Source organism: Pantherophis guttatus, chromosome 2 (genome assembly GCF_059756535.1).
Source record: "Pantherophis guttatus breed Tessera chromosome 2, ASM5975653v1, whole genome shotgun sequence".
In the NCBI taxonomy this organism is placed as follows: Eukaryota; Metazoa; Chordata; class Lepidosauria; order Squamata; family Colubridae; genus Pantherophis; species Pantherophis guttatus.
Window position 1 is genome coordinate 217,178,671 of NC_142064.1, and position 288,358 is coordinate 217,467,028.

Here is a 288,358-nt window from a genome sequence, read left to right on the forward strand (position 1 = left end):
GTTGCAGAGGCTGGCTCATGCAAATTGCTGAAGTTTCCAGGTTTGAAGCCAACTTCAGTAAGTGATGTTATGATCATTGGGAAATATAATACTTCGAAGTGTGTCTGTGTTGACCTCAAAGCAGTGAATACATATGCAACATAGCATTGCATTGGGATAGCCATGTGCAATGCATCAAGAATATTTTTATGTTTTTATGTAAGATCCTCTGCTGTTGACATACAATAGTTTCCCCTTGGAATAGCTTTAACAATCAGAATATCCTTGGCATTCCATAAAGTATACAATTTTAATTTTTTTAAAGTAAATGTTTAATATGAAAAATCTGCTGTGGCTGTGCTAGCAATTCCTAGCCAACTAGCATCTGAAATTTTGACAGAAGAGAAAAAATAATGTTCTGCGGAGCAAGAGAAACTAGGTAATCCACAGCATACAATTTCTATGGACCATTTATCTTTAAGATAAACAATTGCCTTAAATATAAATTAGTCAAGATCATCATATCTTGCAGGAATTAGTTCTAAGATGTCCTTTGTCAGGAAGCAGTACAGTAAATACATTTTAATATGTATTAATGTGTTAATATGACATGTATTAATATCATTATTTTTATTACATATGCACACAAAGTAAACGTGAAAGCTATTATTTCAGTTACTGGAAAGTGCTGATGATAAAGGGAAATGAAATTTCTCTTGGGTAAACAGAACCCAGATATATTTTTAACTGATTCGGGATACAGGTAGTCCTTAACTTACAATATTGTGTCTATACTAAATAAATACGTTGAAATGGTCTGGTCATACAGAGAGAGCTACTGAATTGCATATCATGCAGAATATAAATAGTGAATGGGTGAAGAGGAAAGAGAAGGATGAGAAAGTCATGACTGGATAAAGTTGCTGAGGTTCTCAAAAAGAGAGAGGTGAGAAGATTAAAGACCAAAGACCATGTATGAATGGTAGACAGTGGTGGGATTCAACCGGTGTAACAACCGGATCACTGAGCCCACGCTTCATGCACTCTGCGCGGTGTGTTTGATAAAAGCTCTAAAACATACCTTCTACTGCAGCCCCCTGAGTAAAACAGCTGAGGCATGGCAATCCATTCTGCTGCGCCTATCAGCTGGACTTCAAACAAAGGAAATATAGGTCAGTATAGCGCAGGGGCAGGGGGCAGGCCCACCTGATCATCGGAGTGAACCAGTTTGCTCTCAGCTGATTGTCGGAGCTACCAGTTCTCTCGAACTGGTCCGAATAGGCTGAATCCCACCCCCGGGTATATAGATGTAGTGCAGGGGTGTCAAATTCACGTCACGTTGTTGTCATGTGACATATTGTGCCTTTTTTTCCCATTGCTAAACTGGAGGAGGGCATGGCCAGTGTGTAATGCATCCGGCCCGTGGGCTGCGAGTTTGGCACCCCTGATGTAGTGGAACTGATATAGAAGGATATGGAAAGATATAGCTAATGATGTTGCTATACAAAAGTTTCATCTATGTTTCTTTTTTTATCTGATCTCATGTCCTCTACGTATCATTGGTTGTTCTTAAAGGGAATGGCATGCTGGGATTATAAACTAATATTTAAGATTTTGGGTTGCAAAGAAAAACATGATTTAGCATTTATTTTTTTTAAAAAAGAAGATGAAACTTTATTTAGTGCGGTTATTTTTCTTCCAAACCCTCCTTGAAGCCATTCAGGAAATATTAATTAGCAAATAAAAATTAAGATCTTCTCACCATCTTCATTTGCCATTTTTCTTTTTATTTCCATTGATGAAGGACTTGTTTAGTCAAGCTCTTTGGCTCAAACAGGCTATGTTGAAGTTAGTGGGACTGTTTTAAGTGGTTTGAGAATGGCAGCCAGAACATTACACTGATATCCCAAGAACTATAGGCAGCACATTTTCTGAAATCTATCTTTTCCATTCTCATTTTCTATTTTCCTTGCCAAAACATTGAGTTTGTTTGCAGTAATGTATTTTCAGCATCAACTGCTGTCTCAGATTCATGCTTATATAAATGAATCGCTGGCATCTTCAAATGTGCAAATAAATGCTATACATATATAATTTGTTGTGACTGTACTGGGAATTTGTTTATATGTGTTGCAGGGCATTTTTCCAAGATATATTCACCACAGAAAATTTATTGCATTTCCCTTATATTTACTCCAAGTAATACTTTATCTATTTCTGTAACTTTTCTTTGTTCAGAATCGCTAGTGTATTTGCTATTTTTAATTAACTTTTTTTCTCCACCAAATTCAAACAAAATGTTGCCCTTGCTTTTTCCCCTTGTGTCTATTTGGAATTTTATTTGTCTGTACTCTACATCTGTGTTTTATCAGCCTCCATATTATATGGTTTTGAGATTTTGAAATCTGAATAACACTTTTATCCATGGATGTACAAATCATGTCATGCGCAGAACAACTAATTTTTGGATACTCCATGCTTGAAGTGAAACATGCAGTTTTTAGATGTTTGGTCCATACATAAAATGACCTGGAAAGGTTTTCCCCCCCTCCTCAGATATAGAATAAAACAGAGTTGAAACACAGACAGAAGGCAGTCAGGAATGTGATTGTTAACATCAGGACAAAGCCAAAGCTTTGAATTTTCTTAGTGACACTGTGTGCAGAACATTGGTGGCAACAAGAGCTGAAGACACCCATTATCTAGGCTGTGGCTTCTCTCTTCCAGTTTTCCAAGTTTATTCTCAGAGTGCATTACTGCAGGCCAGTGAGAGATTGGGCAGCTGAGGGGAGGCTAGGGAATGAAGTAAAGGGAAACTTTGGAAAGATGGGAGACAGCCCATGTGGGCAAGTATGAGAGAGAAAGACATGCACAATAGGCTTTCCATATCACTCAATGACCCTTCCAGATTTTGTTTCAGCTAAAATCTGGAACAACCAAAGGGTTCTGGATTCATACTTATTTATTAAACAAATATATAAAAATTTATATAAATATAGTTATATTTATATATAACTCACACAAACCATTACAGGCCTCCATTACAGACATTATAGACAACTTCTCATCTAAGAAGTGTCTTCAGTTATGACTGAATGGTGGAAAATGGAAGGATTTATATTCCTTACAGTCATCTGGTTGTTAGCACTCTTTCTGAGAGTCTCTCTGATGCCACTTGACTGACTGAGAATCTCTATAGATATATATTTCTGATTCTTTATATCTTTACCTAGAACTCAGAAATGTCAGCTTCTTCTTCTTCATGCTTTTTCAATTATTGCTTAACACATTGTAAGCCGCCCTGAGTCTCCAGAGAAGGGCAGCATATAAATCAATTTTTTTAAAAAAATATTTTACATGATAGCTAGTGACATTTGAGAATCATTAATCCCTGTCAGATGGATGAAATTTTAAGAACATTTAAAGGAAAAGGCAATTTACCAGTACTTGCTTTAGTGTTTGGAAAACATTATTTATCTCTTTAATTCTCAATTCAGTCTTAGTCTGAATGGATTATACACTCTTTTTAGAAATACATTCCTTTCTATAACATTTGAGCCTTGCTATTTGCAGTGTTAAGACTTGGGCAAAGATGATTATCAGAGCTTGCTAAAGGAGGTTTTGAACAGTGTTATAGTGCTAGTTCCAGAATTTAGTTTCTTCTGTTGCTCAAATGCTTTCAATCTGGAATCTATTTTCCATCTCAGTTAACATCTTTGCCTCTAATGAAAACAAAATTCACTCACTATAGGAAGCTGAAAGCAGGAACTGTTGATTGGAGAACAAATAAATTGAAAGCTGACTGGAAAAAAGTAACATGCACATGCAATCTTGGTTCGGAGTCTTAAACTCCAACCCATTGTAGACAAAATTAAAATTTAATCCACTTTTGTTTACTGTCTTCTCTTTGCTGCAATCTGCCATATTATGTGAAAATATCAGTTTATATGTCCTCCACTATGAATCTTCTACTTTGTCACAATTAGGAGTAAGAAACAAAATTCCTATAGGGAATTATCATCATAATCATTTCAGGCCTTTCTATTGCTAGACCCCTAAATTTTGTATGGAAACAATATACAATAGTAAGCAAACACATTTTAAAAATATCTTAACAGAAACAAAAATCATAATTGCTTCCATTCAAAAACTTAAATGTAAATGAAAATCTTGGTTCTTTTCCTCCTGATGTCTTTCTTCTTAGAAATGTATCCATATAAATGTTCTTCCTTTGTGTGATGATCTCTCCCCAAATCTCCCAAGTGACTAGTGAATATCTGTGTTATCAGAATTTCTGTCTGCATGGAGATAAAAATCATATTTATACAGAAGGCTATTTCTGTATCCTTAGAATACAGAAATAGGTACCAGTGTTATATAATTTTATATTTTGCAAAGTGAACCCAACCAACCTTGTTTTTAAGTTTTCAACATATTTATACTTCCAGAGTTATTTGGTTTTCCTTTCCTTTCAATCCCTTATTGCACTAAAATGGTTGAGCAAGAGACTGTGAGTTCAAGTCCTGTCTTAGGCATGAAAGCCAGCTGGGTGACGTTGGGCCACTCACCCTCTTTCAGCCCAACTCACCTCACAGGATTATTGTGGGGAAAATAAGATGAAAGATGTGATGGATATGTTGCCACCTTGGGTTATTTATAAAAATAATGAAGGTGGCATACAAACAAACAAACAAATAAAACATCAGTCAAGTTGTCCCATTCATTGTTTTTAAATGAATCAACGTGATTTTTTTCAGTGAAAAAAAATGGATTGAGAAATATATACAGGCCTTGTTGGCTAAGGTTCCAGTGATATGCTAAGTAATATCTTATTTAATGCTATTCATTAAAAAGCCATGCTCCAAAATTCTCTATTGCAGACCATATCTGAGCTGCAGATCTGTGCTCATGCCAGCTTTTTTTTTTTTTTAATTTGTCAAGAACGTATTTGGTAATAAGTATAAGCATGGATTGGATATATAATACAGGTACAAATAGAAGAAACATTAGGACAGGGATGGTAGGCACGCTGGTGCTCTTATGCACGCCCCTTACAGACCTCTTAGGAATGGGGTGAGGTCAACAGTAGACAGTCTTAGGTTAAAATTTTGGGGGTTTGGGGATGAAACCACAGAGTCAGGTAGTGTATTCCAGGCACTGACCACTCTGTTGCTGAAGTCATATTTTCTGCAATTGAGTTTGAAGCGGTTCACTTTAAGTTTGTATCTATTGTGTGCTCATGTATTGTTGTGGTCGAAGCCAAAGTAGTCATTGACAGGTAGGACATTGTAGCAGATAATTTTATGAGCTACACTTAGGTCATATCGAAGGTGGCATAGTTCTAAGTTTTCTAAGCCCAGAATTTCAAGTCTGGTGGCATAAAGAAACCCAGTCTTTACTGAGGTCCTGTAGTAGCAGTGCAAGGTAACTACATCATTGGACAATTGTCTGCTGTTGTACACGTTCAACCTTCTGTTCCAGGAAGGACTGGCCAATTGTTTCCCTTCCTATGGACAGGGCTTCCTGGAGATAGCTAAATTGATGGGTGTGCACATGAAGAGAAAGTCAAATACATTTGTACAAGGTTAAAGCTTCAAAATGCACAGCAACCAGCTGATAAAAGCACCTTCCTTGCATTTTTCTGGTTTCTCCTCGATAAAGTCTAACGCAGTTTCTGTCTCACAACATTTTTTTAAAAAAATCAACACTCTGGTTATAAAACGTATCTGATGTACAAAATATTCCAAACTTGACAGAAACACATTCTTCTAAAATTACTCTCCCCCCCAGCAACCTACCTTTTCTCTTAGCTTTTTTTTTTAAGTTCATGATACGGCACTACAGATAGTTCCTTGACTTACGACGATTGAAATCAGAGTTTCTGTTGTTAAGGAAGGCAGTCGTTAAGTGAATCATGCCCACTTTTGCTACCTTTTTTATTATGGTTGTTAAGTGAATCATTGCAGTCTTTAAGCAAATCTGGCTTTTCACATTGACTTTGGATGCCGGAAACTGTCTGGGAAGGTCATTGATGCTGACACTGCAACCATTGTAAATAAATGCTGGATGCCAAGCAACCAAATTGTGATCATGTAACTGTTGGAATACTATGTAAGTGTGAGGACTGGTTGTAAGTCACATTTTTCAGTACTGTTGAAACTTTGAATTAAATGAATGGCTGTAAGTCATGGCTGTAAGCCTGTAAATTAAACCAGTGCACACATTTTAAGAAGTAAGCCTTGTGCTAGTGGGAAAGACACATTTTTGGTATAAACTACAGCTTAATTCAGAAAGACTTGGGAAAATGAGGCAAGGAGACATTCCTGTCTCCATGAAGTGGCCAACAGAAGTGTAGAAGGTGGACTAGAAGAAAATAAGTGCAGTGGGCAAACGGGACCAAACCATGTAAATTGTCATAAGCAGAAAAAACACAGCTTTGCAAACAGATCTGTAAAGGGCACCCAGAAGTTGAGATGAGGCAGCTTCACAGATAAGCCCTTAAGATAATTGGCACCAAGAAAGGGATTATCTGCAAGCTTTTCTTTGTTATTAATGAGGTTATATTATTTGCATTGTTGTTCGTTTCCTTATGTGAGAAAATTGTTGGCATTTGTCCAGATTATGACTACCCGCTGAAGGGAAAAGATCTCACATTGCAGGGAGAAAAAATAATAGAGAGAACTAGGCACTCTTAAACTCACCATAAACAGGTTAAGAGAGGTTCAAGTTCATTATTATTATTATTATTATTATTATTATTATTATTATTATTATTATTACTATTATTATTATTATTATTATTATTATTATTATTATTATTATTATTATTATTATTATTATTGATGTTGTGAACACTTGTGAAATGAACTGTGAGTTTCTAAGTATAAAATCTGAGGGAGAATTATGTGACAAGAATCCCATTTTACTTAATTCAGAACTGCAACATGCAATTTTATGTACATTCCCTAGACATTATCATGTATTGCTGTATGCCATACATGTTTTTAAAACAAAATAACTATATGGACAAAACCTGAAACTGTATTCAAAACAGCTTCCATATGCCTTATCCTTGTCAATTTTCTCTAATAGGCCAACATCTTCCAGGGAAGGAATTGGGGCTGACAGAAAGTAGTTTAACTTCTTCAATTTTTACTATGTTATAAACTGTTTTCCTCAATTATGAGTGTAAATGTCTTTTGGCAGCGGATGTTGAATTTCCATTTCTGGAAAGAAATGGCAGTGGAAAATAATTGGACACAAACTCTACATAGCATTAGTTCTCATCATAATCATCATCTACAGAGCAATTGGGGAAATTATACAAATTTTTAAAACATTTTGGATGGCTTTGCTTAAATGTTAAAACAGTTTTTTTTTAAACATATCGGCATTGGCATCTTTGGACGGAAGTTTAATTCCTTCCCCAATATTTTTTGAAATGACTATATTCTGCCGGCCAATTTCTGGGCTTCCATAACAGTGCTCCAGGAAGCCCATCTCCAGCTGATAACACTAGAAAGGCTAACAGCCTGCAGGAAAAAAGGTTTTTGTGAGTTTATCTATAAGTGTGTTAGTTTCCACATAAATCTGAATAACCCATGGCTTGAGACATCTAAATACAAATAGCCCTTGAATTACAACTGTAATGAAGTTGCCCGTCAAGGTTGTAGTTTTGTGACAATCGTGAATCAGGTCACCTGCATGACCGATCATATTTTACAACCTTTTTTGTGGTGATTGTTAAGCAAACCAATAGTTAGCTATGGTTCAAATTTGCTAAAACCTGGAAGTAAATGGCTTTTGTCAAGACCATAAATAAAGCAGTCATGTGGCTGTGGGATGCCGCAGGGTGGTAAATGCAGGCCAGTTACTGAGCAATTGACATGCAGTCATGTGACCATGGGAAGGGCAGCTGTTGGAACTTTGAGACTGGATCACAAATACCCTCAGAGAGGTCCAATGTAAATTCAAATGGTTGCTAAAAGACCAGTTGTAAGTTTTAGGTTTTTTATGATACCAAGGATTACATGGTCAGTTTTAGAAGTTCTATATGAGAGAAGAGGCTTTTCTTTAAAACGCCTGTATTGTTCTAAATCAGCTTGGATTTGAAAAGCCCAAAATACTGTTAGGACATATTTGGTCATCTTATACATTTTATAATAAATACAAATAATTTCTTTGTTCTGGTTTGGTCTTACACATATTTTGGGGGATATTTTTCTCAGAAAAATACATTGATATAAAAAAACTGATTTGCTAAGCAAGGAATAGAACAAAGCTGAGCTATGAAAACTCCCCAAATCCCTCTACCCCACGGCTGCTTTTGATAAAATACATAAAGCCTCAAATATCTCCATTGTGCCATTTAATTTGGCCTTGAATTCCACATTGTTTTATCATATTTCTCCATTGTTCTTTATAAGAAACATATGCTGTAATAGCATATACAGTAAAAGTCCAGGATATATCCATTATAAATGTAGGATTGTGTTTAAATGTTGCTAGTTGCTACCTTGCATTAAACAAACATATACTTCAATTATTGAATAAGAGCAGAAAGTTGTTTTATCAGTACATTTCTTTTTCTACCTCCTTCTAAGCTTTCAAATTTCTTTTAAGATTCCCTTCCCTTCCCAGCTTACCTTATTATTAAAAAATGAGAAAAGATGAATTCTGTAATATATTTCTCCATTTACCTGGCTTGCTTCCTTTCTAACTATGATTGCTTATAAATGAACCTCAACCAGTGATGTTTGGTGAGGTCCTTGCTTATAAAGAATTGAAATTTACATTATGTCCTAGTCTTCAAAAAAATGTTTTATGAAACAGTATACTGTTGGTATAGGTCATCAGAGAAATTGTCTAGAATGTATAAAATTACTTCAAATTTATGATGTAACTGTGAACAACATGAAGGGACATTTTATCATGTTTGGTGAACATGTAAAAAAGTAAATCAATACCATCTTCAGTGAAGCGCTTTCAAAGTCAGAATAGTCTTTATCAATCTAAATGAAAATATGCGATTTCTCTTGATATAAAATCAAAAAGCAAATTTTTGAAAGAGACAGAATGAATGGAATATTTAAATAGATTGCTAGCTTTATGATGTAAATATTAATCTTTTAAGTTTGTCATGGACTTTAAAATTAATATATTACCTCTGATATACAAACTTGACTATTCCTTGAAAGATATGTTAATATGATATTGAAAAATAATCAAAATACTGAAATTTTTTTTTTAAAATTGTTAAATACTTTTTACCTCTACCTGAATTCAATAGTATTATTTACAAACACATAACCTGTGTTGCTATTTTTCTTAATTTGATTTCACAGAGTTGTACATATAATACATACCAATAAATCGTAATAAGTCAAGACATTTCTGTCAATATAATTCCTTCCTTAAGGTTGTTCTATATTTCTTTATACTCCAGGGTAATAGTATACTTACTACAAGACTTTCATACCAAGCACTGCAATAAATATTGAGTGTCCAGAAATTCAACCTCATTTTCAATAACAGCAAAAATTTTACAGACTCAACATCCTTTACTAAAACAGGAAAGAGGTCTTACATATGCGGAAGAACTGTGGACCGCAGAACATAGAAACCAAGCTAAAAATATACCTATGTCAATCCTACAGTTTAAATCCTAGGGCTTTCTAAACTGAGATGCCAAATAAAGCAGCTCAAAGCATTAAACTTACACATTAACTAGATATGAATAATCTGATTTTAGATAGAAATCAGATGTTTGGCAAATTTGTTAATGAACATTTTCTATATAACAGCAGGAGATAGTTAGCTAGATAATAGAGATAGATAGATAGATAGATAGATAGATAGATAGATAGATAGATAGATAGATAGATAGATGATAGATGATAGATAGATAGATATAGACAGACAGACGGATGATAGATGATAGATGATAGACCAAATAGGACCAAAATAATTAGATATAGGGATATATTAAACGAATTGGGAAAACTAAAAACAAAACAAGAATTACAGCAGGATTTGAACAGGGAAGTTGAATGGTACTTGCAAATCAGATCAAAATATACAGAGGATAGAGAGACCAATCAGATACAATTGGAATAAAACAAACTAGACAAAATTATATATGGAAAGGACCAAAAATTAATTAGTAAAATATATAAATTTTTATTGCGGTATAAAATAGAAGAGGAAACAGTAAAAGACACTATGATTAAATGGGCAAGAAATTTTAACCATACGATAGAATTAGAGAAGTGGGAAAGGATGTGGAAAATAAATATGAAATTGACAATATCAACGGCATGCAAGGAAAACCAGATGAAAATGTTTCATAGATGGCATCTTCTGCCAGCTAGAATAGCAAAGATGTTCCCTGATAATTGATCGAAATTTTGGAAAAGTAAGAATAACTATGGAAAATACTATCACCTCTGGTGGACCTGTCCAGTGGCAAAGTAATTTTGGGCTAAAGTTAAAAAGCTTATAGAGGAGATAATACAGAAACCAGTAAAGGGAGAGCCAAAGCAATTTTTACTAGGGATTCCAATAGAAAATTATACAAAAGATATACAATATTTAACATTACATATATTAACAGCAGCTCGCATAATATATGCGCAAAATTGGAAGAAAGAATGCCCACCAACAGAAGAGGACCTAATTAAAAAAATCCTTGAATGTGCAGAGATGGACAAGTTAACAAAGGAAATTAAGGAAAGAGAGGATACAGATTATTATAGAGTGTGGTACAGATGGTATGATTGGTGGGAGAAAAGGAAAAACGAAAAAAAAGAAAAAAGGAAAAAAGGGGGAAAGGAAAAAAAGGAGATTGTATTGAAGATCAAATTATAGTGTAGTCGATATAAAGGAAGTTAGATTGTTTAAGCAGATCAAGAAAAAGTTAGAATATATGTAAATAATAAGGAAGGATCACCTTAAATGAGCTGTTAACAACAAAAAAATGATATATACATAAGTGTTGTATGTTTTGTGTTTATTTTAATGTGTTTAAAATAAAAAACTTTTTTTAAAAAAGATATAGATGGATGGATGATAGATGATAGTTGATAGATTATAGATTATATATGCATTACTGTTCTAGCCAGGGTTTTTCCTACGTAAATCAAGATGTTTATATAGCCATAGTTAAGTGACATCCCAAATCACTATTTTCTAGGCTTTATCAGACATTTAAGCAGCATTATTATGTTGCAAGACTTAAGGGAGACTAAAATAGACCTATTTTATAAAATGAGATTTTATTTTATGATATTTTATATCATAAAATGAGGGTGTGGCTAACTGATGAAGGCAAATAAGCCAGAAATAGATCTATTTTAGTCTCCCTTAAGTCTTGCAACAGACAGCATAATGTTGCTTAACAACATTAGACAACATATAGACCTACGAAAAAAGATATATATATATCTTTTGTCATATATATATATATATGAGCTGGAGCTACAAAAAAACCTTGGCTACGTAGGGAAAACCTGGCTAGAAGAAAAACACACATAAACCCTACGAAGAAGTAAGAAAATTGATTATATATATATATATATATATATATAGATAGATAGATAGATAGATAGATAGATAGAGAGAGAGAGAGAGAGAGAGAGAGGGGGGGGGGAGAGGGGGGGAGGGAGAGAGAAACATTAAAAATTATACCATAATTGGTACAGTGGTATTTATTTTCTTATTAGGCACTATGTTTTAACTGCATGCCTCTAGCCTAGTCCTACTGCCTAATGCCAGTAGGTATATTTCCAGCAATATGTATTATTTTGCAAACAGGTTCAGAGGACAAATCCTGCTATGGTTACGCACACCCTTTCTTCACTGACATTGATATTTATATATGTAAGCACCAGATTGTAACCCTGCTGACTTTTTAATGGAAAAGAAAATATTTCACTCCAGTGCTATTTACTCACTTTTAATGACACTTGACAGTGGAGAGTCCTGAAGGCATATTGCTCTACTTTTTTCTTTTCCTACTAGGTGGCAGTTTCTCTCAGTTTTCTTCCTCTGGCTTTATGTGTGTCAACCTCTTTTTCTGCGTCTGTATGTGGGCCTCTCTTTCTGCGTCTGTTGGTAGAAGAGAAAAGATAAAATGGGCTCTCTCTGCCATATTCTCTTTTCCGTCCTTTCCAATAAAGTTGGTGGGGGTAGCCATTTTTCATGCCTTATAGATATCTCTAGTGAGACAGGAGTGGAACATTTTGGAAAAAAGTCAAAGCTACTTTTACATTACAGGGTCAAAGGTTTATAGTGGAAAATAGCAAATACGATAAATCTTCAACAGAATACTCCTGTGCTGGATGGAACAGCATGTTGCAAAGAAGATTATTAAGAGGCAAATATTTTACATACTTCTTTATACGCTAAGATTATGTACTCCTACTTCCATTTTATATGAGTGAGAAAAATAGCCCCCTTGAAACTTCCAGATGCAAATGACCGTCAAATTGCAATCTTCATATCTCTCATTCTTTCTGATGTTGCTGAAATTTTGCTACCAGTGTACTATGGTCAAATCACATAATGCTCATGTTATTATGGTGGCTGTGCCACATGGGAATTGAAATCTAATATATACACATACCAAAATGCTGAGAATTTTTTTTTTATTCATCAGAGGTTAATTTATGAAGGAATTGAGTTAAACCTGGAGACACATATTATACAGATTTCCCCCCTATATTCTGGAGACTTCATAAACTAACTAGGGACGTAGGCTTTCCCTTCACCAAAACTGGAGACAGTTAGTTAAGATAAAGATGCATTTAGTTGTGGTGATGCTCTTGCGGGTGGCAGACGGGCATCAAACACTATATGTGTTCATCAGTATGTTATATTAAGCCATTACATATGGTTATGGTTCTGGCTTAGTGTCTTGTGTATACCCATCTTTATATCATGGTTATGTGACTATATTTTATAATCATAGGTAATTCCAGTTTATATCACAAACAGTGATTAATCAGTTAAATGTAAACATATAGTACTCAGTATAACATCTAAAGTTCAATTTACTATTTATTGGAATTAGACACCCTTTAAGTTTCATAAAAGACATGTACATCAAAACATGTTTTTTTTTTAATTGTAATTTCACTCCATGACCACTTCAGTGAAAGCTAGACCCATGAACTTGGTGCAAGCTTTGTTGATATTCTCATGCTGCCTCCCATCAGCAAACATGGATGCAATGTTGCTATTTAGATTTTAATCCTTTCTTATATACAAACAGAAGGAGAAAAAAAATGTGCCTACTGTGAACAGTTGGTTTCACACAGGTCTGAATATTATTTCAGCTGGAGAGAGGATGTTTGGGATATACACTGAACACCCATCACTTTTTTTTTTTGTCAAGGACATTTTCAGTTAAATGCGCTGTGTTGCAAAAAGGGCGAAGCGGACAGCTTGATATGTAATTTATGCATTACTCCTCTATGACCTGCAAATTCCAGTAGCGAAAGTCAAGGAGCACTGTGGAAAATTGAGACTAAAATTAAATATCAAGAAGATAAAAATCATGGAAACAGGTACAGCAACCCAGCTATAGAACTGACAAGGAAAACACTGAAATGGTGGGTAGCTTCTGTCTTTAGAATCGGAATCAGAATAGAGCTGGAAGGGACCTTGGAGATCTTATAGTCCAGCTCCCTGCTCAAGCAGGAGATCCTATAACATTTCAGACAAGTGACTGTCCAGTTTCTTCTTAAAAACCTCCAGTGATGAAGCACCCACAATGTCTGAAGGCAAGCTATTGCGCGGGTTAATTGTCCTCATTGTTAGGAAGTTTCTCCTCAATTCCAGATTGCTTCTCTCCTTGATTAGTTTCCATGCATTGTTTCTTGTTCAGTCCTCTGGCTCTTTGGAAAATAAATTGACCCTCTCCTCTTTGTGGCAGCCTTTAAATACTGCTACCCTAAATACTATCATGTTCCCCCAGTATTCTTTTTTGTAGATTAGCCAAACCCAAATCCTGCAACCATTCTTTATACGTTTTAGTTTCCAGGCCTTCAATCATCTTAGTTGCTCTTCTTTGCATGTTTTCCAAAGTCTCAACATCTTTTCTGTAATGTGGTGACCAAAATTGGATGCAGAATTCCAGGTGTGATCTTGCTAAGACTTTATAAAGTGGTATTAATACTTCATGTGATTTTTATTCCATGCCTCTGTTTATACAACCAAATATTGTATTAACTTTTCTGGCTGCTGCCACACTACTGACTCATGCTTAAGAGATTGTTCACTAAAACTGCAAGGTCCCTCTCACAGTTACTGTTTTTGAGCCAAGTTTTGCCTAATCTGTACTTGTACCTTTACATTTTTCCTGTCCAGGTTTTCTCCACATTAAATTTTATTTTGTTGGATAGGGCCCATCGTTCAAGTCTGTCAAGATTATTTTGGATCCTGAGCTTGTCTTCTAGGGTGTTGGCTATTGCTGCCAGCTTAGTGTCATCTGCAAATTTGATGGGTTCCCCTTATATTCCCTCATCTAAGTCATTTATGAAGATAAATCACATGAACCAGCATTCTCACATTCAGTAGGGCCTCAGTTAAGCAAGGAAAAAGGTAATTGGATGCTCCAAAGATTAGAAATATAGGGCTAATAGTTTTCTCTGTGATATCCTATGGTTGTGAAAATTGAAATCGGAAGAAGCAAGATAAAAAGAGTACAATTGAGCCCCAAATTTCTGTTGCTAAATGAGACATTTGTTAAGTGAGTTTTGCCCCATTTTATGACCTTTCTTGCCACAGTTGTTAAGTGAATCACTTCAGTTGTTAAATAACATAGCTGTTAAGTGAATCTAGCTTCCCTATTGATTTTGCTTGTAAGAAGGTCACAAAAGATGATCACATGACCCCACGACACCTCAACGATCATAAATATGAGTCAGTTGCCAAGCATCCAAATTTTGATCATGTGACCATGGAGATGCTGCAGTGATCATAAAATAAGTGTGAAAAACATTCATAAATCACCTTTTTTTCAGTGCCGTTGTAACTTTGAAAGGTCACTAAATGAACTGTTTAAATCGAGGACTACCTGTATTGATACTTTTGAATTTGGTGTTGGATAGAATACCTAAGAATATCATAGATAGCAGGGGTGGGTTCTACTTACCTTTACTAACGGTTTGCAACAGGGCCGCATGCACAGAAGCGTTTTGATGACGTCGGGATCGATGGGTGGAGCCTCCCGCCAGTTTTACTACCGATTCTATAGAACCGGTGCGAACTGTGGGCAACCCACCACTGATAGATAGCTAAGAAAACAAACATATGAATTCTGGAACAATTTTCACTGAAGCCACAAAACAATTGTGGAAGAGTTCTCATTAGAAGCACAAATGTGCAGACTCAATCTATTTTATTTTGGACATATTCTGTAAAGGCCAGGCTCCCTTGAAAAATCCATTATGCTGCAAAAAAGCAGAAGGAAACAGCAGAGGAGAATGGGCATTGGCAAAGAGATGGACTCAATTGCAGCAGCAATGGAAGCCTGGTTGAGGGAACTGAAGGATCTGGATTGGCAACAGATCATGCTGGAAAAAGTGTGTGGTAGATTTGATGGCACTTAATCAATTATTTTTCTAGAAGGTGTTCATATAGAAGGATATGTACAGAGTGATAAGTGATTTAGCAATTTGTTTTTAAAATTCTCCAGGCAAAATGAATAATTTCTTTTCTCAACAAAAAAAAAAAAATAAACTTCAGAATATTAACAATACGCTTGAAGCACAAACTAATATATGATTACTCATTTTTTGCATCCTCAAAGACTTATTTTCAAAGCAAGCGAATTCATCTCTTTAGAAAAAAAATGAGATAATGTTATTTTTATAGAGTGCAGCAACAACACTCCTGAGCAATCTATTTTTCATTCTGCTAGTTCGAAAATAATTTTTTTGACATTTTTTCATAATATCAGTAGTAGATACATAGGAGTATGCCATTTTTAATGGATCATATCCCTAAAGTCCTTATGGTTGGCTTGTTGTTATTATGCCAGATGTGAGTTTAGTATCTCACATTACAAAAAAAGAAATATTCTAATTATGTAATTCTTCCTCCTTCCTGTTCAACATCAGGACAAATTATAAATATGAATGCAACCCTATTAAATGTGATTATTTATGAATGCAATTGCAATCATCCCTGTATACTTAAAAGAGGTTGCAGGAATTCATTTCAGTACCAAAGGGAGTCATATTGTCTTGAGATTTTGTAGGTTTTGCTTCTGACATCACTAGTATTATTATCTGGTTGCCATACAAATCTAAATATGAATGAATTGTTCTTGCATTGCCAGATAAAGTTGCTTTCCTAAAGAATCTCTTGCTTTCACGAAGTGCAACTATGAGATAGGAGGATCACAGCTGCAGGAGAATGGAAGCGTGTGAGGAAATGACTCATCTCCCATGATCTCACTTGGATTTGCAACCTGCACAAAGAATGCCATAAAATTTATAGCAGTGTAAAATTTGGAGGATGTTTGGCCAAAGAACAACATGTTGTATTTCTGCTGTAGAGTTTTGGTGTGTTTAATTTTTTTCTTCAGGTTGTACATTTAATTGAAAGATGTTCCTATGATCAGCAATCAAGTACAAGATACTAATTATGCCCAGGTATCAGGGGATGAAAATGGATTGCAATTGAAATCAAGATGTATTTTTTATTTCATTTAGGAAATAAATAACTGCATAAGGCAGAAAAGAACAGCGACCATTTCAAGTGCATTCATGGCCAAAATTGCAACATGAAAAGTATTACCAAAAAAAGCTGTTATGAAATAAATGAAGAAATCATATTTCAAAGAATTAAGCCTTGGAATGTAAGATACCAAGGATATCTAATTTGCCAAAAATAATTATAAATAATGTGCACTTTTCTCCCTTACCCCCAAAGCATGCTTTTAAAAATAAAACGCTAGTTTTTATTGTGATAAATTCTAACACATTTTGTATGGGGAACGATTTTGGATTGGATTGATATTTCTGCTCAAGTTTTATTTTTTTATTATTTTATTAATCATATTTCTATGCCGCCCACTCTCCTAGGATTCTGGGCGGCTTACACCAAAGACAGTATACTAAATAGCATATTGCCCCCAACAATCTGGGTCCTCATTTTACCCACCTTGGAAGGATGGGAGGCCGAGTCAACCTTGAGCCGGTGAGATTTGATCTGCTGATCGGCTGAACTAGCAGTCAGCTGAAGTAGCTGCAGTACTGCACTCTAACCACTGCGCCACCTCGGCTCTTTTTAGTTGTCTTCTGATCATTGGTTTTGAAGCCTCTTTCAGCCATTGCTATAATTGCCTATACAGATCAGTATTCTAATTCAGAGGTAGCCAGCATTTTGTAAATATTTTGCGGAAACAACTTGCAATGGATGAGATATGATGTAGAATTAGTAGTATTGTATCAAATAACTTCAGAAGGGTGAAATTTCATTGCTAATTAAAATGGTGGTATGTCCATTTAAGGCTTACCCTACAGTTTTCAGATGCTTCATGTTTCAATATGGCTGAAAATATGTTGTTAAAAATCAGCAGCCCCATAGGAGTCCTCCGAAACCACAATTTACCCATCTTGGTTAAACTCTGCCTGTAAAACAGCTTCATTTCTTCATATGTATTTTGAAAAACAACAAGACATCCAAAATTATTTATATTCAGAAGCATGTATTAATTCCTTTGTAACATCCATCTTATGAGATGTAATTTATGAGAGGGTAGTTTTGTTCAAGATATTATTCCATTTTCTTTCACTGTTAATTTTTTTCTAAATTTACTTATTTGAAATCCTGAATTGCAGGGATCAAAACAACCTAGAAAGCCTTATCTGCTTATATGTAGAACAATGATGAATTTTTTGGGCCTTGTAGGCCACACTAAGCATTGAGTTGTCAGTTACCCTTGTATGCCCATGTTTGCGTATGGGCATACACAGACACACTGATAGATGCACCCATGCATGTCTGTGCATATACATGTACACTTTTCAAGGCTTTGAGCAAGGTTGTGAGGTTTATAGAAGAATGTTATTAGATCTTTTCTGTATTCTTCCATCAACATAGTGCAAGAGATTTTTACTAATTGCACTACAGCTAGGAACTGCACTCCCAGAAAGAGGCTGGCTTGATTCCATTCCCATTGATTTCCACAAAAAGCATTTTTCTTTTATTCAGCATTAAGATGCAGCTTTTGGAGAAAGGCAAACACGTAACTCAGGAAACTATTTGAAATTTACTCCTGGTTTCCTGGCTGAAAACATAACATACAAAGCTTTGGTTATCTAAGTTATGGTCCAGTAAATTAGAACTGAAATTAGAGGAATTGAAGACTTGTGTACTGTAAAACATTACGTACATGAGACCCAATGATTGTGGGATGAAATTTCTTGCGGTATTAACTAGAAGTGAACTAGAGTGAATCAATTCATCTGTTTGTTGCTCAAGGATGCTTTCTGGAGCAGGTAGAATCTTCTTAGAAACAACAACAAATAATGTAATTTGTAATGCTCTTACTTACACAGGCAATGATTATGATGTATTGGGTGTCGATGTAGTCAGGACACTCCTTGCCAAGGAAGACAGATTACTGGGATTCCATACTTTTGTTTACTGCACTGTAGCAACAAAACAGTATTGGCCAAATAGCTATTTTAGAGAATGTGTGGCTATAATGAACCTAATCCATCAGAGTTCAGTTGAAACCACATGTGTAAGGTATAAGTTCTACAGTCTTGCATAAACCTATTTTGTAACTCATTCAAAATATCTAGTGCAGAAAATTTGTCTAACAAATATCTAATGAATGGATAGCACTTAGATGACAGCCTCATCTCCAAAACACCAAACAGGCTCAGAGACAAGAAGACCAGGAAAACCTGGATCTGTAGATTACACTGGGAAGTTTGTGTGTGTGTGTGTGTGTGAGTGTGTAGGAGAAGATGGTGAACTTTTAAGATGGTAGAGGGCAGGACCCCATTCTGCACCAGGAGTGATGCGGAAATGACAGAATTTCCTTTTATGTTCATAATGTTGTAGGGAAGATAGTTATTAAGTGCTTTGGTACAATAAATAGTAATTTCAGCATTGATCTCTGAAAATTTCAACTTCAGCATCACATGCTTGTCATTAAAATTGAACTTTGTTCAGTAGGAAATGGAAAGAACAAGGTGTGTACCACAAGATGAATTTGGGCAAAATTCAGCAGTTAAAGTGCCAAAATAAGATAAAATGATGAGATAAGCATCCATTTGATTATTCAGATGAAGATTATGGTGCTGGAAGTAAAAAAGGTACTGGAAATAAAAAAAATAGAATATAGTGTACACTATCAATTACTCATGAAAAAGGGTTTCAAGTTACCTTTTAAAGCTATTTCTTTGTTCCATCAGGTGAGTTCTCCATATTTTTAATTACAGTCTGATTGATTTTATTCGCTGTCTTTCGCTTGGCTTGGAACTTGCATATGTATTGTTTATGATCTATTCCACAGCCAGCCCTGCCATGCCTTTACTGTTATCATTGAACTCTTCTATCTCTTTGTTCCAATAATATAGTCAATTTGATTTCTTGGTACTCTATCTGGTAATGTTCATATATATAGGGATCATTTGGTTGTTTGAAGATTCTACTAGCATTGAAGAAATCACTGGATTGACAGGAACTAAAAAATTCTCCTGGTTCTTACTATTTCTAAATTTGGCATCCCATTCTCCAACCAAATTTCAGATTGAACTTGATCATGAAACTAGTCAACTTTCTTTTCTTTTGCATTAGTGAACAGAACACAACCTTGGATAGTTGTCACATTGGCTTATTAAAGGATTGTTATTAAAGGATTGTTTGCAAACTCTAATTTATATTATTTGATATTTGGACTGCATTGTTTCAGAGTATTATCTTTGCTTCCTGCTTTTGAAGCAATACAAATACTTCTTTGTTTTTTGTGTCTCAAGTAGTAAACATTGTGGTTTCCTGACTGAAAATATCCAAAGATAGTCACATCAGTTCACTGATCCCTATGATTTCAATCTCTGGTTGATTCATTCTATCTTTCATTGTGTGGAGCTTTTTTTCTCCATGCTCCTTACATTCCATGTCTCCACTGAAAAACAATGTTAGGTGTTGTTTTTCTGCATGACATATCAGCAACTAGATAGGTTTTAATCTAGTGATGACAAGAAGACCACCAGCACTCCCAAAAATTCTCAAATCTTTCTCAATAGTATGTTGAGTGTCATCTGACCTGAGAGGCCAATCATCTATCATTATATCTCCATTCTCCAATGACTTTACAGTGTCTCTCCAGGACTCCAGGAGTGACAGTGTCGGTCCAGGAATGATTTCTCATTGGTTTCTCCAGCATAATATGGAATTATGTCTTTGTTACTGTCACTAAAGTGATCTACTCAGAGCAAGTTCCTGCATCAATGTTACCAAATATAGATATATGCTTACTTTAACTGGGCTGATGTTCACACCTTGAACAATTCTGCTGAGAGTATATATACTCTTGGTGTACAGGCCTAGCACCACCATGAGACAGCATAACAGGACTCAAGGACCAGTTATTCCTCCTCTCTTCATTTCTGCTATGGATATAAGCATATTTACAATACGTATTTATAGTGATAGTTATTGCCTGTTACAGAATCAGTCATTGGACACTCTAAATATTCCTGAACAGTGCTCAGAAATGCATAAAGGAGACCAAAAACAAGCATTTTGCATATGTTGTAGTGTTGTGATGAAATGTCTAGAAGGCTCCTTCCATAAGAAGCAGAACATTTTATGCATTGACACCTGGCCTTTTATCTAATTTTATCTTCTTATATAGCTAATACAACTCATGGAATCTGAAAGGACTAAAGGGCGTCTGGGCAGATAATATCCCATGCCTTACACTATCATAGACAAATGATGCAAATTGCATATGCGACTTCTGTCATAATGTGGCTAACACAAATTATATTGTGTCATTTAACCTTGACATCATGACATCTGTGCTATCCTGATGGTTCCCCAATTGCCCTATTGACACAAGGAATAATTTTGCCTTTGCCAGCTATTTTCTCAAAATATGCAATCACAAAACACTGAAGGCTTTAAATGTTCATGTTGATATAATCTGTAAAATTGCTTCAAGAACTGTATATTGTTTAAAGTTTCATGTTAGGGAATATTTGCTTGTGCAATTAGCCTTTCCCTTCTTCTTGCATATACCACATTCCCCCCAATACACTATGAAGAATTCAGAGCAAATTTGATGGTATACAGGATGCTTTAAAGACAAAGCGGAATCTGCTCCCCCAATGATATTTCTAACTATGGCAGAGGAATATAAATGGATATAATAGTGTTGACTCAAGAGGTATTAATAAAATAGAAATGTTTTAAGTAATGTGAAGATTTTTTTTTTAAAAAAAGATTGGAATTCTGAACCATTTAAATATGAAATATTAGGTAATATTTAAGCCTCTTTGTTTCCCATTGGGTAAATCACGGGATACTAAATGGTGGTTGGCAGTTCATAATGCATTCCAACATACAATGCACATTTAGTTGGGAATAAATTCCTTTGGGACTGGCTTTCAGTTCCAAAACAATACTGAATGATGAGGCAAAGGCCTTTATTTAATAAACCTTAGACTTACATTGCTGCTGTAGATGGAATAAAAATACAAAAAGCCAGGACAAGATATTTTCTATATACTTTTGTTTTCTTTGACTGTTGTTGCACCTGTAACAAGACAAAGATAAGTAATGAATTATTTGGATGGGCATGTTGGCACTTGATAAATCAGCAGTTCTATAAGATGAGTCCATAAAAAATACACAATATTGACATAATAAGTGTGAATCCCTTGTCACAGTAATTTTCCTATTTCTCATGAATTCATTATTCATTCATTGTTTTCATTTACATAGTAGAATAACCCCCAAAAAATGTCATGCCACTGTCTATCTGGTTGATGGATAATTCAGTCTTTATTATGGTCATATAATCCATATACATTTATATAAAGAACACAAATAACAGAATATCAATAAAAATGACAACAAAATACATTAGATTTAGTTTAGTTGATAAAATCTGTCAGTTAAGTTCTGAAGCGCTCTGGAATTAAAATGTTAATTGTCTGCTCAATAAAGTATGAGACCTTATTTGACAGATGATGCATAACCTTTCCTTTTATCCTAGTAAACTAATCTGAGGTAGATAAATTATAGATATGCAAATCCCAATATAAATCACTTTATACCTTTCAAGGATTCTGCCTTGGAATAGGTAGAACATTAAAGCAAAATATTTTGTGGGTGTGGGTGTGGGTGACTGTGCGTGCATGCATTTTCTTTCTTTTTTCTTCCTAGCATTTTTTCCTGCAATTCAGGGTCTGCTTTTTTCAGATTAACCAAATGTTGATCCATTTATTGCAATAGAAATTGACCAATCGGTTTGTTCCTTGAGCTTGCCTTTGTGGGCTAAGAGAGAATGATGGGCTCAGGGTCACTCAAGCAGGTTTCATGCCTAAGGCAAGGTTAGAACTCACAGTCTCCTGGTTTATAGCCCAGTGCTGTAACCACAGACCAAACCGAGAAACCAAGGATGCTGATTTTTAAAACATACTCTTTCTATGGAAGGACATTTTATAAGATTGCAGAGCTTTATGAAGAGGTGCAATGGCTCAGTGGCTTGATGATGCTGGAGAAGGCCTGTACTCCAGTGATTTGAATCCTAGCACCGCATGACAGAGAGCTCCGGTCACTTCCTCAGTTTGTCAACCTAGAAGTTCGAAACCATGCTATATGCATTAGATAAATAGGTACCATTTTTGGGGGGGAATGGCACTTCATGCAGGAATACAAATTCAACCAATGCTGGACCTGCCTGAAAGTGATGTCCAAATGTGGGGTGACATGGTAATGGGAAAAGCCCCAGATGCTGCTGCAGAATGCCATCAAGTCTTATGAGTGTGGATCTAGTCTGACCCCTGTGGTGCTCTCTGGATAGCACACAAGTGTGAACAGAACAGACTAGCAATCTCTGAGAAGAGAGGACTCATTGGAAAAGACCCTGGTGTTGGGAAAGAGTAAAAAGAAAAAGATAAGGGAACAGCAAAGGATGAGATGGTTAGATAGTTGGTATGGATTTGGGCAGACCAAGAGAGACAGTGAAAGACAGGGGGCCTGATGTGCTATGGTCCATGGCAGAGGTGGTATTCAGCTGGTTCGCACTAGTTCGCGCAAACTGTTGGCAGAAATTTGGCCAAGGTTGCCAAACTGGTAGTAATGGCCGGCTGGCCATGCCCCCAAACCGGTTCCCTGGTCGCCGCTCGCTTGCCCCACCCACTATGTTCATCGTGCATGCACATCCCATTGCCTTGCAAGTCCAATGGGATGTGCATGCGCGAAGAACATGGCAGTGATGGCAGCAGCTTTTTTCATGACCTCCAGTACTCTTCAGCAGCCTGCGGCTGGGAGGCTTTTTTGCCAGTCGCTTTCCAGCAGCGGGGGCTGGCTGGGAGCTGCCAAAAACTCCAGTTGGCTTGCTTTCCAGATTCTGGACAGCCGCTGTGGAATGTAAGTAGCCCGAACAAAGAGGCAGTGGTGGGGGAGGAAGCAGAGCTAGGGCCAGGGCTGCTAAAGGAGGGGAAATGGGGGTGATTGGTGAAGGGAGGATGGAGATAGATAGGTGGAAATTCCCAAAATTTTCCTACCTTTTCCTGTGGGCGTGGCTAGGTAGGAGGGTCATGTGACTGAGTGGGCATGGGCATGAGTGATGTCAAGTTGGCCATGCCCACTCAGTCACATGCCCCCCCACCTAGCCATGACCACCAAACCGGTAGCAAAAATTTTTGAAACCCACCACTGATCCACGGGGTTGTGAAGAGTCAGACATAACTTAGTGACTGAATAACAACAACAACAAATTAAAAAGAGACAATCAAAAAGCCAAAAAAGAAAGGGACCAAAACACCTGCTTACCAGCTATCAACACTCAGATGAGCAGAGATTAACCAAGATTAACACTAGACCAACAATCAAGAAGTAAACAATACTCCAAGCAAGGAACCACCAACTCAAACAAACAATCTAACAACAACAGCTTAATCAAGGAATCACCAAGACCACTCCCATCAACACTGACAGGTCAAGCCACTAGTATATAAAATGTGAACAAATCCCACTCACTATTAGCACTTGTTTTTGTTACCTAGTTTGGTAATGAAATGTCTGCAAGAAAGCAACCAAGCTCAAAGAATACCAAGGTCTCCTCAGTTCAACCCTGAACTACAAATATTCTCTTCTAAGGGTACCATATTTCCTGTTGTTCATTTTCTACGGTTTTCATATTATTATGACTCATTTAGGCTCCACTTTATTGAATAGGGCCATGTAATGATCTCCTTCAAACTTCTGATGCCTTGATTCTTTAACAAAAAAAGAGTACAAGGAAGTAGAATAAGAGTATCTATGTCCATCCAACACCAAGGGCCTTAATGGAGAATGCAAATGAAGACACGACAATGACTAGGTTATCATGTGGATTTAATATCTTTTAATTAATTATTAAAATTTCCAGAATCCACTGGAGTTGGGCAGCCAAAAAAAAAATCACATAAATGATCTGTGTTCTAATATCAGTTACTGGGATGCAAGTATGTAAGGAAGGCTTCTGTATGTATCTGTGTCAACATTTTGACACCATTGTGGTTCACTGGGGATGCAGCTGAGAGACAGTGTTGTGTTTTCTCCTTCCCTTATCTTAGCACTTTTCATGCTGTTGCTCCAAGTGTTTATGATTAGTTCTGACTGTAGAAATGATCCAGGAAAGTGTGCAATGCCCACTTTCTATGCATACTTAGATTGACAGAAAGAAAGATAGAGAAGGAGATAAAGATTTAAAGATATAGAAATACGGGGTAGATTCAAAGTGGTGAATTTACTTGATAATCCTGCTTTTTCTTTCCCCCCACAACAACTCTGGGAGGTGAAGTCACCCAACTGACTTTCCTAGCTAAGGCAGGACTAGAACTTAGTCTCCTGGTTACAGGGCCAGCAATTTCACCTCTAATTACATTGTTGTGTTGTATTGTGTTGTGTTGTGTTGTGTTGTGATGTTATGTTATGTTATGTTATGTTATGTTATGTTATGTTATGTTATGTTATGTTATGTTATGTTATGTTATGTTAACATTACAGCAAAAGCAACCAAGATATAGAGTTTAAGACATTAACTATAACAGAAAAGTGATCTCTGCAGAAACTACAATTTCAAAAGAAAGGAGAATAAAGAACTGGAAATGTGACAGTAAATGATTGAATTTCTAATTGGAAACAGTGTTCAGTTTCTTGAAGTTGCTCTATTTGAACATAGATTATTCTAAACAACAAATGCATCTTATTAATTAAATATGTATGTAGGTATGTAAAAATGAATGTATGCCATAAAATAAGATTATGATTTCCATACGCAGAAAAATGCTGGTTGAATGAATTCAGTTAAGAGCGGAGAATGATATTGGGAGGGAAAAAAAATTGTTGGCAGCCCTGTTCCCCATCTGCTTTCTCATTTCAAAAGTGAGACAAGCACCCCAAATAGAAAGATGACAGTCTTGCCACTTGCACATCAAATATGACTCTTGGCTTACTTAAGATATTTAAAGGCATTTGAGATGAGTTTTTAAATAGGCCTTTCCCCTTCCAATAGATTTTAATAATTGCCATAAGTATGTCATTAGTTAATACTGAACTGAAAGAAACCCAATTATTGAAATGGGTTGCTGTGACATGAATCTCTGGTTAGCATATTAAAGCTACTTATTCATGTTTAATAATGGAATTAGCCTGTGGGCAACGCTGAAAAGAAAAATGATTATTATTACTTTTCTTCTCCAAACTTTAGATCAATGTTCTTTCTGGAAGGCTTTCCCACTGGCTAGGAATTTGAGGACATGCATTCCCAACACGTAGGGAGGGCTGACTGATTGATTATGCAGGCTCCTGCTGACCACATAGATAGATTTTATCCATGACGAACTATCCCTAACCTGTTCTTTCAAATCTCCCAATCTCCCACACTACCACCATAAAAGAGGTATGAAGAGTACAGCTGGAAAAAGCTTTAGTATTATGGACCTTACTTGCTTCCTTCCTTCCTTCTCCAATTTATATGGCCACTCATCTCAATGAATGACTGTGGATGGTGAACAGAATTAAATAGAATAAAAACAATTACAACACAAATGTTAAAATGCAAAGTAACAGAAACAACAAACCAAAATCACTAGCACAACCAGGAAATAGGCCACTGCACACAATCAGGTCCCCAGACCTTTGGGGCCTTAAAGAGTTCTTTTCTCTTTAGCTTAAAAGTGATGATAGATAGACAGACAGACAGACAGACAGATGATAGATGATAGATGATAGATGGGTGGTGGATGGATGAATAGACAGACAGACAGACAGACAGAAAGAGAGAGATGAATGTTAGATGATAGATGGGTGGATGGATGAATAGACAGACAGATGATAGATAGAGACAGAGATGATGATGATGATGAGATAGATAGATAGATAGATAGATAGATAGATAGATAGATAGATAGATAAATGTATTTAAAATAAAATTGAAAGATAAGTAATCAATAAAATCATAGAATGTGCAGAAATGGACAGACTCACAAAGGAATTACAAAATAGAGAAGAACACGATTAATATTTAGTATGGGAAAAGTGGTACACCTGGTTGGAAGGCAGAGAAAGAAAAATTAGGACAAATATAGGTTAACAATGAACCACCAAAATAGACATAAGAGATAGACTAATAATATTAAGGAGTCAAAAGCACAAATATGAACGTACAGTACAGTTACAATAAACTTGATATATATTTGAATTTTTGTTTATATGTTTACATATTTTGTATGTTTTGTCATGATTTGTTTTGTTTAGTTTGTATTTTCAAATATATATATATATATATATATAAAATACATTTAGAACACTGTTAAATGCTTTAATACTAGAAACTTTTAGAAAAAGGGGTTCCCTTGAGGATTTTTAAGTTCACAATTTCAGTGTTTTTATCTGTTTAGGTTTGCTTTTTTTAAAAAAAAAAACTGGCTTTAATCAGTCTATATGCTATTTACAAAACAATTTGGAATACTTTGCTTTATAAAACCCTTTAGCCTTTTAAGCCATACCTCTTCCCCAACTGGGATCATTTTGTTGCATTATTGCTGGCCAGTGGGTAGTTAATTCTTGATAAGTAGAAGATATACTTAAAATTTCAGATCATTAAGTAATGGGAGAATAAATATTTATTTCAAATAACAATTATGCAGGAGTTTTATGTAAACATGAATGATACTAAACAGCAATTTCAAAAAAAGAGACTGCCCTGGCAGTGGTGGTATTCAGCTGGTTCTATGCGGTTCGGGCAAACTGGTAGTGGCTGCTGCGGGAGACTCCGCCCACCTGCCCGGACGTCATCACATCCCATTTTTGATGTTCTGTGCATGAGCGGAAGGCCCTGTGCATGCACAGAGGTGGCGCATGCGCTCACATTTGCGAACTGGTAGCGAAGATAAGTGAATACCAACCCATGCCCCGGTCTAAAAAATAGCACCATTTTTTCCTGTTTCTGCTGTGTTTCTGTTAAAGAATTTCTATTTATCCAAAGATGGCTTGATTCTTCCTGAGTGTGTATGGCATATATAATTTACCCTGGCATTGGTTTCTGCAAGGGAGTTAATGGGTAATCAAGTATGTATAGTAATGTCACGATACAAATGCCATCCTGTTGATACAGGCATGAAAGGGAGGAACTTGCACTATGGTATCACAATTTACATTTCAACATTTGTGTGTGTGTGTTTAGTAATGAATGCCTATGCAGCTTACCCTTCCATGCCTAATGTTACATTTTCTTTTTGTTCCATCTACTCAGAACATCTTTGCCTCAGACTTCTAGGAGAGGCATGGCAAACAGAAGGTAGCTCTTCTGTTTCCTGGCATCTGTCCTCAAATTAGGATTTGGCTCTAAAGATTGAAAAGTATGAATTCATCGAAAGTATGTTGTAAGTAGGCAATTGTTCCCAATTGTTAATTCATCAACCTTGGTACCATTTTTTCCTGTTTTTATGGAGCAACAATCAATATGAGATAGCCTCAACTTCTACAAGCAGGATTTTTGATCGCTGTATTTTATGGTCTTCTCAACACATGTATTAAGGCAGACTCAGAAGATATAGAATGCAATTGCTGTCTAATTCATAAATCTTGTTAAATCAATTTTAGTGCTTAAATCACCGTTTGGACATACTTATGAGATACTCTTGTTATCTGAAAAAGGTTGGATTATGTAACTTCCCCCCCACCCCCCCACCCCATTTTGTCTAGTGTTTCATTAGACAGACAGGAAACTGAGTCCAGCTTTTGGATGGAACAACAAAGATATGTTAAAACTATTTAGGTGTCAATGGAGATTCTCAGTCATCTAGGTCATGGTTGTTCAAAAGTGTTTTTCAAAAGACAACTGAACAATGGTTTTTTTCCTTTTTCTTGAGGAAAAAGATGTTTCATTTGTCATCCAAGAAGCTTCATCAGTTCTGGCACACACACACACACACATATATACATATACTACCCACAAACACACGTGTGTGTGTGTAGTGTGTGTGTGTGTGTGTATGTGTATTAAGTGTTTTTCTATCGAGACACCTGGTCTACCCCAGCATGTGGGAGGGAGCATACTGCACCCCTTTCGCCTTTCAGCTCCAATCCAGGAGCCCTCAAGCAGTCACATTCACGACAAACCATTTTATAAAGTTTATTTTCTTATAGCCGCACCTCTCATGGTTGCATACAATTAAAAGCACAGTGAAATAGCAATATAAAGCCATAATAAAAACATCAATTAAAGCAAATCAGTTAAAAGCAGCAGGAACACTAGACTACAAGGGTAATGGTAGAGAAAACACTATTTAGCAGTACTATATGATGCTGAAATATATAAACCTGAAAAGTATAATTCAATTGTATAGACATAAATACATCTACTAATGCATTCCTGGAGCCTTACAGCTTGGTTGAAAAATAAAAATAAAAATACGGAGGGCCCAGAATGAGGTGTTTTGCTATAATACTCCATTATACATTACTATGTTACACACCCTTGAATTTTTAGATCTGTTTTAGTATGATCAACTGCCTTCTTGATAAGTTGTTTGTGATGGGAAATGGAAATGCTGTGGTGCGTTAAATCCAGGCTTAGCTGGATGGTCAGTTTTAGAATGTGGGTCTGTGAAATTCTTCCGCTCCTTCATTTTGGAATATGGCAGTAATCTTTTCCAGTTCTATATTGGCCAATTCCACTTAGTAGCGTCCTCCCACTTCTAAATTATAACTTCTCTGTGCCTTATCTTGGGTAATGGATACTTCAGAATGGAAGATATATTGACAACTGTTTCTGTATTGATCTTGGTATACCATTATATGGCTAGGAAGTGAAATGAAGCATGAGAAATGACTTAACCTTTTCTGCCACTCCAATCATTTCTTCATCGCTAACATAATCTTTGAACAACCAAAGCAATACCTATGTACATGGATATTACCAGATGGAGTAAACAGAAATCAAATTAACTATGATATTGATACAAGGAGGTGGAAGAGCTTACTGATAAAAGCAAAGACATGGCCAGGAGCTGGTTGTGGAACAGATCATGAACTATTCACAGGAAAGTTCCAAGTCAAGCTTAAATGAAAGAACAATGACAACCAATTTCCATAATAAGCTCTTTCAAGGAGTATATCGGAATTGTTTTGGTCCTGAACCCGACTGATAGGGCTCTAAAGCAACTGTGGCATGAAATTAAACAAATTATTAAGGGTAACTGTGAAAAGAGACTGTGAACCACCAAGAAACAGAAGAAAGAAAACTGGATGTCAGAACAAAGGGTGGAAATTATGCTGACTAAGTCAAGCTATGGAATGTCCTTGGGAAAAATGGGAATTCCCAGAATATTTCATGGTCCTCATGTTTCTAATGAAGACATCTAGGCACAGTCTAGATAGAATATGGTAAAACAGTGTGGTTCCAGGTCAGCAAAGAAGTGAAATATAGCTGTATGGTAAAAACCCTCTCCTTATATATTCAAGTTATGTGCTGAATGTGCAATATATTGGAAACTGAATTGGAAGAAGATGAAAAGAAGGTTTTTAAAATTGGAGAAAGAAATATCAATAATGCGTGCTAGACATTTTAGTAATGAAAGTCAAGGAGCACAGTGAAAAAAATGTGTTTAAATATAAAGAAGACCTAGTTAATGGACAGCTTGTTTAGTACTTTAAACAACTTTTAAAAAGTTGATAACAAAGAAAATGTAGGCAATGGAGCTGAGAACATGTCCATTGGTTTGTTTAAAGTTTTGGTTAGTAAAAATGAAAACATTTTTAATCATTGGACAAAGATAAATGATTAAAATGCACCATTTCTAAGTACATTTTAGACCAGTTTCAAGCTCAATAGGGTTGTTTTTTTTTTTTTAATGCAAGTCATGGGATCAGTTAGAAAAAAATCCTCTTCTAGCATTTGGATGAAGTATAGTTAAGCACATAATTAAGCTAACGAGACTCATATGCTCCCACAATAAAAGGGAAGTAAATTTTCTAAATAAATTGAAAAGCTAAAGAACAAAACGATTGAGAAGACATCTTGAAATAATGCTAAAAATGCAAATGTTGATTATTTTTTGCACTTTTCTTCTCATGTAAATCACTGGTAAGTATGGCATCTGGTGGAGGAGCGGATCTTACAGCTATTGAGTTCATTCTCACAGTAATGAAGCTAAACTGATTTGAGGAAAATAACCAAGCTGCCAGAATCCCTTCAAATTGCAAAAGATGGCAAGTCACAATAAGAGACTCTGCTTTTAAAGGAAATGAAAATGAATATGAAACTGAATAGCCCTATTATAAAATCTACATAAACCTAAGATTTCAGAGTATGTTTAACATATATTATTTTTAAAATTTGCATATTGAACCATGGACGTTTCAGCTGACTTTCTATAACATTTCTCTCTCTCTCTCTCAGCTCTTTCATATTGGCGCTTTGTACAATTTGGGAATTAGTTCCTGTTTGATCTCACTGTGTAATCTATTTTCATTTCTGAAATTGTTCTACTTAGGTTGAAATTACAGCAAAACTTGCACTATCTTTTGAATTGGTGCAACCTCTATAGAGTTTGCAAGTAGTCCATTTTCTAATTGGCAAGAATTCGTGTCTCATTTGGATCTGGATTTAAATGAGCCATTACTCACCCCTAGAGGCTTAAAAACATCTGGATTTTTCTTTCTCTTCCTCCCCCCCACTTCCCCCAGTATTCCAATCTGTCTGCAGTCTTCCTTTGCAATGTGCAATCATGGGATGTAATTGATAAAAAAAAAAAAAGAAGCCTAGTTGGGCATGTTTACATTTCTCTTTCAGAATTCATCAGGACTTTTAAATGTAGCAGGGGAATGGTGATAAAGCAGCTGGGAAGCTTCTTATGCAGAATTTCAATGTTTTTGCTTAATTAAAAAAAGCAAAACTTTTCTTTGCAATGTTTTCCAACATAGCAACCTCTCAGGTTCTTTTTCTTTTTTGCAAACCACCTACTAAAAAGTGGACTATTTATTTTTTTAAAGCGGAGTAGGAGAAAAGTGATTCTTTGTACACCATATTGGGATCAGAACCAGCCCAGCACTACTTACATGTAAAGATGTAATGAAATTTTTCTTAGGGGACTCTCTGCCTGAATCATTTCCAAAAGTTGTCTTATGCTGGTCTTTAAAAAAATCCTCTTTTTCTCACATAATATCTCCTGCATATCTCCATCAGGATCATTTTTTCACTCTCTACAAAAACTGAATACTGGAAGAGTTCCCTACAATCCATTGTCTCGGCAATGGGATAGGGGGAAAATGAAAGCAAATCTGTCCCAATTTGTCAGAAGATAGTGATTCTAAAAGGCTCTTTAAAATGGATTTAAAAATCAGATAGGAAAGAATTGTAAGAGAAAAAATACATTTGGTTAGGGAACCAGTGACACTCAAGAAAAAAAACCTATTGTTTTAATCACCTTTCCCTATTTTTCGAATACAGATAGTCTTCAACTTATGATCATAATTGAGCTCAGAAACTCTGTTGCTAAGTGAGACATTTGTTAAGTGAGTTTTGTCCCATTTTATGACCTTTCTTGCCATAGTTGTTAAGTGAATTGCTGCAGTTAGTAACTTGGTTGTTAAGTGAATCTGGCTTCCCCATTGACTGTGCTTGTCGGAAGGTCACAAAAGGTGATCACATAGCAATGGTCATAAGTATGAACCAGTTTTGGCAAGCATCTGAATTTTGATCACATGATCATAGGGTTGCTACAAAGGCTGTAACTGATAAATGGTCATAAGTCGTTTTGCTTCAGCAAATTTGTAACTTTGAACAATCACCAAATGAACTGTTGTAAGTCAAGGACTACCTGTAATACTCTTTATGATGATGGTTCATTTTCACAACTTTCCTTTTTGAGCAGATATGAAACTTACAAAAGTGCAATAACTAATTCAGATTTGTTTCCTTAAAATATGGGTATGAGTATACCACCCCCTTTAAACCAGTTACTGTGTTGGTAGTATGATCACACCATTAGCTTTTCCAGCAGACAAAACCATGCTGGACTAAATCAAAATAGTACATTTTAAGCTTTGCCTGCACAATTCAGCAGTGTGTGTGTGTGTGTGTGTGTGTGTGTGTGTATGTATGTGCATGTGTGTGTGAAATTATGATTTGATTTACTCTTCTAATAAGTTGTTGTCTGTTCCTAAGTCATGTCTGACTCTTCTTGCCTCCTTGGACCATAGCATGCCAGACCCCTCTGTCTTCTACTGTCTGCCCAAATTCATATTTATTGCCTTGGTGACACTATCTAACCATCTCACCCACTGGCATCCCCTTCTCCTTTTGCTGTCAATCTTTCCCAACTTCAGAGTCTTTTCTAATGAATCCTCCCTTCTCATTAGGTGGCTGAAGCATTTGAGCTTCTTCAGTATCTGTCTCCTAATACAGGTCCCTAATCCCCAGTCTGTGGAGTGGTACTGGTCCGCAGCATCCCAGAAACAGGTCCATACAAATAAATGAAGCCCCATCCATTCAGTAAAGCATTTGATAAAGTAGACCATAACCTACTATTAGATAAAGTAGAAAAATGTGGGTTGGACAGCATCACAACCAGATGGATTCGTAACTGGCTGACAGTGGTTGAGTGATCTTGAGATAGGGGATATAGTTACTGAGCCCTTGTCATGGTCAGATCATTCTCTCCTTCGTCTTGACCTTCGAACCGTTGCACCCCGCCGCAGGGAGGCGGAGCCAGTAAGATGGTTCCGCCCCAGGCGCCTGATGGAACCCGACAGGTTCCAGAGGGAGCTTGGGCCATTTCCTGAGGCTCTGGCACACGCCTCAGCTGGAGACCTAGTGGCCACCTGGGATAGGGCAGCCGCTGGAGCTCTGGATCGGGTTGTGCCTTAACGGCCTCTGACCCAGCGCCGATCTCATTTGGCTCCTTGGTTCACTGAGGAGCTGAGGGAGTTGAAGCACCAGAAAAGACACCTAGAGAGTAGTTGGAGGGCCAGTCTTTCAGAATCGGACAGGACACTGGTAAGATCTCATATTAGGAATTACCTAGTGGCAATAAAAGCAGCGAAATGTAGCTATTTTGCTGCTCTTATTGCATCATCAAATAACTGCCCGGCTGCCCTGTTTAGGGTGACCTGCTCCCTGCTCCACCAGGAAGCACAGGAGGACCTCTTGGAGGTAGAGCCGAGGATTTTGTTCAGTATCTGCATGACAAAATCACTCAGATCCAGGAAGATTTGGACTCCGACTGGGTAGTCTCAGGGGGAGGGACTGGGGCAGGTCTTGAGAATGTTATCTGGGATTAGTTTGATCCTGTGACCCCTGAGGATGTGGACAGGATTCTGGGTAGACTGAACACGACCACTTGTTTATTGGACCCGTGCCCCTCCTGGTTAGTGCCGGCTTCCCGGGAGGTGACGCGAGGCTGGCTCCAGGGGATTATAAATGCTTTGTTGGGTGAGCGTGACTTCCCCGCCGCCTTGAAAGAGGCGGTGGTGAGGCCTCTCCTCAAGAAGCCTTCCCTGGACCCAGCAGTGTTGGCTAATTATCATCCGGTCTCCAACCTTCATTTTGTGGCAAAGGTTGTTGAGAGTGTGGTTGCGTGACAGCTCCCCCAGTACCTGGATGAAACGACATATCTGGATCCATTCCAGTCGGGCTTCAGGCCTGGGTACAGCACGGAAACTGCATTGGTCGCGTTGGTCGATGATCTCTGGAGGGCTCGGGACAGGGGTTGCTCCTCGGTCCTGGTCCTATTAGATCTCTCAGCGGCTTTTGATACCATCGACCATGGTATCATGCTGCACCGGCTGGAAAAGTTAGGGGTGGGGGGCACTGTACTATGGTGGTTTTCCTCCTTTCTCTCCGACCGGTTGCAGTCTGTGTTGGCAGGGGGCAGAGGTCAACCCCGAGGCCCCTCATATGTGGGGTGCCACAAGGGTTGGTCCTCTCGCCCCTTCTGTTGAACATTTATGTAAAGCCGTGGGCGAGATCATCTGTGGTTTCGGGGTGAAGTACCATCAGTACGCTGATGATACTCAGTTGTACATCTCCACCCCGGACCACCCCAACGATGCCCTTGAAGTGATGTCCCGGTGTCTGAAGGCCGTGCGGATCTGGATGGGGAGGAACAGGCTCAGGCTCAACCCATCCAAGACCGAGTGGCTGTGGTTTCCGACGTCCCGATATAGTCAGTTGATGCCATCGCTGGCTATTGGGGGTGAATCGCTGGCCCCCACGGAGAGGGCTCGCAACTTGGGTGTCCTCCTGGATTCACGGCTCTCTTTAGAAGAGCACTTGACGGCCGTGACCGGGAGGATTTTTCATCAGGTTCGCCTGATTCGCCAGTTGCGTCCCTTTCTGGATCTGGACTCCCTACACACAGTCACTCATGCCCTCGTCACCTCCCGCCTGGACTATTGTAATGCTCTCTACATGGGGCTCCCCTTGAAGAGCACCCAGAGGCTCCAACTGGCGCAGAGTGTGGCTGCGCGGGTGGTTATGGGAGCAACATGGCGCTCCTGTGTGACACCTCTCCTGCGCGAACTGCATTGGCTCCCGGTGGTCTTCCGTGTGCGCTTCAAGGTTTTGGTTACCACCTTTAGAGTGCTCCATGGCTTAGGACCTGGTTACTTACGGGACCGCCTACTACCACAAACAGCCTCCCACCGGCCAGTACGCTGTCTTAGAGAGGGGCTCCTCAGGGTGCCATCAGCCAAGCAGTGTCGACTAGCGGCCCCCAGTGGGAGGGCCTTCTCTGTGGGGGCACCCACTATCTGGAATGAGCTCCCCCCGGAGATACGGAGGATCCCGGATCTGCACACTTTCCACCGTGCTCTTAAGACCCTCTTATTTCAGCAAGCCGGCCTGGCCTAATTTTTCTCCCCTTTCTTTTAAATTTTTAAACTGAAATTTTAATTTGTTTTTAAATTATTGGGATTTTAAATTGTCGTGGGCTAAATTATTTAATTTGGTTTTAAATTGTTTCTAACTTTTGTATTTCTGTATTTTATCCTGTGCCTGTTCACCGCCCTGAGTCCTTCGGGAGTAGGGCGGTATACAAATTTAATAAAACAAAACAAAACAAACAAACATCATATTTTCACTGCTACCAGCTCGGCAGAACCGGGCTGAACCAGGAGGAACCCACCACTGAATAGAATCAAGATCATGTAAAGTGTTAATACCACTTTATAATGCCTTGGTAAGGGCACACTTGGAATACTGCATTCAGTTTTGGTCGCCACGATGTAAAAAAGATGTTGAGACTCTAGAAAGAGTGCAGAGAAGAGCAACCAAGATGATTAGGGGACTGGAGGCTAAAACATATGAAGAACGGTTGCAGGAACTAGGTATGTCTAGTTTAATGAAAAGAAGGACTAAGGGAGACATGATAGCAGTGTTCCAATATCTCAGGCATTGCCACAAAGAAGATGGAGTCAAACTATTCTCCAAAGCGCCTGAGGGTAGAACAAGAAGCAATGGGTGGAAACTAATCAAGGAGAGAAGTAACTTAAAACTAAGGAGAAATTTCCTGACAGTTAGAACAATTAATAAGTGGAACAACTTGCCTACAGAAGTTGTGAATGCTTCAAGACTGGAAATTTTTAAGAAGATGTTGGATAACCATTTGTCTGAAGTGGTGTAGGGTTTCCTGCCTGGGCAGGGAGTTGGACTAGAAGTCCTCCAAGATCCCTTCCAACTCTGTTATTCTATTCTATCCATGGGATCCAGGCAGCACTTGAAACCATGCTCCCTCTAGTCCATGGAAAAAGCTCTCTCCATGGAACTGGTCCCTGGTGCCCAAAAGGTTGGAGCCGTTGTCCTAATACACAGAATTATTAAAGTCATTCATTTGCTGGTTTCCTTCCTCCATTGGTCTCAGTAAACAGAGAATTAGCACATGCTGTATACTCACATATTCTTTAGGCCTAAACTTTTTCTCTCTCGTAATGATTGTTTCTTAGAATGTAAAACCAAAAAAATGCTTTTCCTGCACCACCAAGTAACCACTTCCACCTGACACACCTCGAAGATTAAGAGGAAATCTGATCTGGCCAGGCTCCCAGATGCCTCAAAGATGCAAGGGAACAATTGTAAACAGAAGAGCTTAGCATGAAAAGGTAATCAGAAAAGAACCTAGTGGGAATCTGACTAGGAGAAAAGATAACCTAGACTTCTTGGACAGAACCATGTTTATTATTTTTTTAAAGAGAAAAAACATTTAGCTCTATATTTTGCGCGCACACACACACACACATAAATGTACACTGAGCCCAAATCAACCACACATTGTTTCTTTTGTAGCAATGTTTTATTTTTGAAATAGGTAGATGTGTTTAATTTTTACTTTTCCTGTCCTAGTAGCCCTTGCAATGAATCAGCACAACTCAAGGAAACCTCCCATTTTTATTACCCTCATTTCCTTCCTTGCTTTGCAATACAAATGGTTCAACAAAGCAATTGAATATATTTGAACAAGAACATCTTCCTGGTTGAATCAATGCTTGCATGGCTGTTATATTTTCCTCCTTATTGTGTGAAGCTCACAGGCAGGTGCAGCTGTTATTATCTCCAACTGACCTCTGACAGCCAATTATCTAAACACTTAGGATGAATGAAAAAGAGTGTGCTTCTTCAGTCCCAATTCCAATACAACCGGTAGGCACAGAGGGCCTTCATTAGGACCACCTATGGAGGGGAAGAGGGTCATTCCTCTCCATGCTCTCCCCATGCCAGTCTGATTGCCAGCAACCAAGGCCTTTATAGAAAAGATTCTGAACATAGTCTGGTGTGATCAATCACCTCCCAATATTGTACAAAAATTCAGGACAGGAGTGATTAGAGAGATTAACAACATGGATACCAGCAAATTTATCCAATATATTTACTGTCATTATTTTAAAAAACAAAAAACACAACTGTTCAATTCATGATGGCTATTGCAAGATGAGTTATAGCACAATACTGGAAAAATTCAGAGCCTTGGTCATTAGATCTGATATGAAATATTGGAGAAGATGGTTGTTATGGAAAAAATGGATATATAAAAGATGGAAGATGTGATATATTAAACAAGTTATCTTTGATTCATTTGGGAAAACAGTTATCCTTTTTGTAAAACATAATAAGTGATTTTCTGTTTACTCCACTATTTATGAAAGTTGTTGATTTCTTCTTAGGCTTTTTAAAATATGATAATTCTACTGTGATATTTTAAATTTTTTATTGCTGTCTTGCATTTCCTATTATTGTTTTGACTGTATATTTTATCACCAGATCATATATCCCTCACTCTGTATCTGTGGTAAGCAAAATGAAGATTAAAACAAAAGTATGATCAATCACCTCCCAAGTACTAAATTATACTCCTGAATGATGAAATGAAAATGGCAGATAGCCTTTTCATTAAAAAAAAATTCAAAATGTTTGTCTTTCTCCATAAGCACTAAAAATGAGGATGGATGTATTGCCACAAATTATTAAATTTCTTTCATTGTTAATGATTATCTAAAGTATTTTTGTGTTTAATCCTAGGTTATTGTAGTCTTTATTTTAGGGGTGTCTTAGCTATCTTATGTTTTGAATGTTTACACACTCATATATAACAATATTATATATATATATATATATATATATATATATATATATATATATATATATATATATATATATATATATACACATACACACACTATAAGAATAATTTCTGAGCAAGCTGCTGTGATAATTCAGAATACATACCCAAATAGATCTCAAAAACATCACATTTTCAATTTGAAAGAAGAGAGTTGGAATTCCTTTTGTCTCTAGTCCTAATAGTGTCAGTTGAAAATAAATGCTTGTTTACATTCTCTGCATTTTTTCACTCTACAGATATCAAGAAAGTCCATAAGGTCTTTTTGGAACCCTTCTGCCAATTAGCATGTTCTAAATGATCAGTTTAATATGATCAGTGTAAGCATCCATGAAAAAAAAACCTCCATTGTTTTGCAGAACAATGCCTTGTATATGTGCTTCCAATTACATCATGTAGTAAAATTGCTGAAAAGAATCACTTTTTCAGAGTGTGACTTACAATTCTAAAACAATAAAATATTTTAAACCAATAAAAACGGTACAAAAATAAATGGATTCTCATTATTGCCATATGCTGTAAAAGAGCTGCAGGAGGGAGTAACTCATGTTTATTTTATTTTAAAAGTTGTACTTGGATCCTTCTACAGAATTTCCACTCCCCCTCCCCCAAATTAATTATCCAACTGCATAAGGAAGACTGTTAATTTCCCTTAATTATGGCTTTCCTGAATTACACAAATTTCCTCACCATCAGCTATAGATTTACAGAATGGATTATTGTCTCCTGGTGATTGCCTAGACTAGTCACTGTACTTTTCTTGGCAAGATTTTGGAAATTGTTTCTTCTCATTCCTAGTGCTATAAGAGATTGACTGATCCATAGTCACCAAGCTGACTGTCAGGGTTCCAAGTAATACCCTCAATGAAAGAAGGCTCCTCAAAGTTCCATTTTATTAGAGATGTCATATTGGCACATCTGGGAAAACCCGAATCTGAAAGCTTCCAGGTTTTCCCCACCCAAAGGAAAGTCCAGGTCCCTGCCCAGCACCCACATGTCCATCACATGGTCCAATCAAAGCACCGTTCCATCTGGAGATGCCTCCCAGTCACACCCCTTCAGGTGCAGAGCAAGATGTCCTTGATTCTCTGAGAAAGGAATGTTATTATGACTATATATCTTCCCTGCTCCATACTGTCCCCCCTCCCAGTTTCCCACACAGTACTAAATGTGGCAGGCCTGAAGGCCCAAGGCAAAAGATGGCTTCCAGGCCTGACACTGGCCTTCATATCAAAAGTGGGACTAGAGTTTACACATAAAGCTTATACATTTTCAAAACAATTGAAGAAGGCTTCTAGCTTTCCTTTACCAAGCAAGCTGAAGTTGCTGTTGATTCAAAAATCTTCTGTGTTTAAGATAAAACTAGCTTGGTACTGGAGAGAGCAGACTACCTCAGCATTTTGGGATTCATGGTTTCTGTTGGAAGCTGTGGCCAGAAATATTTTGCCCAGTTCCAGCTGATAAACCAGTTGTTGCCTTTCCTGGAATAGGATGAACAGAGGGCAGTCACTCATCCTCCTATAATCGCTTGATAGGATTACTGTAATTTGCTCTACATGGTCCTGCCCTTGAAGGCCACCCAGAAACTTCAGACAAAGTCTGTCCTTTTCTCTTAAACTGATTTCTGACAGATGAATATGATTTCTGAGCAAGAAGATCAAAGGGAAGTAAATGAAAGGGACATAGATTTAGTTTCCTCTCCTTCCTTCCTTTTTGAAAAAAAACTTTAAAAGTATTCTAGGAAGCAAAGACAAAAATGAATGGAAGAGTTGTGACAACAAGAATTGTCTAACACTAGTTTTACATTGGATGCCTCATATGTTCACAGTCAAGTGAAAGTACTAGTATGAAAAGATAAATGCTAACCTTTTTCAAATTGCTGGAATGTGTTAATACATTTAATACAATGCATCAGTGTATCAGATCTTCTGACTATTTAGAACTTGACAGAATGACTGCTGCTGTGAACGAGTGCCAGCTGTGGTTGTTTTCTAAGGTTGTAGCTCTTCCTGAAGTGGATTTTGCTTTTGTTTTCATGTTTGGGATTAATGGTTGGCATAATTTTTGAATTTTTGTAGCAAGAGAAAGGAAATGACTGGCAGTCCCAAAGGTGCTTTTTCTCCAGAGGCAACTGGACTTTCTGGTTTTTTCTTTGAAGACATTTCACTTCTCTGAGCTGAAGAAGCTTCTTGAATGAGAAGCGATATATCCAGGACAACCATGACCTGGATGACTGAGAATCTCCATAGAAATGACTGGCAATTCTGAAGGTATAGCAAGAATTGGAAAAGGCTTTTTGTCCTGAATGTATTGTGCTAGATTCCATTATCATATCATGTATTCCTGGTACCTGAAAAAAACAAAACAAGTGCTCTTAATGGCTCTGGATAACAAATGATGAGTTTTCCACCATTGCCACCCACATGGTAGCTTTCCGAAAAAGGATTTTTTTTTTTTCTTTTCACTACATTTCACATTGATGTTTCCGGCCCAGATATGTTTCTTTAAATTATGTTTATTTCAATCATGTTTCTGATAAGACCCATTTTTAATTTAAGATCTAATAATTTGACAATGAAAAAAGCATCTTTGCCAAGTAATCCAAGGAGTTAAAGGACTGAGATAGATAAACCCTCTTCAGATGTTCTTAACGCTTTGTGGCACAGCAACCAAAGTGGAAAGACAAGTGCAAGTATTCTAATTCCATTCTCACTTAATTCTTGTTAACTTTCTCATAAAGTACATCAGCTCCTAAAGCAAAATGCTGCTTCTGTTGATTTGATGAAGAATTTTGGAAAAATTGGGGTTGTAGGGAAAATTCCCATTTTCAAAATGTGCTTTGAGCATAAGGAGGATGCTGATAACTAGGACGGAGTAAGCATAGCTAGCTTGTTCAATACTTTCGCTTTTTACATGTTAGTATAATAAATTCAGAACATATAAAAAGGGCTAAGCACACTTGGAATATGCACCTCTCTTCCCCTTTTTAAGTTAAAATTAAATAGGTTATTTTAGCCACTTTCTTGGACCTATAGAAATAATCCAAATTTTGCTCTGTTTTCCAGAGTATTGTCCTCTGCAAAATTGATAGTTATTCCTTACATTTCCTTATCCAGGTCATTAATGGAAAAAAATGAATAATATTGTGTCTAGGATTGAATCCTGTTTCACATAACTGTACTAAACTGATGGACTGTCCATGGGCACTCTGTGAGGGTGATTTAAAACACTGTGGCTTTAACAAGTAGTCATGCAATCCATCCCCACATAATAGTTTGCTAATCAGCACATATTGGAATTCTTTAACTCAGGAGTCCTCAACCCCTGGTCCGTGGTATGCCAGAAACGGGCCACGCAAACAAGCAAAACACCATCCATGGGATGCAGGCAGCGCACAAAATCACACCCCCTCCAATCTGCAGAAAAAAACTCTCTCCACGGAACTGGTCCCTGGTGCCCAAAAGTTGGGGGCCATTGCTTTAACTCTTCTCTAGAACTATCTATGCTAGAGTTAAAATGTTTTGCATTATTAAAAATTGCTGGTGTTTTCTTCTGGAAATACAGTTCAATGCAGTACTGTAATCAATATTATTCTACCTATATTAATCATTACAGCTTTGAAGGATGTTCTAGTACAGTGATGGCTAACCTTTTTGCCGTTGCGTGCCAAAAGCGGGGGGAGCATGGGGGGTCGCAGGTGCGGGTGCCCACATCCATAATTCAATGCGCCCTGCCCTCCCGCGCATGCGCATGTGACCCCCCCACACTTCCCCCTGCTTTTGGCACGTGATGGCCCAGTGGGCCCAGTAGGCCAGTTTTTTCCCCTTCCCAAGCTCCAGAGGCTTTCTAGGAGCCTGGGGAGGGCAAAACCAGCCTTCCCCATCCCCCCGGAGACCTTTCGGAGGCCGGAAACAGCCAGTTTCCCAACTTCTGGTGGGAACGGAAGGCTGAAAATCAGTTGGCCAGTGCATGCATGCGCGCTGGAGCTAAGCTAGGGCAATACTCATGTGCCCACCAATATGGCTCCGCGTGCCACCTGTGGCACTCGTGCCATAGGCTCGCCATCACTGTTCTAGTATGTCTCTTCCTATTGTTTGTGCTATTTCCTCTCTGACATTCACACAACCGGATGATACAAAAGAAAAAGAAAAGTGGGGCTGATCAGCAGAATATATGCACTCACACAAACACACATATACATATTGGGTGTGTTCCTTTATAAGCAGAATCCAAACAGAATGTGTCAAGCCAGAGGCGTTTAATTATTTTAAGTGTTTTTAATCCATCACACCCAGGAAATATCTATCCAAAAATAACAGCTTCATTTTGGTTATGATTATACAACTGCTTTCTACAATTAAGGGAAAAGGATAATAGCCAAAGTTTTGATCAGAGGAATGAGAGTGGCATGCATAAGATAATAAAACATTTTCTAATATATCACTTAAATGATTGTTTGGCTAGCATACGAAAGTATTTTATTACTTAAATGTGGATTTTTTTATATCTCTAGCTTTTTGTAATTGCATGCACATTTTGCTTATGAGCTGAGCAATGGCTGAGCCCGGTATTATCAAAAGGCTGGGTCATCAGCAATAGTGTGAAGAAAAGATAATAAGGGGAGGTTGGGGGGAAGGTTTGTTAAACCAATAATTCTCAACCAAGTTCCAAACATGCATGAGAAGACCTTCTATTCAAGATGCAATTCATGAAAACATTGCTTTGGGGTGGTGATGTGGTGAACTGCTTGAACAATGTATCAATTATTCCACCTCCAAAGTTATTTAAATAATGGAATCCAAAGTTGCCTGGAAAGCCAAAAACTGTATTGGAGGAATTCATTTATTTTGTCTAAGCTTCCTCTGATTCTACTTTAAGCTTTTGTTTATGGCGTCACTCTGGCTAATTTATAACATCTGAGTTCAGAGATCACTTCTAATTACTACTCTGCCATGTATCTCTGCCATAAAAAAACTTTAAGAATAGTAAAAGAGAATAGCCACAATATTATTTTTGTTCAGTTGTGTTGACCAAAAGCAGTAAAACCTATAGTAAGATAGGCTGAAAAAGGATGATCTCTCATCCTTCAAGCTCAAGTTTCCACGATCCAAGTCAGGATAAGATAAACGAAGAGTATCATAACCAAAGCAAGAGTATTATATTGGTGTTATAAGTGGCTCCATGTACTCACCATTAAAAATTCAAGAGACAAAACCCTTTTTCTACTGTTTTTTAGACTGACTCCTAAATACCCTAATTCCTTAGAGCAACAACACAACTTACTGCCAAGGCTGCTAATTATGGTTGTTGACTGGTCTGTTCCATTTCCTGGATACCAAAATCGTCACATTTCCTTGATATCCAAATCCTCACTATGAAGAACTCTGGTACTTTCTGTATGAAACCAAAAGAGCTGAATATTCACCAGCAATAGCCATGAACCATTATGATGCCATTACTCGGCTATATCTCAGCTTATCTGCATTCACAGCTGGTGGTAATACTTTGCCTCTTATGACTCCTTATTACTTTGAAACTCCTGTTTTGTTTAATAAAGCTGGTATTCTTCATATATTAAGTAACAGAAAAACTTTCTTTTGGGGAAACTAACAAAATACATGTTAATATTTTTATTAATATTTTACTCAGGGAAAGAAAAGTGAGTGAGCCACCTCCAAGGCAATTGTAGGTATCTTTTTTTTTAATAAAAGAGTTTTTTTTATTTTTCAATTTTTAAAATACATACATTCCATCTTTCCTTAAGCAGTGTGTTGTCTGGGTACAACTATTTCTGTGCAATATCTTTCAATGTTTACACATCATTCTCATTCCCATTAATATTGCTTCTCTCAACTTAAAATTACAATACATTAAAGAGTTAAACATTATAAAACTCTTCATTTTCTTCTTAATATCTTCTAATGATAGTACAATAATAACATTGTTAACAGTTATTCTCATCCTACGTATACTAACAATTGTCATCTTATTTATTTCTCTTTCTTATTATGTTTTCTATTTTTATTTAATCTTCATTTCCAAATTCCTTTTTTATTCTCTAACCATTGATAAAATACTTCCCATATCATATAATATTCAGTTTGTTTTCTCTCCTTAATTGCTAGTGTTAATCTATTCATTTCTGCACATTCTAATATTTTCCTAATCACCTTCTCATCAATTGGAATCTCCTCACTTTTCCTTTTTTTTTTTATTGCAAAAGTTTTACAATTACATTTTCACCCCTTTTTTCACCCCCCCACCTCCCTCCCCAAACTTCCCGTCCTCCCTAACCCTCCCTAACCCTCCCCCCCAGACTTCCCTATTATGTACTCATAACTAATAACACTGATATATAAACCTGAACCCATCCCTCCCCCTATATAATTTTTCCTCTTTGTCTCTTTACATTAAGATATTTCTAATACATTATTTTCAAATAAAAGCTATTTGATACTTTCTAGTTTGGTATTTGTTCTGAACATATTCTATCCACCTTTTCCATTCCCATTCATAAGTCTCTTGTGAACAATCTTTTAAATATGCTGAGATCTTCGCCATCTCTGCAAAACTTGCCATCTTCAAAGTCCATTCCTCGATAGTAGGCAAAACTTCATTCTTCCAATATTTACCTATCAACAATCTTGCTGCTGTTATCATATACAATATTAGTTTTATTTCACCCCGTGTAAAACCCTTAACTATACCCAATAAAAACAATTGTGGAGAAAATTGAATTTTTTTCTTCAAAACATTCTGCATGACCCACCATATTTTTATCCAAAAAGCCTTAACTTTCCTACAGGTCCACCAAACATGATAATACGTAGCATCCAAACATTCGCATCTCCAACATTTTGGCTGAACATTAGGGTACATACATGACAACTTTTTAGGATCTAAATGCCATCTATAAAACATTTTATAAAAATTTTCCCTCAGATTCTGCGACTGTGTAAATTTAACATTCTGAACCCAAATTTTTTCCCATGTTTCCAACATCACTGGTTCTTCAAAATTTTGTGCCCACTTAATCATACAATCTTTAACTAATTCAGTTTCTGAATCCCTTTCTAGCAAAACATTATAAAGCCTTTTAATATGCATTGGACCTTTCTCTCTTATATGTCTAACCAATTCTTCCTCATGCAACATAATACCAGTTTTTTGGTCCTCTTTCCATCTCAATTGTAATTGATTATATTGTAACCAGGTTAAATTAATCCCTTCGTCCAACAGTGTCTGCAATGTCTTCAGCTGCCATCTGCCCGCATCTGTAAAAAGAACCTCTTTGTATAAAACCCCCCCGAGTGACATTATATTTGTATTCCACAAGGTATGACCAAGATCCAGCCATAGCGGTATTTTATAATCCCATTTGAGTCGGTGCTTCTTCCAAACTCTCATCAAAGAGTCTCTAAGTATATGACTTTTAAATACTTTATCAACTTTGTCATCATAAAATAGGTAAGCATGCCATCCAAATTCAAGATCAAAACTTTCTGCATTCAATATTCCAGCCTTTTTACTTCCAAACCAATCACTTGTTAAAGTTAAAGCTGCTGCATCATAATATAACTGTAGGTTTGGAAGTTTAAGGCCTCCTCTTTCTGGAACATCTTGCATAATTTTCAATTTCACTCTCGGCTTTTTCTCGTTCCAGACAAACTTATTAAGTCCAGTTTGCCAAACTTTCAGTTGTTTATCACTTTTAAGCACCGGAATCATTTGAAACAAAAACAGAAATCTTGGCAAAATGTTCATCTTAACTGCTGCTATTCTTCCAAGTAAAGACAGTTGCAGCTTTTTCCAAGTCTCCATGTCTTTCTGGACCTCTCGCCACAACACCTCATAGTTATTTTGAAACAATTTCATGTTTGATTCTGCAACCTGAACTCCAAGATATTTTACCTTAGGTACAATTTCGAAACCTGCCCTCCTTTCAAGCTCATGTTTACGATCTTGTGTCATATTTTTGACTATCATTTTAGTCTTTTTTGAATTCAGTCTAAAACCTGAAACTCTACCATAGTCTTGTATAATGTCGTTCATCAGGATTGTTGATTCCATTGGTTGTGATAGGGTAACCACCAGATCATCTGCAAATGCCTTTATTCTATAATCCTCTTGCCTTATCATTATGCCTTTCAAAATTTTAGAGTCCCGTATTGTATTTAGCAAGACTTCCAATGTTAAAATAAATAAAAGTGGGGACAACGGACATCCCTGTCTTGTTCCTTTTTCAATTTTAAACTCTGTCGTCAAACTTCCATTAATAATAATCTGTGCTTTTTGCTCTTGATAAATTGCTGAGATCGCCTGTATAAATTGGTCCCCAAAGCCCATCTTTTTTAAAGTCTTTAGTAGAAAATTCCAATCCACTCTATCAAAGGCCTTCTCCGCATCCAAAAAAACCAGCACTGCAGAAATCTGTTTATTCTTATCAAGATATTCCAATAAGTCTATTACTTGCCTTACATTGTCCTTCATATATCTGCCCTCAATAAATCCCGCTTGGTCCGCATGAATCACCTTTTGGATTACTGGCATCAACCTGTTGGCTAATACCTTCGCATAAATTTTATAGTCTGTGTTCAAAAGAGATATTGGTCTGTAGTTCTCTAGTTTTTTAGGACCAACTTGTTCTTTTGGTATCAAAGATATATAAGCAGTTGTCCAAGATGGGGGTATTTTACCCCCTTGTTGAATATTGCAAAATAAATCTCTAAGTTGTCCCACCATTTCAGCTTGTAAAGTTTTGTAATACACTGCAGTCAAACCATCCGTGCCAGGAGCTTTGGCTGTTTTTAGCTGTTTTATTGCTGCTGTTATCTCCTCCTCTGTTATAGGATAATTCATTCTTTCCTTTTGTTGATCAGTAATTTTTGTAACTCTCTTATCCTTTAAATATTTTTCTATAAATCCATTCTGCACCTCTTCTTTGGCATATAGTTTAGTATAATAATCCACAAAAGCTTCTTTAATTAGTTTTTGTTGAAAGATTTCTTTCCCTCCAATATCAATACTATCAATAGTCCGTATACTTTGTTTTTTCCTCAATGTGTAAGCCAACCATCTGCCCGGTTTGTTAGCGTTGCAAAATGTATTATGCTTCGCGTATTGTAAGCTTGTTGCAACTTGTTCCGCCATAAGCATTTGAAATTGGTCTTTCAAAAGTTTTATAGCACTTCGTATTCTTTCATCTGTTGGGTTTTTAATAAGTAACTGTTCTTTATTCTTTATTTCCATTTCCAACTCAGATCTTTTCTTTTGTCGGAACAGTCTATGTTTAGAATTCATGTAGATAAGTACCCCTCTCATATAAGCTTTACTTGCGTCCCAAACAATTTCAATTGGGGTACCTTTATTCAAATTTATTTCAAAAAATTCTTTCAAATGCTTTTTAAGTTCTATTGTATTTTTTTCATATCTAAACAAGTTCTCATTTAATCTCCAAGAACGTCTCTCAACCTTATCCATCTCAATTTCTATCCATACAGGGCTATGGTCAGTCAGAGTTCTTGGAAAAATCTTTGTTCTTTTTGTCTTAACAAGTAGATCATTTGACAACAGGATAAAATCAATCCTAGAAAAGGATCTATGTCTATCAGAAAAGAAAGTGTAATCCAATTCATTTGGATTATGTATTCTCCAAACATCTTTTAATTCCATATCTTCTTTCATATCAAAAAAAGTCTGTGGTAGTCTAATTCTAGACTTTGCCAAGCTCTTTTTATCTAGTTTAGAATCAATTACTCCATTCCAGTCTCCCATAATTAAAATAGATCTGTAGTCCCATTGCAATATTTTAGTATGTAACATCTTATAAAAATAATCCTGTTGTTGGTTGGGAACATAAATTCCAATCAAAAGAATTTGGCCATTTGCTGTGAGCAATTCAATTGCTACAAACCTACCATCTTGATCTGCTTCTATAACTTTCGCTGTTAATTTTTTATTTACATAAATAACCACACCATTCTTTTTCTGCGAAGTTGAAGATATATAATGTGCTCCTAGTTTTGAGTTTATCAAATATTTTTGATCTTGAGTTGTGATATGCGTTTCTTGTAAACATATTATATCATTATTAAATTGTTTCAAATATGTAAATAATTTCTTCCTTTTCTGTGCTGAATTCAACCCATTGACATTCCAAGATAGACACTTAAAGGTCATCAGCCTCTTTCTGGAGCGCAGAGCAAAATATTTGAAGTTCATCCGAGAGCTTCGATCTCGCTCCTCCCATAGCTCCACTCTCTTGTACGGTACTCTTAACTGCCTTCTTGTCTTGTCTTTCCTGTTGTTGTTGTTGCTTTTGTTTAAGTAGCTTGGATTGAGCTCTAGTTATACGTTGATCTTTAACTTCAGTCAACTGAATCAAATCCAAAATTGGAGAAGAATCCAACAAGGGCTCACTCAAAAAACCTCCTTCTGCACCTTGCACGTTTTCTAATTCCTGCTTAGACTGTTCTTTCAATTGCCTCTCTTCACTCTCCTTAATCTCCAAAACTGTAGATGTACGTGGAGATGGTGTTCTTTCCTTAAGAATAGTACTGTAAAAGTGTTGTGCCTTCTCCACGGTATTCAACCGATATCCTTCTCCCTTATATCTAAAAATTATCCCAGCTGGTGCGTCCCACCGGAAGGGTATCTGTAAATTTTTCAATTTCTTAACAAGAAAACCAAATTCTTTTCTAGCTTTCAGCATTTTAGGAGGTAATTCTTTAAAAATTTCAAGTCGTGAGCCCCCCACTTGTACAGAAGTGTGAAAAGATTTTTGCAGGATATCATTTCTAATTTCTCTCTCAGTAAAGTATATGACCACATCTCTAGGCAGTTGTCTTTGTCTGGCCACCCAAGAGTTCACTCTGTAAATTTTATCTATTTTATGAAATACCAAATCAGGATTAGCTTGTAAAATCTTAGCCAAGGCTTCAGAGCAAACCTGTCTCAAGTCCTGTCTCTCCTCCTCTCGAATTCCCCGAAGCCGTATGGCAAATTCCATCGCCCGGAATTGTATCATAACAATCTCATCTTCAATTCTCTGCATTTTATTGTCAACTTCATCAATTTTATAATCATTGTCTTTCATCTTAACATTAACTTCTGATTTGAATTCTTCAACTTTAAAATCAACTTTCCCAATAAATTCTGCCAGGCCAGACGCCACTTCTGATATTTTTTTGGTCACCTTATTTTGATTCTGTTTCACCATGTCTTTAACTTCATTAATTTCCTGCATAAATTCCTGATGTGATTTTTGAAGTTTATCATCTATCTCCTGTTGAGATTTTTGAAATTTGTCATCCAAAGTTTTAGAAATAAATTCTTTTAAATCTCCCACATCAAATTCTTTTTTCTGAGTTTGTAGCTGTTGAGCAGGGGGAAGTTGCGTTTGATGTTTGTGTGTGGGGGATCCCCCCCCTAATGCCTTCCCTTCCTGCTTCTTTGAAGCCATCCTGGCTCGTGATCTAGTTTTTCTAAAGAGGGAAGTTCCTTTTCCTTTCCCTCCTGCACAAAGACTTCTAAAAAAGTCCCCCAGATTTGATCAAATAAGGGTTAAAATAAAGCAAAGTCCAATATTGAAAAGGGAAAAAATTTCCCAGTTGTTTCTCTTATAACAAGCAAGGCAGCTTAGTAGCAACTTGGAAACTTTGTAACAAAACAAAGTAACTTCACCAATCCACACTCGCTGGCTCGTTAACTCTGAAGCTAGGCGCCATGTTTTTTCAAAGCACTTTCACTCACTCGCATTTTCTCAGATTGAAAAGTCAACAAAGTGCTAATACTTGCGTTTCCAAATTTCAGGATTCAGGTAGTTTCGCTGTTTATTAAAACTGGTTCTTTCGCTTTAAGTTTCCTGCAGCCGGCTTGTTCTGCAAAGGCAGAATCGTCCCACGTCGCCCGGAGTTCCAGCAGGTTGGGAGGGAGCCACGCCTGTTCTCTCCCCAGAAACTTCCCTGGGGGGTTACAGGGGCTCAACCTGTGCCCTGCGATCTCTCCTTCTTCAATCCTATGGATTTAGAAGTTTTCGAGCCGCTTCTTCGTCTCGAAGCGGCTCTACAGGCGGCGGGGCTGGCGGAGCTTCAAAGAGCGCCGCCGTCGCCGAAGACAAGGAAACCGAATCTCCTCACTTTTCCAATGTTGTACAAATACAATTCTAGCTGCGGTTAATACATGAATAATTAAATATGCATTCTCTTTATTATATGTTTCAGGTAAGAAACATACAATATTTTTGGTTTTACCTCAATACATTGTTTTGTCAACTTTTCCAACCATGTCTTTATTTTTGTCCTATACTTCTTTGCTTCTCCACATGTCCATCACATATGATAGTAAGATCCAGGTATACCTCTTTTCCCCTGCCTCTTTCATTTCTCCTTTGTCAAATTACAGATTGCAAATGTTTAGGTGAAGCCACTCTTTATCCAAGATTTTTTAAAAAACTATTTATTGCAAATTGTAACTTTAAATTATGTACCAGTTCTTTTTCTTTCTCAGTGAAATGAAAATGTAGTGCATCTTCCATTACTCTTTCCTTTAAATCACCTTGCACAGCATGGATTGGCATCCCTCCCTTTCTCTTTTCTGATTCAATTAGAAAAAAAAAAACTTCCGTTATTTCAATATGTGCAACTTGTCTTTTGATTGTTGAAAGGGATATATGTACTTGTGGTTTGCTCTCTGCAGGGAGCTACTGTGTCCAGTGCCTTTAGGGGGATGGAGTTAGTCTTCACTAAAATCGCCTCTTTAATTCCAGAGTGAAATATTTCCATCCTTCCACCCCCCAGATTCCTTTTCTAACTTTTTCCCGCTTCTTTACAAGCCAAGTTCGCTTCCTGGGGATCTCGTGCCCCATCCCGTCTCTCCAACCCCGCTGCCCACCTAGTTTGTATTAGTCCTGGTTCTCATCCGAAGTCCCATGGACTTCTTCCTCCACCCAGTTCGCCCTTCTGACAAAACTTTACTCTAAAGACGGAGGAAGGCAGCGCTTCTACTACGTGGAGAGAGGAAGAGGTGGGTGGAGAGACATCAAGGGGGTCTTAACGATGACTGATAGACCCCAGCCTCCGGGTTTCAGGTTAGATAAACAAGTTCTGCAGTTGGTCGGTTTCCTTGTGCTCTTCTTTTAAAAAGTCCCTCCTTCCTTCTCCTTCCCCTCCCGGTTTCTCTGGCTCCCCCCCACCCAACTTTTTTTTTCTTTTTTTTCTTTGGCAGCTGCACTAGTGACGGCGGCGCGGCAGCACAGAGTAGCACAACGGCGCCTGACAGTTGCGTGCATATGGGGTAAGTTTGGGTGGTGGGTTGAGTGGGAAGGGCAGAACTGACCGATCGTGGGGTTGAAATGGTGGGGGGGACGCTGGAGAAAGCCAGGAAAGGGGGTTGCTGCTGAACAGGAGACGTGAAAGCCAGTCTTCGGGAAAGACTCTGGAAGCTTTCGAGTACATATCAGGTCCACCTCCGAAGCGGAGACACCCTTTGGTCAACTTTGAGACACCCTCAATCTCCCTCCGTTCCCAGGCTCGGAAGACGGAGGCTCCCTTCAGGATTGAGCTCCCGGTGCCCAGGGACCAGGTAGCCTGGGAGTGGGGGGCGAGCCAAGGCAGGGTACCTCTCCACCACCGACTTTTCTCTGGGAAACCGGGCTGCTTTTCGGACGCAAAGGAAGGAGCACAACACGAGCTGAACTTTGGAAGTGAAAAGCTGGGGACTTGGAGGGGGCTCAGTTAATGTGACTGAGCTGCAGGAGGTCCTGCTAAGAAGTGATGGAGACGCAAAGGGGAAAAGCAAATCTGCTTCTGGGCGATTGGATGGGAAATGGTAGAAGAAGCCAGAATAAGTCATTCGGGAAAGGAGGGGGAGGGGGGAAGCAATATGAAAATGAAATCATGGCACTAGTACCCGAAGGAAGTGTGGGGGGAAACAAAAGACCACACGTTTTTTTTTTTTATTGTTGTTGTTTTAACTTCAGCTAGGCTGCAAACAATTCCCTGGGCAGAGGCATTTTGGTAATTAAGTGAGGCTTTTTGAGAAAAGTTTATGGTGACAGAAGAGGACTAAACACCAGTAAATAAAATAAATAAACCTCACTCTGTTCTTTCAAATATGCATCCCCAAATCCTGAAACTCTTTCTGGAAAAAGTTAAAAGGAAGTGGGGGGAGGGGTTCCCACCACTGAGCAAATTGGAAAGATGGGAGAGTGGAACTGTGTAAATATATCGTAACTTAGTACCTTCTACATTCTTTGGGATGATGCCTTTTGGGTTTCCCAACCAGAATGGCCAAAGACTTTGAATCATGGGAGTTTTATGATTCTAACTTATCTCAGGGATACTAGACTGGAAGGCTAATGACCTCTGGCCAGATATATCATACATGAAACCCAACACATAATTACTACCTAGAAATAACCAAATTGACCTTGGAATGAAGTTTTATTCTGCTCTTGCTTGGTTATATCTGTATAAGGTAAAATATGTAGCTACACCCAAGAAAGAGAGCTTTAAACATTCTTTCCCTGCACCACTGCAAAATGAGTAAAGCAGATAGGAAAAAATGAAGAGTACATGTAGAAGTCCTTTAATTTTTCCATAAGTTCTACTCTCTTTGGATGAACAAACTGGCCTCTTGTCTGCAGCACTGATCCATTTTACAAAATTTCTGTGCCAGCTAGAAAGCAATGAATTGGATCTGGATTTTTATTATATAATATTTGGGGTAGATCCTATAAAATCAAGGAATCTGAGTAAGTTCATAGTAAGTTTTTGTGATTCCATTCAACGTTTGGATCTCGTCTGTGGTATGTGAACAATTGGGATCATTTGAAGTAGCCCCTTCCATAGTAGTAGTATGTGAGTATACAGTAAATCATTTTCTGAAACAATTCAATATCTATCTCCTTCTCTCTGCTTATTTCGGTCCCTTTGACACTGAAGCTGCCACTTGGGAATGTTGGGGGGGGAGAAGTGATTCATCTCTGAATCATCTTTCATGCCAATGGGATTAAAGAAAGGCCTTCAGTAAAGAACTGTGATGTAGGTAAGACTAGTGACATGAGCACTTACATATTTTTAATGTAAAACCAATAGAAATTCAAAAGACAAGATGGTTGAAGTACATGCAGTTAAAGAAAGTACAACCAACAGTATTGAAGGTTTGGTAAAATTGGAGGAGGAAATTAATGGGGTATCCAAAAGCATGTATTCTGTAAAAAAGATGGATAAAGTACACTGGAAATAGAATTGTACTGCAGACTAGGTATTATTTTCATTCTTAATGTTTTTGCAGTTTTCAGATTTAGATGATACATTCTTTTGTTCACTTTAATCAGTGGTCTCCATGATTCAGGCCTTCCCTGATTATCCTCCTGCTTGTTATTGTATGAATGGAAGCTTTCCTTCCCTGGGTTGGAGCCTCAGTGGTATCTAGTTTGGGCATTGTTTGTGTCTGACAATAGTAGAAAAATATCCTTTGTCTACTTGGCAAAAAATAAAATAAAAATCAGTTCAGTCTCAAATAATCTCTCCCTAATATTGTTGCAGGCTCCACTGTATCATCTGTATATTTTCACATGTACTCAACCTGCTGCTGCCAAATATCAAAATTTTTGAGATTGCTGGTTCATATCTCCTGGGCTGTCATTCCTTTTGGTTCAGTGTCCATTGTTACCTACAACTTTTTTCTTTTCTCAGACTGTTTTCTTTCTACTTGGCTGTCCTTGACCATTTTTCCAAAGCATCTCTAGTAAGATAACACACCTCTTAGTTTTTATAAAACATTCTCTTAAAATACCTTTTATGATAAATCTTCAGTTGCAATTCTCTAGTTCTCAAATTCTACTTCAACTCATGCTATAGATTAAGTATAAACATATGCAACTGAAAGAGTGTCATATTTCTTCTATGTTAATGATACTTCCACTTTTTCTGTCCTTCATCTGTTGTTTCCCAGAAAAATTTTTTAGATGGCAAGCTCTTTGGAAGAGAGACCTTAGTTTTCTACTCTATAAAGTATTTTGCACTGGTGAAACTTATAACTTATAACTATTGCAAGAAAGAAAAGAAAAAAGAACAGAAGAACTATGAATCAAGAAAACATGTTGATTCTTAAAGTCCTAAAATAGAAATTGCAGGTTCCAAAAAATTAATGTATTGTAAACAATCAAATAAAGTGTGATAGGAAAAGAAACTGGCAGATAAAAGACTGAGCTATTTTTGATGTATTGATTTCTTCTGCTGGCATTAATAGATTTGTGGCTCAGAAAATGTCGTTCTTCTTGAAGTGATAAAACTAGCAGGATTCAATTACTTTAGACAGATGAAAGCTGGCATAGCTTAATGTTTCTCCATAAAATGTTTCTCCATAAAATAAAGTTTGAACAAGTAAAAGAAGCCCGTCCCTCAAACTAGAATAGGTTCCTTGTGCCTAATTTGTATTATTATAGTTGAACTCATAAATCTGGGTGAAAGACAGCATAATGATAACTGAGGTTTTTGGTGGAGACAGCAAAAGAAGAGAAAAATATTCATTTGGGATGATACTCAGGGAAATCGTTGATGGTTGAAAGATCACTGAAAAAATAGCAGAAATGAAAGCAAATACTTATTGTGAGTATTGGAAAATGATTGCAAATCGAATCGGTAGGCCATCTAAGTGGGAATAAATCCTTATCTAGTTAACTTACAGCAGTGTTTCTCAACTTTGGCAACTTTAAAATGTATGAACTTCAATTCCCAGAATTCCCCAGCCAGTCAATTCCATGCATCTTAACATTGCCAAGGTTGAGAAACACTGGCTTATAATATTTATCATCATATTATATGTCATTTAACTTGGCTAATGTGGGCTAAGTTTTATACACTGAGAAAAAGATCAGCTCTGAATGATTCCTGCAAGGTGTTCAGTAACAATGCAACGCCCTAGGTTAAAGAAATCCCTTTGAAATGCAGCATCACATTGAAGGTACTGTAACAGCAGTACTGTCTACACAGTTGGTTTTTTCTTTTGCTGGACAGTTCCCTTGTAAAGGGTATCTATTTAAACAACTGGATAAGATTATGGAAGAAGATTACCCTGAGTTGTTTACAAAGACAGATAAGCCTGCCTTTGATATACCTCTTCGGAAGACTACATTAATTAGGAATATTGAAATAGTTCTCGATCAATGTCCATTTCCTTTTGATTTTGCCCAGCTCCTAGCAAAAGAAATGTATAAGCAGTTGGTATCTGTATAACTCCTTATAATCTCCTTTACGCCATCAGCTCAGTAAAAATTTCCAACAAGCCACAACAATTCCCATGAATACGTTTATCTACATGCATCTACTCCATTTCTCTGTGAACTGAGTATACAGTATTTATTCTTGGAACATGAATATAGAAATTGACAAGCGTTAGCAGAATGCTCAATGCTTCGTGCCGATAAAGTCTCTTTTTAAGCTTGTGCATGGCTGTATGCGTCCATCACTAAGTGAACAAATTGTTAAGAAATGCTCTATTTTATGAATTTTTTGTCATGATTGTTAAGGAAATCATTGCGGTCATTAAGTGAAGCACATGGTCATTGAGGGAATTTGTTTCCTCCATTGATTTTACTTGTCAGAAGCTGGGAAGATCGCAAATGGCGATCATGTGATCCCGGGACACTGCAACTATCATCAGTCCATGCTGATTGTCTGACTTTTGATCAAGGAGCCTGAGTGGCGTAGGAGGCTAATGCCTCCTACTAAGGCAGCATTTAACATCCAGCTGCCTGCAATTACTGCGAGTTCAATTCTCACCAGGCTCAAGGTCGACTCAGCCTTCCATCCTTTATAAGGTGGGTAAAATGAGGACCCAGTTTGTGGGGGCAATAAGCTGACTTTGTATAAAATATACAAAAGTATGAAGGCTACTGCTTAACGCATTGTAAGCCGCCCTGAGTCTCCGGAGAAGGGCGGCATATAAAAATAAAAAAAATAAAGTGACTTCAGAGGCACTAAGTGTAAGGATTGGTTATAAGTCACTTTATTCAGCTTCATCATAACTTCAAATGGTTGCTAAACACATGTTTGTTAAGTGGAAGATTACCTGTATATGCATGCCCAGTAAATCTGTATGCAGATTTTAATTTTAAGTTTATCCGTCAGCTTCATCAAATTGCCTTTAAATGAATTATCTTTTTTTAAGTGCTATTAAACATTAAACAGAACAGTAGGAAGAGAAGCATTCATTAATTGGGGGGCCCAGGGGTGAGGAGAAGATAGAATGGAGAGGAAATGAAAAGATTAACTGTACAGTCTTATTCACATCTTCTCCAAAATTTACTTCCAGCAAAAAGGTTACAGATTACACTCTTAATCCCCAGCCAAGACATTTAAGTGGTAAAAAAGGGGTAGGGCTAGTTTGGGATAGACATTTTGTGGTTAATAGTTTTTCACATTTGTTTATAGAATTAAATGCTGAGGGGATAATCAGAGAGAAGTAACTTCTTTAGCATATTTATGTTTAATAATATAACTTCTCTGAGATTTAAGAAATAAATCCCAAAAATAAGATAGGAAGAAAGTGTGCTCTTGTGTGTGTGTGTGTGTGTGTGTGTGTGTGTGTGTGTGTGTGTGTGTATTCAGGAAGAATTAACTTCCATCTTCCTGTGAAAAAAATCCCAAACTGCTATGTTCAGAGTATACCTTTTGGATTGAAAATGTGAAAATAAAAAAAGATGGACGGGCTAGCGTCTGAAGAGATATCTTTCTTTAAAATTAGAATTTTTTGCAGAGATCTAAATATGTAATTTAAAAACCATCAGATATGTCCAAAGGATAAATATAGTCCGCCTTGCCTTAAGTTCTGAAAGCAATAAGATACAGATGTTACACTATGTCCGTGATGGTGAACCTATGACACGTGTGCCAGAGGTGGCATGCAGAGCCCTCTCTGTGGGCACGCGTGCTGTCACCAGCTGGTCTTCCAGGTTCCGTCACGTGCATGTGTGCTGGACAGCTGGTCTTCGCGCAAAGACCAGCTGACCGGCGCACATGCGCACAATGGAACCCAGAAGAGAGCAGCTGGGTGGCACGCATGTGCGCAATGGAACCTGGAAGAGCAGCTGGCCACCGTGTGCATGCGCACTGGCTAGCTGCTCTCTTCCAGGTTCTGATGCTCCAGTGTTCCAGTTTTGGCACTTGGTGCCGAAAAGGTGAACCATTACTGCACTATGTCATGGCCTCATGTACAAGCTTTTACTTTATTTTTACACATTGTGTATCAAAAATTTAAAGATATCTCATGTCTGTTTCGGATGAACATGCATCTATTCTGCAATCCATTGATGGTTGCATGACAGTATTTCTGAGTAGCTAAACATCATCTTACATAAATTATCCTTCCAGTTTTTCCTCCTGAAATAGCAATAGCACTTAGACATCTATACTGCATCATAGTGCTTTTACACCCCTCTCTAAGCGGTTTACAAAGTCAGCATATTGCCCGCCAACAATCTGGGTCCTCAATTTACCCACTTTGGAAGGATGGAAGGCTGAGTCAACTTTGAGCCAATGAGATTTGAATTGCCGAACTGCAGCTAGCAGTCAGCTGAAGTAGCCTGCAGTACTGTACCACCTGTAACCACTGCACCACCTCGGCTCTACAAATAAGTAAATGGAACAAAATAAAACTGGGCTGAGACATTTGTTCAACTATTTGGGAAGAAATGGTTTATAATGCTCATATCACAGGCAGAAGAAGAGAATTATCTATCTTGAATATTTGTATGATGGCTATGAAGAAGGTTTGCTTTTATTTTTTAAGTGGCAATGGGTTTGAGGGAGAGAAGAAACTGTCTAAAAGTTGCTCCAGATAACAAGAAAATAAACAAACAGGTCCAGATACCAGATACATTCAGGTACTGTATACCTCAGGCTGGAAAAGAAAAGATATAGACATTATTTATGGCTCCTAAATCCCCTGCCACCAAGCCGCTCTTGGCACATTCAAAAGGAAGCTGTTCTACAGTGTTTTTGGTGGACTTTGATGGATCTAGAACAGGGGTGTCAAACTTGTGGCCTGGGGGCCGGATGCATCACATGCTGGCCACACCCATGCCCAGTTTAGCGAAGGAGAAAAAGTCATGATACATCATGTGACAATGCCGTGACGATGTGAGTTTGACACCCCTGACCTAGAAGATAACCTGTTTCTTGCCAACAGCATCATCAGTATTTTATTCTTATTTTTGCTTTAATCCGCCATACTTGATCCTCAGAATTCCCTGTGTGACAAAATACTGAATACTTTAAATTAAATATGAGGTCGCAAATGTGTGCTACATTAAATGTTTGGTTTACTATCTCTATAATCTTTTGTTATTGGCTGTATTGGTCAGATCTCACACAGCTGGAATTCAACAACATCTAGAGAACCATATGTTCTTCAGTGCAGGGCTGCCAAACTGACAGAGTGGGGTGGGGGAGAACCACCCACCCACCTCATGGTATCCTCACTTAGTTTCCTTGCTCCACTCACCATTAGTGAGGCTAGTTACTTCTTACATCTGGAATCCCGGTGAGAACAAGTTCCCTGGGCACAAGTAAAAAAACTTCACAAGGAAAAGCTCCTAAATGAGTGAAAATGGCTCTTATTGATGATTGGTAGCATCAAGAAAAGGTTTAGAGATTAAGGCAAAATCAGGCTTGGTGTTTGTTTTTTCTTTCCTTGTTTCTCTTCTTTCCATCAGGCATTAGAGGGTCTTCATCACTCTGAAGCCGAGTAGTTGTTAACAGTCTTCTTAATTGACTTCTCTGTCATTCAGTCTTTTCTTATATGAAAAACAGCTGTCTCTACATTTCTGCTGCCTCTAGTCTTTTAAACATCCGTCCTGATTCAGGAGATACAGAGTTGAATCCACCTGAGCCATATTAACATCAGGCATCCTTCTTGGGGAGTGTGAATATTGCCCTGGACAAATATGTGCTGCAGTGCTTGTTCAACTATATTGTAATCACATTGTCTTTAGTTCCACTGCTGAGACTTGCATCAGCAGAAAACTATGTTGCTATGTGCTTGTGCAATTTGTTAACCTCATTGCATATCCCTATCTTGCCTTTTTTTTTTTTTTTTTTTTTGGGCATATATTCAAAGTCACTGCTAGTTAGTATTATCTGGATGATGCACTGCTTGATTAATAAAATAACTTTTTTGGCTATGCTACAGTTCCTCTTCACCATATTGACAGTCAGTGGGAATATTTCTGTCAATCATGGCACTGTGACAGGAACAGGGTGGGTCTCTAGGCTTTGTTTTTGGCTTTTTTCCTATTTGATGAACCTGAATTAAATAAAATGACAGAAATAGAAAACATAAAAATGAGCCAAAGAATTTAGGAGAGACTTTTTTGAGAAGAGCACTTCTAGCTAGGATTTCTTGCCTCCTCCTCTCCTTTTTTTAATATCATCAGCAAAGACCCACTTCTGTCTTACTTATTTACTTTCTTTCATTGTCTGAATATCATTCAGAGGAATACAAAGGTTGAAACTGAAATAGTTCAATTGTGGGATGTCCTCCACTTACTTCCAATATTTCAGCCTTGCACAAAACTGATAAAATAGCCTGCCACTCTAGCATCTACAGAGCTGCAGTTCTGGTGGGTGCAGTTGGTGCAAAGCTAATGGGGCCTAGACTTCTAAAAAGTGGCTTGTTGGGAAAACTGGGACAGAGGGGATCTCTGCCATCCTACTTGCCCTAGAAGAATCCAGTCAGGTGAGCTATTGTTTCGACCCTTGCCCTATATTGTTTATCTATATTGTTTGTCTATATTGTTTCCCATTAATTTGCTTCATTGAGAAATACCTACTCTGAACTTTACAAAAGTCCATGGATATTCCGTAAATGGCAGGAGTAATTTGTTGGGGGATTGGAAAGGAAGTGGCTAGATTGTCCCAGTTCATAGAAAATTTTAACTCCCCTGATTAAAGATTAAAAAATCAAGCTTAATGAGTCCAAAAGTAGGAAAAACCTATAAGACCCTATAAGAATGGGGCTTAGAAGATGGTTAATGAAGCATGCCCAAACTATGCAGCATGAAATGTGAGAGTTACAGGGAAAGTTGTGGGAAGAAAAAGAATCTTTAGCAAGAATCTTTAGCCATGGAGAGAAATGACACCTTCCATCCCTGCCAAGTTCTCTGAGAATTACAAAAGTGATAAATCAAATTTAAAATGTGCAAAAACGTAAAGTGAGTGAGTAACAAGCCACACGTTACTAATCTGGGAAGTAAAATGCTAAGGTATTCTAACACAGGTATAATTCAGTATGTCTGAAACTTGTAAAAAAAATCTTTCTTTTTAAACATTCTTCTGCCCAAATTAATTTTCTTGATCCCTAAATTAGCCAGAGCAAATATAAAGGTTTCAAAGAATTTGGTGAACCCTATAATGCGAGGCTTCCAAACTCTTTCAAATGCTGACAATTAAAAAGGAAAAAAAGAAAGCCCGTAGGTTGTAGGATGGAATCTTTTTTTTTTCTTCTTTTCCTCAGGACAAAGTCTTGTCATGTTGATTCTAAGCATTAATCTACCAGGAACAACTTGAATCCTGGGGAACATAAGAAACACATCTTTCTAGTGTACTTGACAACACATGCTTCATGCTGAGTATTTTTATTGCCATGTCAGATGTTGCTGTATCCATGTCTTAGTGAGACAACATCAAAACAGCAACAGGAGAGCTGACTGGGAAGGGACGGATGAAGTATTTCCTTAGCTTGAAGTAACAAATAAAGATATTTTCTTGCATGAACTTGTGGTGCCTGTCTCAGATAGCATGGTTGTGGGGATAGAACAGAAAAAGATATTGCCAGAACATATTTGTTTCATGATTATTGTAAATCATGTGTGATTTAGACCTTAGTGCGAAAAGGTATGAAACCACCAATAATGGGGAAAAAAACTAAGGCTTTTTCTTGTTTATGGAGATTCTCAGTCAAGCAGGTCATGGTTATCCCAAAGATGCTTTCTTTCAAAGGCAACTTGTTTCGCTTGAAGACATTTCACTTCTCATCCAAAAAGAAGTGAGAATCCATAGCGGAAGAAGTTTCTTGGATAAGAAGTGAAACATCTTCAAGCAAAACAAGAATGTCCAGTTGCCTTTTGACAGAAAGCATCTTTGTGACAAGATTAAAAACAACAGAAGCATTGGAGTTCATTTTTCCTCTCCCTTTGTCATTCAGAAGAACTGCTTGAATGTATTGTATCTTGCTCTAGCAGAAGAGCAAGATACAAACAGCAGCAAGTTTATACTTTTCCCAAGCTCTTTGCTAATAGAAATATAGTGTTGAAACAGGCTTTTAAGTGTTGCTTATGTTTCATAATACCTGCAATGAAGAAATGTTTTTATAATAGAATTTGCAGAGATGATAAAACTTAATGATTACCTTTCAACCTTCTCCTCTTGCTCACATTTTAAATACACATGGAATAAAGCTGCAATAATAGGCAACATTCTGCCAAAGCCAGAAATGCCATAAAGCCCACTGAAGTACTAGATCAATTTGAAATGTTCTAAAGTGATTTGCAGGCATATTTTTCAGCTCACAGCTTTGCATCTATTTCCAAATTCCAAGTTTCCAATTTCCAGGTTAAGAAATCCACTATGAGTCAGAAATGTAATCAACTTGCCTTCACATTGAACCTTTGTGTAGAATTTACATAGCTTTTCTAGGTTAACTAGCTCTTCTAGGTAGACTAGCATTTTATTCTGGCAGGAATCTTTCAGATCTCTATGAGAAGTTCTTAAGATGTGAGTGCAATCTGAATTCCTCCATGAACAATATTAGGAATATTGCCATTGAGACAGTGGTGGGTTGCCCCCGCTTTGCACCGGTTCTATAGAACTGATAGTAAAACCAGTGGGAGGCTCTGCCCACCAACCCCGACATCATCAGAATGCTTCATTCGCGCACGCGGCCCCATTACGAACCGGTAGTAAAGGTAAGTAGAACCCACCCCTGCATTGAGAGGTATGCTGTTTCTGACCTTGGAGCTAATCTATAACCATCATGCCTAATAGAACTTGATATAGTCTATTTTCCTCTTAAAGCGATCCAGATCTACATTTCATTATACTGAATTGTACTTGGCAGAAAATGCTGATGTCTCCTGTGAATAAAAGCTAAATGGGTTAGAAAGAATTCCAGAAGCTTATTTCCATACTGAATCTCTCTCTTCATTTTTCTTTTATTTACTTACTTACTTACTTACTTACTTACTTACTTATTTACTTACTTACTTACGTTTGATTTTTTAAAATTAGATTTTGAGGCCTTCTGATTCCATAAAATAATTTATAAAAGAATTTAAGAAAGGAATATGATTTCAAGAACAAGAATGTATAATTTAAGAAAGGGTTAATATAACAATAACAAGAGTTTTAAAAATCACCAGTGGCTTCACACACATTCTAACCCAGGGAGTGAGAAACAACCATGTTTTAAAGGACTTCCAGAATATTTGAAGGGTTGGAGCCATGGTTATTTCCAGGGGATACTGTTCTAGAGATCAGGAAGCATGACAAAGAAAGCATGTTTGCTCAGTTTAGCAAGAGGACATTTAATTGAAGGGACTTGTAACAGACCAATGCTATCCAATTGTACTGGAAAAGTAGAAAGAGACAGGCTGTGTCTCAAATAACTAGGCCCTATGCCCGTGATGGCGAACCTACGGCATGCGTGTCACAGGTGGCACGCGGAGCCATATCTGTGGGCATTCAAGGGTTGCCCTAGCTCAGGTCCAGTGCATATGCATGTGCCAGCCAGCTGATTTTCAGGCCTTCCGGGCCCACCAGAAGTTGGGAAATGGGCTGTTTCTGGCCTCTGGAGGTCATCCGGGGGAGGTGGGGGGGGTGGGGAAGGCCGTTTTTGCCCTCCCCGAGCTCCTAGAAAGGCTCTGGAGGGTGAAAAATGGGCTTTCCGGTCCCACCATGCCATTGCGTGCCAATAGCTGGAGGAATGGAGGGGGTCACAAACACACGCATGGGGGGGCAGGGCACATTGAATTATGGGTGTGGACACACATACACGTGACCCCCCTGCTCTCCCCCCATTTTTGGCAAGCGATGGCAAAAAGGTTAACCATCACTGCCCTATGCTATAAAGTATCTCTCTATAAGTGATGACCAGCATTTTGAACTGTATCTAGAAGTTATTTTCATGTTTATCATAATAGCTGCAAGGATTTTATATGCTTTTTATTGGAAAAGATGTTTGATCTCTGTGGAAGAATGGTTGATTAACCTATGGGAATATGGTTTGATGTCTAGAACAACTCATATCTAAAGAGTAAATCTGACATACAATTCAATCTTATTTGGAGACCATTTCTGAATTGAATTGTGTCACATCCTACGTACATGATTTTAATCAGGCATATAGTCTACACACTATATAAAGTATTGTTTCATTGTATTATTAGTTATGGCTTTTCTTTTTTGGCATATTGATTCTAATTATGTTAAACAAATATTTCTACAGTTCAGTAAAGATATGCCTAGACTAGAAATTTGGTATGGAATGTCTTATAGTACTCCAAATTGTTAATGGTGTATATTAATATATTAGCTATATGATATTTTAGATCTGATGGTTATTTAACAGTTGTTGGCCAAATATATGGAGAGATATGGAGAAGGTGTTTAAAATAGTTTTCACGATGTTTCTTTTCTCCTCTGTTCAGTTTTAATTTCTTTTACTTACTCTTTCTTACGACTTTCTTACCGCATAATATTGTTTATCCTGAAAGGGAATAACATAATGGTCATTTACATGTGTATCTAGGTATCTTTTGTTTTGTGTTTTGTTTTCAGCGGGAATTCACAGCAAAAGTGTATGTTGCACTTCTTTCACACAAAAAAAGGTTTCCAGCCCCTATGCTTTGGGTGTACCTTTTCAGTAGTACCAAAGTCCTTTTATTTTTCTACCATCCTCAGAGTAACAACATTAGAAACAACATTCCACTCACTGAATATCAGGGAATATTCCATGCTGCTATGACTACTTGATCAAAAGCGAGATGCATCTTACCCCCCAAAATTAATAATTTTTGCCTGTTATACACAGAAAATACAGAATGGAATATGAGACTGAAGAATATAATTTAAATGATAATATATTATCATTTAAATGGGGGGAATGCAGAATGCAGAATGGGGGGAATGCAGAATTTACTATCCATTTGCAGAAAGAAGTGAAGGACCTACTTCTTTGAAGTGAAAACCATTGGGACTATTAATCCCTTCCCTCAGATGAGTTGGGAATCATCAACAACTCATCATGAGACTATATCATTCTCTGTAGTCTCTAATATTACAGCAACAAAATATTCTTATCCCCATTTTCTTCTCCCTCCCTAGAAACGTCATACTTTTCATGTTACAAAGGAATAAAAAGCAATTTATTGTTCAATTTTACTTTTATTTCTAAAGACTTTTTATTTTGGGGTTCATTCATCAGAATTAAGTTCTTCCTTATTTTTTTGGGTGGGGAGAGGGGCACATTGAGAGGAAATCTTTCTTATAACACAATACCCAGAATCATCCAACTAAACAAGAAGCAACATGGGGCAGATTAAAGGAAGTGCTATTTCCTACAGCACATACAGTAATTAATCTATAGAATTTGCTACATCAGAATATAATGATGACCACCAGTTTAACAATATGTGGATAATAAAGTGCTCCAAGATTGTATATGCTATCTCCAGTAAATATTCTGAATAATCAATTGCTGGAAATGACTGCTATTGCTTTCCTACCTTGTTTAGGCTTCCAACTTGCATCTGATTACTTATGGAGGGAACATAATAGAAGAAAAATCTCGGTTCTTCTCCATTAGGCCCTTATGAATTTGCTATGCAGTTAAGAACACAAGCACACTTAAGCACTGAAAAATCCAACTTGCTTTTTGGTTCAGGAATTAACTAATCTTTTTCCAAAATAGTCTGGTATGAAACAATATCAATCATAATAGCTATCTGACAAGATCAATTAAGTTACCTATGTCAGCTGCAACAGTAGGGTAGAAACGCAAAAAATAGGTATCAGGAAGAACTTTGAGAAAATTTATTTTTCCAAATATCTCTGTTATTGCTATATAATGTAAGTTCTTCCCTCTCCTATATAGCATTCGTACTAGGGATGAAATTCAAATTTTTTTCCCTACCGGTTTTGTGGGCGTGGCTTGGTGGGCATGGCAGGGAAATGATATTGCAAAATCTCCATTCCCACCCCACTCTGGAGCCAGCCAGAGGTGGTATTTGCTGGTTCTCTGAACTACTCAAAATTTCCACTACTGGTTCTCCAGAACCTGTTAGAACCTGCTGGATTTCACCCCTGATCCACACACATCCACATCCACAAATACGTATTTAATGAACTTCATGTAAGAGATTATCAGGCTTAGTCCGAGGGCAGGGTCAAACATGTCATTAGTTTGGAGTCATTACCCTCCCAAAAGAAACCTAAGACAAGCCCATCTGTGACTCTTTTCTAGCACCAATTTCCATTGACTGTTAGTAAATAAGATTCTTGTGTATAGGTAGCATGAAATAAACTCACAGTACTTGTGAACTCTATTCTACCTCCTGGTTTCTTGCACCTGACATACAATATTATTTATTATTTATTCAATTTATATACCGCCCGTCTCCTATTGGACTCAGGGCGGTGCACAGCCAAAGATAAAAAACATACCAATACAAAATATTATGGATTTAAGCTTAGATTTTGATTCAAGTCCCACCTATAGGACATTCTGCAAAGTCCCTTAAGCTCCTCTGGAAGGGGGAAGGAAACTTACATTCTCCTTCCAAAAGCAACAGTCTCAACAGGATAAAATGCCCTTGCACAATTTTTTTTTTTAAAAAATCCTTCTTTTCTTAGAATGGAAATTCTGGGTCAACACCTTAATGTGCACATTTATTTGCATTAAACTCATATCTATATATTTGTTACTAACAATTCTAGTACTTCTGGATTATCTAATGTGAACCAGAACATTTCCATAATCTATTTCACTTTTTGTTGTTGTTTTAATTTTCATAGATTTCAAACACACTTCTACTTAATAGATTCTGTTGGAGAAGAGCTGAGTTAGTTTGTGGTCTGCTAATATCTTTTCCAGCTAATGCTTTTTATAAAAAAAGTATAAAGATCTTTAGGAAGTGAACTGAGTTAATCAATGATAGCAAACAGGAATCTTTTGAAGTGAGCTGCAGCTCACAAAAGCTTATACCTTTTAGCAAAAGGTGTTACCAGACTTCTTCTGATTTTTGCACTTAATAGTTAACCCCAGTGTATGCATTTCCTGTATACTCTAGTTTTATGTCTGCTTTTTATTCTCCAAGCGTCCTTGTTCTCGCTTCACTTTAATCTTCTCTTGCAGCTGTTTGCAATGTAACATTCCCCTCCAGGTGTCTCTCACTTTCTCTCAAGTGAAAGCCTTCCTAAATTTCATTAAACTTAGCTTTTATTCCTGACTCCATTGCCAGCAGTAATAAAACTGCCCCTTTAGAGCTTAAAATTGCAGTAGTACAAGAAGACACTTCACAGGACTATACTATTCTGTTTTTTGTTTGTTTGTTTAATATAACATAGGTTTTTTTTTAAAAAAATATTTATATCCAGAGTTTGAAAAAGTATTCTGAGAAAAGCTTTGCATATTAGGGTAGTCATAGGGGCAATAATGCTGGGCGTACAGTGAATAATGTTGGTGTAATATCCTGGGTATGAGGTATTTTTCTGTAGGGAAGAATGTATAAAATATTGTTTTCTGATCCTACTAGGTTCCTTGTATAGCAGTCCAGTCAATGGAGAAGTGGTCCTTATTTAAAGCCAGAGGTGGGTTTTGGCAGGTTCTGACCAGTTCTGGAGAACCAGTGGCGGAAATTTTGAGTAGTTCGGAGAACCAGTAGTAAAAATTCTGACTGGCCCCGCCCCCATCTATTCTCTGCCTCCCAAGTCCCAGCTGATTGGGAGGAAATGGGGATTTTGCAGTAACCTTCCCCTGGAGTGGGGTGGGAATGGAGATTTTATAGTATCCTTCCCCTGCCACACCCACCAAGCCACGCCAACCAAGCCATGCCATGCCCACCAAACCACACCCACAGAACCGGTAGTAAAAAAATTTGAAACCCACCACTGTTTAAAACGTAAGATATTTAACCATGACTTGTTGAACAAGGAACATGACTACTTCTGCCTTTGTCATTTTTATTGTTTGTTTTAGATCTTCAAACCAATTGCCAAGATGGTCTATAATAACACAATTCCTAATATAGTAAAAACTACAAGAATTGGACTAGTCATAAAACCAATAGAAAAATAGAAAAAAAACTATACAGGTGTAGTCTTCAACATACAACCACAACTGACCTCAAAATTTAAATTTGCTAAGTAAGGTGATTGTTAAATAAGTTTTGCTCCATTTTACATGTCAGGATTCCAAGTAACACCCCCAACCATAAAAGATTCTGGGGCTTGAGATTCCTCAAAGTTCCAATTTATTAGAGATGTTGTATTGGCACATCTGGGAAAACCCGAATCTGAACATTTCCAGGTTTTCCCCACCCAAGTGAAAGTTTAAGTCCCTGCCCAGCACCCACATGTCCAACACATGGTCCAATCATCCACCGTCCAAACTGGAGACACCTCCCAGTCATCCGACTCCAGGTGCCAGGGCAAGGTGTCCTTGACTCTCTGAGAAAGGAATGTTATTATGACTATATATCACCCATACTCCATACAATCCCATTTTCCCACAGTAAAAAATGAGGCAGGCCTGAAGGCCCAACGTAAAAGGTGGCTCCTTTCCTTAGTAACCATACTCCTGACCTGACAAGGTTGAAAAATTTAGAGACTCCTCTTTGAAAAGCAACACGTAATATACAGGTAATCCTCAATTTACAACTGTAACTGTGCCTGTAATTATGATTGTAAATCATGCTGGTCTTTAAATGGGTCTTCATGTGACCCTGCCCAGTTTGGATGCCAGCAACATTTACAAGTTGATAATTTCTAGCAGACGAGTGACTTGGTCAAAGTATGCATTACAAAGGAAGAGGGCTTTGTAATCAATGGCCACATTTACCATCTTAGTACCTTTATCTTTCTCCATCACTTCAAATGCTCCTGGTTTACTCATTCTATATGGAAGAGTTTGGAGACCTATAAACAGACGGTCAACATATCTGAATTCTGAGAGAATTCTACAACTAAGCAAGATGATAGATATTTGAAAGGAATTTAAATTTTGTTTTGCTTCACCAATCTTAGAATATTGTTAATTGCTGATTTTTATTGTTAATTAGGGGTCAGGGAAGGCAAACAAATTATTTAAATAATCCTATTGATCTATGATGCAATAGAAAATATTCAGAATTTTTTTAAAAAAACTTCAACAATATCTTTAATTTATTCATTAGAATGGAAGTCTTGGTGAGTTTATACATCCACCAAATTGTTACAGTACTTCGAATATGATTCATTCATTAGAATGGAAGTCTTGGTGAGTTTATACATCCACTAAATTATTACAGTACTTCGAATATGATTGACCTTCAACCCACTTTAAGACCCTCATATTAGCTTGTAGAATAGTTAGCATGCATACAGAATTAGGAAAAAAGTTTTATGAACATCCAGATGATGACATTTATTTAAATGTATTTTTTTCTTTTACAATTTCCACAACTGAAGGAGCTGCTATTAATTTTTAGATTCCACCAAACTGACAAAAAAATAATCTATGGTCGTGTTGGTGCTTTCTTTTGTTGCAAATTAGAGGGAGGTAAAGGAGAATTAACCATATCAGAGGCACATGGTATTTCCCTGCTCATATTACAACACAAAATCTGGGCAGTTCCTTTGGACAGGGCTGGGAAAAAGAATTTGTGAGCAGAAAGGAGGCAGAACAGCAGTAAGATGATTGGAGACAAAGGTTATAAGAAGCTAACTACATTTACAGGTCTGTAAATCTACATATTAGTTGCAGCTAAATATTTCTGGTGACTAAGCATGCTTATAGTTGGTTTAACTTTAGTTTTCTAAAGTGTGCTTTGCTGGTTTTGATTCTATCTTTGATTCTGTTCTCAAGGTTTAACTCTCAGCTTTTCAAATTAGTAGTAGTTTTATCTTTGGCTTGACAAAATTTTAAAACTGGATGTAACAGGATTTAAGCAGGACACTTAAAAGTACTGAGCTCAAACTGCAGCTATGTTACACAAAGTTTCCTTGCAGAATATTTAAGTTTTTTTTCTTGAAAAATGTATTATTACATGTCTCTCAAGGAACTGCTTTAGCTCTTTGCAAATGGAAAACATTTTTTTGCAGATGCTGCTTCTGGCTTTTTAACTCATGAATTAAGGAACATTTTTACCTCTCAACTTTAGCTAAAAAGTTTGTTATTCTTAGGACAGATCAGGAGGGAATTGTGATTCAATGTGGCAAGTTGAATGCAAGCCATATGAGGCTGTTCAGAGTTAAACCTCTATTCAAGCTGATGGTATGTGTTACAGAATATTAGAGAATAATATAAAGTCTATACCAAAGTTTTCCTCCCTGCACAAACTTCTTTTCAGTTTCCTTATCTTATGTGATGGAAAAATGCCTAGTAAGCGTTATATGCAATACATGCAGAATTTTCAGATCTCTTAAGGATTTTTGCAAACTATAAAATGTTTAATGAGCAAATTTTTACTGTTTGCTGTACAGTTAATTATAGAAACCATTGCCCCTAACTTCTTAATTGGTTCAAATAAACAGTGTTTTAAAATGATATATACAGATGATCCCCACCCAACAGTTTAAAAAAAAGAAAGAACGTGAGCTGTGTTTTGCTCCAAGCATCTGTCGTCTTTTAATAAAGGATTACATTTTTCTATGCATGTGATAGAATGTAATTTCCACAACTCCTATTAACAGTACTGTACTAATAAAAAATGCATGCTCATTTGGCTGAACAGTTGGTCCTAAGCAGATTGCAGTCTTACTCTTGCTTTTGGGCAAAATCTTTTGGTTTTTCTTTTTTTAAGGAATATTTTGATGAATAGATTCTTTCCAACCTTATACTTCTGTTTTGGAACAGAGGTTCTGTCTCCCCACCCCTTGGCTATATAGAAGACAAATGAAAGCCATAAGAGAATTGTTTAGTGAGTCCTATTGTCAGTAAATTATGATGTCCCTGAGATAAATTTAAAATGCATCTGAACACATTTTTGTTTCCATACTTACCTAATTGATACAATCTGCTTAGGAGTGATGACTGATGAAGTTTTTATGTACACAGTGAAGAAAAAGTGCAAAGTGGGTATTTTGTTCATCCAGATGTAGTTTTTAAACATTTAATATCACAATATAAAGTGATTAATGACATCATGATAATGGAGATGATAATACTGAAACTGCCCTAGATTTAAAAGTAGTTTCTGCTGGCTATAGGTTCTCCAGATGTTCCTGGAAGATCTCTGTTTCTTTTGGAGGAAAGCAAAAAATGAAGATTGAAAGGCATCCTTAGGGCAGTAGTTCAGACAATTGTGGGTCTAGGAAGAACTTAGAATAAAGATAAGAGAGCAGAGGTTTCTACAGGATAGTGGGACCATGATGAGAGTACCCTTGCCCCTTTTGTATATGCATTAAGAAATTGCATGGACCTATGAAAGAGATAGTGCTTGAGTCATAATAGTGTGATGTTATTTCATGATGTTGATGTGAACCTTTGGTCCTTTGGGTATCTCTACAATATAGATAAGCCCAGGGGTGAAATCTAAAAATTTTCGCTACTGGTTCTGTGGGTGTGGCTTAATTAGTGGGCATGGCTTGTTGGTCAGGTGACTGGTGGGGGTGGCTTGTTGGTCAGGTGGGTGTGGCCAAGTCGATGTCACTTCTTTGCCCTTTTTTAACCTACAAAACACAACACAACACAACAGGCTCACCCACAATGTAAAAGCAGCTGTGCTAGACTCAAAATGGCCCCTGCAACAAGCAGGAACGTCACACAGGGACAAAAAGTCCAAAAAAAAAAAACAACAACTTTCACACTTACCACACACAAAATTCCACATACAGCTTTGTGAGATTTTTTGTGTTTGTGTAGTTAGAGTGAAACACTACAGAAACACACAAAATCTCAGAAAGCTGCACAAATATTATTTTATTTTATTTTTATTTTTATATAAAAGCAGCTAAATTTAAATGGCTAGATCTAAAAAAAGAACAACTAAAAAAAAACCCAATTAACTATTTTTTTAAAGCTCCCAAAGGGGAAAAAACATTACCCAATTGAAGGGACAAGGCAGGCAGGCAGATAGAGCTGCTCACCGGTGAGCTTGATTGCAGGCAGGGAGATTCAGTTGCTTGCTGTTGCAATGGATTGCAGGGATTACAGCAAGTGAAGCAAGGCAGGCGTTGCAACCAGCAGCTCAGGATTCGGTCCGAAGAGCGAAGGTAAGCAAGTTGGAGACTGGGGAGGAAGGGATTTTTGCTACCGGTTCTCCAAACTGCCCGCCGCCATCGCTACCTACTCGCCCGAGCCGGTCCAAACCGGGAGCATTTCACCCCTGGATAAGCCTCAAAGAAAAATCTGGAAAAGAGAATAATACCAGTAGTAAAAAGATATGCACAAGATCCCATATATTATTCTGAAATGCACAGCCAATTTTAGGTATCAATGTTTAACTAAGGATTCAAATTGTAGCTTTTATTATAGATGGATTTTTATAATAGTAGCAGAATGTAATTCCAAAATCAGTAGCCAGCACAAAAGATACCAGAATGGGCAGGCTTTAATAATAATAAAAATGGCAGAATGAGGCACAGAATGGGCCCAGACGTAATCTTCTCACATCACAGTGGTCACTTCTTTAATCCTAAAACAAGATACAATTTAAGTCAAATATAAAGATATCTCCTGTTTCAGGTACTGCTTCCTGAAGACCATTCCATCAGAAGATCCTATTATTAGATTTCAAATATTGTCCCTTACCTTATAATTATAGCAGAGGTGGTATTCAGCAGGTTCTGACCAGTTCTGGAGAACCAGTAGCAGAAATTTTGAGTAGTTTGGAGAACCGGTAATACCACCTCTGACTCCCATCTATTCTCTGCCTCCCGAGTCCCAGGGAAGAAATGGGGATTTTGCAGTAACCTTCCCCTGGAGTGGGGTGGGAATGGAGATTTTACAGTATCCTTCCCCTGCCATGCCCGCCATGCCACGCTCACCAACCCATGCCTACAGAACCAGTGGTAAAAATTGTTGAATCCCACCACTGAGTTATAGTTGAGGAAATTGTCTAAACTAAATTCTACTCTTTATTTATGTTATGTGAAATGGTTTCTGGTATTACTATTACTCTTTCAGAAACATGGTAGTTTATAAAAATTTTTTGTTTGAGATGAAACGTTCTCAATCTTAGACAGGTCACATCTGTAAGGAAGATTTAGTAATTCTATGAAATAAATTAAATCTAATTAGAAGAATTTGAGTTCTGTTGTTTACAAACAAACAAAAACAACTAAATTAGAATTGTTCAGGATACAATATAGTCAGGGAATTCAGATTGTATACCCCAACTTTTTTCAACAGGCACGGTGAATATTAGAGGTGTTGCTTTTGTCAGCTAGGTGAAAACAGCAGGTAATCAAGGACTGGAATGCTAATTGTTGAGAGTAAAGGGTAATGACTGCAAAAAGCTGACATCTGCCACAAGCCACCAATAAAAGGAAGATGTCTCTTTTTATACAAATACTACCTAATGAACAGCACCAAGTGTGATCTGGGCCAAGCCAATCTTGGCTAGAATTTATGACCATCCTCATAAAAATTAAGAAAGGTGACAATATTTGTTCAATTCACAGTCCTAACTGTTTTGCATTCCTACAAACAAAGCACTAATTGAAACAGAGTAATTGTAGTTGAATTTTGTCAGATGGCTGTGGCAGCTGGCACTCATCAGAGAGGCTGGAATAGAGGGCTAAATATCTCTTGGAGGAATTAATGGTTTGCTACTAATTTTACTTTACAGTAACATGTAAAAGTATTCAGAGGTGTTGGGATTAGCCAACTAGCCATATCTATCCAGGACCTCTGCTGCTCTGCAATTTCACACCAAGCACATCTGAATGGTTGGAGGGGCTGTCTTTCTATGCTTCTCAAGATGAGTTCATTGCTCAAAATAGGCCAAGTCACCTTCCGACTCAAAATGCAAAACAAAATTAGCAGAAGGATGAAAAGATGTACAGTATATAGCCAAACAGGAGAGGGAAAAACAGTTGCATTATGTTGGAAGCTGGCTGAGGTTTCAATGTAACATTATTAACTGTGACTGCTTAATTAAGGTACTTCAAATTGTCCTTTCCATTGTCTAAATTGAAAAAAAAAAAAACCTTCAAAATGAAGTAGGACTCTCTTAAATGTTTATATAGAGCATAAAAAACATACTGATAAGGTTTTTAAAACAAACCTTGATTCAGAACATAATTTCCCCAAAAGATGGAATTTCTAAAAATCCATAAAATAATAACATAGGAAACAAAGATGATTTAAAAATTATTTTATTTTTTAAAATTTCCAAAGAAGACATCCTGAATGTGTGTCATCAGCACATTTTTGTATCCCAGTTTTGCATGATAGTCTGTACTAGATTAGAGATCCTGGGGTGAACCCACTTGAGGTAAAAGTGTGCTTTGCCTTTGGGGCCATAATGGGTAGTAGAGGCCAATATCTACCAGCTGGAGATGATTGTGATTTAAGGAAGATCGTGACTTGGAATATGACAAAAGTAATTGATAAAGGGAAGAAGGAAGAGAGAGAAGATTGTGTGAAAGTAAGGGGAAGAGAAAGAATGTAACAGATCACCTGACCTTTAGAAATGGAATTTCCTACAGGGAAAAGAAGGTATAAATTCCATTATGAATGGAAGTGCTAAAACACATACAGTATGAAAAACAATGGATTGGTGCCATATAGGCTGTTGTGGGTTTGTAAAACAAATAGGTTGTTGATAAGTGCATGTTTACTCCAAAGAAGACCAATTCATACTCCCATGAATTGTGAAAATCGAAATAAGTTGGGAATAAAATATTCTACTTTCTAACAAATGTGATCCAGAAGAAAAATATTACTGTATTAGTCAACATAAACAGGTGGGTAAGACTGAGAAAAAGTTATTAAGTAATTCATAGACCCAAGAATGAATGAGAATGGTAATTAATGTATAATCTGCTTAGAAAAAGGTATTTTTCCCCCAGATAAGGGTTTAAACATGTCTATTCATTCATACAGATGGTAAAGAAACTGAATGACACACAGTTAATTCAATTTTTTGTTATGAAAAATTAGAGAATGTAATGAAGAGTACAAAGGTGTAATAAGAGATGCTGACTGTGGGGCAGATAATTTTTTGCTAGCCCCAAGAAGCAAGTACTTTGATGTGCTTTCGTTATATAGTTCTAACTACAAAATAAATACATTAGGCGTATGCAGTAAACTAGGATTATTTCAGGTGCTCTTATATGTATTGTGTAATTCCATTTTTGAGAAAAAGTCCTAGGATGAATTTCTTATGTGATCATGAATTCTTACATGATTTTCATGACCCAAAATCCAGTTTCAGCAAATGGGAAAACTCTTGTAACCATATGCAAAACATTATTTGTGAACATGATGTCTGAAATAGTATAATCTTAAAGGTTTCTTTATATCTGTACAACTATTTTCTACATGCTTATTTCTACCGCGTGACTACAGGTAATCCTTGATTTACAACAGTTCATTTAGTGATGATTCAAAGTTAAAATGGCACAGAAAAAAGATGACTATTATTTTCACAATTACACTTATACTTACAGACACTTTTACAACCATTGCAGTATCTCCATGGTCATGTGATCAAAATTCAGATGCTTGGCAACTGGAGCAAGAAAGGTAGCAAAATGGGGCAAAATTCATGTAACAACTGTTTCACTAAGCAACATAAATTTTGGGCTCAATTGTGGTTGTAAATTGAAGATAACCTCTATTTTCTTCAATTTACGACTACAATTTACCCCAACATTTCTGTTCCTAAGTGAGACCATTGTTAAGTGAATTTCACCCTTTTTTTTAACCACTTTTCTTGCTACAGTTGTTAAATGAATTTCTTTATTTATTAAATTAGTAGCACAGTTGTTAAGTAAATCTGGCCTCCCCATTAATTTTGCTTGTCAGAAGGTCACAAAAGATGATCACATGACCCCAAGACAGTCAGGACACTGCAATTGTCATAAATATGAACCAGGTGCCAAGCATCCAAATTTTGATCTCATGACAATGGGGACGCTACAATGGTTGTAAGTGTGAAAAAGTGTAGTCAGTTTTTTTCAGTGCCGTTGTAACGTTGAACAATTACTAAACAATTGGTTGTAAATCGAAGAATATGTTTATTCATTTTTTTTAATTAGTCACATTTCTATGACGCTCACTCTACGAGGACTCTGGGCGGCTTAACCAAAGACAGTATACTAAATAGCATATTGCCCTCTAACAATCTGGGTCCTCATTTTACCCACCTCGGAAGGATGGAAGGCTGAGTCAACCTTGAGCCGGTGAGATTTGATTCGCTGATCTGCTGAACTAGCAGTCAGCTGAAGTAGCTGCAGTACTGCACTCTAACCACTGTGCCACCTCGGCTCTTAATTTGCATTATCTTCTTTTAATGGATTATACATAACATGCAGATGGGTTGATCATTAGCACATCTTGTAATAAATTATATGTTCTCTTGCCTAATTCATCTGTGTTTATAATTTTCATTTTCTAGAAAATAATTAAGAGTAGCTTGTTTTCAAGTGGAAGAAGAATGGGCAAAAGAAAAAGATTCGTGTACAGGACTACTATGTTTTTATAACAAATATTTATTTTATTTTATTTTATTATTTTATTTATTTAATTTTATTATTTAATTTTTTATTATTTTATTTCATAAAATGGAGATGCTTTAGGACTCAACAAAACCTGTACCTGGGTTCAACAAAATTCAAGATATTTATCAAGATGAAGGATGTGCTGCTTATACTGTATATTTATGAAGATGTGCTGGTTTATATATTATCTCATATGTAGAAAGATAAAATGTTCACCGATGGTGATCATAATAAGTACATTTGGAAGAGTCATATCCAATCAATATTCTGAAAAGAATGAAGTTTATATATTTAAAAGTCAGAGATTAGGATTTTAAATTATTGAAGGACAAGATCAAGGAAAGTATAGGTGACTATATGGTTTTGGAAGGCTCTTTGGTTCTAAAAAGAGGAAACTCTCAGCATGGCCAAGTAAATACGGTAGTCAAGCTTTTGGTGACCACTTGTCAAATGATAGATAAAAGTGGTAATATTTGCTCAGATGATGAGAAATATGTGATTTTTTTCTGAAATTTATCAAGAATTACTGCCTTGAGCATTGGATTTTTCTAGAAAACAGTAGCTTGTTTTTAAGTGGAAGAAGAATGGGAAAAAGGAAAAGATTCATGTACAGGAAAACAGGTTTTTTAAGTTTAAGTGCCAGTTTTTTGTCTTTTAATAAATTTGTCTTGTCTCCACTTGAACAGGCAAATAATACATATAATTTATATCCTTGAAGCTAACCACACTGATAAAATATTTGCAGAATTAGACCACAGCTTTATCCTTTATTTATTTAAAACCATCTTGATACAGAATTAGTTTATACACCACAAATTATTATAGAAAAGACCACAGTAATTTACTGTGGTAAAAAAGAGAATATAATCTGTAATTACCAAAAGAAACCAAAACAGGCATTCTAACATGATTCTGGGTTACAATGGAAACAAACTCCAAGGTCATTAATAACTTACCACACATATAACTCAAAGGCATCATCTGACTATGTGTTATCTGACTGCTCACCTGAAAGGCTACTATTTGAAGATAAGTGCTTATAAATGGAATTAAAGCTACAATCAACTCACTTATGTCTCTTATCATCCAAAATCTGGTGAATTTAGAACGAGACTGAAACTTTCTGCTTTTCTTCAATCTGTATTTTCTAGTTGAATCCATCACTTATTTGCTTATCGTATTCAAGCATAAAATTTCCCCAGCATATGACAATCCGCTTTGAAAACTGAATCAACTTTAATAATCTGTTTATTTTATACAAAGCCTGCTGTTTAAGCAAAAGCAAAAGTTAATCTTGTTTTCTATTTTCAAATCCTAAAATGTTGTAGATTAGATTATATTTCAGTCTGCAATTGGTATCCCATTAAATACACCTGATGATTTAGCATAATAAATCTTCTCCTCATTGCATGCTTACTTTTTTTGTCTATAGAGGTGAAAATTTTGCTGTATGGGAAAGGTGGTACAAATGGTGGAATAATAGAATGAGATTGTAAGGATATGTTTATTTTCAATAATGGTAGATTCGAAGATATTTCATATGTATATAATGTAAATATGTAATTGCACGACACCTCAGATGTTAACAGAGATTTGATGTTTTCTTTTTAAAAAATTTTTTAAATCAATAAAGTATTATTAAAAAAAAAGAAAAAAAAAGAAAATTTTGCTGCATTTTATTTTATGAAATGGCACCTTATTTGACATTCCATTCAAGTTTTCAAGGTACTACCGTATCTGTGTTAGCTCAATCCTTTATTCGTCTTTCCTTAGGAACATTTTTGAATTCATAGCAAAGCATAGAATATTTTCAATATTTCCTGATTTGGAAGTTTTTCAAAGGCAGTTTAATTCACATTTTTTGCCAGATGATGCATATATTGTGATTTTAAGAATACACTCCAGTCCTGAGATAGTTCTTAACACCTCCTATGTTGAAATGGTGCCAAAGTAAGAAGTTTGGATGCATGGAACAATTTCATCATACAACATTTGAACAAAGGGTGCTAAGACCACACTTGGAATACTGCATCCAGTTTCGGTCACCACAATATAAAAAAAGATATTGAAACTCTGGAAAGAGTACAGAGAAGAGTGACAAAAATGATTGAGGAGTTGAAGGCTAAAACCTATGCAGACCAGGTGCAGGAATTGGGTACGGCTGCTCTGGTAAAAAGAAGGACTAGGGATGACATGATAGCAGTGTTCCAAAAATTGAGAGGCTGCCACAAAGAAAAGGGAGTCAACCTATTTTCCAAAGCACCAGAAGGCAAGACGTGAAGCAATGGATGGAAACTGAAGAAAGAGAGAAGCAACCTAGAATGAAGGAGAAATTTCCTGACAGTAAGAACAACCAACCAGTGGGAAACTTGCCTTCAGAATTTGTGGGATGTCCAACAATGGATGCTTTTAAGAAGGGACTGGACAATCATGGTATAGGATCTCCTGCTTGAGCAGGAGGTTGAACTAAAGACCTCCAAAGTCCCTTCCAACTCTGTTGTTCTGTATTCAGTTCTGCTGTCTTCATAATTATGTTATTTAGATAACAGTAAGAAACAGGAATGAAATAGAATAACTTCATGAAGTTTCTGATTTGAATTCTTTCTTTGGCACCTTTGGTATTTAAAGGAACATCTAAATAATCCAGCAAGTCCAGACAATATGCAATTCAGGAAATGACCAAAAATACAGCTTCAAAATGTTACACTTCTGTTGCCCTTTATCATATCAAAAATGGACATCATAAAAATCTAGTTACTCTAAGGTGGAAGTTACTGTAGTGTGGAAAGAACGTGCCAGTTCAAGGCTTGCTGAGGCATTAATTCATTCTGCTATCAACACTATAATTGAGCCTTATATTGAAATGTATCTTCTTTGTTCTCTGCGTTGCAAGGAAGCATCCATGTTTTCATCCAATGAGATATCTTACAACAGATAAATATGTGGATACTCTGTTGGATCTTATCTCTTTTCTCCCAGGAGGGATATCTGATTCATTATTGACAGCTGACCATCTGACTGCTAAATGTAACAAATACAAGTAGGCTGAGGAATAAATCAGTTTCTTCTACAGTTGAATTGCTCTGAAAAGTGTTATTTGTCACTCAGGATAGCTCACTTGTGAACTACAAAGGGAAGACAAAGAGGGTGGTACAGTGAGGGATTACATTTTTAAAAGTGCCTTATGTACCCTTGCTGCATTACAAGATTACCAACAAATTTGAGAACAGGTATGATTGGCAGACCTTCCTCAGGAAATTGAATTTTGTTCAATAGTCTGAGTATTTGGAAGATCAAAGGCTAAAATACATTTATAGGAGAACATTATCAGTAGTGATCAATTTTGTGCTCTCAAAAATATGGAAACTGATAGAAACAGCTGGAACTAAACTGTTGGAGGCTGATATGGAGGAAACAAAATATGGCCCAACTGACATGTTACTGGATTGGCACAGCATTTAACTATTCATCAAAAAATTATGTTGCTTGGGTAATTTATTTTCCCCCACATAGACTCTTAAACTAAAATTTATTGTGACATAAATGTTCTATGATCTCTTCAGAATTTATTTTCAGCCTTGTATAAATCCTGTGCATTGTTTTGGAGATCTGACTAAAATAACACATGAATTCACTAGGTTTAATTGTAAATTCAGAGGAGACAGAAAAGAATAACCTTGAACTGGAGAGCTTCTATATATCCGTGTTAGATTTAGATTATTCTGGTTTAATTTAGTTTATGCTAGCATAAAGCTTAACAAATTTAGGAATACATTTTTAGTTTGAAACAACAACAACAACAACAACAACAACACACAAATATATAGGCAGCAATGGCAAAATAAAAGTTGTATTCACAATATAAAGTTTAATCAAAGTTAAGCAAGAGTGATTATCATATATACTTATAATGTATGATGCAGCATGGTAAATATAATCAGTTTGGCCTTTAGGAAGATCTTTAGAATATTAATTTAATTTATCAGCATTATATATCATCTAATACATAAGACATTTTGATACATATTTGATATATGTATCAAAATAACATACTGTGTAAATTTCAGAACAATATAATAATATATATAACTCTTCCACCTCTTTGCTCCAATAATTTAATCAATTTGATTTTTGTGTAGTTCATCTGGTGACACGTGTGTGTGTATGTACGTGTGTGTGTACATACACACACTACACACTACATACACACATACTGTACGTCATTGGGTTGCTTGAAAGATGTGTTAGCAATGAAGAAATCATTGGATTGGCAAAAATGGATAACTAATTCTCCAAATTATTTCTGTTTTCTAGGCAGAACAGAGCAACCTTTTTAGAATTTGCAATGTTAGCATTCCATTCTCCAACCACAAGCAGCATAAATGTGGATAACTGTCATATTAAAGGGTTATCCATGGCCCAATTGACCAATTTTTGGTCATTGATTATACTGTATCCAAATACTATCTTTGCTGTATTTTTTCTGGCTATGAAAGCAATGGTATTTTTCTTAATATTTCATGCCCTGAATAGTAAACAGTTTTATCTTCTGACTGAAACTATCCAATTCCAGTCCATTTCAATTCACTGATGCCCAGGATGTCAATGCACAGTGAATTAATCGTTCACTGTGTTTCCCGTGTTCAAGCTTTATTATTTCCCATGTTCTTTAATTCTGTCTTTGCACTTTGGGACTTTCCTTTCCTGCACTGCAATATCAGCAACTAGACTTCCCAAAGGCTTTAATTTAACTGGATCATAAATGCCATTAATACTCTGAAAAACTCAGTACTTTCTCAATAACAAGTTGAGTTCTATTTGACCTAAGGGGCCTATCATCCAGTGCAATGTTGTCAATCACTTTTATCTTGTCTATATATGTGGCATCTTGCTAAAACCCAAGAGTGTTTACTGTTGCTTTCTTCCACTCAGCATGAAACAATGCCTTTACCATTGTCACTAAAGTGATCATCTGCCTCTAGCATCTTTCTACATCCCAATTGCCCAGTATAATATTTTAGCTGTGCATCTTAGATGATCTTCAAGCCTTGGGTGATCCTGACAGAGTATATATCATTGGCATGTGCTTCTTTGCTTTTCCCTCCAAGGAACACCCCTCCCTTTCCCAGCACCTCAGGACTTGAAGAAGGATCCAAATACATCCACAGTTAAATCCTCACCAGCTTCTATGGATTTTATATGAGAAGGCTATCAAGTCTTTGTTTTATAGCTGCAATTTGCTCTTTCTGTCAACAATCTCATTCTTTTTGCTTTCCCCAAATTGTACTCTGCGGTCTCATTTGTGGTGCACTCATACTTTTTGCTGAGAGGATTTATAGCTTGGGCAATTTTATTCACTTCAGGAAGAATACACCAGGTAACTATCAGAAGAGAATAATGGTGAGGATAAGAGAAGGGGCATGCGAGTCTTGGGCCCAGTTTAAGAGTACATCTGATTTTCCATCATTGGAAATATGTATTTAATTTGAACAGTGTAAGGGAGAGGAAAGGAAGGTTCTCATGAGAACTGCCCAGATGTATGATCTTTCCAGTGACACCTTCCCCCAACCAGACTTTGTAAAACAACTGGCTATTCATAGAGCCTGGGGTAACATTCAAATGTATTACTAAGAAGCACTAAAAAAGAAGAAATGATTTATTTAATACAGCTCAGTCCAAAAGACAATATTTCTAATGGCATAAGAAAGCTATTCATTTTATTTGCATGCTTTCCATTCTCTTCCAAAGTTTATAGCAAAGAAAGCCCATTGTAGACTGAAAGCATGGAAGGCCATTGCACAGAGATGAATCAATCTTGCAGCCTTCCAGAAAACAGATACAAAGGCAAATTCTTCAAGAGGTTAGTTTGATGCCTGTCAAAGTTATCAAATCACTTAGGGTTCATGTTCTAAATCGGGGGTGTAAAACTTGCATCATCATGGTGGCATCATGTGATGTATCAGGACTTTCCCCCCCCTTCGCTAAACCAGGCATGGGCGCGTGACACATCTGGCCCGTGGGCCGGGAGTTTGACAGCCCTGTTCTAAATACACACAGGAACACATGAAATACTGCAAAAATAACTGTGCTGAACTCTGTTTCTTTTACTCAGTGCTTGAAGTTCTGAAAAATCAACATGGAAAGATTTGTAAATTAAGGCATAGAGAGAGAAGGGGGGGACAACATCATGTTTAATGGTTTTTCATGGTTGCTAGTGGTGATATTTTCTATTTTTTATGATGCCATTACCAACCAGCATCTGGTGAGCATCAGATTACAAAAGATGAATGTTTTCCATTTTCATCCCCATTGTAACTGAATGGTTGCTAAATGATGAAGTTTCTGGTGCAAAGTAGTGTCATTAAGTAAGGACTACCTGTATTGTAAATCATTGGGAATATGTATAAATGCAATAAATGAAGATGTGATTATTAACAGTTAATTAATATTATTTAGCAATAGCAGTTAAGGCTTGGAAGAGGGAGAGCCAGGTTCTAGTCCATTTTCAGCCATGGAAGCCATCTGGAGACTCTGCACCACACATTCTCTTAGCCCAAAATGTGTGTGGGAAGAGTAGGTAAGGCTATCTCTTTAGCTGCCCAGTAAAAGAAAAAGTGTGAATCTAATAGACAAATAAGTAGTTAGATAAGCCTGAGCTCCAGAATATATGGAGACACATTAGATGTTAGCAAAGTTATCAGGATCTTTTTGTATCATCTGTCATCTGGAGTTTAGAGTCCATATTTGACAGCCTTACTATTAATAACAAGTTATTGTTAAATAGTGTTTTGACTGCTCAAGTTCAGGGTAATTGGGAAAAATATTTAATACTTTTCTTAAGGGATACTGTGCCAGTTATCCCACAATTAAGAGAGGCAGCAATTCAGTGTAAGATCAGACCTCAACTACAACTCTGTTCTCTGGTAGTGAGATCAGAGAAATAAACTTGGAACAAATTATGCCACATCTGTTCAAATAACTGGGTTTCAATGCAGTGCAATTCCTATCAGATGCCTGGTCAATTGGGGTTCCTAAGGCTTCATCAATACGGCTTTTGACAATCATGTTCATTTTTCCGGGCTCTCCTCCAAATCGGTGCGGTTGCTGTGCCCAGCATTTTAGTTGTAACTGAACTTTGATATTTTGGAAGGATGTTTTAGCTTTCACAGGAGATTAGGTTTTGTTAATGCTTTTTTTTCCTAATTGCTTGCTTGTGGTAAGATCAGATTTTAACTCTATAAAGCAAATGGTTATTTGTGTTGCAGTTTTGATGCACATGGCTTTAAGAAGAGAACAAAGCTTGTGACGGAGTCCCTCAGTTTGACAAAAATTTGGCCCAAATGACTTTACAGTATTTCATTTTGTCTGGCACAAGCGATTCTGGCTGGTGAACACAGTTGCAAACATCATACAACAATGTTTTATTGCTTGTTTTTGATCATTGACCAGCCTTGAAAGTTTCAACAGAATTCTTTAGCTACAACGGTTTTCAAACCAAAGCAGGGATCTGTTTCAAAGCAACAGGTTGAAGCAGATGGCTGCAAAGTGTTTTCTGGCATTTCAAAGAGGGTTATCAATTGAATGGCTTTTTGTCTGCTTCTGGGATTGTTAACAAAACTGCTGCCATTTTATTTCTATATATGGAGAAAGAGGAGGGAAGGCTGAATGGTATAAGGAGCTTGCTGAGTGGTGGGTAGTAAATTTTGTCACTATATTAGACTCTTCGTCTGCCAGAGTGCTAGGTTAATACAGCTGGGAGTCTACTTTGCAAGCTCTTTACTTTCTCAATTTCATCAGCCTTAAACCTGGTTAGAAAAAATGTAGTAAGAGAAGGGTTTTGTTTGTTTATTCACTTACTTCTGCATTAGTGTTGCCAGTGCATTGGGAATTCACCTTAGCTTTCTGTACATTGAATAAAGACACAAAGTGGACTAATCCGGGAAGCACTCTTGGATTAACTGTTTCAAATATGCATGAACGGGCAGCTTTAAAAGTCTCAAAAAATGAGAAAATGGCTGCTAGGCCAACACCTAGAAGTGCCAGGCCAAATTTTATAAATAATAGGCAATATCAGACTTATAAACTCCCTTTTTTTCTATGCCAGCCTCTTTCCCCATGACTTGGCACTCAGTGTTATTGTATTTATACGAGAGACTGCCACCTCTGCTACTATAAGTTATCTGTTGGAGAATATTATCAGTAAACTATACTACTGAAATACTTGGGTCTTGCTAGTATGCCAGGGATAGGGTTATCAGACCTCTGGCAAAAGGTGGATATGTCTTCTTACTCCTCATGTCTTCCTTTCAGAAAGCATAGCTTTAAAATCAAATATTGTCTGGCTGAGTGTGTGTTTTAGTGTCTAACAAACTTACTCTTCCTGAGGAGCTTTGCTCTGTGTGGAGCAGCACTTTTTTAAGTGCTAACCATAAGTTAACAAGCTCTGCTCTGTGTTTTTAATTAGTTGATTAGTAGCCTCCAGCCAGCTTGTCCTGCTGCATGAAAGGACAAGACCTTAATCAGTTGCAGACTGAAAGCTTTTGCATCTTAACTGGCTCTAGCACATTCCTGCAATTGAAAAACCAGTCTTTCTAATGCTGGTAAAAGGAATCTCATATGTATGTAGGCTTAAGTACATTTTGTTTGCAGATTTCTACTGTAACTTTTGTTGTGGATGCCAAGAAACTTAAACAGTTTACGCTTCCTTCCCCTCATTTATTCTGCTTTCTAATTGTCTTTGTTTTACTTTGCCTGTTCAAACATCAGATAACCCAAACCAGGGGGTACTTTCCAAGATTGCCAGTCAGATGTGCCCACCCTCTTGTTACTCTACAACACAACTTGTGGACCACAACTTGAGAACCACTACTATAAAGGATTACATATATTTATTTATTTTGTCAAGTACGTATTAGATAATATAAATATAAGCATGAATTGAATATATAAAATGAATACAAATAAAGGGAACATTAGGACAGGGACGGTAGGCATGCTGGTGCTCTTACGCACGCCCCTTACAGACCTCTTAGGAATGGGGTGAGGTCAACAATAGCCAGTCTAAGGTTAACATTTTGGGGGTTTGGGGATGAAAACCCACAGAGTCAGGTAGTGCATTCCAGACATTGACCACTCTGTTGCTGAAGTCATATTTTCTGCAATCGAGTTTGAAGCGGTTCACTTTAAATTTGTATCTATTGTGTGTTCATGTATTGTTGTGGTTGAAGCTGAAGTAGTCATTGACAGGTAGGACATTGTAGCAGATAATTTTATGAGCTACGCTTAAGTCGTAACGAAGGCGGCGTAGTTCTAAGTTTTCTAAGCCTAGAATTTCAAGTCTGGTGGCATAAGGTATTTTATTATATACTAATCCATTCCTGATATTTTTACCTCATCCTGTAAAAAATGAGGTTTTCTAGCTAATTCTAGCTAATGAACAAATATTCAAATCAAAGCTTGAAGTAGCTCAAATGAAACTCTTTTGCCCATTTTCAATTTTGTAGCTATGTATCTAATCAGGATTGATTTACAGAGACCTAATACATTATCAAGTGACAGCTTTTATATCATAAAAGCATATTTTAAATAACTGCTGTTATACTACACCATCTTCAGAACAAACTAAGAGTTAGGTCCATAATTGCTATACCAGATATACTTGGGTATAAGCTCAACCATGGATAAGATGATCCCTGAGTTTTTAACCAAAATTGTAAAAAATGTATCACTTGTAAATAAATTGAACCTTTGCATGTTTTAATTTGCACAATAAGATTGCCCATGGGTAATCCACAGATTATCATCTTCATGATATTTTGAGGATCAATTTATTTGTAGATGAGCCTATACATGAATATATATAGGATATACATATTAAAAAATAATTGCTTTATAAACTCTCGGATAAACTGTCGGATATACAGGTACTTTAAAAAAGAGAGCTTTATAAACTCTCACAGGTAAAATCAATCCAATTTTGGGGATGCATTTTGGTACATCAAGTTCTCAGGTTTTTGAGAGTATATGTAGAAGTGATATTTTTAACAGATCACTGTAATTGGGGTTTAAATCATTCACAACCATGCATGGGAAATCTTTTGTTTATGACAAAAGAAACCTTCCTGTCCTTAGACGTCATAGGGTTTTGTTTTTAAAAAATAACATTGTAATATCATGAATAAAATAAGTTGAAATGTATTAATTGCATGTACAATTCAGTTCAAGGACTACTAAGTTTAATGAGAGATACCAGAAAATGGGAGAAGATAGATATTTCCTGAAAAAGCTTGCTACCGTCTTAGCTGAACCTTTGTGTACAATTTTTGAAGTATCATTTTGAACTAGTTCCCTGTCTGATCTATGATCATCAGCTATAGTTATACCAATTTTTAGTTCAGTCGAAAATTATAGACCAATTTCTTTGAGCTGTGTTACATGCAAAATTATGGGATCAATTATAAACCAATCCATCAATCACCACTTAGAGACAAATAATTTGCTATCTGAAAAACAGTTTGGCTTTAGGAAAATCTCATCCTGTAATTTACAACTTTTGCACTGTAAAAACATCTGGACTACAAGTCTTGATCAAGGTAAAGCTGTTGATGCAATTTACATAGATTTTTTGTAAGGCTTTTGATACAGTAGTACATGATAAACTGCTGTTGAAATTAAACGCTTACAGCATTTCTGGACCTTTGCACAAGTGGATTGCTGCTTTCTTGTCTAATAGACTGCAGAAAGTCAAAATAGGGAACTCACTGTCTAATCTTGCATCAGTTAACAGTGATGCAAGGCAGCATTTTAGGTCCCACACTTTCTTTGCTCTATATCAACGATTTATCTGATCAACTTAAAAGCAATTGCATTCTTTTTGCCAATGATATAAAATTATTCAATTCTACAGATAATTCTGTTGTTTTGCAAAGTGATCTCGACTATGTGTCTGAATGGTCATCTATTTGGCAACTTCAAATTTCAATTAATAAATGCTCTGTCTTAATATTGGTAAACGTAATCAGAATGTCAAGTATAAGCTAGGTGGCATTGATCTAGCAGATGACTCTACATTTGTTAAGGACCTAGGTGTACTTATCTCTGACAATTTATGCTCCAAAGTTCACTGTAACAGCGTTGGTAAAACATGAAGAGTTGTAAACTTAATTTTGCGAAGCTTTTTTTCTGGAAACATTGTATTGCTAACTAGAGCTTATAAAACTTAAGCTAGACCAATTTTAGAGTATAGTTCAACTGTTTGAAATCCCCACCATATAGCTGACATCGGTACAAATGAGCAGGTTCAGAAGTACCTCACGAGAAAAGCCTTGCACGCTTCTGTACATAATAGAATTCCCTATGCTACTAGGCTCGAAATTCTTGGTTTGTATAACTTAGAATTGCGTCACTTGCGGTCAGACCCAGAATTTTGCATACAAAATTATGCGTAGTAATGTTTTACGTGTAAATGACTTTTTCTGTTTTAATCGCAGTAGTAGGCGTGCGAACAACTGCTTTAAACTCAATGTAAATCATTCTAAACTTGACTGTAAAAAATATGATTTCTATAATAGAGTTGTCAACGTCTGGAATACCCTACCTGATTCAATTGTCTCAGGTACAAATGTTTACAGTTTCAGTCACAAATTGACTTCCGTGGACCTTACTTCATACTTAAGTGGTCAGTAGAGGGGGCATGCATAAGTACACTAATGTGCCTATGGTCCCTGTCATTGTATTTTTATTCTCTTATTCTTCTTCTTATTTTTGCTTGACAAATTCCAATAAAATAAAATAAATAAATAAATAGAAGTATTGTAAACATGTCAATGTGCGGATTACCTTCATATATTCTTCATATGACTTTCAGAGAAGGACAGTGGTTGATATTGGTATAGCTGAGATTATGACTCTTGAATTCAGCCATCCTGGGTCTTTAGATCAACTAATGCTATCTAAACTTGGTGTCCAATTGTCCATGGAGATTTTCCATAGAATCCAGGTCATAGCTGAACTTTTTTTTTTTTTAAGCTTCACTTCTTATCCAAGTTCTGTACTGAAGAAGATTTTTGGATGAGACATAAAACATTTCAAAACAAAACAAAATAAAATCACCCCAAGAAAGTCCAGTTGCCTTTTGGAAAAACACCTTTGGGACAACCAATCCAATTTAAACAAAATTTGAGGGCATCCGGTTGAGAAACTTGTGCTGGAATGATCAGTGAATGGATTTTCCCTTTTGATGCCAAGTGTACCAATTCAATTCTTTTATATCGTCTTTATATCAATTTTGGTTTAACATGTTGATTTGGAAGGGGCTTAAGCCAGTATGTATCATCAGTACCTTCATGTACAAAAGTACATGCTAGAAGATTTTTGCCATCACCATCTGAATTGTATTATCAGTTTTCTTTTTAACTCAGATTTTAATTTTTGCTTTTGTAATGCCATATTAGATGTACATACATATCTAATAAAAAACAGAAGTCTTTAAAGCAAACCAAAGTTGTTTGATGGTATGTAGGGTTTGTGTGTGCATTTGAAGCTAGATGAACATTCTTAGGTGGGTGTCCGATGTTTGAAAAGTGAAAGTTAAAAAAAATTATTGTTGCAAAGAATTTTAATAGTAAGTTTATATATTTTATGAGTGATAAAGGAAAGCAGTTCAGACATAGCCACTGTGTTCTCCAGAGCTAATATGCAGTGGAACCAATCTTTCCTACAGGGATGTCCAGAACCATGAGGGTCAGGATTTTCATTTTCAACATCATAGCAGAAGTAGGTAGACAGAAATAATTTGTTTCCCTGACTCTACATGACATTTTGACCTCCTATTGAGATGTGTTGCTCTATGGTCATTTACTTTATTCTTCGGGTATCACAGGAAATAATAACAAATGTTCTGAGTAAGAACATAACAGTACCCAGATCTTTATAAATATAGTGATATTCCACTTGACCTACAAGATTGAGAAAGGACTCAAAGAAATGCTTTGTGTTCAACACTAAAGACAAATGATTTTTAGACCAAGCCAAATGAACTTTTGGCTCTTCTGTGCTCCCAATAATACTTTAGTGATAAAGACTCATGTTGGGTGCAATAACATTGAGAAAATAGTTTCCTGATTTCTAATATCCCTACTTTCATTGCAGATCTTTCTTATGGTTCCTGGTGACCACACATTGTCCCGTTCTTGCTCATTGCAGCAGTTAGTGCTTCACAGAGGTCCTGCAATGGACATTTACTGCAAGTAAGTTAAATTGGAGGTGAGAAAAAATATTTTGGTGGAATGCAACTTTCTAAGTTATAGTCAGACTTTATTGGGCCCAAATTCAAAACTAATTCGAATTAATATTTTGATGCTATTTTGCCATTCATATGTCCATCAGAAAACAGAACATGATATAATGCTAAAACACATTCAGACTGTATCAGTATGAGAAAGAATTGTCTTTTTTTGTCAATCATTATTTTAAAAGTTAGAACTAAGAAAAATACACCCAAGAATATTAAATCTGTAAAAAGAAGTACCTCAAAAAAAACTTTGCTTTTTAATTTTACTTGGTGTTTATTTTATAAATAGATAAAAAGACACTTCTTAAATGCTTTTTTTTAAAAAAGTAAGAGTAAGAAATTTAAGAAAGTAAGAGAATAAATTTTAAAAATGTAGTCTGAAGTTTGGTGTCTACACTTGGATGTGGGTTATGATTAATTTTATGTCGGTCTCCAGATGTTGGAGCTTTATCCATTTTTAAAAATATCTCTAATGTTTACCAGGATATGTGTGAAGTATAGTCTTTAACAAAGTTCTCTTTCATAAACCTAGGCTCTAGTTCCAAAACAGAATCCAGGGAAATATTTCTGACCAAGAGCTGGATGAACAAGAAGTTCAAGGGAGTAGTAAAGAAAGGAAAAGAAGCCCATTAAAGATTAGAAAAACTGAATGCTTGCCAAAGATATTTAGGAAGATTATGGATACGCACCAAATGTTCCATTTACATTGTATGAACACTGTCCTTTTGGTGCTTATTTGGACTGGCATTGCAACAGCACAGAAGGATTGTACAGGTGTGGAGTGTAAGCAGCCAGAAAATTGCATTGAAGAAGTTCTAGAGCCTGGAGAATGCTGCGCCTCTTGTCTGCACAATGGCTGTACTTGCGAAGGATACCAGTACTATGATTGTGTGAACGTAGGCTTTGTCAATGGAAAAGTGCCTGAAGGACAGTCCTATTTGGTCGACTTTGGAAGCACAGAATGTTCTTGTCCCAAAGGTGGAGGTAAAATCAGCTGCCAGTTTATGTTATGTCCAGACCTTCCACAAAACTGCATTGATGCTGTGCTACCAGCAGATGGATGTCCCGAATGTGGAAGAATAGGCTGTGTCCACGAAGACCAGAAATATGCTGCAGGACATACATTCCACATGCCTACGTGCAAAGTGTGCCATTGCCCTAATTCTGGCGGTGACCTCATGTGCTATCAGCTCCCAGATTGTAATGAATCCACATTAACCTCCCCTAATCCATCTGATACCATGGAAGTAGAGCAGCACTATGATGATCCCTACAGTTATGACCAAGAGGCACCAGAAGGGGACACCACTCAGGTGGAGCCACCCAAAAAGTACTACAGTTATTCAACACAATTGGAACAAGAGAGCATAGGCCAAGAACAAAGTGAGGATTATGACTATCTTGCAAGCAGTGTTACTCCACCTTCACTGACTCAGTCTGTTTCAGACCCAGCATTGCCACAACAAACCAGCACAAATATCCCTCTCCTAAATCATCCAGAAAACAGGAGCAACAATGAAAATAGCAAGGTCAGGATGAATACAAGCACAGGATCAACAACTGAAGCACCACAAAGATATAAGATGACCACTACAAATAGTGTGTTAAAGGAAGAAGTTATGGCAACAACAGAGACACCCCGGAATGGGGCCAAAGTGGAGAGACAAAATGCGATCAACCATGAGAGAATTGAGCAAGGAGAAAATCCTCATTTTAGAATCAAACTAAACATGAAAAAAGACCAGAAATTAAAAGTACCCAAGTCATTGGATTTCAAGGAATCCAAAAGAGATAACTTCCCTGAAGTCAAATTTAATCCGACACCATCATCGCTGATTGCCTTGAAAGAAGACAGTAATTGGATAGCCCCCAAACAATCTCAAACACTTTATCATTACCAGCCTGATGAAGACGTGGATCCCAACTCTGTTCATACATCCTCCAAATTATCAGAAGGTAAGATGTTGGTTTCAGTGCCTTAATGTTAAATCAATAATAAAATATACAAGTAGTCCTCAGCTTACAACACTTCATTTAGTGACTGTTCAAAGTTACAACAGCACTGAAAAAAGTGACTTATGATCATTTTTCACACTTACATCCATTGCAGGATCCTCATGGTCATGTGATCAAACTTCAGATGCTTAGCAGCTGGTTTATATCTATGATGGCTGCAGTCGTGATCTTGTGACCTTCTGACAAGCAAAGTCAATGGGAAAGCCAGATTCACGTAACAACTATATTACTAATTTAACAACTGAAATGATTCACTTAACAACTATGGCAAGAAAGGTCATAAATGGGGCAAAGCTCACTTAATAAATGTCTGACTTAGCAACATAAATTTTAAGGTCAATTGGGGTCATAAGTTGAGGACTACCTCTAACTAACACTTGCAGAGTCAAGGGGTCACAAAAAATTCTTAGCTCTTTATAGAATAGTGATGCATAGTTTTAGTGAAAGTGAGTGGATAGCTGGTCAGCTGTAATGCAATTTACCATTTTTTCTCTTTCTTTGAGTTAGTTATCTAACATTTGGACTTTTTAACCATTTATGTGATGGAAAAGAAGCAATGTTTGGATTCTTTTTCTCCTAAAGAAAAAAAAATGGATGAAATTTTCATGATTGGGATGTGGGCACTTTGAATTTACATTAGTTCTGATTAAGAAAGGAGTGTGAGTATTTTGCTATCTTTTATTGCATAATTATTATTAAAGTTTTTCACCTTTCTAGCTTTGCATAATCCCAAAACAAGATATTATAAGAATACTCCTTCTATGGAGAAGTAGAGGTAGCCAGGGATGAGCAATTAGCATTTTCTACAAATTACAAAGAGTTCATAACCACCCCCAAATCTCAGGAATTTCCCCCACCCTTTTTAATGAAAGCATATTGTTACTGTGAATACAACAACCAGGTAGCCTTTTCACAGATGAAGATACTTTTACAGGATTGTTAACATATCATAATAGAAATGTTAACATATCATAAAAATGCTATTGCTATCTATTTTACTTTAATTCATATATCTTCATTAAATATATTTGATTTGACTTACTTGCCATTGAAAAAGGAAAATTATAGTTTGAATTCAAGTGGCTTTAAATATTTGATGAAAATATCAAATTATCTTTATTGAAAAATTTAAGCACATAAATGTTTGGGCAATGTTAAGTAAATGTCTAATCCATATTTGTTACTGACACAATTAAATATTAGTTAAATTTTGACCCAACTGACCTCAGTAACTCCTGCATATATTATGTAGCATTAGCTCAAAAAGCAATGTGACCTGGTTTATGACCTGTGCTGAAAATGAAGCTGCTTGCTGCTTTGAAAGATAAATTCTTTGTTAATAATGGCTTTGCTAAATGAGCAGTGTTTATGTTAAATCCCCCTGTGCATTAATAAAAATATTAGTCCATCTCTTAGGACAATCTTTGTAGATTTGCTTGCTGTAGATAGCTTTGTCATGTTAACAATCTTGAAATTGAAACAGAGGAATGATCAATGTTTCCACCCAATCAATGGGTACTTCCAGTGAGCCAGTCACCCATTGCCATAAGGACACTGAGGTTATGCTCTCATGGAAAAATTGGCCAGATGCGTCCATCCTATATGCATGAACTGAGTTAATACAATGTTATGTCAGTCTATGTTATGGAAACTCTAGAAGTGATATATCTATGGAGATTCTCAGTCATCCAGGTCATGGTTGTCCCAAAGGTGTTTCTTCAAAAGGCAACTGGACTTTGTTTTTTACTTGAAGATATTTTGCTTCTCATCCAAGAAGCTTCTTCAGTTCTGACTGAATGGTGGAGGATGGAAGGATTTCTACTCCTTGTGATCATCTGGTTGTTAGCACTCTTTCTGAGAGTCGTTAAGCCCACTTGGAGATTTATCTGTGCCCTCAGGGTCACCTGAATAATGCAAATGAGTGTGGAACCTTCTTGGAACTGCTGAAAGGACTGTGTTGTAAACAGAAGATAGCTGGTGTCGTAAGAAGCTGGAAACATTGATCATGGCACACCCATTTGCACTATTGAGGGCCACTGAAAAGAAAGAGTGCTAGCAACCAGATGACTTCAAGGAATATAAATCCTGTCATTCTCCACCATTCAGTCAAAACTAGAGAAGCTTCTTGGAGGAGAAGTAAAACATCTTCAAGGAAAAACAAAGTCCAGTTGCCTTTTGAAAAAGCACCTTTGGGTGTAGAAGTGACAAGAATGAGATTGCAGTTAGAGTAATTAAAAGACCACTATAGGACTATGGCGTTCCCGTTATAGTTACACTACTTATTTTCAGACAAATTGATATAACTTTTCTGGCATGAAAATATTTTAATATGCTGACCATCATATTCAATTATGCCCATGCCACATATCAGCAAAAACGTACAGGAAACCCTGATTGTTAAGGAGCTTGACTTTTGTTACATTTCTTCTCTGTAACAATGAGCCATGAAATGATCCCTTCCTGTTCCCATTGTGATAAGATGAGAAGTGAGATCAGATCATAATGGATGTTGCCCAAAATAAACCATGCTTGTGATCTAAAGATTGCTGGGCTTGCCTCTCCCTTTCCTGTCACTCAGAGAGCCTCCATGCTTGCATTTCTCATGTGTTTTATTGCCAGGTCTAACTTAACTGGTCATGCTTGCCACCCTAATCAGAGAGAACCCTTATGGGTTGGTATTTCATTAAAATAATATCCTGACTCAGGTTAGAAAAAAGTCCAGTGCCAAAAGATAAAATCCATTTATTTGTACAGTAAATAGGCTAAATTCCTGGCTGCTGAGCATTAAAGTTGGGAAGCTGCCATCTCATGACCTAAAGCACACATGCAGAAGAAGAAGATATCTATGGAGAAAGAAAAAGAAATTATTCTGCATATCGGCATCATTAAACTCCCAGTGGAGTGAGCAATCGGTTCTTCCATTGTGGAAGGCATGTGCAAATAATTTCACAAGATAGCAATCCTTGGTTTTGAGAAAATCAAGCAGTTCAAACGTGTATAAAGATTTATTGTAAACTTAAGCTCTCTACAAGAATCTGAACTAGTAATGGGAGTTAAGGATAGAAAGGAATTCAAGGTGTGTGTGACTTAGATCTCTTATGGGCATGCAGGGACTCATGACTGATGATGCATTTGACCCATCCCTCGGGCTCAGCCTGGTTATCTCCTACAATGGGGAAACCATGGCCCTCCAGAGTTACATCTTTAAGCAAGCTTGGCCAGCAAGGCCAATGATGAGTACTGGTGGAAGTTGTAACTCAGCAACAATTTCTCCATACTTTCTGTAAACCATACCTGCACTGGTAGAAGAAGTAGTTGTTTGCTTTTGCCCCCTTTATTAATTCTGCCTTAATGAGAGGAAGAATGTCTGGAGCAAGGAACATTAGAATTGAGGGCTTTGGTGACCAACAGATTCTGTCCTGGGCTGGGATACAAGCCTAAATCCTTTCAAGAAAACACACCTAATACATGTTCTGTATCCTAGGATAGATTGATGCTTCACCATGTATTGGTGCTTCCAGTCAGACTAGTTGAAACATTCTCTGTGACAAAGCTGGAACAAAATGTAATAAAATACAAGTTGGCTGCTAGTAAAAGCAACTTTACATATCCTTCTGCTTCTCTTCTCAATGGTAATAGGAAAGCTGTGATGTCACTATACTGTGTCTGGTTTTGGCAAGTAGCATCCACTGATAATGATGGCATAATGATATGTATTACTAGAGGTTTATGTGTAGAGATGTTGAAAAGAGACCACAGTAGTTTTCATGGGCAGTTTGGCATCTTTTATCCTGCCTAAGAGAGCCACTGGAAATTCCTAGGCCTAAGCCACAGAGATCAACACCAAATCAAAGATCAGAGCTCAAATCAAAACTAGAGAACAAGCTAAAAGTCATTAAAAAGGTAAAAATTTGTGAGGAATTACTTTTACAACTTAAACTAAGAATCCTTTATGTTTTTTGGAAATTATATACATCTCCAGCAAGAAAGTTTCTCACAGGGTTGTTGTTTTGGAGAAAAAGGAGGAAGGAATATTGGGTAAATTTGCTGTTTTGAGTTATTTATAAAAATAGTAGAGGGATATAAATAAATAAATTTGGCAAAAAAGCAATACTCATACATGCAAAATGTAAATAAGTAAGTAAGTAAGTAAGATGTTAGAAGCATGTCACAATGGAAGGTTCTCCCTTTTTGTATTGCATCTTTATTAAGCTACAATTGAACATGAAGATTTGTAGTAAGTGATGGCACTTAGCCATCTTTGGACTTGGAAGAAAAGCAAGTGAAGGCAGCTTCTCAGAGAGGAAGTAGGCTAAATTAGGAAGTACACATATCTGCAGTGTTGTCAAGAAACCTTCATGGATGTGTTCACAAAGTCATCAAGAACTTGGCTCAGACTGAAGGAAGTTTTTTTTTGTGTGTGTGTGTGTATTTTTTGTGTATTTTTGTGTGTATGTATTTCATTTGTGACGTATCAGAAGTATTCTGAGATGTGTAAATGTGTTTCTAATGAATAAATGATTGTACTTCTTGCAACTATAAACCTTACTTGCAAACTCATATTTAGAGGTTACTGAAATAGTTCTCAGTACTGTTTTAGGTGCTACTCAATTTCTTTAGTTTTCTCAATTATTTCACACTAAAGATCCCAGTGAAGGCACTGTGAGGATATTTGGCATAATTAAAAAGGTTGGCAAAAGTCTGTTGATGTTGGACTGAATAAAGTTTTGCAGTTGTACTAGTGAATTTTCTAAGCTATAGATTAACCATTTAGGCTCCAATGAGAGAAATACAGAAATAGCTAGTACCTCCAGAAATAATAATACAGATTTTTAGACCATGATGATACCTTTCCCCAATTCTGTCCTTCTAATGCTTAACTTCATTGCATCCTGAGCAATGGTCCCAATTCCACAATAAAATTTCAATTATAAACCCAGAGCAGTGGAAATAAGACCCAAATTGGTGATTTAGATATTAAAAAGAAAATTTTCTATGCATTTAAAAGCTTTTTTTTAAAAAAAAAAAATCCACCCCTCATTAATCTCAAATTGGGTTATATTGATTAAAATAATTACGTAATTTCTGGAGTGAATCCACTTTTAAGAGCCTAAGTAACATATGAGAATTAGTTTTTAAAAAGGCCAATGTTTAAAATATACAGAAAGGCCGGAAAGTGACCTTAGCATCTGGCTGGATGAGGTGAAAGAAAGTAGTTAGGTTCTGGGCTCCAGGGAAGCAATTTTGAAAGGCCCCCTCTCTTAACATTTCAACTATTGCCCTCTGGAACAGCTGCAATTTTCAGGCCTACTTCAAAGGCAGCCCCAGGTAGATAAATGCTAGCAGTTGTCTGAATGGAGTTCTTGGAGCAAAGATAAGCTTGATTAGACTTGTTCTTGTTTGTATATCAGTAGATATGTGGCAACAATACAATGGTGTACATAATCAGGACTGCATACATTTCAGGATTAAAGCACTTGTATTAGATTTTCTTACAAAAACAGGTGATTTGAACACTTTATTTTCCAAAACAGGAATGTTACAAAGAATGTCATCATTAGGATTGCTTTTTCTCATTGTTGGGAGTGGAATCAGATTACAAGCCTGGTGATGCTTGTTCCTTTCCTTGGAAGTAATAGTGACTCATTTGACTGTATCCATATGTGTTTCATGATTAAACGCACATGTCAATGTTTCTTTCTTTGCAATTCCTTGAACCAGCACAATTGATAGCTGCTGCAAGAAGGAAAAATCAGTGGGACAGAATGGTCAGATGCTTTTCTTTTGGTGACATTTTGAGTGCAAGATAGAGGAAATGCTTTAAAAAAAGTGCTTTGGTGCTTTAGAAATCCAGAGTGATTATCCTTGCTGACAAGAGGAATGAAATTATCTTTTTAAAGGGTCAGTTGCTAAGTGCACTACTCCCTCTGTCTCTCACCTTTCCCAGTTTTGGCTTAAGTAAGGTGAAAGTGGTTAGCCATTTCCAGCTTAACAGGCCCTGACATTCCTGAAAAAGCAATCTCCTGAGTAAATTAATTCCCTTTTTTTGACAGTTTAGAATTCTTACTTGGATTCTTATTGAGCCCAGCTAAAGAGGGCAATGCATTTCCAAAGCGGTAGACTTTTCTCAAATTCACAGGGTTTAAGGAAAGGTATTTAGCTCTGAATTACACTGGGCACAGCTTCTCCTGGATATATACTGACAAACTAAAAGCCACAACCAAACAGCTATTTAATAACATGACACTCTTCAGCTGAAAATCAAGAAAATTTGCAAGAGCTCATAAGAGCAGGAGAAAAAAAAAAGGGGGGGAACCCCTAAGTCTAAAGATATATATTAAGAAGAGAAAAGCAATGCTAGGCAACATGAATGTTCATTATTTATTTAGCATAAGACATGATTAGTGAATGTGTGCTCGACAGTGAAGAATTGAAGGTGGTAGATACTTCTCTTTTCTTGGACTCAAGAACAATTAAAGATGAGGTGTTTCTTATTGCTTATTGCTCTGCTTATTTTTTTTAAATGAATAATAAAAGAGAAAAGCTGTAACAATGTTAGGATCAACAGATAAGAATTTTTTCAATAGTTCAGAATAGTTAAAACAATGGACTTTCCGATTGGTAAGGCATGTCTGTGAAAGCCACATATTAAAAAAGAAAGAAGACTGACTGTCTCCCTGAGGCAATTATTAGCATTCAGTTAGTGACCATTCGAAGTTACAATGGCACTGAAAAAAAGTGAGTTATGGCTGTTTTTTTCACACTTATGACGGTAGCAGCAATCCCCATGGTCACATGATCAAAATTTAGATGCTGGGCAACAGACTCGTCATGCGACCTTCTGACAAGCAGTCAGTGGGGAAGCCAGATTCACTTAACAACCGTGTTATTACCTTAACAACTGCAGTGACTCACTGAACAACTGTGGCAAGAAAGTTGGTAAAATGGGGCAAAAGTCACTTGAACAACTGTCTTCATTACCAATGGAAATTTTGGGTTCAGTTGTGGTTATAAGTCGAGAATTACCTGTATTTGTTTAAGTTTCCTAGCCCTCCTCCCCATCCAATCAGATGTGATTAGTAACATCGTGTCTTTAAACATCTGCTTGCATTTTCTTATGTTTTTTTACTGCCTGGTGTTCAGATTTTAGCTTCTGAAATGTGTAAGTTTTTAACTCATGAAGTTTCACATAATAATGTTGAATTTATGTAGGGGTGGGTTTTTTGGTAGTTTCTATGATTTCCATTTTTCATTTGATTTTATAATTTTGCATTTCTTGGAAAGAATAACACTGAAGGGCATGGAATAACTTAAGATAATTACTAGAGGAACATTTTCTAACAATGTAAGCGTGATGCAAACTTTGAATGTTACAGCCCTTCAGGAAACTAATCATAGGAGCCAAAGAATGCAAATTGCCCTTTGTTAGTTCAGGTGGGCTAATCTGAAACAGACACCAGTCAAAGTGATTTATAATGAGTGGACTCTACTTTATAATTAAGTGGAATTAAAAGTTACTGCTTTTAATGCCGAGAAAGATGAACTATAGTCTATACATTTCAGAATAATAATTTATTGGTAGAGATACGAAAGGCTATATGATAACCTGACATTTTTTCAATGTTTATGCTTTTTGTCATCTTTACTAAGCAAGGATAGTGCATGTTGATTCTACCTTTCCATGGTTTGGCTTTATCATGTTGAATAGTCAGGTGTAAAGGCAGCACCTCTTCAGATCAGGTGAGTAGTGAGAATAAAATCTTCTGCCCAATCAGGAATACTTAACAATAACAGAATAACAGAATTGGAAGGAACCTTAGAGGCTTTCTGGTTGAGTAAAGCTCCCTTCATTGAGAGACGAGGGGTATATGAAAGAAAAGTCACTGATGCTTTACTTGTTCAGGATTATTACATTTTTTTTAGCCTTGAAGAACAAGAACACTGTTATTTTTCAGTGTATACAGAAAAATAATTGCATTTAATTCAATACTTTTGAACTACACAAAGTAAAGGATTATTTTATTAGATTCAGATGCATACACATCAAAACTGGATTTATACATCACTCAAAAAGCATGGTTGATTGTGTAAGGGAAAATTGATAGCATTGTTTCAGTTTTTATACACAAATGTAGTCTTTATTCCAGAGGTGGTATTCAGCAGGTTCTGACCAGTTCTGGAGAACCAGTAGCGGAAATTTTGAGTAGTTCGGAGAACCGGTAAATATCACCTCTGACTGGCCCCACCCCCATCTATTTTCTGCCTCCCGAGTCCCAGCTGGGAGGAAATGGGGACTTTGCAGTAACCTTCCCCTGAAGTAGATAGGGAATGGAGATTTTACAGTATCCTTCCCCTGCCGCACTCACCAAGCCACGCCCACCATGGTACACCCACAGAACCAGTAGTAAAAAAATTTGAATCTCACCACTGCTTCATTTCACATTACAAGTCACACAGCCACTGCAAAACAAATAATATTTATAGCATTTCTCTAATTAAACTATTTAAACCTGACTTTTTCAACATTTTCACAGCAGTTATTTTCTTTTCATTATTTTTCTTAGACACTAATATTCATAGCATTAGTTTCCAATTCACTTTTAAACATAGTCTCTGTCACTGAAATTTTCCAACATTTTCGTTCAACATTTACATTGAAAGTAATTTTCTTTGCATGGTGGCTCACAAGATTAGAACTTTGGATTGACGATTGACAGCCTCGCATTCAAGACCTGTTGCTGCCACGGGGCGGGGTGAGCTCCTGGCATATGTTCCACTTCCCACCTAGCTGGTGGTTTGAAAGCGGGTGATTGCAAATAGATAGATGGGTACCACTTTGGTGGGCAACTTCATGGGGATGCAAAGGAGCATCCTCCAGGCAATAGTGATGTCACTGGCAAATCCTTTCACCATGGAAGGTGCTTTTGACACAGAAGCATTAGTATTCCATTCAGTTTTCTGCCGGCTTCTAGTTTAGCCCATTGATTTTCAGAACCATGTTTTAATTCCATGAAAACCACCTGGTCTTTTTTATTTTTTGGTCCTTTTTAATTTAGCTATGCAGTGTTTGGTTCTGAGGTTGAAAAGGAGTTGGTGTAGGCATATATACCATACCTCTTGATGCTTTCTTGAACTTGTATCTTTTCCTCCTCTTTCTCTACCCTGGGCTCTTATGATAGCTACACAATCCTAGGTAGACACTTGACCAAAGGTATGCCTAATAACCAATAAACTTATTCTGCTGAATAATTGGCAGAATTGTAATTCTGAATGTGTAACTATGGTCATCTGCTGAGCTGTCATATTTTTTTCCAAGAAATCTTCAAGACTGTAATCATGTAGCCGCCGTTAGGTATGGTTCATTTATATCCTATTAAATAGATGAGATTTGTGGCTCATAATTTATTATAGGAACATTTATTCTGGATGAACAAAATATTTCAGGCCTTTCTGTAGATAACATATCTTAACTCTTTAGGGATTTTAAATAGCAAGTCAAAAGAAATTAATAGTGTACAATGATTTTTCAGGTGGAGGAGTATTTTATATTATATTGACTTTCACCAAGTTACTCTTACCAAGGTGATTTGTCACTCACTATCTTTTAGTTGAAGCCCTTCAGAGGTGTAAAAGCTATTATATTATCATTAAAATTAGCAGAGCTCAATAACATGTTGACCCTTCCTGCCTCTGTCAAGAAGTCTTAAGAAATCATTTTTTTTAGAGCATTTTTAAAAATCTCTGTTAATGGATTGCATGCTTGAAGTCTTTCATTATAGATTTAACACACACATACACATAGAGACAAGGATTCGAAAACTCAAACTTGGGTTGTATTTTGCATTGTGACTGCATAAAGTATAAGGAGAAATTATAAATACTTTTTATGATTCAAGGACTTCCTAGCTTTCTGAGTGGAAAATTAAAATAAAGTGTTTGAAGGGAAATTTGTTGTGCCGATGAATTTGGTTCGCTTGACTGTGATGTTTCAGGTTGCCTTTTTCCCCCACTTTATCAACCACTTCAGTTTTCTAAGCTAAATTTTGAATGATAATTTGAATTTATAAGATTCAAACTAATATATAAAACACATGGAATGAATCCAAAATGAAAGACAGCTGCATTAATAATAATAGAAAATCCAAACAAGGCAAAACTTGTATTAGACCTACTCAAAGTCACAAACATATTCAGTGAGCTACTTAAAGCATCAGACTAGATGAAGTTTTTGTCAGGCTCCAAAAACCAAGAAAGACTCATTGAGATTTTTCTGAGCAGTTTTCTTTACTGTTCCTCATCTATAGACAGAAATAGGCTGACTACTTGCACCATACAACATGTACTCTGGGGACATGTTAGGAGGAATCATCTTCACCTTCTTTCTGTCACACCAGCTATTTAAACTGTGTTGTTTCTTGCTCCTCTGGAATTCACTCCCTCCCTCCTGGAAATCCAGACCAACATTCACAGTTTTTAAAAAAGATTAACAAATTTTTCATACAAAAAAAAAAGGATGCTAAAAAAAAAAGTGCTAATATTGAATTTGAGATGACTGCATTGTCAGAGCCCAGGATAAATGTGGGAAGAAACAGCAGACCCTCAAGTTAGATGTCTCTGTAATGATTTTCAGATTACAGACAAGATTGTTAACATATTTTCTACAATGAAAAAAGTGCCAAGTTGTCTTTAAAAACACAGCCAAAACAAACTAGGATGACTTAAAACCTAATCACCCAAGCACAGTGGTTTTGTACCTAAGGAGATGGGACATACAGTAGTGTATAATGTTATTTTGAAAAATAATAAAGTTGCATATAATTTGGATTTCCTGGATTCGTTTATAGATAAGAGGTGGGATATGGGAAGAACATTTTTTGTATTTTAAGAGAAATTGATAATTAAATTGTTTATACTTGTGATGAAGAGGGAAATCACTTCTTCAGATTTTTTTTTACTATGTTATTTTTTCTTTCTTTTCTACATCTGATTTTTTTTTTCAGAGCTGCATATATGATGGCATTGTAAAATGGTGATACAATGAATCATATCTGAGCTTTTCATTAAAATCACTAACGATATTATGGCCAAATACCAAGCTGTTTTTCATTGAAATCATTACAACGGCAGGTAATGTTTGATTCAACTGATAACATTTATGTTTTTCTTGGTTCGAAACCAAAACATGTGAATATGTGGAAATTATAACAGTTTAATTCAAGAGAGACATAAGAAACCTGAAAATCTGCCAAGTTTTTAAAGTCATGAATTGCAGATGTGAGTGAATATTGCAGTTATCTATACGGACCTAACTTAAGTTGTCATTTGCGCTCTAATACTGTTCTGCAAGCTCATATTTTATCTATGTGTAGCATTATTAAGATTTTATTGTCAAACACTTGATCACCGATAATAATCAGAGAAAGATGGAGATGATTCTATCCTGTTATTCACTATTAGTAACAGGCTAAATTTCTGTTAAAATATATTTTGAGCAATATATTAAGAGCCACAGTGGCACAGTGGTTAGAGTGTGGTACTGTAGGCTACTTCTGCTGACTGCCAAGCTGCCTGCACTTGGCAGTTTGAATCTAACCAGGCTCAAGGTTGGCTCAGCCTTCCATCCTTCCGAGGTCGGTAAAATGAGGACTCAAATTGTTGGGGGCAATATTCTGACTCTATAAACCACTTAGAGAGGGCTGTAAAGCACTGTGAAGTGGTTTAAAATCTAAATGATATTGCTATATTTGGCATTACAAAATAAAGAAAAGGAAAAAGTTGTCAGGATTAACGAAAAAGTGGATATTTTATTATTGTAATGATATTTACAATATATTAGGACAAATATAGCAAAAATATCTAAGCCCTATCTAGCAAAACAGTCAGCCAACCCCACACACCCTCACACTGATAATCTTACCTAGCCTGGAAATGAAACATCTGCAAAAAAACAAAAAAACTCAAAATCAATAACTATGTGAATAACTGAAGCAATACATTAAATTATACAAGGACGAACTGAAAGATACAATAAAGGAACTCAGCCTTTTTGTCAGGTTAATAAAGCATGAAGTCCAAAGATTTAAAATGGAAAGAAAAGGGTTTTACTATTTATCTAGGGCAAAAGAGTCCACATTTTCAGCAGTGCCATCGAGAATTCTTTTTCTTCTGTTCAATTCTAGTACAGATGGGATCTTTATCAATGGTTTCTGAAAGAACATTGTATTTCTATGTGGAGCATGATTCTTCAGGATTTACATTATCATTTCTGAAGTGATCAGCATAGCAATTTCTCTGCAACTAAGTAGTTGAAAATTATGGTTCATAGGAGCAGCTATTCCTGTAAAGTTATGTACCTGTTCTGCCCCAGCCACGGATCCCAAAGACCATAGTACACACAAACTCTGAACAGAACTTAGTTTACTCAAATAATGCAGTTTTAGCAAATGCTGGCTGTTAATAAGCGTTCTTAACAGCCTGCCAGAATTCCACAGATAAGATAGTCAGAGTCTTACTGGTGTTGGCCAAAAGCCCAGAAACCAGATTGCAGAGAAATCCCAACGCGATGATTAGCGAACTAAAGTTGTTTCCTGCAGCTTGTTGCAAGCTGCGTCCTTTCTTAAATAGACTAAGGGAGTGGCCAATTAGCCCCAAGCCTTAGTCTCGAGGAGACTTCCTTCTGAGGAACCACTCCTGCCTTTTGGCAGCTCTGCGTGCCCATGCATTGAGAAGAGGCTATTCCTCTTCATCCTCTGTACTTAAAAGAGTCTCTGGAGGTTCTGAAGGTCCTGACTGGATCCCTGTCTCTGGCACCATATCTTCTTCAGCCTCCTCGCTGTCCGACTCGAGTGCCGGGATCAGCAACAATCCACGCAGGCCGCTGGCGGGCCACAAGAGTACCTGAGTGGAGGATGGGCATGCTTTTTTTTAAAAAAAGTTAATGATATAGTTAAAGAATCTCCTACATATGCACATGCAGAGGAACAGTGTTCTGAATGGAACTCTCTAATATGCTAAAAGTCAAAATGTGATGTCCATAAATTCTAAGCCGGGGGTGTCAAACTCAAGGCCTGCAGGCTGGATCCAGCCCTCAGGGTGCTTAGATCTGGCCCGTGAAGCCACTCTGGAAACAGCGAAGGATTGGTCCATGGTGCCTCTGCCAGCAAAAACAGAGCTCAGGGTGGACGCACTCCATTTTCACTGGCAGAGGGCTAGCAAAACAAATTAAAAGCAAACTAAAACAAAAGAAGAAATGTTTTCCCTTTTGCAGGTGCCCCCAACACAAGTGATGTCAAGCTGGCCATGGTCCCCCAGCCAGGCCCCCCTTGCTTATTTTCAAGCAAGGTCTCCATCAAGATTAAAATTATTGACTTCCGGTTGATGTTGCGGCAAGAACAGCTGGAAAATAGTGGAGCTGCGCCGGGCTGGGTAAAATGCAGCTGGCAACTGCTTGCTGGGAGACCCTACAGGATTAAGCCTCCCTAGAGGGGAGGTAAAGAAAGGAGAGGCCCTTTGTCGATCACGAGGAAAACACAATTTCCTCGCTGATCCAAAGAAAGCTGTCCTGAACAGCAGCAGGGACGACAGCCATTTTTGGCCAGTCACAAGCTGTGACAACCGGGATTACTAAAATTTAATGCTGGAGTGGTGTGTGGACAGAGCAGTGAAACTAGGTGAGAAAATTTTCAACTATTACCTTAGAGACTAGACTTAAAGTTCAAAAAATGATCTCCAAACACTAAAAAAGCAGTGATTGGATTTATGGAGAAAAATTAAAAGACTAAAAACTAAAGAGAAAGATTAAAGATTTAGAAGTAAAAGAAAAACCTAAAAGATGATTTAAAACATAGAAAGCCTGGAAAAGCCAAACAACGTTGTTAAAAGTGACTATTGGGAGAAATTTCTTTTTTAAACTTTATCTCTAACTCCCCTGACTGGATGACAATCTGCTGTTTCTGGTTTTTTATATTCTATGGAACGCTGGAATTGGGACCATGGGAGCCATCTATTGGAGGAAGAAGATTACTGCAATATGTACAAAATCCAAAAGGAAATGAAGAGAAAGTAAATAACATCTGGAAAACTATCTGACCTTGACTTTATCTTAGTAGGCAATTGGAATGCTGGGAAATATTTACTGAGCTTGAAGATTCAGAAGGCAAATTAAATTAAACACAAACTCTACTGGAACAATACATTGTTTGTAGCTGAAGCTATTCCAGGCTGTTATTTACACACACACACACACACACACACACACACACACACCTATTTTTCTTCCACTTTTCATGGGTCCTTGAGAAAGGAATGGTATTTATTTATTTATTTATTTATTTATTTATTTGTTTGTTTGTTTGTTTATTTGTTTATTTAATATGCCGCCCTTCTCCCAGAAGGATTCAGGGCAGTGTACAGCCAGAATAAAATACACAAATATAAAATTTAAAAAACAATTTAAAAAATATTAAATAGTTTGGCCCATAACTAATTAAAATAAAACTACCCGTTTTGGACATTTAAAAATTAAGAATTAACAATTTAAAAATTTAAAAAATTAGGCCAGCCCGGCTTGTTGGAATAAAAGCGTCTTGAGGGCCCGGCGGAAGGTGTGTAAGTCAGGAATCCTCCGTATCTCAGGGGGCAATTTGTTCCAGAGGGCAGGAGCCCCCATAGAGAAGGCTCTCCCCCTGGGGGTCGCCAGCCAACATTGCTTGGCCAACGGCACCCGGAGGAGACCCTCTCTGTGGGAGAGAATTGGCCAGTGGGAGGCTATTGGTAGCAGAAGGCGGTCTTGTAAATACCCAGGTCCTAAGCCATGGAGTGCTCTGAAGGTGGTAACCAATACCTTGAATCGCACCCAGAGGACCACCGGAAGCCAGTGCAGCTCACGCAGGAGAGGTGTTACATGGGAGCGCCAAGATGCTCCCATAATCACCCGCGCAGCCACATTCTGGACCAGTTGGAGCCTCTGGATGCTCTTTAACGGGAACCCCACCCCATCTTTAATAATCAGGACTTTGCACCAGTGCAAAATTTAAGCACACATTTTGTGGAGTGTCTGTCTTCCCCCACACAGAAAAAAAAAACAGGATTTAGAAACATAAACCAGGAAACCCAGGGGGGGAGTCCCCTCTGGATTTGGGGGAGGAGAGAGAGAGAGGGGGGGAGAAGGTCGGAGGGCTACCAGTCTGAGAACTTGGTGTGGTCTGGAGCTGCTGCTGCGTTTTATGCCTGTTGCCTCCAACCAAGGCCCTTCACTTCCCCACGGAAAATGCTATGAAGTGGGTGGGAAGGCAAAGAGGTGGTTGATACCATGGAGGGGGTTCTCTATCCACTTCCCCCTCCCAGCCTTTTAGCTACTATTGTCCCACCTTGCTTCCCCCTCCCCTTAAAATGAGCCTAGGAAAGAAAGCCGGGAGAGGGGAAATCTAAGGTGGGAAGAAGAGATCCAGGCAGATCCCTCTCTGAATAGCCTCCTGCCCAGATTTCAACTGACTTCCTCTCCGATCCTCTGATGAACAGACCCTACCCTCCTTTTTGGACTCTAGACCCCCTGGCCTTTATTTTTCCCCCTTATTGGGAGAAATTGGATTTTTATTGGGTTTCCCCCCACCCCATGCCAAAAGGAAAGCCTTCTAGAAGCCCCCTATCCTTCCCCCTGCTCCCTGCTCCCTTTGGGACAGAGAAGCATGCACTGGAAATGTGTGTTGGGCTGATGTGGGAGCATGCCTTCAGACCCCATGATGCTTGGCCTGCAAGTCTCTGTGCTCCTCCAGGCCCGATTTGCTGAGGAGGGGGAGCAGCCCTGATACCTCCACTACCCCCCCATGGCCCCATCCATCAGTGCCGGCTTCCTCAAAGGCGTGGTGCATTTCAAAGGTGGAAGCTCACATCTGGAGGTGCCAAACAGTGTCTCACTGTGAAAGCCGGGCCAGGCCTTTCCATTGTCTGACTCGCCAATGGAGGCACTTCTGCTGGGACAGCCACCACTCCCACTGGGCTTTTGTGCTCAGCATTTGGCTGGGGGAGGGGAGCATTTCCACACGCCACCCCCTTCTTTCTCTTGGCCCTGCTGACAAGGGAGGAGGAAGGCCAGGCTTGGGGGATGGCCCCCACCCCATAAGATCTGCCCCTGCTGTTGTCTCCCAGCCCTCTTTGCTGATGGCAACAACAAATTTACGGTGATGAAGGCGGAATGCTGTTACTGCACAAAGGCAAGTGCAGACACGTTTCACTCCCGCACTAAGGCTCCGGCCATTGCCACCACTCTGACGGGGCAACAGCTCTTTCATCCCTCTGCTGTGACAGGAAGACAGGGAGCCACAGCAAAGGGGTGAAAGAGCTGCATGGGTCACATTGTGGCTCCGTGTCATAATGAGCTACAGGATGAGGGGACCCCGACTCCCCCATTGTGAAGCGCGCAAGTGAAAAAGTTCACCCAATCAATTCCAACTTCACGAGAGCTTTTTCTTTTGTGAGAAGTTGGAATTGGTTGAATGAAACACGATGGAGAAACATGATTGGAGCTGGGCTGGGATCACGGCGTGTGTGCCCACAGAGAATGCTCTGCGTGCCACATCTGGCACACGTGCCATAGGTTTGCCATCACTAGCCTATAAGGACTTTAAATTCAGGGGATTTAGAGATATAAACTTGGGACTGATTATATCTTACTGATAATTGATTTTAATGGCGTTTATAGAAAGTTGAGATATTGAAAATGTAGTGGAACACTGAGTGACATCTATAATATCAAAATGTTAAGAGTTAATAAATATATAAAAGAATATATTACAATTCTAACGAGCACATTAAGATTAGAAGTTGGAAGATGAAAATTTTGTATATGTAATTGTATTATTACTGTGAACACTGTGTGAAAAGTATGTTAGCCCAGTCATTACATTGTCCACAAAAAATGTCGGTTGTTAAAGAAAAACTGCAAATAAACTTATACAAAAAAAAAAAAGATTAAAATTATTAAAGAGATGCATTCTTGCAAGTAAATTATATCATTCTTTCTTCTAATCAAAGTTAGGGTTATCTCTCATTTCAGAGGAAATATCTGAGCTTTACCTTCATTATCTTTCTGAGTGTGGAAGGAAAACATGAGCATGTTTTGGGTTGAACATAAAAAGCTCTTCCAAAAAAATCTAGTTGCCACAGATTAATTCTGCTTTAGGGACTTTGAATATTTGGCTGCTAAGTACATGTTTGGAATTTTTACTGTGAATGTTACTGTAGTATGATGACATTTTCAATGATTCCTGGCAATTGTTCACTTGGATAAGCAAATAATGTTTTGTTTTATTTGTTTCTCTAATAGTAACAGTTGCAAAGGATATATGCATGAATCTGTCTTAAAATGTCAGTTACACAACTTGTGGTCCTCCAGATGTTGCTGAGTTACAATCTCTGGAATCCTTTGCTATTAGCTGGGGTCATTGGGAACGATGCTTCCGTTTATGGCTTTCTGAAAAAAACAAATTAGCATTTCTTAACGTTGTCAACTTTAAGAAGTATGGATCACAACTCCCAGAATTCCCCACCCAGCATGGGTTTTGCTGGGTTGAAATCCATGCCTCTTAAAGTTGACAGTTCTTGAAAATGAAGGTCATGATTCTTAAAGTTGACAAGATTGACAAGCACTGCTATAGACCATGACATTCACATGAGTCTCAAGCTAAAATAAATTTTCTGAGATTTCCAATAGGTAATCTAGGATATACATTATCTGGGCAGTTGAAGTAGGCATCATTGACATGCTAATGAAACTCTGTTCCTTTTTTCATGTTTATCTAATCCTGGAATTGTAGCTTATGTTCAGTTTAGAGTCGGTAATGGTTTGCACACAGAATGATAATTGAGATCTAGACAACTCTGGGTATGTTGGGGATGACAATCTATTTGATACTGAATTGGTGCTTGTCTTACCTTAAGCAGCAAGTTTATTGTTTGAAGGGAAAATGAATAACTTTTCACCAGCTTTTATTTAGTATAAAGTTGTGACCTTGCATTGGAAAGAAGTAGTTAATATCATCCAAAACCCGTCCAGAATATGGCAGTCTCTTTTTCATCAAAGTTATGTCCCTGCTTTCCCCCCCAGTTTATTCACCAAGTCAGAGTGCAGATGTTTACCTTTAAAACCTTATCTCTACAAAAAGTAGAGGGTTTTTTTTTGTTGTTGTTATGTATTACCACAGTGGTAATTCTGATGAAGCAGATGCCAGTTGGACAGCTGAAGTGGACAAAAAATGAGTAAAGACAGATTCAAGCAAATGCACCACCACCGGTTCGCACTGGTTCTATAGAACTGGTAGTAAAACCGGTGGGAGGCTCCACCCACCGGCCTTGACATCATCAGAACGCTTCTGCACATGCGCAGAAGAGCACACGCATGAGCGAAGCAAGCGTGCATGCACAGCCCCGTTGCAAACTGGTAGTAAAGGTAAGTAGAACCCACCCTTGAAATGCACCCTTATGTCTTCTCATCCTCTTCCCTTTCCAGTCAGTGACAGCAGCAGACTGTCAAGGAAGGACAAAGGCTCTGAGTTGATCATTTGCAGAAGGCAGTTGAAATTAGCTCAAAATCTATGTGAAATTAGGTTGAAGACTGCATGGATTGCCTATCCTTTTTCCAGTACTGTCAATGGTCTGGTTCAAGTTACAGCTTCTCCTATATTAATCTGTTTGGAACATATTTGTGTTGTGTTTCAAAGACTGGAAGTCAGTTCACCAAAATTACTGACCTATCTTATAATTCATTAACCCCCGACCGAGATCTTGTACAAAAAGTCTTTGTCAAAAATAATGTAGGAGGCAGCAGCTGTAGAAGTTGGACTATCTTCTTCTCAATTAAGTCTGAAGGGCTTTCTTTCTTTTTAATGGTAAAAATCAATCTTGGTTCATCACAATTCTGAGCGATATTATTATACCTTATTTGATTTCTTTTATTGTAACAGAACTTTGTTTATTATTTTATTCTCCAGCTTGCACATACGGTTATATTAATTGGAACTGAGGTTGCAATCTTCAGCAAGCATTAACCTCAGTGGGAGGTGCTTGTGTTCTTAAAAACAATCACATGTTTTTAGACTTCTTTGGGTTTACATTTTCATAGAAAGCCAGGATGTAAATATTTTTATCTTTCTCTGTTTGCACACAAGTATATCTGGGCATATATGCACACAGGTTTGTAGCCTGTTTTTCAGAGCTGGCATCAGTCAAAAACATCAGCATGGAATTTCAGTGATTGTGTTGCTCTGGACGTAGATTTGCCAATTGACACAAGTCAGAATGCTGGCCCTTGAACTGTATAGTCTGCCTTTTATGATTTATTTCCTTTCCAGTTTTTCCCTTGGTAGGTGGTACAGAATAGGCATTTAATCAGTTGCAGGCTGCAGACACCAGTCCAGCCCCTCGGATTGTTTACGTTTCAGAGCCAGACTGAATTTGGAATGTACTGTGTGGTTGACTGTATTTGAGCCCCTATAGATTTCTTAGCTTGCATTTACGAGATGATAGCCATCTTCTCTGCTGCACTGAGAAAACTATTATTCACTTCCAAATAGTGGACATTACTGTTAATTGTATGGTCATAAAATCCTTGGAATGATACAGTTTCTTGAATTTACTTTAGGGAATGGCTGTATAGATTTGCTTCACATCTTTCTGGCTTTACATATTCTATAGCCAAGTTTTAATGCCAAGCCAAGTCTGTTTCCATGCCATTATCAGTGTGCTGTGGTGCATATATGAAGAAGACATTCTGACTATTTCCAATCCCTAAGGCTGCAAACAGTTGAAATGCAGTGTTGTATACACAAGGAATGATTCAAATGCTTCCACATTTTAGCCTAGAAAATGGTTACCCAGAGAGCTGTTTGATGAGACTCTTGGATAAAATCCTGACTAATAGTGTATACTATATGCACCATGACTTGCTCTTAATTTATAATTCTTGGGCATAGTAAGGGTAAAACCATTTTAAAGATTACTGCTCCAATCAATGTACAAATTAAACTCCTTCCTTAAGAAGTAAACAAAAATCATTCTGAAACTAATTGTGTATAGTCAAGTGACTTCCTATGCTTCCTATTACGTCTTGCCTTCAGTAATAATTCAGTTCTGTTCCAAGAAGTTTCTAATAAATTCCTTGATATTATATCTCCACTTATTCATGGTCTTCCTATTCTTCTACTTTGCTCAACCGTGCCGGGCATACCCACTTTTTCTAGTCCCATTGCACCATAATACCTAAAATCTGTAAATTCTGCTGATCATCCCTTTTATTTAGTCACCTTAATTCAAAGGCATTTATCTTCTTGTTTCACTTTTTCTTGATGTCCAACTTGCTGTAGGTTGTTACTGGAAAGAAATATTGCTTAAATGATTCAATTCATTGTTGTCTTCCAAATATCCTTAACCTTCATGGCCTTGTTTAAACTTGTCACTATCTTATTTGCTTTGATTAATCGTTTCTTTACTTCTTCAGCATATTACATCTCTTCTTGAGCCCAAAGATCAAAACTGTCTACCAATTCTTTGAATCAACAATATATTCATTAAGCATGCAGGTTGATATTACTTTTGACTTCTTCATATTTCATATTAACTGGGATTTTTCACTTTACATTTTTTATTTCCTCTAGGTCTTTTCCTTCAGCTAATAAAGTGACACCATTAAGGAAAACATTTATAAATCTGTGGCAGTACAGAAAGAATTCTCTTTGTTTTATAGCTTAGAAGGTATGACAGTATAGGAGTGGCTCTTAATAAATATTATATAAGATTACATTCATTTTCCTGACTATGGTCATATTAATAATGGATTAAAGTGGGGAATTTTTTGTTCTGCCTTTTGCTACAAATTGCTCCTTTCCTGTAGCTGTTTCTGGAAACTTTGGCTTGATTTGCCTATTTGTTTTATTTATAGTGTTCTTTCATTGCATATGTTGCACTGTAATTTGACCTGTAAGCAACGACTCATCCAAAACAGTTTGTTGCCTTAGGGAAAGGAAAGAATAATAGTTCCTTCACTTCATAGGGAAAAGCATGAGGTATCTTATATTTTCTAAATAAATTGTTAACACTGGTAACAGATAAAAGAATAGTATCTTCCATATCACTAGACTTGACAATGGCCAATATCTAAGAGAATATCAGATGACTGGACTAAAAGGAGAGAGAGGTAGATACTAGGACTAAGAGCTAGGATGAGAGGTGGGCAACTGTCAGAGTAGTATAGCTTATTGCCCTATATGCTCTCTTTATTAGGTAGCTGTCCTCTTGTAAATAGGATGCTGTCTATTACTTTGAAGCAAGATTCGTTTAACAAAACGGTCCACTTTTGTATGTGGAATGGGATAACCATTTTGCTTCTTTTCTTAGGCAATAAATTTCAACCCTCCTCCTCCTCCTCCTCTTCCTCCTCCTCCATTTTCCATCCAGGTAACTGCCTCATAAGTTGGGTAGTGAGGCCAAAGGTTACTGATCTCTGTGTGGCAGTACATGAAAGTTTATTTTCCTTTAACTCTGAACTTTTATATGTATAGTTTGAGGAATAGAAGGGGATAATGTGGAAGGGTCTTGGGAGTTCAGAAAAAAATGGATTTTTTTTTTAGAAGTCGCAGTAATGGTTATATCTGCACCACCAAACTATTTTGCCTTCATATCAGAAATACAACAAAAACCCAGAAATTAGCCAAACAGAACTTGAAGTTCTTGGTTTAGCATGCTTTCAAGGAAAAGAAATATTTCAGTGGGATATAAATTGGATGAGAGAGAGAGAGAGAGAGAGAGAATGGACACCAAGTACAATTGTGAGATTTTGGATTTTAATCACACATAACAATGAGACTTAAATAAAACAAAAAGACTTCTGTTCTCTAACTCTGACTTTTTTCAAAATGTTGTGCAACCTTTTGACTTTGGTTTTCTTCATGTGCATCATACACTCACTTGAGAATTGACATAGAATTAGAGGGAGCAGAAATCTGAGTCCTATACAAGAACAGCTATTCTGTATTTTTCCATATTGCTTTTAGGCACAATCCATCAGGAAAGCAATCATAGAAAACATAATCATTTTTAAATGAAAATATTTGAAATTTAATCCATCCAATGCTGAAAACACTTACTTTCCATTTATTAAAAAAAAAAAAAAAATTTGCCATGGACTTTTGAGCAGATTGATAAACTAGCACTGTGTGCTTGTAAGGATAAAATGAGTCTAAATCTAATAAAATATGATGTTTAAATTCATAGAAATAGGGAACTTCGACTACATGATTGGAAAAGGATCATACTACATAGATTTAATTCATTTATTTAATTCACTTCTATTTAAATAGAAAATAAGTAAGCCCCTCAAAGGCCAGGGATAAATGTGGGAGGGGATAACTTCTTTTTTAAAAAAGTGTACAGATAGTGAGAGAATTCATTAAATATACAGATATCCCTACCAACCTGAGTGGCTTAGAAGATGGCAGTCTCACTTTTCGAAGGATAAAGTGACAATGACTTTTACCTAAAGACTCTATATTGGTTAAAAAAGGCAACATAGCAATTCTTGGGGAACAGTGGACGGCCTTCTAATGCAAGCATGTTCTGTTTGTGGCTTCACAATGCCATCAGGCTGCAAGCTGATTCAAATGTCTTCCAATTCAGCAGAGTTTGTAATACTTTATAGGAAAAGGAAATATTATTTAAATCATGTATATTTTTGAGATAGAATCAGTGGTGGGATTCTGTCCGGATCATGTGAACCGGTAGCAGCGACTGTGGGAGGCTCCACCCACCTGCCCGGATGTATTGCACGACTACTGCACATGTGCAGAAGGCCGTGCACATGCACAAGCAAAGTGAGCATGTTCACGTGTGCGCTCACATTTACGAACCAGTAGGGAAGGTAAGTGTATCCCACCTCTGGATAGAATATACAGAAAGATATATTCATTTTCACCGTTATCTATTCTAAAACACTAAAGAAAGTCAAAGGGTTAGGGTTAGGGATGGCTGAGCTTGTCATCTGGAAAGCCTGAGTTCAAGACCCAAGTGTCGCATCACAGGGTGAGCTCCTATTAATTGCCTCAGCTCCACTCAGCAGTTTGAAAGCATGCAAATGCAAGTAGATAAATAGGTATCACTTGGATGGGAAGGTAACAGTATTCTGTGCAACTTGACGTATAGTAATCCTGGCCACATGACCACAGAAATGTCTTTGGACAACAGTGGCTTTTTTGCCTAAGAAACGGAGATGAGCATCTCACCCCCTAGAGTCAGAAGTGATTGGATAGGGGAAACATTTACCTTTACCTTTAAAGAATGCCATATTTGTTCATTGACACATTGCTGACCTAAACAGAAAACATGGCAATCAATCCAAGCAAAAGTTGTGCACAATTCAATTCCAGACACTTACATCTATCCTTTCAATTGACTTGTGATATCAAATCCCATCTCACTGGTTTCAAGGTGTCATTCTTTTGGAGTTGAATATAGTAGTACCATTCTGGAATCATCCACAAGGCCATGCGTTATTGAACTCTAGGAAAAATTACCCCAGAGCTGGCTGTATATAGAGCTATTTTTTGCAGGTGAGTTATGCTTCAATCTTCAGAGCATTTTTCCATTTTTTAAGCTTGTACATTCTTTAAAGATAAATAAGATATCAAATTTAAAAAAGTAAAATACAAGCTCTGATATGTACCACACTAGGGTCTGTTGGGTTTTGTTTTGTTTTGTTTTGCATAGAATAATATTTGATTTGCTGTTATGCATGTTTGACATTTCATTAAGGAAGACAAGAGTGCCTCCAGAACTGAATAATAGATGTGAGGTCACTTCTTATCTCATGCTTGCCTTCATTCCAAAGCTGCAGATTCAAGCACATATTGCAATTCTCTTGCAAGACTCTTAGTGAAATGTTCTTAATAGGTGGCAAGTTTATGTATTTGTAAGATCACCATGGTGACACAGCATCTGTTTAAACAGAACTGTCTCCTAGAGTATCTGACAGCCAGCCCTACCTCCACTTCCCATTTGCAAGTGCCTATTCCCAAAATTTTCACCCTATGAATGAGATGCATAGAATATTTCACCCTCATGTTTTGCTTTTTACCCTTAGGTACCAAAGAATGCATATTAACTGGAAAAAGGAATAGTGGCTATTTTATGTAGCCATTTTTTAGTTACCATTCAAAACCATCATTTGATTGAAAACAGCTCATAGATGCATACTCATAGCACACAAAAAACCTTTAAATTGACAGATGCACTTGTACAACAGTATCTAAGTTATATAGTGCCAGACATTTCAAAAAGAATATTTATATGCAATTTTTCTAAAAAAATCTTAGATTTGCCATGGCTATATCTGTAACATTATTTGGAGTTTTTTTTTTTTTTGTTCAGTTAATCCAATAAAAATGTAAATGCTTTCATAGAGTCCATGAGGATTTATCCACAGAAGATAAATTGCACAAATTAATAAATATTACATCTAATTATATTACAAGTTTCTATAACCATTGTGAATACAACGTGTAAGATGCCTTCTCCCCTCCATTCCCGCAAACATACATCATGAGATTTTATAGTGGTAGTATAGCTATAAAACAATTAAAAAATAATTAAAATATTTAAACATTTAAAAAGACTACAGAGATTAGAATATTGTTAAAAACTGTACTAAAATTGAAATTAAGCAGGCTGAGAGGCAGATGGGACAGGGATGAGGTCTTCCTATGCCATCAGCCACCTCTAGCAGTGAACACCCGCCATGGCCCCCCGGCCAATTGGCAAAGCCAGGTTTTAATACACTTCCAGAAGGCCAAAAGGGAGAAGGCAGTTCTTACCTCTGGCGGTAGATTTTTCCATCAAGATGGAGGTCACAGATCTTCTTGATCTTGCCTCATTCCTCAGCAGATGAGATCCGTAGCAGGCATCTTCTGCTGGCCCAAATGTTATGGGGTTGTCCTATTGGGGAGAGCTGGTGTTGTGGCCCGCCAGCTGCCAGCAGAACTGGCGGCAGACTCAGATGATGAGGAGGTTGGGGAGGAATTTTGGGCCAGTCCTGGAGTCTGGGGAAGGCTCTGATGGATGCTCTGCCTCCGACATTTCCCAGCTGCCTTTGGAGTCAGAGAAAAGTGGGGAAGAAGAACAGTTGGGGCCTGTTCCAGATGCGCGTATACACAGAGCTGTCAGTAGAGGAGAACAACTGAGACACAGGAATTGACTCGGGAAGAAAGACACAATGTGGACGCTGAATGGCCCCTCCCAGGATGGGAAATAAATAGAAGCAAAAGGGGAGTGGTGGTTGCAGGACACAACAGTTCGTATTTCTTTGCTTATTGTGGTTCCTGCCTCCGAGACTTCTTGCTAGGAATTAATTTACAGCTTTGCAACTGGAAGCTCTTGGCCTGGCAATTATCCAAGGACTGATAAGGTCTGTTATCAGCTATTGTAATTCCATGAATTCACAGTAGCTAAATAAAGAGGGGGGATTTTTGGAACTAGGAGTCTGTTTCCTGGTTCTGCTAAGGCTGGGTCAGAATAGCTGGCTCCTCAGTGATATATTCTACATCTAGGAAAAATGTGTCTAAGATGCTAAATCAGGATTGCAGAGACCGCTATAAGATCCTGATCTCATGATGGAACAATAAGATAAACCAGTTGCAAATGAGCAATTTATTCTAACCAAAAACTTGTCAATGCATCCCTCCTTATTGGGCTCCAGTTGCATGAGATTATGACAAATAATCAAAAAGTTATGAAACTTTTTAGATAGGAAAGTTTCCTTATTCCCCAGGAACTTCTTTCTGATACAGTCTTTCTTAATGCTGGAAGTGCTCACTTTTGGATCATGCCTCCATCCTTTTGCAAATACTTAGAAGACTTTTTTTTTTTTTGCCAAGCAGCAAATATGCTTTCATTCAGAGATAATTTAATTATATCTTTAATTATATTATGATTTATGGTTACCTGATTTGAGTACCATTCTTGAAAAGTGGCATATATACAAAATTAATTCAAATATTTTAAAATAGAATCTACCCTACCTCATAAAAGCAATCCTTTTCTTTTGAATAAGACCTAATAGAAGTACTGTCTTGGTAGAAGTACTTTGGTTGCATAAATTAATGAACCCAACCTTCACTTTAGAAAAAATATCTTAGGTTATTATTAACTGGTCTGAAGTCAGAATACTTGAAGATGTACCTCAGCCTACCTAGAAAGTGCTGGGCCTATGACAACTCAATGTGGTCAACTTGGTATGTCCAACTCATTGCAGCCAACTTGTGGCCAACTTGCCATGGCCAATTGTTGAAATATCGGGCAGCAAGTTATCTTGCAGTGAACTGGCCACAGCACATTGTACTGCAGCAAGTTGGCTGTGCTGAGTTGGCCATGCCAAGTTGACCACGGCAAGTTGGCTGCACCAAATTGTTCCATTCTGGAACATACCAGAGTGTATATGGCATTCTCTATATATATTTTATTAAGGCTGTGTAAGCAATGATTGTATAAATATACAATGTGTATATATGCACATACACACACATGTACATTTTCTCTATTTACTTATAATTTCTTTACTTTGTCTATAACTAACAGGCCTTCCAGTTCAGACCACAATATTGAATTTTAAGGAGAACAAAAATCAACAAAAATGTGTTGATTACTTCCATCTCTCCTAGCCATCCCTCTCACATGAAGTCTAATAGCAATTACAGCTCAAGCCACAATGATTTCCTGGGGATTTAAGAGCTCTCCTAGTTAAAAGAATCAAAGAACAACTTAAGGCTCTCAACTTTTTCATTAATCCAGAAACTATTCCCAAAATCGTGCACAAACATTGATTACAGGAGCTAATAAACAGAGAAAGCTTCAGTAGTTAGCTGGTATTGATTTTATGTTTATTTGCTTTAGTGTAGAATGAACATGTACCATGTCTATACCTTTGAACTGAACCTAAGCAGTGCCTGCTTTTTAGTTTGTACTGTTGAAGAAAGTTTGACATCTTCTTCAGTTCTGTTTAGAAACTGCTGCTTTGATGCCTCAAACAGTGACCTTGGGACAATCATTGTCTCAAAACATATTTTTAATGAAATGTACTGGCCTTCAGGGGTTCCTGGGCTTTGTAAGTAAATATTTTCTCATTGCACCACATCAACCTGATTTTGATTTTGTTTCCCATCAACAAACTCACAAATGCTGAGACTACAGTTTGAGGCCTTGCTATATATTACATATTTCCAAGAATGAGACAAAAAAGATTTTATCTTCTGTCTAAATCAGAGGTGGGTTTCAGCAGGTTCTGGAGAACCGGTAGCAGGTTCTGGAGAACCGGTAGCGGAAATTTTGAGCGGTTCGGAGAAGTGGTAGTAAAAATTCTGTCTGGCCCTGCCCCCATCTATTCTCTGCCTCCAGAGTCCCAGCTGATCAGGAGGAAATGGGGATTTTGCAGTAACCTTCCCCTGGATTGAGGAGGGAATGGAGATTTTACAGTATCCTTCCCCTGCCACGCCCACCAAGCCACACCCACAGAACCGGTAGTAAAAAAAATTGAAACCTAAATCATGGGTGTCCAACCTTTTGGCTTGCTTGGGCCACATTGAGTAAAGAGGATTTGTCTTCTGCTGCATATAAAATACATAATGTATTTCATATATGTAAATCACATAATCTTGTGGGGCTGTTTTCCTAGCCATCCAGGATAACATGTGGCCCATGGGCTATGGGTTGAACATGCTGGTCTTGCCAGGAATTAATATACAGCTTTGCTACTGGAAGCTGTAGGCCTGGCAATTATCCAAGGACTGATATTGCAATTAACCCTTGGAAGGAGTATTGCCTGGGCTTTTCTGTGAGTGAATTCCATGAATTCACAATAGTTAAATAAAGAGGGGTTTTTTGGGACAAGGAAAGGCTGGATCAGAACACTAAGTGAAAAATTTGTTAAGTGAGTTTTGCCCCATTTTTATGACTTTTCTTATTACATTTGTTAAGTGAATCACTGCAGTTGTTAAATTAGTAACATGGTTATTAAATGCATCTGGCTTCCCCATTGACTTTGCTTGTCAGAAGGTCGCAGAAATGATCTCATGACCAACATTCTTGCAATGCAGAAAAGTAAATGCTATTGGTGCAAAATTGACATTTCTAAAAGAAACCTCTATATAAAGCACAGGATGGACATTATGGAGAATGAGAAGAAGATAATCAGGTAATTGACTGTCCAGTCATGGGAAAAGGTTCATTGGCACTGGGCTTTGGAGGCAGCATTCTATGTCTGTATGACATAGAACATTCACAGCTACTAATCCCCACCAAAACAGGACTTTGACCATTGCAAAGAACTCTGAACAACCATAAAAAGGCTATAAGGAACATCTTGAAATTAAAATACTTGCCATGGTAAGTATAAACTATTTCATGCATTTGTGGGAACTATCCCGGGTTTTGGGTAACTAGCAAGTTTTCTAGTAAATGTTAGTTAATGCTGTATGAATAAAAAAACCCAAACGAAAAATCCAACCCATACCACATATATTTATTTCTCTGAATGCTTATTAAAGGGTTTTGGATTATTTTTATTCATTTTTCTCTCCACTGTATAATCAGATTTGCAGTATGGAACTCTTGCTTTAAAAAAAACCCCCAAACCCTTACATTGTTCACCTGCAGCATTGTTAAATGTTGGGGTGCCATTCAGTATCAGCAGACAGCCCTATTCTGAGTAAGATTAGAATGAAGTAAAAAAAAAAATAAACTCCTCGGGGTATTCGAAAAGTATTTATGAAGTGACATTTCACATGCTATTGTTTATCTGTGGCTGTAATGCATCCAGCTGAGGACTGCATTGTTTCCTTCTCTAAGCAAAACCAAAACAAGAATGCTGAAATCCCATTTATTTCATTGCAAGGTAAGCATGACTAACATATGAGCCTAGTTATGCTTTTTCCTGTTGAAGCTTTTCATAGTTGATGCCACAAAGAAATTCTTGGCCTCCAGCTGCATTTCAGCATCGCCTTGTTGTTTGTGATATTAGCTAAAGGGTAGATTGCCACATATACCACTGTTTACCAATAACCCCAAGGATGGAGATATTTCAGGAGCGTGAGACAATTATTAACTCCCAAGACAAGTTAACAATGACTAATGTCTTTTCTGCACAACAGGCAGGCAGGCAGGCAGGCAGGCAAGCAGGTAGGCAGGCTGTTTTCCTTTTATTTCCCCTTTGTTATAAAACTTTAGACATAAATAGGTGATCCAAGTAATTAGGAGGGAGATAATTCTTTCATACTTATTAGAAATTCACACTTAAGCCTTAGGCATATATCAGAAGAAAATACTTAATAGAAAAGTGCAGCTTGCCTTCAGAAATCATGGGCGCTTCATCACTGGAAGTTTTTAAGAAGAGACTGGTCAGTCACTTGTCTGAAATGGTATAGGTTTTATTTTATTTATTTTAAATTTCTATACCACCCTTCTCCCTGAGGACTCAGGGCGGTGTACAGCCAAAATTAAAAAACATGCAATACAAATATTAAAAAACAATTAAAAGATATATAAATTTGGCCCAATTAAAACTCACTACCAATTAAAACATTTAAAAATTTCTTCTTAAGCCAGCCCGGCTTGCTTAAAAAAATGGGTTTTAAGGACACGGCGGAAGTCACTGAGGTCTTGGATTCTCCTTATCTCTGGGGGCAGCTGATTCCAGAGGGTAGGTGCCCCCACAGAGAAGGCCCTCCCCCTGGGGGTCACCAGCCTGCACTGTTTGGCTGATGGCACCCCGAGGAGGCCCTCTCTGTGGGAGCGCACGGGTCGATGGGAGGTCATTGGTAGCAGCAGGCGGTCTCGAAGATAGCTAGGCCCTATGCCATGGAGCGCTTTAAAGGTGATAACCAACACATTGAAGCGCACCCGGAAGACCACCGGGAGCCAGTGCAGCTCACGCAGGAGCGGTGTTACATGGGAGCGACATGCGGCTCCCGTCACTACCCGCGCTGCTGCGTTCTGGACCAGCTGGAGCCTCCGGGTGCTCCTCAAGGGGAGCCCCATGTAGAGAGCGTTGCAGTAGTCAAGGCGAGAGGTGACGAGGGCATGAGTGACTGTGCACAGGGAATCCCGATCAAGAAAGGGCCGCAACTGGCGAATCAGGCGAACCTGACAAAAAGTCCCCCTGGTTACAGCCGTCAGATGTTCCTCCGGGGACAGCTGCATATCCAGGAGGACTCCCAGATTGCGAGCCCTCTCTGTGGGGGCCAACGACTTGCCCCCAATAGTCAGTGATGGAATCAACTGACTATATCGGGATGCCGGAAGCCACAGCCACTCAGTCTTGGAAGGGTTGAGCTTGAGCCTGTTCCTCCCCATCCTGATCAAGCAGGTTCTCCTGCTTGATCAGGGGGCTGGACTAGAAGACCTCCAAAGTCCCTCCAAGGTCCCTCCAAGATCTCTTCCAGTTCTATTCTAGAGTAATAAAATGCAGAAAACAGGAAATCAGAGGGTAAGAAAGGATGTATTTGGAAAATAAACAACAACAAGCAAATATACATAGAGGAGAATGATTACTGTAAGATGAGGATGAGAGGCATTATGCAACATGTATTCACAGGAAAAGATAGTTGCAAAAACATAATGAAACTGAACAAGAAACAATTAAGATCAACAGATGCAGAGAAAATGTGACTTTGGAACGTGTTTTGGAATGAGTGAATTCTAATGATTGTAGATGACTAAACAAGGAACCTCCACAGAGTGAAAAGAATTTAAAGAAATAAAACTGATGAAACTAAATTTGGGATGAAACTAAAGAAACTGTGACAGGAATGCTTTACAGATTTGTATGGGACTGATGAGAATATGTTCAAAGAGTGGAGTTAAAACAAATGCTAGAAATATTTGTGTTCAAGACAAAATTGATGAAGTCATATGTGCTGTGACAATTTTGAAAAATTGTAGATTTGCAGAGGTAGGACATTTATTTATTTATTTATTTAATTTATTTGGGGAATTTATATTGTCGCCTATTCGCACATGGCAACTCAAGGCGGTTTACAGAATATAAAACCTCATATAAAAACAATAAAACTAATAAAAGAGTCATATAATAAATTAATATAATAAAATAACCCCCCGCCCCTATGACAACACCTCACACGAGCCATTTAATGGGCTCCATCCTGCTCTGGGTTCCCCAGACCCGCTGGCAGAACCAGGTCTTCAGCGCCATCTGGAAGAGTGCTATAGTGGGGGCCATTCTAATCTCTGGAGGAATGATGTTCCAGAGAGAGAGGGCCACTATGGAGAAGGCCCTTCTGGGTCCCAGAAGTGTATTTCTCTGGGGATGGGACCTACAATATTTTCTGCCTCCCCGCTCTGATGGGTCGGGTAGATGTTACCGGCAAGAGACGGTCCCTCAGATAACCTGGTCCCAAGCCATTAAGGGCTTTAAAGGTAACAACCTGCACCTTGAATTGTACCCAGAAGCAAGTTGGCAGCCAATGCAGCTCCCGCAGGAGAGGTGATACATGTGCACACTGAGGTCTGCACAAACCATGCAGGCCGCTGCATTTTGCACCAACTAGAGTTTCCAGATGCTTTTCAAGGGCAGCCCCATGTAGAGCACATTGCAATAGTCAAGACGGGAAGTGACTAGAGCATGAGTGACTGTGAGTAGGGATTGTTGGTCCAGGAAAGGGCATAACTGGTGCACAACCCGCAGTTGTGCAAAGGCCCTTGCCATGACTACCACCTGGCCTATATAACTTCAGAAATTGAAAAATATGAGTACAGTTAACATGGAGTGGCTGTGCAACTTACTAAACTTATGTGAAAGCTAATGATTGTAAGTATGCTGTTACCATTTTCCTATACAAAAGAAATAACAACCAGAGTGAATGCAAATTAAGTTGGCCTGGGAAGGTGATTGATTGAAAAGTGATAATGAGTAGAATTTGTAAGGGGAAAGGGGGGGAGCATAAGCCGGGTGGGAGCCGTACAGACCAAGTTCTGCTTTTCAGCAGGATACTGAGAAATGCATGGATGTGAGAGAGAAAGTTTTAGAGATAGTACATGACAAAGTGAATTGGACTGAATTGTTATAATGTTATTCAATGTTCTGTGTGAGTATGTAATTGAAAGTGGCGGAACATAATACAATTGGTAAATGAAAGCATTGTGAGAAAAAACTAAATGTTTGATGAATAATTCAACTTTGAAGTGGGAGGGTAAGAAAGGATGTGGAATGCCCCTTGGTTTAGTTATTTATAGATAAATATTATTGTATTGTTGGCTTAGAACTTGAATGATTTGCAGGAAATGTTAGATAAACTGTATGAGGCAATGAAGACTATGAATGTGAACATCAATGTATCAAATAAGAATGAATGATTGCAATTTACGTGCAAATGGTGAACAATTGAACATATACAGTAGATGAAACTATGTACTGCATAGAACAATGACTAAAGATGGGGGAGTATAAAAAAAGGAGCAAATGTAAAGAGGTAATATATGGTTTGTTGCAAGCAATGAATGTTTGTCAAAAGAAGCAAAACTGGTTGGGTTTAAGAGCCTATTTTGTTATGTGGAAGTAATAGTTTTGTACATCAGGAAAAACATAAAAGTAAATTGAAAACAGTGGAAATGGGATACTTAAGAAATTTTGTTACACAATGTGATTGAGTCTAGAATGTATGACTGCTGAATGACGGAGGACTGAATACAAAAGTGAACAAACAATATATGGGAAAAAGTACACTGAGGTGGTTTGTCATTTGGAGAGACTGAATGAGGCTTGAATTGCACAGCAGATACGAGAAGGAAGAGTAAATGAGTTGAAAAGAAAAGAAAGACCAGGAAAGTTGGATGTGGTTGGATGGAGTTGAGAAGAACCTAGAAAAGAGGTTAGTACTTTAAAATACAAAACACAATATATGAATTTGTGGATGGAAATAGTGAAATTTAGGATGGTTTGCAAGGATGGAACAATATGGAGCAGTAAACAGTAGTGAATAGTGTGTGTAAATAAACATTCTTAGCTCACATATTAGTTCACATCTCTTAGCTCACATCTCTATTTGTTGAGTTACTATCTTACCTTTTTTGTGCTCTACATAACAATGCTTATCATGTGATTGTCATGAATGCATGTCTTGTGATTGTCATGTCTTGTGTCAGCTTTGGAAGCCATATTAGGCCGGAAGCTTCATGCTGCCACCTTCTCATGTGTGGGAAAGTAGGAAGGGGGATTTAGTAGAAGGGTTGTCTGCAGACATAATAGCATTCTTCCTGTTGGTCAAGGTCAGGGCGATCCTGCATCTGGAGAAGGAGTGGTCAGAATGCTGTCTCAAGATGGGACGGAGGTTGTTTGGAGCATGTGATCGACTGAGGACTGAGGGATGGTTTGGGGGGTTTTGATTTACTGAGGGAAAACCCACATCTGGGTTTTCCCAGATGTGTCAGTTTACCTATTCTAGTAAATAGAACTTTAAAAATGCTTCCTTCAGAGTCTTTACTTGGAGCTGGGGGGTTTTCTGGAATGCTGACACCTTGTATGTATGTAAACTTTCTAAATGATACTAAATTGTTGGAGATATATAAAACAGGGTAGATTGGTTTAGGAATGAAAACAAAAATGTCTCCTTCCTATTTTTGGATGTTGGATGGAACAAAAAAAAATGCCATGCAATGTCTTTTATGATAGGAGATGACGTTGGACAAGTTTTAGTTAAAAAGGATAGATATTCCTGGCACTTTTCGTACATCAAATGATATCCTGGTTTTGTATTTGAGAGTTGTGGCAACTCTCAAACTATGTGGCATTCAGGTTTCATTATGAAAACCAGCTAGCTTGATCAAGGATACTTGTGTTTTTGAAGTACTAAACAGAAGAAAGCCTGTTTAGTATCCTCAGAACCACAATACAGAAACAGTAAGTTGGGCAGTGATTCAAATCTCCTGAGGAATGACTGCATGTGGTTATTTACCTCTTTTGTTCACTTTCCATTAATGTTTAAATACGAATGGGTTTCTAATCTTTCTGGCATTGCTGTTGCTAATATTTAGGTTGCTGGAGAGTAGCAGTAGCTGCATTAATATCAGACTAGACAAGGTAACAAATTATGTTCCACATGAATCAAAATGTTCATTGATGGGCTAAATGAGACAGCAGAAAATATTTTCAGTGAAAGCATAATTGATAAAAATCTATTTTTTAGGATAAACTTTCAAAATTACTTCCATGGATTGTTGCGTAAGTTTATAAGCAATAAAAAGAATGGTGCATCAAAAAGCAGAAAGTATATCTAAACTCCAGGGCTACTTAGAATGAACAATGACTTAAATATAAACTAGAAGTTTGATATTCCTATCAGAAGGAATGCCATTGTTAGTGGCATGAAAACTAAGCATAATGACAATGTTCCACAAACATAAGGGTTTGACTTCATACATTGTTTTCTCATCCCATTTTAAAAACATTCAGAAGTTGTTTCCTTAGGCAACAGGTTAAAAAAAAGGAACTGAGGTCACATGATCCTACTAGCTGGCCCCATCTTATCTGGAACCAATTTAGCAGTATTTATGAATGGAGCTCTGTAAGCAGAAATCTTTATTTCTTTAAAAGCCAACGGTGATGCAGTTTCCCTGCCAAAGTAAGTCCTAAAGGAATGGAAATGAATTATTTCTCATGTATGGTCTCTCAGTCAAGTGCCTGTTAGTACTTAAATAGGAAACCACCAAAAATACCACGACTTTTAGTTTGATTGGGAAAGTGATGAAAACATCCCCAAAGATAGCAGTAGGAGATATCAAGCAAATAATGTGGATATGTTCTTGAAATCACCAGGAATTGCATTATACTTGAAATATGCTTTTTTAAACCTGAGGATAGAAGAAAAATTGAAGTACTTTGGAATATCTGCAGAGTCTTCCTTCTCTTCCATTCAAGCTTAGCATTAAAAACCATTGTCTCATGAAAATGTAGACTAAATGGTATTTTTCGGAGTATAAGATGCATTCCCCTCCCCCTAAAAGAGGCTGAAAATTTGGGTGCATCTTATACTCTGAATGTCGCTTTTTCGAAGCTTTTTTTCAGCCCTAAAAAGGCGCCAATGAGGCACTGGTGAGTGAAGCGATCTCCATGCTCTGACCCTCAGCTGTTCTTTAGAAGCTTTTTTTCAGCCCTAACTAGGCGCTAGCTGAGTGAAGCGATCTCCCCCCCACCCATGCTTTGCCTGCTTTTCTCATTGCTGCTTCCTCTCAGCTGTGCCTTAGAAGCTGATTTTTAATCACCAAGCAGGGGATAAAAAAACCAGCAAACTAATATGCTGAAGCTGACCAGACTAAGGACCCTAGCCAAATGAATATCTGGTAGGGAGATTTTTCCCCCTTGTTTTTCTTCCCAAAAACTAAGCTGCGTTTTATACTCCAGTGCATCTTATACTCTGAAAAATACGGTATCTAAATTAGCTGACTTCTGTCCCAGATAATTCAAAGTATTCATTGCTATAGTCCAAGAGAATATTAAATGTTCATTTGTTTTAGGAAGAAAGTCAATCAAATAATACAGCCTGATGCTTATTCTATTCTGCACATGAGATAAGGAGATACATCTATTTGTCCCATTTTGGCACTCCAGATTTTAAATTTAAAAAGCTAAGCATAGATGAATTATTTATTGAACAGAGATTAATTTAGAAGATCCTATTACTGGAAACAGAGCAAAGATCTAAAAGATTGATTCTAGGAGGAAGCAATGTATGAAAGCATGAATTTTGAAGGATATACCACAAGAAATTTACAAAAAGGGCGAAAAAAATGTGAAAAGGAAATTGGTACATAAATATTTATATGTGTAATTGGGGCTACATACGCAAAGTTCAAACCAAGGTATTTGTCATTTTGCCTTCATGTTAAGCCTGTAATCTTGAATTTGGTGCCCAGGATCCTATATGTTGCAAAATGTAGTGCCAACCAACATTAACTTTATACTCAAGAATGACTTTGAATCCCACATGGATTCTAGAACTTTGCCTTTAAAAAATAACCAAGAATGAATAACTACAGATCAAGGCTTTCTCTGGAAGTATGCCCACCTGCCTAAAGGACAAAGTCTGGCAAGTTTGTATGGATCATGTAGGACTGGAAGATGCCAGTAGAATAAGTGTAGCTAGCATTTTATGAAAGTGGTACTTTGCAATTGGTTATGTTCCTGATGGCTGATTTGTGAAAGCATCCATAAAATGTTATCAGAATCTCAAACTCAAATTTCTAAAATGTTGAAGCTCTTCAAAGTTAGTTATACAATTTAAAAAACATGAGATACAGGTTATAATAGCAGTTGCTTACAAATAGATGGGGAATATCATCACTGAAGATTTGGAAGATCAGATAATAAATGGAATGAAATATCAAGGAAAACTCTCTCTAGACACAATTCAGACCAGGGCCACTGACAGACTAAACTATCTGATTTGTTTGAACTATTCCTCTCTTGTGGGGATGTTCTACAATTTCAATCAATTATTCTTTGAATATAACAGATGTTAAGCATTTGTATTTGTCCAGTCACTTCATTGTGTTGTTCATATAGCACTTCATGCTAGAATCATCTACAATTTAATTATTTCAGTACCAGGTTGTGATCTTTCAACTAGAAAGTAACACCTAGTGATTTAAGCTGATCCCAGAAGCTAAAAAATTCAGGCCTAGTTAACATTTGGGTGAGAAACCACCAAGAAGATGGGATATGCTTTTGGACTAGAAAGTCAAAAGCATATCCTAGAAGAAGACTGACAATAACAATTCATTTTCATGGTATTGTTAAGAAAATTTTGAGGGTGTGTCCAATAGTTATCTTTAATTAAGGGTTATTGATCAGAGATCTTTACAAAGCTATTGTCAGCACTGGAATGAATGTAGTTTGAAGTGCTGACATCGAAACCTGACAGCTATAATCAATTATTAGGCCATCAAATTTTGCAATGTCCCTAAATTTCAGTGTTTGATTCAAATACTTGAACATTAGAATTACCTGGTGTTTGAAGAAGAAATCCAGTCAGATTTGACTTCAGGATTTGGATGTGATTTTATTCATTCATTTATATGTATCCCACCTTTATTATTTTTATCAATAACTCAAGGTGGTGAAAATACCTACTATTCCTTCCTCCACCTATTCCATGTCTGTTGCCTATATGATGTTCAGTTTTCTGCATCACAGTGGAAGATGAATAGTCTAATGAGGGAAAAGATCCATCTTAATTCAATAATGTTAATCTTAAACTTAGAAAAGTAAGCCTTAGGTAACACATTTTTGTTCTGTGTGTACTGTGTTTGACTTCAGAATGAAAATAAAAAATCCAGTGTGGGAACAAAAATGATATGGTCATCAGGATTATTTAAACATTCTTGGTCCTCTTTCTCTGGCCTCACATCAAGTAATATCTCCCGTCACAATATTCCATTTCGGAGAAAGTTTAGAGTAGAATATTTTCATAGCAATAAATTAGACAAGGTAATGTAAGCATCTTTCTGATTCTGCTTTCTATTTTTTTTTCAAATTCTTCCTTAATTCCTAAACCAATTAAAATGTTTTCACTTATTTCAGATAAATTTCACTTATTCCAGATATCTCCCATCACAATAGTCCATTTTAGAGTAGATCTAATCAGTCCTTGCCCTTTCCATTTTATTTATAAGTATGTGCAGAAGGACCTTCATCTGGATCATGGCTTTCATTCAGAGAGGGGGGAAATTTGATTATCTGCTACTTTATCATTATCTTTTATTTTTCATAAACTGTACGTGTCAAATTCAGAACATACATTTTTTCTATTCTCTTTCCAGATTTTCCTTTGGAGCACAAATTAAAACTGTAGGAATTTTTTAAAATGCTATTATTTTGATGAAATCTAGCACTAGGAGCAAATTTATCAGTGACTATATGGCTATGTTTTTTAAACCTAGGTATCCTATGGTTTCAGACAATAATGCTATAGAATATTTAGAATAATTTCGGCATTCTTCGGCAACAAAATATATGTGAATGAGTGTTTGTCAACTGTAATTTGTTCTACTTGGTGACACTAATTAGCCTTTCATTAATACCTCATTTATATTTTGTGCATGTACCTATCTTGGCTTACCTTCGATGTTAATATGGCATTTATATCTGTTTTGCTGATAGATTGAACTCTTGAGTGGCTCATCAGCTCCATGCATTTCTGCAACTGGACAGCTAATTTAGTATGCCTCAAATTATGGACCATAAACTACTTAATATATATCCTATTAACCTTCTGTATTGAGCACAGAAAGTCTATAGATCAGCAAAGTTCAGACTTTATCAAATTAGAGGACTTCATCACCCCAAGAGAATTTCCTTTTCAACTAATATTTGACAGTGATGCCTTATGTAATATTTTTGGACAATGATTTAAAAAAAGACAAACCATTCTTAAATAGTTGGACAATATTGGGTCAGTATAATACATTTTTATTCATATCATTAGGTAAAACAGGTTAATTCAACTAGGTTTTATTTGTAAAATGACCTAGAAAGCTTCAAAAATATGCTTTAAAGAATTTGTGAAACTTTCTAGGTCATTTTGCAAATAAAACCATTCTTGAGAAAAAAAATCACTGTTCTTCAATCATATAGATCAGTGGTGGGATTAAAAGGTTCAAGGTTGATTCAGCCTTCCATCCTTTCTAAGGTAGGTAAATTGAGGACCCAGTTGTGGGGGCAATAAGATGACTTTGTATAAATATACAAAAGGATGAAGGCTATTGCTGAGCACATTGTAAGCCGCCCTGAGTCTTCGGAGAAGGGCGGCATATAAATCAAATTAAAAAAAAAAATACTACCGGTTCTGTGAGCGTGGCTTGGTGGGCATGGCGTGGTTTGGTGGACATGGCTTGGTGGGCATAGCAGGGGAAAGATACTGTAAAATCTCCATTCCCTCCCCACTCCAGGAAGGCTAATGCAAAATCCCCATTTCCTCCTGATCAGCTGGGACTCAGGAGGCAGAGAATAGATCGAGGCAGGACCAGTCAGAGGTGGTATTTACCAGTTCTCCAAACTACTCAAAATTTCCACTACCGGTTCTCCAGAACTGATCAGAACCAACTGAATACCACCTCTGATATAGATTGATTCTTTTTTTTGGGGGGGGGGGGGTCAGATTTTAAAAAGGTTGCTTTTAGAAAGTTTTGAATCTGAAATATTTCTTGTGCTACCATTGACAATACTGTCTACTGTGGCATAATTTCTTTTCTTGTGTGTTGTCAGAAGTAGTGTTTTCCAAGCACTATTAGGAAAACACTATTGGAAGTCTATGTAGATGGAAATGAATGTGCAACCTTGTTTTAGAGGGGGCAGGGAATGGCAGGTGTACTGTAAAAATGTGTTGACTAAAAAAGTCAAAGGCTTTATTAGATTTCAATTCTAATTTTCATCCTATTTTTCAAGGCAGTTTCATATGGTATTTCTTTGTCCAATTTTATCCCCACTGTTTCAATCCTCTGAGACAGGTTGGGCTGAAAGATTAAGTTATACTCCAAAAAGCATCTGGTGAGTTTCTGTACCTGAGTATGAACTTAAAATGGTTCTCTTCAGTCTTAGTCTAATACCTTAGCTATTACATACCGTGTGTAGTACGTACTACATCTAAATGGAGTCTAAAACAAAATACAGACTGTATGGAGGGCTTTCATCCTTTTTCTAGGATATAATATTTCATCTCCCCTCTGTGCATTTTTGTTCCTTCCCTTGTTCAGCAGTCAGCCAATATTCTGTGGTCACTGCACATGATTCTCACTATGTTCATTTGGAATCTATTTCCATATAAAAATTGTTTTTGAAATACTGATGTTTTCATAAGCTTGCTGATCCCTATTTCTTGTGAGTGGATAGTACCATTTTAGAACGGGAGAGTGATGCTGTGACTATTTAGAAATTAGACATTTTCAATATGGGTTCCATATTGGTCTGGGTTCCAAGTAACACCCCCCCAACCAATGAAGACTCCAAGACCAGCAATTCCTCAAAATTCAATTTTATTAGAGATGTCATATTGGCACATCTGGGAAAACCCCGAATCTGAAAGCTCCCAGGTTTTCCCCACCCAAAGGAAAGTCAAAGTCCTTCCCCTGTACCCACATGTCCATCACATGGTCCAATCAATCCACTGTCCCAATTGGAAATGCCTCCCAGTCACGCCAATCCAGGTGCAGGTTGAACGTCCTTGACTCCCAGAGAAAAGAACATTGTTATGGCTAAATACTTCTACCAACTCCATGCAACCCCCCCTCCCATTTTCCCCAGACTAAGTGTGGTAGCCCTGAAGATTCAAAAGTAAAGATGGCTTCCAGGGCTGACAAAGGTTTGTTTTCTAGAATTGGTGCAATGATTGAAGCCTAAATCATATTGTTAAAGTCTACTGACATATATCATTGGGAATCTGCACTAGCCATCTTTAGAGTTCATCATTTGGGGAGCAAGAGGAAAAAAGAATCAGATTCAATCTAATTATTGAGAAGCTTTCATAATTATCTGGCACTGTGTTCACACATAAGAGAATGGTATTAGTAGACTTGAAAATCCTAAATTTTCAAAGATTCCAAAATAGTTTTAAGTTTGGGGAGGGAATAGAAGTCCAAGCTTCCAATCTTAATTCAAAGTGTTAATATAGAACCTCAATAATTTGAGAGCGTTCCACTCATCCAAGTATTAAGATCAACTAAGAGGTTCTTTTCTAAGAAGTTCTCTCATTATTGGGAGAAATACTTTATAAAGAATTACTGATTCCATTGATATTCTTTACCATGATATCTATGATATAGGCTAGGTAAGTGTTTTTCCAAACATATATACATAAAAAAGCCCAATGTTCATTGAGCATGTTCAGGGTTCTTGGAATTCTAATTGTTTACAGAAGGATTATTACATCCAAGAAATCTAGGATGGAGGAAGGGGAATAGAAACGAATGTCCAGAATCCTTTACAATGGTACCCCAAACAATCATATTTTGTTACAGGTGTTATCAATCTGCTCTGATATCCCAAACATTTTTCATGTAACTATATAACTGCTATTTTTCAGATTCAACAAAAGATTTAATTGAAACTTGCTGTGCTGCTGGACAACAATGGGCTATTGATAACAATGAATGTATGGAAATTCCAATAAGTGGAACAAGTGGTGATATTTGCAGGTAAGTAAAATAAAAGTTTAAAAACAAAGCAAAACCCCAAGCACAAAAATTTGAGTTTACAAATATCCTGCACCCTATAATGTAATCAACTTGCTATTCTTTATGTCAGGTTGATACTAGGTGACACTACTGTCAGATATATTGTTTAGATTATTATTATGAAGCTTTTCAGATATTTTCTAATGATATTTGGGTTTAATGTGGCAGATATACTTAAATGTTATACTCTAAACATCCCAGATTTCTCAAATCTGTCCACATCATATTATGATAACTCTGGAAGAGGATTGTGCATTGTCAAATCTCCATGAATAATGTTTTTTTTCCCCCTATGCAACCATCTGCATCTTATCCTTTACAACATACTAGCTGTCATGTGAAGGCACAGGATCCTTTTGTGCAAATTTTAAAAAGGCGTCCCTGAAATGGAGAGAGTTTGATGGCTCCCTGTGCCACCCTGCTAGCAAACAGTCTTCTCAGGGACACGCTGGGCCACTCAAATGTCTATGCTATTTGCTGAGCCACTCAAATGTCCTTCCTTCCAACATACATACATACATACATACATACATACATACATACATACATACATACACCACCGGTTCTGGGGTGTGGCTTGGTGGGCATGGCATGCTTTGGTGGCTGTGGCTTGGTGGGCGTGGCAGGGGAAGGATACTGTAAAATATCCATTCCCACCCCACTCCAGGGGAAGGTTACTGCAAAATCCCATTTCCTCCCGATCAGCTGGGACTTGGGAGGCAGAGAATAGATGGGGGCAGGGCCAGTCAGAATTTTTACTACCGGTTCTCCGAACTCAAAATTCCCACTACCGGTTCTCCAGAACTGGTCAGAACCTGCTGAAACCCACCTCTGATACGCACATATACACATATACAGTAAATATATTTCATATGAATATATATGAAGGAACAGAACTCTTGATCTAAAACAATAGAGGTATTTCAGTAAAGAAAAAGAAATCTAATTATTCTAGCTGTGAAGAGACAAAACAAAACAAAACACCACAGTCTAGCACAATGGGATTAAATTAAATTGTTGAAGTTCACATTTAAAATGTTGCCCTAGTAAAAGAGGTGTAGTATTTTAATGGATCTTTATTTTCATTTCATATGCCAGTGTCAGGCTGAATGCCTGCTCCTCAAATTCTGTTAATTTCAAAGCAGCTCACTGTAACATAATTTACATTAAAACATAGCTAGTCTTTATATTGTGACTTTGCAGAAGAACGTGTCTTGTGATAAAAACATGGCACTCAGTACTATGACAGAATGGAGAGAATAAATACCATCTGCCATTCTGTCATGTGATCTTCCAACCATACAAACTATTTGTGATAACGGGAGGTAGGAAAAGAGCTTGGGACACACAAACAGTTTCAGGGGTTAAGAATCTGGCAGGGAGTTAGCTGTGTTGAGCTTTGAAGGGAAGAAGAAATAAAATGACTCGTGAATAAAGATGCCATTTGGCAGTCTTGGGCTGCTGAACAAACACAGATTCCAGGATGATTTTGGCATACAAATTGCTATCCAGGGAGGAGATTGACAGGACATGGGAACTATCTAGTTGGCTCAGATTTTCAGAGACAGAAAAATTCAATTCAGCCTAAAGAAGATCAAGGTTGTTGTAGCCATTGGAGATGGCTAGCAGTCAGGCTCTAGACATTTGGTTGCCCTAGGCAAAATGACCACCTGGCACCCTTTATGTTTTGGCTCATCTTCCAATTTTATTAGAAATTTCAAAAAGGCACTTCCTTATTTCTTTTTTTCTTTGAGTTTTTGAGCTTTATACTTCTGATTTTCAGCCCCAGATATATTTTCTTCATGGACATTTTCACCCTATTTACACAGCAAATAGTTTTAATTAATTAGCATCTATTGTTGTCATTGTTGTTTGTCATTGTACCGATTCCTCTGTCAAAAATCCTGAACAAGTCGGGCCATTCAAACCTCACAAACATCTGCCAAGCTATCTCACTTCCTTTACATGGATGATTTTACAGCTCTGTGGGAAAACATTATCTAAAATGGAGTCCTTGAATGTATCATTTTTTTCTGCTCTTTTTCGTATCTATGAGCTTTATCATAAAATGTAAATGGTACATGTTTGGGTTATAGCTTAAGGAGATATAAGGAGTTATATCTTCCAAACTCAGTAGTTTTGTATAGGTTTGATTTCTTCTCCATTTTTAGTGCTAACCACTGGCATTTTTATGCCTAAAGCAAGACACAAATTTGATTGTACTGACTCATAAAAAATATGGAAAAAGAACACTTTGGCAGAAATTGTAACTAAGTAAAATATATTTGGATATGATAAGTTGTATAAGATATGATATGGTCAATACTCTGTTTCATAAAATATGTGGGTGTGCATTGGGGGGGGAACCAATAAAACTTGATTCCCCCCCAAAATTGATTGTACTGACTCATATATAACATCTTCCTGCACCATTTAGGTACAAATTTCTGTGGTTGTGCTCTGTTCTATTTATTCAGAGAAGTCTAACCACCTGCTAGGTAGTTTATGTTAAGCAAAATGATATAAATAGAAACTGCCAGTTGTAAGACTTGGTATAAATATTCATTTAAATTTGAGATGACATATTTTAAACCTATACTGCTTGTATCCTATGCCTTCCATCTTCACTGTGTAAGAGTATTTGCCAGTAGCAGCCTGTCTCATGAAAGCAGTATATTTTTTTTATTTGTTGCAGAATTGCTCAAAAGCAGTGCTGTGTCTCGTATTTAAAGGAGAATAGCTGCATTGCTGGCATGATTGCTGCCAGAGAAGGTGATTTATGTGGATCAGATGAAAGCGATACCTGTGGAGGATCATTTTATAAGGCAAGATATTCTGCTGAATCTTTGTGGCATCCTTGCTAATACAAACCAGCTTACGCTTGTACCATTTTAAATTTAAATATATATATATATATCCTGAATTTTACTCAATTGCAGAGCATCATGGGTAGGAAATGATTTTAAAAAGTTACTTAGCTAAGCAGTTTGGCTGTTAGCCTCTATTTCAGAGCTTAGGCCAGATGTACAATTTATCTAGCTGATAAGAATTTCATTAGCGCTTTGCTTAAGCAGTCTGTCTCCACTATTATAGTTAACAGCATGACAGGATTTTTTTTTTAAAAAAAATGATCACATTATAGATAAATTGTTGAGTTCCATGTGTGGTTAGACATATATATTGGCTTAAAAGTAAACCGAGCAATTAAACTAATTTAAACTTTAAAAATATTTTATCTGATTATATTATTCTTTGTAAAGGTGGTGTCTGGCAAAATCTGCAATACAGCTTAGTTTCTGCAAATCAAGGTCTGACTCCTTACATGTGAAACCTTTTCTTCCAGATCTTAACCATATTTAAGATTTCAAAATTAATACTGAGCACAGAATAATTTTGATTGATTACAGTTGGTGTTGACTCTTAGTGACCATTTACCCTGTTTTCCCCAAAATAAGACCTATCCGGAAAATAAACCCTGTGACGCTTTTAACGCATGTGGCTAATATAAGCCCTACCCTTGAAATAAGCCCCACTTAATTGCCTGTGCAGCTGCCCGTCTGTCCATTCTGTCTGGTTGCTTGTGGTGCCACTGACATGAGGTCAGGTGGAGGGAGGTGGAGCTTCCCCACATGCCCCACACTGACTTATCTTAGGGCCCCCACAGCCAGGCCATCCAAGCTCTGACAGCTGCCTTTTGGTTGCGGCACTGGTATGTTGCTTGGCCTCCTGTTCCATTGGGATTGTGAGCAAGCAGAAGTGGGCCAGCGGCCACATGGTGTTCTGCTAGACAGGGCTGCCAGAGCCGCTGCTATGAGGCAAGGCAGGTGTCGGGCATGGGTGGTCTGGCTGTGGGAGCCCTGAGGTAAGCTGGTGCAGGGCATGTGGGGCAGCTCCACCCCTTGCCTTGTGACAGCAGCACTTGAACACCATGCGGCCTCCTGCCCCACCACAAAACAAGCAGAATATGGGCTTCCCATACATGAGAAAAAGTAAGACATCCCCAAAAATAAGTCCTAGTGCTTATTTCGGTGCCCCAAAGAAAATAAGACTAGGTCTTATTTTTGGGAAAACACAGGTAGATTTTTTTCCCATCAGGATCCTGTCCCTGGTCCCTAATACTTTGCAATGGTGTACTTATTGTTACTTTTATTGAGTCCATCCACCTGGCTGCTGGTTATCTTCCTTTTTCCTTCATTTCACCTTTCTCAATGTTAGAGCCTGTTTGGGAGAGCTAGGGCTTTGCATAATGTGTCCAAAGTAGGATATTTTTATTCTGACAGTATATTTAGTCATTTGATTCTCACAAATATATTTTGCATAGCCTTATCAAGATATGCATTAACTCTGCCTCATTAGGTAATATCCAAATATCTTGCAAATACATTTATCAGAATGAAATTTATATACACTGGTTCATGGGGCAATTCAAGCTGTAATTACTGAATGATTTATTGAAAATATTATTTAATGTTTTCTGAAACATGAACAAATAGTAAAGCTATAGATATCCATATGGGGCCAAGGATGAAATGTGCTTTGTGACCTTAGAATGGAAGCTCCATCTTTGATGTATGTGAGTGTGATGTCCTGATGCAAGTCTGAAAGAGTGGGGCTGTGCTATGGTCACAATGCATGTTTTGCCTATTTGAGATTATGGTGGTTATGGATGGATGCCTAGAATAGAATAGAATAGAATAGAATAGAATAGAATAGAATTGAATAGAATAGAATAGAATAGAATAGAATAGAATAGAATAGAATAGAATAGAATAGAATAGAATAGAATAGAATAGAATAGAATTTTTTATTGGCCAAGTGTGATTGGACACACAAAGAATTTGTCTTAGTGCATACGCTCTCGGGTACATAAGGTACAACACTTAATGATAGTCATAGGGAAACAGTCAATATAAATCTTAAGGATACCAGCAACAAGGTTAGTCATACAGCCATAAGTGGGAGGAGATGGGTGATAGGAATGATGAGAAGATTAATAGTAATGCAGACTTAGTAACTAGTTTGACAGTGTTGAGAGAATTATTTGTTTAGCAGAGTGATGGCGTTCGGGGTGTCTAGTTGTTCTGATGTGCAATGCTCTATAGCGTCGTTTTGAGGGTAGGAGTTGAAACTATTTATGTCTAGGATGCGAGGGGTCTGTAAATATTTTCACAGCCCTCTTTTTGATTCGTGCAGTATACAGTTCCTCAATGGAATGCAGGTTGGTAGTAATTGTTTTTTCTGCAGTTCTAATTATCCTCTGAAGTCTGTGTCTATCTTGTTGGGTTGCAGAACCAAACCAGACAGTTATAGAGGTGCAGATGACAGACTCAGTAATTCCTCTGTAGAACTGTATCAGCAGCTCCTTGGGCAGTTTGAGCTTCCTGAGTTGGCGCAGAAATAACATTCTTTGTTGTGCTTTTTTTTTTTTTATTGCAAAAGTTTTACAATTACATTTTCACCCCTTTCCCCACCACCACCACCCACCCCAAACTTCCCAACCTCCCTAACCCTCCCCTCCCCCCAGACTTCCCTATATTATACTCATATCTGGTAAAAAAAAATTAAAAAAAAAACACTTAATATAAAACTTATGTAAAAACTTGAACCCCTCCCTCCCCTTTATAATTTTTCTTTTTACCCTCATTACATTAAAATATTTCTAATACATTATTTTCAAATAAAAGCTATTTGATACTTTCTAGTTTGATATTTGTTCTGAACATATTCTATCCACTTTTTCCATTCCCATTCATAAGTCTCTTGTGAACAATCTTTTAAGTATGCTGAAATCTTCGCCATCTCTGCAAAACTGGCCATCTTCAAAGTCCATTCCTCAATAGTGGGCAAAGCTTCATTTTTCCAATATTTACCTATCAACAATCTTGCTGCTGTTATCATATACAATATCAGTTTTGTTTCACCCAATGTAAAACCCTTAACTATACCCAATAAAAACAATTGTGGAGAGAATTGAATTTTTTTCTTCAAAACATTCTGCATGACCCACCAGATTTTTATCCAAAAAGCCTTAACTTTCCTACAGGTCCACCAAACATGATAATACGTAGCATCCAAACATTCACATCTCCAACATTTTGGCTGAACATTAGGGTACATACATGACAACTTTTTGGGATCTAAATGCCATCTATAAAACATTTTATAGAAATTTTCCCTCAAATTCTGCGACTGAGTAAATTTAACATTCTGAACCCAAATTTTTTCCCATGTTTCCAACATCACTGGTTCTTCAAAATTTTGTGCCCACTTAATCATACAATCTTTAACTAATTCAGTTTCTGAATCCCTTTCTAACAAAACATTATAAAGCCTTTTGATATGCATTGGACCTTTCTCTTTTATATGTCTAACCAATTCTTCCTCGTGCAACATAATACCAGTTTTTTGGTCCTCTTTCCATCTCAATTGTAATTGATTATATTGTAACCAAGTTAGATTAATCCCTTCGTCCAACAGTGTCTGCAATGTCTTCAGCTGCCATCTGCCCGCATCTGTAAAAAGAACCTCTTTGTATAAAAACCCCCCGAGTGACATTATATTTGTATTCCACAAAATATGACCAAGATCCAGCCATAGCGGTATTTTATAATCCCATTTGAATCGGTGCTTCTTCCAAACTCTCATCAAAGAGTCTCTAAGTATATGGCTTTTAAATACTTTATCAACTTTGTCATCATAAAATAAGTAGGCATGCCATCCAAATTCAAGATCAAAGTTATATTATGATGCAGCAGCTTTAACTTTAACAAGTGATTGGTTTGGAAGGAAAAAGGCTGGAATATTGAATGCAGAAAGCTTTGTTGTGCTTTTTTGATGACGTTTTTGATGTTAGGTGTCCATTTTAAGTCGTGAGATATGATAGAACCTAGAAATTTGAAGGTCTCTACTGTTGATACTATGCCGTCTAGTATTTAAGAGGTGGTAGAATGGGAAGGTTTCTCCTAAAATCCACCACCATTTCTACGGTTTTGAGTGTGTTCTGTTCCAGATTGCTCTGGTCGCACCACGAGCTAGTTGTTCAACCTCCCGTCTGTATGCGGGTCATCATTGTCTCAAATGAGACTGACACTGTTGTGTCATCTGCGAACTTCAGTAGTTTAACGGATGAATCATTTGAGATGAAGTCATTGGTATATAGAGAGAAGAGAAGTGGGGAGAGCACACAGTCTTGTGAGGCCTCTGTGCTAATTGTACAGATATCTGATGTGATTCTGCTTAGCTTCACCTGATGCTTCCTGTCTGTTAGGAAGCTTATGATCCATTTACAAGTGTGTTCAGGTACCGCTAGCTGGTTTAGCTTAGTTAGAAGAATGTATGGAATGATGGTGTTGAATGCTGAACTAAAGTCTACAAAGAGGACCCTGGCATAGTCTTTGGAGATTCAAGATGTTGTAGGATGTAGTGCAGAGCCATATTAACAGCATCATCTGTTGATCTATTTGCTCAGTATGCAAAGTGCAGAGGGTCTAACAGTGGATCCGTGATGGTTTTCAGGTGAGACAGCGCTAGCCTTTCAAAGGTTTTCATAACTACAAATGTTAGAGCAACTGGTCTGTAGTTGTTCAGTTCCTTGATGGTGGGTTTCTTTGGCACTGGGATGATAGTAGAGTGTTTGAAGCAAGAAGGAACATAGCACATCTCTAGCGATTTATTGAAGATGCGGGTGAAGATGGGGACCAACTGGTCAGCACAGACTTTTAAGCAAGGAGTTATCTTGTCTGGGCCTGGAGCTTTTTCTTGCTTTTGACTGTGAAATGATGATTTAGAGTAGAAGTCATTGTGATACAAATATATATTAAGCATGAAATAAAAAAGTGAACTCTCTTTCATTTGTATTTGGAGTACCTCAGATGTCAGATAATTATATGAAGCCTTTAGTATATTGATTTATTGTAGCCTTCCCATCTTTGCCCTTAAAATAAGTTTCTACTACCCACATCAGTGATGTGAAGATTAGGATGATGGAATCCAAAATACATGAAGAAAAAAGAAAGATTAAATAGTGATTTTTGTTGTTCTAATGCATTTATATCTAATTATCTCTTAAATAATACTTCGCAATATGAAGTGCATTTTAGTATTTCTCTTAGCATTTATCATTCTGTGGTTGTTAGGAAAACATATTCTGGGACCCAGGGCAATTTAATTTAATTATTCCATTTCAAATGCTTAAATTTGAAAGAGCCTTGTTGGCGCAGCAGACTAAAGTGCTGTTAAATAGCACCAGCTGCCTGCAATTACTGCAAGTTCAAATCTCACCAGGCTCAAGGTTGACTCAGCCTTCCATCCTTTCGAGGTAGGTAAAATGAGGACCCGGATTGTGGGGGCAATAAGTGACTTTGTATAAAAAGAACACCGCTTAGGGGGCCCCCGAAAGCCCTACTAAGCAGGTATATACAAAAGTATGAAGGCTATTGCTTAACGCATTGTAAACCACCCTGAGTCTCCGGAGAAGGCGGCATATAAATCGAACCAATAAATAAATAAATATGCAAGCATTGGCCTTTCCATCAGTTAGAGTCCTGAGCCTGTGTGACACCAAGGTATATCAACCTCTTAAGCAATGCTTCATCTTCATAGGGTCTGAAAAAAAGATTTCCTCATCTTCATAAACTGCAACCATGTACGTACTAACATATGTAAGTGGTCATATATAATGTTTGTGTCTCATGTAAGATCTGGATATGGAGAGAGATTTCTATTTTCCCTTTGCAATATTCAGACCAGGTTCTGATTGCTTTCTGGTCTGTGATCTGCAACCTCCACAGAAGTGCCATTCAGATGCTCTACTCTAGGCACCTGATGGATCCAACAGGTTCCCAAAGGATACTTGGGGAGATCCATAATAGGCAGTTCTGTAGGCAGTTCTGATTGAATGAGCCACTGACAATGAGAGGCAAGCCAAGCTGTGGAGAAGATTGCCCCAAGCAATCTCTTTCTGCTGGCCTCTTTTAATAGACTCTTTAATTTACTGAGAACTTCTGGGAAATAAAGTACCAGAAAGGATACCTAGAGTGTTAGTGGAGAAAGATGAGAAAATATCTGATTAAACACAAGTTTACACTCATATTCGGTGATGAGAGAAGTGAATCACTTTTACTTTTCTTTTCTTGTTGTGTCATAGGGCCATTGTCTAATACAGTAGTTCTCAACCTGTGGGTCGGGACCCCTTTGTGGGTCAAATGACCCTTTCACAGGGGTCGCCTAAGACCATCTGAAAACACATATTTTCAATGATTTTAGCAATAATTTTATAGTTGGGGGTCACCACAACATGAGGAACTGTATTAAAGGGTCGCGGCATTAGGAAGGTTGAGACCCACTGGTCTAATAGCTTTGCTTTGGTTGAACAACTCTTTATTAAGAAATAATTAAGACCAATTTGCACCACATTTTGCTGATATAGTTGTTCAGATTTGCCAGAATCTCAGTGCTTACTTCTGTCAAGACCTAGATGCGGATAGTATGACTCTCCTGATCCTTTTATATAGCTCAATAGTTTTTGATACTATTAACTGCAGTATTTTATTGGACAGCCTTATCAAGTTGTGACTGGAAGCACTGTTTTGCAATAGTTCTATTTCCTTCTCACTGGGCAGTCTCAAGCAGTTGTGGTGAGGGAAGAGAGGTCATCCTCTCTAGTGGCACAGTGGTTAGAATGAAGTATTGCAGGCTGAATCTGCTGACTGCCAGCAGTTTGATTCTCACTGGCTCAAGGTTGACTCAGCCTTCCATTCTTTCGAGGTCGGTAAAATGAGGACCCAGAGTGTTGAGGTCAATATGACGATTCTGTAAACCACTTAGTGAGGGCTGTAAAGCACCGTGAACATGCTTTTCAACATGCTAAGCCAACATGCCATTGCTATCCTGGTGGCCCCTACATCAGGGTGGCCCACACAAGGGTCAGTCCTGTCTCTATTATTGTTTAACATTTCTATGAAGCCAGTGAGTGAGATTTTCCAACATCATCATCACAAGATATACTGATGCTGTATCCCAGTGCCCAGGGGTTGTTAGAATCTAGATAGGACAGAAAAGACTGACTCAATCCTGACCCCTGTGGCTCCTTTCATGTCCTTGCCAAGAAGCTGGAACCAATGACAGGAGCTCACCGTGCCACACAACAGCACTCAGATCCCAAATATGGGCTTGCTAACTTCCAACCTGGTGTCCTAACCACCTCACTCCCATTTCCACTGGTGAATTGACTTTATGAAATAATATCCCTGAAGATTTCTCTCTTGTGCCACTGCAGAATATGTTTTAAATATTTCCTGCTCAAATTCAGTTTTAAATCGTTACGTGCCAACTTATTCGGGGAAGAGATATATTTATGTACATTTTGTCTTTATGCTATTTATTCTTGTTTCATGTACTGTTTTATTCTTTTAACATCTTTGCAATCTATGCAAGTATATTTCTTTTTTTAAAAAACTTTTATTAATTTAAGAAACCAAAAAATACATTTATAAATAAACCACCAGCACGGATTTCTAAAATGTTTCCCAGTACAGCTTCACTCTGCTGGAAATGTAAAGCACAAAAAGGAACATACTACCACATGTGGTGGTCATGTCCTAAAGCTAAACAATTCTGGATCAATATTAAAATGCAATTGGAACAAATAACAACTCAAAAAGTACCATTAAAACCGGAAACATACTTATTAGGAATACCTACACATAAATATGAAAAAGAAATAATATATTTAATAACACATATCTTGACTGCATCAAGAATCGCATATGCACAAAATTGGAAACAAGAAGAAGTCCCAACTCAAGAATAGTAGAATAGTATCTACAATTATGGAATGTGCTGAGATGGATAGACTCACTAAGGAAATTCAAGGAAAGGAAGAATCTGAATATTATTTGGTCTGGCAAAGGTGGTATCAATGGTTAGAGGAAAAAAAAGAAAGAAAGAAAAATCAAATAAAAGGAAGATCTCAAAAGAGTAAAATAAATTTCTATATCAAATGAAATTTAATAAAGAAATACCAGATATCAATAAAATAATATCATTATATAAGGTGAGAGAAAGAATATATACTGAAGAATATAGGTTATTGATATTGTAATAATTCAGACATTACATTTAGATGTCATTAAGATGATGCTTGTTGTATATTGTTTTACTTGTATTTATGCAAGTATATTTCTAACTGGGTAAATTTTTAAAAAGTAACATTTCCAATTATTTTCAAAATTGTTTTTAGTTGCTGAATTAGTATTTTAGGTAGCAACCAAATCATAACTTGCCTTGTGATATAGATAAATGAAACAATTTGCCTTTTTGAGAAAATGAATTCCATTTTTTCACATATATGATACTGATTCAATAAAGATATAAATAAAATACGGCCATAGTATAAAATAAATAGATATTTTTGTTATAAATTGATGTTTTATATTTGTTGCTATCTTATTTATAACACTATTAAATCAATACTCCTTATGAAGAAAACAGTAAGTGAAAAATAAAATGAAATGCCAAGTATTTAATTCCTATTTTTATAAAAACTTTAGTTCTACATAGCACACCTATACTACACACAGACAAAACTCAGCAAAGAAGCTTCATCTAGAAATGCGATTCCTTGTCCTCCATCTTCAGCAAGATATTTATTGTATATAGGGATGTGTGCCAGTTATGGAGAGTCAGTCAAATTCTCATTCAGCCATAAAGTTGACTGTAAATTTAATCTTGCTTTCATAATTGTTAAGTTAAAATGGTATAAGGAGAAAATCTCCATTCACTCTGAACTTTCTGGAAGAAGGATAACATATAAAGCATTACATGAATACATAATTTGATTCTCTGGTATAATTTAAGACAATGTTTTGTACCTGTTCTGGTATTAGATGTTGTTTTGTTCTGTAGTCAGCATGTAATGGATTTATATAATGTTCCCCATGGCAACAATAATAAACCATAGTATACTGTTTCATGAATCGACATAATAAGCTGTAGTGTAATTTCAGCCAAAAACATATGTTTTGGGTTAGCATGGTTTCTTTTGTCTTCTATATGCGCCACATATAAAAGGGTGTGTGTGTGTGTGGAATTGTGTGTATGTTTTTCACTCTAAATGAAAGAAACTTAAAATCCATTCTATAAAGAACCATTCTGCTGATTTATTTCTTCTCTAAGGTTATACTAGAAGGACCTCTGAAACCTCCCAACTCAGCATATGTCATGTCAGAATCAAAAGTGTGTTCATGGACAATACAATGGACAGTCCTGCAAGTATTTTGTAATATTTCCCCCCTAAATCTCTAAATTCTAAAGCCTTATGGAATAATTTGTGGTTTACAGTGATGTACAATAGAATGGAACTTCAGTGAAAACAGTATAGTCAAAACCCTCCCTATAGAGATAATGGCACTATTGCACAGATAATATCTAAAAAAGAAGAAGAAGACCAATAAGTTTGAATTTAGCTCTTTGGAAAAGCCCACAGAGTTATCTTGGCCAGAATATGGAAATGGTTTATTGCTGTCTTGAGTGATGTTTTTTGAATTCCAAGTAATCTAGAACTGTTTTTTTTTCCTGGGTATCCAAGCAGTAGCTAGGTTTGACAATGCTTAGTTTTTCCTAGCCAAGGTCAACTAGGAAGACAGAGAGAGGTATGCATTTTGTTGCCAGAAAAAACTATGAAAACCTACTTTTAAATATTCAGGAATTTCTGTATAATTGGTTGGTTTGCAATTTTGTGCAGTAAAATGTTTAATTGATTATTACTGCGGCCCTCTAAGCAAAACAACCATATTGTTAGGGTTCCAGGTAATAGATTCATTGCAAGCAAGAACTCCAAGGCAGGTGGATTCTTCAAAGAATAGCTTTATTGGAAATATCAAATTGGCACATATCTGGTGAAAACCAACTCTGGGAGACCCCTTGGTTTTCACCTAATTAAAAGTAAAAGTTTTCCCTCTCAACTCAAATAATCAGTCACATGGCCCAATCAAGGCAATGTCTGCAGGTCTGGTGACACCACTCCACCTTCTTCCGGCCAGGTGTTAGAACGTCCTTGGTTCCCAGGGAAAAATATTTTATTTTGACTACACAACCCCAGCTATCTCTAATACTCGCTCCAGTATGGCAACACTGAAGCTCCAAAATGGCTTTGGCCAGGTCATTTTCAGGGTTGACACCTATTATAATCATTATAAAGAAGAGTGCTAATAATATTTTTTATTTTATTTTTCAAACAAACAGACAGACAGACACTATTTTTTGGGAAAAGACAACTGAACAAAACTTTTAGGACTCTTGGAAAAGATCAGCAGATTGACCCAATGAAGTTTTCCTAGAACAAAGTCATGAAGTAGATCTTACATAACTTTTGGAATACTGGTAATGTTTGATGCACAAACTACCGTACATGGTTTCAAAACACTGTTTCTTAGGGATGTGCTTATAAGAAGAATTGGGGCCAAATGGTTTCTGGGTCAATGGTGATGTTAGTTTTTTAAAAGAGTAGAGCTTGGAATTAAATTGAGACATGTTACAACCTGTCGTGTGTGTTTTCTTAATTTAATTCAGTTGCAGACATGGTGAGAAATGCAGCAAAATATGCTCATGGTTGAGTATCTGATTTAAATATTTATTATGCCCTTTCCTCATTAACCATGTAACCAGTAAAGCCATTAGGGGAGAGAGCTATGGGAATAAAAAAAAAATATTCTGACTGAAGCAGCTTGGAAGAAGAATGTCTGAAGAATTCAGATTAAATGGCTTTTTATTTTTTTTATTTTGTTTCTTTCCGCATGTTTTTATTATTTGACACTGCTTCTACATATAATTGTGTCATTGTGAAAAGTTTTGTGTTTAAAATAAGGAGACTGCCACCAAATCCTTGACTGCAGTGCTCAACTCATCTTCATGGGTGTTTCTGTATTCTGGAGTTACATTCCCCATATTAATTGAATTATTTACCACTTTGAAGAGCCAGGGGAGATGAGTAATTGGCTGTAGCTTTAGTTAATATTAATTCTGGTGCTGTCAAGCTCCTTAATATTTAAGTGTCCTCATCTGGGCCTCCATGCGTTTATACCTCTCTGCACGATCCACATCGCGCTGCCGAGCCCTCCTCATAATTTCATATCCATAGAACGCATTTCCGATTCCAAAGAGGGTTGTTGCTATGACAGTATAGAGAGTTTTGTTGTGCTGCCATGCATAGCTAGAGGTGACCATTTGTCTGCAAGGTTGTCCTTCTGAGGGAGCCTTCCATTGCTGAAAGAGGCCTGGCCCGTCCAGGAAACGTGCCCTTGGGCCCACAGCAGGGTGGCTCCCAAGCGGGACATGATGACGATGATGACGACGGGGGTGGCAAAACAGCGGCCCTCACAACCTCCTCAGTGGCTCTTTTAAGTTTGCCTGGGATGTATATGTATGGTAATATCGTCTTGCAAATGTTTTATTTCATTGAATATGTGAAAGATTTTGGAATAAGTTGGTACACTTTTGCTCCTTTGCATTTTTTTTTTTGAGAAATAAATGTCTCTCCTCCCCTCCTCCCCCATGCCCCAATCTTTATATCACAGATTAGGAAATAGCTTCTATTAGTCTTTGTGGTGATAGTTGTATTTTGGAGATTGCATGCATTCTTCCTATTTGCTGCAGCTTGATTTAACAATTTGCAAATAGAATTTATAAATTGAATATCTTGGGGGTAAATATAATTACCTGATGAGATACATTAACTTTCTCAGTAAGAGATAACAGGTCTATTAGAGGCAAGTTGCAAATTATTACACTAACAATAAAGTAACTATGGATGACCTCAAGGACAGATGCAGCTGTGGAAAATCAGACCACCAGAAAGGTTTAGCTAGGGAAGCCCACAGATTGGACATGAATAGAATAGTTCAGGTATCTCTGAACAATTTTCTTGGCGGCAGAATGGAACCCATTTGTTAGTGCCTTATTCTGAGATGGCTTTGACTTCACAGTCTAGCCTAAAGCCCAGTATTCTCTTATGATCTTCTATCCAAGTATTAACCAACCCTGTTAGCTTAGAGACCCAGAGAACATCAACTTGAGGTTGCTGAGATGTAGCTCTTTAAAAATCAGTGATATACTCTACTTGAACCTTCAAATTCTTTATTTTTTTTTCTCTACTAGTATCAGTGGCAAAATGAATGAGATGTAGTAAAAGATAGAATGGAAAATTCATTTTATGTTTTATACCAGGGATCATATGTGATTACTTATTTCATTTTCTATGGTTTGTATAGGCTCTGGGATTTCTTTTCCTCAAGCAATAGGTTTGATTGCCTTATACACAGTGACCTTTTGCTACAGAACTTCTGCCTCTTCTGAAGGTTTCTATATTGCTCTCAAAAACACAAACAAAACAAAAACTTTCATCATCAGCTTTATTGGAACGGACCAAAAAAGTGAGGAGGAATAGCCTCATTTCATTTTTTTTCTGTTACATGCTGGCTGGATTAGATATTCTAGAAGTCCAATTTATCAGGAAGAAGCCTGATTGGCAAAGACTTGCTTAGGTTCATTTCCTTCCTTCCTTCCTTCCTTCCTTCCTTCCTTCCTTCCTTCCTTCCTTCCTTCCTTCCTATCTATCATCTTTCTATTATCTCCTGCCATTTTTATTCACAAACTGCATTTCACCCCCCCAATATACTGTATGCATATGTTTGTCTAGTATTCAATGCCAAAATAAATATAAAATTATAAAACGGGAAAATCTTGGGAGATTTTCCATTAAATAAAAGTTAGGTATTCTTGCTCAAAAATGGCACACCAAAAATCTCACAGATCATTTAATAATTGAAAAATAATTATTCTTATTTAATATTAGGGCTATCTAGGGGAGGTATCTGTATCTATCTGCCCTATGGGCAGCTTCTAAATTTGATAAATAAATTTTAAGATCCCATAGGCACTATTTTGCTAACTCTTACTTTATATGGTAGCACTCAAAATTGTCAGTGATAATATAATGGTCAGCACAAAGAAGATTTGGGAACCAATTTTCTAAAGCCTCTAATGTATAAATATTAAAAATCCCTCCAAGGAAAAAACACTATCAAAATGATGAAATAATTTTCCTTTGAGATATGGTATGTCAAAGTTAATATGTAAAACAGAAACAAAGTAAGGCATAAAGAAAAAAAAAACAGCAACCAACAGAATATTGCCATTGTTGTTTATTTGTTTATTTCCTTTGGCTGTTTCTCAAACAATGTTTGACAAAGAGTGAGTCTGACTTGAGTGCAAGTAAGAACCTGTATTAAGGAATACCTTGTGGCAATAAGGACAGTGAAATCTGCTTATTTCTTCATCATTGTTGTATAGTATTTACTGATAGTTACCTTGTGGCTCTGATTTGGATGATTCTGGATTCCTTGCAGGTTTGTCATAAGTATTTCACTAGACATCTTTTAGATGGTTCATGCTGGTTCTATGGAGATGATGGAGGTCAGTCTTGTCTGGTTATCTGATGGAATTTGATTTGATTACCCTTGAGGAAGTGAACAGGGTCCTTAGAATGCTGAATCCTGCCACCTGTGTGTTAGATCCATATCCTCCTAGATAATTAGAGTTTTCATCCATCCACCTTACATTTTGGAAAAGCTTGTGGAAAAGATGATATAGGCCTATGGCTTCAGAGATTGCTTGTCCCATTGCTGTCAGGGTTCATGCTTGAATAGAGCTCCAAGGCAATTGATTGAATTTGTGGATGATCTCTGACGGCTTGGGAAATATAAAGCAATCATGTTGTTGCTTCAGAAAGAAAAAATCCTAGACCTATACAAGCTACTGAAGAAGAAATAGCATATGAATCCTTAATACAAGCCATGAGATTCAATTCCCATTATGTCTAACTACAATTATATTAATTTTGCATATGACATGAAAGATTATCTATTTGTTTTTGTTTTTTTAAAAAAAAGAGTATTTGAATATGATTTTCTGATACAGGCAAAATGAATCAATTAAGGCAGGGAATTTGAAAAATTGCTTCTCTTCGTATAAAACATGACTATGAGTGGCAGGAGTTTTGAGGACTACAGTTTGGAGAATAAGTTTTAACCAGATTAGGTACAATAAAGCCCACCAGAGGCTCCACGTAGGGAAAATGCTAATAAAGTGTCCATTTGTTTTATATGGATGATCTGAAGCTTTAGAGTTAATCAGAAATTGAAATCCAGTTATTGACAAACACTTTAAGAATTTTTAGCACTGGAATTTGGGGTAAAATCACTATTAATAATTGATTTTAAATGCCAAGTGACCATTCCATTAGATACCATCCAGATGAAGCCTACACACAAATAGGCATTTTGGAGTTAAATAACATCAAACATGGACAAGCAAAGAATATATCCAAAGAGTTAAAAAGAGCTTTAAAAAAATTATTTAAGGCAAAAATGAATGATGGGAACACGATCAGTACCTTGCCCATACCTCTAATATTGAATAGTATATCCCCATAGTGATATTGCTAGATTACACTTACCCTGTAGAAATGGAGACAAAGGTTTATTTTATGTTAAACAAACTGTTGAAGAAGAAAATAATAAATTGGTTGATTATGTAAAAGACAGAGCAAACATTGATGCAAGTTAAAAATTGGAACTTACTGAATGCACGGGAAACAAAATATGAATACTAAAATAATGCAGTAAACCAAGAACAGAATACTGGCAAGGAAAAGAATTACATGGTAATTTTCTACAAAAGAAAGGGAAAGTGGATAAAGATAAAACCTGGCAATGGCTTACAACTGGAACATTCAAAAAAGAAACTGGAGGCTTGATTTTGGCTGCTCGTGAGCAAGCTATTGAACCAATTCAGTCAAGGCTAGATTTTTTAAAAATCATCAAATGATCCAAAGGGCAGATTATGCAAAGAAACAGAAGAAGAAATAAATCATATATTTGGCTTATTGCAAGAAGATTGCACAAACTAATTATAAACAATGACATAACCCAATTGCCAAAATGATTCACTGGAACATCTGTAAAATGTAATGAAAATTGGTAAGAATGTGTAGTTGAAAAAGTGGTTAAAAATGTGCAGGCTGTAATACAATATAACCTGATAAAGTCTTGGCTCATAACACACAAGATTTAAATGTGGTTGAAAAGAAGAATGTGTGGATAATTGACGTGGCAATGCTAGGGGATAGTAGTATAGAAGTATAGTGGTGTAGAACACAAAGAATTGGAGAAAGTCCCAAAGATCAGAAAATCAAAGTTGAAAGATTATGATGTAAACTGCCTATGGTGGCCCCATTTGCACACTGGATGAAAAATTCTTGGACAGCACTTAGAAAATCTGCATATTGACAAAGTTTCCTTCTGTCAATTGCAAAAGACCACACTGATGGAATCTGCACATATTTTATCTTGATACATTATGATCACTTAGGTGTTTTGGGAAGAACTTAATGCATATGAAAGCCAATATCACTCAAGAACTGATAGCTGTCATTTCACATTGTTATTTATATAATAATATATGCAAGAAGTCCTCAAATAATAACCATTCATTTAGTGACCATACAAAATTACAACAGCACTAAAAAAAGTGACTTATGACCGATTTTCACACTTGCGACCATTGTAGCATCCCCCTAGTCACGTGATCAAATTTCAGATGCTTGTCAACTGGCATGTATTTATAACAGTTGGACTCTCCAAGGATCATATGGTCATCATTTGTAACCTTCCCAACTGGCTTCCAATGAACAAAGTCAATGGGAGAAGCTATATTTGCTTAACAACTAATGATTCACTTAACTGAAGTGATTCATTTAACAACTATGGCAAAAAAAGATCATACAATGGGGCAAAACTCACTTAACAATTCCCTTGCCTAGCAATGGAAATTTTGGCCTCGGCTGTGGTAGTAAGTCAAGGACTACTTGTAATAATTTCTACATTTAAACATTGTAATGTCAGGGATCCTGAAGCTTCAGATATATGAATTTGAGGGCTTTGTGAGAATTGTAGATTTGCTATGTCAGGTTTTATAGGCTCTTCTTTATGTTCCTCCATCCATTTTGTCTTGGTCAAAACACAAAATAAAGTTTGATTTGTGGTCAGTTCTGGAATTTTCTTTCTAAGACTGGACTAAATTCTTCTATGTTTATTTTTAGGTGAATTATCAAAACTTTATTTCTTCTGACTTCTGAGTGGTTTTTTTTTTTTAAAAAAAATATGACTTTGAAGTACTTAATTTTTGCAGTTTGCAAATACGTAAATAGTATTAGATTCTGTGTCGCCCTGGCTTCTCTGTGGCTGGAAAGATGATTCAGAAATAAATTTATTAATTAATTAATAATCCCTATGGATTCTCTATGAGTTTGTGAGTTTGTGAGAGCAGTGTTTATAATACTTCCACACACTACCATTTTGTGATATCCATATACTTCAATCAGCTTAAAGCATTTTGACAGTACTAAATTACACTAACATCATTGCTGTGTTAATGGCACCTTTCTCTTTCAGCAATGTTGTGATTGCTGCATGTTGGGGCAACAAGTAAAAAATGAGGGTCAAACCTGTGAGTCGAACCCAAATCTTGGCTATCCTTGCAACCATGTGATGCTTTCCTGTTGTGATGGAGAAGACCATCTTATTTCTCCAGAACTGAAGAGACAGCCTGAACCATTGTCAACAGTGACACCTGAAAAATGTAAGAGCATTGTTTGTTTGTTTGTTTGTTTGTTTGTTTGTTTGTTTGTTTGTTTGTCAACAAGTCCAAGGAAACAAGTAACAGTATAGACATTGACATGGACACATGAAAATTTTTTGACACAAATAAAAGGAAATAAATAAGCAAAACATAGCCATAAACACATAAAATGAGTACATATAAATGGGAACAGGAGGACAGAGACAATAGGCACTCTGGTGCGCTTATAAATAAATAAATAAATAAATAATTTTATTTCTATACCGCCCTTCTCCCGAAGGACTCAGGGCGGTGTACAGCCTATTTAAAAACACAAAAAACACGACAACAATTTAAAATTTAAAATCATTAAATAATTAGGCTCCAATTAAAATCCCAGAAATTTAAAATACCCCAATTTAAAACGTTATGTTAATAGCCCTGCCTGGCGGAACAACAGGGTCTTCAGAGCGCAGCGAAACACCTGGAGGTCGGAAATCTTTCGTATTTTGGGGGGCAGTTCATTCCACAGGGCTGGGGCTCCCACAGAGAAGGCCCTCCCCCTGGGTGTCGCCAGCCGACATAACTTGGCTGATGGCACCCGGAGGAGACCCTCTCTGTGGGAGCGGACTGGTCGGTGGGAGGCTATTGGTGGCAGAAGTCGGTCTCGAAGGTACCCGGGTCCTATGCCATGGAGCGCTTTAAAGGTGGTAACCAACACCTTGAATCGCACCCGGAAGACCACTGGGAGCCAGTGCAGCTTGCGCAGGAAGGGTGTCACATGGGCGCAACGGGTTGCACCCATAACCACCCGCGCGGCCGCATTCTGGACCAGTTGGAGCCTCCGAATGCTCTTCAAGGGGAGCCCCATGTAGAGAGCATTACAATAGTCCAACCGGGAGGTGACAAGGGCGTGAGTGACCGTGCGCAAGGCGTCCCGATCCAGAAAGGGCTGCAACTGGCGAATCAGGCGAACCTGATAAAAGGCCCCCCCTGGCCACGGCCGTCATGTGCTCTTCTAAAGACAGCCGTGCATCCAGGAGGACACCCAGATTGCGAGCCCTCTCTGTGGGGGGCAAGGATTCACCCCCAATAGTCAGCGATGGCACCTGCTGACTATATCGGGGCGCCGGAAGCCACAGCCACTCGGTCTTGGAGGGGTTGAGTCTGAGCCTGTTCCTCCCCATCCAGGCCCGTACGGCCTCCAGGCAGCGAGACATCACATCAAGGGCATCGTTGGGGTGGTCAGGGGTGGAGATGTACAGCTGAGTATCGTCAGCGTACAGATGACACTTCACCCCAAAACCACGGATGATCTCACCCAGCGGCTTCACATAAATGTTGAACAGGAGAGGCGAGAGGACCGACCCTTGCGGCACTCCCCATGCGAGATGCCTCGAGGTCGACCTCTGTCCCCCTGCCAACACAAACTGCGAGCGGTCGGAGAGGAAGGAGGAGAACCACCGCAAAACGGTGCCCCCTATTCCTAACCCCCTCAACCGCTGCAGTATGATACCATGGTCGATGGTATCAAAAGCCGCCGAGAGGTCTAATAGGACTAGGACAGAGGAGCAGCCCCTGTCCCGAGCCCTCCAGAGATCATCCACCAACGCGACCAATGCCGTTTCAGTGCTGTACCCCTGCCTGAAGCCCGACTGGTACGGGTCCAGATAGATAGCTTCATCCAGGTGCCGGGGAAGTTGTCGTGCCACCACGCTCTCAACAACCTTCGCCACAAAACGAAGGTTGGAGACTGGACGATAGTTGGCTAATTCAGCCGGGTCCAGGGAAGGCTTCTTGAGGAGGGGCCTCACTACCGCCTCTTTCAAGGCGGCAGGAAAGGCACCCTCACTCAGAGAAGCACTTATAATCCCCTGGAGCCAGCCTCGTGTAACCTCCCGGGAGGCCAGCACCAACCAGGAGGGACACGGGTCCAATAAACACGTGGCGGCACTAATCTTACCCAGAACCCTGTCCACATCCTCGGGAGTCACAGGATCAAACTCCTCCCAGGTAACATTCTCAAGACCTGCCCTCGTCTCCTCCCGTGGACTCATCCAGTCGGAGTCCAAGCCATCCGAATCCGAGCGATTTTATTGTGCAGGAATTGCACAAAATCCTCAGCGCGACCCTGCAAGAGATCTTCCCGCACTCCCCCCCGGAGGAGGGAGTGGGTCACCCTAAACAAGGCGGCTGGGCGGTTCTCTGCAGATGCGATAAGAGCGGAAAAGTGGTTAGACTTTGCCGCTTTTATCGCCACTAGGTAGGTCTTGATATAAGACCTCACCTGTGTCCGGTCGGAATCGGATTGACTAGTCCTCCAAATGCTCTCTAAGCATCTTTTCCGACGCTTCATATGCACACCCCCTTAGGGACCTTTTTTTTTAATTTATTTGATTTATATGCCGCCCTTCTCCGAAGACTCAGGGCGGCTTACAATGCGCTAAGCAATAGCCTTCATTATTTTGTATATTTATACGAAGTCGGCTTATTGCCCCCACAACTGGGTCCTCAATTTACCTACCTTAGAAAGGATGGAAGGCTGAGTCAACCTTGAGCCTTGGAGAGATTCGAACCTGCAGTAATTGCAGGCAGCTGGTCTTAATAACAGGATGCTTTAGACCACTGTACTACCAAGGCTCTTAAAAAACAAGAAAGGTCCACAGTAGACAGTTTAAGGTAAAAGGTATGGGGATTAGAAAGACTAACAACAGGATTAGGTAGAGTGTTCAAGATGTTTACTACTCTATTGCAGAAGTCATATTTCCTACAATCAAGATTAGAGCGAATTACATTGAGTTTGACTCTATTGATAGCCCTTGTTTAAGTTTAAGTTTTAGTTTTATTAAATTTCTATACCGCCCTTCTCCCGAGGGACTCAGGGCAGTGTACAGCCATATTAAAACACATGAATTTATAATATTTAAAACCAATTAAAATCAAATATATGAAATTTGCCCATCAATTTAAAACATGCATACACCCATTGTGTTACTGCAGTTGTAATTAAAGTACTCATTTACAGGTAGGATGTTTTGGTAAATAATCTTATGAACTAACCTTAGGTTGGAACGTGGATGGCCTAGTTTGAGGCTATCGAGGCCTAAAATTTCAAGCCTGGTGGTATAGGGAATTTTATTTCGAGCAGAGGATTTGAGTACTTTTCTAGTAAAATATCTCTGGACCCTCTCTAATGTATTGATGTCTGAAATACAGTGAGGGTTCCAGGCAAGTGAGTAGTATTCAAGGAGAGATGCCATTGCTGTTGACAAAGACTGAACTGAAAAAATGTTGAAGAGATTAGTTTTAATGGCATCATCATTACAATCTTCACCATTTGGCCCTTTTAGAGGTGGGATGGTTTTTGAGTCTTTACATTTGGCTGCATTACATTATTGTCTACAACAGGGGAAGGCAATTAATTTTTTCAACAGGCTACATGAGAAACTGGGACTATTGTGGAGGGCTAAACCAATAGGCTGAAATTGGCACCCATATGTTGAGGGAGGAGGAAATGAGGAGCCTCACCTCACTTCACCTCACCTCAGCCTGACTGCTGTTGTTCTACTGCAGATGCAGAAAAGTTCTCCCCTCCCCCCCACCATTAAAAATAGACAAACCTGAAGGTACACAAAATACTGCATTTGTTACCAAAGCAACCTGTTTTCTTTTTGGCAAATCAGATCCCAGAAATAAAGGTGACTTTTAACTTCTATAGCAACATTTCTTTGTGCAAAATTTGATTCTGTTTCTATTTCTTCTAAATGGTTTTTGAAAGACACTTATGGAGAAGTCAGCAAGTTTTTAACAAAAAAGTCAGAGCAATGTATATAATCCTATTTGTTTCATTATGCAATTGTTATCCTATATCATGTGCTGCCCATATATACTAGGGAGCTTGCTGAGGTTTGATTCTTCTGAAATCAAAGAGATATTAAAACATATAAATATATACAGTAGGTATTATGTGATAGAGATGGTTCCATATTTGATATGGAGACTTCTACATAAAGAATGCTTACTTAAATAAAGTTCATGATTTTCCTTTCGTAGAGTATATACTGTATTATTTGGAGTATAAGATGCACCTTTTTCCCCCCAAAAAGAGGGTGAAAATCTGGGTGCATTTTATACTCCGAATGTAGCCGCACCCAGCCTCTCAAATGGGTTCTGAAGCCTCTGAAACTGAACTTCAGAAAAAAAGCTTCTGAAAAAAAGCTTCAGAAAAAAAGCCTCTGAAATGGAGGTTCAGAAAAAAACCCTCTGAATTGGAGGTTTCAGAGGCTGAAAAAGCAAGGCGCAGAGCTCACAACCAACGAACCTGTTGCTAAAATTCACCTCTGGGAACAGCTGATTGGGGGTATTCTGGGAGGCCAATCTACCCGCCAATCAGCTTATTTTTCTTATTTTCTTCCCCAAAAACTAAGGTGCATCTTATACTCTGGTGCGTCTTATAGTCTGAAAAATATGGATACATCAAATGGAAAAAAATCTTGATAAAGGCAAGATATTTGCACCTCTCTTTTTCAAGATATTTATTAGCAAATGGCAGTTTTGAATTTTATAACAAAATCATTAAGAACAGAAACACATCTTTTAAAAAAAGAAGCAACCTTCCAAAGAAGACAGTAGGTACGCCCTGGACTTTTTCATTATTAATTAGAAAATTATGCAGGTGAATGCATAATCGAAAAGAGTTTTAAAGTTGAAGTGTACCTTATAGCCATGCATGATATACTTTTCTTGTTAAACAGAAAGATGTTCAATTAGTTTGTAAAGCTAGATACTATAAAAACATATATCCAATGTGCTCAGATATAATAGTATTTTTTAAAAGTTCTTAATCTATTTTACTACACTGAATGTAGGGAAAAACCTATCATAGGACAGATATGGATAGTATAATTTTTATAGTGTAGTCACTAACATGGAATTAATAGAGCAGGACAATATAATATTTTAAAGTGTCATTTTTATCATAAAATGAATCTAAATTTAAGAAACACGCTTTCCTTGGTACAGTTGAAAGAAGAAAGGGGGATTCTGCATAACATCCATCACTTATGGATGGTGATCCTATTACAGAAGAAGACCATAGCACCATATTGGCATGCTGGGTGTATCAAATTATTTTCCCCACTTTGAGGATGCTATAATACATGATCCACCTGGCTTTTAGACTCAGTGGCCGGCATTTCACCAGTATAGTAATTTTGTTACATGGCTAAAACATAGCCATAGAAGTTCTTATGAAGTCAATAGAACCTTCAAAGTAGACCCTCTCGGGCTGTTCTCAGTTGAGAAATAACTATTATTTCTAGTAACTGCAGCCAATTTCTTTCCTGACTGGACATAGCAACAATTGCATACAAATAAAGAATACATATTTGGCATCTTTTAATTACTCAATCCATGGGGGCGATACACATTTGCCTTATGTGAGGATCTGAGTCACCAATGGATTATTTCTGGGTTTAATAAGTGGAAAGATGTCATTATTTTGTGTCAAATTACATCCGCTATGATAAATGATAGATGTAGTCTTTTCAATAGTTACAACAGAAGATTGGAACATGCCCATTTTTCCTATAGAGATTATATGGGTATAATTAAATTATTTTACATGAATGTTCCATAAATTATATTTCTAGAGGTAGACAATAATTAATGAAGTACATTATTGTTTTTGACATTTAATTAGGTTTTAAATAAAACAGGACCCAGTCATGTAATATAGAAAAATCTATTCCAGAAATAATGTTGTAGAAAGAATTATGCATTTCATTTTTTAAAGAGAGTGAGCTAGCATATAGAAAATCTGGAAGGCTTAAAATAAAGTTACTTTAAATGTGTGTGTCATTTTCATGGTAAATATACCTACTAACAAAATAAGCTCCTAAATGAATGTGATGAAATTCAAGAAAAGGGAGTCACTTATGCTATGGAAAATCAAAGGTACATGAAAGAAAAATAGAGCTATTGCAGTTTGGAAAGAAACAACAGCTATGCTGAAGTTTTTTTTCTTTTACATACCAGACTTGGTGGATTAACTATAAATAGGCATTTGCACATTGTCTGAAAACCAAAAATTAAAGGGAAATACTGAAATATCTGCATGTACTACATATGGAGTATTTTGAGAATTTAAGTTAGTATTGACTCCTGGCAATTGTATGAATTAGTCCTGGCAACTTTCTTGACAAGATTTTTTAAAAATAGTTTGCCATTGCATCCTTCCTAGAGCTGAGAGAAAGTGACTGGCCTAAAGTCCACACACACACACCCTGCCCCCAAACTGGCTTTGTGTCTAAGGTGGGAATGGAAATCTCTGTCTCTAGACCAGTGCTTTAACCACTGCACCAAGCTGGCTTTTATATGGAGTATGGTGGGAAGAATTTCATCCTTAGTTATTTCTCATTTCCTCTATGCATGCACTGTTTTGATTCCTATATTATTGTCCCTCAAATTAAGGGATAATCCAAAAAACCATATGACCTGCACAGAGGAATTGCATCTAGGGAGAGAGAAACATTTGGTTGGCAGTCATCCAGAACTTTGTGGGAGCTATTTGAAGTGAAAAGGTACAGCTAAGGAGTAGGCTCCTATAGAAACTGGATAGAAATCTGAGCAGAAATGACCTTTGCTATAATGTCATTTTAAGCCAAGACATGATATATCATTGAATCGAGACAGGTATCCAAATTCCAAGAAACAAGATTTCATTGGATTCCTCTTGCTTCAACTTTCTTTTAAAATATATTGAATATTTTTTATCCCAGTCTCAAAAAGTTCATTTTTCCCTCAAGGCTTCTATTTTTTTCATATAATTAACTATGAAATTTAAGAAACACCACAAACCAAAAGCACAACCAACAAAAAAGTAGAGCTGTAAAAGTATTCAAGCATGAATTCCATTAGGAGTAAATTTAGCTGTTCAGTTTCCACTGGACTTCTCAGTGGCTTAGATGTTTGCATCAAATGAAATCTGATAGGGTTCATCTTTCCCTAATTAAAAATCTGCAAACACTCTCCAATTAAATGAAACTGAACTAAATTAAATTAAATTAAAACATGGTAATTGAAAGTTGCACGCAAACAGCAGCCATTGTGTATTTTTAAAAGCTAAGATAGTAAAAGACTATTGGCTGAAAGTATGAACTGTGATCTATATTGTGATTGCTTATCTGGAATTGAGTCCAGATACCTACATGGATAACTTCAGAATCCTTTTGCTGGTTCACCAGCAAATGGAACTTGCCTAGATTCGAAGTAATGAGAAACAGGACCTTTTTGTTAGCTGTGTCATATTTGCCCTGGGATGCCTTGTCCTTATACCAAAAATACAAGAATTATTTTGATTCTGTTGCTTATTGCTTATTAATATTGCTTACTGCTTTGATTTATTCAATGTTTGGGGGGTGACTGATGGTGGAGTTTACGCTCTAGGCAAAAATACTCCTTTGTGGGTTGTTTTGGGTAAATGGTGGTCTAGAAAAATTAGTAAATTGTCATGTTACTCAATTTTTTTTTTTAAAAAAGATTGTTTTTCTGTTTCTAATAATAAGCCAGGTAGTTTTTGACATGAAGTCATAAGAATGACTTTTGAGCAGAGGGAACAGTGCTAGATTAACCTTGGGTTTTTATGGGTGGGTCCCTCTATTTCATATTCTTCATGATTTGAGCAAACTTTTTTTTAAAAAAATCAGAGCTTTATCTGCTTTCGTTATTTCCACCAGCAGTTCTGTCTTAGCTCATGTCATCTACGCTAATTACTTCTTGACCAATGAAGACAGAAGTTGTATTACAACACATCTAGATTACATCAGTTCAGGGTAGTGTGATATAAAAGCTTTAAAAGAAAGCATCACTTTTTTTACGTCAGAGACAACCTGAAGCTCCAAGGCTTTTTGCTATCTTTGAAGACTTTGGGGCTCCTCTTAGAAGTATCACAAAACTATACTTCTTAGTGAGACAGAAATGTAAAATTATGAAATATGCAATAGAAAGTAATCATTATATTTTTTGATAAATAAAATTGAGTATACTCCCCGGTATACTAATCATAGACCAAATGCAGCTACCCACCATCTGGAAAAAATTGTGAACTTTTCCATGACACCCTTGCATACGCATGTACACATGGATAGGAACACAAACACAAAACAGCTGTGAGTTCTTATCATTTATAAACTCACTTGTTTTAAATCTGAAAAGCAAAAGTACAATCAGCTCAATCAGAAGATGGTGAAATTTCTATGGGCCACTGCCTGTTGTGTATGACCAGAGGAAAATCAATTTTCCTTCTTCCGTTTGCCCTCTGTATTTGCTGGCCAAATGAACTGTGTACTTAGAACTGAAGCAATTGCTTTTAATCAATGGGCATTTTAAAGTTCAGCTCTCCTCTCTGAGTTTTTCCTCCTGCCGGTTTACTAGATCAATAATGCTTACCCTTTAGTTTCCCTTCCCCCTCCAACTCATAGCAATGAAAACAGAAGAGCTAATTTATCCCATGTGTTAATGTTTCGGCATGTTTTGAGCTTGTCCAGAGCTTGCAAGCTTGTAACCTGAACTTGAAAAAAAAAGATGTTTACCATTAAAAGCAAAACTTTTTTTCCTCCATATATATTTCATTTTTTCTGTTCTGCCTCTGTTGCAAGTGAAGCTAATTTTGGAAATCACTGTTACATGTTATATAATTCATTGAATATGAACCTTTTTTTTTTTTTACAAACTGACCTCTGCTTTGTGATTATCTTAATAATCTTTATTTGTAAACCATGGTGCAGGTGGTGTAGAAATTTGATGGCTCTCTAGCTCTCTAGTTAGACGGATAGATAGATGACAGATAGATAAAGTTGTTCTGTATGCATAAAACCTCTGACCTCTTGCAAATCTTAATTCATGCGTCAGTGTCTTATCCTACACCTTTGCCTATCATGTAGCATTTTTGCAATATGGGGTGCCACAAATAAGAACTCTTGGGATCCATCACTTGGCTGTCTAGCAGGCATCCTGCATCCTTCTTATCCTCTGCAGGCTTATATGGGTAGGCTCAGTAAGATAAAATGACAGGGCTGACAGTGATTATTTGCCTTGGGAGTGGGGGCATTGTCAAGGAAAAAGCTGCCCCAGGGCCCTCAGGAGGAGGCAAGAGCTGTTGACAAGAATCTTCAACTGAATGAAGATCAAATTATCTATGCCCATTGAGAATCCCCTGTCATCTGTAGTACTGTGTCCATTATTATTCAGAGGTATCTTAAACCATCCTGTAGAAGAAGTTATTTTTTTGTTATCATAGTCCCCTACACATAGTCATATAATATGCATAGACTGTTTTCCATGAATTCTCATCTCAATTGATGACTAAGGAATGTTGTCAGTGACAGAGAGAGAGGATCGCCATGAAGCCTTGTCAATTAGTCATGAAGCTGAAATGTCAAACAGCCTGCCTGGGGATGACCAGGATGAGTGCCTTGCCTATCCAGGAGAGCTTTGTCAACACCTCTGCATCAACACTGTGGGGTCCTACAAGTGCTCATGTTTCCCAAGCTTTACTTTGCAAGATGATGGACTCAGCTGCAATCCAGGTGAGAATATAAACCCAGGTAAGAATATGTATGTTGGACCTAACTATAACAACATTACTAGTTAGTGTTCCTTCATTAATGAAGTACCCGTTTGTTTTTAAACATATTCATAACTTAGCGACTTAAGTATTTGGTGAACTTTGATCCTCAACATTTTTTTGTTTGTGTGTTTTATCACTTTTATCTTTGCTCTTACAAAGATGAGATATTACATAATGCTTCAAATATCACAGGTAGCCCTCAACTTACAACAGTCAGAAGCTGGCTGGGAGACTTGCATATGGCAATAAACACATACTGGTCATAAATACATGCCAATTGCCAAATGCTGTAATTTTGATCATGTGACCATGGGTATGCTGCTAAATGATCAGTCATAGGTTCCTTTTTTCAGTGCTTTTGCAATTTTGAATGGTCACTAAACAAATGGTTGTTAAGCGGAGGACTACCTGTATATCTTCCAAATTTAATTCACATTTATAGATATTTCCAATGTTCTAAATGTAAATCCAGTGGCAGGATTCAGCAAGTTCGCACCTATTCAGGAGAACCAGTTGTTAACTTTCTAAGCAGTTCGGAGAACTGGTTGTTCGAATAAATCTTATTTTGTTTTTTTTCCACTTTACAGGGCTAATCCTGTAAGGAAGGCAGGAAGGAAACATTCTGGTGTTGTTTCTAGCCTAATCTTTATTGCCCTGCTTACAGAAACTGCCTCTCTGGTTAACCCTTATTACATTGTAACAGCTAAGGTGAAGCACCCATCAATGTCAACGATGTTGAGCTGGCCACATCCACACAGTCACATGACCACCGAGCCACGCCTACCAGCTGATCATTAGGGCAGAGAACCAGTTGTTAAATTATTAGAATCCCACCACTGTGTAAATCTTTATAAATCCTACCTTTATACATCTTATCTTTATAAAGTAGAATAAGTAGATAGTTCACTTTCTGCAATGTGAGGCACAAATTATCAGTTTTCCCCTTCTGAGTGTTTCTGATTTTTTTTTTTTTAAGGAAAAAACTGCATGACAATTTGTATTTTCAATTTGTCAAGCCTCATAATATTTATATGCTTTTCCTAATACAAATAGTTTTACAAGCAGCTTCCTGCAATAATATATTTTATAGTGTATGGTATTTTGTATAACTTATGCATAACTTTACATATCTTTTTAAAACTATATATTTTATATATGCTTTAAAAATCAGAGATCTACATTTCAAAAGCTGTAGAAGTACAAGAGCAAATTATAACTGCATTCTGGTTTATGTTGTAATTTGCAGGATGCAAATTGGGTAGATAAATATTAAAATGAGAACCAAGTAAAATTCTCCCCCAACCCTGCTGAAAGTATGCAAATAATCACATTGGTTAAAAGGTAAAGTCCAAAACACATGAGCATTTCCAGGACAACTATCAGGCTTATATATAAGCTGATAAAGAGTTTAAATTGACACTTTTTTAAAAAAAAATGATTTATATGCCGCCCTTCTCCGGAGACTCAGGGCGACTTACAATGCGCTAAGCAATAGCCTTCATCCTTTTGTATATTTATACAAAGTCAGCTTATTGCCCCCACAACTGGGTCCTCAATTTACCTACCTTAGAAAGGATGGAAGGCTGAGTCAACCTTGAGCCTGGCGAGATTCGAACCTGCAGTAATTGCAGGCAGCTGGTCTTAATAACAGGGTGCTTTAGACCACTGTACTACCAAGGCTCTTCAAATGTCTTTTTTCCGTCTTCTCCCAACTAATAGAGAAATAAACACAGCATATGTCATGAGATTATTGAATTGTGCATTAGTAATCTCAGCTAAGCATCATCGTACTGCTTCAGTATGGTACTCCACTGAACATGGAAAGTAAAAAAGGGGGAAAGAAACATGGAAATGGAAGAACTATATATTTCATGTAGTCTAGGTCTGCAAATGGATTAGTTTCTTTTGAGTTTTTCTGTTAGTAAATAGCACAAGGAGAAAGGAGGTATTAAAAATGCTATGGAGTGAATCAGAGATTCTATTCAGAGTCAATCAGAACCTAACCAAACCATATTTAAGCTTAGCATGTTGAACAGATTCTATCCCATGAATATATTGAGCACAAACACAAACCCTCAAAATTAACCCAGTAGAAATAGTTAAGGGTAAGAGAATCCTTACTTATGAAGTCACTTGTGCAAATACTGTTGAAAAGTAGAATCCACCTGAAAACTCTGTACCTTGTTCAATGCAATGATTTCAATCCTTTTTCAGAGAAGAGAAGAAAATATAGGAAAGTACTATCTTAAACCTCTGCTTTCCTTCCACTGAATTTGTAGAGATGGGATAGAATGGTAAAAATAAGATGCAACACATGGCTAACAGACTGTCCATTTTGCACTGAATCAAAATCTTGCTAATTATTCTTCACTTTTCCAATTTTGTGCAAATACAATTCTAGCTGCAGTTAATATTCCTAATGTAATGTCTTTGAAAGGAATCATGTATTTTATTTTTCCGATACTACAAGAAGGCATGCCAGCTCAATTGCAAATCATGCCTCTCCAAAGTCAATAGTCTTATATGCCTCAATACAATCCATTCTTTCACCCATGTGAGTACCGCAGTACAATTCCCAATTGGGTAGCCCAAAGCCTCCTCTATTTCTCGAATCCTGCAACATTTTTAGGTTTATTCTGGCTTTTTTTCCCTTGCCAGATATATTTTAATATTACATTATTGAGTTCCTTGAAATATTTTTCCCCAATTTTATCAGAATTGTTTGAAATAGGTATAATATTCTCGGTAATATAGTAGTTAACAGAGGAATGGAAAAATCCAAAGCTATCACCACCATGTATAACCTGTTTATTCATCCCCTGTTGTGCTATGCTAACCCCACACTTCATTCCTCCAGTTTTATCAGTGTTGGGAGCTATAAGAAGGACCTGCAGTGGGAGCCTCCCCAATTACTTGACTCAGTATCCAGCAGCAGATACCAAACCAAGTGGACAAAGTTTGCAAAAAAAAAAAAAAAAAAGTAGAAGAGGTCCTGGGCTTGACTTGCCTGGAACAGGAATGTACTTAACACAGTGTGTCACCTCCATTTGGAAAAGGGGGGGAATGACACTAATCGCAAGAACCTTGATTTTGGGAGGATCACATTGGGCAGATTGGAGGAGCAGCAGAAGGTGTTGCTCCAAGCACAAAGTCTATTAAAGGACCACCCCACCCCTAGCTATGTGTTCTAACAGTGATTCAGTTTTGTATGGCTTTTGCTTTGCTCCTGCTCTGCCTGGACAGCTAACAGAGGGACCCCATCTAACAGTAGGAGTCCTACTAAAGATATGATCTGATATAATCTTTTATTCTGTGACCTTTTATTCACTGGAGTATGTCAGATCATTTCTTATGGTTAGAATGGCATGGCAGACAAAGTTTGGGAACTCTTGGTCTTTCCTATCTGTAAAAAAAATTGGAGAACATTAGATGGTAGCAGGAGGTTAGAGTTCTTTGTATCTCTTTGTTCCCATCAATATTTTGGCATTCCAGTTCTGATTGTCCTAGCACAAACAGCAAAATGGTCTTTGGCACAGGTTGATGCTGTGAATGGAGACTGTCGAAGAAAATTGATTGTTCTTAAATTGTTTCAATGGGACTTGCACAAGACTGTTTCCCACTATAGTAATATTCATTTTTATTGTAGCTATTCTTTTAAGATGATGTTGGATAACCATTTGTCTGAAGTGGTGTAGGTTTTCCTGCGTGGGCAGTTGGTTGGACTAGAAGATCTCCAAGGTCCCTTCCAACTCTGTTATTCTATTCTATTCTATTCTATTCTATTCTATTCTATTCTATTCTATTCTATTCTATTCTATTCTATTCTATTCTATTCTATTCTATTCCAGTCTACTCTAGTCTAGTCTAGTCTAGTCTAGTCTATTCCTATCAGTGATAATTGCAGATTTTTCCATTTCTCCAAATCTGCTTTAATTTGTTGCATCAGTTTATAATAATTATCTTCTTTAATAGTTACACATCTTGCGGTCAGATTTAGTTTTTATTCTGGAAGATCCAGAAGTAGCAGGATTGAAATTAAATAAAGAGCAAACTAAGATATTAGTTAAAAATGTTACAGACATGCAGAAAAAAGAGTTAATGAAGAGAATAGTTATCCAGATTACTAAGAAAGTAAAATTCTTAGGGTGTCAACTCATAAAGCATTCCAGGCATCCGTTGGAACCCTGACATAGGGATTTATCTGACAGCAAGATTTGTAACTATTAAGGAAGATAATGCCTGTAGTTTATATTTTTCCTTTTTTATTTCCATACCTTTTATCTCAATATCTTGTCTAATATTTCTGTTTAATACTCCCAGTGTCAATATGAATAATAGGGGAGACAAGGGGCATCCTTGTCTTGTACCTTTTTAAATGTTAACCTTCTCAGTCATATCTCCATTTACCTTCAACTTTGCTGTTTGCTTATAATACAGTGCCTTAATCATGTTAATAAATCTCTCCCCAAAATCCATATCTTTTGATTGTGCTAGCATAAATTGCCATTTCACATTGTCAAATGCTTTCTGTGCATCTAGAAAATAATTTGGTTCCCTGGATATGCTTCGTAGTACTCCAGTGTATTTAAAATTATTCTCATATTGTCTTTAATTTGTCTCTTAGGTAAAAATCCATTTTGTTCTGAATGTATAAATTGATTTAGGAACCTTTTTAGTCTTTCTGCAATTATTGAGGCATATATTTTATAGTCAGCATTCAATAAGGATATCAGTCTGTAGTTTTTTATCTGTTGTAAGTCTGAAACTTCTTTCAGTATGAGAGTGATATATGCTTTTCTTGTTCACATTTCCAACATAAATTTGAAGTGCCTTTATACACTAGACAATTTCTCTAGTGATATGTATCAATGTCCTTTGCATCTTGTAACATCTGGTATTTAACTCATGGTTTTTTTCCCTTGCCATACAAACTTAGATATATCCTTTTGGCACTGTCTAAATCATAGAAATTATCCCCAGCAAATGACAGTTGTAGTTTCTCCCATCTTAACATTTTAATTTCATTCCATCTCTTACCATAGTTATTTTGAAATAGCACAACAATTAGAGTTGGATATGACTGGACAGGGGAAACATTTACCTTTTAAAATATTTGTCATGGTGATACTTGCCTATTTTATTTTCTTCTCCATCTGAAAACCTGTTTTATTCAACAATTCTGTTCAATTCCTTATTTTCATATTTTTGTTAAAATGTTCATTTTTTTGTTTATAAATTTTAAAACCAGCTGGTGTCCCAACTTCTTTTAATTTTCCCTTTAATGTTCCAATTTCCCTTAAAGGATCTTCCAAAATCAAGACCAAGTCATCTGCAAGAGCCCTTGACTTATAAATTTATTTTTAAATCTTTACTCCCATATCCCACTTCTTTTCTTATATTTAATATTTCAAGGATCAAAATGAACAAGAGATGAGACAGTAGGCATCCTGTCTTATTTCTTTGTGTATCTCACAAGGTGGGAGAGTTTAATTACTATGTTTCCCAATAAACTATTGAGTTATTTGTATATTCCAAAGAAAACCTTTTTTGGAAATATAAAGATATAAAAGAATGTAATTAAAATATTTCTGTAATATATACTTTTTTAGATTTTGAAGATGATGCACAAAATACTGCCTTAGAGGAGAAAGCCACTCCAGCTCCAGAAGCTTTAAATATTCAACCTGCAACCAACAACACTTTACAAGTAGAACAAGATAAATGTAAAGGTATGTCTAATTGAGAACAGGAGATAAGTATTATCTATCTACCCTGTTTCCCCAAAATAAGACATCCCCTGATAATAAGCCCAATCAGGCTTTTGAGCGCATGGCAATAAGGCTGAGCACTTATTTCAGGGTTCAAAGAAATATAAGACAGGGTCTTATTTTGGGAAAAACATGGTATCTATCTATCTATCTATCTATCTATCTATCTATCTATCTATCTATCTATCATCTATCTATCATTTAATTTACTGTACATAGCCACCCATTTCATAGAACAAACAACTCTATATATTGTTTTTCATGTGTTTGAAAATCATTAAAAGCTTCCTTGGCCATTTTTATTTCAATGCTAGTCCAAACAGCTTCCAGTAGGTTGACAAAAAAGGAAAAAAGAAGCTCATAGGATAATGTGCTGCATAATTGGAGGTTAACTTGAAAACTCAAGGTTATTTAATATTAGCTGTTTAGAGTTGTTTGTGCAACACAGCTGTGTGTAGTAATTTCAGCCTCATAGATAAGCTTAGCTCAGGTGTGCTTACCAAAAAAGAAAGATTCTAAAGAATGATTCAGCATATGAGGGTATGTGGTTTATTTGCATATTTTCTTTCTGAGGTGATGACCAGGATATAATTATAATATAAAAGGAATTCACTTTAATTGTTTTTAACATGTTTTGAAATATTGTGTTTCCCAGATAATGGTCCCTGCAAGCACATTTGTAATATGGTGGAAGGCGAAATTGTGTGTTCTTGTTCACTTGGCTTTGTTCTCCTGTCAGATGGTGTTTCCTGTGAAGGTAAGTTTGTTGAAATCAAAATCCTTACTTCTCAGTTCTACCTACTGAAAGAACTTTAGACACTGTCAGAATGGTTCTATTATTTTATTTACTCGAAAAGATAAATATCCCTATAGAGCTTACATATTATATCTCTAAATCAGTTGTTGGTCTATTTGTTTTACAAATAGTTGTAAAGCAATTCAAGCATATGCTTTATCTTCACTTACAATTCTCCGGATGCATTGCATATTCTAACTGGTCACACTATGAAAGTTAGTTCCTTCACTGGGCAAAATATTCAATTCAATTTTGCATAATTCGTAGGGTGCTTCCATGTGGCCGTCTCCTAGCATACCTCACAGAAAGGCAAGAAACACTTATTCCATGTATCTGTCCTTAATGGATATTGTGTAATAAGAAAACATGGGAAGGTTTCAGTTGCAAGAAAGGGTTAATTAAACTCCTCTTTGAATGGGCAGGGTTCATCCTCTTAAAAGCCTGTGGAAGAGCTTTTAAGAATCCCAACCTATCCGTACATGGGATTTGGCTATAAATGTACTGAAAATGTAAAATATGACATTAAAATCAATGTAATATTGTACTTCTGCTGAAGTTTCTTCTTGGTAATTCTTTGGAACAGCAACACTCCCACCAACACTCATAGGGCAAGCTACTATATATAAATAGATAGCAAACCCCACTCCCTTTTAGCACATGTGATGTTACCTAGTTTGGTAATGAAACATCTGCAAAAAAAAATCCCCAACAACATCCAAGCGGTTTTATTTACACAATTTTACTTTTCCTGCTTTTAATGTTAAAAGTGTACATATCCATAGATACATTATAAAACTTGGACTAACTTTGTGGTACTTTAACTCTTGTTCTGACAGTTTAATAGTATTAGTAAAATCTCATAACATTTCTGGCTTATGTTAACATTATTGGTGTTCTTGGTTTATGGCTCTGTGCTACAAGGTAATTTTGAAATGTGGAAATGGTTCCTATATTGTATTGTTATTTATTACATTATCCTGCTTTTCAGCCAATGAAGCTCAGTGTAGCAGATAGCTAATACCAGTATGATTCCTGCTGCAAGGTGGGAGAATCAGTGTACTTGTTATGTTAACGAAAGCTATTATACATTTCCTTGGTGTAGAAACTGTTTGCATTTAGCATCAGTATACTGGTTGTCTATAATTTTGGTTCTGGTGACTGAATAGCTAAAGGAAGTAGTTAGTCAGGCTTTTAGGCAATAGCAAATGTGAACCATTGGCTCTGGACTGCAAATAATTTAGGCCAACCCAAGAGAGGCAATAGACCTGCAAGTGTCTGGACAAATTAAGTTCTTAAAGAACACTGAGATCCCAATGGGTTGCTCTTTTCTTGACCATTCCATTTGCTTTCAGTAATTAACAAAACCCTCAGATGGAATTCCTGTTAATAGGAGCCATTTCTATGCAGGCGTAATTGAGTTGCCAGCTGTGAGCAAAATTTATAGATGGGAGGGAGGGAGTTAGCCTATTTTAAGATTTGTAAACTAGATTTTATTTTTTTGCCCCATACGTTTTTGGGCCATTGCTTCTGTGAAGTGCAGGAATGAAATTCTACATATTGCCTAAAGAGCAACGTGATTGTCTTTCTTCCATTCCATGCCCCATTTTGTCCTATAGGTGGTTGCTTGCAAGAGACTTCTAAAATCTCCACGGCAGGACTTTGCTAGGGTTTTGCTAGGGCAGGACTTCTTTGCCTGGCCACTTCGCTTCCCAAACCAGGACTGGAAAGAAGCTAATGACAATCAGCCTTGATGTCCATTTATCCCATTAAAGAGTAACACATGCGAATTGGTACAAAACAACTGTAGGATTTTTATTCTCCACAATCTCTTTCTGATTGGCACTTGTCCACTTCTTGGGCAGTGCAAGTTCAGGTATTTAGAGCTTCTTTCAATCTAGAGCCTGACATTATCTATTAAGAATGAACTTCAAGCAAGGATACATAGTTCATAGTAATGGTTTTCTCCAAAAAAACAGGGCAAGCAAAGTAGCCCAAATATGCATAAGCAAGGTATGCTTTTATAAAGATTGGATTAGGGTACTAAAGGGTGTACTTTTCACATATCAAAAGAGAAAGCCAAATGGCAACCACAGACTACAACTGATCTAAGTAAAGAGGTCTTGAAGCAACCACTCCCATTTGCATGATACTCTTTGTATATGAGGAACTTTACCATCTTACTGGATAGTTTACAGGGAATGTGTTCTTCACATTAATAGTTAAAGTACCTTCCCCACATCCTTCTTTTTAGTTTTAATTTAACATGTGATAGGCTTCCTATATTTGTGACAAATCACATTATTGTGTGTTTACCTCTGTTGTATGTGTTGTGTGGCACATGGAATACATTTGTTATTCTTCATCCTTATTTAATTTTTTTGGTGTGTAGTAAACCACAAATGGATGATGTGTACTAATAATAGTCCAAGTTGCTGTCACAGACTCATGTCTCCATAATTCATCATTTTAGAAGTGTATTGTTCTTTCCTTTTTCTGGGTTAAATTGTTAAAAGATTTAAATTCTAGTAACATTCACTAATAGATTTATTGAATTTCTGATTTACTGAATTTCTGATTGAAGCAAATCTGTTGGAAAAGTCATCCTCTCTTTGTGCAATATATAAATATCTCTTTTGCATCCTTAGAATGCTCTTAAGCATTCAAAGGACTCATCCTTTGAATAAGTACTTGCTATGGGATTTTTGGAAGCTTTGGGTATACCATAGATAACCATTCATTCTGTAGGGTTGTGTTTGCAGGTGTCCCTGTGTGTTCTATATCATTCTGCTCAAATGATATAGAACAAAGCCCCCTATTGACTTCTCTTTGTGAGATTCATTCACATTTTTTTGGGAAAAGACTGTGGTTTCAGGCAGAGGATACATTATGCTTACAGAAGATTGCAAGAGCTAAGAGACAGGTAAAGTGGTGGAGCTTTGTCTAAGAATCTGAAGAAATGTTGCTAGTCCAAGAGCCCAGCTAGATCAGAGTTTTTCAACCTTGGCATTTTTATCTATGGACTTCAGTTCCCAAAATCTGGGAACTGACATCCACATATCTTAAAGTTGCCAAGGTAGAGAAACACACAGCTAAATAAACAAAGGTTCTGATGCTTGGCATAGGCAGTAGGCACTATTAATTCTGGAAAGCGTCAAGTAAAATTTGTTTATTTGTTTGCTTATAAGATTTCTGTCCTATATTTCCTTCAGGAGATGCTTTCAAGTTTACATATGCCTCTCCTATTAAACCTATCATTCTATCTACTGTAACTGAAGAATAGTCAGTTGCTATATAAAGCAAAAGAAATAATTGCAGAGGTTTGATCCTTTGATCCATCTAGCCTAACACCTTTCTACAGTAAGTTTCTCTTTAAGTGAGAATTCAGAGTGGACTCAAAGCACATCTTTCTATCACCATATTCTGGAGTCACCAGAGTAAAGTTGTTTGCTTACCACCTCATCGTTAACCATGTATGTTGCAAATGTATGTGTGATAGAATGGTTTGGCTAGAACATGACAACATTAATTCCTCCATATGAGATAGTTTCAAAGAAATGATAGGGACAGTTTTGTTCTGGACTGCAATGTACTTATTGCAGAAAACTACCTGTACAACATATTTCTACCCCTTTCCCAATCTATAAGAAGTGAACTGAGAGGAACCAGTAGTGATAAAAAAACTTTAGGAAAGTGCAAATATGTTAAAATTGGCCAAGAATTGATTCCAGAATATGCAGTGGAAAAGCTTACTATGAGTCTATCTCTAATTCATAATTGAATAAAACCCATTAGAGAAAGTGAAATAAATATGTGTAAGAGATTCCTGCAAGTACTCAGAAACAGTTTCATTGATATTTCTCTTGATTACCCAGATGTTTATAGGGTGCAGTGTTTAAAGGATGCAGAGTGGGTCTTACAAAAACTATTTATTTAATATCTAAAAAGGGTCAATTTAAAATCTCTGCTCTGGTTTCAAAATATTAGCAGAACTATAAGTTAATTTATAGAAAGGAATATGGGAGATTTATCATAGAATCTTAAAGTTGGAAGGGCCTAAGAGGTCCAACCCAGTTCTGGCACCTTGTGAAACTTATTACACCTTCTCCAATAGATTATTATCTAGCCTCTGTTAGAAAACCTCCAGGAAAAGAAAAGAAAACCACTCTGATCAATAATCTCTTACACTAATTGATAGTTCTCACTGTCAAGAAGTTCTTCCTAGTGTGTATCTGTGTCCTTGAAACTTCATCACCTTAGTTCTAATCTTACTCCTTGGAGCAAGTGAGAATAAATCTGAACCCTCAGCAATGTGACAGCCCTCCAGTAATTTGATGGCAACCCACCATGTTCCCTCTTAACTTTCTCTTTTGCAGGCTAAACATATCTAGGTCTTTTAGCCATTCCTTGTAAGACTTGGTTTCAAGAATGACAGAACAGAATAACAGAGTTGGAAGTTACCTTAGAGGTCTTCAAACTAACCCCCTGCTCAAACAGGAAACCTTATACCTTTCTAGACAAATGGTTGTCCAATATCTAAACTCCTCCAGTGTTGGAGCCTCTAATGTTTAATTAAACTTTTATTTTCCCAAGTATTTCATAATTTGCTTCTGCTTGCATTACTGGAAATGTTGTATGCTCATTTTACACTGAAGATATGGAAAAATGTTCCTCATAGAGACGTTTGTGGTTTTTATTTTCCTTTCTGCTGAAGACAAGTTCATATTTTGCATTTCCTCTCTCCAGCCAAGACCCTGCATTCAGCTGAAATCAATCAACATGCAAGTAAAACCTGTGAAATTGCTTTGACGTGTACATTTTTCCCAGGAGAAACTATTTATAAATCTTTCAGATGCAGAAAATAATTGGACACGTCTCTGTTTTCTTGTTTCCATATCGTTTGAGTTTTGATTAAATATTCAAGGTCACTTAGGGATTCACTGTACATTCTATTTTCTTTTACCTGTAATCTCTGAAGATTTTTGACAAATACTGTGGCTTGTGGAGGATAGTCTTGTAGGTCAACCTTTCCCTGCTTGGTACTTTCCAGATACTTTGACATTGCAGTTCAGCTGGTTGAGTACTAATGGGAATCAAAATTCTAATAGACTTGAAAGACAACAGAATGGAGAAAGATCCTTTCCTTGGGGCAGGAAATCCAAGTGTCAGGATGCCTCTCCATTGTTTGAAGAGCTCTAGCAAGAAAGGGCAATAATCATCAGATAATTGTTTCTGTTATCCAGCTACTTCTTACTCTGCAATGTTTTGCTCTATTTAGCTGAAATCTGTTATTCTTGCTTAAAGATTCTCTGTTTTCTTGTATGGTCATTCATAGAATTATAGGATGTTTCTTCTGCCCTGGTATCTTTTCTTGATTGCAGTGTTTGATTGCCTATTTTATTCCTTGCTGCTAAATGAGATTTCTACTACTTTTCTGCCTTTAACTTTATCTTAGAGATACACGTTGTTGGACTGAGCTACAATTATTCTATCTGTGAAATGTGCTGTTGGATGCACAGTTTGTTTGAGGAGAAGGCATAATCAGCTACATTATGTTTCCTTCTCAGGCCCATACTTTTGGTGTGTCCATTGTAGCATGTGAAGTATATATTAAATTGATTGAGGGTTTAGAAATGAAAGGGAAAGAACTGAAAGGTTTCTCTGACCCAGCCTTCTTCTGTTCCTACCCTTATATATCAAATTGTGCTATATATGTATTACAAATTAAGGTCCTTCATGTGTAGACGTGGTGAGAGCTTGACATTTGAAATGGAACCTAATCATTGCCATAATTTTGAATTAGATTGTATATCCACCATGCAGGCGTACTTCATGCCCAGCATGTAATGATAACAATAAAACATTTCTAGGATTGCAAATTATACAGGAAGCTGGAAAAATAAAATGTGAGATATATAAGGATCCATACAACCTAATAACCCATATGCTGCCAGCCACACTATGATCACAGACAAAGTTCATTTCTCATTAACACATGCTGGGCATGAAACATACCACTGTAGACATACTACTAATTCAAAATTATGGCAATGCTTAGGCTCCATTTCAAATGTCAAGCTTTCACTACAGTTCCTACTTGATCATATAACACAAGTTATTCTTATGAGCTTCAAAACATAATTTTTCCTTCCTACTCATTCCTGTGGTTCTTCCTTGGTTGCTTTGTTACATTATTCATATATGTCTTTTGTGTCCTGTGGTGATCAAGTGATTGCTTCTCTTGTGAAATTGAATTATATTTGCTATATAAATTAGGAATATTCTATATCCATGATAGTGAACCTATGGCACATGTGGTGACACAGGTGGCACATGGAGCCATATTGGTGGGCATGCGAGCATTGCCCTAACTCAGCTCCAGCGTGCATGCACGCGCTGGCCATCTGATTTTTGGGCCTTCTGGGCCCACCGGAAGTCGAGAAATAGGCTGCTTCTGGCCTCCAGAAGGCCTTCAGGGATGTGAGAAAGGCCATTTTTTGCTCTCCCCAGGTTCTAAAGGCTTTCTAGGAGCCTGGAGAGGGTGACAACAGCCTTCACCCCCACCCCCCCACCCCTCCAGAGGCCCTCCAGAGGCCAGAAACAACCCGTTTCCCAACTTCTGGTGGGCCTGGAAGGCCCGTTTTTTGGAAACGGGCCATTTCCAGCCTCCGGAGGGCCTCCAGAGGGCTATGGGGAAGACCGTTTTCACTCTTCCCAGGCTCCAAGAAATCTCTGGAGCATAGGGAGGGCGAAAAACAGGCCTATTGGGCCCACCATGCCTTCCCGTGCCAAAAGCAGGGGGAGCATGGGGAGGTTGTGTGCGCATGTGTGGGGTGCATTGCATTATGGGTGTGGGCACATGCGCGTGCTCCTTCCCATGCTCCCCCTGCTTTTGGCACGCGATAGCAAAAAGGTTAGCCATCACTGTTCTATATGTAATATGTGTGCTTTCATTCATACTTTTTTAAATTCTGTGTCCAATTGCAGTAGGGAATTACATAATGACCTTGACTGAATGCTTCACTCAAAGCAAAATTAAAGGTAGAACACCTCCTAGAATTCCCTATAAATTAGTGTAAATAGTGTAAATATCTGTAAAATTGGCAAGAAATTTTTAAAATGCAATCATATAAACTTTTCTTTCTGGACAAATAATTTCTGCTATATCTTTATGGGGTTTCCCTTCATGCTGTAGTAAATTTGAAAAAGGTCTATTCCTTGCGATATGATATGCTGGCATATGGTCTTTTCACAGATATTAATGAATGCGTATCAGATAGTCATACTTGCAAGAGAGGAGAACATTGTATCAATACAATTGGATCATTTACGTGTCTTCAACAACTCAGCTGCCAATCAGGATATGAATTTAGGGATGGTGAATGTGTTGGTAAGATTAGAATTTATTTTTGCATGAATAGCACTGCTTTTTCAAGCACTTTGTAAACTTATTTGTCAAAATCTTGACCTGAAGTACATACAGATTTTGAAGAAATGAAATTTAAAGTTATAGTTCAATTTATTGTTTTCGTGAAATTAAATGAATTATTTTGTGTAACACCCTCCCCCCAAAAAACACAACCTTGTAAAAGAAATGAATTGTTAAATAAAACAATATAAAGTAGTCTGTGATTCCAGAACAGGATTTACACAATTTATGGTTGTGAAAGAGATATTCCCCACAATATTGTGGTAGCAGTTGAATATTCATTGTTGACGCTTTGATAATAATACAGGGGAAAAACATTCACTCAATTTTAGCTTGTAATTTTGTTTGATATTTTCCAGACAAAGTAGAAAATGCATCTATTTACCTCACTGAATACACGTTACCAAATTTTGGGAAGTACTGATTGCGCTTTTATAAATTTTCCATGCTTCCACTACAGAATTGCTTTGTAATTATCAATTCTTATATAGCACAACAGGGATTGTAAATTCTTAGACATTAATTCAGAATACTCAAAACATTTGTGATACTATTCTCATAGTGTAAACAAACGATCATAATAGCTACCTACTTGTTGCAATGCTTTCAATTGTCTTTGTATGCAAGAAGACCCAACTGGTGAGAGTGACTTACTTTGTTGAAAATTCAAGCTTTCTCAGGAAACAAAAATTGCTACCCCTTCTTTAAGTTAACTCAATGGCCTGAATAAAGGCACAGCTAGGTAATTTAAGAATTAGACTTAATGGGTATTATCTCAATTGTGAAGCATACAATTAATGTTGTGTATATAAATTAACACACAGCCCACCCTGGAGAAAGACTGGTGGGGCCAATTACCTGTATGCTATTCCCTTCCATGTTTGATCAAACATTTTGGAGCAACAATGAGAAGAAATACTCAATCTATTTTTTGCTACTTTAGATACTTGCAAATATTGTGGGGTGGGTTTTTTTTTTTTTAAGTATTTTAATCATTCCCAGCAGTGGGTACTGATTTTGTTTAGAGATGTTGAGAAGGTAGTTTGACCCCAAAGATAATGATTTTGTTACATTCACATTTTCCATACAAGTATTGGAATAGTATAAGTATTATTAGAGGACAAAAGTTATATTTGAGAGTGGTCAGCATTCCAAAGCTTTTTTTAAAAGAATACATTTTGACAACTCTGACATACAGATTTCCTATGTGCAAGTAATCCTCATTTAGCAACTATCTCAGACAATGACCACTAATAGTTACAATGGGGGATGAAAAAAATAACTTTGTGACCAATCCTGCATTTATGACGTTCACAGGTGTTCAAAGCAAAGGAAAACTTGAAGTAAGAGCACAGTCACAGTTTCATTTAGCAACCATTTTGCTTAATGGCTTGAGTTGCCACTCCCAATTGTGGTTGCTAAATGATGACTAACTTATTTATAAGCATCCAGCAGTCATTTTTCATATCCTAGTTGATTTTAAGTCTATCATATTAAAAATGACACAGCAGGTTTCTGTGTGGTTTTCCAGTTAACTCCTGGACTCTGAGTCTGTAATAAGCAATCATTATATTATATTAAGTGATTTCTAATTATTTGCTGTCACATCCATGCTTTTGCTTCTGGTGTGTTGATATTGTCATATTAAACTATGATTGTGTGCGATCAAGTCAGCATAATTTCTCTACAACCCTACAGATGAATAATCCCCATGATGTTCTGTCCCTGAAAAGAAGAAGAGCTGGAAGATGGGTTGCTGATTAAATTAAAGACCAATAGCAATGTATTGATATTCAATCCACTGACATTAATGAGTGTATGAGTCAGGGGTGGATTCCACTTACCTTTACTACTGGTTCACAGTGGATGTGAACTTCTGCGCATGAGCAGATCACCGATGATGACGTTGTGGTGGGTGGGCGGAGCCTCCCACCGGTTTTACTACCAGTTCTATAGAACCGGACAGAACCGTAAGCAACTCACCACTGATATGAGTGCACCTTTCACCATTGAATCCAATTGAATCCATCCATCTTGTTGCGGGTTGTCATCTTCTTGTTCCTTTTACCTTTCCTAGAATTAGAATCCTTCTAGAGAGCTATGCTCAAAGTAGGATCATTTGAGCTTGGATATTAAGTATAAAAGGGTATTTGTTCATCCTTTATTTTTTTAACCAAGGAGATCTGGAAATTTGAATAACAAACAAAAGAATTCAAGTATGACTAGTATTTAAGTGCAAAACGTATCTGACTTTGGATTTCTGCATCCACATTTGACTATAAATGTAGAAGGCTGGTTTCCTATTTTGTTTAATTCCCTTAAATGGATTGCATATAATTTTCCAGGGTTTTTACAGATCAGTATGGCAGATATTGTTTCCAAATGGAGTCAAGCTAGAAAATGAATGATTGCTGCCTTAAAGTATCTTACATTTACTATTAGATGTTAATAGCATCTTGCATTGTAGCATTGCTCTCTATAAACATTACACATGTACATGAATCAAAAGATGCCACAGGAGTATTAGAAATGGTATAGCTAAATTGTTTCATTTTGTTTTTTCAAAAGATATTGATGAATGTGAAAGAGGAACTCACAGCTGCAAGATAAACTTTGCATGTCAAAATACAAAAGGATCATTTTACTGTGAATCAAAGCAACGATGCATGGAAGGATTTTTACAAGATCCGGAGGGAAACTGTGTTGGTGAGTATTTCTATTCCTCAATTAATGAGTTCCAGATGCTATTCTATCACCTGCGGTACATTTAATTACATTGTCATCTTTAATGTTATACTGTTTTCCCACTCTTAAATTAATTTCCTTTTAAAATACAATAAACTAAAAAAATAAATATTAGATTTTTGAAATATTGCAATTTTAACTATGGGCTAAATAAAACCCTATCAGTCTGGAATTTATTGCACAATAAATCAAGACCAAATGAACAGGAAAGGAAGAACAGATGGAAAATGGGTTGCTGATTAAGTTAAAGACTGATAGCAATATATTAATATTTGTTAAGGATATTGTTGTTGTTATTCCACAGACATTAATGAATGTACATCACTTCCTGAGCCATGTAAGGCTGGATTCAATTGCATCAATACTGTTGGGTCTTACACTTGTCAGAAGAATCTCTTAATATGCAGCAGGGGATATCATTCAAGTGAAGATGGAACCAGATGTGTTGGTAAGAGTCAGATTAAAGAACCTGTCTGTAGATACGGTTAGATTAACCATCTCTCTTTAATCTCATTTTCAAAGATACATTTCTGTAAACATGCATGTTCTGAATTCCAATCTACACATAAAAGCATCTGTTGCAAATCTTTGTGGTGCTGGTGGAGGTACATTCAATGTTCTATGGCTTGCAATGGATGGCCTTAGTTGCCATCCGAAAGAAATTGAGTTATATACAGTGCCTACCTGCTAATCTTAAAATAGACCTCAACAGGTGAGAAACACAAGTCTGCCAAATTCTTGGCAGTGAACAGCGTTACTGATTGCTGTTGCTTTTCACTAGGCAGTGTTATTCATCAGGAAATGTTGACATTTATACTAGTGTTTGCCAAAATAATTACTCTTGTCCTTGTTAATGCCAACAAGGGAAATAAAATCTAAAATAATTATTTTGTATGAATTAATATAAGACACATACATGCATCAATAGTATAGATGTTTTAGTGATTCATGCTTCTTCTGTTCCTTGTGATTTCTAAAAACTGAAGCAAGCATAACTCAGTCATACACTGGATAATGGAAAATGCCCTTTTATGGAACAGTAAATTTTATTATAGAACACAGAGAATGGGAATAAAATAAAAGGTTTTTTTTAAAATGGATGTATATAAAAAGGTCATTGAGGAACATGGACTCCAAATCATATATGAACAATGAGAGATAAACTTCACAAGTAACATAAAGTGAATATGGTGTGTTCCAAAACAATCGTTTTAAACAATGATAGGAGACATTAGCATGAAAACAAGATTTGGTGCAATTCATTTTACAGTGAAGTACACTGGGACAAAAAGCTATCTATGTGTATTTGTAAACATTAAATCTTTCCTCATTAGTCTATTTCCTTAGATCATTCTGCAATTCTCTAGTGCAGGGCTGTCAAACTTGCATCGTCACGTGTCGTCATGTGATTTATCGCGACTTTCTCCTTTACTAAACTGGGTTTGGGCATGGCCAGTGCGTGATGCATTCGGCCCGTGGGCTGCTCTAGTGCTTCAATATCTTTCTGGAGATACTGTTTGTGACAGAACTTTACACAATCTTTCAAATATGGACACACCACACACTTAAATAAAACTATTAATAATGTGTGAATAATTTCCAATTTAGGATTTGTTTTTTCATCATATTCATCCAATGGAGTAGTATCAACTACAATATTGAAACTCCTTTCTTCAGCTCAGATCCATATCCACATTTGGAACAGTTTGTATTGTTCTGTTCATTGCTTCTTCTTTCCCGTCCTTTTTTTGCATATTTTTAAAAATTTCATTATAAGATAAAAGTATAGATGAAACAAAAGGTTTAAAAAGGAAAGAGAAAGATGCAGAGAGAGAAGAAAAAAATGATGACTTCTGTCTTTCTTCGGTGCAACAGAAGTAATACAATACTAACCTTTTGCTTTACATTTCACATTTTAAGCCATTTCTATAAACTCCATCACCTTTACCATCTATTCTTCCATTGTGGGAACTAGTGTATCTTTCCATTTGGTGCAAATAAAATTCTCACTGTTGTCAATTTATATAGTAATAATGTTCCCGATTTTCTTTTCAATCCATCAAACTTAAAAGGAAAACTTTTGCTTTCAGTTTTACATTTATCTTAAGAATCTGATGAAATAAAGTAGAAATCTGATCTCAGTAGTTCTTGGCTATATATCAAGTCCATCAGAGATTATTAAAAACTACTCTCTTTGTAGTTCATTTCTAACGCACATTTGAAATTTCCTTATGCATTTTTGACAATTTGTCTGGTTTTAAATACCAATGGCATCGTCTTATAGAAGTTTTCCTTCAAATTATAATTCAGTGTGAATTTTAACACATTAGAGTACATCTTTTTCCATTGGCTGATCATTATACTTTAACCAAAGTTCTTTGCTCATTGGATCATACAGTCTCTATCATGTTGGATATCCATTTGTCTGAAGTGGTGTAGGGTTTCCTACCTGGGCTGGGGGTTGGACTAGAAGACCTCCAAGGTCCCTTTCAATTCTGTTATTCTATTTCTATATTCATTCCCTCCCTCCACCCCACTTTAAATGAGCAATTCCAAGAAATGAAAATAATCAATAAACTGGACAAACTGTCTAAAATAATAGAAATAAAATTATGCATGATTTAGAAAAAATAGATATTCCTTCTTTATATCTCAGAAAAGCAGGTTTATCTAATAGTTAGATCAAGTTATATTTAGGCTAGAGAAAAGAAGGTGCTTCTTTACACTGTCTCAACCTACAAAAGTCTCAGCTTTAGAACAAGATTAGTCAGATTCATCTGATCCTAAAACTCTTGTGCCTATTTGATTGTTTGTAACCCTGAATTGGGTGAAATGATGTATCATATCATAGGGAACAATTTTTGCTAAAATCAATTAGCTTACAGAATGCATCCAAAATCCAGGACTGAACTGAAATTGGGCAAAACTGTGGCTGTTTCAGTGCTGGAAATTGCTAGGGCTTCAAATTCAAATGTAATCTCATTAAATTAAATGAATGAATAAAAGCTATTTGGTATTCTATTAAATCCCTCAGTGAATATTGATTAGGCAGTAGTGATGGTGGTTTAACGCAAGTAGAAAAAGTATACGACATAATTTGTATGTAATAAATCATATAGCTTTCTTCAATGGTTGATGTTGGGTTTTAAACAGCAGTTCAGTTGAGTAATAACAATGTGTTATTTTGGGAGAGTCTTGACTTAAAGGGAAATTAAGAACAGCTTGGCCAACCATCATTAACCAGTCTAGGAATAGAACAGTGCTTTGAAAAATATCTCTGCTATACTAAAATAGTGGAATGCTGATGTTGGTGTGAAATTCTTCATCTTGCTCATTTACCCTATCAACTACCTAATTTGGTTAGCACTAGTAAGACTTCTTTAGAAACTTTCGAACTTATAGAAATTAGAGATTTGTTGTATCTAGAAACGTCATAGTTCATTGTAATATTAGTAATGAAAACATTGTGCCTCTGGCCTTGTAAGTATACTCCTATGCTTAGACTTTAAGCACTCTAATGCTTTTATATGTGTCTGTGTCTGTGTTAATAGAGTGAAAGCATAAGTCACCAAATAAAAAGTCATTGTGGTTCTATTTTTTTTTTCTTTTGCAAGAAAGAATACAATGGATAATTAAATTTTAGATTGGATAAACTTATGGGTCTAGAAATAGATCATTGGGACAGGTTATGCAGAATAATGGAATTGTGGTTGCTTCTTTTTGCTTAGAGAATTCTCAACAAATTTATTCTTTTTAATACAATAGAGTGGTTAGCAGCAGTTTCTTCCAACATTTAGCTGGAAAACACTGTAACTGTCATGAAATGGGATGCTCTTTTGACAGAATAATGTACTGAAAGTAATTAAAAGCAGAAGTGATTGGAATGCACAATTTCAGAGAAAACTAATCAAAGACTTGAACAAATGAATTAAAGGCAACTTATGTTGTTAATTGGCAGATTTAAATCATTATTAAAATTAACATTTTAATGCTTGCTGTAAAGTGAACAGAGATGCAAAGACATGGTGCTTTAATTTTTAAAAAGTCACTTTTAGATTCAAGATATATTGCTAGGCTCATTGAAAATAAGAGTGATTAAACATAGATTAAAAGAGAATCTTTCTAACCAAACTCAGGTTTTGTAAATTTATAGTACTATACAGTGGTGGGTTGCCCCTGGTTCGGACCGGTTCTATAGAACCGGTAGTAAAATCAGCGGGAGGCTCCACCCACTGACCCTAACGTCACCAGAAGTGATCTGCGCATGCGCAGAAGCAAGGTGCATGTGTGAGCGAAGCGAGTACGTTTGCACGGTCCCGTTGCAAACTGGTAGTAAAGGTAAGTAGAATCCATCCCTGGTACTATAGATGTATATGCCATTGATTTATAGTATTAGCCATAAAAATGGTATTTGAAATTTATTTATTTATCTCCAAATAAAGTTGTCTACAAGTAAATCCAAGGATCCCAAAGGTTATAAAAATTATTATCCATGCTCACGATATTATATGCTACTGCCTAGTGGGATGCTAACACCTGTACTGAGAGCCAATATTATATAGTAGTTAAGATATTAGACTGGAATGGAGGTCATATGAATTCAAGTATACTTCACCATGGAAATCTACTGAGTAGAATTAGCTCTGTCTTTTCCAGTTCAATTTATTTCATATGATTGCTATTGCAACCAGTAAAAATAGGAGAAGGAAGTGCTATATACCTTACCTTTAGTTCTTGAATGAAAAGCCAGATGTAAATTAATCAATCAATCAAACAAACAAACAAACAGTAAATTAATTTTAAAAATGTAAGGTATTTGTTGGGCACATGTGAATGGATGAAAAGTATTATCAGTCCTCAGAGTACATGACAATTGCTTGATTGGTATGGAAAGAGATCAAAGAAAGATTTCAATTTGTAATGAAATTTAACTCCGCCTTTATTATTTTACATAACTGAATTTGTTGCCTATTATCTGAAAATGCTGGTTTAATAACAGAACAGAATAATAGAATAACAGAGCTGGAAGGGCATTGGAGTTCTTTTAGTCCAACTCCCTGCTCAAACAGGAAGCCCTATACCATTTCAGACAAATTGTTGTTCAGTCTCTTCTTAAAAACTTCCAGTATTGGAGGACCCAAAACATCCACGGATTAATTGTTCCAACTATTAGTAATTTTTTCTTAGTTCTAGGTTAGTTCTAGGAGAACTAAGTTCTAGATCTTAGTTCTCTCCGTGATTACTTTCCATCCATTGCTTCTTGCCTGTGCTGAGGACATTCCAAACAACTTAGGAGAATTAAGAATGTAGCTGTTTCTGTATTCAATATATGTCAAGAAAAAAATTAAAAGGAAACTAATGTTCGTTTGGATCCAAAATAGAGTGCTCGCCAAGGCTTTGCAACTTGAATTTCTATTTTATTTTAAATTATAGGGTTTGTCTGTGAGAACCACAGAGCTGCAGGAGGCCAGCTTTGGCAAAGGGAATTGTAATCACTAATCACCGTACCTGCAGTTTCTGGGAAAAATTAACCCACTTCTGCTCCTGCTGCATGCTCAGGCTGCAAGCATTTTCATTCCACACATTTGCTGAAAATTGTGATACAAAAGGAGAGTGGCCATCAACTGGCTCATGGTGGTTAGAGTAATTGCTACTTTTTGCTTCTATAGATGTTGATGAATGTCAGTCTGCCACACACCGCTGTGGAGAAGGACAGATTTGTCACAATCTACCTGGAGCCTACCGCTGTGATTGCAAGATGGGATATCAGTATGATTCATTCAGCAGAACTTGCATTGGTAAGTATGACACAGGAGAATTGGTATTGCTGATTGTCGAAATATGGACCCTCTGGTCCGATTTTATACGCTATTGATTTCAGCATAAGTATTAATTCCACTGTACTAAAGCTCAAATAAGATAGCATGATTGCTTCTGAAGTACCCTTCATTCACATGGACTAATTTGTCTGTTTGATAATTACATGCTCCATTTTTATTTCAAGTATAGCAATAGATTGAAATTAACCTAAGCCAGTACTTATTGATGAGCTAAAAAGGATCCAGCTCTCTGTTTTGCTAAGTATCTGCACACTTGCAAAGAAAATAGGTCCTGAGTGATTTGGATGCTAGGTAATAATCTACCAGCTATTCAATTTCTGAGTTGATGCTATAATCCAGTCAGTGCAAGTAGGTGCTATAGTCTCCTTATGACACATTTCAAGTCATTTAATTAGACAAAAATGAATGGCAGATTGTTGTAAAACTTTGCGCACACTCACTCACACACACTCACACAGTATAATTGTTTAAGCTTAGCTTGGAAGGTTGCCTGGAATGAGAAAGAATGGTATGAACATTTCTTCCCTTCCCCAGCTTTCTTCCCCAAGGTAGCATTGAAGTCAAAATGAGTTTTGAAAAAGATGACCATGGAGATATGCTTGAAGATTTTGACCTTTGCAAATTCCTATACACAATGCATGTTATAGATTATACCTCGCTACAAGAACTTCTGGATGTTATAAATAAGTGAATGAAACTGGCAATCTCAGAAACAATCAGCCAGTTTGTGTTCCTTTGAGATTCCAATTTCAGAAAATTAGAAGAAGGGAGGGCAGAGCACTCTTACTTTGCAGAATTGCTTGTAAACCTCTAGATCACTATAATGATAATCTCCCCTCCTGGTCTGTTTCTACTCCAGGTTGGCTATGCTCTGGATTCTAAATGATTTCAGCTGAAGCAGAATATCTAAGAGAACTGATTTATTCACATTTATCATGATTGGGAAAATGTACATGAATGGAATCTTAAGAATGCTGATTTGGAACAAAAAGATTTAAAGGTTGTGAGGCTTAGAGTCTGGAAGAAAAAACAGAGAGAGGAGTTGGAGCTTACATAGCTTCAGGATGCTGAGCCAAAGAATGTCTTCTAACAGTAGTACAAGTAGATTGACATTGCTGGGACAGGGCTTTGATGGGATAGAAATTGTAAGAGATTGACAGTTGAAAAAGGAGGTTGTGTCCCTAACTTTAGCTAATGAATTACCTTGCTTACCAAAAAATTAAAATTCATGAACTGTCAGTCTAAAATTCTCTAATTATAGAGAAAAAAGAATATGACATTGACAGAGATATGCAAGCTCCATTGCCAAAGTAACAAGGCCTAAAACTTACTTTAAGTCCACAACAGTCAGATAATACTGAGAAGCAACTCAGATAGATGCTTCCCTAAAGTATAAGTAGGAAGAGGAGTCATCAGACTTGCATGAAAGTAATTTTAATGTTCCTGTGCAATTCATTTCTTGGTCTGGTCCTATCTAATAGGACACATCCTATTGGTATAACTCAAGGGTCTACAACCTTAAACACTCAAAGAGCCATTTGGACTTGTTTCCCACAGAAAAGAAAACACCGGGAGCCACAAAACCCTTTTGACTGACTATTTCTTGAGCGGCCACAAAACTAGCATATGTAGTTGAATTAAATGTTCTGTTTTCTTCTGAAACTTTTCTTTTCTTGGATTTATCCATGGTTGGTCTACCGGGGGTTGAATAGCTAAATAAATCATATGCCAGCAATGTCGCACATTGGCAGTTGTTTGAGTGACAGGGAGCCACAGCAGAGGGGTGAAAGAGCCACATGTGGCTCCAGAGCCGCAGGTTGCTGACCCCTGATATAACTTCATATTCTGGAGGTTTCCAAAACCATTCTATGTGCTATAAGTGATTTGGTAAGTCAAAAACATAGAATATAAATGTAGAAAATTTTGCAAAAATGAAGTGGTAGTTTCTTTGATAAGGTGGTAGCTGCATTTCTATACTTCTTTATTTCACTATACTGATAAGCAAAAAAAGTAAGGAAATGTAAACATCCAAGATGGAAATAATTACACAAATCTTCCTCTAACACCTTTGCCCTTTTACTGCCTTGCAATTTCCCAGGTGTATTTTATGGTTATCAGTTTTGTTTTTGTTTTGCAATAGACATAAATGAATGCTGGAATTATCCAGGCCGACTCTGCCAGCATTCGTGTGAAAACACTCCTGGATCCTATCACTGCTCATGTTCTTCTGGATTTCGCTTGGCTTATGACGGGAAACATTGTGAAGGTATTTGTAGATGAAGCTATCTCAAAAAAAAAAAAAAAAGTCAGTGGAGCTGGATTGCACAGTGATAAATGTCTTGCAGAAATCAACACATTTCTAAATGCAGGTTTTGAAATCCTTATGCTTTCTTTTATATTATTCTATCCTTTACTTGTCACAATTAGCATCCCAGTTTTCCAATGTATAATATATAATATACAGTAGATACAGTGGTGGGTTCCTCCCAGTTCGGTCCAGTTTGGCCGAGCTGGTAGCGGTGATGATATGACATCACCGAACTGGTTCTCCCCCCCTGCCCTCCCACCCCCCCACCCACCTACGTTATTCTTACCTTTTATTTGGTCCCACCCCCAATCTATTACTGCCTCCTGAGTCCCAGCTGATGACTAGAGAGAAAAAAACTGTTTAAAGTCTTGCCGCGGGGCTTTAGAGGGCCGTCCTACAGCTGATCAGTGTTAAAAGCAAACAAATGAGTCGGGTCGTAAGTGCGAGGACTGGTCGTAAGTACGAGGACCTTCCAGAAATTACTCTGACCAGCTAACCACGCCCACCTAGTCACATGACCTCCAAGCCACACCCACAAAATAAGCCACGCCCACAGAACCGGTTGTAAAAAAAATTAGAACCCACCCCTGAGTAGATAGATAGATAGATAGATAGATAGATAGATAGATAGATAGATAGATAGATAGATGATAGTATAGTATAATATAATATAAAATGAAACCCTGCCATAACTGCCATTGGGTCCTTTTTTCATGTATTTGTATTTCACTGAAAATGAATAACTATAGTCTAATTTAACTTGCATTACAGTCAATTGTTTTCAATAACATTACAATGATACAATGAATTGTGTTATAACTGTTATAACTGTTAAGTCAAAGGTGGAGAATGAGAGGCCCAGGTCTATGTGCAGACTGTTAGCATTTGTTTGGGTCCTAGAGCCTCTTTTTCCTGTACTGCAATGCCATATTGACAGCATCACCCGCTAATCTATTTGCTCGTAGACAAAGTGCAAGTAGCTTTTGAATAGACATTAGACTTGGCAGCCATTAAGTGAGAATTGTCTGTACTTTGCATATGTTTATATGTAAAGTTTAAGACTTTCAGTGAAACTTAAACTTCCTGAAAACGTCCTGGCTCCATCTCTTTCTGGATTGTGTGATACAACTTTCTATAAACCTCAAGATCACCTATGACTTTCAAATGCTTATTAATATTATCTAAATTTAGTAATTTAGTATTTTAATCAAATATATTTCCTGCATGTATAAACCACCGTCCATCATACTGTATCTTCAGGCTTAAACATGCTCCATGTTTGTTTTTTTAAAAAGGCAATCAATTTAGTTAAGGGATTTTTCTCTTCAATGACAGATATGTGGCAGCAACTGATTTTAATGTCTCTTTGATACTCATTTTTCAACACAGATGTCAATGAATGTGACAATAATCCATGCAGTCAAGAATGTGCTAATATTTATGGTTCCTATCAGTGTTACTGCAGGCAAGGCTACCAATTAGCAGAAGACAGCCATTCCTGTAAAGGTACATCCGATTTGTTCCATTGTGGTACTAGTGTACATTTCTCTGGGACAATGAAACCATTGCCCTCACATGTTTGCTAATGTACCAATTCCAGATATTGATGAATGTGCCCAAAGTGCAGGCATCCTGTGTACTTTCCGCTGTCTCAATGTGCCAGGGAGTTATCAATGCGCTTGTCCCGATCAAGGATATACAATGGCCGCCAACGGAAGGACTTGTCGAGGTAAGAATGAGATTGCAGAATGGAGAAAATGGTTTCTTGCCATTAGGTCATGATGAATCGACCTAATTTTCATTTACCATCACTGTATGTGAATAAAATCTTCATTTTTTAAAAAAATGCAATAAAGGATAGGAACTTAAACATGAAGTAGGAAAGTGTGTGTAAATGAACTTTGCATATACAGACAAAGTATTGGGGATAATCACTTATTTAAAAGTACATATGTTAGGTGAAAAATGTTGAAATACAATTTTAGGGAATCTTCTATCTATAGCATCATAAAAGTGCATGTATTGGAAATTGTGTACAAAAATACATGTAGAAGTTAATGCAGACATTTAAAAATGTACACCTAAAATTGTTCAGCAATGGAATCAAAAGATTGGGAAAATGATAAACTTAAAAAATTAAACTTATGTAGATTTTTCTGTAGAAAAATACTATTATCTGGGTAATTGTTTCACAGTATTTATTATAATTATTAAAATTGCAATAAAAGCGAACACAGTGACTCAGTGGCAGTCCTTGAAAATAAGTATCTAGGTAGAGATGCAATCCCCCCCCTCCAACTTCGGCTTATTAGGGGATGAATGTGATTCTCCCCTAGCAGGATAGATGGTTGTAGAAGCCAAAAAGATTTAGGGTGAAGAAGAACTGAGTCAGCATTTTCATCATTGCTTTTTGTTGCCTTACTGGAAGAAATGTAATTGGTCAAATCGAGATTTGCCATATTAGCCAAATGTTGAAATAAAGTTTCATAAGTTCATTATTCCTTTAATTTGGTATCAATACATGTGGGAGTCAGCTAGTATCAATTCCCAACACAGATCAGTTTTTATATAGTATAAAGTCAGTCCGAGGTGCTACTCCATAAAGGAGATCACTGGTGCTTGTCTCTGATACTTTTTCAAATAATATTATATGATGTAAGGAACAGATTTAAGTCTAGGTAATAGGCAAATTGGGGGCTTTTGCCTCCAAATCATACCTCATATATGGTATTCCTTATATGGCCCTGACAGACTGCCTTGGTGCTTCCCCAGCTGGCCTGCTCTTCCAATACTACCTATGATGTTGGCACTTTGGTGGGGATACAACAGCCTTGCAATCCCTTTGTACTTACTCAAAAGAAAAAAAGGGGGGAGGGATATCTCCAGTCAGTGGTGGGATTCAACCGGTTCGCACCACTTTGGCCAAACCAGTTGTTAAATTGCTGACTGGCCCCTCCTGTCCCCATTCTGCCCCTTCCAGAAGTCCCCATGTGCCCCATTTTGGCTCCCAGGTAAGTGCAGGGAGGCCTACTAAACCCAAAATGGGGTGTGGGGGGTGGCACGGGCCCCCCATGGTCCATTTTAGTTCCCAGGAGGCTGCAGGAAGGCCTACTAGACCCAAAACTGGGCACGGGGGGGTTGCGGCACAGCCCCCCTGCGGCCTGTTTTGCTCCCAGGGGGGTGCAGGAGGCTGAGTGCTGCCTCTGGCCATGCCCACCATGGTCACGCCCACCCACCCAGTCATTAGGGTAGAGAACCAGTTGTTAAATTATCCCACCACTGGATATCTCCCAGTTTCCCATTCACCCTTTTGCTTCTTCTATGGTGGCACTAGATTTACAATCATTAGGGATTCAGATTCTCTATTCATATGGTATCCTATATCTTGGCTCCTATTCAGCTTTGAAAAGCAGAGGGGAAAAACTTGTAGAAATTATAATTATTAAAGAGGGGAGACAAAAGTAGCACCCAAGGTTTACCAACCAAGAGCAACTTCCATTTGCATTACAATCAAGACTAATATATGAATTATTTGAGTTAACCACTGAAAAGTTTTCTTTGGTACTGGATTTCAATAAATAATCCAAACAAAAATGCTGTTTCTCAATTTTCAAATCATTTCCTTACTAGTGATCAGTATCTTAAAGAATCATACACATTTTTGTGTGCCAAAACAGCAATAATGGAGATATATCTCTTTAAGGCTGCTTGGGTAATTCTATAAAGGATCTATGTTGAGATCTATATATTACACGATGATCTATATATTACATGATGGCTTCTAGTGTGAATCATATCACTTGCCCATTCATGCTACCTTCCCCAACATGGTACTCTTCAGGATGCTTGGAATTCCCAGTCTGACCAGTATTGCAGTGGCTGGCGCATGTGAAATTATATTCCCCAACAATACATTTGAGATATCAAATCAATTGCTCATGTGTCCTAGTGGCACATCAAGGCTGGGGTTTTGTTTTGACTAAAATGCTTACCTATACTGTTGGTAGCTGTAGTCACTTTCTTCCTCCCTCAGAGACCTGCTTGTACACATGCTACCCAACAGTTGTGGTATTGTAACTGCCCACTGGCTATCCATGTGTGTCTCAAGATATAGGATATCATATGAATAAAGAATCTGCATCCCTAATTATTGTAAATCTAGTGCCACCATAGAAGAAGCAAAAGGGTGAATGGGAGACTGGGAGATATTTCATGATCAATTCTGAGGTTCTATGGAGACAATGAGTACATTAATTTATGTATTAGGGAATTTTGGCATATATTATTTGCGACATTTAAATGCTGTACCATTTGTGGCCTTGGGAAATCTTGAACCTGGGACAGGATTGGGAAAATATATCTTACACCCCTAATATATATAACAAAAAGTATTATATATACCAGGAAAAAATCTTTGCTTTTCTCCCTTTCCATTTCCTTCAGGGCCATTTTATGCCTTAGTGAATTAGAACTACCATAGTACAACACTATCATATTATGTTATGGATTGTTGTTTTCAAAACTCTGTGGTAACGCTTCAGAGAGTAGTAAATCTTTTTGTAACATCAAATTCCATGTGGGAACAATTTACCTTTTCACCTAATTTTATGAATCAATGAGGAGAGACTTAAATTATTTTAATTCATTTTTTTATTCCCCATATAATTTCTTATGCCTTTAAACAAGCCACACTCCATGCAAGAGTGCTGTTGATTTAGGAGACTGTCTTCTCTGGAAAAACTGGCAGATTTCACTCATGGATTGTATAGCCTTTATTTTAGTGGCAAACCTCTGAATGCTGTCTAGACATTTGAGGTTTTTTTTTTTTTTTAATGGCTAAAGAGTTAAGCCAGGATTTCCTTCCCTGTCTTTTGCAGTCATCACAAATCAACAAATGGCTATTTTGTTTTCTTGCTCTTCAAAGATTTTCTTGTAGGATTTTCCTTCTTATCTTAAGTATCCTATGTAGAAATAAATTATTGTATCCCTCAAACACAATGACACAACTAGAATTGATGAAATGCTGGCTTAAAACAAAAATCTGAAAGCCTCCCAACCATATAGAGAAGTATATATGAAACCATTTTATCAACATGCTTCCACAGCAGTTGGCGTTCCAGAAATGGGGAAATCAAGATATATTTAGGTCCATCCTTAAAAGCAATCCTATTCAGTCATGTAATTAAAAAGTCCTGCAGATTGCAGACAGAAATGGAAACTGATTTGTGTCTGCCTGCCTCCTGACGCTTCCACACAGAGCTTTGGTACTACTTCTGCAGGGACACATGTCCCATGTGATTGTACATTTTCATCTCCTTTTGAGAGTTGAGCTAACTCTTCTGGCTGTAGTGCTACAATTTGCAGCTTATGATTTGTGATGCTTGTAGTCTGCAGAAATTGGAAGAGTGCTACTTTTTGCCTTATCTTGCCTTACCCCATCTGCACTCAGAGATCTCCAGAAGATGTCACAGTTGAATTTATTAATTTATCCAGGCTTATTCTCTCTAGTAAACTTTGCAATGGTTTCATAATTCCTGCTTTAAAAAACCTGTTCAGTTTAATATTTTCAGCTTAGGTAAGCATCATATACTGAACTATTTTCTTTATCTCACTTGCATGATCTGGGCTCAGGCAAACCCTTCTTCTTCACCCAAAAGTATACCATAGAGGTCCTACATAACAACTTACATCTATGAATGCATCTTTGGGGAAGAGCTCCTGGTTGCAAAAAAGCGATGCTAGGCTTTCAATGGGAATTTATATAAATAAATTAAAAAATATCCTCTTGACAGCTACCAAAACTTTCCCCTAATCAGAGGTTCTGGAGTTACCCAGAGAAATGCATATTAGATGTTCTGAAATGTGTTTGTATGGGTGGGATGAGGCAATTCATTTTCTCTCTTTCTATGTGAAATGAGGGGACATTTATGTCTATGAAGATTATCAATAATCCAAGTCATGATTGTCCCAAAGGTGCTTTTTCAAAAGGCGACTGGACTTTCTGGTTTTTCTTTGAAGACGTTTCGCTTCTCATCCAAGAAGCTTCTTCAGCTCTGACTGGAGAAGTCCACTTCATTCCCCACCATCCAGTCAGAGCTGAAGAAACTTCTTGGACGAGAAGTGAAACATCTTCAAAGAAAAACCAGAAAGTCCAGTTGCCTCTTGAAAAAGCACCTTTGGGACGAGGCGATATTTACTGCTCCTAAACCTGTAGAAATTTAGAGACCTGGGAACTATTTAAAAACAACAATAACAACATTCAGCTTGTTAATTGGAGGGGCTGTTGATTTGTCTTGTTTTTTTTTTAGCCAGCTGGGATTGCCTGTAGTGAAGACCAATATCATAGATAACTACAAAGTGCTTAAGAGGGACTGGGTCAGATGTGAAAATGCCTTTTTTCCTGACCCTTAACTATTTCACTTTATTTAGTGAAATTCAGTGTATTTAGTGAAAAACAACTTAGAATTATCAGAGGGTATGGCTTTTGTTCAGTCGAAATAGGAGTGTCCAATCTAACCCATACATCTCCTTAGACTTTCCTGGATACCAACAGAGAGAAGAAATCCTGTCTCAAATTTCCTACCCTGGCTATTTCTCTGACTTTGGACAGGAAAATTTAACTACGTTTATGATTCACGGCTATCCCAGAGATGATAGGAGTACAATCTTTGTGTGTGGAAAAAGTACTGGCTTGGAGTGGTCGGATTTATTTATTTGACTTCTTAATTGCTAAGTATTACCAAATACTGATATTAAGGTAACTCAGACAAGGTGCCTACATTCTTGCCTTAAGCAGTTTATAAAACGAGCCCATAACTTACAATCTGTTTAACTAATTTAACTGAAACCTTCAGCACGAGGTGAATGCATGCATTCTTTCTTTTTATTAATAGAAATGAGTCGTTATGATTGATTTTTCTACATGTAACTCAGTGGAGTTGGTATGATTTGTCCACTTGTGGAAGAAGAAGGATGCTACTAAATTGCCATTTTTGTGTGTGCTTCATCCTCAGATATTGATGAATGTGCAATGGGAACCCACAACTGTTCATCAGCAGAATCTTGCTATAATATTCAAGGCAACTTCCGATGCCTTTTAATTGAGTGTCCACCGAACTACAGAAAAGTGTCTGACATGTAAGTGTAATAATTGACCTTCAAATTCTTCTACATGGGAGCTAATTACATTAATACTCAGAGCTTTTAATAATTAATAATAGCCCTAGTTTCACTGGAAAAGAACTCATGGTAGACTTTCTCAATATCAAACATACATTTTACTTACATGAATACACGTTGTTGTGGCCCATCAGCGGCCAGTGCTGTTAGTAGCTGATTCTGACAGCAAGGAGGCTGGTGTGGTACTGCGCCAGCAGCCTGTATAGTTGGCACTCGAGTCAGACAGTGAGGAGGCTGGAGAAGATGTGGTGCCAGAGGCGGGGATTCAGCCAGGGCCTTCAGAACCTCCAGAAGCTCCCATAAGTGAAGAGGAAGAAGAGGAGGAGCCTCTTCTCGATGCACAAGCGTGCAGAGCTGTGAAAAGGCAGGAGTGGCTCCTCAGGAGGAGGTCTCCACGAGAGTAAGGCTTGGGGCTAATTGGCCACTCCCCTAGCCTATTTAAGGAAGGACAACGACTGATGCAATTTGCAGGAAACAACTTCGTTCACATTCCTTCGCGTCTTGATTCGGCTCTTGTTTTTATTTTATCAGTTTTCCTGCAAATTGCTTCTAGGCATTCTGCCAACCACAGTCAGATTACAGTTATCTGAAATATTGTGCCTCAGAATTTATTTATTATTCTTTGGATTCTTGTCAGCTGTTAATGAAGTTAAATTAACAGCCTTTGTTCAGAAAAGACTGATCTAAATTAGTAAACTAAGGTTTGTACAGACTTTGTGTGTGCTGTGTTCTTTGGGGTCCGTAGCTGGGGCAGAACACATGTACACACCAGTCTCATTTATACTTACTCCATGTACTCCCTACACCAGGGGTGAAATGCTCCCAGTTCGGACCGGATCGCCCGATCCAGTAGCGATGGTGGCGGGTGGTTCGGAGAACCAGTAACAAAAATGCCTGCGTTCCCCCCCACAAACACATGCCCAGCTGAGCGGTGCAATCATCAGAGGCTTTTTTCCTTACTTTTTAAAGCATTTTTTCTACAACCTCTTCCACTGAAAAAATGCTTTTAAAAGTTAAAAAAAAAGAACCTCTGATAATTGCGCGGCTCAGCTGGGATCGTCAGAGCTTTTTAAAAGCATTTTTTTTTACAACCTCTTCAGCCAAAGAGGTTGTAGAAAAAAGTGTTTTTAAAAGCGTCTGACAATCCCAGCTGAGTTGCCTGATCGGCAGAGACTTTTAAAAGCATTCTTTTACAACCTCTTCGGCTGAAGAGGTTGTAGAAAAAATGCTTTTAAAAATAAAAAAAAAATAAAAGTTGGCCACGCCCACCCAGTCACATTATCCCACCACCACCAAGCCACGGCCACAGAACAGGTAGTAACAAATTTTACATTTCACCACTGCCCTATGCTTATCCATATTCTTGCCTTTCCAAACTAAACTTCAGCAATTCCAGTAACAAAAATGTAATAAATATTACCATGAAAATTTTCTAGAAGCCTGTTTGCAGTCAGGCCATTACATTTGTATATCATAAAAGGCTTAGATAAAATTGAACTAGATACATTTAGTTATTCTGATAAACAGGCCACAGCCTCTTATGGCCATGGTTTCCTTTTCTTTTTTTTAACAGTCTTAACCATTTTTTGATAGTTGAATTCCATGCTGATTTAAAAAAAAAAAACAACGGGGGGGTGCTGTAAGAGCTATGACATTAAAAGCTATGCAGGTGCTCTAAGGGACAAAATGTGAAGGTAATTTTATCCCCAGGTGACTAGGAATGAATGAGGATCCAAGGCACGTTCCCATTACATGAAAGTTTTAGAAACAAATGGCATGGTATTCACAATAAATGATCTATGGATCTTATATTACTTCTCAGTTAATAAGAGAGAACATAGTCTTACAGAAAATGAGAAGCTGGAAAGTGACATTAGGGAGACACTGGGTGATCCATTTTTTCTAAATCAGAAAGTTACCAAATAACTAATGGGAGAATATCTTTGATATACGATGACCTTAAGGAAAAGGAAGAGGATGAACAGCACATTGGAGAAAGCAAGATTTAGGGCTAGAAGGCAAAAAAAAAATGTTCTTCTTAACAGTATCGGCACCAGTGATGGGAGCAGGGAGAGAGCAAGGAGAGAGAAGGGTCCAAAGTTAAAAGGAGCAGAGAAGGAGGGACTGCAAACAATGAGTTTTTACTGGAGAAAATTATTTTTTGGAGGAAACCATGTATTCAGAGTGTAGAAAAAGACACAGAAATTCATCATCCAGAATTATGTGCAAGGAAAGCATTGCACAATTGCACAGTGGTTGGGATTTTCAGACATAGTTCATCTGATAGTAATCTACAACTTTTAAAAGAGGACCATCATTTCTCTCCACCCCTCTGAATGAGCCATTTAGAATTATGGTGGAAATATAATGGTGTTTTGTTTTTTTACTGTTTTGAAGGAGGCAAAAACTAAGGTTTCTGCCCTTTGGAACATCAGTCTGTCTAAGATTAGACTAATCCCAACCTCACTGGCCTTTTTAAGAATCTGGAAACTGGGTTTTGTAACCCTGAGTATGTGAGCAGGTCCATCCCTTGGTTTTGCTGATTGTTGTTTTTATGATATTATGTTGCTATGAGTTTTTATTTTTATATTGTATATTTTATCTGTTTATTGTAAGCTACAGTCACATATATGAGATGGGTGGCTATATAAATTGAATAAATAAACATTTAGAAAATCAGATATAATGTATAAAGGATATAAATGTTAATTCCTCAGTGAAACCTGAAAGCCACTTTTTGTTACATCTTAAGAAAACTTCACTTTATTTCCAGTTGCTGAAATTAAAAAAAAGAAATTGCTATTGTTACACAAATCTTTACCAGATAAGCACAGATCTTAGAATATCTGTTGTATGCCAGAGGTTATCCTAGCCTAGGAAAGTAGATGGATTCAATTTATAGAAGGTTAAGAGTACAAAAAGAAAAATTACTCAAATTATAGAACTATTCAATGACTTTATCTTATGAGAGCCATATAACTTAAACAGGATATAAGTACCTGGCTTTAAGAAAGTACCACTGATCCCCATAGAAATGAAGAAACCTTAATGGAGATCTTTTAGGTTTGCAAAGATGCGTGGTAATAAGGTAAAGAACGTGCAAAAAAAGGCTCAGGTCAAAACATAAAGATCAATACTCACATAATAAAAGCATTATTTGCAGAACCTGCTATCAATACAGCACTTTAATAAATTCTAGGAACAATAGGATCAGTACAGTGATGGGTTTCAATTTTTTTTCCTACTGGTTCTGTGGGCATGGCTAGCTTGGTGGGTGTGGCTTGGTGGTCATGTGACTGAGTGGGCATGGCCAACTTGACATCACTCACAGACACTCAGTCAAATGACCCTCCCACCCAGCCACGCCCACAGAAAAAGGTAGGAATTTTTTTTGAATTTCTACCTATCTACCTATTTTCTTCCCAGGCCTGGCCTAATCTATTAAAGGCCTCCTCCTGCATGCCTCCCCACCCTCCCTTCACCAGTTGCACACATCACCCCATTTCCCCTCCTTCAGCGGCTCCAGTCCTAGTCCTGCTTCCTCCCCCACCACCGCCTCTTTCTTCCGGATGCTTACCTTCCTCCTGCAGCAACTGGTCTGGAGTTCAGAAGGCAAGTTGCCAGGAAGCGGCTGGCAAAAAGGCAGCAGCACGGAGGCTTCTCGCAGTCGCATCAAAAAAGAAAAAGCCCCCTGCAGGCTGCCGAAAACTACCGGAGGTCACTGAAAAAGTCGCTGCCATTGCCGCTCTGTTCTTTGCACCAGCCACGCATGTACATCCCATTGCCTGCTATGTTGCTCTCAGACTAATGCAGCAAGCAATGGGATCCGTCAGTCTGAGCGCTACGCAGCAGGCAATGGGATGCGATGGTATGGCAGCGGCTTTTTCTTTTTCGATATGACTGTGAGTAGCCTCCTAGCCGCTGCCTCTTTGCCAGCCGCTTCCCGGCAGTTGTATGGGTGAGCGGCACAAGCGAACGGCGACCGGGCGACTGGTTCGGGAGCATGGCCAGCCAGTAGTTGCTACTGGTTCGGCGACCCAGGACAAATTACCACTACTGGTTCACCCGAGCTGGTGGAAACTGGTAGAAACCCACCACTGGATCAGTATTGATTATTTACTAGTATTTACAGGTACATTATTTACTATAACTTACATGCTGTCCATTTCCAGAATCAGACTAGCTTACTGTATTCAGGTCAGCAGTTTAAAAACAAAGAACATTTCTTACAATTATATCAGTTCAGGTCCACGTGCTACTCTTTTGTATTATGTTATTGATTCCTAAATGCCTCTCTGAAGAGCTGTGTTACAGCTCTGGGAATGTAGTGCTTACTTTACATGCACAACAGAGTACCATGAAGGAACCATCACCGCAACTTTCATAAGGTGGAAATGATGCTAACTTTGTAAGCAGGAGTTCCAGGGATTTCATGTGGCCTGATCAGAATACTGTGACTGGATGAATCTCACCGTTCATTTCCAGATTAACCTGTGCAGAGTAATTTTCTAAGCATTCCTTTAAATTCATTGCAGTTTCCAGGAGATGTTTTCAGGTTCATGACGTTTTGATAATTGGCTGTTACCTTGATAGTTGCATTGTCATAGTGAGGGTTATATAAGAATAGCAAGCAGCTGCTAATTGTACAGTCAGTAATATTCAACCCTGCCATGTATTGCTTAACACCAGAGACAGGTTTCCTGGAACTCTGCACGCTGTCCAAGAGCTGGCCTTCACAATCCCAGTTACTAAAGTCCTAAATATTTCCAATTTCTCTTCTCTCAGGAGATGTGAACGTATCAACTGCTTCAACTATTTGGATTGCCAAAACACTCCGCTCCGCATTACTTATTATCAGCTTAATTTCCAAACAAACATTGTTGTTCCAGCTCATATTTTCCGAATTGGTCCCTCGCCTGCTTATGCCGGAGACAACATAATCCTTACAATCAACAAAGGAAATGAAGAAAACTACTTCAATACCAGAAAGCTTAATTCCTATACCGGTATAGTGTATCTTCAGAGGCAAGTGAGGGAACCCAAAGACTTCTTCCTAGATGTTGAAATGAAGCTTTGGCGTCAAGGAACCTACACAACCTTTCTGGCCAAAATTTATATTTTTATTACATCTCATGCGTACTAAGATGGATGTATTACTGTTGAAGCTCATTGGTGCTATTTTTTTTTTTAAAAAAAATCTTTCCTGCCAAAGCTTGTGGTAATAGAGGAAAAAACTGATAGAAAAATATAACCTTTCGTATTTTTTCTAGCTCCTAAAATACCTTTGTTTTTGTACAATTAACTTAAAATGTATTCACCTGTTTCTCTTTTAACTCTGAAATGTTTATCTGACCAAAATAAGGTTGTTGAGCTTTGATGCAAATGTGTACAGTCGTTATGCTGTCCTTTAAAAGTTATTTTGATATTGCACCGATGACAACCTCAGAATTAGTTACCAAGGTTGGGGGCATGATCTAGCCAAACTTAAATAGTCCAGATAAGATGGATTTCAAAGGGAAAATAAATATGTAGCCGTTAAAATCAATTGTATTTAAAAGATGCTTAAGTGCAATTCAGTTGCGCTGATGAGAGGGCAGAAGGCCAATTCCCAGTCTTTAAAACAACTTAAAGAAAAGAAAAGAAATTGCATGTCAGACAGTGATTTTTTTTTCATTTAGTGACAATTACACAATGTAGTTTTAAAGAGACAAAAATCTTCCTTTGCTGAAGATGCCCATAATATGTGATGAGATCTTGCTGTGCCAGTCAAATTCTGTTCTTATCCCTCCATCCTTAGTGGAGGGATAAGAACAGTGACTTAGTGAATCAGATGTTGATCTGACCATGTGTTCCCCCTTCATTGATACCCCACCCAGTTAACTAAAGCTGTTGCCTCTTCTGTTTACGTTGGAAATTATGGCTGCAGTGCAGAGGAACAAATAAGTGACCAGGAATAAGTCTGACCAAACTTAATATGCATATAGGCCTCACAGTTAATTCACCTGAAAAAAATACCTCCTCATATAGTATTTATATAATCAAGATTTACTTTTCCCATATCTTAGCAAATGTCACTGTGAGACATTTCCATAGAGTTACCTTTCCATCTTATTCAAGGTTATTGGTGCTCTAATACCATAGGATGTGAAGGCTACCCCTTAACATCTGAGACTTGCTACTTGCTGTGCTTGTCGTGTAAATTCTTGGGACTGGCCATGCCAGGAGGTATAGATGTATATCCTCCTTTTTACTATGTTCATGCCAGCACTATAGGTAGACCTCAACTTACGACTATAATTGACCTCAACATTTCTGTTGCTGAGTGAGACATTTGTTCAGTGAGTTTTGCCCCATTTAACGACTTTTCTTGTCATACTTTTTAAGCGAATCACTGCAGATTTTAAATTAGTAAACTCGTTACTAATTTGCGCTTGTTAAGTGAATCTGGTTTCCCCATTGACTTTGCTTGTCAGAAGATGGCAAAAGATGGTCACATGACCCCAGGACACTGCAACCGTCATAAATATGAATCAGTTGCCAAACATCTGAATTTTGATCATGTGACCATGAGGATGACGCAATGCTCGTAAAGGTGAAAAATGGTCATAAATCACTTTTTTCAGTGTCCTTGTAACTTTGAACAGTCACTAATTGAGCTGTTGTAAGTCAAGGACTATCAGTATAAAACTGTTACTACACTTTGTTGGCCAATAAAATTGTTGCATAAATCTCTCATTGCTCCAAGAAATACATGAAGGCTGAACATCTATGTCAATGAATAACATAGAGCAGGGGTGTCAAACTCAAGCTGGAGGCTCCCAAGGGCCTTCTTAGCAAATGCTGAGTCCAGGGCCCTGTGCCTCATGATGGAGACATGTGGTTTTCTTGCTGTAGCAGCTTGCTTTCTGAAAGAAGCCTCATGAAAGATACATAGAGTAGGCGTCATCCTTTGAATCCAAACAAGTCCTGGCATTTAATTCCTTGGGTGTACTGGGCTAGCTTTAAAAGAATGGCTCTTCTTAGCCACTCAAGTTGCATAGTACTGATGCTACAAGCAACCAGATGACTGTTAGAGAGAATGTCAGACAGACCCTAACCCTAACCAATGTGATTATTTACTCAGAGTAATTTCTTTTTTTTTTATTGAAAAGTTTTACAAAAAGTTTACATATTCCCGCCCCCTTCCCTACCTCAACCTCCCCACTCCCCCCCTCCTCTTCCCAGAACAAATTACAGGGTATAAACTTCAACAATCATAATCAATCCTAGTCTAAACAATTATGACATCCCACATCTCTTGTTCCTTCAATTCCCTAATTACCCGCCTAGCTTTATTACTTAAAGACACACCAAATATCTATATAATCATTCATAACCTATCTGCAATTTCTTATTCCGATATTTATTTTGAATATAATCTATCCATCTTCTCCAGTCTCTTAAATATCTTTCATTTGAATGATCCTTCAAGTACGCCGAGATTTTTGCCATTTCCGATAGATTTGTAACTTTCATTGTCCACTCTTGGATTGTAGGTAAATCTTGTAGGTAAATCAGAGTAATTTCTTTATTGTTGCTCACCCATAGAAAGAATCTTGCCAGATTAAAGCACAATCTGCATAATTATCAGACATGCCCTGTAAATATCTAGGGAGGGTCCACTCTGGGCCTCCTCCTGCATACCAAGGATTCCAGGCTGATTTGCCTCTTAGCTCCTCCTGAAAGAACCCTTTCCCTCCAACAACTCTTTACCAGACTCTATCACATACAAGAGAACGAGAATGGGTGATGCGTCCTTTATGCTGCCATCTAGTAGTTCAGAGTTTGGCACTCCTTTGACCTCGCTTAAGGATTTTTTCCCCTCCCTTGTTATTCTATGCTGGGGAACCATGGCTGCCTGGAAGGAAAGAATAGCCATGCATTTAACTATTTTCCTATGCCTCTCAGGGGGATCCTTACCTCCAAAGGCCATAGTGAGGCATGTTGTATGCAAGTGTATCCGTCTGCGTAACTTGTTTTATAAATAGCAATTTCTATCTCCTTCTAGACAACTCTTCAAGATAGAAAACCCATATCTGATCTTGCCCTCAACACAGATGAACATCTCTTAAGTGGTCCATATTGTGATAGACCACAGGCACAATGAGCCTGTAACTTAAATCCCATTTATTTGGAAATTAGTCCCATTCAGTACAAACTGGAAATATTTCTGAATAATATAAAGCAGATTTGACCTGAGGGCCAAATCTGGCCCACGGGGTACTTAGATCTGGCAATCAGGGCTGTCCTGCCAACAGTGGAGGACTAGCTCATGGTGCCTCTGCCAGCGAAATCAGAGCTCGGGGGGGGGCGCACATGTCCTAACTCTACCCAGGTCTGTTTTCACTAGCAGAAAGCTGCAGGAGGCAGTTGCAGCTGAAAATGGACATCAAGCTGGCCACTCTCCCCGCCCCCCAGCCCTTAAGGTCAAACACAACCTTGATGCGGCCCTCAATGAAATTGAGTTTAACACCTCTGACATAGAGGATACTCTGTCATTCACCCACTGTTACATTTTTTTTCTTCCCCTTGAAAGTGATGCACACTTAACAGACAATCTTTAATTTAAAATTAAATAAGAACTTAACACCAAGAGGCACTTGGTGATCTACACTTAAAGTGAAGTAATTTCAGGTCAAAAGAAAACAATGGATGCACGGTGCTTTCTTGTTGAAATATAGCTTGCTAATTGGGGCATTTGCTTGGCTTGGTTTTTAAATTCTATTCTGAAGGGACACTTTATTTTCTAGGAATGTTAGATTCAGACAAGATGTATTATAATTTTTCAAGGAAATATCAAAGATGAACAATGCCAAACCAAGATACTAAAATGTTACAGTATTGAATACCTGATTGTATTGCATGGCTATCCAATTAAGATAAACTTGAAGTAGAGCGATAGGTATGTTTTCTATTTTTCTAGCTTGAATTGCCCAACAAAACTGGAAGAATATTTGGCAGTGTATGTAGACTATATCACATACTAATAACCCAATGCAAAATGTACATTTTTATATTGCTCTTACTCTATAAAAATAACTGAATGAGATTGAAATCTATAGCCCATATGAGCTAATAGATATCTTAATCAAAAGATTTGTAGAAATTTACAAATGAATAGTGATTGTTAAAAATAAATATTTGGGTTTTTTAGATAAAATAGTTTCTAGGATTCAACTTCTATTCAAATATTCATTAACTTAGTTATGTAAAGCTAACTTTTAGCTGTTTGCTAAAAGCATAGCTACAACCCACATCTTCCTGTATTTGTATAGCACCTATTTTTGGTATGATTGAAATCCTTTGGTATGTCTGAAATATTTTCCTAATTGTGAAGACAGTGCCTCCCTCCAACTGATCTTAACCTTTGATAGGTTTGGTCACCTCCATGGAATTTTCTTAGCAAGATAGAATCATAGCCACCTCTGCTTTATTTTAAAAAAAAATTCCAGTCTAATTCACATATTTTCTGGTGGCATCCTCTTCAAGAATTAATCAGGTCCCTGGTTCATGTTTTCCAAAATCCGTTAAGGTCAGCTTGATGCTGTACCTGGTGTGGCCCAGTGCAGGAGTGTCAAACTCGCATCATCACAGCAGCATCATGTGATGTAGCGCAACTTTTTTCCCCTTTGCTAAAATGGGCGTGGCCAGGGTGTGACGCATCCGGCCAGGAGGCCAGAAGTTTGACAGCCCTCCTGTAGTGCATCTTAGATACTACGGCTCTTCCTAAGAATTGTTTTGTGACATATTGGAACATGCATGGGGCCCCACTTTTCAAATAATTACAGCAAGCACAACATTTGTAAGGCTTTGTAAGCATTTCTTGGGCTGTCTCCAGATGCAAAGTGGCCAAACAAAAATCTTAGCAGTGCATGAACAATTTGAAAAGAGGCGTGGTGCAGTGCTGTTGCACCTCTTTCAAAGACTTTTTCCAGCCCTTTGTACAATAAGTTGCTTCTTTTCAGCACTGTTGTGACTAAATGAATGGTTGTAAATCGAGGTCTATGTGTACACACAAGACATGCAGTACTCAAAACTGATTCTCATGAAATATCATATGAGGCCCAAAAGAAGAGTTATGTGAATTCAACTTAAATTCAGGAATTTCAAGTTGGTTACAGCAACCGTAGCATGTTTTTGCTTATAGCCCTGCTGTAACACAAAAATTGGTGTCTGTTAATATACTAGAAAAAGCATCCATCATTCATCCAGGATATTTCAGTGTTCAATATTGTTCGCACATTTCATAAAAGCACTGGTTTTATTGTCATTCTATAAGGTGCCAAAGGATCAATAAAATTATGAGGGGGCATTTGATTTCCAAAGGTAAATGTTACAATCTTTTTCCTCCAATCTTCAGACTTTTAAGTGTAGATAATTAAGAAAATGGAGCACTGTTTAATATGTATTATTTAGCATAGACCAGTGAACTCATGCAAAGGGAAATGAGTCCTTGGTACATTTTTAATGCATTTTGAACAAAAATAGGATGTTCAGCAACTTCTCCCCTCTGCAGGGCATTGGCCTATCCGTCTAAGTACTTGGGTCAAAGGAAGAAAAAGTGGTGAGAAAAAGAGGAAAGCCAACTCTCCCTTCTGTCTTGATCTGTGTAAAATCAGCAGCACACAAGAAATGGCAACACCTCCACAATGGTCTTTCTCCAAGACTCCATAGCACTGTTCTGCTTAGAAAATAGGAAAATGTTATTATAGCATGTGGCATTCATAAATTGGTGTCCTGGATTAAACTACCCTGAAGACACCAGTTGCTAAAGTGATACCATGTTTCCCTGAAAATAAGACCCTGTCTTATATTTTTTTGAACCCTGAAGTAAGCGCTTGGCCTTATTGCCATGCGCTGAAAAGCCCGATTGGGCTTATTATCAGGGGATGTCTTATTTTGGGAAAAACAGGGTAGTATTAGAAGAAAAAGGGAAACCAAGGTCTTATCATGAGTTTTTCCCTAGTAAGGTGTCTTTCAACCTCAAATAAATGAATAAAAAAAATTTAAAAAGGGAAGGTAAAGATTTCTTCAAACTTAGTTTGACACTTTGTGACTTCATGGTTATGTCCATCATATACAAACAAAACAAGTGATGTGCCATTGCCTTTCTTTTACTGTACATGTTGTTTCTCTCTTCTCATTCCGTTACGTTTTCATATTTAAAAGAATGTTTCTTTTAATGTCACTGCAATTTAAATCCATTAACTGTTGTCCTACCCACTGCTGCACCCAAGAACAACTCTGCTGTCTTCCATATGACAATATTTCAAATACTCTCCCTTGGTTCATGTTGAGCAATTTCTTTAAGCCACATCATTATAGACAATTCATATTTAACAATGCTCTTCTTAAAATATGAAATCCAGAACTGGACATAATAATCCTAAAGTGGCTTGGGAATAAAATAACAATTTCTCCCTATAATCTTGATACAAGGATTTTGTTAAAATGTGCTATAGCTTGAAGCCAAACTACATTTTTTTTGTAGCAGCATTCTACTTGTGGATTATAATTATCACAATAATACTGTCATTCACTAACCATATGCATGTTTATTGGGAAGTAAGCTCTATTAAATTTAATTGACCTTAATCCAAACTAAATGTGGAAAGGGATGCAGCCTAAGACGCCCAAATGTTTTGCACATGTGTTGCTGCCAAGCCAGCTCATTCTTAGATAATAATGCAGTTACTTTGCCTATAACATGATTAGCAAAGCACTTCCCTCTTCAGGCACGATCAGCTTTGCCATACTTTAATCCTCAGACCATGTTCAATTTTTTTAAAAAACAAAATGTCACAAGAAGACAGCTTTATTGTTCATTCTTCCATGCCTATCCATTTTTTATAGACAAGCCCTCTATGGTTTAATTGAAGCATGAGAACATGAAATGCCACATTAATTTTCAATTGTTATACCGCACATGGTTGCATTTTGATCTCACTAAATGGTAAACAACAAACTATGTGGCACTTACAGAAAAAGACCACTGCAGTGCTGTTTTCTGGTGTTTTCTGTTTTTTTTTTAAAAAAAAAGCTTATAGAAATTCACTGATTGTGCCTCATCCGATATGGATTTCTATTTGCTGTCACAAATACCCTAAGAACTTGATTTCTTATATTTTAACACTTGGTTTACATTTCATTGGTATTTTCCATTTGCTTATATTACAAATTCTTTTTAAGCAACACACAGTACAGCCTACGATCAGTTTCTACTATCTGGTCTCTTTTTTTATATTCCCAATCTTTATAAAGAGGATTTCTCGATTGCAGAACTGTGATTTTCACCTTATCTTGAAACAGCCAAAATATCTCTAGAATGAAATGATTTTAAATCATTTCTGAGATTTTGAGTATTTTTAAAAGTAGTGTGGTTTTTCAAAATTCTTGCAGGATTTACCCCACTAGCACAATGTAGCTTTTCAGACTAGAAAGCAAAAAGTGTGTGTGTGTATATGTTTGTGTGTGTGTTTGTGTTTGTATTTGTGTTTGTGTTTGTGTGTGGTTTGTTTGTTTGTTTGTTTGCCAAGATTGTACTACAGTTCTGCAGAGCAATGGTCCAAACCAGAGGAAAGTAAATTCTTTTGGAGATCTTGGTACTTGCTGACCTTGATTTTCTTCTTGCAAATGTTTCATTATTAAAGCACTGACAACATTACATGGTTTGGTAATGAAATGTTTGAAACAAGAAAACCAAACTCAGGAAGCAGCAAGATCTCAACATTTCAACTTTACACTATATGCATTATCCATTATTTCCAAAGATAGGTTTGGAAGGAACTACAGACATACTGTATATTAAATTGCATCCTAAAGTGGTCCAAAGTCCCTTTATATTTTTGGATCTGAAACACTGAATAGTCTCCGACTCACCATCAAATGGATTTGGGATCAAAGCTTTAATCTACTAATATTATGGCATTCAAGCAAACATTCCCTAAAGCTATCTAACTGAAACACAATTAAAAATGTAATTAAAATGTTTAAAATTCATATTAACAAGAAGTATTCTCATCAGACCTACATCTGGGCCAATAAGCATACTTTGGTTTTTCTTAATTTATAGTATTTTTATCTTGCCCATTGGAAAGACTTTGAGCAGGATACAATAAATGTATCATTGCAGAATCAGTTAAGTATGTATTTATTCAACACATATGCCTCTCTGCAATTCTTCTGAAGGAATAATTGTTCCATCTTCCCCTTCTTCACTGTCCAACGAAGATTTTCTATGGAATTATATTATTGCCAAGTAGAACTAATAGCAAGGAATATTGTTGGCTTCAAATGCTCTGCTAGACCTTTTCTATTGCATTTGTTTCATGTCTGATGTAGTTAAATTACTGGGGGCCAAATTAAAATTCCACCTACTTGATTGGTTGAAACCCTACAGTCCCAAGATGTGGATAGTTCGGCCTCTATTATCAGCACTGTTCTTCTAAGGCACTTTGTTCGTAGAAGAGCTCATCAAAATTCAGTGGATCTGAATTTTTGCTGACCTTGTAGCTTTATCAAGGGAGCTTTATCCTCCCTCCGAAAAACCAGACTTTTCTTCCTTGAAGGCACCCATGAAGCTGGTGACTAGTAAATCATGAATTTTCATTGACTGCTTGGTAATTTGAATCTTCAGGCTCATCTGAAATTTCTTCCTGGCGTGTAGTGAATGGATCGTGTCATCCAGTCAATCTGGCAAGGGTATTTTTCTAGGGTATTTTTGTAAGTCCTTAAGTTACCAGGACATGGGAGGAGAACCAACTGTGATGCTTATTACAAGAACATCCTTTTACCTCATTAAATGAAGCTATATGACCCATCCATAAATAAAACTAACAAGTTCACTGAAGTTAGATTTTAAAAAGAAATTACATGACTTTTAGTAAAGAAATGCTAATCTACATAGCAAAACATGATACAATTTATAAAATTATAAAGAACTCTATACTTCAGGATTTGCATAAATCCTGAAGTATAGATTTCATTATAAAAACAGACACTTTTACTCACCAAAATTGTGAGGGTGAGGAATGAGAAAAATGTTTCCTAGCCTTAAACTGGTATTAAACTGTTGCAATTTGCAAAATGTTGGTAGGCTGTAACTTGCTTTGGATTATTTGTCTCCTGGCATAGTGTGGGTCAAATGAGTTTTTTTTTCCTTTCCAGAATAATCATTGCAATTCCTTAGGGGTTATAATCAAGCCTGAATGTTCAGAAGCCTGTAAACTATTCAAAGCCTAGAGGAGCTAGGTAGTTTGAAGAAACATACCTTAAATTATGTTATGTGGCTTCTGGGACTCCTGAGATATGGAGAGGGGGAAGAACATCAGAACTTGAGGAATGAAAAACATGGGTCAAGGAGAGAGAGAGAGAGGAGATGAAGGTTGCATCCATATATAAGCAACCTCATAAGATTTACCTCATCGGTCTGGTAAAAAGGTAGAAGAAAACCCAGCCTCGGCTTGGGTAATGCATTATTTGGAGACTGATCCAGTTGAGAGATAACAGGAAGCCCTTTTTCCTTCCCAATCATTTGGGCCACTCTAGATTGACTCTTCAATAAAACATACCTGAAAGTAAAGAAAAGAAAGAAACAAAGTCTAAAGTCATAAGCATCAACAGTTGGGTGGAAGACGCATGGGATGAAATATGTGTTGTGGTGCAATTGTGGAGCTTCTTTGGTAATATTCCAACACATTCATACTTAGTATAGGTAGTCCTCAATTTATAACCATTCATTTAGTGAAGTCCAAAGTTACAACAGCACTGAAAAAAAGTGACACGGCAATTTTTCACACTTAACGACCATTGCAGCATCCCCATTGTCGTGTGATCCAATTTTGGATGCTTGGCAACTGGTTCACATTTTTGATGGCTGCAATGTCCCAGGGTTCATCTTTTGTGACCTTCTGACGAGCAAAGTCAATGGGGAAGCCATATTCACTTAACAACTGTTTTGCTAACTTAACAACTGCAATGATTCACTTAACAACTCTGGCAAGCAAGGTCCTAAAATGGAGCAAAACAAACTTAACAAATGTTTTACTTAGCAAAAGAAACGTTGGGCTTAATTTGTGGTCGTAAATTGAGGACTACCTGTAGTTTATGTAATCTCATAGCAAACATCTCTGACTGCTAATTACCATCTGATGAATAGATTGAGCAGACTGGAGAGTGGTTTTCTACTCAAGTGGAAACTTACTTAATGGTAAGGCCCTCACTGAAACAGAACCTGCAAACTGCAGCTGCTACACCCCAATATTCCCCTAAAGGGGAAGCAGTGGGAGCTGGGAACGTTGCCAATATCCTGTGACCTTGAAACAAGTTGGTTTTGTTCCTATCAATGCACTGCTAATTTGTGCAAGGGTTGTTTTTCCCTATAATAAATACTGCCACCCACCGGTTTTTTTTAAAAAAAACTTTGTCAAGCATTGTGTGACTCTTTTAGCACCCCAAGGTTTTTGCCATTCTAACCACCACTGTTATGTTATTTGGGAATTGGAAAGGGAGAGAAATGCAATGTGAAAAGGATGCGTCAGGAATGCCACACCAAGGTTTTCTCCTGAAAAGGATTCATTGAATAAATTCTCTCTCTTTGGGCGGGGCGGGGGAGGAGAGAGATGCAAGCTGCTGTTTACATGGAAAATCTGCTTTTGGAAGCTCTTTGCGTGGAGCAGAATCAGTGCGCTGTCTGCTTTGCTGCATTGAGAATCCAGAGGGGATGATCTCTGGTGGACAAAATCTGAAAGGTTTGTGCTCCAGCTGGGAAAAAAAAAAAATTCACTGATACCATCCATTTCAGTTAGCACTTAGTAGAGCACCATCAACATAATTTACTCTTCTTCTGCCAGCAGTAATCCTGAATTCCTTTTGCTCTTTACTCATCCTTGAACTTTGTGGGATTCCCCCCCCCCTCTTTTGGAAGACTTTAGCATGCATTTAAACCAGGGGTGGTTCTAAAAAATTTTACTACTGGTTCTGTGGGTGTGGCTTATTTTGTGGGTGTGGCTTGATGGTCATGTGACAATTCTTTAGGATTTAGCACAGGTACTGGTCTACCAGGCTTTTAACTGCTTGCAGAGCTGTACCGATCTACCCATTTATTTTTGCAGGCACTGATCTACTCATGTATTTTTGCAGGCACCGGTCTATTCATTTGTTTTCTTTTAACACTGATCAGCTGTAGGGCGGCCCTTTGAAGCCCCGCGGCAAGAGTTTAAACAGCTTTTTCCCTCTAGCCATCAGTTGGGACTCAGGAGGCAGCAATAGATTGGGGGGGGGACAAATAAAAGGTAAGAATAATGCGGGGGGGACGGGGGGGCAGAACCAGTTCGGTGACATCATATCATCACTGCTACCGGCTCGGCGGAACCGGGCTGAACCGGGAGGAACCCACCACTGATTTAAACATTCAGAATACTGCGTGTGAGTGAGTGAATTGTACTCTCAAAGTTAATTTGACATAAGTGCTTAAACAGAAGCTGGATGTCACCAACGTCTCAGTAGTAGATTGCTGGGCTGATCAGGGTATTTTACTAGATGACCTCTAAGCTCCTTTCCAATTCAATATTTTATTATGAAGTTGATGAGGTATTTTGCTGCAAAAGCATCTTTGGATTTCTTGGTCTGATAGTTTGCTGCAGTGTCAGTTTTTCTTTGTATTTGGTTTGGGTTTTCTGCTGAGCTGGATATGTGCATTACTGTAACATTTGTTCTGTGTGCTGCAGAATAGTACGGATAAATGCAATGTACATTTAGGATGCACAGCAGGAAGGAAATAATTTGCTTCTGTTTTGGGGGGGGGCAGTTCATCTATCTGCCTGTCTTATAGAAACTGCAAATCATTTCTTTTCTGGCAGTTAGCCAGTACTCAAGTGCCCCAAAGGGAGAAAAAGTACATATTTAAAGAACCCGACTCTTCCCTCCAGGACTTCATTAGGTGACAGCAAAGAGGGTTTTTTTTTCTGTATTTCTTTGTTGCCATCTAAAGGATTGCCAGATCTCTACAACTTCAAAATTCTACTACTGGCAAGGAGATTCTAGAACTGCTTTCTTTGGGTTTCACATTGATGAAAATCTGAGCAGGCCATTCTGAATGCTGGGTGTCCCAGAATTGAGGAGCAGAACTCCTAAAAGGTAAAGGTAAAGGGTCCCCTCAAACATATGTGCTAGTCATTCCCAACTCTAGGGGACGGTGCTCATCTCTGTTTCAAAGCCAAAGAGCCAGCGCTGTCCGAAGATATCTCCATGGTCATCTGGCCAGCATGACTAAATGCCAAAGGCGCACAGAATGCTGTTACCTTCCCACCAAAGGTGGTCCCTATTTTTCTACTTGCATTTTTATGTGCTTTCCAACTGCTAGGTTGGCAGAAGCTGGGACAAGTAACGGGAGCTCATCCCGTTACACGGCACTAGGGATTCGAACCACTAAACTGCCGATCTTTCGATCAACAAGCTCAGCGTCTAAGCCACTGAGCCACCACGTCCCCTGCAGAACTTATAGAGCTCTTTAAAATGAGCAGTAATTTAATGTTGATGTTAATGTGGAAACAATTAAAAAATATTACAGCTGCAATTACTGTAATGAAATATTTGTATTTTTCAAGATTGGCTTGCCAATTGTATGCAGCCATCAGGAGAAAACCACTTAAATATGCTCTCTCTTTTTGTACCTGATCACATCGGATAAATATAGATTGGATTGGACTGAACCTCCTATTTAGGCTTTGGAACATTGTACCATTGCTTTTACTTACTGAGGCATAAATGTAAAATTAACTCAGTTAAAGGTGAGTTTCCAACTCATTTTCCCCACCCCCATTTTTCTGCAGTGTGAACTTGGCAGGATTTAGAAGACCAAGAAAAGGAAAGGAGGCCCAATTGTAAACTTCCTCATCATTTGATGCAAGTGCTTTGCCAAAAATAACCTGTGTTGAATGGCAAAGATCCAGAACTTCTCCGCAATCACATGGAGAATGTATATTCCCAGGGAAACATGATGTCTGATCTTACTAGTTCAACAGGACAGGAATGCAGAGGGCCACAGAAACTGAAGTGGCAGCCCATACACAGCTCAAACCTTCTCCCTGTCACCTCTCAGCATTCCACAATACATCTTTCAGAGACAGCCTGGCATTTTTCTTCACTCTCACTTCTCCTTTGACACCCAGACAAAGGATTGTGTTTCAGACCAAGATAAATGCTGGCTTTGGAACATGCTTCACCCTCCCCACCCCAAATGCTTTCATACCCTTCAATGTCATGTTCCTCGTTCAAATTATACATGTGGACCAAGCAATGTATCACTTTTTTCTTCCTATCAGTTCATCAAAGAAAGAGTCAGAATAGATAGGCTGGGTTACCTAACCCTTCTGTTAGTTACGTGGTGCAGATGCACAACAAAAGTAAAGACTTCATGGTCAAATGAAAAACAATTAACTGTTGTTGTTGTTTTTGTTCTTTTTTTTTTAAGCATGCCTGGTTTTCCATCATTTCTGGAATGAATTCATCCATTAAACTTTTATTGTTAGTTAAAATTCTAGGCAAAGGGTTCTATTTCCAGGATTTGATAATGATGATTCCATTATAGCCTGCTAACCTAGGGGTGTTCAAGGTGAATGAATTATGAATCCTCCCTCCTTTAAATTTATTACCAGAACAACCTTCTGAGATAAATTGATCCAAGAGAGGTGACCAATCTGGACTGAACACCATGTCAACATATTTTTCTCTTCTCATCATTCTATGTCTTTGAAATAAAGACAGCAAAATCCAAAGTCAGAAGACCAATGGGGAGCTATGCTGTTCCTTTCCTACTTCTGGTCCCATGAAGAAAGAGTGCTAGACTCAACAACATTAGGGGGCCTCACTTACAATTCTTCCAAATGGCTGCAATTTTCGGGTCATAAGTCAAAGCTGTAAAGCATGCAGTCTGAGTTTTAAGATGTAATAGGAATAGTTTCAAAGAATCTTATTCGAAAATAAGCTAGCAGCAAAGTTACCCAAGATCACAGCAGCAAGAATTAGAAATTGGGCCAAAACAAAGTACAAAGCAGATCTTCATCACTATTTTCCAGGAAAAATACACACTGTATATGGTCTTTTTGTCAATTTTGCTTTATTTATAAAAGCCAATCATCTTTTTCTGCTCTCTTCTTCTGGGGTTTCTTTGGAATGCTGTGGCATGGGATAAGGAGAGGAGGAATGCTAAAGCAGTCTGCCTAGGCAGCCTATCGGATCATGTGGTGCTGTTATAATCCATTAAACGGAATCCTTGCTGATCTGGTTGGTCAGGCATGAAGCTATAATAGAATGGTAGAGAGATTGACATGCTGAGAGCTTTCCAGTTTTCAAATTGTTGCTCATTATAAAAGCAAAAGAAAAGGGCAAGAACTGGAGACTTATGGCCACACATGCTGTTTCCATCATCTAATGGCAGGCCTGTCCAGGGCTGGAAGTGTTGAACTAGACGAGAGCATAAATGGACTTTCAAAATTCCCCAGTCAATTTATAGGCAGAGAGAGTTTGGAGGGGGGGGTGATGTAGAGAGATGTCTCTCAGTTTCTCCAGGGAAAGTGGATATTCTCCAACAAGGCAAGACATCTGACAATAGCACTGTTATTGGAAGGAAAAAAAAAACAGCAACAAAGGAAGGAGTTTTATCATGACACCCTCCCTGGGAAAGAATGTCAAGGCTGCAGACTATTAGAACAAAAACTGGAGAATGAAGACAAAATATTTGTGCAGAGATCCTCAGCACAAGAATGCCCCACTCCATTCATTTAAACTTCATTTTTAAAAAATTTCATTAAACGAAATTCTCCAATGACAGAAATTCCATGGCACTTTTTTTTTTTGTTCAAACTAAATGAAAACTGGTATTTAAAAATACCCCAAAGAATTTTGCTGTGCTGAATCAGTGTGCTTAAATCAGGTTATATCAGGATTAGGAGTGCATTGCTGCCAATATTATTTGAGCAAACTCTGCACCATAATTAGCAGGAAGGGGGAAGAGATTCATTTATAGCTATGTATGTATAACATAATATTTAAATGAAAGACAATCTTGGGAATTCAGTGGGATTTGCCACTATAAATATGTACAGAATCTTGATGCATGACTGAATAATATGCACAGAGATCAGCTTGAATTATATCTGAATAATGTTTTACATACACACAAACACACACAAACAAACACACACACACACACACACACACACACCTACATAGTTCCAGTCTGTATTGTTAAATCAATGTGAAATACAAATCAATATTAAATTTGGCTCAGTTCATTGATTTGGATGTAAACATTTGATTGATTTGAAAATTTGATTCAGTTAGGACAAAACACCTTCGGTAACTTGGAGAATGCATTAAATGGTCAAAGCTTCATTCAATCAACATAAAGATTTGCATAAAAAACAAGGTGTGGAATTCCTCGGAGACAGGTTTTTTTAAAAAATAATAATAATAATGTTACATACAAATATTTCCAGAAAAATACTGAATGCTGCTTTGTCATGCCCTTTCTTGTCCCCTCAATAGCAGCTTTTAATTTGCAGACTAGTGTTGCTCTAAAAATTCTTTGGAGAAAATACAACTGATGTCAGCAGCATCATGTATCCTTGGCCATTAGCATTCCGTATCAAATTTACATCTGTGAATGATGATACTTCAAAGCACCTGAAGGGTACCAAGTCTGGGGAGACTGGTGTAGAATATGAAGTTAGTTTTAGCTCTGCTACACCATGCATAATGCATTTATGAGGAAACATCAGGAATAATTGATGGTGCAATATTATGCATGAAATGAATAATATTTAAAATATGATCCAAAGGTTTAATAATTTTTCTGGGAAGGTAGATATATGCTTTACCGCAGAAGCCTATGTGTCTTTATGGGGAGGAAGCTCTGAAGTTGAACTCAATGGGACCGGAACTATGCTTATTGATGGCTGATCAGCTTTGTTTCAGATTTCCAGTTTTACAAAGAGTTTATTAGAAAACGAGAATAAATTCTGGGCTGGGTATCTTCTCTCTCTCTCTTTATCAAGATAAACTAGTTTAACCCAAGAAGTTTGTAAGAGCAATTGTCAAATATGTTTCATGAATTGGATGATTCCATTCAATAACTTAAAATGTTTTTGATTGAGGATAGTGGCGAAAAATGGAACCAAAACCTGTTTTGCTCTGATTTGAGATAATATCTTGATTGCAAGCACTTACAATACACTCCAAACCTAAATGTGCAATTGAAAGTGAATTCTGCAGAGTTCACTGGTGGTGTAATAGATATGTTTAAAAATGCAAAAATCCTGAAACAAATGGAAGTGGGGGTTTGAGGTTTTCCTGCAGTCTGACTGAGTTGGTAACTGTACCAACTACATTTTGTCAGGCAGACATAGAACTGAAGAAAAGATATACTCTACATCATTTCCAGAATAAATAAAAAAGCTGTGTTGTTGAATTTCTTCTTGTCCTGTGGCAAAATACCTCTACTATGGAAAATATAGCACTTCACTTAATATCTACCTTTTTCAGCACCATATTTTTTTCTCTGCTTTTCTAATGCATGTGTGAAAAGAATAAAAATTTCATTGATCCCCACCTTCACCCCTTATATTTCAAATTAGCAATATAACGTCTGATTGGTAGCGTTTTCCTGAGTGCCATGAAACTTTCTGATGGATTAAAAACTACAGAAAAGGTATTAGAGCAACATCTTCAACAAGGGAATGATTAAGGGAATGGAGGCTAAAACATATGAAGTACAGTTGCTGGAATTGGGTGTGTCTAGTTTAATGAAAAAAAGGAATAGGGGTGATATGATAGCAGTGTTTCAATATCTAAGGGGTACTACTGTACAAAGAGGAGGAGGTCAACCTATTTGCCAAAGCACCTAAAGGCAGGACAAGAAGCCTTCCCTGGACCCAGCTGTATTAGCTAATTATCGTCCGGTCTCCAACCTTCATCGTCCGGTGAAGGTTGTTGAGAGTGTGGTGGCATGACAGCTCCCCCGGTACCTGGATGAAGCTGTCTATCTAGACCCGTACCAGTTGGGCTTCAGGCAGGGGTACAGCATTGAAACGGCATTGGTCGCATTGGTCGATGATCTCTGGATGGCTCGGGACAGGAGTTCTCCTCTGTCCTGGTCCTATTAGATCTCTCAGCGGCTTTTGATACCATCGACCATGGTATTATGCTGCAGCGGTTGAGGGGGTTAGGAATAGGGGGCACCATGTTGCAGTGGTTCTCCTCCGTCCTCTCTGACCTCTCGCAGTTTGTGTTGGCAGGGGGGCAGAGGTCGACCTCGAGGCGCCTCGCTTGGGAGGTGCTGCAAGGGTCGGTCCTCTCACCCCTTCTGTTCAACATTTATGTGAAGCCGCTGGGCGAGATCATCCGTGGTTTTGAGGTGAAGGTACATCAGTACGCTGATGATACTCAGCTGTACATCTCCACCCCAGACCATCCCAATGATGCCCTTGACGTGATGTCCCACTGCCTGGAGGCTGTGCGGGTCTGAATGGGGAGAAATAAGCTCAAACTCAACCGTTCCAAGACCGAGTGGCTCTGGCTTCCGGCGCCCCGGTATAGTCAGCTGTCGCCATCACTGTCTATAGGGGGTGAATCTTTACCCCCCACAGAGATGGTTCACAATCTGGGTGTCCTCCTCGACACATGGCTGTCTTTAGAAGAGCATATGACGGCCGTGGCCAGGGGGGGCCTTCTATCAGATTCGCCTGATCCACCAGTTGCGTCCCTTTCTGGACCGGGACGCCTTGCGCACGGTCACTCACGCCCTTGTTACCTCTCGGCTGGACTACTGTAATGCTCTCTACATGAGGCTCCCCTTGAAGAGCACTCGGAGGCTACAACTGGTCCAGAATGCAGCCGTGCGGGTGATTATGGGTGCAACTCATGTAACACCTCTCCTGCACAAGCTGCACTGGCACCCAGTGGTCTTCCGGGTACGATTCAAGGTGTTTGTTACCACCTTTAAAGCGCTCCATGGCTCAGGACCTGGGTACTTACGAGACCACCTTCTGCCACCGATAGCCTCCCACCGACCAGTTCACTCCCACAGAGAGGGACAGCTCATGGTGCCGTCGGCCAAACTATGTCGGCTGTCGACACCCAGGGCGAGAGCCTTCTCTGTGGGAGCTCCTGCCCTTTGGAACGAACTACCCCCGGAAATATGTACAATCTCTGACCTCCGAGTTTTTCGCTGTGCCCTCAAGACCCTGCTCTTCCGACAGACAGGGCTATCTTTGTAAAGGAGTTTTAAATTCGGAGTTTTAAATTTTGGGGTTTTTAACGAATCTTGGCCGTAAATGTAATAATTTTAATAATTTTTAAATTTAATTGGGATTTGTATTGTGTTTTTTACTTGGCTGTGCACCGCCCCGAGTCCTTCGGGAGAGGGGCGGTATAGAAATAAAATTATCTATCTATCTATCTATCTATCTATCTATATAAGAGATGGAAACTTATGGAGGAAAAATCCAACCTAGAAATAAGGAGAAATTTCCTGACACTGAAAACAATTAAACAGTGGAACATTTTGCCTTCAGTAGTTGTGGGTGCTCCATTACTGGAAGATTTGAAGATGAGATTGGACAGCCATTTGTGTGAAATGGTATCAGGTATTCTGTCAGAAGACTTCCACGGTCTCTTCCAACTTTGTTATTCTATATTTCCATCCATAAGTGGCAGATCTCAGCATAGCCATTGGCTTCATTTTCTGGGGCTCCCAGGTGGGAAAATATTGCACTGGAGAAAACGAAACAATGGTCACTTTTTCCTTAGTTTGCAAAGACACAGGAAAGAAACAGAAATTAAAATAATTAGCAGGTAATCCATTGCCTGTAGATAATTAATCCTATGTAAAAATGGAATTGACAACTGATGGAGTTCAAGTGAACTCAGACTATGATGTGACTAGAGGAGTCTCTATCCATACACTGTCAGCTCAGCAACAATTTATTAAGGCAATTGGCCTCTCTTCCTGCCCCACAGAATGATAATTGACTGCATAATCAAAAATGTGACTTCATCAACTTGCAACGTATTTAGCAAGTCTCTTGGCTTTCAGACTAGTAAATTCCATGTCCAGTCAAAGACTAGAATTTATCCTTATTTCAGAAATAATTTAAATCTCATATTTTGTGTCTTGGAGAAGAGATGGAGTAAAGCTGGAGAAACTAAAGTTTGCTTTGCCATGCTCATTAATTTAACTGCCGGAGATTTATTTGCTCATTTAAAGTGATGCACTGGTGTCTGGAGTATGTTGTTATGCTTATGAAGATCATAATTCAAAAACATGAAATGCAGCCTTGCAGGGTTTTCTCAAATAAAATTCAGTCATTATCTTGCATGAATGTCATTTTATTTCTGTCTTAAATAAAGAAAAATAAATACAAACATTAAGAGAAGGCAATGCTCATATTTAGGAGCGCTTAGAGTACAATAGAACATTCAGTGCTTAATTTATAATTCTACAGGAATTCAACGTTCCTTTTATATGTATAAAATATACACATGTATAAGTGCGCAGTATTTACATGGGAATAAAATATGAAAAGATAGATCAAATTATATTTGATCACTCATTTCAAATAAAATAGGCAGCATGTTTCAAGCAGAAATCTCTAGCACTTTTCATTTTGGTGGCCTCCAGTTTGGACTGCTATGCCCATTATCACAGCCATCATAATCAGATTTAGGCTTACTGTAATCAATGGCAAATATAGCTCAACATAACTGCAGGCATGGATTGGGGAAGGTTTTTACACTTTGATACTTTGTAATCCAATTTTTAAAGCGGTGCTCCTGTTCTCCATATTTCCTATCCTGAAATGCTCCTAATTGCATACAATGATATGTCCTTCCAAGTATAAAGGTTTTGTTATGTTGAGAAAAAAGTAGTCTAACTGAAAAGACTAGAACGCCTGAAATTTTAGAACTCACCACGGGAGAGGGTGCTGCCAAGGCATGTAAATTGGTCCACTGCGTGCAGCAGAGATGGAATTCAGCCAGTTTGCACCAGTTTGCGTGAACCGTTGGCGGAAATTTGGCCAAGGTCACCGAACCGGTAGCAATGGCCGGCTGGCCACGCCCCCAAACCGGTTCCCTGGTCACTGCTCACTCACCTCACCTGCCATGTTCATTGCCACCATGTTCTTCATGCACACGTATCCCATTGCCTTGCAAGTCCAATGGAATGCATATGAGTGAAGAACATGGCAGCGACGGCAACAGCAACAGCTTTTTCTGTGACCTCCGGTACTTTTCGGCAGCCTGCGGCCAGCCACTGCAGCCGCAAAGCTTGGAGGCTTCTTTGCCAGTCACTTTACAGCAGTGGCGGATGGCTAGGGGCCGCTGAAAACTCCGGTCAGTTTGCCTTCTGGACTCTGGACCAGCTGCCGCGGAAGGTAAGCAGCCCAAACAAAGAGGCGGTGGTGGGGGAGAAAGTGGGGCTAGGGCCGGAGCTGCTAAAGGATGGGAAATGGGGGTGACTGATGAAGGGGGGGCGGGATAGATAGGTGAAAATTCCAAAAATTTTCCTACCTTTTCCTGTGGGCACGGCTAGGTGGAGGGTCATGTGACTAAGTGGACATGGGCATGAGTGATATCAAGTTGGGCAAACCAACTCAGTCACATGCCCCCCCCACCTAGTCACACCTATCTAACTGGTAGTGAAAATTTTTGAAACCCATCACTGGCGTGCAGCTTTTGTCCCTTCACTGTGATGATGGGCTCTTGGTGTTGGGCATTCAGAGCTGGCTGGTGCGTCACTTCAGTCTTCTTTGTGTTGATGAGGAGGCTGAAGTTGTCGCATTCTGCTGTGAATTTGTGCACACTGGCTTGCATTTCCTGTTCTGGGCAGGGCACAGGGCACAGTCATCAGCAAAAAGGAGGTCTCATAGCACAGTCTCCTTTATCTTAACGACAGCCTGGAGTCTTTGAGCAGTTTCCCATCAGTCCTGTATCTCAGGCTGACTCCCAAGGAACTGTTCTGGAAGGTGTCTGGCAGCATGGCTGAAAACATTATGCTGAACAGGGTCGGTGTAAGCACACATCCTTGCTTGATGCTGCTTGTGGGGAAAAAGGCCTCTGATGCTTCTCCGTCATCCAGAACATGAGCTATCATGCCGTTATGGAACTGACGTACCATCAAGATGAAGCTTTGAGGGCACCCAAACTTTGACGTGATATGCCACAGACCTTCACGACTGACGGTGTCAAAAGCCTTGGTGAGATCCACGAAGGTGGTGTACAAGTCACGAAGCACAATGGTGGTTTCACTTAGCTACTACCTTGCTTAATAAACAAGTTGCCAGTCCCAATTACTAAATAAGGATTATCTGTACAAGTACAGTGTAGCTGCAACACTCCACATTGGGCTGCCTTGAAGACTACCAAGAAACTTCAACTGGTTCACCGTGCAGCACCACAAGCAATGATGGGCATCCCTTGGTATACCATATGCTATTATTTCATGAGCTGCATTGGTTGAGAGTTTGCTTTGGGGTGCAGATCAAGGTGTTGGTGGTGGTTACCTGTAAAGCCCTAGATCAGTGTTTCTCAATCTTGGCCACTTGAAGATGAGTGGGCTTCAACTCCCAGAATTCCCCAGCCAGCATAGCTGGCTGGGAAATTCTTGGAGTTGAAGTCCACCCATCTTCAAGTGCTCAAGGTTGAGAAACACTGCCCTAGATGTAAAAGGCTGGTTATTTAAATGCCTGCCCATCTCCCATTTCATCTGCCTGACTGATTCAAGCCTGCGGGTTGGCATAGTCTGGGTTCCTTCAATTCAACAGAACCATCTATTGGGATCTTGGCAATCCACCTTCTCTGTAGCAGCACTACACTCTGGAATGATTTTTCTACTGAAATCCAGATGGCCCCAACTCTGCTGTTCAGAAAAACCATGGAGACCTGGTCCTTCATCCAGGCTTTTGATAAGAGACCTGTGAGACCTGTGGCTTCATTCTATCTGGTCTGTTGTTCTGGGCATTTTTTATCTTTTACTGAAATTTTTGTAATGTTTTTGATTGTTGAAAGCTGTCCAGAATCATTGGGAGTACATGCAAGTTTAAGGATGATGATGATGATTATGACAATGATGATGATGACGATGATGATGATGATGATTTGAAAGTCCCTGACATCCAACTATTATATAAGTAGCTTCATTCAAGTATTCTGTAGTAACATATCTAATATAGCCAATTCATATTTGTGAATCTCCTGGAAAAGCCAGTCTGCCAAACTGAGCTAAGGGTTGGGAGGTGATTGATTTCTTGTGGAGCCCAATCTGACTTCTTGATTGCTTACTCCTATTTTCACTGATGCATGAAGAGAATCATCATCTAGGGATAAAGGATTTACACAATGCCAAACTTCATGTAGCAATTCAAACTAACTGTATTTTTAAAGCAGAATATTTGTAGCTCAGGGTTGACATGTGGGGTCCTTGGTGCTCTCTGAGCTCGCTTGTTTTCTTGCAGACGTTTCATTACCCTAACTAGGTAACATCATCAGTGCTAGTCAAGACACCAGAATATAAACTGACAGCAAATAGATTCCTTACTAGCACTGATGATGTTACCTAGTTAGGGTAATGAAACTTCTGCAAGAAAACAAGCAAGCTCAGAGAGCACCAAGGACCCTTCATAACTGTATTTTTAAATACTTTTATTAAGAATGAAACAGATAAAAGTAATATAAGAATCTAATACAAAAATACATTTAAAAAAGAAGAAAAGGAACAGGAAGAAAACATATTTAAAAGTGTAAACCCCCCCCCCCAAAAAAGAAAAAAACTTCCCCTTCATTTCCAGGAAGGATATTAAACATTAACACATTAACTCGTAAATATTCAATTTACAAACAGGCACTTAGTGGTCATTCAAAGTTATGACACTGCCCCAAAAGGATACTTTGTACTTTGACCCAGTCTCAAAGTTCCAACAGCTGCCTATCACTCATCCCCGTGCAGTCAAAATGATGACTGGTAAAAGAACCAATGATTGCATGGCTGAAAAATGTAGGGCATAACATAAACCTAGATGATTAGGAAACTATTTGGAATAAAACCTATACATTAACAAAATCGGTGGCCTATAAGGAAAATCAGTATAAAATGCTATATCATTGGCACCTAGCTACAGCAAGGCTGACCAAAATGTACCCAAATTTAAGTCCCAAGTGTTGGAAATGCAACCAACACCAAGGTACCTTCTTTCACGCTTGGTGGTTATGCCCTGAAGCGAAAAAGTATTGGACCGAAATGAACAAACTAACTTTAGAATTAAAAGAAAAAGAGGATTCGGAATATTATGCGGTTTGGGGAAAATGATATAGGTGGATAAACAACAGAAATAAAAATAGGTAATATTTATAAGGAAGCGGAGGATGTATATATGTATATAATATAGATTTTTATGTGAATTGTTAATCCAAAGTATATAAAAATGACATTGTCTGTTTGAATATGTATTAGAGTTTTGGAAAAGAAAAACTACAATAAAAATTATTGGGGGGAAAATATGATGACTGCGTTTTGGGCGCTTAGCAACCAGACGAGACTAGAGGTGGGATTAGAACTCTCAGTCTCCCTGTTTCTAGCCTGGAGTCTTACCCACGAAATTGACCATCCTGGTACATTTGAATTGGTTTATTTCTTAAAGAAATTCTGATGGATTTTAGCACTATTAAAGAAGCACAACATATTCTTATTAAAGCAGTTTCTTTTAAGGGCAGGAGAATTCTCTGATTTGATTTCATGAAAATATTGTATGTAACAGTTACAAACATTTTTGCACTGCAGTGGGCAATTAATAGTTTTGTGCCTAACTTCATTCTTTTCTGTTAAAAAAAAAAAATCTAATCAGGCCGAAGTATTTGAGTATCTGAGCTTTCTGCCAAGTCTAGCTGAGAAGTTGAGCTGAGGATGAACTTTTGGAAAGTTAGTGATTTATTGCTAAGCTCAAGTGTGAAGCCTAACAGTAATTCTCTGCAGTAAGAGGTACCTTGAGTTGTGCCTTGACTGGTTTTTATAAGGCATTAGACATTCAGAATACAGACAGTGTCATCACTATCATTTAGCCATGAATACTTTCCGGATTCTCCAGGTTTAAAGCAAGGGATCCATGTCTTCTCAGAGGTTAAACTACACAAAACCCTGAAACTGATCAATCCCTCTGTAGTCTATGCCAGTAGTGGATTTCAAATCCTGGTGCTACTGGTTCGCTATCGGTAGTGCACAGGCAGGCGCGCTTGCTTTGTGAGCGCACGGTGTTTCTGTGCATGTGCAGAGCGTTTTTGATGACATCTGGGCGAGTGGGTGGAGCCTCCTGCCGCCACAGCTACCGGGATGAACCAGGAGCAACCCACCACTGGTCTATGCTGTTCTGATATTCTTCCAATCAAGTTGGAATTATATTATAATGTAGTAGTTTAGAAATTGTATACTTTTTCTAAGCAGAAAATGCTCATTTTAAATTTTAATTGATACTTTTGCATTTACTATAAATCCAACTGGATAATGAGAGAACACCAGTACTAGAACAATTTTCTGTTATAGCAATATCACTTAGACTTATATACCGCTTCACAGTGCTTTACAGCCCTTTCTTAAGTGGTTTACAGAGTCATCATATTTCCCCCAACAATCTGGGTCCTCATTTTACCGAAGGATGGAAGGCTGAATCAACCTTGAGCCTGGTGAGATTCGAATTGCTAAATTGCAAGAAGTAGTCTGCAGGACTGCATTCTAACCACTGCGCCACTGGGGGTTTTATGCTACTTTTCTAAATTTGGTGGGATTCACATCCATCTAAGCATGCTTTGAATTGCATTTCAAATTTGTGTAAAAGGAAAAAGAAACATTCAGTGAAAATAAATGTAGCACATGAGTAGTAAGAATAAGAAAAGATTAATGGCAGGAAGCCAGCTGATGTATTGATGGAGGCACTGAATCTGCTGTTATTTAAAAAAAAAAACATATTGAAGCACCAGAGAATTGTTTTGTAAATAAATCTGTATGTGTAGTAGAACAGGCTTTAGTCATTTTTTTAGAATGAAACAGGGAAAAGAAGCCATAGTTCCAAATCAGAACCCTCTAATATAACAGAAAATATAAAATTGAACAGAGTAGCTAAATCTAATTTAGAAATGATCAAATCGCCATGATTACCATAATGTTGTTACCATATACTCTAATATCTAAGATAATGAATAAATTCTACAGTAATCTGGTTTCATAATTATCTGTGCAGTCATCAGCAATGTGAGTTGCATTAATGTGGAACAAAGCCTCTATGCCAGGGACAAATTAAGCGCTAGCATTTTTCTAGGATTCAGCTCTTTACCAAGAAACATTTCTCTATACTTCTAGCAACTGGCTTATGGAGAGAGGGGATAACTGGGTCAGTCATAATGTCAGAAATATATGTTAATCAATAAAGCTAAGTTATTTCCAAACCCACACTATGCTTGAATAAGTGAGGTTATACAATGCCACAGAAAGGGGAAGAGTGATGAGTACTTAAACCACTGATTTCAAGTATGTAGTAATCTTCTCCCACATTTTTCTGGTTCCTAAAAGAAAACATGGTGCAATTAAAAACTGCCCCCCCTCTTTTTTTACAGCCTGCCACAAATGGCTCTCATTATTGGTGGCTGTCCTATCTCTGTAGCATTATTGTATCTCACTGTGCCAGCCTGCTGCTGATGCTGCCATCTTTGTTTAGTAGTTTATTGTAGGGAGCTAGGGAAATGACCTTGAGGAAACTATCCAGAAACTATTAAAACAATATCAGGTGAGCCTGGGGAAAAATGGAGAGTATTAGGTATTAGGAAGAAACTCAGACTGGATTATTCCTTTCCTATAAGAAAAGGGGTGGGGGAGAAAATACTATCAGATTCGCAAAAGTCTGATAGAGTCTATCTCACTAAATATAGTTCTAGTCTTTTTATGGAGTCTGTTTTCTGATCTGGACAACATCATAGTGACACTGCTAAAATAGACCATTGCTAGCAAGGATAAGATACAGCATTTCTAACAACCCAAAAACAAGGAAGCCCTGTCAATTTTAAGAGGGTAGGGATAATCTTATCAACCCTTCTGGAACTTCAGAAAGTCAAAGATTTCAGAACTAAGTCATAAAACAAAGGCAAATCACTGGTAATCAGTCTTACTCAGAAGAATCCAAGTTTGCCCTTGTATTCTGTATAGCTTGGCATCTCACTGGAGGCAATAATCAATATTCTTCCCTATCTTTGCCAATTTTTTATACTAACTTACCTAACACCTTTCAAAATCCTGATAAAAGCAGCAAAGCTGCACCACTCCATAGAGAAGTATGTGGTGGTTCTTTGATGTCGCTCTAAGCCTGACATCCATTAAAAGCAAGCGGAAAGAATTAGATTTTTGAACATTTATGGCATGTTTTTATTTTTAAACTGAAGAAGACTTTTGCTGTGTTCGAACAGTACAGCATAATCTGACGGCTACTGCATTATCCATTCCTTATCTCAGCTATCTCTACCTTAAAATAGGTCGAGGGAGAACATTTCAAAAACTGAAATCCCTTGAAGGTATATAGCTGAAATCTGGCAAGATTAACATCCTTCCAAAGCAACATTTTGAGCAGCTGCGATGCCATGTGGCTTAATGAGTTCTAGTACGCTTTTTAAAAAAATGAAGGAAGCTTTTTAAAAAGTGCCTAATATGTTTCCTGACTCATAAGTAATTGGATCCACTGGTAAATAATTTCCTTGTATTAGTGGCTATAAATGGGTTTTGATTTCTCCAGAGCACCATTAAAAAAAATCTTTGTGCTCTTCCATAAACATTTTTCTCATATTAATGGTCCTTCCTTTTTTTGCATTCTGACTGAGCCATAATTATCTCAGCATGTGCTGTTGGTGCCAGTATGATGCTATTTCACAGAGATAACGTCAGATCAGTTGTAAATGAAGTTGGCATGTCTGTTATTCTGCCCATGAACAAATACATGGTTTATTAAGTATATGTAGAAGCTCTATAGACATACACAGATACTGGGGGGGGGGGCAGCCATTCCCCCCCCCCCGATGCTCTACAACATCACTATAAACAAACACAAAATGGAACGTTCTTGTATTTCTTTGTGATCTAGAGTATTTCCTTATTTACACATAAATACAGGTCAACCACACCCTGGCACACACTTTCCATTGGCAGGATCCATTGACATCATGTTCATCTCATACCTTTCTCTAAGGCAACTATAAGTCAACCTTAACTATTCTGGCGTTAAATCACTTTGCAAAATATGACACGGACTGAGGTTGGTGCTGAGTCAGGAGACTGCAGAGGATGGGATCATCCTAGTACCTACCTATGGATCACTTTAACTTTTAACTTTAACTTTTATTAGATTTCTATACCGCCCTTCTCCCGAAGGACTCAGGGCAGTGTACAGCCATATTAAAACACATAAAATTTACAAAATTTTAAAACCATTAAAATCAAATATACAAAAATTTCGCCCACAAATTGAAAACTAATATACACCCATTAAAATTCATATTCACATTAGGCCAGCCTGGCTTGTTGAAACAAAAGGGTCTTCAGGGCGCACCTTGAAACAACTGTGGTCAAAGACCCCCCCTTGTCTCTGGTCATTGTATATTCTCCTTCAGGATTATTCTGTTTTGGGATTAAACACAAAAGATTTGTAACCGATCGATACACTTTCTGTAGTTGTAATGGATGATGGTTGTTTTAAGTTTTGTTTAAAAATAAAAAAATTTCAAAAAAAAAGGATTATTCTGTTTTGGGGAGCTAGACAACTCAATTTTTTCACATCCAAGTTTCTGTTGAATCCACTTTCCACAAGACAAAGAATGCTAAGATACCCTCCAGAAAAACTCACTAGGCAGATGATCATAGGAAGGAGTCTACCCATAAAAGATCTAATGATCTAGAACAGGGGTCCCCAACATTTTGGACCTCAGGGACCACCAAGTTCATAATTTTAAATCCCGCGGATTTAAAATATGAATCCAGTGTGCCGTTTGCTGAAGCACCTGGACTCCCAGTGACAGGATGGGGTCCTTCAGGCACTCTCCCTCCTCTTTCTTTCTCTCTCTCTTCTTTTCTCTTTCTTTCATTTTCTCTTTCTCTCTCTCTTCTTTTCTCTTTCTTTCATTTTCTCTTTCTCTCTCTCTCCCCATCTCTCTTTCTTTCTCTCCCACTCATTCTCTCTCTGATTCTCTCTCTGTCTCTTTTTCTCTCTCTTTCATTCTGTCTCTTTCTCTCTCTCATTCTGTCTCTTTCTCTCTTTCTCTTTCATTCTCTCTCTCTCTCTCATTCTCTCTCATTCTCTCTCTGTCTCTTTCTCTTTCATTCTGTCTCTCTCATTCTGTCTCATTCTCTCTGATTCTCTGTCTCTCTCTCTCTCTCTCTCATTCTTTCATTCTGTCACTTTCTCTCTCTTTCTCTTCTCTCTCATTCTCTCTCTTTCATTCTTTCTTTCTCTTTCTCTCGCTATTTCATTCTCTCATTCTGTCTCTTTCTCTCTCTCTCTCTCTCTCACTCTTTCTTTTTCACTCTGTCTCTCTTCTCTTTCATTCTCTGTCTCTCTCTGTGTGTCTCATTCTGATTCTCTCATTCTCTTTCATTCTATCTCTCTCTCTCATTCTCTCTCTGATTTTCTCATTCTGTCTCTGTCTCTCTGTCTCTGTCTCTGTCTCTCTCTCTGTCTCTCTGTCTCTCTCTCTCTCTCGTTCTGATTCTCTCTCTGATTCTCTGATTCTCTTTCCCTCTCCCATTTCATGGGCTATCTCATGTGTCTTAGGGTTGAGAGGAAGTCAAGCGTCTCCCCGAGAAACCGAGGTACACGGAGCACCAACAAGGGCCGGAAGAAACGGCTGCGAGATCCAGTAAGAAATGAAGCTTTGCCCCCACTCTGGAATATGGAGTGAATCTCCATCCCCCTCCCTTTCCCTTGCCAGGCGAGGGATGGGGACAGCCACTGGTGGTTTAGCCGACAGGAAGCTACAGCAGGGGGAAGAAACAGCCTGGGATTGCCACCACCCGTTGCTTCAGCCCGCCTGCACTGCCACCCCTCCTTGCACCATTAGCTCATTCTGGCTGCTCTGCAAAGTTGCAAATTGCACAAATCTCCCTCTACAGCGGAGATTTATAGCCCCACCATGAGCTGCCTGGTCATTCCCATATTCCAGAGCTCTAGTCACAGGACTGGTCATTGCTCACCCTGGAGCAGCTCCTCCACCCTGGTGCGCCGCGGACCACCAAAATTTTCTCACAGACCACCAGTGGTCTGCGGACCACCGGTTGGTGACCACTGATCTAGACCTAACTGCATATTGCCATCTCCCTAGCAACCAATGGGAACTTTCTGAGCAGACTATTATGCTGACTTCAACCTAGCTGTTCCAAAAACCCTGAATAATGACATATTTGCACATAAAACAGTGTTGTCTTAATCTCATTATCTTCCAGAATAGCGTTCTTGCACTACAGTCACATGTATTACACATTCACATGACAGACAGATTCATGGCTGAGTTTTCCCATTAAATATCATCTCCTCCCCATACCATTTGTCGTTGACAAATGGCTTTGATGTCTCAAGGCAACAGAGTGTCTTAAACAGTGGAAACTGCTGTACATAATTCTATGTAAGATGCCGAGAGTCTCTGGACTGCAGTGGGATAGAAATGTGGACAATAAATAAATAAAGCGTGGCAAGCTTCACAGTGGGAAAATGCAGTTGCACAAAGGAATTCATTAGTTGACATTTCAAGAAAGTCTGGAAGTGAAAATCCATTCAGTAACATTTAATGTGAAATGCAAATTGGAAAATCTTCTGAACCTGCATGAGGTGAGAGTTTGTTGTGGACTCAATGAGGATAATGTGAGTTTAGGAAGCAGTTACGCTGTTGACCAATGTAGTTCTTTTATTTGGTGCAAAATTGTCCTGTAAAGAAGAGATACTCATTTTGCTAGGAAGAGGATGGCTGGGAATGGCATTGAATATGTCTTGGGAGAGCCACAAAAGTGGGACAACAATGCAAGGAGAATATGAGGATATTGTTCATATATTTGGGTCCAGGATTTTCTCCCTGGATTTCAGGAGAGGAATGAGTGCTGGCATTCCCCCTTTTCTTCTTCTATTTAAATAAAAAATATGTAAGGTTTATTTTACAACTTCCATTATAGTTTTTGTCTATTTAGTACTCCAAAACAGAGGTCCAGGATTTGAAGACTACATATGGCACCAAGGCTTAAGTTGCCCACCTGGTGCTGTGTTTTTTAGATGGAAACCTTTCTTGGGGGTCTTGTTGGACAGGTAGAAGAACAACACTGTAGTTGGGAAGCAGAGGTACAGAATAAAAGTAAGGATTCAAAAAGCTTCACTTCAGGTCTGATGATCTGAGATTCTTTTTTTCCACAGGGATCTCATAACAAGGTGTTTGCGTTTCAGCCCTTTAGAAATTTCTTCTCAGTTCTATCCTAGCCATTCTGCTCACTTCTCCAAACAAGAGGCACAGAAGCTGGGCCTTTGGGGAGGATTTATCTGGAAAAAAACAAGGCATTTCACTTTTATCTCAATTGATCTTCAAAAGCTTCAATGGAAGTGCAATTTCTGGTATCTGTCTGTAACCCATAGTCTCCCTGGCTGTCTTGGAAATGCGGAAGAGAAGATTGCAGCACTTTGGGGTTCTGGGACTGTCACTGCTTCTCAGTCGATGACTGAAAAACCAATTGCTGGTCATGGGAGAACATAGTTATAGAACTAGCAGGAAAGAAAACAAAAGCTGAAGCTGAAACTTATTTGGGTTTAGTGCACCAAAACAGAAATGATTTTGTGGAGAAATGAAAAAGCTAAAGATTAAAGACAAGTATCCTTAGCTTATTAGGGTATTAGTTCTGACTAGGTTGGCAGGAGTGTAGATAAACTTGATCAGATAAAACAGACTGGCCAGATGTCTTCCTGGGAGAAGGATTCTCATGCTGAGGTATTTAGCAGGCCAAAGAGAGACTGAATTAAGGTTTTATCTCCTTTTAAAGGTTTATTTAGAAACAAAATCAACAGGGAAAAATTCTACACATCTATGTTTCTAGGATTTAGTGTGATCTTTTCATCTTTGGATTGCTTTCCTCTTTTTTAGGATGTGGAAATCTCTTCTTAAAATCAAACCCTCATATTCAACTGCAAAATATCATAGTCCTGCAGGAGATATTCTGCAGTACACATTGGGATAAATCAGCGTTGTCAGCCTACCTTCTGATTTTGTTTCTATAAACTGAATTTCTTTAAATGTTTCGTGAATGAACAAGAAGAAAATTTGAACGCAGAAAGTTTGATCGGAATTAGTAATCTCTCCCTCTTTCCCTCTTTCTCAGGAATAATGGGCCTTTTCTGCTTGCCAAAACACAGGGATCATATTTCAACAACAACAATAATAATAACAACAGCAACAACAACAAGATAGCATATCCAATGCAATCCCTCTTTTGGGGGTATGTGTTCTTTTCAACGCTTTCACCCAGTAATGTTATTGCTGAAGAGTAAGGGACTTTGCACTTACATGAAGAATATTCATGAAACCATTTTTCTCCTGGTCTCATTTGTTTCTCTGCATTATGCTGAAGGAGAACTTTCTTTAGAACTTTCTATTAGCTGTCATTGTCAGAGTGGGAAGATGAGGATAACCTTTCACTCCCTTACCAGGAAGGAAATCAATGGCTTTATTAGGATCTCAGTGTGCTTTACTGTAAAGCTCAGCAGTTGTTTAGGTTATCTGCTTTAAATTTGGATTCAGCTGTGCTTTCTGACAAAAATAGCTAAAGGGCATAGAGTACTTTACCAGAGGGCAACAACAAATTGACACAGCACTGAAACCACTGCAGATTGTTATCTTTTCTTCCACAGAAGCCTTTCCTATTTTCAGTGAGCTCAGCTTATGCTGATGTTGTCTATAATGACAAGACTGACTGGACTGTGTCAGCAGGAAAGCCTGGGTGGGGAAGAAAGGTGTGATATTTATTTATTTATTTATTTATTTATTTATTTATTTATTTATTTATTTATTTATTTATTTATTTATATGCAAATAGTACGGCTATGCAAAAGTTTACTTTCAATGCTGTTTTGTTAATTATCTTTGAACTGCACCCACTTCAAAACGGTGATGGAAATTGGCTGGGATGCTTTGCTTTGCAACCATTCAATACCCATACAGTACAACTGAGGATGCACAGAGACCTCTACTGGTGCCTGGTTGCACTGGAGGAGGACCTGAAATGACCTGAAGCCCTTAAGGAGATGAACTCATCATATCTGTGCCTTGACCAGGTAAATATTATAGAACAGGGGTGTCAAACTCAAAGCCCATGGGCCAGATCCAGCCCGCAGGGTGCTTAGATCTGGCCTGCAGAGCTGCCCTGGAAACAGTGAAGGACTGGCCCATGGTGCCTCTGCCAGCGAAAATGGGCTCCCAAGCTCCGTTTTTGGCTACAATGGCCTCCTGTGAAGTGAAAACAGAGCTTGGGAGCCCATTTTCTCTGGCAGAGCACTCAGACCACCACAGGCACTGACCAGAGGTGGGTTTCAGCAGGTTCTGACCAGTTCTGGAGAACCGGTAGCAGAAATTTTGAGTAGTTCAGAGAACCGGTAGTAAAAATTCTGACTGGCCTCACCCCCATCTATTCTCTGCCGCCCAAGTCCCAGCTGATCGGGAGGAAATGGGGATTTTGCAATAGCCTTCCCCTGGATTGAGGAAAGAATGGAGATTTTACAGTATCCTTCCTCTGCCATGTCCACCAAGCCATGCCACACCCACCAAGCCACACCCATAGAATCGGTAGTAAAAAAATTTGAAACCCACCACTGGCGCTGACATGAGTGATGTTGAGCTGGCCACGACCACCATGACCTGCCCCCATCTCCCCTGAGGTCAAACACAACACTGATGAGGCCCTCAATGAAATCAAGTTTGACACCCTTGTCATAGAATCATTGTTAAATGTTGATTAATTTAACCGGATCACCTCTGCAGCACAAAACACTCTTCTTCTGAAGCAAAATAAAAAATAAATAAAATCACCTTGTCCAGATTCACCATGAATAAAAATTGGGTTCCCACCCTGCAGCTGCTTCCTTGAACTTGGTGGAAAGGTAATCCTCCATGTCTTTTCCCTTACCCTTGCTTCCCTTTCAGCTCACTAATTTTTGTACTACCAGACCGCATAAAAACATAACATTTTGGGCAGTACCCAAAACTAGAATCTAAAAACATTTTATACAAAAGGGAAAACAATACAGAAATAAATTCAGAGAGAATGACAATAAACAAATCATCGTTAGCAATATTGCTAGCAGTAAATACAGTAAAAAACAAAACAAAATCTCAGTAGGAAACTGGCACTAAAATAGCATGAAACTGTTTTCAGATCTCTCTGCTCAGCCGGGCAGAAATCAGGCTTGGCATATGTGGCTCGGCAATTGTAACCCACTCAAGTATAGCACTTGAGTAAGACTTTAGTCTCCCTCTTTGGCAGTCTGGCTCTGAAAGATTAATTCTGCATCTCATGTATTCAGATGGCTAAGAGTATCTTATCTCCCTGCAACGAAACCAGTTGGAATAACTGAGCATCAATATTTTTCATTACAAAAGAAACTGAAACAAAAGGACCCCATATTAGTTAATGTATCACGCCGCCTCCAAACTGCGCTGTGCAACAGCTATAGTAACAACCGTGTACTTCTTCTTCAGCAGAACAGAACATGGGTGGGTGCACTCTATCCAAACACAAATTATTAACACATAAGCATCTTCAGCAAAGCAGATTAGAAGCAATTAAAGCAATTACACCGGCATTCTCCAATCTGGTGCAATGCACAGTACAGAATTCACACAAGAAACCGGTTGCTAGGTATTTATGAAGAGTATTAGATCTGCACCTGGCTGATTAGAGCTGCATCTTCTTTTTGCAGCTCTAAGGAGTGGGGGAAAGCTTCAGTTTACTTCTTTTGGATATGACCTGCTGCCATGACTATTCCATGAGGAAATTCTTCTCAAGCCCTGACTCAAAAGAAAAATGCATTTGGGGCCAAGGAACCGGCAGATTAGGTTCTAGGGAAACTGCTTGGTACAACACAAGATGGAATGTTACTTATGATCAATGTGCATAGTGAAAAGGATCTACAAAAGATCATAACAAATGCAGGCAAGCAAAACAAGTTAGTTGTGGGGATAGGAAGGATTTACAGATCAGCCAGAGTTAAGGAAAAAATCTTGATAATAAATCACATTTGGCAAGGCTATAAAAGGAAATACCTAGATTAAATAAAATGAATACCTTTCATTGTCATCTAGCCTCAGAAAGGAATAGAGAAACATTATTATAGTCTTTATATCTATCAGGTTACAAAAACAGTGATAGTTGTTTGAATGGGCTACTTAGGATTTCTCTCCCCCCACCCCCCAAAGTTCTCAAAATTCTTGATATTTCTATATTTATTTATTTTATTTTATTTTATTTATTTGTTTTAATTTGTATACCGCCCTTCTCCAGCAGGACTCAGGGCGGTGAACAGCCAGAATAAAACAGAACATACAAAATTTAAAAACAGTTTAAAAATAATTAAATATTTTTGGCCACAATTTAAAACAACCCAATTAAAATCAATTAAATTTAACCAAAACTGTGGGATCAAGCCAGCCCGGCTAGGTGAAATAAATAAGTTTTCAGGGCCCGACGAAAAGTCCAGAGGTCTGGTATTGTACGTATCTCTGGGGGGAGGTTGTTCCAGAGGGCGGGCGTCGCCACAGAGAAGGCTCTCCCCCGGGGGTCGCCAGCCGACATTGTCTGGCGGACGGCACCCTGAGGAGGCCCTCTCTGTGCGAGCGTACTGGCCGGTGGGAGGCTATTGGTGGCAGAAGGCGGTCTCGTAAATACCCCGGCCCTAAGCCATGGAGCGCTTTAAAGGTGGTCACCAACATCTTGAAGCGCACCCGGAAGACCACTGGGAGCCAGTGCAGTTCGCGCAGGAGAGGTGTCACATGGGAGCGCCCCGTCGCTCCCATAATCCCCCGCGTGGCCGCATTCTGGACCAGCTGGAGCCTCCGGGTGCAGGGGGAGCCCCATGTAGAGAGCATTGCAATAGTCCAGGCGGGAGGTGACAAGTGCCTGAGTGACTGTGCATAGGGAGTCCCGATCTAGAAAGGGACGCAACTGGCGTATCAGGCTATATGGAATTAACTTGGGCAGCTGAGTCATTTTTGTGACATTTACTTTCCATTTGTATGTCAGCGTATCACCCATTACATTTCTAATGAGCTTAATTAGCCTGTTAAGATAACTAAAGTTTTATCTCAATGGGGAATCCAAAATCAAGGAAGGATGAGATCTTTGGCTCCACTGCCACAGTCCTCTGATAAAAATACATTTTGATTCAAGCTTTTAATACCAAGGCAGATCAAATATAGTGGCTCTATTTGCAGAATGACTAAAAACCCTTGAATCTGGTGAATGAATCAACTTTGGTTCATCGATACAACAAGCTTAAAAAATCCTAAGCATGCTGAAACAGTTTTCAAATCAAATAGTCTTCACAGCAGATCAGGACAGACTTGAGGAAGGAAAAGACCATCCATATTAATATATATGTAGCAGGCTCCAAATCCATCTATATGGTCTCTAAGAATTGGCACCAGCTTGACAGCATATATTCAATCAATCAATCAAACTCTGAAAGCTGCCCTAGCACTTCACGGAGTTTTAGGCAACAAGAATATAGTGCTGCTAAATTAATTGTATGTTCTGGCTGATTCTTCCTTTTGCACATTTTTGGCCCTTGTATTGGGTGGCAGTCTTGTAAATTGGTAAAGAATATGGTATTAAACACTGTAAATTCTAATAAAAATCTGATTAAAATTAAGTGCATAAACACGGTGAGTAAAGCAGTTAATTAATCTGCCAAAGCACATAATTAGGCAGTAACAAGGAAGCAGCAGCAAACTTGTTCTATGGATAAACAGAACACCCCAAATGGGAGGAAAAATGTAGATGTTCTTTAACAATGTCATTTCTTCAGGCAAGAGAATGCAAAAAATGGGATGGTAAAGATTAAAGCAAAACCAGGCTTTAATGCATGATGTGTTCTTCTGCTTCTGAGCCACACGCAAGCATATATCTGTACGTTGGGAGCTAGAAATGAAACTCAATATATTTTTGTTTAATTCTTTGTGGGGGTAAACTGCAACAAAACACAATCTTGGGAAGATTTTTGTTTTGTTAAATACCTTTAGGGTGTGCTCCTTTCTCAGCAGAGCTAAAACCTTTCCAGACAGTTCAACAGTGCCATCTACAGGATGTATCATCTTTGTAGGGAAGGACATCTTCGACATTATGACTTTTAGTGAGTTGTGTGTGTTTAACTACATTCCGAGCATTTGTGACCCTGATTCTAGTGTTTTGATTTGCATCCTGGTGCCTTCCTTTGCCCCATATCAGACCAGTATGATTACATTAATTTTTCACTATGGAATGAGTGCAAATTGTGTGGAGTATAGAAGTTTGAAAAATCAGTGCAGGTGCTAAAAGAGCCTTTTAAAAAAGGTTTATCAGGAGATTGAAATTTGATTTAGTATGTCATTCTGAGAATGTCTATTAAAAACTTGTCATGCAAATATCAAATTGTCTAATTATCATTATATTTTTAAAGTAAGTTGTGGACTGAAAACTGGGTTGTTATTCCCAGGACCATTTCTTCATTTGGTGCAGAGGTGAGAGGATGCTTTGTCTTACTTTTTTCAAAGATTTTTACCCCACGTGTTTTCATATGAACCTCAAGGTGGCAAGCATACCTTCTTCCACCTTCTATTCCCCTCTCACAACTCTGGGAAGTGAGTGGGGCTGAAAGACAGTGACTGGCTCAACTGGCTTTTCATACCTAAGTAGGGACAAGAAGTCACTGACTCCTAGTTCCTAGGCCAGCACTTTAACCACACCACCAAACTGGCACTCTTTCTCCATTGTGCGATCAAACGTATTGCTGTAATTACATTTTTGTTCTCCTGCTCTACATCTTTCTTCTGCTCTACTGCAGTGATATCTCTCATTACTCTTGGTGTTGCTCCTGTGAAATATAATTCATTAATATATAAAGGGGGAGTGCAGAATGGGGATGGGGAATCTCAATTGTTTCCTTTTGATAGTGCAATACAAGTTGTCCTTGACTTGCAACAGTTCATTTAGTGACCGAAGTTACAACAGCACTGAAAAAAGTGACTTATGACCATTTCTCACACTTATGACCCTCACAGCATCCCCATGGTCACATGATCAAAATTCAGATGCTTGGCAACTGACTTACATTTATGACGGTTGCATGCCTCAGGGTCATGTGATCATCTTCTGACAAGCAAAGTCAATGGAGAAACCAGATTCATTTGACAGCTGTGTTATTAACTTAATATTTACTTAACAAATATGGCAAAAAAAGTCGTAACATGGAGCAAAACTCACTTAACAAATTTTTCACTTAGCAACACAAATGTTGGGCTCAATTGTGGTCGTAGTCGAGAACTACCTGTACAGGTTCTGCAGAACCACAGCAACAGCAAAAATATTTCAAGTTTCATAGGAAACATGTTTTATAATAAACTATCTAGATCAGGGGTGGGCAACTGTGGCCCTTCTACATCCTGTGGACTTCAACTCCCAGAATTCCTAAGACACAGGAAGTCCACAGGTTGTAAAAGGGCCACAGTTGCCCACCCTGATCTAGATTCTTTTCCTCTGTCTCCACACACCCAGCCATTCACCAAGTTTCAAGGTCTTTAAGTCCCACACACCAAGGACTGACTAAAAGAGGCCTGGTTCAGGTCCCTTGAGATATCATGGTGAACTTTTCTGCTAAATTCTGGGCGAAGAATGGAGGTGAGGCCAGAGTGATTTCTAACAGGTCTTTATTTAATACTGCCTGTAAGGCAACTGAACTTCCTGGCTGACACAGCTCCTTTTATAGGGAACTGATCAGCCAAACAACCAATCAGGAGACAGTATTTTCCCACTCCCACAGAGGACCAATATGAGAACTTCAACTGACAATTATACACTATATACAATACATAACATTTTTAAAGTGAGTTTATCAGGGACAGAGTCTTTGGATTGATATGGCATGTTTGGGAATTTTAATAAAAATATGTTCTCTGTTTTACTGATTGGTTTTTTAAAAATTTCTTCTTGGGTCTGTAATCCAAGAATTCAAGGTAAATGAAGCCAGTAGTATGAACACCTAACTTTAGATTGGCATTTCTAGAATATATGATAGCTCTTGTCAGTGATAGTTAAGAACAAGTGACAGCAACTGACAGATATCAGGTGAAGGGCCTGAGGGAGTGACTAAACATGATGTGGAAAGTAAAGACCAAAGTGGTCCCAATGGTGGTAGGAGCCCTTGGAGATGTAACTCCTAAATTCAGACAACGACTCCAAGGATCCTAGGAAGGACATCAGAGCTCTCTGTCCAGAAGAAAGCAGTGCTAGGAACAGCTAAGACACTGGACAGAATCTTCAAACTCCCAGCCCTCTGATAAGTGGATCCAAGATTGAGGAAGACACAGATCACCCTTAGGAAGGAGAAAGGATTTATACAGTATCCCCAAACCCAGATTCCCCATTCATATGGTGCTTCCAGATCTGTTGGATTAAGATTGCCATATAATCTCAAGGGTTGAATCTGGAGGACAACTACTTATAAAAGGCTGGTCTAGCTTACCTTATACCATTATCCTTGCGGGATAGTGGTATAAGGGAATGGGTGAGGAATTGCTGCAGACTAGACAATGGTCAGATAAGAGACAGCTGAATCCGCAGAAGTAATGGATACATGGCAAACATATCTGAAGCCATCTCATTTTAATGGTTGACACATCATTGTAATGGTTAACACCAGGCTTGAAACCAGGGACTGGGATCTCTAGTTCTACCTTAGGCACAAAGCCTACTAGATGATCTTGGTCCAGTCATTCTCCCTAAGCTCTAGGACGAATACACTGGCAAACCACTTTCTGAAATCTTGTCAAGAAAACTGCAAGAATACAGTTCAAAGGCAGCAAAAACCCAACCCAACCAATTAACGAAAGTTTGAGGAAGAGGGGAAAAGAGTCAATTCAGGGATTGAGCCACAAGCTCTTTCTAGAGCCACTCTACAGATTGCTTCTTTAGAAAGGAAACTTGGAAGCTACTGATGGAAACATTCCCTTACAATAATCTGCCAATGGGTATTTGAATTGTATATATGTTTCATGTCTTTAGGCCACTACGACTAAGCTTTGAGTTCAGATATGTGTGGAGCTGTAATAAAAATGATACCTAAAATTGTTTTTCTCTCATTTGTAAGGACAGGCATTAGTACTATTAATGTTTTAGGCTAAAAACAAAATGCTCCCTAAAATATAAAGAAAGAGGAATTATATGAATGCTTAATTTCTAGGAGTATTAATGAAATGAATTTTTAATGACAACCTGGGCATAGCAACCATTGGCTTTTTACTAAATTATTGTTTAATTTTTTTAAAAAAATGCAATCCCAATGCACACTCTAAGCATTCGTAAACCTTCCCTTTAATTTGTGAACCTCTGTGTTTGCACATTCTTGTAATATAAGGAGTACAAAATTGATTTTTCGTTTTCAAACATTTTTAAAGTGTTTCTGGGCTTGCAGCCAGGTGTCAAGTTCCACAAACATCTTTTTCTTTTTCTTTCTTTTTGTTGGAAAAAAATAAATATATTAGCAAGCCTCACGACTCATTCATAATGAACATGCTGAACTCCATATTTAGATTTAACTGTGGGCCTCCATCCAAGGCAGGCAACCTAGATTGCGATGCTCACATACTGGGGCTACTAATAGAATTTATCTTCTTGCAAGCAAGGAATGTTGATGGTTTGCAACAAGACCTCCTGTACTATAAAATGAAGAAATAGTGCTCCTTAGCAGCAGTTTCCACTGGGGAAACTGGGAAAGGAAAGCCAATCAAAAGGTTAAGGGGGAAGGGACAATATTGCTCATTCCTTGGCTGCATTTGTCATTTATGATAAGCCTTCTCCTAATTTCATTACTCAGCAAGCAGTTGGAATTGATTTTGGTTCCTCAGCTGTTAGCAAGAGGAAATTTACATTTTTAGTAGATTTCTGCCTTTCAGCAAAGAAAAATGAGCCAATCAGGGTTCATGATTGGCAATTTTTTTCCTGGAAATTAAAGGTGCTGGAGAGGTTCTGTATTAGCTGCCTGTGAGTTAACAGGAAAGGAAGGAAGGAAATATGATGTGTAGTTCCGTGTGGATCATAAAAGAAGAGAGTCCTCTGTTAATGTAAATCTCTGTAAAAGAGGCATATTATATATGTATTTGTAAGGTTGTCTAAGAAATTGCAGGTTAGGAAGAACATGTTAGACTGGAAAAGTAAAGGACAGCACTACAGTATGATTGCATTTAAACTTAATTCACAGTCAATTTCCAGAAGGAGATCTAATTAAAGCAGGATGTCGAATAAGAGGAATCCAATCAAGTGAACTCAGAAATTGCATTCAGAAAAAGTAGAATCAATTATGGTGTTCCCAACAAGCTGAATCAAAAATACTACCATCCAATCAAATTATTTATTTTCACATTGATTTGATACTAGAATTGAATCAACTTGAGATGTGAGATGATGCTAGGAAGAAATGCATGTTGTATACTGTAATATAAAGTGTATATTATATAAAAAGTAGCATATTCAATAGTTGAGGCTATAATTAGATATAATTATTTCTACTGAAATAATTGAAATGTATGCTGAGCTTCAATCCTGTTGGATTCGAGGTATCTTACACCATGTTTGGATGTTATAGGCCAAAATCAGAGCCTTGGGAAAGCAGAGGATAATTTTCTCCAGTAGGCCTGCAAAGAAATTCTCAATTTTTCAAAAATCATCCTCTTTCCTTTTCTCATCAATTAGTGATAAGAAGTAGCTGGAGAGTCAAGAAACCTAGAGCAGGACAGAAGAGGCCACCTTTAAATGCAATCCTTCACACTTTACTGAGGGTATAAGTACAGCTCTCTTGTCCTCAGGAGAAACCACTCAGATAGGGTGTCCGATGATGAAAGAAATCAGTCAGAAACTCCTAGTTGCAGGAATTCAGGACAGGTGGAAGGTAAAAAGACAAAAGAGTGTCAAGCAGCTCCTTTTCATGTGCTGCTATTTCACCAATGGGCCTGGGAGGTTCACAATGAACATCCATGAGGCCACCAGGGCCTCTAACGGCTCCCTTTCCACTTCAAGCCCTGGTTCAGCAGAACAGTGCCAGTGGCTCCTCTTCATTCATAATAAATACCAGGGTCTTGTGAACACAGCTGCTCTTGAAAATTGAGGTGCAACGGTATCAGAACCAGCTTCTGAAGGACATGAGGTACTCTCTTGAGATAAAGGTACACAAGCAGTTTCTTTCTGAGACTCCATCCCACCCTTTGTGCTGCCCTAGGCAAATTACAGGGGACGCGGTAGCTAAGACGCTGAGCTTGTCGATCAGAAGGTCGGCAGTTCAGTGGTTCGAATCCCTAGCGCCGCATAATGGGGTGAGCTCCCATTACTTATCCCAGCTTCTGCCAACCTAGCAGTTTGAAAGCACGTAAAAAATGCAAGTGGAAAAATATGGACCACTTTGGTGGAAGGTAACAGCGCTCCGTGCGCCTTTGGCATTTAGTCATGCTGGCCACATGACCACGGAGATGTCTTCGGACAGTGTTGGCTCTTCGGCTTTGAAACAGAGATGAGCACCGCCCCCTAGAGTCGGGAACAACTAGCACATATGTACAAGGAGAACCTTTACATTTACCTTTAAAGAAACAAAAAATTATGCCATTCAATAAAACCAGGGATTGTCTGGAAAAGTCAAAAACAATTGACTTTTTCTCCTATATCTGATGCTTTACTTATGTAAAGAGCTTACATATGGAAATACTGGCTTCATAGAAGAACTGCACTTGGTCATTCACAAGACCAGTATTTTCTTGATCCAAATTGCACATGTACACAACAAGAACTATCTCGTTGGCTGCTACAGTATAAGGGAAATGGCCTTGGAGGTGGAAGGTAACAGCGCTCCGTGCACCTCGGCATTGAGACATGCCGGCCACATGACCATGGAGAGGTCTTCAGACCGGGCTGGCTCTTTGGCTTTGAAACTGAGATGAACACCGCCCCCTAGAGCCGGAAATAACTAGCATGCATGTGTAGGGGAGCCTTTACCTTTACCTTAGGCAAATTATGTTATACCATGGGCACGCATGAGCTGACATGGGATGAGTGTTATAAGGGCTAAAGGTTTGGAGACTCATAGGCTTTACATCCCTGTTGCTAAGCCTGTTCTTGGGAACTTCTCTCCTCCTGATATCCAATCAGCCTCCACTTCATTAACTTTGTGTGAATTATTAAAAGCAGACCTATGTAGAAAAGCTTTTGTTTAGAGAAATGTTGGCATCTATTTATTGATTAGTTATCTTATGGTTTTCTGTGGTGGATGGCTTTGATGTGTTCTTTTGAAAGTGTTTGGTGTTTGTTATGAGGTGAAATGATGGAATGTCAAGAACATTTGCAATGGACACGTTACAAAAAAGATACCTTAGTTTCAGAAAAATAGAAAGTGTGAAAAGCTCGAAACAACTCCACCTTGACTGTCTTAGGCATAAGTTGAAACACAGGGGGGCTTTTGACAGGCTTTCAAGACTGCTATCAACCCTCATAGGTAGGCAGAATCAGGGAACATAAGTACCTAGCAATCATGTAAATGTAAATGTAGTTAGGTTATTATAATAGAATTATGAAAACCTGTCACAGCCCCTCTGTACTTCAACTTACTCCTGGCACAATCAAGGCAGAATTATTTCAAATTTCTTTCTCATGTTTTTCCACTTCCAAGGATGAATGCACCTTTATTCTTTACAGCTCCAAAGTCTTGTGACATTCCATCATATTACTGTGCTCTGGACATTTTAGAGTATTCAGTAATGATACTGTAGGTTTCCGAAAGGCTTTCAATTGTGAAAGATAGAAATTTAATAGATGTTCACATTCATTTTTTTTAAAAAATTATGCTCTTAATTAGTCAAGTCCTCTGAGTTTGGAGGCCTCCACATTTTCACTATATTTACATCAATGCCATCAACATTTGGTGTTGAATTCCAGCATTCCATTATCTCTCTGTGGGACATACATTCCTCTTTACTTCAATTACCAGAGGAAGAATAGTGGACTGAAGACAGTTCTGCATAAGTGGAGCCAATAACTAAGGGAAAGAATGAAGAGCCAGCCAGTAAACTGGCTCTTCAAACTTCAAAATGGACCAGAATCACCCACAAGTGCCATACATCAATGGTTCTGACCTATCATCAGAGGAGATCCACAAAGACTTGAAGAAAAGTTATGATTTAAATCTTGAGTTAAGTCTTGGTGGTCTGTGGCCATTGTCCCTGGCTACAAAAGGAATTTAAAGAGGGTCTGTGAAAAAGGTGAGAAAAAGTTGAGAACCACTGCCCTAGACCATTGCTCCTTGTGAGGATACTACAAGTGAGTGGTCTTCAGCAGATTTTGAGTACTCCTAATTCCTAATGTACATAATACCAAGAAAGAAAATGATACTTTTATTATTCTACAACAGGCCTGTCAAGTTGATGGCGCAAAAGCTGGATGCATCATGCACAGGCCACACCCATCCACCTGGGTCTGCAAAGGCAAAAAAATGTCGTGATATGTCACAATACATCACATGGCGTGATCGAGTTTGACACCCGTGTTCTACAAGATAGGTATTTCCTTTGCCAGATAAAATTAGTCTGTGTTTAAAAGTGTACCAATCACCTTCATCAACCTGCTACTCTCGTAATGTTATTTTTTTTCCTTTCTAATACTATAAACAAAATAGGAATAAGAACAACAAGGTTGGTTTAGTTAAAATGTGATTTATTTGGTTTAATTAGTATAGGCATATTGCCTAATTCTTCTTTGGTATAAAACTAAGGATAGAAAAAAAAAACTTTCTCCAAATTGTCACAGCATATTTACAGTTCTTAGAAGTAGAGGATGAAGGCAAGGAGCTGAGATGATAAAAGCCTAGAATAACCAATAAAACAGCAACATGAATATAGTACATAGTGGAAAACACTGTACATGCTATAAGAGTTCTGGAATAAATTGTTTATAGAGTCAATATGTGATACTGGTGACATCTACTGGTTGACTGTGATAATTATAGATTCTAAAAGTTTTCTCCTTTACAAAAAACATTCTTCAATAATTCAGACAAGTTACCAATCATTTCACTGCAATAAATAAATCAATATGAAAATATTTAGAATGTAAGCATTTTAATAGGTTGGAAGAATCAAATATATATTTATTTAAATCACATTTATTTTTGCTTTTCTTTTTTGTTATTTTTTTCTAAAGTTAAAAATACAAGTCTGGCCTTTTTATATGTACATCCCATTAAATTAAATTTAGTACCTTAATTGCTATCAGTCCAAAATATTTATGAATCTGGAACTTTTGAAGAATAAATCAAAAGCATATTTGATATTCACAATATTACTTGTATTTATTTCCATTTTAATTCATGGCATTTTGCATATTGCAACTTTGAATATAAATACACCACCCAGAGATGGAGACCTATATAAATTTGATAGAAAAGTAAATAAATATCACAGAAGGAAGATAAAATTGAGTATTGTGACCTGAAGTAATTTAAATGGAGCATCCCAGAACAATCTAGAAAATAAACTATCAAGCAGGGCAAACTATGTAGAAATCCTCACAAATGCCATGAAATTCTTGATGATTCCAAGCTGCTACATAGGCAGTTATACACTATTCAGTATGTTGTCCTAATCTTATTCTGTAAAATCAGATGGTAAATTCTGGAAGATGCTGTGTTCATAAATGCATTACAATTTCTCAATTACGAATTTGTTAGAAGTATCAGAAACATGGGAACTAGCTGACTTTCTAAGCATTGGGAGAGCTTAATTCATATGGATTTCCGGACAAACAGGAAATATTAATTCACAGTAAATTCCCATTAAGCTACTTGTTTCACATTTTCAGTTCAATTGAGTGCACAGTTAAAATGCACTCAAATTTATGGTTGCATAATCTATGGTTCATTAGCTCTTAGTTCTTGCTCATCCAGAAAAAGTTTGGGAGATAACTGCTTTAGATATAGTTTGGGTGCATAGTTTTAAGAATAGTTATTGAGAATGCTACAAAATTTCTATTTTTTTCCCCTGTACAAGTGCACAATAGGTGATTTCACAAAGAATCTGTCAACATTCCAGAAATACAAGGTACTCTTTTTGCATAATTCAAGATCAGTGGTGCAAGTAATTAATTTTGTTTTGCAGAACCAATTGCTTTAGGTTTTCTTGCAGTCGAGCTGCGTGTGCATGCATGTGCGCTCTTTCCCGCTGTTTGCGCAGCCTGGTTCACTTCTCCCTCCCCCAACCAGGTGGTCAAGCTTGGGGACTGCTGGTCTAAACAACATTAAGCCATTCACATAATGCACAACGGACCTGTGAACAGCTACTTCCCTGTTGGCTAAACTTTTCAGCAGCTTCTTCACAGAGATCTGTAGTTCTGTTTTATAGATATGACCTGGAATTTAGATACAGTATACAGCAGTGATAGCTAACCTTTTTGCCATCGCATGCCAGGAGCGGGGGGGTTGTGCGCACATGTGCCCACACCCATAATTCTATGTGCCCTGCCCCTGGAAGTTGGCAAACAGGCCATTTCTGGCCTCCGGAGGACCTCTGGGGGGTGGGGAAGGCCATTTTCACCCTCCGCAGACTCCTAGAGAGGCTCTGGAGGCTGGGGACAGCAAAACAGGCCTTCCCCCCCCCCGAGGTCCTCTGGAGGCAGGAAACAGCCTATCTCCCTACTTCTGGTGGGCCCAGAAGGCCCAAAAATCAGCTGGCTGGCGCATGTATGCGTGCCGGAGCCGAGCTCGCGTGCCCACAGATATGGCTACGCGTGCCACCTGTGGCATGCATGCCATAGGTTCACCATCACGGGTATACAGTATTTCTTTTTCTGTAAACAGATCAGTCAGTCATGGAGAAGTTTAATAAGAAAGAAAAAGCAGGGTTACTCAACTCCTATTTTGGTTTAGTCTTCAATATCAAAAAACAATAGTTTCCATCAAGAATTTGTGAAAGGCAAAATGAAGGGGCAGGAATCCATCTACTTACTACCTATCCATCAATCAGTTTTTATAGCATCCCTCTCCCCAGACTCAAAAGACTTGGAGCATGTTACAACAAGTTAAAATTAATATAAGTGAAGATAGGAATAAATCATTTAAAAAAAAATCAGTAATAATAAAACTTGAGAAAGGAATTGTGGATACTTCTGTACTCTGGATGACATCAAAATCTTTTGTATCACACATTAAAAGAAGCAGGTGATCTGTCCAAATCCAAGTATATTATCTTGGACAAATCCAGAAGGAATAAAGACCTAAGAGCAATTGTTGCCCCTATTTTCAAAAAGAGGCTAACACAAACTTTTCTGGGTATAGGAATGTGATCTAATGCCCAGGACTCCTTGTGAACTTTTCCTGTTTCACTAACACAGCAAAGCAAGTCAAACAAGTTTCTACTTTTGATTTGAGTCAGCATTCCTTTGCAAGAGTTATTTGCAACTAGCTAAGCCCAAAGCCTTCCCTTGGCTTTCCCGCTGCCTCTGCCCACTTGATTGATAATGGCAATAAATTGCAGCAAGTTAGAAGTGACTGCCCAGGCATTTTTAAAGTCAATTGTTTTCCTCTACAGAAGACATAAACAACTAGAAAAAGTTTCTTGTATATAGCGAAATCTACCTTGTTATAAACCTAACATATCAAAGTATATGCAGTGGTGGGATTCAGCCAGTTCGCAGCACTTCGGGAGAACCGGTTGTTAACTTTCTGAGCAGTTTGGCAAACTGGATGTTGGAAGAAATCATTAGGGCAGAGAACCAGTTGTTAAATTACTTGAATCCCACCACTGAGTATATGTATATAATTTTGCCATTTTTATGTCTAAATTCCCTTTCAGTTCCTAATTAGAGATACAAATGGAGTTTATTAAACTGGCTAATATTTTTTTCTCCTCTGGGTAAACACAGAAATGGACTTTGGCTTCCTCTCTGGCTGGTAGAACTTGCTGTCTCTCATCAGCCGCCTGAAAAGACACTTTGGGTACTTGGTAGATTTTGTTCAATTCAATGGTCTTCTTCAGTCGCCACCGCACTTTCTCATTCTAAGGAGTTTCAGCCTCCCCTCAAGCCAAAAAAACTTCATCAGTTCCATAACTGCCAACTTAAGGTGGTCTGTCACCCATCAGGACTTTTTTCTAAAATTTTGTTGAAGGAAACTTCAACAGCCATCCTTGTCTTGAATCCATCAGAGTTGTCCACTTAGCCTGTCTAGGTGGCTCAGTGGCTAAGACACTGAGCTTGTCGATCAAAAAGGTCGGCAGTTCGGCAGTTCAAATCTCTAGTACAGATCTCCTGCGTGAGCAGAGGGTTAGACTAGATGACCTCCAAGGTCCCTTCCAACTCTGTTACTGTTACTGTCCAGCCATCATGTCTCAAGCTCACTTTATATAAAACTTCTGTCTTTCTTCTTTCCAAAATCTCCTTTTTAAAGAACAGCTGTTGGGATTTATTTATTTATTTGGGTGGCACACAATTTATAAAAGAATACATAATTTAAAAAGGAATGTGACCCCTGGACAGAACTACATGAATAATGTACAAAAAGTTGCCAGGGCTCCATAAAGACCCTGAGAACAGAGCCAGTTCTTAAGGAATTTACAGAATATTTGAAGGCTGGGAGCCATACGTACCTCTGGGGCATGTTGTTCCAAAGGGCAGGACTATGGCAGAGAAGGCACACTCCCCCAAGACAACAATAATTAACTGAAGGGACTCAGAGCTTATCCACTCGGCCTGACCATATCAGGCTGGCAGAAATAATCAGAGAAAGGGGGTTTCCTGCGGCATGAAAGTTCATATTAATTCATTCAATCCAATTTTGAGGCTGCCAAATCCTTGTTGACTATGGGAGGTTTACAAATAAAGGAAAAATAATTCAGTACTTTTAAAAAGAGAACACGGCTGAGTGGAAAAAGAGGTGATGACCTTGAACTGCACCTAGAAGCTGGTAACCTATGCAGCTCATGAAGCAGCAATGGTATATGGGATTATAAGAAACACCCATTACTACCCACATCACTCTATTTTGAACCAGCTGAGGCTTTCCCAGATGAAGCAGTTGAGAGTTCTCTAGCATTCTGCGACATAGTCACCCAAACAGAAACACGGATCTTTTAGTTGAGAGTTCGGCTCTCAATTAAAAGATCTGTGTTTCTGTTTGGGTAGCTATGTTGCAGGATGCTAGAGAATTATGGACAATAGCAGGTTGATACAGGAGGAAAAACATCCAGAAAAACACAGTCCAATCAGTCTGACATTCTAGCACAGATCATGTAGAGAATGATCTCTAAGCACCATGAAAACAATAGGATAATTACCAAAAGTCAATATGGCTTTGTTAACAATAAATCTTCCTAGGCAGTAGATCCCCAATTCTGATTAGATTGTGGAAACATTAAAAGTATAATATACCTTGACTCTAGTGAAGTATTTGACAGTTCCTCATGACATATTGATTAGCAAGCTCTTTATGTATAGGTTAGTAGGCATAACTATTAAACAGTTACACACTGTTAGCTGAAAATCCTATTCAATGAATGTTCATTTATGGTTTCTTATCCAACTGGATCTGTCGTGAGTCCAATAATTTTCATTAATGATTGGGATGACCAGGAAGAGTGAACACTTATAAAATTTGGTGATGATAGAACATTGAATGAAAAAAATAATACATTTGAAGACAGATATAAAATTCAATGCTGTCTTTATAGAATAAGCTGAAAGTAGCAAAATAAAATTTAACAGAGATGAATGCAAAGCTTTTCACTTAGGAAACAAAAATTATTCAAATATGGTATGATAGGGGATACCTGGCTTGATAACATTATTGTGTAAAAATGCTGCAACAGTGTATTATAAAAAGAATATGAGACAACTCAGTGATGTGTCTGGGAAATGTAGTTTTATGCATGAAGGCAAATATATGTGTTCCAGGATAATGATGCGAGATGGATTTGGGTTGGTCACCAGGACCAGACAGGTGGAGCCCATCTTCAGGGTATAGTTTTAAACATAGTTTTAGTCTGCATCAAAGGAAGTATCATTTCCATATTAGAGGAACTAATTATTCCACTGTATTGTAAATTGATAAGATCCCTTCTTGAGTAGTGAAACAGTTTTGACCATTTCTTTGACAAAAGGGTGGATTTAAATTTGCAGTGAGCAGGTTCCAGTTGAATTCTATCTTACATTAATAGAAATTTGTTAACAAAACCTCAATGACGTCCCCTTCATAGGATACTTTCAAGTAAAGACTAGATTTGCTATTCTTGGATTCCTGCAATATTCAGGGTGTTGGACATTATATTTTAAATATTATCCTCTAACTCTGTGACTGTATAATTTTTACTACTCTTCCTTTTAAAATTCTATTATTCTATTGCCCAGTTGCTGTAAGCTTTAAAAAGCTGCATTTTATATTCATTGTTCATTACCATGTGATGTTTTAGTGTTTTTCTCAAATGAATAACCTCTAAATAAAAGAAATTACATCATTCATCATTTTAATTTAGTGATTGGACTATCCCTCCATAATGTATTGATTAAAACCAAGAGCTACATTATAATGACTCAACAAAGTAGCTACAAATAAGGATTGAAGGTATTTCACTGATAGATTTTTTAAGCGATATATATGATTATGAATAGATATGATTATAGTAAGTGAAATTATCTGATCTTTGTGGTAGGTCTGAAAATAACCTTCAGTAAAGGGCAGCATTAATTGTTCTGTTCTAAATATATCAATGCTGGAAAGGAATCCCAAATTGTATTCATAGACCTTAATTACTTTTTAAAAGTACAATTTTCAAAAAGTAATCTCAGTATAATAGCACTGTTTTATTTTTCCACTGACTATACAAAATGGTTATGACTCTCCCCCCCCTCCCTAAAATTATCATTCTGCAATTGCCCTCATAAATTTTCAGGTGTTTTGGAAGGGTACAGTCTCTTTAGGAGAGGTAGGGACATGGGCACACTAGTTCTCTCTGTTCCCCTCCACATGTAGTTAAGGTTTCCTTTGTCTACAAATGTTTTCCAGGTGAAAGTCACATGAAAAGCCAGGCTTCCCCATCATAGGAGCCTCTGTAGAATAAGAACAGAGAAAACAAAAACAGAACAAGAATATTAGACCGAGCTGCCCTTCCTAGAGTGTAATGTCTCAGCACCATCAAAGTCTTGGGTACAATTCCCAAAGACCTCCAGAAGTTCTTCCTAATGTTCAGTCCTGAACCCTAAATACCTTTTGATTGATTGATTGGTTGGTTCTTCCTAAATTGTAATACTTAATGTAACAAGAGTGGGAAAATAGTAACTAAATGACTGGAGAGTCAAAACATCTACTGTTTTAATTTCTATTAAATTTTATATGTAAAATAAGATTTATTTTTTTATCTTTATCCTACATATTAGAGTAGGAAGAGCAGACTCTGGCAGACATTTTCAAAGACCAAGCATGGACCTTATGTAAAGTTTAATACTTTTAGGATGCTTAGAAGAAACTGCTTTGTATTTATCCATTCTATTTGTCTGAGGCAGGAACCTATGAAATGCTATCAAAGCCTGGGGAATATTATCTGGGATATTAAACTGAGTTTAAACATGCTTGGGCTAAACACATGTCCATCATCCAACAAAAATGAAAATAAAAAAATAATAATAAATTAATTTATTAATTAAAAAGAAAACAAAAACAATGGGAAAAACCCTCAAAGGGCAGCCTCAAAGGTCTTTTTCTGCCATCAGTTTTCTGTTTTTCTGTTTCCATCCTTCCTATCTTCATTTACAGCTCTCCCTTTTCATTAACATTTTCTATGCAACATTTCCCGCCCCCCATTTCTGCAATACCAAGGAAATTACCCAAGGTAATTTCAGTCAATGTTTGACGTGAAAATATTCTTTTTCATCCTTTCCCCAGTTCTTGGCTACCTTGCTCATCAGTGTCTTGGTTCTTGGCTTCCTCCAGGCTTGTTTTCCAAGTCCCATTCAGCCTCTAGCCCAAAATGTTATTATTTTAGCAATGTTAGGCTCCACCACCTTTGTATGAATATCCATAAATTCTCTAACAGCTGATATACGAATGAATGGAATAGCATAACTAGCCAAGTGCTTATATTGAGAAAATAGGAAATTAGACACAAAAAGCCAAGAGGATTGGGAAACGAGGACTGCAGATAAATTGCTCAATTCCTTATATTGTTCATTTGAAATAATATGTACATCTTTTCAATATATACTACCATATTTATAGGAATGTAAATTCCAATTGCTGTGATATTTCTCACCAGTACTATGTAGCCTTGAATTTCTGCCATAGTTCTGTGTGAAATATTTTGGGGGTTCTGCTTTTATCCTCTTATTATATATATTCACAGTGTATAAAACTCTGTTTCTGATGTTTATAAGTGAGTGCCATTGTCAATAAAACCTACACTATATCATCCTCAAGAAGAGGAAACAAGCGGAAAGTACAAATATTGTTTTATAAGTACCTTTTAAAGTAGTTTGGGATCAGATCTGGTGGAGACCAAATACTGAGCATCTTCCTTGACCACTGAATGCTGATTAACTAAAAAAATAATACAAATGGAATGGAGCATCTTAAGGAGAAAAGATTCATATTATAGTTTTTGGAGTTGTATGGTATTTCAATAATACAATTAAATAGATAATGAGATAAATAAATAATGAATATACAAACAAAATAAATATGGTTCTTATCTTTATTGTTTTGAACCCGCATACAAGAAATGTTTAATGCAGGAAACCACAAAATAGAAAATACATACTACTATCTATAATTAAATGGTCAACAATATAACTGAAATCTATTGTGCAATAAGCTTCCTATTTCCATCATTGCATTTCTTCAGAACTTGACATTCGTATATAGCTAGCAAAGCTCTATGATGGTAAGACACCCTGCCCCAACCCAAAATGTGGGTAAAGGACCCACACATTGAAATATCCTTAAAACTGGAAGAAAGAAAAAGAGCAAAGAGCAGCCTAAGAGCAAGAGAGGACAACAAAGATGATAGAGAAGGGAGAAACCTTTTATTATTTTTTGAAAATTATCTTCAGGTAGGTTTTTTTACCCCGAAAACCCCTCCGGCTGCAGCAAATGGGCTCCGGTGCCTGCGGCAAACGGGCAGTGGTGAACAGGCGGTGACGAATGGGCCACACCAAATAGGCCATGCCAAACGGACAGTGGCAAACAGGCCAGATGAATACTGGATGGATGCTGGGAGTAAGATACAGATATTTTTCCTTTGTTTTCCTCCCCAAGACACACCCTAGGTGTGTCTTATAGTCCGGAGCATCTTATAGTCCAAAAAAATACGGTACTTAATACTCAGAAGATAGGCTCAAAATCCAAAAGGATCTTGTTAGACTTGAACCCTGAGTCCATCTAGATCTGTCAGATGTTTCAGTCAACAATCATGCAGTCCATCTACACCTGATACTGAGCAATTCCTTGCAATGATTTTCCTTGCCCTTTTCCCCATAATTTCTGCTGTTAGTAAAAGTTCTATCAGCTTCTTTTTTCCCTGAACTCCTTTAATCAAGCTGCATTTTTGTTGTAGTTTTTGGTATTGTCCAGTAAGTACATCCAGAACTGTACTGTTTCTGCTTTATCATGTGTGGGTCAGTTCACTGTAGTATCTCCACTGATAAGTTGATATAAATGTTTATGATTCAACTGAAATTGGAAATTCTATCTATGGTGTGGAATTCAAGCTTCGTATCTGCTGATTTTCTTGGTTATAACTGTTACTTGCTGCTTTATTATTTCAGAGATTCCTTGATCTTTCTTGTCTCTAGGTGGTATTTCTTGGTCAAGTATTCTTTGGTCTTTGGGATAAGACATCAGAAAATTTCTCTCTCCTGGTTGGAATCAATTGCCACTTGGCCTTTCCAGTGAGGTTGAAGGAAGTAGCATAGAACCAAGTCTAATATTACTGCTGCCCCATAAACTGCTTGGGAGGCTTTTAAAATTGATGTGGACAGTAATACAAGGAACAACTAAATGTTAGTATAGTTGACATTAGGCATCAAGAGCTCTTTAAAAATTGCATTGTAATTTGCTAGTTGAAAGAAAGAATTGGTCTTAACTCAGTACTGTGAATATATGTATCTAGACCTGAGGAGAGCCTTCAACTGTTGCTTCCCTTTTTTCTAAGACTGGGCCTCTTCTTGCTTTTGGCACAAATTTGGGAACTGTGGCAGTATAAATGAAATTCTTCAGAGGTTAAATCCCTTTTTGAGTTGATAATAATAGTAACAACAGCCCCAACAACCCACAACAAAGAAGTTTCTTTTAAAGCTGTCTTCAGACTGAAGTGTATTTTTCAAAGAGCAGAGTCATTATCTACTCCATGGTGAAGGGAATTCTACAATGATTGGCATAAAATGGGCATGACCTGCCCTTTGCAGGTCTTACCATAGCAAATGATAGAATAATTTTTCTGGAACATTTTAATGAAAATGGAGGAAGGTATCTAAAAAGGACACAGATGTTCAGAGTTCCATAAAGATTCAACAGTTGCTTGGATTTAGATCAGCCAGAATGTGCTGTTTGTCAGAACCACTCATGCTCTGGGATGATAGAAAATACTGTAATTCTATTTTCTACCTGCCTATTCTCAGTATCCACCTTACCCAAAAAAGAAAGTTGAATATTATCTTTGGTATCCATAAAGCAAGCCATGTTTACTCTCTCTGCTTCACCTCCCCCTCCCATGATTGTTCATGGTTTTCTCATGGTTTCCTGGCTGAAGCTCGTGCTCATGTTTTGCTTTTGGTTTCCTTGCTCAAAAATCTTGAAGAATCACTTTCTAGATAGTTCTTCAGTTACAATGCCTACAGCTAGAATATACTGTAATGTTATGATCCTAGCAGATTATATAATTCAGGTATCTATTTACAACTGCGTAGCAATGTTTGCTCACTTTTTAAAGAAGAGGAGGGGGAAGAAGTGAAAGGAGGAAGAAGAGGAAAGGGGAAGGAGAAAGAGGAAAGAAAGAGGAAGAGGAGGATGTAGCAATTAGGACAAAATCAAGGAAAGAAAATCTTTTCTCTATCATCTCTGAAATAGTTTATTGGTTCATAATTTCTCCCTCTCTCGCGCGCTTCAAACTGTAGCTGAACAATATCTGTCTTTGCCTTTCTTTTCTGGTTATCTGTAGATAGGATGGAAGAATGCATTCTTATTCAAGTAACCTGGAGGCCATATGCAGGGAACCAAACCTTCTATAGTCAACACTCTCACGAAGAGATCTTCCTTATTAATTTGTAGCTGTCTTTTTGCTGAGGGAAAGCAAGGTCTGACAAATTATTCATTTCCACCATTCACATTATCAGTGAAAATGTCCTTGCTTGACAGAATGCCAGTACATTTTTTGGAATACCTAAGTGTAGGAAATGAAGCAGTGATGTCCTGTCTGAATGAGGGATAATTATTTTTTTGTTTCTCAGCACCAAAAGTCAATGTTAATAAATACAGAAGAAGAAGACTATCATTTCTGATTATGTTTAAGATGTTCATCATTCTTCAACATGGAGCCCAGAATTATTTTTCATTTTTTTTAACACAACTGTCCTTAGAAAACAATAATATGTATCAGTTTTCTATGACAAAATATAAAATGCAGCTTTATCGTAGGTACATAGCAATGTGTAGCTTCCTCCTATTTGTCCTCAATTCCAATGCAGATCAACTATGGCTGGACTTTCAACTTCTAGTGCACTAAAGGACTATCATATGAAGAGTCTTGGGTGTTAAATGTCCCATTTTTCTCACTTGAATGCCATATCAGATATTAGGCAAGCGATCAAGAGCAAAAGAAGAATGGGACAACAGAGAATGAGGTGGCTGGATGGAGTTACTGAAGCAGTAGGTGTGAGCTTAAATGGACTTCAAAGGATGGTAGAGGACAGGAAGGTGTGGAAGAACATTGTCCATGGGGTCACGATGGGTTGGACACAACTTTGCAATAACAACAACAACAAGGGCCAGCAGGATATGTTTTGGAAGAATTTAATGGATGAAATATGCATTAACAATTTGCAAGGTTTTAGATATTGCAGCTCTCACACACACAATACAAAGGATTCAGTGCAGTGGTGAAATGCAACTGGTTCTATCCGGTTCAGGTGAAGTGGTAGCACCAGCAGCGGGAGACTCCGCCCACCCGCCCGGATATCATTACATCCTGTTTTTGACCCTCTGCACATAGCAGAAGGCTCTGTGCATGTGTGGAAGAGGTGTGTGTGCTCACATTTGTGAACCGGTAGCGTGGGTAAGTGGATTTCACCCATGGTTCACGGCTTCACTCATTATGGGAATGGCTTTGGGGATTAAAAAAAATGTATATGGAAAATCATTGTTTCCATACCGAGGCAATACTTCACAGCCTACCTCTTGTCTTCCTCTATTTAATCTCATGCACAGCTAAATTGGCTACTGCCAAGGAAATGGCTTCACCTCTCACCTTCTTTCTTGGCACAAGTGACCTCAACTGGAAGGGAACTGTAGAGACAGAAAGATCAGTAGAATTAACATTGGTAGATAGTTTAACAGTATGGGATGTGGACATGAAGTCAATGCATTTGGAGACGGAAATGAATGTGTAAAGAGAGAAGATATTTGGAGCACACATGAAACAGAGGGACAAAGTAAAAACACCCTTTCTTTCTTTCCTTGGATGTACACTGAGAGCATATGCACCAAAGACAAATTCCTTGTGTGTCCAATCACACTTGGCCCATAAAGAATTCTATTCTATTCTATTCTATTCTATTCTATTCTATTCTATTCTATTCTATTCTATTCTATTCTATTCATTCTATTCTATTCTAAAGGTGCCACATAATCCAGCATTTGGTTGCAAAAGCAAGTAACCAGATGCTTTCAGGAATATCTCATGCTGGGCAAAAAGATGGGATCTTTCCCTTGTTTACTTATTTATTTATTGGATTTTTATCCTGGTTCTACTTTATAACAAGGTGGTGAACATACCTAATCCTCCTCCCTCCTCCTATTTTCCACACAACAACAAACCTGTGAGATAGATTGGGCTAAGACTGAGACCCAATGACTCCCAGCCAGCTTTCATGCTAAAACAGGACTAGAACTCACAATCTCCTGGTTTATCTCTGTAACTAGTATTTAAAACAATATCATGACACACATGCAATGAATATATTTCAGAGGTAGAAATATTAAATAATTAAATACTTATTTGGGGAATTAAGGTTTTGAATTTAGAGTTTGTCTTGATTTTGCTCTTAGCAGATCTTTTTAACTTGGGATGTTTTCAATTATTTTAGCTCTGAATGGTTTGTTTTTTTTTCTTATTATAAGCAGAAAAGCCAGAGAGAAATCTGATCAATACATCTTTATGGACTTGGATAAAAGACTGACTCCAAATACTTCCACATGTAAACAGCCTTTGGGTGTTTACACACAGGTAATTAAGCCTATCTCACCACCCTTTTTCTGTCACCAGAGGTGTATTTAAGTCCTGCAGAGTTTTAGCAGAAACCTAATAGAAGCCATAATGGCAAAATAGGAGATGGTCTTCTAATAGACTAAGAAGGTCTGGGAGATGCAGTGGAAGAGCTCTTCTGAAATATAGATAATTGCTATCAAATAGGCCATTTGGAAATAGGTGAACCAAGTCTTATAGTAGCTTTATAAATTTTATAAATACATGTCTACTTATCTATGTTTGGCATTTTATAGACAGGCATGAATGCCCCTTTCTGTTGATTGTGATATCATTTGTGTGCCACTTACTGATTTATGTTCTCTGGTCTGTTTTGCTAGAGTGGTATTTACAGATCATATGTACATTTGCAGATGGAATTGTAAAACATTAAGTGAATTATACAATGATCTGGTTGCAGTCTGATGGCAGAAATACAGGCAAAAGAGTATTATATATCCATCTATTATTATTATTATTATTATTATTATTATTATTATTATTATTATTATTATTATTATTATTCAGTTGTAAGAAGTTGTAGAAAGCAGATTGTTTTACTTTTGTTCATTCTGCTACAGAACCACTGGAGGGCAGAACAGAGATAAATCTGTGTTCTAAGAAGACCTTTGAGGTGATCTCTGATGTTTATTCTTTCATATCGTTATTCAAATACACTGAAATTTCTCCCCACTCCATTATGATGGATAAACCTGTAATGTTTCTCAGTCAAGCTCGTGCACATACCAAAAATATCTCTAAACTTATACAGTTGCCTGATCAAGGCAACCTGAGGTATTTCTTTAATTGACAAAAGTAAATCTAAAAAGTGCACTGCAAAAAACCATAATGACCAGAAAAAAATATATAATAAGTTTAAATATGTCAAGTGTCAGCTTATGGAATGAGACATGTTTAGCCTCGGGGTTTCTATTTTTTTTTTTCTTATCCAGTTTCAAGACTTTTTAAAAAATGGGATAAAGAACTCTCCTTTTTTATCATTTTCATGAAGGAAAAAGATACACAAATTATAGAATAGTTCTTTGTTCCAACTTACTACATGGAGGTACTAAATATTTCTTTAAATTTTATCTCCATCCCATCTGCAAATGAAAATGTGTGTGCTTTTTGATTTACCTTTTATTTTACATTTTGAGTACTGCCATATCTGTTAGACAACATGCCTCTGGTGAAGTAGTCTGGAAAGGGCAAGATTGTCAACAACTAAAAACTTTATCTTTACTATTCAAATATAAATTTGGGGTATCTTAATGAAAATGAGAAGTTATGGCATTTGGCTGGAAAACAAGGGAAATAATGGCAGGCTGAATAGAAGGATCAAGAAAACAGAAAAAGCTTCCAAATTTCCCTTCCATTTTCCTCTTGTGAAAGATTCTGAGGACACTTTAGTTGTAGATTATAAAGGGATATCAAAAGATCCTCTTAACTGTTTTGTGAGTTTTTTATTTAACTAAAACAAAAGGGGGAAAAAAGAAAATAAAATTCTAATCTTTCATTATACTTTAACTTAAAAATATAAATATGAAATGGACTACTTTGTCTATGATGCTGCTACAGATCAAATCAGAACATAACCATTTTTTTATGTGTGCATGTCGCATCTGCACAAATAGAAATTGATCGGCAATGGCCATCCTTTAAAATTGTCTATTTTGTAATCTAAGCTATCTTCAGTCTTTGGAATTACTGGGAATGAACATGGAGCACTTTCCCAAGGCAGCCTTCTTAGTAGGTCTGTTTTTGCTGCTATACCTGCTGCTCCCTGAGGATAAATGGAGGAAATTATTTGTCCTGTGCAGTTACCAAGACATGATTCCTTGACACAAGTGCCATCTCATCAGATAAAAGTGCTACATTTTCCCACTATGTCCTCATAGCTTTCAAACCAAAGGATTTGGATACAACTTAGAGGAGGAAAAGCCTAGAGTTCGCAGACTTCTGGAGAAGAAATGGCAGACTGAAGACAGTTCTGCAAAAAGTGATTGAATAGTCTTTAGTGCAGGGGTATCAAACTCAAGGCCCGGGGGCCGGATCCGGTCCACAGGATACTTAGATCTGGCCTGCTAGGCCACCCTGGAAACAGCGAAGGACCAGCCAGCAGTGCTTCTGCCAGCGAAAAGGGAAACCTCCACTTTCACTGGAAGAGGGTTACAGGAGGCCGTGGCAGTGAAAAACGGAGCTCAGGACCCCATTTTCACTGGCAGAGTGCTCAGGCCACCACAAGCCCCCCCCCGATATGAATGACATCAAGCTGGCCATGCCCACCCTGACCACACCCATCCTTGCCCCGCGAGGTCAAACACAAACCCGATGCAGCCCTCAATGAAATCAAGTTTGACACCCCTGCTCTAGTGGGTTTAGAGCTCTGGGAGATGAAGGAATAGGCATCTTGCTCACATCGTGGTTGGTGCCTTTGAAAGGACACTGAATTTGCATACTTTGATTTCTAATCATTTTTGGAAATTGCTTGTTAATTTCAGCAATTAAGAATCTTTGGATTGATAGGTTTTAGAGAAAACAGATGATTTTTCTTAAATTCTTAGCGAAAGAAATTGCAAATACAAATTTTTAAGGATTTAATTTTTTTGAGGGGGCTTGTAATAAATATTAAAAGAGTGATGAAAACTTTGAACTTAGAAAGTTAGTAATGGATTAAGGCTCCACATAAAACTTGAAATAAGATTTTGGGATTAATTATAAAGAATGCTTCCAATGGGAAAATGCTTTTGTTTTGATTTTTTTTTTGAAAAAATAAGCTAACACTTTAAAACTTGGACATTGGAGAGAACTAGAAGGAAATAAATATTACAATTAAAGGAGAAGAACACTCAATTCAGCTTACAAATAGAAAGTGAAGCAAAATATTTCAACATTGGACGTAATGAAGGATATATTTGAACAATGGTCCTAGGAGTTAACCTTAACAGCGTAGGTAGATAGAGTGTGCTTAAAGGATATTATGGAAGGGAAACTACTTGTACCTGACAAGATTGAGATTGATTTAAACGTGTGTTTAAAACAGACTGGCTACAAGAATAACATAGAAAAAGATGTTACACTGGACATACAAAAGGAACTGATTGATATCTTAATTAATAAATAGGAATACACAAATAAGTAACAAGGAGAGTGATCTGGATAAATTTTCTATAAATGAGGCTTATTAAAGTTTTGAAGAATTTTGTGAGAAGGACAAAGAAAATTGAAAATAAATTAATTTTAGGACATTATTTGAAGAGAATAAAGACCAAGATTGTTAGGAGTAAAGCCAGCCAGATGTTTAGGCTGAATCTGGCATTTTTGTCCACCGAGTCCTTCCCAAGGACCGGCATGTGCTGTTGTTTGATGGTGTTATAGTCATCATTGCAGGATGGAAACTTAAACTGTTCCAAGTTTGTTGCAGAATTATTATTATTATTAATTACAATTGCTGTATTATACAGTATTTAAGTTTAAATAGAAGCTGTTAAAGCATGGGACTAAAATTTATTTGGCACAATGAAGCAAGGCAAATTGAACAGGCTTGATGGTCTGCATGGATCTCAGAACTTTTAATACTAAACTCAGCCTTCTCTTAGCCTCTTATCACCAATGTATATCACACGTATTGAGATTTGAGATAAACATTTTGGAACACAACACAACAACACATAATATATTCTCAGCAGTGAGTTCTCAATGGAGTAACCCACTATTTTTGTGTGTGTGTGTGGCCTTTCTCTAAGGGCATCCCCTTGGGGAACTAAGTATGTCAGTCAGTCATTTGATTGGATTTAAAATGAAATGGATCTAGTTTATCACTGCAAATTGGATTTGTCGTGGGATAAATTTAAGTGATTGGACATTTACCCAGGTAAGCTGATCTTTTAGGGACATTCCCACAACACATTATCTTACATTAGATGGCATAAAAATCAAGATGGTAATCAAGGGCATGTGATTAAACCCCAACTCTTTTGTTGAACGTTATCATCAATATACATAAACAAAGGGCCAAGAATTCAACTGCAGTATTTCATCCACCATCTTCATTTCTTTGATGCACTCATACAGAGGAGATTCTCCTAGACCTCTTTCATTGGCCCAGCTGAGTTGTTTAGTTGAAAACAGCCAATCCAAAGTCTTTTATAAAATGATTAGTTTTGTGGTGCTGATCTAGCTTACAGCAGTGAAGAATTAATTAGTCATATGATGGAATGGATTTGGGACAAAACACAAAGCTAGTTATTCTCCTTTCTTTTACTGCATGGCAAGTGCTGCTTGGAATAATAGCAGAACTGACGTTCCCACTGTTAACAAACTTGTATGAATAATCAAGCATAGGTGTTTAACAATATGTATTTGCTGCCAAAAAAGTACATTTTCTTTTTAAAATTATTTTAATTGCTGTCCCACCTTATTACAAATTAATTCTGTAAATGAGGGCTCATTCTGTTTTTAGTTTACATTTACTCTATAGGCTCATTACTGAGAACAGTGTGAATCATAGGAATTATAAGGTCAAGATAAGAAATTGTATAAATAGGAACAACCTTTTTATGCTATCTATGACACATTTCCTCTTTAATGTTTATAGCCATTCAGTTCCTTTCCAAATCATGTTTAGTATCATTACAGCATTTGCTTGCATTGGTCATCCGTCTCCTCATTAAAGAATAAATCTGCCACTTTCTATTTTTATTGTCTCTTGAAGATTAAATAAAACCCATCACCAATAATTGTATAAACTCATATATGTACAGTAAAATTGAGCCATGGGGAGTGGATAATTCTTGGTGTTATTACATGTCTCTGAAAAGTACCTATGAGTGTCTACATCCATTTCAAAGAAGAACTTTTCTATGGAGTCTATGGATTCCATTGCTTCTGTAGATGGAACAGAAGAAGGACAATGGCTTTTCTTTCTTACACCCTAGCCATGCAATCTTCAAAGCTGCTCCAGAAGATCTTCCATCTCTGAACTAAATGCTGATGGTGAAGAAGGTCTTTAAAGAGAAATGACTTCTCTCTGCACAATGTTGAATTCCATCTTTTAAAATGAGTCCAATACATAATATTGTCTAGAAATGAACTTGAAATAATTATTTGAGGAATGCTAGGAACATTTGCACCATGTTTGCTTCACGCTTAATTCAATTTAAATATTCTGGGCAGTACAAATTGCCCCATCTCACCAATCCACATTATATATCTGGTACCTAGCAATAAATATAACCAAGGCTCCAGCTAACACTCCTGATTAGCTCATGTAATTAGGCTGAAATTCTGGACCAATGTACCCAAATTGAATATGGCTTACATCTAAATAGAAAATATTATTAACTTTGTCTCTCATGATTAGTCAACTGTAATTCCATGCAATAGGCTATGTTTCTATATAATCCAGACATTAATGCTAATTTATTGTTCACTTTTATCAGCTGTTCAGTTTGGTACCCAGAGTGATCTGACTGTTAGGCTAAAACTACCAGTAATTTAAAAATTACATACACAACAAATCCCAATTTCAATAACCCTAAGAAGAAAGTAAGCCAATTGTAATATCACTTAATATTTACAATTTTAAAGTAATTAAATTTACAATTACTTTAAAACTCCTCAAATTACCTCTGATTTTAAAAAGTCTATAAGCAGAGCATAGAGTTGTCCTGTAAAAGAACAATGCATTGAAAGGGGCCTTGTCTTCATCCTTTGTTTATAGACTCCCTAAAGACCTCTGGCTGCCTCCTCTGAGTGTAAGAGCCCTGGTAGTGCAGTGGTTAGAATGCAGTTTTGCAGGCTAACTTTGCCTATTGCCAGCAGTTCGATCCTGATGATTCAAGGTTGACTCATCCTTCATCCTTCTGAGGTAGGTAAAATGAGGATTCAGGTTGTTGGGGATAATATGCTGACTCTGTAAACTGCTTAGAGAGGGCTGTAAAGCAGGGGTGAAATCCAGCAGGTTCTGACAGGTTCTGGAGAACCAGTAGTGGAAATTTTGAGTAGTTCGGTGTACTGGCAAATGCCACCTTTGGCTGGACTCAGAGTGGGGTGGGAATGGAGATTTTGCATTATCCTTCTCCTGCCACACCCACTAAGCCACACCATGCCCACCAAGCCACACCCACAGAACCAGTAGTAAAAAAAAGATTGGATTTTTTTACTTTACTTTGGATTTTGTACTTTACCTCTGTAAAGTACTACAGAGTGGTATATAAGTGCTAAGTGCTATTGGTATTGCTATTCTCATTTGGGTAAGGGAACTGATTTAGAATTACCTCATTTCCAGGGGCATCCATGAGGGTTAAAAAAACTCTCTCTCTCTCTCTCTCTCTCTCTCTCTCTCTCTCTGTGTGTGTGTGTGTGTGTGTGTGTGTGTGTGTGTGTGATCCTGTGATAAAAACCCCGCTCCCTTTTTACAAATGTTGCTGCATATCATAGCCACTATCTTAGACATTTTGGGTCCTCTAACCCTTCCAATCTCATATTATAATTAATCAAACAGCAAGTATCATGCCAGCTGAATCTCACAGTTAGGGACAGTTTAACACGTAAAAATAATGGGTGTTATTTCAATTTCCTTTCTTGGTTTAAATTTCTTATTAAACATTCTGTTTTTAATTCCCTAACATTTTGCTGCTGGAAACCTTACTTCCAGAATTAACAAATCATTTTTCTTCCCTCTCTTGAACAGATAAACACTGTAGGTTATTCGTAATGTTATTTTTCCTTGTAGCTAAAATTGTCTTTGCCGGGAGAGCAATCGCCAAAGCTTGTTACCAATACAATTCTAATGTTTATTTTTTAATATGGCAGACAGGTAGTTTCTTGTCAGAAATAAGCACATCTGCAAGTGCAATAATTATTGTTTAATTAAGATAATTATAAAAGAGGAATGTAAACACTTAAGGTGCAGTATGTCTGAACATTCTTTCCTTTCATATTATTCAAACATTATGCCTTTTACCTGATTCCTTCCTGTCCCTCCCCCTCCCCAACTACTACATCAATCCTGGATAATTATAGCAGTGTAGACATAAAACAACTCAATTACTAAATTTAAAATGGGTGGTTCATTGGATCTCATCTCGAACTCCAGAATACACATTTTGTCCTCATGTCATGTGGTCTTTCCATTGCACTCCCTTTCCATGTCCTCTCCTGTTTGTTTCCTCTGTACTGATAAAAAAAAATTACCCAGTGACACCCATTAGCACTAAAGCCAACACCCTGGAATTGCTTTTCAGAGTTGCGTTTTTAAGCTTTTAGGTTTTTTTTTTTTTAATTTGTCCATAATCCTCTTCCACAATAGCTCTTCCACATAGCTAGTCAGAAATTTCTGATTTGGTCATTGATATCTTACATACAGAAACGGGCTGGTAGGAATGTATGTCTAATTGGTCCAGCTCAGAGAGATTATATGAGAACTTTAAATACTGTCCTTGAATTCATTTGTCTTGGCTCCTTTATCTCAAGTGTTATCTAGCAGGTTATCTGGAACATCCCTTCCCACAAGGAAAGGTGGTAAGTTCAGCTGCTTGGACCCTTGCTTGAAAGAATGAATAAAAGAAAGATCCTTCCAGTAAAGTCACCTAACCCTCTCCCCACCACCTTTCTTTTCTATGTAAATAGCAAATCAGAAGGAGAGGCAGACAGTTGGCAGTGCTTCTAGCCTCTAAATTTTCTCTCTGAGAAAGAGTCAGCAATAAGATAAGTCAAATAGTGTCCCTGTGTCATAATCTAGCACAGTTTGAGTATGTCAAAGAATCATAGGTTTGGAACAAATCTTAGAGGTCATCTAATCCACCCTCTGTTCAGAAATTTCAGAAATATACAATTTTAAGTCTTCTAAAAATATATATTTTGGAAGATTTCTTATATATTCATATTCTCTCTGAATATGAATACACACACACACACACACACACACACACACACTTTTTTTTCCATAAACTTAAACACCCAACAATATATCATCTTTTGGACCTTTGCTAATTGCTAAAGTATAAATGACGATCAGATAACCTATTTCTAGAAAGCATTTTGCCTTCATTATCAAGAATTTGACCGAACTGTATAGACATCAATGAGTATTATTTGTATAACTCTTGAGAAAATGAAAGGAATTTATTATATTTTGACAACTGTAAAATCACAAGGTTCACTGCTTGTCCATTATGGTTATAACTTACTGTATACTTTTTCTCTCCCATATTTCCACCTCTTTAAAATCATGAAATAATGCCTCTCTAATTAGGGATATAGTGGCAATTATTTAATTGCTGTCTGAAACCTCTTTGAAGTTAAAACACCTGCTTCTCCTTTGTCTTAACAAGACTAATTGTCTGTATAGGCTGGGTTAGAAGGATGTCAAACATACCTTAAGTTCATACCAAAATAGACACCCATAAACTGCAGCACCCCCAAATAACAGAGTCTAATTATAAATAAAGAAAAAATTAATACCCAACTTATCAGGAATGAGTTGCTTGCTGCAGCAGAGAGGTGAAAGGTAAGATCATTCATGTACCCTCTCCTTCAGCAGCTACTTCATCATATTCAAGCAGAGGGAAAATTGGGCCTGGAAAGTCACCACCTATGATTGTGAAAGTTGGACCTTAAAAAAGCAAGACAGGAAGAAAATCAATTTGTTTGAGCTGTAGTGCTGGAAAAGGTTCCTGCGCATTCCTTGAACAGCGAAGGTGACCAACAAACAAATACTGGAGCACATAGCACCAGACATGTTATTAGAAGACAAAATCACGAAACTGTGTCTTATTTACTTTGGCCATGTCATGCAGTTGAATTCACTGGAGAAAGCAATTATGTTTTGGAAGAGTGAGTGATAAATGGAAACCGGGCCACCAAAGAGCAACAGTGACTGAACGCTATCAAAACTGACACCAGTCAGACGATAGAAAAACTCAAAGAAATAGTGCAAGATTGGAAGATGTGGAGAGACCTGGACCATAGAATCACCAAGAGTTGGACACAACTGAATAGATATCATCATCATCATCATCATCATCATCCACTGAGTATCATTGACCTCCTCTCTCACTCAATTCTGTCAATTCAAAATTGGTGTTGGAAATCACTATAGCTAATAACACCTTCCTGGTACCACAACCAAATAGATACGGCAGCACTCAGTCTTCACCAATGACAATCTTGTCTTTGACCATTAGGGATATAACCTATCTTTCTTCCTGTTTTATAGCAACAGAGGAGATAATAGTGGGTCTCCTCCCAGATCCTCCCTCTCTTAAAAGGAAAAACAGTAGGCACCCAATATTAGGTAATTAGACCTGATGCTTGATTGAGCTTCCTTTCTCCCTATCCCACACCCTTACTTTCCTTATTCTTTTAGGTTTAGATTGTAAACATACAGATGGGAGTGTCTTCTTGATTTTATGCAAGTCTGTTCAATGATAGCATAACCATAACAAAATTTTATTGAATGATAAATTATGTCCATTCTCAGATAAAAAAGTAGAAACTACCTCCATACTTAAGCTAAGTTACTAATTATTAATGTACCTTGTTTCCCTGAAAATAAGACATCCCCTGATAATAAGCCCAATTGGGCTTTTGAGCGCATGCGTTAAAATAAGCATCCCCCTGAAAGTAAGCGCCCCCCAAAAATATTTAAATGCAGAGCTGGAATTCAGGTAAAACAGCAAGACCCCATCTTACTCCACACGCCCCAAAATAATAAGACCTCCCTGAAAATAAGGCCAAGCGCTTATTTCGGGATTCAAAAAAATATAAGACAGGGTCTTATTTTTGGGGAAACATGGTAACTTTGTTGCTTGTATCCTTATGATTTATATTGACTGTTTCCTAACAGTCTTAGGAATGCTTATTTGTACCCTATGACTAACATTAAGTGTTGTACCTTATGATTCTTGATGAACGTGTCTTTTCTTTTAGGTACACTGAGAGCATATACACCAAAGACAAATTCCTTGTGTGTCCAATCACACTTGGCCAATAAAGAATTCTATTCTATTCTATTCTATTCTATTCTATTCTATTCTATTCTATTCTATTCTATTCTATTCTATTCTATTCTATTCTATTATTCCATTCCATTCCATTCCATTCCATTCCATTCCATTCCATTCCATTCTATTCATTTTGAGCTGAAGAGGAATAAAAAGAAACCTGTGTCCTGACAAATACTTTTGATTCAGCACTTTCAATGGTTATGCTGGCTAGAGTAGATAGAAATTCAATATCTGCAGACCACAAACGGCCACTCCATAGGCTGAAAATGAAAAGGCTGAAATACTGCATCTAGCTTTTGTGTAAGTCAGTATCTCTTAAAAAAACTTAGAACAGCTACATCTTGTTCTTTGTCTCATTTTTTTTTTTTGACATTACATTTTTTACAGGTGTATGCCATAAGAAGATACATACATATTTTATTGGATCATAGCTTCCACCTAAGCTTTTCAGCAGTTAAAATTTATTGCATATTTCTAGCAAACAAAGTACTGTAGGCAGATCTAGTCACAAAGCAAGAAAGCTGACATTCCATGAGTCAAGCAGGTGATTTGGGAGGATAAGTTACAGTGTTAAGTGCAAACATGCAGACCTCAAAGAAAAAAGGATGGTACTTATCACGCAAGGAAGATTCTGTTGCTTCACTCTATGTTGTGTGCAAACAAAGGCTTGCAGATAAATAGCTCTATTATTTTTAAAGAGATACTCAAGAAGAGAGGGAATTCTTTGCATATTTATTTCAGAGACAATTGTATATATAGGATCAACTTCCAGGAAATTGGGCATTGGAAAATTGGAAATTTAGTTCCAATTTTAAAATATAGTTTTGTTTCTATTGTGTGTTTAAACTCACATGGAATAATGGTTTATATTTTTTAGAATCAATTTTCTATCCTTTTCTTACATGTGATCTTTAAATTTATAGTCTATGATTTGGATTTCAGGATATTTTTAATCTTTAAAAAGGCAGTGCATTTATATGCATTTCACTAGAGGTTAAAGTTCCAGAGAAAGAGAGAGAGGGAGGGGAGGGGAGGGGAGGGGAGGGAGGGAGGGAGAGAGAGAGAGAGAGAGAGAGAGAGAGAGAGAGAGAGAGAGAGAGAGAGAGAGGGAGAGGGGGAGAGGGAGGGAGGGAGGGAGGGAGAATGCTATATTTGCATTTCTTCCCCCTTTCCCCCAAAAAATTCTGAATTCAACCTCCATCCTATATGGGTTATCCAACTGGGATTTGAAAGTATTTTTCCTCCCATCTCTTGAATTGGCAGTTGGATCTGCAGAAGCACAAGGTTCACTTTCAGTTCAACATGATAATTGATCAGCAATTATGTAGCAGGCAGGTGGAAAATAGGAATAGGGTGGAATTTGCCTGAAAGGAAAAAAGGATTAGAGAGCTCTGGCTGTATGTGTCAACCTGTAGTTCCTTTCCTGTTTCTAACCTTGGGGTGGTAAAGTGATTGGTATCTCATTCCTCTGGGGGATTCCTCTGTTCTCTTCCTCTCTCCCCCCACCTCTTCTCTCTCTCTCCCTCTCTCTTTTTCCTTCATAGACAGGTTATGTCATTTATACTTTCTAACACTATTATTTGTGAATTTAGCCTGGTTTTATTGGGCCATGGAGGTAGCAGAGGAACAGCCAGTGTGTACCAAAGGATTTTAGTGAAACCCATCAAGACACTGATTGTGATTTTGATTTGGAGTTTAATGTTCAAGCAATCCTGGCTCACCCTCAGATAGTAGCTGCGTAGTGGAAAGGGAGGATTAAAAGCTATTAGGAATATATGGCTTTACTTAATTAATTTGTTTCTCAAGCTTGTCCCTACCAAAGATGGGAATTCATATAAAATGACCACAGGAATATATTACAGATAAATAACAATGCTGGACTTTTTGGAGGGGGTGGAAAGAGGGTTTCTATTTCATTATGAAAATGTGTAAAGTTGTGAAATTCAAATTTCAGGTTTATAGGGAAACCTGGGAATGGGATTCAGGGAATCATTCTATGCAAGGCAAAGTTGGGCATTCAAGAAATGAAAGTTGCAATCTGTGAGTGCAAAAACTGGCATCAGCTACTTCAGAATTTTCTCCTAACTGGTTTAGGATGTACAGTAAAAGTCTATTGCATATCCTATTCTACAGTATATGAATGTATGTTTGTTTGTACCATATATAAAAAACCAATAAAATTACAGTGAAACATTTACCAGATCAATAGTTCAACCAGCCTTTTCCTTTACACGTAGTACTACTAGTGCAGCTGTGCGGGTGATTATGGGAGCGACATGACGTTCCCATGTAACACCTCTCCTGCACGAGCTGCACTGGCTCCCGGTGGTCTTCCATGTGTGCTTCAAGGTTTTGGTTACCACCTTTAGAGCACTCCGTGGCTTAGGACCTGGTTAGGACCTGGTTATCTACGGGACCGCCTGCTGCCATCAGTAGCCTCCCACCGGCCGGTACACTCTCATAGAGAGGGGCTCCTCTGGTGCTGTCGGCCAAACAATGTCGACTGGTGGCATCCCTTTTTCCCTTTTAAAATGTAATTTTTAAATTTGTTCTTAATTACTGGGGTGTTTTAAATCTGTCTTGGGCCAAATTGTTTAATTCGGTTTTATTTTGCTTTTAAATTTTGTATTTATGTGTTTTATCTTGTGGCTGTTCACTGCCCTGAGTCCTTCGGGAGTAGGGCAGTATATAAATCAAATAAAACCTAAAACCAAAACCTAAACTACTGTATCTCATCACTGAAAGCTTCTGTGGACTACCATTTTGGTCTTCTCCAAAATTTGACAATGTGGGTAATGTACATTGTAACATTTTCTTCCTTTTAAAAAAAAATGAAAAATATAAAATAGACAAAATCATACAAGATTTTTCAATCTTATATAATTTAGGAAAGATAGGTAAATAGATACCTAGAACATGACTCACTGCAATATCCCAGTTTGAGAATCATTTCACTAGATGTGTGCAGTGCAGGGAATCAGGAATCCGGGCAGTTCAAATGAATATAGGTTTATTGTATGCTAATGCACTCTACAAGAATCTGAACTACTAATGGTCGAAGTGAGTTGGCGGTAGATAAGAGTTAATGGGATTCAAGGACAACTGGACTTAGATCTCTTGTGGTTGCGAAGAAACTTCAAGATTGATGATGCTCTTGACTCCATTCTCAGGCTCAGCCTGGTCATATGCTACAAAATAGCACTAGCAATAGCACTTAGACTTATATACCACTTCACAGTGATTTACAGCTCTCTCTAAGTGGTATACAGAGCCAGCATATTGCCCCCAACAATTTGGGTCCTCATTTTACCCACCTTGGAAGGATGGAAGGCTGAGTCAACCTTGAGCCTGGTGGGATTTGAACTGCCAAATTGCAGGCAGCCGGCAGTCAGCAGAAGTAGCCTGCAGTACTGCACTCTAACCACTGCATCACCGAGGCTCTTGATTTAGTTGGTATCTAATAGTCACCAAAAGAATTTAAGCATACATCAATGTGAGCTGTTTTGAGATCCGCACAATACATATATTTTTGCTGCCTCTACTACTTGAATCTTTATGCAATACAGGGGTGACAGCATTAAGCCAGATCTAGCCAATACCAGGAAAAGCGCTGGTTCTAACTTTAGGCAAACAGAACAGATGGCCAACAATGGTGATCTGCAGGAGCTGTATTACTGCATAGCTGCAGCTTTAGTATAGAATAGAGAACTTAGTACATAGACAACTTCCTTTCTAGACATCTAGGGAATGATGCAACTTTAGCAACAGTTTTGAAGTAAGATTTAGTTATCATGCTCATAGGCTTTGGGGTATATATATAAAGGAGCATCACTTAGTGCTTTGTCTCAGACAGTCACATGATTGTGGCAGTCTACAAATCTAATAAATAAATATTGGGCTAGAAAAATATGCTATTGCTATGGAGATTCTAAATGATATATCCATTATCCATGTGGCAAATGTACTGTGCATTACATGTCAAAGGGAAGAATCATTCATGGTGGTAAGGTAGTTTATTTCATGGCATCTTTTCAGAAAAGTACAACATAGATCACTGATGGGTACATACAATTATCCAAGCCAAGGTCCCCTCTTGATCTTTGAATAGGGTACCAAACACCCTATTCAAACGTCAAATAACCAGTTTGGTGTAATGGTTAAGCTCCTGGAGTAGAAACATAGACTGTGTGTTCTAGTCCTTCCTTAGGCATGAAAGCCAACTGGAAGTCATTCTCTTTTAGCTCAATCCAATTTAGGGAATTATTCTTTTGGGGAAAATAGGAAGGATTATTATGTACACTATCAGTCATACAGTGAAGGAATATAATCCTAATGAATACAAAAACTTCAACCAGGTCATCCAATTATAACATTTTCACCACTAAAGTGGAGGGATGGAGAGCAACCTGCAGGCCAAAGGCTCCAAGAATTGCTACCGTGCTAGAAAAAATGGCCAAATTTGAGTACATTTTAGTAAGCACCAGAAAAAAGAAAAAGAAGCAAAAGAAATTAGCTATTTGAGGACCCAAATTTATTCTTTGGATTTTCTTTTTCCCAAAGGGATGTTGAAGGGGGTCTGAAAGAAGGACAAACTGTTCAAATCCTAGACTTAAAACTGAAAAAGCAAAGCAATGTTTTACCCCCATTTTTTTAAAAAATAATGTCATAAGTCAATGGTCTCCAATCTTTATAGCTTTGTAGACTGGTGGAGGGCAGGGAGTGGGGATGGTTCCACATGAGTGGCAGGTGAGCCTGTGCGCACACAGCTCCATTTGTACAAGTGGCAGGCAGGCATGCCTGCTGCTCACAGAAATGGAGCTGTGCACTCCTGCTCGCTCGTCTGCTGCATGTGCAAGTGGAGCTGTGTGCATGCGTGTGCTCACCTACCACTTCTGCAGCCTGGTTCTAAATGGGCCACAGCCCGGTAGTGGCCCATGGCTGAGGATTGGGGACCCCTGTCATAAGTCACTGGATGACCTTTTGTGGGCCTTTGGAAGGTTGAGAATTTTCCCTGGAACCCTGAGTCTTTTAGTGTTATGATTCTCTGACTTAGATTGTTGACTATTGTAGAGTCCTTGGTGTTCTCTGAGCTTTGTTGTTTTCTTGTAGACATTTCATTACCCAAATAAATAACATCATCAGTGCTAGAAGGGAGTAGGATTTGCTGTCTGTTTGTACTTATTATTGACTATTCCCTAGTCTAGTTAATGTACTTCAAAGTATCATGAAGAAAACTGAAACTTCCTTGTAGGAGAGTAGCACCAAATAAACTTTGATGTTTATTTATCAATTGTCATAAAAATGGGACGGCTATGTTAAGCATCTCTTTTTTCACTATGTGCCATCTGACATATAGTTCTTATCATCATGCTAAAATAATTTTTTATAGATTTCTTCAAAAAGATCATTTCCAAACTCTGGCATATATTGTTTGGAAGCTAAGGTTTTAAAAGAAACAAATATTTATTTCTAACTTTGTTTCCCCCCCTTTTTTTCCCCCTCCAGTAGATTAGCAATGATTTCACTCAACTGTTAAGAAAAAAAAAAAGCCTTCTCAAATATTAAATGCAGACACTCCCAAAGGCGAGGCTTATTTTAAGCCTAAGTATTTAAACGATAAAGGAATGGGAAAATATTAAAATCTCTAGTCTTTCCACATTACAACATAAAGTCTTAAGATCACCATTCCTTTCGGAGGAGGATGCTTTCATTTTAGCAATCAAAAAATATTTCTCTGACTAATTGTGCATCTTATGCAACTTCTATAATATCATGGTGTCAATTCTATAAGACATTTGATTAAAGAATGCATTAATTCCTGACAGCCATGGCCAGAGGCTAGGGATGTGCTTCTTCCATTCCATTCAAATTGCCAGATCAAGGATCCTGTTCCAAGAATAGTGAAGGATTCGAGTTATGGAATATATTTTTCTGCCAATATTTCTATCTTCTCTTTTCTCATTCCCTTTTTATAAACATATTTGGAACGAGTTAATAAAATCTACTTCCAGTTAAGAAAATGACACCATAATAATAATAATTTTAAAAGTTTTCTTTTTTTCACCACATTGCAAAAATCATAAGCACTGCACTGCTCTGGAGAATGTCTCATGGAATAGTGTGGTATTTATTTCATACTAGATATGGTTAGCATCAGGGGTGAAATTCAGCAGGTTCTGGAGAACCGGTAGCAGAAATTTTGAGTAGTTCGGAGAACCAGCAAATATCACCTCTGGCTGGCCTGAGAGTGGGGTGGGAATGGAGATTTTGCAATATCCTTCTCCCAGTAGTGGGGAGGGAATGGGGATTTTGCAGTATCCTTCCCCTGGATTGGGGATGGAATGGAGATTTTGCAGTATCCTTCCCCTGCCACACCCACCAAGCCACATCCACCAAGCCACACCATGCCCACCAAGCCATGTCCATAGAACAAGTAATAAAAAAATTTGAATTCCACCACTGGTTAGCATTGTATTACTCTGGTGTAGATTTTATGTATATATCCTGGACGAACAGTTCTTGTTCTAAATCAATCTGTCCTAATAATAGAATTATGCTCTTATTATATTGGGACTTAAGTGTCGCATTTTATGCGTGGAACAGTCTTATAGGCATACCAAGGCTGTGTGCATAGGCTGTGTTTGTATCACATCTAAAAGAAAAAAATCATGCCATACATATACAGGATATGTATCAGTGGTGGGTTTCAAAAATTTTTACTACCGGTTCTGTGGGTGTGGCTTGGTGGGTGTGGCATGGCTTGGTGGGCGTGGCTTGGTGGGTGTGGCAGGGGAAGGATACTGCAAAATCTCCATTTCTTCCCGATCAGCTGGGACTTGGGAGGCAGAGAATAGATGGGGCAGGGCCAGAAAGAATTTTTACTAGCAGTTCTCTGAACTACTCAAAATTTCCACTACCAGTTCTCCAGAACTGGTCAGAACCTTCTGAAACCCACCTCTGATATGTATGTGTATACAGAGGTACCTTTCCTATTTGTTATGAGTAAAGAACATTATTTTAAAATAAGTTATTCTGATCTTACTGGAAGTATTTCACAGCTTTACCAACTATTCTGGAAGTAGTTTCAAGCTTCAACAGCTTTACTTCCAGTTCAGATTAACCATTATGCATTTCAAACACAGTCGTTCTTTGGCTCTGACCGCTAATATTATTGGTGGAACATCATCAGTACACTTTCTGTAATGATGTCTTCAAATGTCTTCAATGTATTTTACATTCAAATACAAATGCACATATCTACTGTATATTACATGTATCAAAATTGAAATGGAACCCAAAGGCATTCATTGATATTTTTAAAATAATACACGGAGGGAGGACAGTGCCACATCCTGCCCAAACGTTTATTCCTGATTTCTCACATTGACTGGAAACACCTAATGTCACCAAATACAGATGAATGCCATTATTGTCTCTGTGGAATTTGATATCTTGAACAATTGGGATTCTCAATTCTGTAAAGTAGTATAACTGTGTTGATCCAAGCATGGTTATATGTTCACTCCAAGCTTTCTGCTCTAGAAGAATGTCCCTATTTCTCATCTATTTTGCCATTTTGTCTACCATTAACAACAGAGTTGGATTTCCAATATTCAAAGTACCCTGTAGTATTATTAAGAGTCTCTGCTTTGCCTTCTCATTGCAAATAGTGTGGGGAAAAATTATTTTCATATCTCCTATCCATGCAAAGAATGCATGTTACTTTGTTTCTTTTGTTTTCTACTCCAGAGAAGGATATGTGTGTGATGGGGATAATAAGCAATCCAAAGCAGAAATACTGAGGGAAAAAAAGGACAAGCCTTAAGGGAAAATTCTATGGAAATAACCTTGCCTTATGGAATGTTTATGATTCTAAGCACAACCTCTTGAGTTCATAGTTATTGTTTTGTAATCAGGGATAAGAATGATGCAGGCGACTGAAAAAGGAGGAGGAAAATGCTCTACTCTATTCATAAGACCAAATTTCAGTTTGCTCAGCTTCATTACATTCAGAGCAAGTAGCACATGTATGTAATGGCAGACTTTGGCCTAAATCCAAAAAACTGATTACACGGTCACCAGAACTAATCACAATCAGCTGTGCCAAGAAATTAGGTCATCCTAGTCCCTAACTCAATAGTAGTATGTACCTCAGAATGATAACAGGGACACTGCCAAGATGAAGCAACACAACACAGAAAGAAGGCAGATATAAGCCTCATACTTTAAACTCAATAAGAAGGCAGACAGGGAAGCTGACTGAAGGCTCATCCTCCAGTTCCCTGAATTAAAACACAAACATGCTTTGGAAACTATTTGTATAGGCCCTGTCTCAACCTTAGCCACTGTTTAAAAAGTATAAAGTCATCTCTGGTTAATCCAGTTTTTTAAAATGATATGTATATTATTATATGTATGTGTGAGTGTGTGTTTATTTGCTATTTCATTTTGATCAATGATTTGCTTGAGAACAATGTTGGGGATAGGACCTATTGATCACTTTAAGCTGCTATAGATGTATCCTTTGTCTTTCAGTCCATGGACATTTTTTTGTGCCATTCTGCTTTAGAGGTAGGCTTTCCCCATTTATCCCTCAAGTTTCTGAACTAATCGCTGGCCTAAACAACTGAACTCAAGCTCCCATCATGTCATTTTGAATATTACACGATTTCCCATTCATATTTGTCAGAACCTTAATCACAGGAGAAATGTATAGCTTTTTATTCCATGGATCAGCTCTGCAATTGAGAGAGACCTGGCAGTTAAAGAATTGGCTGCCCTGTGGCCTTATTTCTGTGACTGGGGATCTAGTGAGTCAAATAACTGAGAAATATGGTGGGATTAGGGTGATAAAATGGCAGAGAACCTGCTTCATCATAGCTCCCTTAGGGCCTGTCAGTTGTTGCTTTTCAAGACAGATTTAGCACCCCTTCAGAAGAGTGTATTTAAAAATAACTCAAGAAACAGATAACAGGGGGGACAGGTAGCAGTTTTAAGGTGAAGAAAGAAAGGCCTATTCAACTGCACTTTCTTATGGAGAGTTGATCGGTAGGGCACTTTTAAACATGGCTTCACCTCTCTTCCAAAATGATACCAGACCAGATATTCAAGAACATTTAAGTTCAGAAGAGTACTAGGTCCAGGCTTAAAAATACCTTCTACCCTGAAAATCAGGGTAGCAGGATGAGAGGAGGGCTGCCCACCCATCCTACAGAATCAACTGTCTTGGCACTAAATTTTGAGAAATGATTAAAGCTAAGGGTCTAACAATCTATCAAAACTGTCTCCACCATCTGCCTCAGCTCCATCCCACATTAGGGAGTGATTGTTATATGTTGATTCTTTTTTCACAATGAAACTTGCAGGAGGGGAAATGAAGCCAGGGGAATCTATAAATTGCTTTTCTTAACCAGCAATAAACTAAAAGGACAGCACCATTCACCAGCTTCACCTTTCATCATTGAGAGTTGAGGTTAGGGCTTGATCAATAGGCTTAGTTTTCAGCTAGCCCAGGAACCTATCATTCTCTGCTGTGTGAACCACATTTCATATTAGAGTGTTCTTTTATGATAGCCATACTGGAGATGTATGGATTGAAAAGACCATAACATTTCCAGGTGAAGAAGCACCATTTTTGGGGGGCGTTTTGTGCCTACACAAAACTATCCAGGGAAGCTATATGGTTATGCACTTACCTTTTCCATAAAGCCAAACAAAATGCCTCATATATTTCAGCAATGATGAATTAAATCATGGGTTACTTTTGTCCCATCATATAAAGTCCCTCCTTTCATAATGTGTTCCAGTGATGGAGAGGCAGAAAAGATAAGCTTTTACCAGAGTAGAAAAGCTTCTTGAAATTTCTTTCCTAAGCAGGAATTTTTGTAGACATTGGTGAGATGTTTGTTTTCTGTCCCTGGGTAGGACTATCTCTGTTGCTTTCAGAAGAGTTCATCCAGGTTCATGGGCATTTCATGGAACAGTTTTTGTAGTAGCAAACTTCCCAATCCTTCCTTTCAAACTGCCAGTGAAGGAAATGTTGTCTATGTGGCTTGCACAGGAACACACAAGGAACCATGACCATAAGGTCAAGACATTTGTTAGTCTCCAGAACATGGCAGAAGATTTATTAAGTTAAAAACTAAGCCAACAGGACATTAGTGTGGGAGGTTTCTTGTCTTGGGTTTATCAGCTATTTGACCAAAATCTTATGCTTCCTTTTTCATTAAATGTATAAACAATCTTCAATTGTAAGTGGTTAGGTTTGGGCTCATTTGTCTTAAATAGACAAGAAATATTTTCTCCTGCTCATAAATTACAAATTTAATAATCCAGGACTTTGATTACTTGATGTGGTCTGACCTGCATTGTAATCTAGGAGAGACTATTTGACACCATTCCAAAAGTCAGTTCCTCTTGTATATGTTACAAGATCACAGTCTGGTGTATGTATGTTTTACTGGTAAACAGTATCATAAATGAAAATTTTTGTGACCTTTGCTCCCTTAAAAAAAGTTTTCCAGAAAGTGGTTTTACCTTTTTTTTCCTTTAAAAAAGATTCAGTTTCTTATTAACTCAAATGAGTGTTATCTTATAGTCATATATCTAATTCTTTTTTCTTTTTTAGATTACCCAGGATATGTAATTCAGGCGTCTATTTCTCCCTCCAGCCAAGATCCCCAAGTATCAGAAGCAAACATTTTCGTTATGTTTCAAGGTCAAATGAAGTTCCTTGGAGTTTAGCAGACAGAAACAATCCCAGCTTCTAGTAGTGTGAAACATTGCATCATTAAAAAAAACACAAAGACTTGAATGGAAAACGATGTGCGTGGATGAATTATATTTATTTGAGGGCCTTTTCCCACTAGCACCTAACCACAGCTCAAGATGCCCTGGCAGTATCATTTTCCTACATCTACTCTTCATCTCATTCCCAGACTGTGGGTGAGACAGCTGCTCTGGCATCTGCTCCCTTATTCTGAGACCATTCTGTGACTAGGCATCATCATTCTGTGACTGGCCATCAATTGACCAGAATGGCTTGTAATAGAGACAGGCTACAGATTGGTAAAGAGAACAATTCATTTCAGGCATGTATGGAGTTCTTGTCAGTTGGAGCAGCTGCCATCTTATACCCTTACTCTTTGGTTCAGTGCTTCAAGACTCTGCTGTCCTCTTTCTCACTAACTCCTACTTATGTACAATATCTGGCAAAAAAAAAAAAAAACCTGTACAAATGTTACAAGTTCATAATTCCATTAGAATAAAGGATTTCTTCTGTGTGGGCAAACTTCTCTTTGTATTTATTATAAACTGGATTGGAAACTCAGAGATTTTTTTTTTTAAATGATAAATGATGGTAGGAAGATTAATAGCACATTAATGAAGCTAGTCCTTGACTTACGATCATTCATTTAGCAACCATTCAAAGTTTTTTCAACACTGAAAAAAGTGATTTGCAACCAATCCTAACATTTCCAACCATCTCAGCATCCATATGATTGCAATCCCTGCATTTGGCAACTGGGACACATTTAGAACTTCCTATGATCACTTGATGACCATTTGTGATCTTTCCAACCAGATTCCAATAATCAAAGCCATCAGGGGAGGTTGAAAGTTACAATCACATGATGTTTTGCTTAATGGCAAAACACTTTTCCAGGCCCAATTGTGATCATAAATTGAAGATTACCTGTAGGATCTGAAACATAAAGTAAGTCAACCGAAATACCCAGTATGGTGTGAATGCATTTAAAAAGAATGCCCAAGTTAAGCTATTTAAATATGCTCAAACATAATAGTGTAGCAAGAATTAAGAAGATATAATTATAAAATAATAAAGGATATGGATGTTACTGTGAAATCCTTCCACATATATTAACCACATTGGGAATCTTGCTTTAAGTTTAGGGACATCTTGGAAAATTCTTCTTTCTTTGTAATTTTGATCATCTTTAACATTTTCCTAAGTTTCCCAGATAATATTTGGTGTGGGACCAAAGCAATCTATTCAGTTTTGTCCCTGTTAATAGCATTCTTCTTCCATCTAACATAAACATGTGTGTAACACAGGCTTTTGTTTGTCTTGATGAATATCTCACACAAGCCATGCACAGGGACCTATATCCAAATAAATTCAAAGGGATATTAGTGCAGTGGCTTGCTAATTAACAAGAAAATGGAATCTCATTCTTCCAGAAATTAGACTTGCCCCCACCTATAGAGCTTTCCATAAGGTCCTAAAATGTGGCTGAGCTGGGTTATGTGGCTTCTGGTGGAGCCAGAATCATGATTATATTGACTATGTGGTTGATTTTATCTCAGTTCATGTATTTGTTATTTATTGTTTTACTATGATGTTTTTATTTTGCTTTTCTTGTCTTTTAGCCACTCAGACTCATATATTTGAAATGAGCAGCCATATATTTTATGTTAAATAAATAAATCCTGAAAATCAATTTTTCCCAATTTTATCAGGTAGTAGCCAGTTTCATGTAGTAGTTAAGGTGCCAGCCAAGGAATCAGGAAGCTGTAAATTCTGGTCCCACCTTAGGTATGAAAGACAGCTGGGTGACTTTGGGCCAGTTACCCACTCTCAGTCCAACTCATCTCACAAACCCTTTAAGTGTCATTGTGGGGGGAAATAGGAGGAGAAGGAGTATTAGATACGTTCTATGCCTTGAATTATTTATAAAGTAATAAATGAGGGATAAAGGGGGCCTTGCATGGGGGGCACAGAAGACCACAGAACCATGGGGATGGCTAGTCCCATGAGAACCCTTCCCCCCACAATAACTTAATTATTAAATTATTATCTTTATTTTTATTTTTCCCCTTTTGATGTTTAATTATAATTATTCTATAATTTAAATCCAAATTTAATGTTAATGTTAATTTTCATATGTTGTTTTATTTATCAGTTATATTATACTGTATACCATCCAGAGCTCCTCTTTGAAGGAGATGGGCAATTTAGAATATAAAAACTTAATATCTAAATCATCAACTTGCCTTCCAGAAAGTTGGTTACCCATGCATTGCTCTTAAAGTTCTTCCCTCTTTTTTCTCCCCAGCTCTTTGCAGTTTGAAGAGCTGCAATAAGGAACAAGGAAAAAAAGCAGTCTTACCTCATTGTTGCTTGCTTGGTAGGGTTGCTGATTCATCTCTAATAAATGACTGGTTTCATACATTGCACTAAGCATAAAAGAGGAGAGGGGTTTGGCTCAAAGAGTTGGTGTGAATCCAGAAATCTGTGGCTTATTCAATAACCTGGTTAAGGAAGCTACAGTCTCATACAATATGTGAAAAGGCAGTTCCCAAGCTTGAAAATTTATGAAAGCTTGGCTTCACTATAGAATTACAGTTATAATGCAACCATTAACATCCCAAAGCTCTTCATTAAAAGTCATTCATTTAAACAGGCAGTAGAAAAAAGGAACTTAAAATTCACAGTAAGTCTTTCTACTTTTGAAGGCCAAGTTGGCTGGTTGCCTCTCTGACAGCCTTTCGCCAGTAGGTGAAGACCTTCTTAGGAAAACATTTGTTTCACAGGGAATGCAAATTTTATTTGATGTTTTATTTTAGCTACTTAGTTTGCTTGCTTTTAATATGACATTCTCGTGCATTGTTTTAATTGTTGCCAGCTGTCCATGTTTAAGCCCTGAAAGTGTTAGATATTAGGGCTCTGTAAATCCTTTCCAAAAGTCATTTCAGAATGCAAATACAAAACACACACACACAACTTTTCAAATCATGAAAGCAACCACGATTTGTCCCCAGAACACAGGGCTGCTTTGAAAGCTGCTCTCTATGCTGCCTTGGCATGTATGTGCCAGCACAGCCATTTCTCTCTCTCCAAACTGCTACATTTTAGGGAAAACACAAGCCTCTCTCTTAACAGAGGAAAGGTGGGTTATCTTAACAAACCTGACAAACAATAGATTTTAAACACAATCTTTTAAAAAAATCTTATGATTCATAGAAAACAGCAGTGCTTCTTTGCTCCATATGAATATGCATCCTGATGTAGTAATTAAATATCAGAATGACTTCTCCGTCACTTTAATGGGAGCTGCCAAGAGAAATGCAATGGCTTTATATATTACAGAGATATCATATAAGTCATATATAAAGACTTGGTGGCACAGCAGACTAAAGTGCTGTTAAATAGCACCAGCTGCCGGCAATTACTGCAAGTTCAAATCTCACTGGCTCAAGGTTGACTCAGCCTTCCATCCTTTCGAGGTAGGTGAAATGAGGACCCGGATTGTGGGGGCAATAAGCTGACTTTGTATAAAAAAGAACAGCGCTGGGGGGGGGCGAAAGCCCTACTAAGCAGGTATATACAAAAGTATGAAGGCTATTTCTTAACGCATTGTAAGCTGCCCTGAGTCTCTGGAGAAGGGCGGCATATAAATCGAACCAATAAATAAATAAATAAATAAATAAATAAATAAATAAATAAATAAATAAATAAATAAATAAATAAATAAATAAATAAATAAATAAACAAATAAACAAATAAATAAATAAATAAATAAATAAATGTCATATATAACTTAGTATTCTTATTTTTATTTCCTCCTTTACCCTTTGGGTATCAAGGTTCTTTTTCTTCTGGCAGCCTCAACCATTGTTATTTGATGTCATTTTAGTGTGTCTTTGATTCTCTCTCTCTCTCTCTCTCTCTCTCTCTCTCTCTCTCTGCTGTTTTTGTATATAGTTTAAGATTGGTTCTATGCCAATGATTTTAGATTAAATTATGCAAATAACTTAGTAATATTCTTTATGCAAGCCTCTTCCTACATGGGGTTTCTGAATGCGCTGGGACTACAATCTTCAGGGTTTCTCAACTAGCATAGACTGCTGGCCATCTTGACTAGAATCCCAATAGTCAAACACCAAAAATAATGCTTAGTCATCTGTTGCAAACTGACCTTTCATTGGCAAACTGGATATGTTTATAATTCGTTTAATCTGCTCTAAACTTATAAAATTAGCACAGTTCATTTAGAAATGTGATTGTAATCACCAGAAAAGATGCTGAATATGTTGTCTCAGCTTAATCCACTTTAGAAATTACAAATTAATTATTTTGCAATTGGTACAATTGGTTCTGTCTAATTTATTGTATTTTGTTGTTTTTATGTGCTCCTTTTTTGTGAGGAACAAACTGTTGTGGAGCTAAGCCAGGGGTGTCAAAATCATGGCCCGGGGGCCGGATGCGTCATGCACTGGCCACTCCCACCCCCATTTTAGCGAAGGGGGAAAAAGTTGCGATATGTCACGTGTCGTTGTGAGTGTGACACCCCTGAGCTAAGCCATCCTCGTAATGATGTCATAATTTGAATTTGTAATTTGAAGTTGAAGTTGTCAAATTGTAAATGGTGAAAATTATTAAGACTAGTATTCCTTTCTTTCCAATAATTAGTATTCTTTAAAGGTGTCAGTTCATTTTAAACTTTTGAATATTTAGAGCTCAATGAAGTTTGGTTGGTGTGCTTTTATCAGAGTGTCATTTTCTAGAGACTTCTGAACATGATTAACAATTAACTTCCTTATTTTGATGATTAATGTTCTTACATGTGATAAATTTCTGCTAGGTTATTATATGTAATGTATCTTTATTATAAATGAACTGCAGTCATTGGGTTTATACTATGATACCGGGCTTTTTCACATCACTTGCTTAATATACATTTATTATTTATTACCACTGAATAAACTGAATGTTCATAAATCATTGTAAACCGGAACTGTGATTTTTCTAAATAAACCTTTCACACCATGTTTGCTATGACTGGTGATCTAGGATTGTTACTATATCCCTCCAATAACAAATCAGGATTTAAGGTAGCAGGGAATGGTAGGCAATTTTCAGATTGCATAATATCCTTCTATTCCATGCACTAATGACTGAATTTTGTCAGTGCATTCTATCTTATTTTCAAATTGAGGCAATGTAGCCACAAATATCAGGAACTAAGCACACATTGCACTATGACTTCCAACTCTTAGAAAATTTGAATTTGAAAATTTGAAAAGCCATTAAATGCTTTTCAGATTCTGGAAAAAGGTTAATGGTGAGAATAGGTATGGTTTGTTTCCCTAGAGTACTGTTGTTCCTTTTCCCACTTTCAGTAATTCTTAGATAAAGTGCATACAGGTAGTCCTCAACTTACAACCACAATTTCTGTTATTAAGTGAGACATTTGTTAAGTGAGTTTTACAACCTTTCTTGCCATAGTTGTTAAGTGAATCACTGCAGTTGATAAGTTAGTAACCCGGTTGTTAAGTGAATTGGCTTCCCCATTGACTTTGCTTGTCAGAAGGTCACAAAAGGTGATCACATGACACATAGCAACTGTCATAAATATGAACTAGTTGCCAAGCATCTGAATTTTGATCATATGATCATGGGGAGGCTGCAAAAGTCATAACTGTGAAAAACGGTCATAAGTCACTTTTTTCAGTGTCACCGTAACTTTGAATGGTCACTAAATGAACTGTTGTAAGTCGAGGACTGCCTGTACTAGACACAAGAACAGTTTTTTCCCGAACGCCATCACTCTGCTAAACAAATAATTCCCTCAACACTGTCAAACTAGTTACTAAGACTGCTTTACTATTAATCTTATCATCGTTCCTATCACCCATCTCCTCCCACTTATGACTGTATGACTTGTTGCTGGTTTCCTTAAGATTTATATTGACTGTTTTCCTATGACTATCATTAAGTGTTGTACCTTAGGATTCTTGACAAATGTATCTTTTCTTTTATGTACTCCGAGAGCGTATGCACTAAGACAAATTCTTTGTGTGTCCAATCACACTTGGCCAATAAAGAATTCTATTCTATTCTACTCCAAAGATCTTACTATATCATCAAGTGGTTTTCATTCAGTCAGTAGCCTCAGTTTCACTAAACCTTTAGTGGTTGTCTAATCCCCCATAAATCCAATTTGGGTAATCTGATGAACAGTTTACTGGAGAAGCCATTTGGGGAGGTAAACATTGATTTAACTATGATAAACCTATTTTAAAGTCTATAGCAGCAGTTCCAATCTTTCTACCTCCATGAACCGGCAGCAACAGTGCCGGCAGTGGCAGCAGGAAGGGAAGGGGATGGTTTTGTGCCCGCAACCTTCCTCCCACATACGCACAAATGAAGTTTGGCACACTTGCCCGCCGCTTCTGCTGCCCAATTCCTAACAGGCTGTGAACCACTGATCAGGATTGGGGACTATAGTACAATTTTCATAGTTTCCTTTCTAAAAATAGCAGTAAAATGAATTGTTAATTTTCAGCCATCATGGTCAGTAGGGGTCTTTAGGGCTATAAAAAGCAGGCTCAGGGGCTTAAAAAAATCAAACATTTTTTTAAAATTCTGTGATTTATTTAACTTCTCCTCCTGGTAGCAAGAGCCAAGAAAGAATGTTTGAACAGCGTGTACTCTTTTGCTATCAATTTTATGTGCAAAAGTGACTACTCTGTGTGTTGTATACAAGGACACTTCACTAAATGCATTATCATAGCCTAAACGATTCGTAATGGATAGACAGAAGGATTTCAAATTCTGTACCAAGAGAGAATCTTAAATTATATATGAATAACCAAGTTGGCCATAGGCTTCAGAACAAATTCTCCAGATGAAGGTCAGAGGTTCAAACCTTGGCATCTTTCGTTATTTCTGTGAAATTTCTTGTCTGAAATCCTGAAGAATGGTTGTTGGTCAGTGTCAACAATACTGGGTTGGACTCAGGATACGGCAATTTCCTGTGCTCTTATGTCAGCTGAAAAGGAATGGCCAAATTTTAGTGGGAAAAGAGCTCAATACATTTTCAGTGCTGTTTTGCCATAAATAATCAGTGGAGGCGAAGTTCAGAGTGACATGTTTTGAAAAGAAATTCATGGCAACTTCATACATTGCGTAAAGATTTCATTATCATAGTTTTTTTTGTTTGACTTATTTGAAAAACTCAAGCTATAGGTTCTTGCACACAACTGATGGACCAACAAATCTTAGCTGAGCAGAATGTTTGACGTGTTACTTATTGTTAAGTTTCAGGTAGCACCCAGACCAACAGAAAACTGACAAACTATGGTGTCCATCTACCCTTAAAGGCTCTCCTACTTATCTGAAACTATTGTTTAGGCTGAAACAAGTCTACACCGCAAAACATATAAAAAAGAGCATGTAAAGGTCATCAATAAAGATTTTCCTTCCGGACTGCAGCCAAGACTTGTACGAAAACTCATTTGTTCATGGATTTGGCAGCAAAGACTGACATGAGCATTTAACCATGGAGACTGTGTACACTCCTTGCAGTGTGTTAAATCTCACCATACAATGCAATTCAATGGTATATTTTGTTGAATTAAGTGGATCCTTGACACTTATGTTAATGTATGCCTTCGCTTAGAAATATATAAACAGTTTTGTTATGAGTGGGTTTTTTTTTTTAATCCATCGTTGAAGTTAGCACTTAAGCAAGTCCCTTTCTCTGTTTTTTTTTCCTTTACTTTAAACTGCACATATTTATTCATAACTAAAAGACCACCTACAATATCTTGCCATCCCATGGCCCGAGATATCTCAGGTTTTTGGTTTTTTTTAACCAATGAACTGCAATGACTTGGTTTCACAATAGTAATGTAACCTAGCATGTATTTATCCACTTTCTTTTTTTTTCTCCAAGTTTTCCTTATGGGATTCTTGCCAACACCTCACCCTCAGTAATCAGAGGCAGAGCCTGCCTTATTGTCCTCCGTGCAATTTCTTATGAAAATCACTGGCACCTCTTCCTCATTTCTCAAATTCTCTAGCAGTACATTCTTATATTGTTATCATACTTCATATTCTAATTTAAGTAAAATGACCTTTTGTTCTCTCATTCCTCATTTTGGAGATTCTCAGGCCCTGATAGCACTTAAATCAAGCACTTTATTTTCTCTGTGTGCACTAATTCTTTAGGTCACATTTATTCACTCCATTGTGGTCCTTTTTCTCCTGAAGGATTCAGTGGCCTGCATGGTATATGTCAGTGTGTGTGTGTGTGTGTGTGTGTGTGTGTGTGTGTGTGTGAAGCATGGCCTAGCCCAAGGCTACTTTCCCAAACTTGCCATCTGCAGTGAATGTTTTTCTACAAGACTGCAATTATCCAACTGCTTTTGACAAAAGCAGACTATCGGAGAATGAGGCAATGATCCTTGGCACTTGGAATTTTGCATCCAATTCTGGTCATAATACAAAAAAAGTTATAGAGAAAGAGTGCAGAGAAGGGCAACAAAGATGATAAGGGGTCTGGAGGCTAAACCATGTCATGAATAATGGAGGGAACTGGGTATGTCTAGTCCAACAAAGAAGAGGACTAGGGGGTGATAGCTGTCTTTCAGTACTTGAAGGGCTGTCACAGAGAAGGAGTCAACCAAAGCACCTGTGGGCAAGACAAGAAGTAACTGATGGAAGCTCATTAAAGAGAGGTCTAACCTAGAACTAAGGAGAAATTTCCCGACAGTGAGAACGATTAATCAGTGGAGCAGCTTACCACCAGAAGTTGTGCTTTATCATCGGACGTTTTTAAGAAGAGATTGGACAGCCATTTGTCTGAAATGGTATAAGGTCTCTTGCTTGAAAGAAAGTTGGACTAAAAGACCTCCAAAGTCACTTCCAACCCTATTATTATTCTATGTTCTGTGTTTACGCAGAACTGTACCATGCATAGTAGGGCAGAATTCCCCATCTCCCAAAATGCTTACCCAGCTTCTAGTGAAATCTGTGAGGAGGAATTGACTTTTATGTCCCCAGTGATGTAAGCCAGACAGAATGAATATGACTCTGTCTGCTGCTATATAGGTGTATATAGGTATATACACCTTGGACCTTTTTTAAATGTCCTATTTAGGCACTCTAGGGATGGGCTACCTATAATATAGCATTTCCTATTGCCGCACAGAGAGACTCCCATATGTCTACCCTCTTCTTGCCCTTTTAACGTACCTATAATATAGGACTTTTTACAGTTATCTACAACTCTTGGGCTTTGCTTCTAACACTGTCAAGAGCCATAATTCTGGGTTGAACATGGATTTGATGCTCTCTTTTCAGATATTTTTGAAGACTTAACAGTTATGCCTGAGTATGGATTTTGTTATACATTGGTCTGAAAGCTTTTATCTATAGGATGACTCACACATACTAAAAATAAAATAAATACATCAATACTGGAATACTCAATCTGATTTTTTTTTGGGGGGGGTATAGTTCTATGCTTTATATAGTTTTCATACAGCTATAAAATTTTGTACGTTCCCAAGCAACTGACTGTACAATCAGAAAAAAATGTATTATAGTCTATAAGATATATTGCTGAGATATTATTTGCTCATTGCTACTTTTCAGCAGCAAGGGAGTGGCTTTTAATAATATAATGTTTATATTAGAATAGAGCTATTTTTAAAGATGAGCACAAAATGTGGATTTGTTTTAGCAGATATTAAATAAGTCTGCATTAGGTCTGCTCTGATAACAAGTATCCAGTTTAGATATGACATCACTGACAACATAAAAGCAACATGCAGACTTTTAATTCATTCTGACCTGAGATGTTAATCCTTGAAACATTCCTCCTGTAAGTGATATTTCATCCTGCGTGCAACTTACACTTGTGATGCTGTCCACCCCTTCTTTAATCGAGTGGGTACAATTTGAAAGCAGTGATGCACAACTAACTGCTAGTGCATTGTGTTCAGTTCCACCCATCTGTGAATGATTTCCAGAAGTTGATTATTCCAGGATGAATTGTTTTCTAACAAAAAGTATGTGCAGGTTTGCGAAACTGTTGCTCATATTTGCTATTACAAATGTGTAACTTTAACCAAGTGTCCAACTTCATTGATAAATTAGTTTTCAATTTGTACGTTCCACTGACTATGTTCTTTGATATTTAACAATACACTGCTCATGCTTAAATGATATATGTGGTCATGAAATATTTAGAAATGGTTAGGTGTATGACTGTAAGCTAAGTCAGTTAGGTTATTAGGTTGCCCTCCTAGGAAGGAAGGGAGGGAGGGAGGGAGGGAGGGAGAGAAGGAGGAAGGAAGGAAGGAAGGAAGGAAGGAAGGAAGGAAGGAAGGAAGGAAGGAAGGAAGGAAGGAAGGAAGGCTACTACTGGAGCTCCAGTAATTTGTTTTCTTGTTATTGTTTTTGCTGCTGTATGTTGTCCATGGATTTTTCTAAAATTCCTCTGAGAAAATGATATTTCAATCTGGTTACATTAAATATACACTTTTCAAACAAACTTGTCACCCTTTAGCAGGAAAAATATTGAGACTCCAGCCACTCGCTGCATTAATCAGGAAAGATGATTGGGAGATTAAAATCCTATTACTACCCACAGTTGAATAGTCCTTTGTCAGATACTGTATTCCTTCATTAAAGCAGGAGAATGAACTTGATGTTCCAATTATATAATTCAAAAAGCAAACACTTGTTCTATTAACTTGTGGGAGATTAAATATAAATTAATATACTGTAGCATCTGATCACTTTTATTTGTTAGTAGTTTCTGGCACAGCCTTAGCACTTCCTAGTTGCTAGATCCCAGACAGAGTAAATTGTAGTGCAGTTGTTGAAAAGGAAAAAGTAGGATTATAGAAAAATCAGTTCATCCCATTTCTTGGAGTCTTTCTTGCTTCCCTACCCCCACCCCCACTACCACCAGCCTTGCACAAAGTGGACCCTTCCAACTTTGAGGAGTCTGGGAAATACCTCTCAAAGACATGAGGAGATGTGGAAATTTGCATTTGTCCATTCTGAGAACAAATATTGAAATCTATTTTAATGTTCTGTATTCTCACCAATTTATATTTATTTAGGCATTCTCTCTCTCTTGTTCTCTCTCGATTAAACATAACTAAAAATTCAGACAAGCAACTATGAACTCATAGCTGAATTGTCTCAGAAACAAGTGTTTTGCTTATTATGTAGAGAGAGTTCATAACTATTAAATATAAGCAAAAAGTTGCAAATCTAGTTTTAGGAAGTATGATGACCCTAAAAAAAAATCTTAACAAAAACTAAAATGAATATGATACATGAGATGCTACTTCAAAAGGCAAAAGAAAATTATTGCACTGAAAATAGGCAGTCTTTTGGCCTAAGTGAGAAAGTTGACTGATCAGGTATAGGTGTGTGGTTGCAGGAATTTTTAATTCATTAGAAGCCATTATCATCTTATTTGTTATGAGTTATTCCTAAATAGTATCTTAGAATAAATCTTCA

General features: G+C 37.6%; 1 protein-coding gene across 4 annotated transcripts; it reads left to right on the plus strand.

The window, feature by feature from the left end:
* Positions 1 to 51,147: 51,147 nt before the first annotated feature.
* On the plus strand, positions 51,148 to 203,402 carry FBLN2 (fibulin 2). Of its 4 annotated transcripts, none has more exons than XM_087887810.1 (19): positions 51,148 to 51,362; positions 51,564 to 51,632; positions 89,414 to 89,511; positions 90,088 to 91,511; positions 132,689 to 132,800; positions 135,535 to 135,664; positions 152,348 to 152,534; positions 161,894 to 162,100; positions 167,751 to 167,870; positions 168,565 to 168,666; positions 175,958 to 176,092; positions 178,700 to 178,837; positions 179,181 to 179,324; positions 184,546 to 184,674; positions 186,857 to 186,982; positions 188,414 to 188,530; positions 188,625 to 188,753; positions 194,038 to 194,161; positions 198,989 to 203,402. In XM_087887810.1, exons 4-19 carry the CDS (start codon positions 90,233 to 90,235, stop codon positions 199,344 to 199,346), a joined length of 3,537 nt encoding a protein of 1,178 aa, XP_087743936.1. In that variant the 5' UTR covers positions 51,148 to 51,362; positions 51,564 to 51,632; positions 89,414 to 89,511; positions 90,088 to 90,232; the 3' UTR covers positions 199,347 to 203,402. The 4 variants fall into 4 exon arrangements, with proteins under 4 accessions (XP_087743936.1, XP_034293623.2, XP_034293631.2 ...); XM_034437732.3 differs by having other exon boundaries at positions 51,176 to 51,426; XM_034437740.3 differs by lacking the exons at positions 51,148 to 51,362; positions 51,564 to 51,632 and adding an exon at positions 69,184 to 69,332.
* The last annotated feature ends 84,956 nt before the right edge of the window (positions 203,403 to 288,358 follow it).

What these genes read in the sequence shown, in the direction of transcription:
- FBLN2 (XM_087887810.1), top strand. Translation starts at nt 90,233, where the DNA reads ATGGATACGCACCAAATGTTCCATTTACATTGTATGAACACTGTCCTT. An exon ending in ACAAGTGGTGATATTTGCAG is followed by an intron (nt 132,801 to 135,534) that starts GTAAGTAAAATA and finishes TATTTGTTGCAG; the next exon opens with AATTGCTCAAAAGCAGTGCT. An exon ending in CAACGGAAGGACTTGTCGAG is followed by an intron (nt 188,754 to 194,037) that starts GTAAGAATGAGA and finishes CTTCATCCTCAG; the next exon opens with ATATTGATGAATGTGCAATG.